Source organism: Dendrobates tinctorius, unplaced genomic scaffold (genome assembly GCF_039654945.1).
Source record: "Dendrobates tinctorius isolate UK_male_01 unplaced genomic scaffold, ASM3965494v1 ptg000138l, whole genome shotgun sequence".
In the NCBI taxonomy this organism is placed as follows: Eukaryota; Metazoa; Chordata; class Amphibia; order Anura; family Dendrobatidae; genus Dendrobates; species Dendrobates tinctorius.
Window position 1 is genome coordinate 21,627,991 of NW_027361806.1, and position 263,330 is coordinate 21,891,320.

Sequence of the window (263,330 nt, forward strand, 5' to 3'; positions counted from 1 at the left end):
TTTTTTTTCGGCTGGAGAGAGAATAATAGAGGGCGCTGAGCCTCATGGGTGCTCACTAACTTTCTTACGTTTATCCAAGATCCATTTTTAATCAAAAATTATATTTAAAAAATTAAAACATTATTTATAGGCTTACATCTTTGTTTTAAATAAACAATTTTTAATTTTATTTTATTAAATAATTTCTTTGCTATACATTGTGTATGTAAATTAGTGATTTGCTCATGACAATCATCATCACATAGAGAATTCAACCTGATACCTCAGAGTATATTGAAGACACATGGATAAATAAGAACCTATCGCAACCATAGAACACAACGTAAGCAAAAGCTCCAAAAAAATGCGACAAGAAAAAGGTCCAAATAATATGCAATAAAATATTAATTTATTAATGTCAATAGATTAATACAAAATACGACAGATGACAAGGAGGGGAAAAGGGGACAATGAATTGTGTCACATCCAAAACTGCATGGGTAAAACATAAAGGTGCTGGATGTGGAAGACCTAACTGGCTATGATACTAACAGAGACATAGTGATAAACATGGATCAACCATAACCTCAGAATGAACAAACAAAATCAATACAGGCACCCCCTGATGAAGGACTGAACCTCCGAAACGCGCGTCGGGGTGGTGCTTGGATACTGGCAGCCGCTGGCAGTCGCCCCTCAGGTATACTAGGTTCATTTTCATTCTCATTATGGCGCTCACTTTTGGCCACTTAGGATCTCGTTTATTACATGGAGTGAGTGACCTGTATTGATTTTGTTTGTTCATTCTGAGGTTATGGTTGATCCATATTTATCACTATGTCTCTATTAGTATCATAGCCAGTTAGGTCTTCCACATCCAGCACCTTTTTGTTTTACCCATGCAGTTTTGGATGTGACAAAATTCATTGTCCCCTTTTCCCTTCCTTGTCATCTGTCGTATTTTGTATTAATCTATTGATATTAATAAATTCATATTTTATTACATATTATTTGGACCTTTTTCTTGTCGCATTTTTTTTTTGGAGCTTTTGCTCCCGTTGTATTGTGTATGTAAAGCAGTATTCTAGAGGGGGTTTTTTTCCAACATAGTTCGGTGTAATAATGCAATTAGCAGATTTTCTCCAATTGAAAAATCCAAAAGTATACCCCAAAAAACGACTAAATGACAATTGTAAATGCCCACGTGGTCCTCTCTTTTTGGTACTTAACAATTACAAAGTTTGATGTAGTTTTTTTGGGGGGGGTAATTTGCAAATCTATAAACAGCATGCAAGGAGCAATGTGAACTCTTATAAGTGCATCTGTTTGGTGCTCAGAGTCCTGGAAGATTAATGTAATGCAAAAATAAATGTTCTCAACCCCTGCTCCGTATAGTCTGCATAATTCCATTCTGATTGAGTCAAACTTCAATTTCAGGCCACCCATGTTTGGAATGGAGCTCATTACGCAGAAAATTCCAGGTCTATACTGCAGTTTCCTTTCCCCAAGTGCTGAGTAGTACAGTAAATACATATAAGTGCACCGACAGATTCACAGGCAAACAGAGGAAAGTACAAAGGCAGCAAAGTCATCGGACTCGAAGATGGAGCTAGAGCGGACATCAAAGGTTCCAGTCTAGACAACACTTTCCTGTTCAAAAAAAAAAAAGAAAAAATTGCATGCAATCTCTTTGTATAGGCAATGCAGGGAGAAAAGCGGCCTGTCAAACCTCATTGACCGTTCGTTAGGATACAGGCTAATTTCTCCTGATAATGTCACCGGGGAGGAAATCCCATAGACTAAACCCATTATAGTCCCAAGGGAATTTTTATATATATTTTATATATCTTACAAGGAAGTCTAAAAGTAATTGAAAAAAAAAAAAAAGTTGCAGAAATTAGATAAAAATTAGTTTTTGTTAACAGCAATAATAGATGTGCGGAGTATAATATTAACGGTGATAATGGAGATGATTATTTTTAATAAGTTATGAATTGATATATAGAATGCAAAATCTGCAAGTATTTGTGGGGATTTCTAACGGGAAAAACCCTCAGGTAAAAGAAGGTATATGTTATTTGTTATCTCTTGTTTATGATTTTAGCAATAAAATTGGTTCAGAAGACTCTGATCTTCATAAGAGGAAAAAAAAATATGAAAGCAAAATTAAATAAAACAAAGATTTCAATTCAGTCTCATGTTAACAAAAATGGAGGATGAATGTGGTCGTTTTATTTTAATCCTTATTTTTTGGGGACCCTTTTTTTCAAAATTTTATTTTTTTTCTTAAACACATTTTGGCTTTCGGGTCACACTCTGCTGTATAAAATAATTCACTTTTGCACAAGGTACAGTCTGCCGTAGCGCAATAGCTTCACTATTGTATTATTTAGCATGCATCGGTTTACATAACATTATGCACTAAAATGTCAAACATTTGGTAGCATTCAACAATGAATAAATATGCCCCGTTGTCTTTCCTGTGGGTCACACATCCTTCTTCTCAAGCAGCTCGCTTAAAATAAGAAGCTAAAAATACAAAAAGACCAACATATCTAAAGCTCGAATATTCTCTCGTAGCGTGCCGATACCGGCACTTCTATCATTGGACTTAAAATCCATTTTAAAGCAATGTATTTGGCAATTTTTAGAAGAATTGACAGGTGTCTTATCTTGTGGCAATAGTAAAGAGCAGCTACAAAGAATATATCTTCATGGAGGATCACACTTAATAATGCATTACACATACATAATAATAATAAATTAAATAACTGTGTAATTCTTCATTTCTCCTGTGGGGGTGCTGCAAGGAAAATAAACACTTCCTGCTTGGTACCGTCACAGATTATAACCGATTGCTGGAAGTTACAGAAGTGTTAAGGTCCCGTTACATTTAGCGATGCACCAGTGATCCCGACAACGATACGACCCGGTCAGGATTGCTGGTGCATCGCTAAATGGTCGCTAGTGAGCTGCCAAACAGGCAGATCTCACCAGCGATGCAGCAGCGGTCGGTGGTCGTTACTTACCTGTCAGATGGCAGCTCTGGTGACGACTTCCTCCCGCGTCCATGGAGTCGCTCGTTGGCGCCAACAGGAAGACGACGACGAGAAATGGACCAGGCCGATCTCGCGCGATCAACGATATCTAGCAGGGAGCCTGGTCGGAGGTAAGTGTCACATGTAGCGAGATCGCTAGCGATATCGGTGCTGCGTCACAAAATCAGTGACGCTTTAGCAATATCGCTAGCGATCTTGCTATGTGTGAAGGGGGATTTATGCCAGGTTCTCAATTTATTTTTTACCAAGAAAAATTTTATTTAAGGCCAACCAAGACATTCTCATGTAGACACAATGTCTTCCTCCCACAGTCCAAAAACACATAATTGACATCACATAAAATTGATCCTACAGGATTGCATTTATATTGTGTGTTCCATTGGCAAAAGGAGGACCAGATAATCCATGTACTACGCTGTGGAATATGTTGGCGCTATAAGCAACTGAAAATAAATAAATTGAGCCGGCTGACATTACACTAAGCCATTTTAGTCTCCTCTCTTCCAATATGGTAAATCTAAGGTATTTAAAAAAAAAAAAAGAATGAGTCAGTGGAAAGAAAATATTTCTAAAGGGTGAAAAAAAAAAAACTCAACCCAAAGATGTCAAGTGATCTTAAAGTGCAAGCACGGAGCGTGGATGGAGATGTGGAAGAATTCGAGAGACAGACAACTTCAAGGAGACCAACTCCAGCCCTCCAGGTGTCCAAATCGTAGAGAGTCATGACTAAGACAAACAATTACACACTACACTACACACCCTGGAACGGCAGATAGAATTAGCATACCAGTTGATGCTGATCCAACTATAACACAAATCTATCAAACCAAGAAGCTCCGTGTTACACACAAGGACAAGTGACACACTCCAATGAATGGATCCATTGAAAGTAAAAACATTATAGTTCCTATACGAGGCTCCCAGGGACCTCAAACGTCAGCGCTCAGCCGGAGTATCATCACATAAGCAACAGAGCAAGTTCTAATCATTCCCTCGACACACGTAGAATCTTCCACTGGAGGGAATGTTAAATCATCGAAGAGCACATGGCAACTGGAAGAACCGTTAAGAAAACAGCAAAGAAAGTAAACCCTTACGACATGGATGCTTTCCCACCACAAACTATTAGCTTTTTCTTATATAAAAGGTTGCCTGAATTACCAGGTTCAGACTGAGGTTCTTTGGAATCACCAGAGGAAATTATCCTGAGGTCCATGACATATACTGATCATCAGTAAGGTGTCAGCTTGTGTGTCAATCATCCCGTAGGAAAAAGACCCAAGGAGCTCCAATGTCATCAACAAATTGGGTTGCCTTTTTCTTTAAGCCTTGTGTCTTGCTCCCGACCTAGGATTCCGGTCTTGGTTGTGTGGAAGACTTACATGCAAATGTCCAGACTGTCCAGAATTATGCATAAGCCACACATTTAATATAAGACTTACTTAGTTTTTTGGGTTTTTTAGTAGAGCAATCGATTGGATAAGCAATTACCAGTATTCTTGTCATGATCCAGGACGGGGTTTCGCTTTGGCCCGTCCTGGTCAGACAGGGGGTTAATTGTTTCTGCCTCTCTCTGGCAGAGGGTGGCTATTTAATGCTCACTGGACCTAGGTCCGGTGTCAGTTATACTCCTGCCCTCGGCTGAGTTAGTTGACCTCTTGTGTATGTGTGCCTTGTGCCTGATAACTTGTTGCTTGTTTGGTTTTGATCCGGTTCTGTCCCTGTTACGAGTTCTGCTTGTCCCTCTTGTACCGCACAGCCCTCTTGTGTATGACTCTCTGCTTGTGACTTGACTATTCTCTGCTCATCCCTTTTGTACTGCACCGCCCTCTCGTGTATGACCTCTGCTTGTCTGACCTGCGTTTTCCTCTCCTCTACTACAGTATTCCTGCAGTAGGTACATTACATCATCTGCAGTAGTAGGACGCCAAGCCCCGCCCCCTGCAGTCACATGATCGTAGGTCCTGGTACTCCTTACTATTTTCTGTGCCTCAGGTCCTGTCTGCTTAAACCTTCACTACCGTATTGGGCCCCGTGCTCTCCCGCAGTGTGGGTAAGTCACCCTGCTCAGCCATGGCAGTTGCCGACGCAGACAAGATCTTGACAATTCTCTTGTGATACAGTATCAACGGGCTTGAACTCAACCAGACAATGTATTTACGAAGGTTTCTTCAAGCTTCAACTGTGGTTTCCATTCACAGACCAAAAATATAGTTCTTGAGCCGTTGTACGAGCGTGCAAGTGGGTTAAAAGTAAAACTAGATGGTAAGGTCCACCGAGAACCAAGGCCAAATAAGCATAGTGAAATAGTAATATTACTAAGGTAAGTTGACTTTTAAGCCCAATTTTACAGATTACATATGGGGAAAAAAAAAATCTACAGAAAAAGTTGCGCAAATTTGAGAAAACATTGTATTAATCATTCACGGATTGTAACGATTTCCTGCCCAAAAGTGCGCCGATTGAAAAGTCTATTGGCATTTGTTTACAAGTCTTCGCAAGGAATAATGCAAATTGCATCGATAGTAGTTTGTCCCAATACAATCATCGGATTCTGATATCGTTTGCATATTGCCGATAGCACATCCCATGGTTAATAAGGGAGTTGTACTTTCGACAATCATGATTTTTGGGCTTGTGTAGAAAATTAGAAAAAATAAATTTTCATATTGACTTTATTCACATTCTGCTAAAAACAGAAGACAAGATTCTTGAATTAATATCTAATAGATATATAAGGTCACTTTGGACTGAGACTAGTTCATCTTGCCACAATTGAAGAGCCTTGTTGTGTCGATAGACTGAAGTCCCAGAAATGAGACCCCCCACTTATCAGACATTCATCTATTAATTGTTACAATTATTGCTCGTCAATAATACATTGTAATCAGGTTTGTTTTTACATTACAATTAAACCACAGCAGCAGATAACACAATTATTGTAAAAAGTAATTAAACCGATATAACCATGATTTGGTCTAATCTTTTTTTTCTATATGTGGTTTTCCTTTCCCCAAATATTCCTCAAGTTTTTAACTGGAACCACAAAATTGAAATATGGTTACACATTACTCCACCAGAAACCAGACACATGAAACGACTTCTGTGATCTCAGGCACTTGTAGACGTTTGGATGTTTGTTTTGAATGTTCCTTTTCTACACAGATTGTGTGGGATAAAAGCAAAACTTGCATCCGATTTTTATCCGTTCCATTGTCACACTTCCAAGTTTGTAGGGGAAATGTGTTAACCAAAAGCATCAAAAGCAAAAAGCTCCATAATAAGTGCCTCGGATCTGTGACGTTTTTGCCTTTGAACGTTTTCAAATGGCTGGAACCCCTTGTTTAGCTTTCACCAGTGTCTTATTGTTTGTGTATTTTTAATCTTTGAAGGACAATCTACAGAACCCCACAAGGAAGATATTAGTCAACACTTCTCCAAACTCAGATCCATTAAGCTTGCTAAGTACTTGCTACAATTCATCCTCTTTGATTGAAATCTCAAACTTAAATGGAAATTGGTGGCTGCAGATAACGTGCTTCTAGTAGACAGGACTCTTCGAGTCTTGCTCCGACTTCTACTTCCTACATCCTGGTTGATACTATCATTGCATTTTCATCACCCATGAGCGGCTCCCAGTCTTATTTCCTGGTGCTTCGTAGTAAGCTACAACTGGCTATTTGAAAGAACACAAACTTGAGAGAGAGCAAAAACTTCAAACAAACATTTCTACTTTTGAAATTAAAAATTTGGGAACTGACTCAAAAAGGAGAAAAGCTAGTTCTACTTCACCTCAGATTGGATGGGACTTGAGATTTATGAATACCCATCAACCCGTCTGGGGCTGCCCTGTAATAGAAGAAGAGAGTGGGCAGCCTCAGACTAGTGATTTTTAAAAATAAAACTCATCAGCAAAAGTGGCCAGAAGGGTCCTTAAAGCTCCCAAAAAGGACTCGACTTTCTAACAAAAGTTTGGATCAAACTTCCAGATTGTTGGATCCTTGACATGCAACCCTCCATGGTCTTCCTCGCTGTTAAAGAGCGAGATCTTGCACTTTGCACTAACCAGGCACTACTATCGATTATGCTTGCTCATATAGCGCCATTATATTCCAGAGTGCTTTACAGACATTATCTTCATTGTCCTCATTGGGGCTCACAATCTAAGTTCCCCATCTCTATGTCATTAGAGTGTGGGAGGAAACCAGAGAACCAGTAATAAACCCACACAAACACGGAGAACATACAAATTCCTTGCAGATATTGTCCTTGGTGGGATTTGAACCCAGCATTGCAAAGCAATAGTGCTAACCACTGAGCCACCGTGCTGGCCTACACTTCTACACACTTTACCAAGCGCTTAACAAATGATAACCGTTCTAATGATGTTCCCGTTCATTAAGCAGTTAGTAGAGAATCCAGAAGCACTGGGCTAATACAAAGAGCGAGATATCGCAATAACACATGAGATCTGACACATTCGCAGCAGGGAGGACAGCTATGTATTTCAGAATCCCACAATCCAGAAATTTGCACCCAACAAGGTCAGGTCGTTTAGGAGGTTATTATGAACCCTCTTGGCAACTTTTGCTGAAGAGTGTTATTTTGAAATATCACCAGTCTGCGACTGCCCTCTTGAATATAAAGGGAGACTCCAGACTGGTTGGAGTTGGAAAGGTTTTGTTACGGACATGTAATATGCAACTTGGGCATTCCTGAAGGAATTTGTTCCCAAGGGCCCGAGCTATTTGTCACGCAGCACCCATTGTCAAGACTAAACAAATTAGACGGAATCATCTTTTGACACATTTAAATCAAGACTCAAACTGCACCTATTGAGTTTGGGATTTGAGGAATCAGAAACAGAGAAACTTCCTTCCTATCCTGCTTTGTCCACTTTTGGCTTTTGCTCAAAAAAACCTTATGTATCACCAGATGAGGTGGATGCTTGAATCCCTCGGGTCTAGATGAACATCTGTTACGCAACACAGACAAGCGTCACAATTACAAAAATGGTAAATCCGAAGCTCTTGTGGCTAGGCAGCAACAGGGGAAGCAAAAATGGAACAACTAGAACCAATGAAGCAGAGTTGAAATTCAGAAGGAAGTAGGGTAGACTCAGCAATGTAGTTGACCTGAGATTTCAGCATAGTCAAAACTAAAGCAGTGTTGATTCAGCTGCAAAGCCAAGTTTGTCACAGAGTCCAGCCAAACCTAGCAGAGTGGTATAGTAGAGCAGAGTAAAGCGGAGTTTGTCACAGGGTCTGGGCAGAACGGGCACATTTGGACAATAGAGTCGAATTAGCAGTAGAGCCGTGCTTGACACGGTACCCATGAAAGAACTGAACATTGGAGCTGCAGAGTCTTAACAATTTAACAGAGCTGGGTTTGTTACAGGGTTCTTTTGGTGCAGAAAGGCATTCCAGGTGCTTAAATAGTGGACAAGTGACAGCAGAGTAAAGGAGTCGGCACACAGAGGTGTCAGGGATGAAGTGAACTGTAAATAGTGATGCCAAACTAACGTAGCAGAGCTGGAGCAGTGGAGTTATTCCAGTGGAGACCAATTAAGTAGAGCTGGACAACAGTACTGAAGTAGTGGAGACTTGGATGTAGCAGAGCTGAGCAGCGATACTGATGAAGCAGAGATGTGTAAGGGCAGGAAGGTGACCTGTGACCTAAGCCTTGTTAGATGACCCAGCCATATGATGTCAACTGAGCCTGCTGCACACATGGGATGGTCAGGAGAGAGGAGAGATGCAGTGTTCAGCCCAGGAACCAGCACATGTCAGAAGCATTTAGTAGGTGGAGTGCTGTTTCTTTATTTATGCTATTTAATAGATATTTCGAGCAATTTTTGCATTTTGCCCAACAAAGTGATGTGACTGAACAGAAGGGACATGGCATCTGAAAAAGAAAAAAAAAAACAAAAACAAAACAGTGGCTTTAATGTGCCAATTTGTCCCAAAATTTTGGTGCAAGAAATGGACAAATAGTCAGTAAAGAGGTGGTATAATATACAGTAGGCAAAAAGGGTCTAAGGGTACGTGCCCACGATCAGGGATCGCTGCGGTTTTGACGCTACTTATTTATGCAGCATCAAAACCACAGCGGCCAGATGTTACAGCATAGTGGAAGAGATTTCTAGAAATCCCATCTCCACTATGTCCGTGTTCATCTGTGCCTGCGTCTCACCCGCGGAGACTGACATGTGGCACGTCTTTCTTGTCAGCGTCTCCACAAGAGAAACGTCATCAATAGAATGTATTGAATGCGGGTGAATGCGGTAAATGCGGGTTTATCTGCGTTTAATAGATTGCAGCATGTAGGATGCAGCAAAAATACTCTGCCTACAAAGCCCCGCTAGTTCCGGATCGTGGGCACATACCCTAAGGTGTCTGCCTTTATGACATCTGCGTTTTCAGACTGTCAGATTTTTCACACTCTAAATATTGGACTGGATTAGTAAATCTTCCACGCTGTGCGCGGTACCACCCATCAGGGGATTTTACTTTTTTTTCTACTGCTATGTTTTCCGCAGTGTGAACGATGGTGCTAATTCCTGTGTAAACCAGGTAAAGGAACCATGATGTTGATCCAGTGCATCTCTAGACAAACAGACGAGGGACGCCAAGTTCAACATCGTTCAGGATGTGTATTCAGAGCAACCTATAAGGAGCACGATGGGGCACAACATATAGAGATGGTGTCGCCAGCAATGAGGGCACTGCACGGGGTCTGCATCCGGCAAGTCAAGATGAAATGACGAGTTCCCGGGGCATCTCACAACCCGAGGGACCGTCCTCCGAGGATACAGTCTGTAAATGACCTGCTACATCGTGGAAGATTGTGTGAATTATACTCATTGTAGTTTGTAAGCGCTGACGAGCAGGGTCGTTAATATTTTCACTTTAATTATAGTATTACCTTTGACTATGTTACGAATGACTGTTGCACATGAACCTCTGAATTGTGGCGCACTTCGGAATATGTTGGCGCTATATAAAAAATATTATTATTATTCAAGACCTTATGCAGGATTAGGCCCACATCAAAGAGGTCATTCCTTATCGGAGAGAGTGGACTGTATGCTGCTGGAGGCTAGATAGGCAGGACTATGACAGTAACAGCAGAGGAAATAGTGGACAGAATGGTTCTGTGCCGTGATTTAGGATCATTTCATGTGAAACTTTGGGATCTTCTTCCTTTGTCCATAATATGGATGATAAACTGCATCCTCCAGGGGCGGACATACCAGTGGTGCAGCCGCATTAGGGCACAAGAAGGAAGGTGGCCCACCCAGCTCCAAAGCAGGTGAAATTGTGCATTGTGATGAGCCATTGGACTGTAGAGGGTCCATACATTGTTCTTGCACAGGGCGGTCTCTTCAGGCCGTGTCCGTTCCAGGCGTCCGCCATTTGGCCATCTGAAGGTGACCCTTATTGGGTGCATTTCCCGATTGTCATATTACTGCACGGATGAATCTCAGTAGATAGTTCTCACATTTCAGGCTCAGGGTGGGAAACAGGTCCCTCCGGCAGCTGCTCTCCTGTGTGGTAAAGAGCAGACATCACCCAGCGCAGAGGGCTCCAGAAACAATGGGAGAAGCTGTCAAGGTAGCGTGGCAGTCTTAAAGGAATATGACAAAATGTTAGTGACCCTCAGATTGTTGTGTTTGGCCGGGACAGGCAAAGCAGTCAGAGTTAATGGAATGAGGAGAGCGTACAGTGTCTACGGCTGGTGGAGGGGATGAGGGGCCGCACAATGCAGACCTACAGCAGCCGATACCTACAGGGCGCAGGAGACTCAAGTGCCGGGACGGTTGTTGATTTTTAGGCATGAGGGTGTACTTTTCTTTGAGGCTTTCCATAGATCACCTTGATCTAGAACTTGTGGGGTGGATTTACTAAGAATAGGACTGAACTCGCGGGCAGGGTCCTCTCTCTCCTCCTGTTCCAGTTATGACTTGTATTGTTTAACATTATTGTACTTGTTTTTATTATGTATACCCCTCCTTACATGTAAAGCGCCATGGAATAAATGGCGCTATAACAATAAATAATAATAATAATAATAATTCTGTCAAAAATGGTTGAAATAAAAAAGTTTGCAATATTTATATGTTTTTAGTTTTTTTTAGTTTTTTTTTTAAATAGACATATGTTGAGTGCTTATTTTTCAGTTCAAAATATTGGTGTAAATGTGTCCAATAGAGATGAGCGAATCAATGCAATAGGAATACAATTTGCTATGAAATTCCCCAAAAATTAGATTTTTAACAACTCAGATTTTTTGTTTAGGGGGATTACAGCTGGCTAAAATGATCCTCAGAATCAAAACAGCTGCCGGACCACAGCCCAGCAAACCTTCCACCTGCCAACAGAAAGGTCTTTTTTTTTGTATTATTTGTTGGGACTCAAAAGAAAAATCTGAACTTTGTAAAAAAAAAAAAAAAAAAAAATATCAAAAATATTTTGCTTGTGTGTTTATTGACAGACTTATGTGATGGCTTGTTTTTTTTCTGAGCAAAGGTATAGTTATAGATACCACTTTGAGGTACATATGAAAGCTTATAGCCCGCTGTTTTGCAGTTTTTAAGTAGGTGTGGTGCCCCCCCCAAAAAAAAAAAAAAAAATTAAGAAAATTGGGCATTCTAACCTTATAGATTCAATAATTTTATATTTTGATAGATGAGACTTTTTCAGATGAAGTAATGGCAAATATGTTTTATTTCTACTCAATTTCTTTATTTTTGGATGGGAAAAGGGGGATGATTCCAACTTTTATATTGATAAAAACTTGATATTTTTCATTTTATTTTTTAGTCCCCCTAGGAGTCTAGTGACTGATTGCTTGTTCTATCTAGCGATTATTCTGTATTACAGGATATAGTAAAAATCACGGACTCCTACGAGGCCTTGCCCTTGGCTGGACTTCGCAGGAGTACCAAGATGGTGGTGATGGGGCCCTTCTGCAGGCCCATGGCAACCAAACGACACACTATAATGGAGTTGAAGAGCAATGAGGAGTGTTGATGCTTCATCACTCCATGACGGATATATACTTTTTTGAGCGTGTAGAGGTTAATATAACAATCATTTTTTGCTATGCCTGCTGTATTTTTTTAATAAAAAATAATAATAAAAAAAGGTATGTATTCAAACAATCATTTTGAGGTTAAATCAGGAATGAGGCCTTATTGCCACCATAGCAACCAATCAGATCTTAGCTTACAGTTTTCCAGGGCAGGTTATAAAATGAAAGCGAAGCTCTGATTGGTTGCTATGCTCAACAAGCAGTTTTCCAGTTTTGAAAAATGAGGCCTTTGTTTACCTGACGCTCCATCTTGTAACATGACGGCCTCAGTCACGTTGCCGGATTGCTGCCCTCTCCACAGGTCGCTGCACAGCGGCTGGACGGTCAGTGTATTGGCAGCTGTGACTCTCTCCTGTTTTCCTTTTTTTGTTCTCCATGATTGATGGCTCCTCTTCTTGTAATTACATATATCCATTACCAGGTGAAAGTCTCTTTAGAGAATTGAGGTTTCCTAAAAATTAAACTTGCCAGAATCCTCACTGGATCATCTGGAGACTTTTCTTCAGGCGTCATCTGGCCCTTGCATGCGGAGGCAGGTACATTACAAGCGCCTCGATCACGAGATCATGTGATCTGTTGGACGTCCGCCATGACACCTCGGTACTGAATATTGTACTGACCAACATGGGCAACACGTCCAAATCGTAGACATTTATTTACACGCTGCAGTTACAGATTTAAAGGGGTTTTCCCCACGAACAAAAAATCATTTTAATCAATAGATCTTGGAATAATAATTTTCACAATTGGATGTGTTTAAATAAAATGCACCTGTGCTGAGATAATCTTATAAAATGTCCTCTGCTGTGTACTGTGTAATGGCTATGTCTGACCGTGCAGAAACATGGACTGATCACACCACATCTCCTGGGCAGGGGAGGAGAAAAAAAAAAGTATACAGACTTTACAGCATGCTTTACAATGCAGTAGATAAGCCCCCGATGTAACCTGAAAGATATGAAAAACGAGTTATATTATACTCACCCAGGAGCAGTCCGGTCCGGGTCCGATGGGTGTCGCGGTCCAGGTCCGGCGCCTCCCATCTTCTAGCGATGATGTCCTCTTCTTGGCTTCCCATCGCGGCTCTGACGCAGGTGTACTGCTCTGCCTTGTTGAGGGCAGAGCAGATAACTGCAGTGTACAAGCGCAAGGAAAGGTCAGAGAGTTCCGGCGCCTGTCCACTGCAGTACTCTGCTTTGCCCTCAACAGGGTAGAGCAGTGCGCCTGCACCGGAGCCGCGATGGGAAGCCAAGAAGAGGACATCATCGCTAGGAGATGGAAGGCACCGGACCGGACCGCGACACCCATCGGACCCGGACCACCCCTGGGTGACTATAATATACGGCAACTTGTTTTTCTTCTCTTTCATGTTACATCGGGGGCTTATCTACAGCATTACAGAATGCTGTAGATAAGCCAGTGATGGCGGTGGCCGCATCTTATATGCGAAAAAATTGGTGACAGATTCCCTTTAAAAACAGGCTGTGATCCGATGCTGTGCTATTTGTATACTCCTTTGCTTCCTCCCCTGCCCAGGAGCTGTGGTATGATCAGACCATGTTCTGGTATGGTCAGACACGACCATTACACAGTACACAGCAGGGGCACATTTATAAGAATATCTCCCCAGCGGAACATTTTATTTTAACACATTCATTTGTGAAAAATATTATTCCAAGCTCTATAGATTAAAATTAACTTATTCTTGAAAAAAAAACCTTTAACTGCATTTCCAGAAAAATGCACTGCTACCGCAATGTGTAGAGTGCCACTGCCGCCTTTATACGCCCATGAATCTCAGTTGTAATCTGGGCTTCATAGGAAATTGTCATTTTTTCTCATTATTGCAGTATATAGATCAAGCGATTGAGTTTCCTATGGGGACTGGAAGGAAAAAAAAAAAAAAAAGGTAATTAATAAATACAGCTTCCCCTGCTTTCCTCATTCAAACATAGAGAAATAAATATTTTTTGCATCATTGCATCTGTAAAAGTCAGATCTATGAAAGTTTAAAGTTAATTAACCCATTTGGTAAACATCTTAAAAGAAAAAAAAAAAAAAGCAATCCGTGTGTCCCAAGATCGTACCAGTAAAACAAACTAAATGCAAAATGTACACAGCTCTATTGGTGGAAAAATAAAAAATTACAGGTCTTGGAAAGTGGTAAAAAACTCCCCCCCCCCCCCCCCAAGTTAATTTTTTTCAGTACATTATAAGGTCAAATTAATTACCAAAACAGAAAAACCCACTTTTAAAAATTGGCTGTGCTGCTGGAAAGAAGTCTTTTGCTGCGATATTCATTAGAAGGATCTTTATTGTCCACTACGTGGTTTTTTTTTAACTTTATAAACAGCATACAAATCTAGCGACTAAACACTCAGACAGGAATGGAGTTGTTGCACCAAACATATTCCAACACCCCCACTCAACAACTACATATCCTGTTAGTCCCATTGCGGTTCTGAAGTCCACAAACATGGCTCTTGATAATGGCTTTGTCATACCATCAGCTATCATCTTGTCAGACTCGCAATAAACAAACTCAAGTACACCACATTCCACTAAGTCACGTAAGTAGTGATGTTTTACATCATTGTGCTTAGTCCTTGCACTAATCTTCTCACTGCTCGCAAGTTTAATACATCCTTGGATGTCCACATAGATAACTGTTAGTTGAGGTGATGGTTTGCCAAAATCTTTCAAACAAATTACTTCTTGACTTGCATAAGCAGCAGACATATATTCTGCTTCTGTAGAAGATAATGCGACTGACACTTGTTTTCTGCCGGACCAAGAAATTGAATTTTCTCCTAACTTGAACAAGTAACCACTTGCTGATTTACGATCACTTGAATCTCCAGCCCAATCTGCATCCACATAACCTCTGAGAGTGAGATCTCCTGATGCAGATATCTTAAGATTTAGCCTTTGAGTTTCTTTAAGATATTGAAGATTTCTCTTAATTGCATTCCAGTCTCTTTGGCGTAGCTTGCTTACACGTCGGCAGAGAATTCCAACTGTGGCTGTGATATCCGGACGAGTTGTGGTTGCTATGTACAGAAGTGCCCCCACTGCTTGTCTGTAACTCTCATTGCTGGGTAGCAGACCTTCTCCTTCCAACTTTAAGTTGGACACATCCATTAGTGTTGACGCACCTTTGGCTTCTAACATTTCAAACTGGTTTAGCATTGTGGAAATTTTAGAACTGTGGTTGAGAAGAAAACTCCCATCTTCCTCTCTCTGTATTTGGATTCCCAAATAAGATGTCACATTTCCAAGGTCCTTAGTCTTAAAGTGATGGTTGAGAATTTGACCTAGCTTTGCAATTTATTTTTAATCTTGATGACACATGATTACATCGTCTACATATAGGAGAACATACATCCACTCCTTTGCTACATTTTTTGTATACAAACATGGATCAGCTTGAGATCTTTTAAATCCTTCTTCCATCAAAACTTTGTTCAATTTTCGAGTTCCAAGCTCTTGCCGACTACTTAAGTCCATAGAGAGATTTTTGCATTTTACAAACAAGGTACTCTTCACCCTTTTTAATATATTCCTCCGGTTGGTTCATGTACAACTCTTCTTTTATGTCACCATGTAGGAAGGCTGTGTTGATGTCAAAATGTCTGTGTTGGAATATGTTTGGTTCAACAACTTTATTCCTGTTTATGAGTGTTTAGTTGCTAGATCTATATGCTGTTTATAAAGTTAGAACAAAAAAAAACTCCCAGAGGCTCACACAGGAAGAGCATGTGACTGTATTTCCCGTTTTCCTATGTCTGTGTATGAGAGAAGCAGCCTGCTGTAGATGATGCACTGATAGAGACACACAAATGATTTATTCCTGATATTTTAAGCATATTGTTCCTGAATAAAGAAGCTCTGTTGTCACACGCTTGGAGAGTATCCTGAATAATCCACTGCCAATGGGTTATGGGCCCAGAGTGACACAGAACCCCAGAGTAACACAGCAACAGAAGCCCAAAGCAAAAGCAGCACAGAGCAACAGAGAAGATGTCCACTAGCAGCAATCCTGTCATGTTGTCAGTGCCAAGCCTCACTAACCAGAACTACCAGTCCTGGAAATTCAAGATGAAGATGCTGCTCTTAAGAGAAGGTACGTGGAAATATACTCAAGAGCAAGAATCTCAATCCCCAAACCCAAATGCCGAAAAGGAAAACACTGAAGCGTGGATAAGCTCTGAAGCCACCAATGAAGACACAGAAGAACCAAGTCAACCTCCATTCAGGAGATCATAAAGGCCAAACAAAGGTATCCCAGCAAGACGCCTTTCTTATATGGTCAGAACACTTCCTGAACCAGAGCCACAGTCATGACAAGATGATAGCTAATGGTTTGACAAAGCCATTATCAAGAGCCAAGTTTGTGGACTTCAGAACCGCAATGGGACTAACAGGATAAGTAGTTGTTGAGTGGGGGTGTTGGAATAGGTTTGGTGCTACAACTCCATTCCTGTCTGAGTGTTTAGTTGATAGATTTGTATGCTGTTTATAAAGTTAGAACCAAAAAAAAAAACCTCTCACAGGCTCACACAGGGAGAGCATGTGACTGTATTTCCCTTGTCTGTGTATGAGAGAAGCAGCCTGCTGTAGATGCTGCACAGATAGAGACACACAAATGATTTATTCCTGATCTATTAGGCTTATCAATCATATATTGCTCCTGTTTATTTCTGAATAAAGAAGCTCTGTGGTCACACGCTTGGAGAGGATCCTGAATAATCCTCTGCCAACACACTGTCATCTGTTGAACTGCAGCTACGGACATTAAAGTTCTGAATGTGGTTTACTTCGCAACTGGAGAAAATATAGCATCATAATCTTCACCATTCTTTTGCGAGTAATCTTGCCTTAAACTGGGGAACTTTACCTTCTGAGTTATATTTGTTTTTGAAAATATCTCTACTTGCTAGGAGTTTGAGCACTCATTGGACCACATACATCTGTATGTATCCGATCCAGAGGCTGTGCAGATCTAGTGGTACTTATTTCAGGAAAAGATTTTCTGGATATTTTCCCTTTAAGACAGCTAGTACACTTCCTCATTTGACTACACTGGTTGATTTCAATACCATTTACAAGTTGAGCTAGCTTCTTTACTGCTTCTGGGTCTCTGTGCCCAAGACGTCTGTGCCATACATGGATACAGTTCTTATGCAGATCTTGTCTAGCACTGTAAAACTCTTTCTTTGCATTTTAGCTGTTAAAATTAATCTTGGATTTTTCCTTCTGCAAGAGTGTGACCCTTCTTTGAGATGATGCAGCTGTTATCTTTAAAAGTAACTATATTTCCCTTTTACAAGAGGTTCTTTACTGACAGAAGATTGCTTTCAAGGCTGGGAACATAGAGAACATCCTTTACAGGGATCTTTCTGCTTTGTGCTGAGGAAACTGCACAGTGGAGGTTGCAGTCTCCTACTCCTTCTGAAGTTATATAGTGACCATTAGCTAAGATGACCTTTTCTGACTTGCTTTCATTAAGGTCAGTGAAGACATTGTTATTTGTCAGATGGCTGCTTGCACCAGAATCTATACACCGTATATGCTTTGCAGATGAGCCTGTACTGGCATTAATTGCAGCTTCAACACATGCAGAATCTTCCTTTACAGCTGTTTTAGTTTCAATAAGTTTTATTTGAAACATCATATGAAAACACAAAAACAATCACCATTCTCCCATGCAAGGGAGCATATATTATTATATTCATAATAACAAATTAGATATACAAGAAAAAGGACAAGACAGGGGTAGGGGAAGGATAGACAGCAGGAGTTCAGGCATATAATGCTTAATATTAATATGAAGAACCAATTTGAAATATCTGTCTCAATTAAACATCCAATGTTTGTTATGAGGTCTGGTAAGGCATTTTCTAGAAGTCATAAACAGTCAAGGAGAAAGCCGAAAGGCCAAGTCTAGTTGTGTATTTGAATGTAATTCTATCCAAGGATTCCAAACCTTGAGAAATAAGTTCCACGTATCAGATCTAGTGGATTCTATCCGCTCCTATAGCATGATGGTATTCATTCTTTTACCAAAGATATCAATAGTGAAGGAGTTTTCCATCTTGCGGCTATATGAATCTTTGTTATACACAAATAATTCACCAATTTATGAAAACTTTTTGAGAACCTCGGCGGTTTAGTACCCAATAAAAAGATATAGGGCTCCAAATCGATTTGTTCCCCGAACATTTGTTCTACCAGACATTTCACTTTCCTCCACAGCTGAGAGACCACTGTACAAGACCACCAGATGTGTTTCATGTCCCCCGATACCCCACACCCTCTGAAACAATCACCCGAGACACTAGGGAACATATGAATTCTCTCTGGTACATAGTAGGATCTATGTAGAACCTTCAAAGAAGTCTCTACCAGTGAAGTTTGATAACTACCTTTAGATAATGTCTCACTACTACGGTACCAGTCATCAATCGACATGACAAATCCTAAATCTTCCTCCCACTGTAACATATAATCAAATTTTCTTTCATCGTAAGGTGGACTAATAGTAGAGTAAATCAAAGAAATCATTCCTTTCCCCAATGGATCGTGTAAGCATTTGTTATCAAAACCCGTTTTCCGGAGAGGAGTTTTTCCTGGGAGAATTTGCTTAGCAAAATGAAATACCTGGCATCATTTCCTTTGCAGGAGGTGTGAATTTTTGAATAAATTCTTATCTGTCCCACAATACATTAAATGGAGAGCAGAGGTGCTTGAGTAGGTAAATCCCCTTAGTCAACCACCATGAAAAGAGTTGTGGTTCCAGCCCTGGTCAGAACATATGGTCCTTTACAGCTGTTTTAACCCTTCGATGACTGTTCTGCTTTTTAAGCTGACTCATTCTTGCTTTCCAAATTCAGCAGTCTGCTTTAAGGTGGCCAGGCTTTTTACAGACAAAACATTCATGAGTTTCTCTTAGATTAGATTGCTCTTATATTTAGGGAAATCCTGTGTCTTTAATGCTGATTGTGGTCTGGATTCATTACTGCTGCTTACATGCTGCGTTTTTCTCTTGAATTCATCCACAAGTTTGCCTTTAACATACTCTAATGTCAGCTCATCATCTGGCCATGCATCTAGTGCAGTCATGAGTGTGTCACAACTTTCTGGAAGACCACTTAATTGAAGTACAGCAACATGAAAATCTTTAATTTCTTCTCCAATACCCCTGAGACGCTCCACAATCTCTAGGGTATTTCTTATATAGTCCTGCATATTCTGTCCATCACTTAGCTTAGACTGATACAGCTTTCTCATGAGATAAAGCTTATTTCTGAGATTTGATCTTTCATGCACTTTCTGTATCTCATCCCACATCTCCTTTGCAGTTGCACACTTGCATATATGCACAATCTGATTATCATCTACACTGGGGGAGATCGTGCTTTGTGCTTTTTGATCCTTCTCTAGCCAATCATCTGGTAATGGATGAGGCACTTGTTTCTGAGTATATTTCTACATGCCTTCTCTTATGAGCAGCATCTTCACCTTGAATTTCCAAGACTGGTAGTTCTGGTTAGTGAGGCTTGGCACTGAGAACTTGACAGGATTGCTGCTAGTGGACATCTTCTCTGTTGCTCTGTGCTGCTTTTTCTCTGGGCTTCTGCTGCTGTGTTACTCTGGGGTTCTGTGTCATTCTGGGCCCATAACTTGTTGGCAGCAGATTATTCAGGATACTCTCCAAGCGAGTGACCACTGAGCTTTTTTATTCAGGAACAAACAGGAACAATTTATGATAAGCTTAATAGATCAGGAATAAATCATTTGTGTGTCTATATCTGTGCAGCATCTACAACAGGCTGCTTCTCTCATACACAGACACAGGAAAACAGGAAATACAGTCACATGGTCTCCCTTTGTGAGACTCTATAAAGTTTAAAGAAAAAAAAACTCCCAAACAGCATACAAATCTAGCAACTGAACACTCAGACAGGAATGGAGTTGTTGCACAAAACATATTCCAACAATAGTGGTTGTGTCTTCAAACAAGCACCCAAGGTGAGCAAACCTAATGTTTTTATTGTCTCCTATATTAGGGTTTTACCCTATTTTGCGCTTCTCCCTTCACAGTCACTGTTATTCAAGGAAAAAAACACCTTCACATAGTCGGGTCACTAGGAGACCTAAAAAAAAAAAAAAGAAAGAAAATACATTAAAAAAGGTTATGACTTGGAAAAAAAGGGAGGAAAAAAAAGATAGCAAAGCCGCAAAATAGGCAAGTGAAAACGGGGTTAAACGTAACTGTGTAGGATTTTGACAGCACCCATGAATGAGAAAGTGAAGAGTTACCGTAAATCTGGCGCTCTGCTTTCGCTAGTGTCCAGGAGGCGGTTCGTAATGCTGCAGTGTCCTCCGCACTCCACAATCCCTCCTTCTGCTCTTCAGTGACGGCTGTAGCGGCTTCGGTAGCATCCAACTTTCCAACATATTTTGTATTTCATATCCTTTCCTTGTTTAAAATCTGTTTACTGTGAATGGAAACATTATTTGGTCTTATTCACATGAGGCAGATCTATTCCATACATCTAAATTTTGTGTTTTCTTTCTGCAGTGAAGGACCGGTTTCAGCTACAAACAAGACAGAAGACCTGGGGTCCAGGTTAACAGGTCCGACTTTACTTTGGAATTCATTTACACATGGCTGCAGAGTACAGATTAAGACAAAGTCTCTTTTTAGTGATGTTGGTTTTGTGATCCATCAGTCCTGGTCCCCGACCTGTCCTGAGACCCACCACCTTCACCTCACTCTGCGACCCGGCTGACATCTTCCTCATGAGAGAGACAGAGGCATGCCTCTCTATACCTATTCCGGACCTTAGTTCCAAGACTGTCCCGGAGTCCAGATGTGACCGAAGTTGTGCCCTCATTCTTCTAGGAAACTTGTACTGACTGGATCTGACCTCATCTGCTGCATCTTATCTGCACTGGAACCTGCTAACTCTGCCATGTTTAGCCTTGCTCTCCACTCCACCCTAAACTTGACTGAGTCCTGGACTCTGACTAGACTGACTCTAAGGCTGGAGTCACACCAGCTTATGGCATCTGATGCGATATCCTAATGACCCTCAGCTACTGCTCTGCTGTGAGCGTGATCCGAGTGTCATGCTACTGTGCTCTGATCCTTGAGCACAGCTGCGGAGGAGGCGCAGAAATTTCTCCTTCTCCTCTGCTGCCGGCGTCGGATATATCGCACCGTACTCGGGTGATATCCAAGTGCTGTGTGTTGTCACTCGCACCCATAGACTTATATGGTGCAGCATGCTGCAATTGTTCTCGCATGCTGATTCGGCATGAGAAAATAATCGCAGATGGAAGTTGCCCCATAGAGTAGCACTTGTCCGAGTGCTATGCAATGTTTTATGGTAGCGTGACTCCAGCCTTACCCGGAAAAACATTTTCTATAAAACATCATCTAAGTCCTCCCAAACAGTGGGCTATTCCCAACACTATTAACTATTTAATCCCTAGTGTAGTGCAAACTGTATCCCTATAGGCCCCGTTACACGCATCAATGTCCCAGCGATCCGACGTGGATGGGATCACTGGGACATAGATAGCTGATCGCTGGTGAGCTGTCACATAGACAGACCCACCAGCGATCAGGATCAGCGAGCAAGCAGGTTTCCAATGTAAACAGCGGGTATCTAAGAGCCGCGCGGCTCTTAGATACCCGCTGTTTACATTGGAAACCAGCGTCGCTGATCGTTGCTCTCCTGCTGCCACACGCCGCGATGCGTGCTGGCCAGCGGGAGACCAACGATCAAAAAACGGCCCAGGACGGTCGAGCGTGATCAGCGATACCCGGCAGGGGGGCCGGTCGCTGATACATGTCACACACAGCGATGTCGCTGGCGAGATCGCTGTGGCGTCACAAAATCAGCAATCCCGCTGGCAATCTCGCTGTGTGTGATGGGGCCTTATCTCTGTGTGGTTCCCCTAGTGGATAGACTCCCGCATTCCCAGGGATGGCCTTAGGCAAAAGCTTTAGGAGAACCGAACACACAACACTGGCCATGGGGATAAACGAAAACATGACTTTTTATCCAACAAACAAACAACAAATACAATCGCAGCAGCACAAATAGGAATTTACCGCATGTGATCTGCTTATATTTACAACTAAAGTCCAGTAGTAGTAAGACCCATCAGCAGAAGTGAGCCTGCTTGTTGACAGTTTCCAGGTAGCTACAGATTTTTTTTTTCCAATACTGTCAGTAAAGTTATAAGTGCAATTTTGTTTTAGAAATAGATTTCCAGGCATGTCCAAGTCAAAGCTTTGCTTTCTGGGGTTTTTAGTTCTACATGATTACGTGCGGCAGCACGTGGGGCCCAGGTGTTTTCCGCTCAGTACCGTTCATGTAGTCTGGATATATTTTTAATTGCTTCCTATAATTGGAGCTTGCCCTTCTCGCTTCCTCTCCTTTACCCTGTCCACTCTTTGATGGGCTGCAGAGCGGTCTCGTCTGACCTGGCGAAGCGCACCGCAGGACGAACTCCTGTGATGTCTCATCGGACATCTGGTAAATGCAGATTCTCATTTTCAGTTTCCAGGGAAATAAGATAATATTTATTCTAAAAAAGAATGAGAAAAACCAAGACTTCATCTCTGCACATGCAGCTTCGTCACAATGGACGGCCGACCAGACAGACGGCTATTTAGGCAGAGACATGATGTGAAGCTTTTGGGCACAGTGCAAAATCTAGAAAAATGAAAAACTCTATGGATGTTATTAGGGGGAAACAGCAATAAATTGCGCACAGCTATCAATAGTTAGCGATTATTTGTTTTTTTCTCCCAACTTCCAAGTCTCCTTACCTTTTGGTTCTTTCATTAGTATGGCTGTACGAGGGTTTATTTTTGGCATGGGATGAGTTGCAATTTTGAATGGCACTAATAATGTTGCTATTAAATCTACTGGAAAATAAGGAAAAAAAAATCCAAATGTGGTGACATTGTGCAAAAAACAACAACTTATAATTCTACAATTGTTTTGTGCAAGACAGATAACACGTGGACAGCACCAATTTTCTGAAGAGACTCCCCATAGAACTCAATGGGTAACTCAAGGACCATACTAAGGACCAGGGGACACGTTACGGGTGGAAGAAAAGGCAATTCCGGCAGCTAAATAGGAAAGGGTTCTTTACAGTTAGATTTGTGTGTAATGACTCTATATAATATATAAGTTTCAATTTTTGTATTGAAGAACAGAAATAAATTAACTTTTTGATGATATTCTAATTTTGTGTACCATGATGGCAACCATTTTTTAAGTGTCCATTGCAGAGATTACGGTATATAGAAAACTATTAGGGTTGTTTTGTATTGCTTTTGTTTTCTTTTTACTATGGATATTAGGGAACGCTCACATTTTCGGACAGGCAATTTCTATGTTGCATTTTAGAAATAGGCGAATAGAATTAAATGTAAAAACGGGTCCATTACATAACGAATGCAAATGGAGCAGAAATGGTGTTGATTGATGCATCTTTACTTCTATTCTCACTCAGATGAGCCCCATAAGGGTACGTGCACACGCTGCGGAATCCGCTGCGGATTAATCCGCACGGATTTTGCAAAAACTGCAGATAATCCGCAGGTCCAAAGACCTGCGGATTATCTGCGGTTTTGCCTGCGGTTTGGTCCTGCGGATTCACTATCTCCACAATGGTGGAGATAGGAACCCGCAGCGGTTTCCGCAGAAAGAATTGACATGCAATTCTTTCTGCGGATTCAAAACCGCAGCAAATCCGCGCGGTTTTTTCCGCAGCGTCGGCACAGCGTTTTTTTTTTTCACATTCAAATGAATGGTACTGTACACCGCAGCTAAAACTGCTGCGTGTCCGCAGCGGCCAAAACCGCTGCGGAAACGCAGCGGAATCCGCAGCGTGTGCACACAGCCTAACAAATCAATAGGGCACTTCTGCTTTCAATTGCACCAATTTTGCAATGAATACATTCTTTACAATTACGGTATATTAATTCCAATTGTCTGTTCCTGAGAATAGAGCAGACAAACAAAAACTGAATAGAAATGTGAACATAGCCTAAAAGCCACAATAAATAAGAAAAAAAAATATATTAATTCAACAAGAAGCTACTAAGAGCGGATCTTGGCTTTTTGCGACAGCCCCATAGAATAAGAATGCTGGAAGCGGTGGTCGGCCATGTGCACTGCCATTGTATTTTAACAAGGATAGAAGTGGCCTGTTCTGCCGATCGGTGGAGAGTACAGGAGGTCAGACGGCCCCCCATCTATAAGTTATCTTAAGTTATCTTTTGGCAGAAATTTGTCTAGGTTTTTTGGCACTTGGGGAAAGAATTCAGTCTAGCACCCCGTCTTCCCCATGCGGTTTGAGTAGTCATGTGACTGCTCAGTCGTATGCGATTTTCTTACGTCACTTGCAGACAAGTCGCTCTAAATATTTCACTCAATGTTCAGTGAAAAATAGAGAAGCAAGAAGAAAAGCCCATTGTCCTGTGACCGTAAGTATGAAAAGCTCATATGAGGGAAGCAGCCATGTGAGGACTGCCGGAACCTGTAAGCAGAGCGGAGTCCTGACAGTGAGGATATTACACGCTGCTAGGACTGGCATGGTAAAGGGCTTCATTGTATAATTAAAGGACTTCTCCAGGTGTGAGATGAAACGGTGACTGCAGGCTCCTGAATTCTCGCAGAGCGTGTGTGTGTGTGGGGGGGGGTCTATATGTGGTGCTCTGCTTAGATATTCACCTGGGTGGGCCATTTATAAAGTTACATCCAAAATGGCTGCCATGGTCACCATCCATCTTGAAAAGTTTTCCCCCCTCCCATATACTAATGTGCCACAAACAGGAGGTTGATATCGCCAACCATTCCCATTTTATTTAAGTGTATCCATATAAATGGCCCACCCTATATATATATGTATTTTAAAAAAAATCACCTGCAGCAGGCACCAGTGGGAGCGCCTGAGCTGCAGCATGACCGCATCTATAACATGCATTAAATTATTTAATTTAGTGATATACATTTATTCTGAAAAAAAAAAATTGTCTCAAAATGGAGCCGGCAGCACCTGCGCAGTAGCATCTATCGGCGATGACACCAATTGCAGTGCCATTTTGAGACAATTTTTTTTTTACCCACTGTGCCCCCTAGTCCATAAGCCTGATCAGTGAGGGCCAAAGAAGTAGCCGAAGCCTCAGTAGCGCACGTGAGCAAAGGGAAGGCACACCCCAGAGTCCGGCAACTGACACACACTCCTCTGTATGACACTGCCTAACGCTTATCCGGGCGCACAGAGCTCTCCTTAGTCCCAGTCCCGCTATAATGTGCGGGTAAGTCTCGACACTGCCCAGCTTGTCACTGCTGCGCTGGGTGCGGAGCGCGCTGCTCATCCTGCTGCGCTCTCTCTGGCGGCCGGCAATTCACTGCTCCTTTGCGCGCTTTCTGCTCTGAGTTTCCTGTGTACGCGCCCACTCTCCCCAGGTCATGGGGGTTTGTCCAGTCCCCTCTCTCTTCCCCTGGGAAACATAGGACGCAGCCCCGACAGTCCTGGATCTGACTCAGCACAGGTACCCGCAGCCAGGTCTTCCTCCTTACATCTGCTCCCATCACCCCATACATCCTCCCCGCTTGTCATACGGTGTCTGCACCCATCCCCCTCGCTGCCCATTCTGTGTTTTCACTTTTACCACTTTTCTCCTCATTCTGAGTCTGCACTCATTCCCCCCACTCCTGATACAGTGTCTGCATCCTTCCCCCATACTTTCTCTGCACCCATTCCATCCTTGCTTCTAATACTGTCTCTGCACCCATTCCCCTCACTCCCAATAATGTGTCTGCAGCCATCCCCCCACTCCCAATATTGTGTCTGTGTAGGGGTGGTGGACAATGAGTCACGTTCCTACCCCTGAAGACACCAATTGCGTTGTGTTGTATTGTGTGAGCTGTATCGTGTAGTGCATCTTTTGTAAATACTGTGTATAATGTACAGTGTAAGACAGTGTAGAATAGATAGAATAGGGTAAGAGTTAGTGTTTGGGACTAGCCCATGGTAGAAGGAGGTAGTGTTAGGGAAAGAGACTGCTTCCTGTAAATAGATAGTGTTTGGAGAGGGAAGAGAGTAATGCTGTTGTTGGGGTGATCCACAAAAGGAAAGGAGACTTGAGGATAGGGTTCACAAGATCCTGAAGTAACCGAGTGGCCTTTCGAAAAGGAGACTGAATAGGATGCGGAGTAACGAGAAACCCTGAGCTTGCAAACGCAGAAGGTAACGGGCCTAAACAGGACTGAGTTTATGGGAATAATGGGAGTCCCGAGTCGTAGATGCAGGGTCCCAGTGGTGGAAGAAATAGGATGAGGAACCACTGAGTGAGTAGAGAGACTTGCTAATCAGGACTGTGGTACAGATGCTGGGCTGTGACAAAGTAGAGCAAAACAGTGTGCTTCACCAGCCCTGGAGTGAAGGATACTGCGTAGTGAAAATGCTTATTACTGCAAAGGAAACATCCATCAGATTTTGTACCCGCTATCCCTTGTACATAACCAAGTTACCATTCAGTAAAGTTTTTGAACTGAGTCTCCTTTATTGAACTGTGGAACCAACGCTTTTGGTCAGCCAACACCACTGGTGGCCTGCAGGGGCGCAAAGCCCTCACAACACGAATACAAACACCCAGCCAGGACCCATACTTTCATGTAGCACATTGGGGCATAAAAGACTAGTGCCTTGCCCATGGCTAGTGCCTTGTGTTGCACTACATCTGCTCCATCCCTCCTCCGTCGCTCCTCAATACTGTGTGTCTGCACCTATCCCCCCGCCCGTCGCTCCCCATACTGGGTCTGCAGACATTCCCCCCTTCTCACTCCCAATACTGGGTCTGCACCCATCCCTTCACTTGTTCCCCATACTTTGTCCTCAAATCCCTCCCCTCCAAATCACAATAAATCTTCAGTTTCTTCAGCTCCACTAGATCACTTGCTACCAACGTCGTATGCGCCTCTGCACCACCGGTGAGTGACATCAGCTGATCTGATCATGCTGTCAATGCCGCCCTACTCGGAAGTGCCGGTGGTCAGGACTTCAATTGTATTTGCATCTGAAAGATGTGAGTACAGTTCATTGCTGGGAGCCAGAGGTCTGCACCTTCTCTGAGCCGACAGTCAGACTGACAGCCAGCTCAGAACTGTCGACTGCCACTGTGCAGCCGCAGGGGGTACACCTCGGAAAGGCCGCATCAGGCGGCTCGACTTCGCCCTTCTGTTAGTTGCACCAAGGGCAAATGCCCTGCCTGCTCCCCCTTAGATGCGCCCTTGCTTTTGGCTAGGTGAGAAGTTATCTTCACTGGACCGCTCCTTTAATATATATTATTTGATTGCATAGAGATGTATGATAGACAGCCTTTCTTATAGAACACAGGGCACAGACCTTGGGGCTAGTTTTGTTGATAGATGATTTTTATAAATTTTTCTGCTCTTTTATTACAAAGCCAAGGGGGAAAAAAAAAAAAAAAAAATCACATCTTTTCCTGTATTTTGAGGTGTGGCTTGTAATTTGCTTGTTATCCATTCTCTCTTGCTGGTTTTTGGACAATATTCTAACTAACTGAGACCTACACTTAATTTTGCATATCATTTTGGTGGTGCACTCTTGCCCACAATGCTGTCATTGTCGTACACTGTGGATTTTTCACACGTAATTCCATATATCCCCAGACTGGGAAGGGGCTGTGCGGGCATATGGGAGCGATGCCATTGTACGGCTGGGTGCACAGGTCCCGTTCCAATTAAGGAGCCCTGCGCATGGTTCTAGTTGGGGGTCGAATTGCTACTTTGTTGTTATTTGTAATCGATATCCTCACTATACCGTTAAATCAGCCGTCATCCACTTCATGCCAAATGCCAATGCCAACATTCAAGGTCTAAAAGGCAATTACCACCCTTCAAACTGGAGGGGGAGGGGGATGGGGATCAGACCTTAACCCCCAAGGTCAGCCCACTTCCTACTAAACAGAAGGGAACTATTACCTAAGCAACTTGCAGAGTCCTGGGGTCTGGAGATTTCCTATGTCAGACAGACTTCTCCAGCACCTGAAGCAGCCACATAAATAAACAGTTCAGGCTGTGATGGGGGACATCCAGCGGAGCTGTCATTACACCTGTCAGGCTTAGAACACCAGCACAAGGCAGCAGCATCGGCAGGGAAATGTCCTAACAGAATATTTCAAATGTGGAGGGGTGCCTGGTCAGCTGAACTACAACATCCAGCAAGCCCTGCCATTCTGTGACTGTAAGGTTTTGTGCACATGGTGCGGATTTTGCTGCGGATCCGCAAGCAATGTACAGTACAGTGTTAGCCAATGGCTTTTAAAAAACGCAGTGCACATGCTGGCGATTTTTCCGCGCGTATTTGCTGCGGTTTTAAATCTGCAGCATGTCAGTTCTTTCTGTGGATTCCGCTGCGGTTTGACACCTGTTCCATTGTCCAGGTGTCAAAGCGCAGGGGGAATCCGCTGAAAAATCCGCAGGTCATTTTACCTGCAAATCTGCGCAGAAAAATCTGCAGCTGAATCCGCACTGCGTGCACTCACCAGAGGCGTATCTAGGCTTTCTGGCACCCGGGGCAAGAATTTGGTTCGGCGACCCCCCCCAAGTACATATGCGACTTGAACACTTAGCCATGTACCCACGAGCTGCTCTCCCTAATGCTCTCAATGTTCAGTAAAAAACTGAGAGAAGCAGGAAGAGAAGCTCGTTGTCAAGTATGAAAATCGCACATGAGTGAAGTGTCCATGTGATGACTACTGGAACCTGCAGCGCTGAATCCTGACATTGCAACTTCTGAATTCTCACAACGAATGCACTGCACACATTTAGGATTCTCCCTTGCCGATGTACAGTCATGTCAGCACAAGTATGTGATTTATATACTTCTGGCCACATTCTGACTAGACGTGCCCGGCCTCGCTCCGTTCACTTTCATTGAGTGAGGCCACACATGTCTAGTCAGCATGTGACCGCATGTATGTAAATTACCGGCACGAGAGAATCCTAACAGCGTTCAGTGAGCACTGTGAGAATTCAGAAGTCTGCAGTCACATAGAATGTCTGCAGACTCAGCACAAACCTGGACAACCCCTTTAATGTTCCTAACAAATAAAAACATGAGAATTAGTCAGTATCACAAATAATATTTACATCCAGGTACCTTATAGATGACGTCGTCTCTGCAGTCGGTCTCCTTTTCTTCTAGACCCCATGATGAGTTTTCTCATCCACAGCCGTCTCTGTAGACTTCCATCTTCTCCGGTCTTCTGCAGCAAATCTCCACACGACGCCCTTAAAGATAGAAGTGTTATTATAATGCCCCTAAATAAAAAATGTCTGCAATATACTGTCTCCTCACACTATTCCCCTCCCTCCTCATACTGTCTCCTCTAACATCCCACCTGTTCACCATACTGTCTCCTCATATATTTACCCCCTCACTCTCTATACTGTCTGCTCACACATACCCCTGACTCCCCATACTGTGTCCACTTACATTAACCCATTCGCTCCCCATACTGTCTGCACCAATCCCCCATACTGTTTCCTCATACATACTCTTTATTTTGTGTCCTCAAATCTCCCCACACATTAAATCCCCCCATCCCCAATCCCCCACATACATTAAGTACCCCCATCCCCATTCCAAATCCCCCCACACATTAACCCAATCCCCACTCATTAACCCCCATCAGCACTCCAAATACCCCCACACATTAACCCCAACCCCACTCATTAACGCCCCCATACATTAACCCCCATCCCCATTCATTAACCCCCACACACATTAACCCAATCCCCACTCATTAACCCCATCACCACTCCAAATCCCCCCACACATTAACCCCCATCCCCACTCATTAACGCCCCCACACATTAACCCCCATCCCCACTCATTAACGCCCCCACACATTAACCCCCATCCCCACTCATTAACGCCCCCACACATTAACCCCCATCCCCACTCATTAACGCCCCCACACATTAACCCCCATCCCCATTCATTAACCCCCGCACACATTAACCCAATCCCCACTCATTAACCCCCGCACACATTAACCCAATCCCCACTCATTAACCCCCGCACACATTAACCCAATCCCCACTCATTAACCCCCATCACATTAAATAACCCCCATCTTCACTCCAAATCCCCCCACTCATTAACCCCCATCCCCACTCCAAATCCCCCCACACATTAACCCCATGGCATCCCCACTCATTAACCCCCATCTCCACTCCAAATCCCCCCCACACATTAACCCCATGGCATCCCCACTCATTAACCCCCATCCCCACTCTAAATACCCCCACACATTAACCGCCATCCCCTCTACAAATCCCCCCCATCTCCACTCATTAACTCCCCCTCATCTCCCATCTTCGGTGGTTCTTCAGCTCCACAGTGGAGCACACTTACCACCAGCGTTTGCTTTTGGCGCCGGGGAGTAACGTCAGCAGCGTGATCACATGACCTGATCACGCTGCTGACGTCGCTCTGGCCCGGCGGTCAGAGCTTCAATTGTACAGGCGTCTGTATAGACGCCAGTACAATTGCTCCCTGGGAGCCGGCACGGCCTCCTTCTCTGCGCCGGCTGTCAGCTTGACAGCTGACACAGAGAACCGCCGACTCTCAGGCGGGGGGCGGCAGAACGCAGCCGCCAGGGAGGACACTGCGGACCGCAGCATTAGGCTGCCCGACTGCGCCCCCCTGCTGGCTGCGCCCGGGGCAACTGCCCCGGCTGCCCCCCCCCTAGATACGCCACTGGCACTCACCCTAATGATCCCAACACGTTATAATCTGTATTTAACATAAGAGCTGCAGTCACATTTATGCAGACTTCGGAGCTTAAATCTCCCAGCAATCACTGCTTGATAAAAGAGCAACTGTACTATCAAGTAAGTGTACTAGTTCTTGGCGTTATATGACATGTATTCTGCATTTTCACCTGTTTACACTCTGCAGGCGCGATCAATAATTTGGATTGACTGAGCTAGTGGGTACACATTAGATACTTTGAAGTCTGCAGATAAAAAATTGACATCTTTTCTAGTATATACAGTGGGGAAAAAAGTATTTAGTCGCCACCAATTGTGCAAGTTCTCCCACTTGAAAAGATGAGAGCGGCCTGTAATTGACATCATAGGTCGACCACAACTATGAGAGTCACAATGAGAAAACAAATCCAGAAAATCACCTTGTCTGATTTATTTTGCAAATTATGGTGGAAAATAAGTATTTGGTCATGAACAAAAGTTCATCTCAATATTTTGTGATATATCCTTTGCTGGCAATGACAGAGGTCAAACGTTTTCTGTAAGTCTTCACAAGGTTGGCACACACTGTTGGTGGTATGTTGGCCCATTCCTCCATGCAGATCTCCTCTAGAGCAGTGATGTTTTGGGCCTGTCACTGGGCAACACGGACTTTCAAATCCCTCCAAAGGTTTTCTATGGGGTTGAGATCTGGAGACTCGCTAGGCCACTCCAGGAACGTCATGTTTCTTACGAAGCCACTCCTTCGTTGCTATGGCGGTGTGCTTGGGATCATTTTCATGCTGAAAGACTCATCCACATTTCATCTTCAATGCACTTGCTGATGGAAGGAGGTTTGCACTCAAAATCTCATGATACATGGCCCCATTCATTCTTTCATGTAAACAGATCAGTCGTCCTGGTCCATTTGCAGAGAAACAGCCCCAAAGCATGATGATGTCACCCCCATGATTTACAGTGGGTATGGTGTTCTTTGGATGCAACTCAGCATTCTGTCTCCTCCAAACACGACGAGTTTTGTTTCTACCAAACAGTTCTACTTTGGTTTCATCAGACCATATGACATTCTCCCAATACTCTTCTGGATAATCCAAATGCTCTCTACTGTAGCAAATTTCAGACGGGCCAGATATGTACTGGCTTAATACAAACAAAAACCTCAGTTGCATTCTATATGCAGGGTAATACCACACAATGGTGGTCTGCCCGCAATAAAGATACACACCAACTCCAAGAAAGTGGAGAAACACAGGAGAATAAGGAGTACAGTTGTGGCCAAAAGTATTGACACCCCTGCAATTCTGTCAGATAATACTCAGTTTCATCCTGAAAATGATTGCAAACACAAATTCTTTGGTATTATTATCTTCATTTACTTTGTCTTAAATGAAAAAACACAAAAGAGAATGAAGCAAAAAGCAAAACATTGATCATTTCACACAAAACTCCAAAAATGGGCCAGACAAAAGTATTGGCACCCTCAGCCTAATACTTGGTTGCACAACCTTTAGCCAAAATAACTGCGACCAACCGCTTCCGGTAACCATCAATGAGTTTCTTACAATGCTCTGCTGGAATTTTAGACCATTCTTCTTTGGCAAACTGCTCCAGGTCCCTGATATTTGAAGGGCGCCTTCTCCAAACTGCCATTTTCAGATCTCTCCACAGGTGTTCTATGGGATTCAGGTCTGTACTCATTGCTGGCCACCTTAGAAGTCTCCAGTGCTTTCTCTCAAACCATTTTCTAGTGCTTTTTGAAGTGTGTTTTGGATCATTGTCCTGCTAGAAGACCCATGACCTCTGAGGGAGACCCAGCTTTCTCACACTGGGCCCTACATTATGCTGCAAAATTTGTTGGTAGTCTTCTGACTTCATAATGCCATGCACACGGTCAAGCAGTCCAGTTTCAGAGGCAGCAAAGCAACCCCAAAACATCAGGGAACCTCCGCCATGTTTGACTGTAGGGACCGTGTTCTTTTCTTTGAATGCCTCTTTTTTTCTCCTGTAAACTCTATGTTGATGCCTTTGCCCAAAAAGCTCTACTTTTGTCTCATCTGACACACATTTTAGGCTTTTTCAGGTAAGCTTTGGCAAACTCCAGCCTGGCTTTTTTAGGTCTCGGGGTAAAAAGTGGGGTCTTCCTGGGTCTCCTACCATACAGTCGCCGACGGATAGTATGGGTTGACACTGTTGTACCCTCGGACTGCAGGGCAGCTTGAACTTGTTTGGATGTCAGTCGAGGTTCTTTATCCAACATACGCACAATCTTGCGTTGAAATCTCTTGTCAATTTTTCTTTTCCATCCACATCTCGGGAGGTTAGCCACAGTGCCATGGGCTTTACACTTCTTGATGACACTGCGCACGGTAGACACAGGAACATTCAGGTCTTTGGAGATGGACTTGTAGCCTTGAGATTGCTCATGCTTGCTCACAATTTGGTTTCTCAAGTCCTCAGACAGTTCTTTGGACTTCTTTCTTTTCTCCATGCTTAATGTGGTACACACAAGGACACAGGACAGAGGTTGAGTCAACTTGAATCCGTGTCAACTGGCTGCAAGTGTGATTTAGTTATTGCCAACACCTGTTAGGTGCCACAGGTAAGTTACAGGTGCTGTTCATTACACAAATTAGAGAAGCATCACATGATTTTTCGAACAGTGCCAATACTTTTGTCCACCCTCTTTTTTATGTTTGGTGTGGAATTATATCCAATTTGGCTTTAAGACAATTCTTTTTGTGTTTTTTCATTTAAGACAAATTAAATGAAGATAATAATACCAAAGAATTTGTGTTTGCAATCATTTTCAGGAAGAAACTGAGTATTATCTGACAGAATTGCAGGGGTGTCAATACTTTTGGCCACAATTGTACACCGGTGAATAAAAAAAGATCTGAGTCCCTGTCAGTGTAGTGTGTTACTGATGGTAGCCTTTGTGACTGTGGTCCCAGCTCTCTGCAGTTCATTCACTAGGTCCCCGTGTGGTTCTGGGATTTTTGCTCACCGTTCTTGTGATCATTTTGACCCCACGGGGTGAGATCTTGCGTGGAGCCCCAGATCGAGGGAGATTATCAGTGGTCTTGTATGTCTTACATTTTCTTATTATTGCACCCACTGTTGATTTCATCGCATCAAGCTGGTTGCCTATTGCAGATTCAGTCTTCCCAGCCTGGTGCAGGGCTACAATTTTGTTTCTGGTGTCCTTTGACAGCTCTTTGGTCTTCACCATGGTGGAGTTTGTAGTGTGACTGTTTGAGGTTGTGGACGGGAGTCTTTTACACTGATAACAAGGTCAAACAGGTGTCATTCCTACAGGTAATGAGTGGAGGACAGAGGAGCCTCTTACAGAAGAAGTTACAGGTCTGTGAGAGCCAGAAATCTTGCATGTTTTTAGGTGACCAAATACTTCTTTTCTACAATAATTTGCTAAATAAATCTTCCCAAATCAGACAAGGTGATTTTCTGGATTTGTTTTCTCATTGTGACTCTCATAGTTGTGCTCGACCTATGATGTCAATTACAGGCCTCTCATCTTTATAAGTGAGAGAACTTGCACAATTGGTGGCGACTAAATACTTTTTTTCCCCACTGCAGAAGGTAAATCATGCATTTTTATCCATTGCCATTACATATCTGGCCGTGGGAGTGAAATCCAATGTAAAGGTCACTGAAGAAATAGCTCAACATGAAGCCGCAGTATTGTTCTCAATGTCAGGATAGAAAAGTAGCCATATAACATAATCCTGTAATGAATGACTTGTGATTTCTGTATTTATGCCTGATGTAGAAAAATCTAACTGTCCCCACTTAATAATTGGAGCTCAGCTAAGCTGAACCTCATCAGAGTGCAACTTACTGACTGTTTCCAATAACAACCAGCAGAAATGCAAATCTGGAGTATAATACAGGATGTAACTCACAAATGTAAAGTCTGTTCACAGTGACTGCACCAGCAGAATAGTGAGTGCAGCTCTGGGGTATAATACAGGATGTAACTCAGGATCAGTAATGTAATGTATGTACACAGTGACTGCACCAGCAGAATAGTGAGTGTAGCTCTGGAGTATAATACAAGATGTATCTCAGGATCAGTGATGTAATGTATGTACACAGTGACTGCACCAGCAGTATAGTGAGTGCACCTCTGGGGTATAATACAGGATGTAACTCAGGATCAGTAATGTAATATATGTACACAGTGACTGCACCAGCAGAATAGTGAGTGCAGCTCTGGGGTATAATACAGGATGTAACTCAAGATCAGTAATGTAATGTATGCACACAGTGACTGCACCAGCAGAATAGTGAGTGCACCTCTGGGGTATAATACAGGATGTAACTCAGGATCAGTAATGTAATATATGTACACAGTGACTGCACCAGCAGAATAGTGAGTGCACCTCTGGGGTATAATACAGGATGTAACTCAGGATCACTAATGTAATATATGTACACAGTGACTGCACCAGCAGAATAGTGAGTGCAGCTCTGGAGTATAATACAGGATGTAACTCAGGATCAGTAATGTAATGTATGTACACAGTGACTGCACCAGCAGAATAGTGAGTGCAGCTCTGGGGTATAATACAGGAGGTAACTCAGGATCAGTAATGTAATGTATGTACACAGTGACTGCACCAGCAGAATTTTGAGTATCCACAATATTACCTATGACTGCAGGTAAACAAGTTCTGCATTAGTTTTTATAGTTAACATAACATTGTGCATATTGATATCTACAAACTATATGTATAAATATACAAAGCAAAATACCGTACTCCGCATTTGTATACTGCATAAACCTACCTGTATTTTCAATGCATACACCTCTGGAACAAGTCAAGTTAGGGAATTGGATATATGTGTAAAGTCTGGTAACGGGAGACACTAAATAATTTATTATTAGAAATATTTATATTTGTTATTTTGATGTTACAATGCAATCATAATTAAAATATTCTATGTTTTTTAGCATTATTGTATTTCTACCCTTTTCTTTTCCTAGGAATAATATATTTCATAGGTTATTTTATCTATAGAAGATATAGCTCAGGATAACGGAACCCAATGATTTATTCAAGTTATTTCCCAATGAGCAGGAAAGATGTATATCTTTGTACAGTGTTAGCCAGTAGATAGAAAAATATTCAGAACTGAGAGTCCTCAGTGGTTGATACCTTTTAAGGGCCAACTAAAATGATGACCACGGACAAGATAAAGATCCCCAATTCACATCAGGACTACAAGATCCCGGGTACTTTCAGCTGCATCACATCTAATGTGGTGTACTTAGTTATTTGGACTAAATGTCTAACTGGGAGTCTGTATGTGGGGGAGACAGGACAAAAGCTTAGAACAAGGATGAATTCTCATCGTCACACAATAGGAGATAAAAGAATGGATCTACTGGTGGCAAAACATTTCTGTATCCCTGATCACAGCACCATGGACATGAAATTACTGGTATTGAAAGGTAACTTCAAATCTCAGAGAGACAGAAGGGTCTGGGAGTATAAGCTTATGACAACCTTTGACACACTCAATGCAGGAATGAATGTATTGCATGGATTTATGTGTTTTTACATCAATTAAGGAATTTGCTCTTCAGACCTTCTGGGGCATCACACAACACAGAACCAGACCCCAATCAGAGGACAATAAAATATTCACACTCCTCATCTACAAACTGTTCCAATATTTATGGACACAACTATTTATCACTCTCCCAATAATGACAGTTCTGTGCTGTATTGTGTATAAATATGTGACTTCAGATTTTGTATTAGTCTAGCCTGATGAAGAGACCTGAGTAGTCTCGAAAGCTGCAATGTGTTACCATCTTTTCAGTTAGCCATTAAAAGGTATCAACCACTGAGGACTCTCAATTCCAAATATTGTTCCCAATGAGCAGTGATAAATAAAAATAAATAATAATAATAAAAAACACACGTCATTGGGATATAACGCCCCTAGATTATTGGGATCTTGTATACTGAAATATAAGCTCTGTTGATATAAAAACCAATGAAATATATTTTTCCAAATATTATGCAGGAAATTTGTAACATCAGGATCCTGATATCCAAGAGAGCTTATGGTTAGTCAAAATGGGGTTCAGGTCAATGATGAATCTGAGCAACTAGTAAGAATCTCACCTTATATAAATGTGTTTTACCTGTATATAAAGTTCTTTATCCCTTTTTAATAGTTCTGTTATATTTATACACATATATAAATACTAGCTGAAGAGCCCGGCGCTGCCCGGGCATAGTAGCTAACTGTGGTTAGTTATAACAAATTATAATTATCCTCCATCTCATAGTCCCGTGCCCATATACCCATTATACATATCCTCCATCCCATAGTCGAGTGCCCATATACCCATCACACACCCTCCATCCCATAGTCCAATGCCCATATACGCATCATACATATTCTCCATCCCATAGTCGAGCGCCCATATACCCATCACACATCCTTCATCTCATAGTCCCATGCCCATATACCCATCATACATATCCTCCATCCCATAGTCCAGTGCCCATATAGCCATCACACATCCTTCATCCCATAGTCGAGTGCCCATATACCCATCATACATATCCACCATCCCATAGTCCAGGCCCATATAGCCATCACACATCCACCATCCCATAGTCCCGTGCCCATATACCCATCATACATATCCTCCATCCCATAGTCCAGTGCCCATATAGCCATCACACATCCTCCATCCCATAGTCCCGTGCCCATATAGCCATCACACATCCTCCATCCCATAGTCCCGTGCCCATATACCCATCATACATATCCGCCATCCCATAGTCCAGTGCCCATATACCCATCATACATATCCTCCATCCCATAGTCCCGTGCCCATATACCCATCACACATCCTCCATCCCATAGTCGAGTGCCCATATACCCATCACACATCCTCCATCCCATAGTCAACCATTATGACATCATAATGAGCGGCGGGGCTTGCAACCTATGATGACATCAGCGTCGCCATGGCAACCATTATGACATCATAATGAGGGGCGGGGCTTGATGCGCACACACTTTTTCCCCCCATTATGTAGATAGGGGCAAAATTGTTTGGTGAATTGGAACACGCGGGGTTAAAATTTCGCCTCACAACATAGCCTAGGACACTCTCGGGGTCCAGACGTGTGACTGTGCCAAATTTTGTGGCTGTAGCTGCGACTGTGCGTATGCCAATCCCGTACATACACACACATACATACATTGAGCTTTATATATTAGATTACATACATATACACACTCACATATAGTAGAGCTAAGCTGGTCATTTAACTCTTTGTGCACCACGATGACTGCCAATCCTGAATTACTTTATAATATTTTACATTCCTGCCAAGTTGAAACAGAACAAGATTAAAACAAGTGCAATGATGCTGAATAATTATTGTATTTATTGTTTAAACAAAAAAATTTTAAAATTACTATTTAAGAAAAAAAATATTGATGTATTTTAATATGAATTCCCTACATTGCCCCAGGTTGGCAGATTTGCTGCAGAGGTTGGAGCCACAGCCTCGGTGTGTAGGACACTTCACTACCTCTAATCCTCTGTGCCCTCCCAATCATTGCCTACACCCCAGACCCTTTCCTAATAACCTGTGTTTACTCTGTGTGCTATGCTTACACCGGCCCTAAATAATCTCCCAGAGTCATAATTTACTAATTCCCATTTCTTTCATTAAAACATCAAGATTCAGTGGGTGCAGATAGGGCAGAGCCTGGTGCCCAGGAGGTCAATGGGACCTGTCAATGGAGCCTGCGGAGTGCAAGGAAAGGCAAAGTATAGGGGTTGGTCATGTTTTGGGTGAACATTTGTCAAAGTGTTCCTTTCAGGTTATTAGCAGATCATATATATTACAGCCTAGTGAATGATCATTGAGTTAACTAATATCTCTAATCTATTACATTATATACACCAGCTAAACTAAAGAGGGCAGTGAACCAGGGTCAGGATGCCCTCCAAGCCCAGGGCATTATTTCCAGTATTATGATCAGTGCCATGCATTACACTCCTGATTATGGCTGCAGCATATATAGAAGGCACCTACTACTGTCTACCTGCTCAGGTCTCCTGCACAATTACAACCTTTTAATCTACATATGAACAATTGAAGACAAAGTGTCATCTGGTATGTATTGTTTGCTATTGCTGCAGTGCTAGAATGCTACATATAGATATTATCTACAAGTAACAATGTCATGAATGGGTTTACTAGAAGTCTTATGTAACCAAAAGAAGAGAAAAAAAGATTATACATAAAGCAAAGCACAAAAGGATTCTGTCCCTGATGGAGCACAACATAAAGTATTTTTTGCTTTAGATGTTTCTGAACAGTAGGAAAACCAGAAGCAACTCCTAGCTCAACCTAAAACGTTCCAGAAAACATGCACTGGTTCTTGCCATAACATTTTTGGATATATGCACAGGAGTCATGGATTGCTGAGGTGGGGTAAGGGGGATTACATGTCAAGTTGCACTAAATGTTGCACTTCAGCAGTCCATATTGTACCAGAAGTTCTACATGTTGGGTGTCTCGCTGCACAACACTCAGTCATACTTTTTGGTAGTTTATTCACTTACTGTTTTGTGCCTCTAAAAAAAAATAAATAACCATGTGAAATAGGGAGGTGAAGCCATGATTTGCACCAAATTTATTATGGACATGTGTCAGTTTTTGGGTTCAAGTTAATGGTCTATAGTTATGCAGCGAAGGCAGTATGGACAATATTTTTTCAGTTCAGATTTTGTTGCAGAAACTGTCCAACTCTAACTCGTGGTTTTTGGAGAGTTCCTTGATAAGAAAATCCATTAAAAATCCTAAGTTTGAAAACACCCTAAGGCTATGTTCGCACATTGCGTTTTTTGCTGCTTTTTTTATGCCATGTTTAAGCTGCATACAAATAGTAGGTTATGCTTAGTTTTTGCTGCATTTTTTCAGGGTACATTTATTTGTCTCTTGTGAATGCTGATAAAGTTTAGTGCATAAAGAAAAAATCTGGTTCAATGCCATCAGGTTTTGGCACCAATGACGCAGCACCAAAAACATAATACCTTTATTTTTTGCCCTACCTATTGCTTTCAATGGGTGCAAAATCCAAGTTCTTATGACAAAACAGTCAGGGGGAAAAAAGAAAAAAAAAAAAAAAAAAGTGTGTGCATGAGGTTTCTGAAATCTCATAGACTTTGCTGGCACTGTGAAACGCAGATGAAAATTTGCATAAAGAAAGTTGCAGAAAAAAACAGCTGCAAAAACGCAATATCTGCACATAGCCTTAGGGTATATGCATATGGAATTTTATGAGGTGTTAAAAAAAAAATATAAGTTTCAGGAAATGTTCCTTTTTGTTAGTTTGACTATTCCATAGGGTATGTGCACTCAAAAGTCTTTTTTGCAGAGTTTTCAGAGTAGAAACGCAAAGTTTTTAAGGAGTTTTGCAGGATGGAGGTTTTCCGCATCTGAAACCTAAAAGTCTGCACATAGCCCAAAGTGATTTTTTTTTCACGAAGCACTTTTTGCAGACTTCTAACTGGACCAAATGCCTTGTTTGGTTGCATCTCTTCCAAAGAGGTAACATTCACTTTATTTTTTCCACCGGACATTTTTCAAAACCTTCTCATGAAAATAATAATAATAATAATAATAATACTAAAAAAAAAAAGTTAAAAAAAAACCCTCCTCCTAGGGTATGTGCACATGACATCTTTTGGCTGCTGGCGTGCCTGCATCATCTTTGAAACAGAAAATGCTTTTGGAAAACGCTGGTGATGTGGACCAGTCACTTCCTATTGCTGTGTGTTCTGTTCATTCTTTGAGCTTTGTTTTGTTTATTTGTTTGTTTAGCACTTTTTTTTTTTTTTTTTCAGGCAGGTCCCAGACAGTATCCACCTAAAAATGACATTGAATGTACACACGCTTACAGAGAAGTAGATTTCCTATAGAAAATGAATTGGAAGAGTTTTTAAAGAGGATTTTGGAGAAGAAAAAAAAAAAAAATCTCAAAATCTTTGGTGCACATACTCAAAAGTAAGAAAAAGTGTTTAACTTGTAGCCAGGTGTGCCAATCCTATCACACAGCTTGCACCATTATAATACATTTATTACTAGTTTCATGCTGTCTAATTAAACAATATTAGGAAATCCACTGGTCTAGAATTATACCTAAATACACCTAGTCACTCAGACATAGCAGAGCCACGTTACTTTTTGTGATTTTGTGCAGTGTTGGGATGCGTTCACACACAGCGGTATTTGGAAAAATGTCACTGCCGGATTTTATCTCTACAGGTGGCTTTGTGCTGCATTATTGTTTAACACCTGATAGTAAAACTGCAGTTTCCTGATGAGGAAATAAACCTCAATTCTTACAATGTAACCAAAATATTGCAATAGGAAAAAAAAAGTCACATTGCATTCTCTGTTTGCAAATGACTGCGAGTTCCTAGCATGAAGGTTTCTATAACCTGCTATTTATCCTGTGTTTAGTTCCTCATCTAGTATTGTTGGTGACTTATTTATTTTGTACATGCATATTTATTTTTTTTTTGCGATTATGTAGAAAAGTCTATGGGGCAAAATGGAGGAAAAAATTTTTTTACCAAGGGATGCTGTATTGTAGAGAAAAACAAGTTATTGATAATGTCTAATAAAAAATGCAAAGTAACAAAATTAATAAGCTGTGTTTATAATATTTTAATTATAGATTGCTGGCCACAACATACATAAATACATAATAATAATGATAATAAAGCTGCTAAAGAGGATCCAGCCTATTTGATCATGCAAAGAATCTATATATTAATTTTTATATTATTTTTCCCCATTTTGAATTCTTTTGGAAAGGTTTACAGAAAAATATTTTACCTACTTGCAAAAGTGCATAAGAATAGCCTAAATCCAGTCTGATCCGTTTTATAATCTAGTGGGCTCTGGACCATGAATTAAATGGAGAATGTGAGCATCTTTTGCAACAGAGATCATTTGGCCAGTAACTAATGCAAACTGCCCAAACATTACAACCCCCAAGAGTTCAATGACAAACCCAGCTCTGCTACATCTATTAACACACAATCTATTTATTATCCAAATTCCAAACCTCATGTCCTTACCTGGAGCTGAGCTCCTGCTGCAAAATCTATGAAAAATAACAAAGTTATCAGAAGCAATGATCAGCTACAAGTGAAGAAGGTGATGATGATGATGATGATGGTGGTGGTGATGGTGCTGTCTCCTGAGCCTCTGCTGCTCTCCCTCCAGCTCCTGCTCTGCAGCTCAGTGATTTGGGCTTTGCCCTGTCTCAGGCTGGAGCTGGATGTTAATTAGCACCACACTGTTTGGGGTAGGCTTGATTTTTGCTAGTTCCTCACATATGATTTGGGGTCACTCACATGTTGTGTTTTATCCTAATGAGAAAGCTTTCATTATAGGGTTTTGGAGAAGAGACAGAGGGATAGGATGGCAGAGAGCGGCTCCTACTACTGGGGGGGCGCCGCTTGATCACAAGTACAGTATAGATGGAGCAGGAGGACTACTGCCCTCAGCAGGATACAGTCCAGGACCACTGCCCTCAGCAGGATACAGTCCAGGACCACTGCCCTCAGCAGGATACAGTCCAGGACCACTGCCCTCAGCAGGTTACAGTCCAGGACCACTGCCCTCAGCAGGTTACAGTCCAGGACCACTGCCCTCAGCAGGTTACAGTCCAGGACCACTGCCCTCAGCAGGTTACAGTCCAGGACCACTGCCCTCAGGAGGTTACAGTCCAGGACCACTGCCCTCAGGAGGTTACAGTCCAGGACCACTGCCCTCAGGAGGTTACAGTCCAGGACCACTGCCCTCAGCAGGTTACAGTCCAGGACCACTGCCCTCAGCAGGTTACAGTCCAGGACCACTGCCCTCAGCAGGTTACAGTCCAGGACCACTGCCCTCAGCAGGTTACAGTCCAGGACTACTGCCCTCAGCAGGTTACATTCCAGCACGGCAGTCCTTGTATGAGACTGATAGGTGGACTAAAGGTTGCAGCAAATCTTGCTAGGAAATCCAGGGATTTTTAGATCCCCAAGTGGCTGATGGCATGCTGCGACTTGTAGTTCCCAATCCCTTCATTGCTCTTTGGTACTCTTGATGATGGGGAACTACAAGTCGCAGCTGCCTGAGATCTGTAGATGTGGGTCGTTGACCTCCAGGTTTTGCTGAAGACTTGGTTTCTGGGTGTCTGGAGGTCGCAGCTCACTGACCTGCTGGATGCTCTACTAGTCCTGGACCGGGTGTTGGTGAGGAACTACAATGGAAAACTGAGGTTCCAGCCCCCAAAATATTCACCTTGTAAACTGGTGATGGAGACCTCTCCCCCAGACTGAGTGGAGGAACTACAAGTCCCAGCAGATTTGTTTGGCTGGATATGGTTGCAGACGCAGTTCTTGGATTGTGGGGAACTACAAGTCCCAGCATGCAGTAAATGCATTGGTGGCTTAAGACAAATGCTTTGTTCACATTCCCTTCATTGTTTGTAATTGCCATTTTATTTTTCAGCTCTGGTGACATCGGTCCTGTCCTGGTGAAGACCCCCAGCAGGAGGAGGGGGCTGGTGTGTGGAGGTGCGGCCATGCAGCTGGCGAAGCCTCGTGTTGTGCTCCCTGGTACCACCCACTCGCAAACAAAAACTTTTCTTCTGGGAGGGCAGAGGCAGTGGAGTGAGGTGCTGGGGGGCGAGTGCGGGCCCCTGGATCCAACTCTGGAGCTGCGGACCTTGTGGAGTTGGGATGTGAGAGCCTGGCAGTGCCATGTATTGGAAGAGCGAGCAGATGTTCCTGTGTAAACTGGAGGACCGGGATCTCCCTGCGGTGCCAGCTGACAAGGTGAGGGCAGTGCCAGCCAGGGGGTCCTGCGTGGGCTCCTGGGCACCACCAACACTGCAGGGTGCCATCAGCCGGAATATATACAGTGCAGTGTGCTGGAATCCACAGATACAGTGCAGGGTGCCATCAGCCGGAAGATGTCGCTCAAAGGGTTTGATGGAGCAGGATGTTAAAAAGTCATTTTCCAGTTTAGCCATGAAGAGGTTAGCGTACTGGGGTGCCATTTTACTTCCCATAGCGGTGCCGGTGCGTTGTAGGTATATCTCCTCATCGAAAGAGAAAAAGTTGTGTGTGAGGAATGAATCCACAGATACAGTGTAGTGTGCCATCAGCCAGAATCCATAGATGCATATCCACTAGATTACAGAAACCCGAATTTGTGCCGATTCCTGTATGTCCAGATCTACAATGTGCAGTCACTATAAATGCAGAATCTCGCTCTGTGTAGTATGTGATGGTGATGCCTGTAAGTGCAGAGAAAACCCGATCTATAGTCCTGATTGACTGTGTGCAGATTCCTTGTTCAGTCATTCCCCATCTGCAGAGGGGTTTCTGGCTTTAATATTTAGGAATATTCAGCTGTGTACATGGGGAACAATGGATGTCATCTACCATATGTGATAGGTATAGTAGCGCCAAGATTTTTTTGGGGATTAGAAAATATTTCCCCATTTTCCATCCATTTCTCAGGTCAGTTTATCACTTCACATTGTGTATAGAACATATTGCGTGTATATAATATTTATACAGACACAATAAATATATATTCTACACTCATGGAAACACAATGTGAAGCAGACATAAAGCGATAACCTGACCTGAGAAATGGATGGAAAATAGGGAAATATATACTAATGCAAACTAATATATAGAAAATATATATATATATTCTCTTTCCCTCTATCTCAATTAATGACAACTATACGTTTATTTCTATCACTCCTCCAAACCTTCACTAATGCTTTATATTATAATACCTTCCCTTGAAATGTGTCCCAAAGAAACCCCGGTACAGAAAAAAAAAATTCTATATATTTTATATAATGTGTGTATTTCTCTATCCATGTTTGATTTGTTAATGGATTTAATTCTAAAGTAATTTCCCATAAATATCGGCTGCAGATCACATATCAAAAGGGGCACAAAGTCCTAAACCCCCCAATATGTGGCGAATATCTGCAGTGCGGTCACTTGTAGCTTTGGCTATTTAATATCCGATCTTTCTTTCTTTCTTTCTTTCTTTCTTTCTTTCTTTCTTTCTTTCTTTTTCCTGCAGCAGAGATTTATGGGGATCTATATTATACACCCGCGGATCGGTCGGGTGTCTCTTAGTCTCTCACACCCTTTAATGACTGGATAAACTGCACAATAATTCTACAGAACCGCCTGTGTGTGAATATATGCCAGCCTGCTTGTGTGCGGATAGTGCAGTGTTGTGTGCGGATGTAGCAGAGCAGAACTTGTTCGGTTGCGCTGAGCTGATATTTTACGGTTTCGTTTACATTGGTAATCCGCGCGTTGCGTTTTGTTCCTTATTCTGCATTAATGGGTAAATCCAGTTTTGTCAGTAATGATTCCGCCTTGTACCCGGTAATGTGACTGTAGCTGTGCGGTACCGCTGATGGCGTCTCATTGGCCTCATTCACACCCCAGCGTTTGTGTCCTGCGGCTTTCTCTGGCTGCTCCTCTCCCGGCTTTGGCCCAGAAGCTCCGGTGCAGAATACCAGCGTGTGAATGAGGCCTCGGGTGTCATTGTCGTTGGTCGCTATTTTTGCGCCCCTGCTAATTACCCCTCACCCCATAGTGACCGGGCGCTGCCCAGGTGCAGGGCGCGGCGCAATCAGCGGCAGGTGGACCGGTGCGCGCTGCCGCCGGGGGAGGGAGGCTGGGATTCGGGTTAATCTGCGGCATTTTCATTCAAATCTCCCCCCGGAGACTCCGCGACCATTATTGTCACCTCTTCTGGGGTCTCCCCATAGCGGCGGCGGAGGTAGGGGCGCGGCGCGCAGGGGGTTAAAAGGCGCAAACAGCCGCGCGCGGAGCGCAGGACACGCACGTGCGGGAGGGACGGAGGGCGGCGGCGGGTGAGGGGATGCGGCCCGGAATCTCACCCTCTTCTTGCTGTTTCCTCACAGTTCACCTCCCTCATGTCCGAGGAGTGCGGGGGAGCAGCGCTGAGCATGGGCCGGAGCCGCGAGGGCAGCCTGGTGAGTGCGACAGGGGGCGACACCGGGACTGTGGGGTGTATACTACAGGGGGCGACACCGGGACTGTGGGGTGTATACTACAGGGGGCGACACCGGGACTGTGGGGTGTATACTACAGGGGGCGACACCGGGACTGTGGGGTGTATACTACAGGGGGCGACACCGGGACTGTGGGGTGTATATACTACAGGGGGCGACACCGGGACTGTGGGGTGTATATACTACAGGGGGCGACACCGGGACTGTGGGGTGTATATACTACAGGGGGCGACACGGGGACTGTGGGGTGTATATACTACAGGGGGCGACACGGGGACTGTGGGGTGTATATACTACAGGGGGGCCACACGGGGACTGTGGGGTGTATATACTACAGGGGGCGACACTGGGACTGTGGGGTGTATATACTACAGGGGGCGACACTGGGACTGTGGGGTGTATACTACAGGGGGGCGACACCGGGACTGTGGGGTGTATATACTACAGGGGGGCGACACCGGGACTGTGGGGTGTATATACTACAGGGGGGCGACACGGGGACTGTGGGGTGTATATACTACAGGGGGCCACACCGGGACTGTGGGGTGTATATACTACAGGGGGGTGACACGGGGACTGTGGGGTGTATATACTACAGGGGGCGACACGGGGACTGTGGGGTGTATATACTACAGGGGGCCACACCGGGACTGTGGGGTGTATATACTATAGGGGGCGTCACGGGGACTGTGGGGTGTATATACTACAGGGGGGCGACACGGGGACTGTGGGGTGTATATACTACAGGGGGCGACACGGGGACTGTGGGGTGTATATACTACAGGGGGCGACACGGGGACTGTGGGGTGTATATACTACAGGGGGCCACACCGGGACTGTGGGGTGTATATACTATAGGGGGCGTCACGGGGACTGTGGGGTGTATATACTACAGGGGGGCGACACCGGGACTGTGGGGTGTATATACTACAGGGGGGCGACACGGGGACTGTGGGGTGTATATACTACAGGGGGCCACACCGGGACTGTGGGGTGTATATACTATAGGGGGCGTCACGGGGACTGTGGGGTGTATATACTACAGGGGGGCGACACGGGGACTGTGGGGTGTATATACTACAGGGGGGCGACACGGGGACTGTGGGGTGTATATACTACAGGGGGCCACACCGGGACTGTGGGGTGTATATACTATAGGGGGCGTCACGGGGACTGTGGGGTGTATATACTACAGGGGGGCGACACGGGGACTGTGGGGTGTATATACTACAGGGGGGCGACACGGGGACTGTGGGGTGTATATACTACAGGGGGGCGACACGGGGACTGTGGGGTGTATATACTACAGGGGGGCGACACGGGGATTGTGGGGTGTATATACTACAGGGGGGCGACACGGGGACTGTGGGGTGTATATACTACAGGGGGGCGACACGGGGACTGTGGGGTGTATATACTACAGGGGGGCGACACGGGGACTGTGGGGTGTATATACTACAGGGGGGCGACACGGGGACTGTGGGGTGTATATACTACAGGGGGGCGACACGGGGACTGTGGGGTGTATATACTACAGGGGGGCGACACGGGGACTGTGGGGTGTATATACTACAGGGGGGCGACACGGGGACTGTGGGGTGTATATACTACAGGGGGGCGACACGGGGACTGTGGGGTGTATATACTACAGGGGGGCGACACGGGGACTGTGGGGTGTATATACTACAGGGGGGCGACACGGGGACTGTGGGGTGTATATACTACAGGGGGGCGACACGGGGACTGTGGGGTGTATATACTACAGGGGGGCGACACGGGGACTGTGGGGTGTATATACTACAGGGGGGCGACACGGGGACTGTGGGGTGTATATACTACAGGGGGGCGACACGGGGACTGTGGGGTGTATATACTACAGGGGGGCGACACGGGGACTGTGGGGTGTATATACTACAGGGGGGCGACACCTGGACACGGGGTCTGTGGCAGACTCAGACTGGCCCATGGGGGGACAGGGGTATCCCCCGGTGGGCCCCAGTGCATATCTCGGCCCTCAACCCCTCTATATGGTCAGTACTTGGTATAATTCACTTGATTCACTCTGTACAGAATAAAAGCAGCATCTCATTAACCAAACTGCACAAGTTTAATAATAATAAATTTTATTTCTATAGCGCCGACATATTCTGCAGCACTTGACATTTCAGAGGGGATTTGTACAGACAATAGACATTACAGCATAACAATAATCACATAGATCATAACAAATACCAAGAGGAGTGAGGGCCCTGCTCACAAGCTTTCAGTCTGTGGAAAGAGGGAGACACGAAAGGTGGGTGGTAACAGTTGCCCTGATTGTATGGACCAGCCATAGTGTTAAGTGTGTATCAGTACAGACACAGAGGGCTAATGGATGCATAAAGCATGTGGGAACATGATGCGGGGAACCTGGTTATGGTAAAACTTTTGGCTGTGCCACCCAGGGATAGATTAGGTTAATGTGATGAGGCGGTAGGCCAGTCTGAATAAATGCGTTTTCAGTACACGCTTAAAATTGTGGGGATTGGGGACTAATCGTATTGACCTGGGAAGTGCATTCCAAAGAATTGGTGCAGCACGTGTATAGTCTTGGAGACGGGAGTGGGAGGTGCTGATTAATTATTGAGGATGCTAACCTCAGGTCAGTTTATTATATAGAGATATTGGTGAATAAGGGTCATGTAATATTTGTATGCAGGTGAAAAGTGGGCCCCCAAAGTCACTGTTACTGGTGGGCCCTTGGCTCCCCAGTCCGACACTGGACTGCAGGGAATACCTGCGTATTTACTACAGGGGGCGACACCTGGATACAGTGTGGGGTATACCTGCATATATACTACAGGGGGCGACACCTGGACACAGGGTATATACTACAGGGGGCGACAAATGGATACAGTGTGGGGTATATGTGTGATATTCGGACAGTGGGGTATATGTGCGTATAAGCTTTATACACTACAGGGGGCGACACCTGCATATGTGTGACATGGTGACAGTGGGAGGTGTACGAGCATGTAAACGATATATACACCACAGGGGAGATATCTGGAGGCATGGTGGTCTGTGAGATACGGGCCTCATATACAATACCGTACAGCTGTGATGTTGTATATACAGTGACTTGTTCAGGTGACTATAGCTCTATACGGGCTTGTCTTATCTATTGTGAATGACAGGAACAGATTATATTCATCACCATTGGTATAATGTGTGTATAATTATGTATGTAGATCAGCTGTAAATCCTAATATTGTATAGGCCGTATATACACAGTAATGTGTATGTGGTGTGTTTAGATGTGTTCATGTGTAAACTATAGATTTATGATGGGAACATTGTATTTATTATGAATAGTTATAGTGTGTGATAAATGCTGCTGGAAAATGATCCAGAGTAATAAAAACTAAGATGACCATGTAGCTAAAAAAAACAAACAAAAATAAAAACATCTTCCATACAAATTTTTTTATTTTTTTTATTTTTTTTTTTTTATTGTACAGCTGTACACACATTCTCATCTGTCTCCATTGGGGCTCCCAGTATGTGGCCCCTTGTGCCTGTGACGGCGGCTCCGTGCGGTTTTGGATGTAGTAGTGACCCCTGTTGCACCATTGATTTGTGCGCCTTGAGTTGGATCCTAGGCTGTGCTGTTGGTAAAGACCATATGAAGTCTAGTGACCAGCTATGTATGTGCGGATGGAAGTACAGTAGTTGTAGATGTAGTGACGCTTCTTAAATCATTACTCAAAATTGTATTAGAAAGTTGTGTTCTGGAAGGGGGGAGGAGGGGTGTAATGTACGATGGAATCCGGTCTGGATGATGAGATCCCAGAGGTTTCACAGTTTATATTTAGTGGTGTGACTGTTCTGGGGCTTATGCTGATTGCTACTTGTGTCTAAGGTGGAAACTGACCTTAATTTTTAGTTTTAATAACTTAAAACTGGTGGTTCCTAATTTTGAAGAAAAATATATCTGCATCTATCTCTTTACCGGCTGCAGTTAATACTGTACATCATAGTAGTATCGCTGCCTTTACAAGTCTTGGCAAGTGATCTGATGAATGTATCTTGCAATAAGTTGGGCCTGTAAGTAATGCAGATTCATAAAATAGCCGGCGTGCAAAGCAATGGAGCGAAGCTACAGTATTGTATGGCTTCCAATGTAGTGAAAAGACTGGAAATCTGTTTATAGCCAGAGGATATTCTCTCCCACTGATCCTGGTGTTTAGCCGCTAGTAAAGGGCCTTGTACAAGGGGTAACGGTCGCTCCTTAGATTACGGGTAATGATTGTCCGCACATGTCCTCATATAAACCACAACAATCCATCACTTCTGATGGAGACTAAAGTAGAGGGGCAAAAAAAATTGCATGGAAAGTCATATTTGGGGGGGCTCTCAATTTGGGGTAATACAAGTAAACTAGTATTGGATGCACGCCTCTTATCTGCAAGTATTCGTCCACCTGTTAGGCCAAGTCCCAGCAATGATTGTTTTCTGCATTTTTGATGCCATCTATTACGTTCACAAATGTGGATGGGATTTATTGAGATCTTGTGTCCACTTTGCTTTATTTTTTTATTTTTTTTTTTGTACTGTTGCGTTAAGTGACAAGCAAATGTGTGTTTTTTTTTTTTTGTTTTTTTTTTTATTCCATTGCAAGTCCATTTCCCTTGCAGTAAGCATGGGTTTTATTTATGGATTTTCTCCATAAACTTGCATGAAAGTGGTAGCATCCATAGATAAAGTGAATGCTTCCACAGCCTAAATGCAATCAAATGTGTGTCCTGCACATGACTGTATCAATAGTTCTAATCAAAGGAACAGGAAGTATCCAAAAAGTTTTATTTAACTCAAACCAAAGGCAGGCAAGAATCTCAGCAAAAATATAAAAAAAAAAAATGCTTAGAAAAATGTATTGTAAAAAATGCAAGTAATCTAATTTAGTGAAGGCTCTGTTCACACGCATCATTTTTGCAGCTTTTTTTATGCTAATAAAAAGCAGTGTTTTATAGTCTCAGAAAAACCTGAGGTTTAAGAAATCTTATGCACATGGTTATTTTATTTATTTTTTGCGCCTTACTAACCTTGAGAACTTTAGGCTATGTGCACACGCTGCGGTTTTTGCCGCGGTTCCGCTGTGATTTTGGCCGCAGCAGTTCAGCAGACAGCGTACAGTAGCATGTTATCCTATGAGATTTACATTCTGCTGTGCACATGCAGCGGATTTTTAACTGCGGAAAAGCTGCGGTTTTGAATCCGCAGAAAGAATTGACATGTCAATTCTTTTCTGCGGATTCTGCTGCGGTTTACCATCTCCATTGTAGAGGTGATAAACCGCAGGTAAAACCGCAGGTGACCTTACCTGCGGTTCCGCAGATAAAAAATCAACAGACCAATCCGCAGCGTGTGCACTTAGCTTTAGTGTTTTTGAACTCTGCAGTATGTTAATTCTCAGCATTTTTGCTGCACTTTTTAACCATAAAAAGGAATGTATAAAATAAAATCAGCAAATAGGTTTTGCTTTGATTTTGCAGTGTTTTATGGTGAAACGTTACTTTTATTAAATGTGTAGTGAGACAATTCACAAGTCCTGTGCAACTAAACAAAAATGCAGCAAAACCTGAGTTGTGAACACATTTTTACTGCCAAGAGAAGTTTTGACTACACACAAAAAACCCCACTTAAACGCAGTGTGTGAGCATGCTGTAAAAACTGTGCAGCACCAAATGTTCATCGTGGGAACGTGACTTTAGGCCGGTTTCACGTCTGTTTCCGGTACGTGTGGTGACGGGTTTCTCACGTACCAGAGACACTGACACACGTAGACTCCTTCAAATGAATGGATCTACACAGATGTCAGCGTGTTTTCATGGACCGTGTGTCCGTGTGTAAAACACGCTGACATGTCTGTTTTTGAGCGACAGCACCGATCACATGGAACCATACAAGTCAATGGGTCCGTGTAAACACGTACCGCACACGGATGGCGTCCGTGTGCCATCCGTGTGCGTTTTAAGTCATAGGATTAACATTGAAACAAATTGTTTCATGACACGGACAGCACACGGATCACACATGGATGGTGCACATGAATGTGACAAATTGACACACGGGCACGGATATCTCCGGTACTGGAAATATCAGGACGTGTGATCCAGGCCTGTAAATCGCTGTACAATCTTTCCCCAAATATTCCTACATGTCCTCATACCCTACCCCCTGAGGATTGTTCACATAAAAGGCTGCTGTAGTCTTTCTGTATAATGTATGCTTGTGTGTGCCGCACTCTAGAATGACAGAATGCGTCTTTAGTCCTTTTAATGGCTGACTTCTCCCTCTCGTCTCCTCTCAGCTGCAGGGAAGCCCCGGAGTGGCGCTGGACGAGGACTCTTGCTCATCGGCTCCTCTGTCTCCGGTGTCTTCGTCGTCTCCTCATTCCATGCCTTCTTCAGGTCTCACTCAAGGGAAAAGTCTCTGTAGCAGCTGCGGGATGGAAATTGTCGATAAATACCTGCTCAAGGTAAGAACCCAGACAGGAGATATCAGCAGAGATGATGTGTGGCACAAAAACTGCAGCTCTCCTGTCATTGCTAAACCTTTCTGATGAAGGGTCCTCTGTGCTCCCAAAGCTCACAGGCAGGCTCGGACTGGCCTAGAGGGGAATCCCCCGGTGGGCCCCTGTGCAGATCTGGGCCCCAGCCCCACTGTATGGGTAGTACTTGGCATAATTCACTCTGTACAGGGAAAAAAAAGCAGCATCTCGTCATTCATTAACCAAACTAGACAGTTTATTATATAGATATGGGTAAATTTGTGAACAAGGGTAGTGTAATGTGTATGGAGGCTAAAAGTGGGGGGGCCCCCCCAAAGTCAAGGTTACTGTTGGGCCCTTGGCACCCCAGTCTGACATTCTGGAAGGTATCATTTTTGGGTTGGCTTATTTTGTAGTTTTCTACAATACTCTTGTTTCATTAAAGCCACTTAAAGTCTGATTTTCTAGTTAATATGTGAAATACTGTATATATTTTCCCCACCAAGAAATGTTCCACAATTTGTGACGCTCAGTCTGTTGCAGCTCCATGCAGCGTGCACGGCGTTAACTTCGAGTTCTGATTGCTCGTTAATGGTGGTGGGAATAGTTTCTTCTTACGTTGCGGATATTATCTTGTTGTGTTCATCGGTGACACTGGCACGGCTGGCATCCCCTGGGTGCAGGCTGCAGACTTAGTAAAAATTCTACCATGTTTCAGATGTAAACAGGCCCGAAACTAGTAGTGCGAGCAGTGATCGGTACGTGTTTCTGGAGCTTAATGGGATCGAAGATGAGATACATATTGATTCTGAGGTGATGGGAAAACTCCATAATCATTAAAGGGGTCTCCAGCTCCATCTCTAACTTTACAAGCTCCTCCAGTGTGGTTAAAAATTTAAATAATTGGCATATACTTTCTGACCTCCCGCCAGTCTCTCAAATCCTCTTCCTCTCCTCTATTCTGGTTGGCGTTTGACCGCTGCAGCCAGTCAGTGGCTGCAATGATTGGCTGCAGCTGTGAAGCATTGACCTCACCGAAAGAAGAGAATGACAGAACGGATGAGCTGTGGGAGATCAGTAGATTTTTATTGCTACACTGAGTTGTGGAAAACCCCTTTAATCCTTGTTATAGATCTTGGGTATTGGCAACTGCTGAGGCTCCGGATCCGCTTGTTGGGTTTTACTTCGGTAAATTCAGCAGAACGTTGGTTGTCTTCTGTGCAGCCTGAAAGGGCTGCCCCATAGATATCGCACAGTATTGTATTCGGGAATGATGCAGCCCTCCTATAATGATGAGCTCGATAATTGGGGGGGGGGGGTCCACGCAGCCAGAATTCAACAGAGGACAAGGAAGCACAGTTGTGATTGTTAGTGATAACATTTATTACAAGTTTTTAAAAACAATTCCAAAATATGACTCTCTATTGGCACAATGTAAATCCCCCCCCCCCCCCATTTACAACCTAGAGGTTGAATCTCTGAATCTCCAGTATTAAAGGGTCGTATGACACGTCCCCCCAAATGTCATTATCACCCAGTCACCGGCTACTTTATGGCTGAGTAATTTGCTATTATTTTATCGCACTGATTCGTGAAGTTACAATATTCCCACAACCGAATGAAAGCTGCAGGTTACCTGTTTCACACTTCCGTTTTTGTGTCCGCCAAACGGATCCGTTTCCGTTTTTTTGACGGAAACTGATGCAAACGGATCCGTTTTTAAAAACCGGATCCGTTTTTTTGACGGATCCGCGGTAACCACTAATGGAAGTCTATGGGACAAAAAAACAGATCCTGCAAAAAAATGGCGGATCCGTTTTTTTACGGAAACCAACGGATTTTGACGGATTTGAAAAAACGGAAGTGTGAAACAGGCCTAAGAGGATACTGAGCAGATCGTACCCCGTACCGTGAATTTGTGCACAGAACTGACTCTGATCCAAGCAAAGTAGATGTGGTTTCACAACAAATACCCACCGTGCGTTTAGACGCTGCGATAACGTGCACCATGGGGGGGTGGGGGTTCGATTTTATTTCTCTTACAGTAGCAGCAGTAGGAATGATATTTGTAAATCTATCTTAACATGTTTAGTGTTACACTGCATTTATTGATGTGGTGTATTTTTTTTTTTTTTTTTTTCTCTTTACTGCTTCCTCTTTCCTGATCAGAGGCCAAGTAGCAAAAAAGCATCAATAAAGCACGGGGAAAAAAAAACTAAATGTGCGCATTAGTGCAAAACTGCTGCTGCCTTTTTCTGACACTTTCCCAGAAAATATGCTGTGTACATAAACTAACATGCATTTTATTAAGTTCAAATTTGCAGCAATTCTGAGGTTAAAAAAAACCTTTATTCAATACTTATATTAAGCTGCAGCAAATCTGCATTAAAAATGCATAAAAAAAATTAGCAATGAGGAGAGCCGGGTGGCTGCATATTTTTAGTGCAGACACATGCAGTGCTCGTGCTGCGACATTAGTGTCGTGGTGCAGCTCCCGCCGTGTAATGCCACTGTCTGCATTCAGCAGGTGCACGGTCAACTGTACAGTGCGATTTGTGACTCTTCTATTACTTTCATACTCATTCCCATGTTAGGATATTTTGTCTTGTTTTTAGTGTGTGGAATGCAAATCTCTCAGGTATCCAGGACATGGTTTGCAGGAGGAAAGATTTTTGAATGCAGTTGAGCTGCATGTAACACTATTTGGGGGATTCTGGTTAAAGGGGGCGGCTCACTTGAAACCTCAATCAACATTTATAGAGGCTTCCATTCTGGGGGATCGGCCATGACCCATTCACTAAATATACAGTTCTGACTTCAAAGGGACCTGTGTAATACCCAATTTCCCCTGCGGGGGTGCTGCAGATAAAGGCAACCCTTGCTGTCAGGTTTCTCCACCAATCACAGCTTTTTTTTTTTTTTTTTTTTTGGTGTGCCTTGTAGAACTTTTTTGGAATTTAAAAAAAAAAAAAAAAAAAATTGCTCAAGTGAACAGCCCCTCTAAGGACTTGGCCCCGGTTTATGTGCACCGTCATCAAATCCAGCGATAATTAAATTGAACATAATTCCAAATCTGTTCCTTCTGGCATCTAAACAGCGGCATACATTCCAGAATGTATAAATAAACACGGCCTGTCCAGGGGGCGCCATGGGGGGCTGCACCGTACAACATACATTCTGTGGGCATACTGGGGGGGGGGGGGGGGGGGGAAGGGGACCATTCATATACTCTTGGTATGCAGATGCAGCAGAACTGGATTTATCACTTTGCACTGGTCGTCTTTTTTTTTTTTTTTTTTTTGATCCTTCCAAGAACACCATAAACGCACAAATTTGGGCATAGTGCTGTGCAAGATTACCAGTTGGCACAGCTCGTGATGATGCTAATTCATCTCTGCCACGTGTTGATCTGTGAGCAGCTGGTTAGTTCTGCAGATTGACCCTGTGCAGTACAGTACTCGGGTCAGCAGAGGTGTTGGGTGACTATAAATTTTCCAAAATGTGATGTAAATTTGGATGTGCAAAAGAGAATGTGGCAATGTATTACAAAATTGTCCCATCAGCATGCGATGCTCGTCTGGGGTTAGAGTTCTCAGTATTTCTGTAGATTATTCTTCTAGGTTTGCAGAGTAATATATTGTTATACTGTAGACTCATATTCTTGAATTTAACTTTTGTGGCGTTTATTCTCCTTCCTAATCCCTTTTTGCGGTTTATTGGATTATCTGTGATATGATCTGTTATTAGAATGATTATTAGTGATGACGAGCAGCCGTACTCGGGTAACGTGTTATGGTCGGGTGTTATCTGAGTATTTTGGCTTGCTCCTATATGTTCAAGTCTCCGCGGCAGCATGATTCGCAGCTGTTAGACAATCCCCACTCGTGTGGCGGCTATCTAACAGCCACGAAACATGCAGCCGCAGGGACCCGAACATAATATCCGAGCACGGCCAAGATACTCGGGTAACGCCCGAGCAGAACACGTTACCCGAGCACGTTCGCTCATCACTATTCTAATTGCATGGTTACTGATGGGTTTTCTAAGACATGAGAAGCCGATGTATAGAGATCTGGCCCCTAATTATCATTTCCTGCAATTACTCATTTTGGTGGCAGTAAGTTAACTCTTAGAATCCTAGCCAGAATAAGGCCAGTAGCGCCACACATCAGCTGAGGTCACATTGTGACATTGTATCTAATGACTTCCTATGGTGTCACATTGTGACCTGCGACCCGGCATCGACTGCAGCGGCTTTGCACATCAACAAATGTGCTTTCTGCTCCAAGCCGCACACAGCTCTGTTCTCATAGCCCTCAAGGCAAGCTGCGTGCTGGAGACTCGGTTATGATTTGGTTCAGTTCATGTTTTGTGTTTTTTGTTTGTTTTTTTTTGTATTGCAGCTAATTATAGTTGTAGACAGGTTACACAAATGTTTTTTTTGGTCATGAGACTTGTTGGGAGTTGCGATCATGTGACCTGTCTCAATGGAGGGCTGTCCATAAATTAAGGTTTCATTAGATGCTGGAATTGTTGTTTTGGCTTATAAGAATGTGTGAAGGTAGAATAATAAAATCTGGGGCATCTCGGTGCAGGTATTACACCTCAGACATCAATGGGTGTTACCATGCCCAATATTGATGGATGGTTGCTTTCTATGTGCCCCCATGTGTACTGTCATACAGTGCAAAAATAACATGTACCTATATGGTGCACATTTACCCACACATACCCATATGGTGCACGTTTGCCTAGACTTAACCACATGGGGCACATTCTGGACAAATTGGTTCCATGCCAACGTCTAATTAACAAACCATGGCGCCAGAATAACCTACATCTGTGCCACTATAATGTAAATGCTGCCATACCGTGCTCGAATAGTAACAGTGACCACATAATATCTAGGTACATAAAAACGAATGGCCAAACACCTAACTGAAGCAATGTTGTTGCCGGCTCCACCTTCCACATTCCGATGTTCTGTTTTCCGTTGCACGTCGCTCACTATAAGGTGCAGGCTGTCTGATGTCCGATCACAAAGACTTTCTGAAGTCCTGGATAACGAAGGACCCTTTTCTTCCTGCAGGTAAACGATCTGTGCTGGCACGTCCGCTGTCTGTCCTGTAGCGTGTGCCGGACGTCCCTGGGGAGGCACACCAGCTGCTACATCAAAGATAAAGACATATTCTGCAAGCTTGATTATTTTAGGTACTATTCATGTATGTATTCATCACGCCCGTGTGTCTGTCTGTTTCTCCATATTTGCTCACTGTATTAATCTCTTTTCTGTAATCCCTGCATGTTCACACTGATGCCACACTGGAGATTTTTCAAAACTGGTGAAAAGGAAAAGTAGTCGCTTGCCCCATTGCTTGTGGGTAACGTCCCTACTTTTCCTATGAACCGGTTTTGTCTGCGGTTTGCATGATTTTGCACATTGTATCACATCTGGTTTCCTATTTTGCACTTGTAAAATTCTTTTCTAGTTTTCCAGCTTTTCTTATGTTTATACCATATTGTTGCAAATAAGTGATGTAGTGGAGTTAATGCAACACTAGAAATGTCGCAGCTGATGATGGGATCTGGGGGCCAATTTTGTGTTCGAAGTACCCAATCAAGTTGTGTGGCTTGCAGGATATTCCTGTACTTTGTAGCTAGTGTTCACTTCTCTGCAGCACCTCCGCAGGTGAAGGGATGCATTCCACAATGTTTGGTCCTCCTGAGTCATTGCTGCACGTTCTTGCCATTTTCTGTTCTAGCTAATAACATGTAAGCAAAAAGGCTCACAGGGGCCTGCCACAGCAGCTGGACGGGAGCCCCCGCACACCTCCTTCGATCTGCCAGCATCTCAGACTCCTCTTCTTATTAGTAGGCACAATATCCATATGAGTTTGTACTGGTCATATTAATCAGAAGGGATTCTAGACGGGCAGGTAGGAACACATGTGCAAGCTTTCTGGTCGGACAGCCATGGGCCACCAATGTGTGCAAGCTTTCTGGTCGGACAGCCATGGGCCACCAATGTGTGCAAGCTTTCTGGTCGGACAGCCATGGGCCACCAATGTGTGCAAGCTTTCTGGTTGGACAGCCATGGGCCACCAATGTGTGCAAGCTTTCTGGTTGGACAGCCATGGGCCACCAGTGTGTGCAAGCTTTCTGGTTGGACAGCCATGGGCCACCAGTGTGTGCAAGCTTTCTGGTTGGACAGCCATGGGCCACCAGTGTGTGCAAGCTTTCTGGTTGGACAGCCATGGGCCACCAGTGTGTGCAAGCTTTCTGGTTGGACAGCCATGGGCCACCAATGTGGCCACAAGATGACGGTTACGGGAATGTTTTTTGCACCATTTGGCCCTTGAAGGCTGCCCCTCACCTCTTCTCTATCCTCACCATGCTCTAATAGGATGTTTAAAGATGATTTAGGGGAGATAAAGTGGTACCAAATACTGATGGCTATAATGCATGTTTTTTGCACCATGTTTTGCTCCTCCTGTGACTGGTTAATGACCCATTTTCCATTGTCTTGCGATCCAGGCGATATGGAACGCGGTGTTCACGTTGTGGCAGACACATCCACTCCACAGACTGGGTGAGGCGAGCAAAGGGCAATGTCTACCACCTGGCGTGCTTTGCCTGCTACTCCTGCAAGAGACAGCTTTCCACGGGGGAAGAGTTTGCCCTGGTGGAGGAGAAGGTTCTGTGCCGCGTGCATTACGACTGTATGCTGGACAACCTAAAGAAAGCGGTGGAAAACGGTGCGTGCCTCCATCACTCCGAGCTGCAGGACTGGGAGCTGATGTAATGCAACAAAAATGTAAATTCAATATTTTTTTTTTTCCTTTTTTCAGGGAATCGGGTTAGTGTGGAAGGGGCTTTGTTGACAGAGCAGGATATTAATCAACCGAAACCAGCTAAGAGGGCTCGGACCAGTTTCACTGCAGACCAGCTCCAAGTAAGTGTCTTTTGGGGCTCCGTGTGCAGCTAACCGCAGGGAAAGAGTTAATGTTGTAATTGAAATGCAGGAAAAGCATGAAGGCCCATGAAGGGTTGTCAGAGTAAGGAATACATGTGTAATGTTAGGATTCTATAATATATATGTATAGGTGGGCACCAGTATTTAAATGGGATCACCTAAATGCATATCCTTAAACATCATAAAGCAAGAGACGAGAGAACGGTATGCATACAAAAGGATCACCAGATGTAATTTGTTAGCTCTTAAAATTAAAATTTATTTTAAAAACACTTAAACATACAGAAAAATGGAATGTCTAATTAATCAAAAAAATCCACCTATTAATATACTCCTAACAGCCAGATGATATTTGTATACAATGATATAATAATCAAAATTCACGTACAAATCGATATTCCATACATAGTCCCAGTAATCAGATCCAGGTCTCCTTTTCAGCCGGCTCCATACATATGGGTTTGAGTCTCCTTTTCTATGTAGCTCACTTCCCATTATTCCCAGGTTGCTCCATGATGTTTTGATTTTTTGTATTTATTTTTTTTTAACTTTTTGCATTTTTAAGTTTTTTTTATTTTTATATTCTATTTCTCATTGTGCTGACAGCATGCATTTAGGGTTGCCTTATAAATCAGGGTATTTTGGGTGGCAATTGTACTATGATGGTTTAGAAGCTTATCTAATTACTGGGACTATGTATGGAATGTTGATTTGTACATGAATTTTGATTATTATATCATTGTATACAAATATCATCTGGCTGTTAGGAGTAAATTATTAATAGGTGGATATTTTCTTGGATCAATTAGACATTCCATTTTTCTGGATGTTTAAGTGTTTTTAAAATTTCTGTTAGCTTTTCAAATAAAACTTATTTTATATCTGGTGCTCCCTTTTGTATGCATATAGTTCTTCACTTGCTTTTTTGTAATGTTAGAATTCGTAACACAAATACAACCGTATAGCTCAATATTTATTTATTTATTTAAGGTTATGCAAGCACAATTTGCTCAAGACAACAACCCTGACGCACAAACGCTACAGAAGTTGTCAGAAAGGACAGGTCTTAGCAGGCGTGTAATACAGGTAATGAGCACTTGTTCTAAATGGTTAAAGTTAAGTGCTTTTTTTTATTTTTTTATTTTGTGCTTCTGTTTAGTGCAGAGTCTAAGGGCCCGTCACACAGTGAGATCGCTGGAGAGATCTCGCTGTGTGTGACATCCATCAGCGACCGCCCCCCCCCCCCCCGGCCGGGTATCGCTGATCGTACAGGATCGTCCTGGGCCATTTTTTTGATCGTTGGTCTCCCGCCGGCCAGCACGCATCGCAAAGCGTGGCAGCGAGTGACCAACGATCAGCGATGCTGCATCCTGGTATCTAGGGTAAACAGCGGGTAACTAAGAGCCGTGCGGCTCTTGGATACCCAGTGTTTACCTTAGATACCAGCTTGCTTGCTGGTCCTGATCGCTGGTGAGTTTCTGTGACAGGTCACCAGCGATCAGCCTAACTATGTCCCAGTGATCCCATCCATGTCGATCGTTGGTGGGATCGCTGGGACATCGTTGTGTGTAGCGGGGCATTAACACTCCAGAGCTGCACTCACTATTCTGCTGGTGCAGTCACTGTGTAGATACATTACTGATCCTGAGTTACATCCTGTATTATACCCCAGAGCTGCACTCACTATTCTGCTGGTGCAGTCACTGTGTACATACATTACATTACTAATCCTGAGTTACATCCTGTATTATACCCCAGAGCTGCACTCGCTATTCTGCTGGTGCATTCACAGTGTACATACATTACATTACTAATCCTGAGTTACATCCTGTATTATACCCCAGAGCTGCACTCGCTATTCTGCTGGTGCAGTCACTATGTACATACGTTACATTACTGATCCTGAGTTACATCCTGTATTATACTCCAGAGCTGCACTCACTATTCTGCTGGTGCAGTCAGTGTACATTACTTATCCGTTCCTCGGTGCTTTCCTATTGAGTTTTACATAGTAACAGAGTTATTAAGGTTGAAGGGAGACTTTAAGTCCATCTAGTTCAACCCATATCCTATCCTAACCTGCCTTAACATGTTGATCCAGAGGAAGGCAAAAAAAAACCCATGTGGCAAACAGTAATCTTCACATTGGGGGGAAAAAAAATTCCTTCCCGACTCCACATACGGCAATCAGACTAGCTCCCTGGATCAACACCATATTAAGGACACTAGTGTATATACCCTGTAATATTATACTTTTAAAGAAAGGCATCCAGTCCCTTCTTAAATTTTAGTAGGGAATCACTCATTACAACATCATATGGCAGAGAGTTCCATAGTCTCACTGCTCTTACAGTAAAGAATCCACATCTGTGAGTATGCTTAAACCTTCTTTCCTCCAGACGTAGAGGATGCCCCCTTGTCCCCCTTTTGATCTTGTATTTCTCAGAATTGTGATTTGGTCACACACAGCTCAGGATCAGTACCATGTATCAGTACACACTATACACCACCTTCCCAGCAGACTTGTATTCAGTCAGAATGTTACTAATGTCAGAATGTTGTAAAATCAGCAGCAGAAATGTGGAATGAGCTAGAAGTTAATGCAAGGCATCCTGCTGGTTTCTGTGGTGCTCCAGTAATGTCTCCTCCATACTTGTGCATTCAGCGCTGTTATACTCCGATGCTCCATCTCACAGGTCTGGTTCCAGAATTGTAGAGCTCGGCACAAGAAGCACGTAAGTCCGACCCATTCCTCCACTGCACCAGTTACAGCCATTCAGTCCTCAAGGCTTTCTCCACCGATGATGGATGAAATGACCTACTCCGCCTACGTACCTCAAGATGGGCCCATGCTGACCGCCCTGCACAGTTACATGGACGGTGAGTTGATGTCGGAGCATGTAACCTGCCGACTGCTCCCTAGATGTAGAAATGCATGACGGTGTGACATTAGCTCAGAATTTCCAGTTGCAGGATGTGATTAGTTCTGAATCTTCTGGATACAGGATTTGCAATTTCTAGGGGTAAATGAAGAAAATACAAACTTTAGATTCCATCTGGATCTACGTACGATGTAGCAGGAACCTGCCGGAGAAGGCGGCGTACAGCACTCCTCTATATCCAGGGCCCCATGTTCGTCATGGCTGGGGTTCTCTGTAATCAGACCCCCAGCTATTGGCAGAGTTTTCCCCTATGAGAAGTGATGATGATGCCCCTTTCCCAATCTCGCTATAATGACTTTGTTCTGGAAATCTGTGGTCGTCCGGGATCCCAGTCATGGACCCAAATAAGTCCGATTTCTTGGAATCCTCTTATCCATGACTTCTTGGATGCTGTTGAGTGGATCTGATTCTAGATTCCTCGGTGATTGGATTGGTTCTAGGTCTGATGTATAACTCCAATCTTCTCTCCACAGCTCACTCTCCAACTCCGATTGGTCTCCAGTCGCTCCTGCCTCACTCCATGGCACAGCTACCTATAAGTCACGCATAAACTTTCACTTCCGTTTCTTTGTAAATGTTTGGGTAAATTCCAGATCATTTATTGTGTATAAAATAGATCATTTAGTTATTTTTATAACTTGTTTCTATGCTGAAGTTTACCAGCAGTGCAGCCGGTGTCCCGGAGAACTGGAGCCGCCACCACAAATGCACGCCAGAGCCATGCCCGTGTCGCTGCCCCCCCCCACAGTCCTTATGAGTATTATTGCGCCACTCCGTTCTCACCTCGCGCATCTTGGGTTTTTTTTTGTACTGTCTGGAATTAGTCCAAACTTTGTTGTTTGTTTATTTATTTGTCATCGAGAGAGCACTTTGCCAAAAAGGAAAAAAAAAGACTGACAAGGGTGCAAAAAATGTTTACAATTTTTTTTGTGAAATTGTATTTTTCATTAGTATGTATCTGTAAATTATTACTAAAGTACATATGTATGTTTTGCTTTAAAGGTTCTAAAGAACTTTTTTTTTTTTTTTCAGTCTGTGAACTGACAATTCAGTTAAACTGTTTTTTTGTTTTTTTTTTTATTTTCAAGCAAACAGAATAAAGCTTTGATTACATCTCGGTTTATACAGATTGGAGTGAAACGAAATGGATAACATTTTATTTAGGGAAAGAATGAATTTCCTTCAGCCATAGTGAGCTGATGCGTCTGCAGTCTTCACCAAGGGGAGGCGCTGCTCAGGGATTTGGACAAATGTTATTTAACACTATTACAGCAGCGAGCTCCTAGGTGCACATGGGTCCTTTCAATAGCCGCAAATACGGTACATCTGCAGACTTTTATATGAAAAGGATTTACTGCAGGTTACACTTTTTTTTTTTATTTTATTTTTTTTTTAAGGTTCTTTCTCGTGCTGCAGATTTAGGTGCGTAAATGCTTGCAACTGAAAATCTGTTCCAATCATCTGGAAGGGATGCTAGCCTAAAATTCTGCAGCAAATAGGCAAAATGTGAAAATATTCTTAGGGGGATGTTCCCGTGAAATTCACTGAGATCTGAGAATAAATTGACATCCAGCAGCTCTCGAATCTGCAGCTCTTGGCAATTTACAAGAATACTGTTATGTGGAAAATCAACCCTGTACATGAAAATGTTAGGCTACAGTGGATATAAAAAGTCTACACCCCCTTATAAAATACCAGGTTTTGACATGTACAAAAATTCCTGTTTAAAAAGAATCTGTTAAGAACTTTTTTTTTTTTTTTTTTGTCATCCATAATTTGTACAAATCCATTGAAAAGCAAACTAAAATCTTTTTGGGTGTGAAGGGGAAAAAAACAAACGGTTGCGTAAGTATGAATTGCCTTAACGTATTAGATTAATGGGAATCTGTGATCAGGATTGTGCTCAGTAAAGCCCCCTTCACACATAGCGAGATCGCTAGCAATATCGCTAAAGCGTCACCGATTTTGTGACGCAACAGCGATATCTGTAGCGATCTCGCTACGTGTGACACTTGCCTCCCACCCGGCTCCCCGCTGGATATCGCTGATCGCGTGGTAACGGGATGGTCCATTTCTCGTCGTCGGCTTCCTGCTTCCGCGGGCGGAAGACGTCACACGCAGTGAGGGTAACAGGTAAGTATCGACCGCCGACTGCTGCTGATTTGCTAGTCAGATCTGCCTGTTTGGCAGCTCACTAGCGACCATTTAGCAATGCACCAGCGATCCTGACCGGGTCGTATCGTTGTCGTGATCGCTGGTGCATCGCTAAATGTAACGGGACCTTAACTACAGACATTGTCAGGTTGGGGCTGTTATATTGATTACAATGATACCTGGCAATGAAATCTGTCTTGTGGTTCTTGTTTAATCTTTATTTGTAGTTTTCAGTTAATGATATGCCCCTGCTCTGGGGCGGCCTGTGGGGGTCTTCATGTGGTGCTCTGATTAGGTATTCACCACTATGACTTCTGACACTTTATTTCACATTCACCTTTGGCAGGTGCCTGCTGACAGCATGATCGCATGTATAATGTACATTTAATTATTTAATTTGCTTGTATAAATGTAAAAAAAAACTGTCAATGGCTCCTGCTGCGCAGTAACAGCCATCAGCGATCTGATAGCTGTTACTGTGCAGCGACCAGCGGCACCATCTTGGAGGAGGCAATTTTTTTTCTCGCTATCAAGATAGCGCCGCCTGCGCAGTAGCATCTATTGGATCCCGGATATATGCAGGCGGCACTTTAGCAAGATGGTGCCACCGGCAACTGCACAGTAACATCGAGTGGATGGCTGCTACTGCGCAGCGGGTGCCATTTTGAGGCAGGGCTTTTTGCTTTCATTTATACAAGCGAATTAAATGGATATTATAGATGTGATCACACTGCAGTGCCAGCGCCTGCCTGCAGAAGGTGATTGTTTTTCACCATATATACTGTAATCATTTTGTAAAATAAGGGGGTAGGTCACTGAGAAATAAATGAAGGGATCAGTGACCTGTCAGAGGCCATACTGGTGAATACCTAATCAGAGCATGACATGAAGACCCCCACAGGCCGCTCTGTGGCACGGGCATATCATTAAGTCAAAACTGAAAATAAAGATGAAAATCTGTCTTGTGGTCGTTTAATCACCAGGTATCATTGGCATCAGTATAACTGTACCAACCTGACACTCTAGGTAAATGAGCACAATCCTGCTGACGGGTTCCCTTTAAATGCTGTTATAAAGTCAGTGTGCTTCAAATATTTTTGGGTTGGAGTCAATCAGTGTGGCGCATCTGGAACTGGTGACTTTTTTTTTTCCCCCCTCTTTCATTGCAGTAGCTCTGTGTCTGTCCAATTGTGGGCTATCGCCTGTTTACAGCCCTCTTTAGGTCAACAGGTTTTCCACTGGACTCGGGTCTGATCTCAGCCAGAACTTGCATCATCTTCTGGTGAAGCCATTATTTTGGAGGTTGCGTATAAGGCTATGTGCTCACACTGCGGATTGGTCTGCGGATTCTTAGCTGCGGAACCGCAGGTAAAATGACCTGCGGTTTGCCACCTGGACAATGGAATAGGTGGCAAACCGCAGCAGAATCCGCAGAAAGAATTGACATGTCAATTCTTTCTGCGGATTCAAAACCGCAGCTTTTCCGCAGTTAAAAATCCGCAGCATGTGCACAGCAGAATGTAAATCACAGACTTACATTGTACTGTACACTGTCTGCAGAACTGCTGCGGCCAAAACCGCAGTGTGTGCACATAGCCTAATTGTTGGTCTGTAAACGGCTTACAATACAAGGCTCTGGTTGTAAAATGTAACTAAAGAAATGTCAGGCAAATCTTCCCAGAGCTGTGAAACGTTGAGGTAAGATTCACTGTAAATGATGGTGCGCGTGCACTGGCCGCCTCTGCACCAGCTGTGTCCTCCTTATACACTGGTGCCCAAAATTGTACAGTTGTCAGTGTGGCCGCACTTGTATAGAGAAAATCTATCTTCTTGCCATGATTTTATTTGCTGTGGCAGCAGCTTCCTGGCACTGGTCACTAAAGTTATATTTGCTGCCCACATCCTCTGTCATCTTCTATAGAAACTGTAGAATTCTTGCTCAAAAAAGAACTCATAGAAAATATTTCAACGCAAATGTTTTTATTAAACAAGTACAGTAGCAGCAAAAACTCACAATGCATATGTCAAAGATGTACAGAACTTTCAGTGTTTTTTTTTTTTCTTTTCCAATTCAAAATTTTTCTAAAAAAAAAAATTCTGCACAGCAAATGCGTGCACAATATGAAAGTATCGGCAATAAGTTTTTTTTTTTTTTTTGTTTTTTTGTGGGAGTTTACATACATTGCCTATGTGACACTTTGTGACCTGGATCCTGGACCATCACTATCACAGCTCTTATTTTGATTAGCCAGCCTGGTGGGACATGCCACTTTGTTTCTACACTGTCCTGCCGAGTTGCTTAATCCAACAAGGAGTTGTGCAGTCAGGTGAGAGATGATTCTGACGCCTCCCATCCAGCCGCCACAAATTACCGATGTGGCTGCTGGACTGGATTCTGCAAATGGACTTGGACCATCTCTTGTAATGAATCACAGAAATAGAGGTCCTATGTATCTGGTTTGCATAAAGCGGAGCTTGTGCAGAGAAACAGACAGAAGAGTGCAGTAGTTTATTACCTTCCAGCCCATGGACCATGAATGAAGTGGCAAAGCAGGTGCATGACCACCCTAAGTAAATGGGACTCTTGATATAAGTATAGGTGGGAGTTCCGGCACTGTGACCCTCATGATCATACATTTATCCTTTGGTGTATGCAGGGCCAACTCTACATTCACTGATGGATGGGATGACAATGTTCTGAGATAGAGGCGACAACCTGTGTAAATAACGGAGCCAAATTTAAGATGGTGGACTAATGACACCCAACTAAGAGGTGGAGCGAGAAGCGCCTAATCTTTTCTTCCTACTGCGACATCTGGACCTGTCCTTACTCATATATCCCTATGGTTGGTGGTGGATTTGTAGCTCTAATACAGGGGTATTTTTGGCTCGTGCAGGACCACCCTTATACAATATTATAGAGACTCTGGCCCACAGTCATCAAAAATGTCTTGGTTTGCACGAAATCTTTAGTGAATTCACTCCGACTCCACAGCTCCATGTTTGATATCACACTTTATTGATAAATTTGGCACAAAACATTCCAGTGCGACTCTTTAAGCATGTTCGGTACACTTCCCAACATTAGAAAAGTGCAGGAGAACAGTGTGTCAAATGTCGCACATTAATGTGTAGAATTTGGGGAAAACAGAATTTTTATGCAGATTAAACATATTTCCTCCTCGATGGTTTTTAGGTTTGTTATAGCCTCTCTAATGGAATTTATGTAGAAATGCAGTGATAAATGTCATGCTTCACACAGAAAATCACCAATGCCCACTTTTCCTGTGTTATATGTAAGCTAGGTACTAAAAGTAGTATAAATGGTGTAAGGCCACGTTCAATATTTTACATCATGTGTAAGACAAAACCAGGAGCGGGTGATACAGAAGCTGTGACGAGTTCTATTCTACTTTCCCTCTGATTGTTCCTCTCCTGATTTTGGCTACAAATACTAATGTAAGATACTCACCGAATACTGAATCTGTGCAAACGCAATGGTAAATGTCCCCCACACGTCAGCATCAAAGGTGAATATTTGGAATTATCTGCTCATAAATTATGGATCAATGATTACTGAAGTTTTAGAAAAAAAGCTTATTTTATTTTTTTTTTCCCCCACGACATAGAATCACTTTTACCCATGCATTTGAAAGAGGCAAAACTGCAATACTAGGCACGGTCTGCAGATATGAGTGGCGCTGTTTTGTGTAACAAAAAAGTAAAACGTACAATATAAATAACTTAAAAGGAATTTTGGTTAAAGTAAAAATAATAAAATAAAGACCTGTATACTTTTTATTCCATTTAAAATATAATTCTTTAAGAGTCAGAAGGCACTTGGATACATTAAAATACCACATGGAAGGTAAACCAATGCACCTACTTGACTCTTTTTAAGAAATAATCATTATGTACAAATATCTAAAGCATAACCCTGCAGGAACGGTGCTGTATGTACACTATTTATTTACATTGATCAAGGAAGAACAGGACATTTTCTTGGCCTCCATGATTAAACAGTATGTCTATGGTGGTGGTGACCTGACAGTATACTGAATCATAACTGGTCTTGTCCAATCACAGCGCAGCTTACAATTTTCCACAGCAATTTTAGACGTGAATGCAGAGCTGTAATTGGTTGCTATGGACAACAAGGCCTATTTCATGGTTGAGGCCTAGGCCATCAGTTTAGCCCTAGGCCATCAGTTTAGCCCTTGTGTACATGATGGCATTTAGTATTTTTCTGCCTTTTATGGTAACATTCACCTTTGGTATATACTTTCTGATTATGGACTGTGGCTGTCACTGCATTTTGGCCGGTACATTGTGTTTGTTCAAGATCTTCATCAAGGATTTATTCATGAAATAAGGCTTCTCTGCGGAGCCGTCGTGTCTCTCTAGATCTTCCACTAGGAGTAAAAAGTTAATACACAATAAGTGACCAAGTGTTACAAAAATGAGGCCTCAATTTTGTAAAATGTCCCTGTCCCCCTGGAGTGAATGTTTGTCCTAGAAAACCATTGTGTTTTGTGGCATCTGAATTCTATATATTTATTATGGTCGGTGCTCCAGTTTTCTCCCCCAGAGCTCCTAATCCGCTGTACAGTAGAAGACTAACAGGTATTCAGATCCTAGACATTTATAATGTAGGATAAATAAATATTAGTAAATGCCTAGGAACCACACAAATCTACAGATCATGGCCTCCTGACCTCCATCTTGAGGCCGCTGTGAAGGGAGAGATTACAGGGAAGTGATGCTCCCATAGAAGTGAATGGGAGGCCTCCAGGACTCTGAGTCACTGCTATGGGAGCACAGTGTGCTCCATTGTTTCCGTGCCCTTGGCCACCTCTCCCCTCACAATAACCTATAGCCGTCAGATCACAGGAACTCCTACTGGTTGCCAGAAAAAAGGGGCGATAATGTGCTGCCATCTCATTAAGAGGCTCCAGTGAAAGAAATAGCCAACTACATGCACAACTCATATGTCCCTAAGGTTGGTGGTGGAGTTGAGATTCGCAGCAATTATACAGGAGTTTATTGGCTCGTGTAGGACCGCCGCTATTCAATATTGTTGTAGAGACTGTGGCCTGCATTCATAAAAAAAAGGCTCAATTTGCACCAGATCTTCAGTGAAGGGTCCTTTACTGAGGGTCCTTTGTTTCCCTTGAGGATCATAGTGGTTCAACTCCTACCGATCTAGCAACTATCTCCTCTTCTGTGGCTGGATAGTATAAAATTATTGCTAAAACAAGAGCCAGACCTGAATGACAGTGGGGAAACGCATGTCAGAAGATGGCACTAGTGGAAGACCATGAGGTTCATGCCACCTGGCACTTCACCCTTTTTGTCTTTTAGAATGGGCAATTCCATAACTTAAAAGACATTCACTTGTTATTAACGCTCTTCACTAAGTTACTTGTTTACTTTGGGCAGTTAAGGACATTACCAGTTAGGGAAAGGGATTTTTTTTTAATGCTTTATAAAAATTAATTAGCTTTGTGAACTTTTAGAGCCAAACAGGTGCACCAATGTGGCACAGACCTTGGCCCAGTGTTAGAGCCCAGGGGCTACAGCAGCCTGTTAGCCCATGATTGTGTTACAAAAGGGGCTGATGGAATGACAGGGGTACCCTCAGTATGTCTAACCACTGAGCTGCTGTGGTGACTACAAGCAGCAGCATTTTAAGGGATCGAAGAGGACCTTTCGCCAAAATTTTCAAGCTGAACTGGACATATGATGTAATAGGTGCTGCAAAGCAGATATACATTTTTTTTTTTTTTTTTAAGGAATCTATTGAAACTTAGACTATTGCAGAGATATCAAAGTATTTGGCACCTAAACAGTTAATTCCAAGAGAGCTTTCACTGGGAGCGTGTACGTCTTCCTCGCTCTGATACTGATAATAGACGGCATCACAAAGAGGAAGAAGTACACGTCTCCAGTGAAATCTCTCTGGTCATACCCACTTAGCTTAAAAAAATATATTTTGATTGCTACTACCTACACAATAGAGAGGCAAAATAAAAAAAAAAAAGTTTTCTTCTGCTCTACAGCACCTATAACAGTGGCATGTAAAAGTTTGGGCACCCATGGTCAAAATTACTGTTATTGGGAACAGTTATACAAGTTGAAGATGAAATGATCTCTTTACAGGGCTAAAGTTATAAACAATTCCTATGTATTTTATGTAAAACAAACTGACATTTTTCACATTTTAACAATCACAAAAAGGAAAATGGGCCATTGCAAATGTTTGTGCACCCTTTGAGATTTGTGTGCTCAGACAACTTCGACCAAGGTTTCACAATTTAAGCAGCCTGTTTGGGTAATGGCTTCTTCACCATCATCGTTACGAAAGGCCAGGTGATGCAAATTTTCCAGCTTAATAAAAACCCAGCCTCCTCTAACCTTGTGCCAAAAATAGCAGCCATGGGTTCTTCTAAGCAGCTGCCTAGCACTCTGAAAATGGAGGAGGCCCACAAAGCAGGAGGCGGCTATAAAAAGACAGTAAAGCATTTTCAAGTTGCCCTTTCCTCAGTTTGAAATGTAATTAAGAAATGACAGTTACCAGGAACAGTGGAGGTCAAGATAAGTTCTGGAAGACCAAGCACAATTTCAGTGAGAGCTGCTCATAGGATTGATAGGCAAATCAGAACCCATGCTTCACTGCAAAAGATCTTCAGGAAGATTTAGAACTCTGACTACAATGATGAAAGGTATGTGTGGAGAAAAAAGGGCACTCAATATCAGGAAAAGAACATCTCGCCAACCATTAAACATGGGGTTGATCAATCATGCTTTGGGGTTGTGTTGCAGCGAATGGCACGGGGAACATTTCACAGGTAGAGGGAAGAACAAATTCAATGAAATTTCAACAAATTCTTGATTCAAACATAACACCATCTATAAAAAAAAAAAAAAAATAAAAGCTGAAGGTGAAAATCAGAAGAGGATGGCTTCTGTACATGGATAATGATCATAAACACACGGCAAAATCCACAATAGATGACCTCAAAAGGCGCAAGATAAAGGTTTTACAATAGCCCTCACAGTTCCCTGATCTGAAAATCATTGAAAATCTGTGGCTAGACCTCAAAATAGCAAAAGATGTAAGACGCCCCAGGAATCTCACAGAACGGGAGGAATTCTCCAAGGAAGAATGGAGGAAAATCCCTCAAACAAGAGTTGAAAGACTCTTGTCTGGCTACAAAAAGTGCTTACAAGCTGATACTTGCAAAAGGGGGCGCTACTAGGTACTAACCATCCAGAGTGCCTAAAATTTTGCATTGGTCCGTTTTTCTTTTTGTAATTTTTAAAAGGGAGAAAAAATTAGTTAAAAAAAAGAATCTACAAAGGTTATGTGTCATCTTTCATTTTAGGCCTTTTAGAGATCATTCCATCTTCAACTTGCTGAACTGATCACAATAACAATTTTGACGAGGGGTGCCCAAACTTTTACATGTCACTGTACATAGTGTGTCCAGTTCACAATGAAAAATTTGATGAAAGGTTCTCTGTATACAGCCATAATGTACAACTGACACCTGTTGTCAATGGTGCAGGCTCCGTGTCATGCATGTGTGGCACATACTTCCCAACATTGCTGTACATAGATGACGGATGTTGGAAAAGGGCCTAAGAGAAAAGAGTTTGCACCAAATGGTCATTCACTTAAATGGATGTGCAGCAGAGGAAAGCTGGAGTAGTAGAATGATTATGGTATAATTGAAGCTTCTGCAGCTATAGCCTTCTATAGAAAAGTCTCTATGTTTTTACAGACTATTTTCTCAAAACTTAAAAAAAGATTGATCCGAGCTCTAACTTCTAAAAACTCTGCTGAGCAATACGATTTATTATACATAAAGACATACAATAAGTAGACAGATATAGCAAGACATACAGGGCTATAAAAATGATTGATTTTATTCTAATTTTACTGTATAAAACCTCTTTTTTCAAAGTGCCAAGAAATTTAAACTACGGTAATTCTATTTTTTTTATAAATTTCAATCCAACTTTCCACCAAATTACACAGCATTTTCCAAAACGGAATGTTTGCCTTAAATATAGATTACAAATAAATTCTCAACATTCATAGATTTCTATTCTAAACATATTTCGTACAATGAAACCCTATTTCATAAAATTTGAAACAATAAATCCATCCAATATTTTATTCAATAAAAGTAATGTCCTAATTATTTACACTGTAAAGTACAAATTTTTCAAATCATTTAATTTTTTTATTTCTTTTACATTTTTTCTAACCACAGGTTATAAAAATGTCACCATTATTATGAAAATGTCAGATCTGAAGCTTGCATAAAAATTGTTTGGCAGAACTGCGTTCCTACAAATCGCTTATATTTTTCCATAGAGCTTTGCATTTGTGTCACTTGAAACGTCATACAATTTCCTAAGTGCACTTATCATGTCAGAATAAAGTTAAGAGAACCATGTTGGGATACACTGAATAGTCAGGCTTACTTGGAAAGAAAAAAAACATTGCTCCTTAAGATTTGGATGATACATAGGTAAGTATTGAAATGAACTATAACTAAATCCTAAAATAATTCTTTTTTTTTTGCTACAAAATGTATTGCAAACTAGAAAATAAATAATTGGTAATACCAGGTTTTCTAGTAAGGATAGAAAGGGGGAAAAATGGTTATTCCTATTTCTATAAAAAAAAAGTCCCTTAGAGTATCACTCCAGCATAGGCTATTAAATAATAATGTATTGACTTAAAGGACACAGTGTATTCTTTGTAATGCAACTTTAGCCTGTCTCCTCTGCCTCCCACTTGTAAAAGGTTTCTCCCCATCAGCTCTTATAAGCAGGAGGCAGAGGAGAGGAGTGTAAAATTGCATCAGTTGGACACACTGAAGAATCAGCACACAGGAATTATCAGTGAAATAGACTGGCTGCATGGGTTAGCAGAGTTTACTAACTCTGTAGCTAAACAATTATAGAAAGCCACCAATTATGTCTCCATTTCCTTTAAAAAAAATTAGGAAATTATCCTTTCATTTGCATATGAAGACATACAGAGGAATAAGGATGGCTGAGCTAAAGGGAAGAAGAAGAGACTGAGAGCTGCCAGGAGAGATCTAATAGGTGATGACTTAATCCTGTAGTTCACAGGAAGTCACAGACTGGTTTCCTGTTTACCCATTAGGCCATGTACTGGATGGGTTATCTGTAGTGATGAGCGAACGTGCTTGGATAAGGCGTTATCCACATGCTCGTGTGCTAACAGATTGTCTTCGGCGTGTTCGACAGCCACATCACATGCAGAGATTGCCTAACAAACAGACAATCCATGAATGTGTTGTGGTTGTTGAACAGTTGTGAGACATGCAGCCGTGGGGACTCAAACATATTTTTCAAGCATGCCAAAAACACTTGGTTAGCACACGAGCATGCTCGCTCATCACTGGTTAGCACACGAGCATGCTCGCTCATCACTGGTTAGCACACGAGCATGCTCGCTCATCACTGGTTAGCACACGAGCATGCTCGCTCATCACTGGTTAGCACACGAGCATGCTCGCTCATCACTGGTTAGCACACGAGCATGCTCGCTCATCACTGGTTAGCACACGAGCATGGTCGCTCATCACTGGTTAGCACACGAGCATGGTCGCTCATCACTGGTTAGCACACGAGCATGCTCGCTCATCACTGGTTAGCACACGAGCATGCTCGCTCATCACTGGTTAGCACACGAGCATGCTCGCTCATCACTGGTTAGCACACGAGCATGCTCGCTCATCACTGGTTAGCACACGAGCATGGTCGCTCATCACTGGTTAGCACACGAGCATGGTCGCTCATCACTGGTTAGGACACGAGCATGCTCGCTCATCACTGGTTAGCACACGAGCATGCTCGCTCATCACTGGTTAGCACACGAGCATGCTCGCTCATCACTAGTTATCAGATGACAGAACTGCCTAAAATGAAAGCGGGAAAATGCAGGGAAGCAACTGAGCTGGGATGAAACAAACTATGCAACTAGGATGTTGCTTGTGACTTAGCATTAAATGTCTACAAAAAATTTGCCAGTGTGCTCCTTTAAATTGACTTATTTTTTTTAATCTTTTAAAGGGCTGGTAATATCTCATAACCAAGTATTAAGCCTACAGGGAGCTCATGTAAAGTGATGTAAACAGCCTCACAAAAATGGCATACATCATGCTTCTGAATACAAAAATGTAGAAAAAAAAAAAGCCTTAGAGACTGCGAGAAGAAAAATTTCCATCTCACCAAGAATACAAGTCATTGCATCATAGACAAAGGTTTGTGAGCCCCATGAGCCAAAGCAGGTGATCAATAAAGTAGAATTAATATAATCAACAAAATGCGCTATAAAAAATATAAAGTTATGAAAGTTCTTCACCAAAATGTTTCCGTGCAGCGATCTCGTGTATGAATGTTATGAGTAGTCTTCATTACAAACAACCACATGCAGGACTTTCCGGAATAAAATAATTAATACCGTATGTAGCCTGTATTAAAAGTGAGCTCCACTAATAATTCAAGTGGAGTGCACAACAATGCCTGGAGACAAGCCATCCGAGCACACCAAAGATAAAGCACAAGTGTAAGAAGCAGCACAGCCACTCATACAGAGTGCCCGATTTTAGTAAAAACTAGACACATCAGGAGGTCGAAAAAAAAGTCAAAAATATCTAAAAATGCACAAAATATACATAAACTATGAAACTTTAGGTCAAGTTCGGAAACCCCACATGGAAACATGAATGCAGGTATTAATAAAGCAATCGATACATGCAACGTAATAATAAATACCAAATTAATAACATGTGGAAAAAAGTGAGAAATGCAAAAATAAAATGCAAAAATAAATAAGTTGCAAATGAAAACACATGAGAAACATAAAGCAGAAAAGCCAAAGGCAGATATGTGTCCTAAATAGCAGGTGGCGGTCACCAGAAGGAAAGCTCATTCCTGGTCCCCTGTGATGAAGGAATCCCACCGGCATTAATGTTCATGGCTAGACTTCTCTTTTTAGTTTGTATCTTACCATTTCCATTTATTATCTTGCATTTTTTTTACACAAACTGATTACTTCTTTCTTACCTCTTTTACACTTCCACGTGGGGGGGGTCTTAACCTGAACATAAGTTTGCGCCATGCTTTAGGCCTCTTTCACACATCAGTTTTTCGCCGTCAGGCGCGATCCGGCTTTTTTTTGTAAAACCGAATCCGGCGAAATGCAATGCCGTATCCAGTTTTTCCCCATTGACTTGCATTAGCGCCGGATGGCATTGCGTTTCATCCGTTTTTTTGCCGGATCCGGCTACTTGTCTCATTCCGGCATCTGGAAAAAACGGCTACTGTAACGTTTTTTGTCTCCGGCGAAAAAGCCGGAAGCGCCGGATCCGACGCTTCCGGCTTTTTGCCACAATGAAAGTCTATGGCCGCGGAATGCGCCGAATCCAGAAAAAGACGGATCCAGCCACCGGATCCATTTTTTTTTAAGTCTGCGCATGCTCAGATCCAATTGGCCAGCCCCCAGGAAACAGATATAACCTGCTAGACGGATCCGGCAGAAAAACGGATCTGTTTCTACAGTTCTCCAAAATTTATGCCGGATCCGTTTTTTCTAAAAATAGCCGGATCCTGCCTGACGGCAAAAAACTGATGTGTGAAAGTAGCCTTACTCATTCTTTTGTACATTTTTACCTTCTTTTTTTTGTTGCCTGTTGATGTGTCTACTTTTTCAATATTACAAAGTATCTTTATTACACACGTGTGCTGTATTCATGGCGTACTAAAATATTTATTACGAAGCCTAAAGTGAAATATATTTGGGCCATTAAAAAATATCTAAACCTGTAAATGTCTAAGTAACACGGCTGTGATAGAGGTGGGTTCTTCCCGTCCGTACTAGCCTTTGCAGAGAGTCACTAATATACAGTGGTACTCCCTTTTCTTCTGTGGACTTTGTCAATATACTGCACAGTTACCCATTTATTTGAGTGGCTGGCATGTAATACTACACTTGCCCTGCAGGGGTCGCGTTACAGACTACTGTAGACTGCTGTAATCTGCAGCCTGTACTCTGCACGGTAAATTTGAAAAAACATTTTTTTCTATAACTTGCCCAATTCATGTAGATTTTTTTTTCCTTGTAATTATGGCAAAATGTCATAGACATCACAGTAGTTTATGGCCTAACTGAAGAAAAACCCCCAAACAATCTGACTGCACCTTTTGGATTTGTACCTGTTGCTCACGTACGGTTGCGGCAGTCAGTTTTAGAGTCGGTCTATTATGCCCTAGTCTATCAATTAACAAGAAATGACCCATATAACAGATCTTTGTCACTGGTGGTTTACGTACAGTGATTTATAATCACTCTGTCATTACTTTCAGCCCTCCATGGCCCAACACTGTCAACTTATGGTGGGCTCATGCTCAAACACAGAAGCCGATATGCAAAATCAGAGCTGCAGTATAAAGCATGGGCAAGTGCTTACTTGACAGGTGCTTGTTTTCCTACAATAGGAGGTAGTACTTATTAATAACCAAGTTCAGGGTTGGTAACATTGCCGTTTATTGACCTAAATCCAGTGTAATATGGCAAGGAGCCCGATAAGAGTGGAAATACAAGTATCGCAACAGTTTGTATGACTCGCAACATACAAACTTGATAACTTGTCACTAAGGGTTCTCTTACTCAAGGGGTTAAGATAACATTATACAATATCAAGTCAGGTGAGAAATGACATTTCTTTTGTGCGGTGGTATATCCCAGTGCTTTGTGATTTGAGGCGAGGTAACCTTTGCTTGTGAAGGTTCCCTTGATCAGCGATGATCGGTGGAAAAACTTGGCAGTAAGTGTCCAATTTTCCTGCAGCGCCATCACAGGAGACATGAAGCATTACACTGTACTCGCTCATATTATTGGGTGCAGGACAGGACGGGTCCGCCAGAGAGACGCTCATTATAACCGCTTTCCCCTCTGGCCACGAGATGAGGATCCTGAGGACCCTCTCTCTAATAACTAACTGGGTGTATAGAAACGGGTTTTTCTAGCTTGGTCAAAGCGAGAAACGTCGTCGATCTGTGATGGACGATGATCGATGACCAACTTCCTAGTGCAGTAATAGGCTGCCATCGAGCATACAAAACGGCTGCCCCAACCGCCCGGACACAACATGGACGCTTCAGAGAAGCCCTCAGATCATGTAGCCCACGCCATACCGTGCCCCCGACTGCCTGTACCCAACCGGAGAACGTGAAATCACAGTTAAGTGGTTGTACTGTGAAGTGCAAATATTACGTAGCACCAAATGTTCGGAGAGAAAGTCAAGTTTGTGTAGCCGAATGTTCATTCGATAAAAAGCAAGAAATTCAAGCAACGACAAAAATAGGAAAGAAAAGCAGATATGGCTAATTCTATCCATGTACCGTAATATCAAGTATTGTTATCTCCCTCTATGAAAAGTGAAAGGTTATATTTATAAAAACTGCCGGCTCTTCGCACAGACGCCGGCTCTAGAAAAATAGTAAAACCCTAAAAGCAATTTTAGGAAAAAGCTATAATATTGACATTTTTTTTTCCTGTTCATAGGCACTAAAATGTAATACTGTTTCTCATGATTTGCATCAAGGACTCTCTTAGTAGGTCTCAGTTGGTGGAGATGGACTTCCTCCACCAGGAGGGTCATTCGTACTCTTGGGTAGTCCAGACCTTCTACACCGGTAGGTCTCTAAATCGAGGACTACAATGCCAGATGCACTTCCCATAGTGTTCCTCATCCAAGGTCACCCTTGATAGAAGGTCCTTCCTCAATCAATCTCCCAAGACCAGATTCCAGCTACTCTGCCTCAACAGAAGATCCTCGCTCAATGAATCTCCCTCACAAGTTGCGGCAAAACTTGAAAACTTTGCCGCCAGATGGGTGTTCCTCGCTTCCCTCACACTAGTAGTTCTCATCTCTTTTCCCCCCAAGCAACCCGTCACCTCCTAAGATTCTCACAGACATCTCTGGACCTCACATGGAAAAGTATCTTCTCTCCTCCACGAGGTACCTCTTCAATGCTTAGTTATTGGGTTAGAAGGAGCGTTAGTTTAGAGAAAGCAAGTGCAAGAAATTAACGCTTTGCCTTCTTAGAGACAAGTTCCTTCTTTCTTAGGATCCTATGGAGTTCCGGGGACATGTAGTAAGGTTTGGATGCGGATCCATTATTTCTCTCGAGATCTTCACCTGGAGGTAAAAGTTGCAGTAGCAAAGTGAAAGGACAAAAAAGGGGGAGAAGAAGGAAGAAAATGAGTAGCAGATTTCCAGAAGATCAGCAGACAGAAGCTCATTGTAACAGAAGATTGGGCGATTTCTTGGCCTTTGGATCCAAGGACTTGAACAGTCGGCCGTGAAATGTTTCAGTTTCTATGACAATTGATTTCTGGGGGCTCATTTACTGACAATGGAACCCAAAGCAGAACTTTTAAAGATTTTTTTTTGCTGGCACTGTACAGGTCAGCATAAAGGTTGTGTTAGTAAATCAGCCCCAGGGTCTGCAGAGTAATAGCATCAAATGAGAAAGAGCCTCAAGGAAGCAAATCATTGCATGCGGCAACAAGCAAAGAGAGCAACAAGGCAGCGGAGAATGAGCGCAACGTGACGGCTCGGCTGTCGTCCACTGGACCTGAAGATGATTTTCCTTCCAATCTTATACAATAAAGTTTATTGCTGAGAAATTAAGTTTGGTAACTTTCTAATCCATTTTTCGCTTCTTTTAGAAGATCTCTGCTTGCTTCAGTAAAATGGACCATTCACTGATTACATTCACAAGCTGAATACTCGGCCTAAGGCCGGGATCACACAGCGAGATACGGCCGAGTCTCGCAGGTTAAAACCAAGCTCTGGCACCGGCACTCCGGAGCGGAGCGTGCAGCCGCACAGCAATACATGGAGCTGCACGCTCCACTCCGGAGTGCCGGCGCCTAGAGCTTGGTTTTAACCTGCGAGACTCGGCCGTATCTCGCTGTGTGTGATCCCGGCCTAACTCTGAGCGGCACGGCTTGTTACCGGAAAAGCTCTGATAGACGACATCAGAAAAGATCCTGCAAAAGCAGCACGCAAGAGGACAGGGTTCAGCCTCCGAGTGTTTTCAATCACTGGAAGCAAGCAGAGATCTTGTAAGAAAAGTATTTAAGAGAGTTATTCTCACGGGGTAATGGCAGCATAATTTGTATGCCACAACACCCCATAGAAACAGTGGACATCACTTATGTCAATGGAGGCTTTCAGCTCTGGAGGGGTCCGATCAATGGACAACCCATCAGGAGAGGGGCTGAAATCCTGTTGATTTTTCTCCTCCTGACAGGCGACTAAGGCCACGTTCACACAGTCAGTATTTTACATCAGTATTTGTAGCCAAAACCAGGAGGGAGATAAATACAGAAGTGGTGGCGAGTTTCTAGCTTATTTTACCTCTGATTATCGGTCTCCTGGTTTTGCCTTACAAATACTGGTGTAAAATACTGACCGTGTGAACGTGGCCTTAAAGGTAACCTGTCACCAAGATTTACCCCTTTAAAGCCAACATCACCACTTAGTCGGAACTGAAAATATCTTTCCAAAGTTTATAGAGATTAGTGAAGGGCAGCGCCGATTAACCCTTTACATACTAAAGCTTGAAAATCTCCCGCGCTGATTGCAAATAACCTCTTAAGTGTCTGCTGGGCGAGTCCGAGAGAAGGACGAGTGCTGCTGAATATTCACTCATCTTTGGCATCACCCACGGGCCTCCACAATCTCAGACTTGTGCAGTAGTTCCGGTCTGTGTGCAGAGTAATAGCCAACCACTTACATGGGACTTTGGGACTGGCGCATGCGGAGGACAGAGACCTCTCACTTGCACGGTAGAGACATAAAATGGAGCATTCGCAGTGTGTTTGCTTTTCTGTGGGCAGAGTAATCATAAAGAATGAATGGGAAAATCAACGACCTGCCAGTGACCAGGATCGGGGCATGCACAATGTTTTCACTTGTGTGGGCAGAGTAATAATTTTTTTTGGAGTGTTTCCCCCTTGAAAGTGAGTTTGAGTTCGGTACTGGCGCATGCGCAGGTCTAAGAGCTCACACTTGCAGAGCAAACACCCAAAAAACATTTACTGATTAGTGATGAGCATACGTGCTGGGATAAGGTGTTAATGGAGCATGCTCGGGTGCTATCCGAGTGAATTCAGTGTGCTCTAATAATATGTCCGAGTCCCCGCGGCTGCATGTCTCGCGGCTGTTCGACAGCCACAATACATGCAGGGATTGCCTAACAAACAGGGAATCCCTGCCTATGTTATGTCTGTTAGACAGAAGCGAGACATGCAGCCGTGGGGACTCGGACATATTATTAGCGCACGCCGCATACATTCTTTTAGCACATGAGCATGCTGAGATAACACCTTACTGAGCACGCTCGCTCATCACTATTAATGAGCAGTATGTTTGCCCTTCTGTGGGCAGAACAATCCTTGTCCTGTGCATTCGCAGTGTGTTTGATCTTCTGTGGGCACAGCGATAATATATTTTATTCTTCGTATGCACAGTACCTTCACATTTTTTTAGTATCTGCAGATCAAAAAAAGTTACGGTCGCGGTTGGACTGGCTCTCCAGAGACCCGGAGAATCCCCCGGTAGGCCCTGGCTACTCCTTCAGGGGCATCCATAGTGGCAGACTTCGCAGCCGCTATGGAGACCCTGAGCCATGGAGAATATAGCGCCACCATCTGGAGTGATAACTAATTGGATCAGCAAGCAGAGCTGAATCCTAACATTGTGTATCTTATGGTTATACCGTGACATACAGCGCCTGATGAAAATTAGCCCTGGTCCATAAAACTAACTAAGAACACTCAGCTTATCCAGACCCACGCAGCGGACACTCGAGTGGTCATTTACAGCGCAGGAGCTTATTCACACAAGGTTTGCGGCGCTGTATTGACTGAGCTCTATAATAAAGTGGAGGCAGTGGTTAATGGAGATAAATTCTGACGGCAGGTTCTTCTGAGGCCGGTCGTTAGCTGTGGACCATACGTGGGGTATATGGGCTGTGATGTCTGCAGCCAATGCTAACAGTTTGGCACTGAGGAGCATTGGGAAGCACCACTGGGAATTTTAACAGTATTTCTGCACCCTTCTTGGATAACCCCTTAAAAAAAAAGCCACAAAACCATTAAGAGGCAATACTTACAGAAACACAGGAAAAGTGTATCGACACACATTGCGTAGACACTGAAAAATCCATGTGCAACGAGATAAGATCCGATGATCACCGTCTGTGGGAAACAAGAGGAAAACTAAGAAACTGATCGTTCTAAAACAATTTGCCAAAAGAGAAAAAAGTAAGAGGGTTTTTTAAATAAAAATTGTGCCCTGAATTCTTACACAAAGCTCCATGCAAAGAAGAGAAAATTGTAGCTTCCTGAGTCCACCACTAGTGGGAGCTCCCTGCATACTGCCTTATCATTGAGTTCTGTGTATGCAGTAAGCTCCTGAGCTCCCCCTAGTGGCAGCTGCAGGAAGCTAGAATTGGATCATTTACCTTTATATCTATGCTGGGGATTTGTGGTTTTGTATTAGAAAAGTAACTTCTGGTTGAGTTCTCAAATAAAGAAATGATATATTTCATTATAATATTCCAGAAAACAAATGTAAATTTACCAGGAGCGGCACCCAGTAGTAATTCAGTGCAGGAGCTTCATCGGTAATGACTGGTATTTTCCTTGTGAAGAAGAAGAACGCCAGGACACCTGGGCATAAAATATACAAGACCAGGTGAGGTTGAGCTCATATGTTGAGTGTAGGAACGAGGTACGAATGTATGAATCACTTACCTACAGAACCCGCAACAAGAATCTTCCCAAGGAAGAGCAAGAAGTCGGTTACTTTGTCCAGAACAGCGACCCTGGGGGCAGAAGAGATGAAAGTGAAGGGTCAGGACTGTCAGACACTGGTCTGTAGACTGATTATCAGCTCCAGATTCTCCACGAGTGGGTGCAGACTGGACTATGAAGACCTCCCTTGGTGGCTTTGCGCAGGATTACCTGCCCTATAATGAGCAGCGGTGCAGTACTGCACCTGAGCCACCAGCATGAACGACGCATGGTGGGTGCGGGCCCAGTCACACAACCCAGCTCTAGAAGTCGTCTTCTTCCCTTAAAAAAAACCTTTTCCTTTATAATATCTGATCCTATCCATGCTAATTCAGAACTAAAACTGGATTATTAAAGGGGAAACTGTCCCTGGGCCTCCACCTTTTAATACCCACCATCCGGGGCGGACATACCATTAGTGCAACCTGTGCCGCCACATAGTGGCCCAGGGTGCAAGGAGGCCAACTACCACCTCAACAGCAGGAAGCAGCTTCTGTCACAGACACATGAAGAGCGCCATTATCATTAGATAGAGGAGAGCAAAGGACCCATATACTGTTCTTGATCAGGGGGCCCATTTGTCTCTGTCGGCCCCTGCCCACCATGTAATCACGAAGAATCAATTATAGGGTTTTGAGCCATGACTACACATTTCCTGAAGGATCAAGTGATACATTAGAATTCTGTTCTATTATATAACTTTTTGTTTAGCTGCTGTACGGTTATTTTAGTTAGGCACCATGTGGCGGCATTATTTAGGTATAGAGAAAAGCGAACCCGATCTGTAACGTCTGGGGTTCATACGGACACCTAATGTCCGGTTCTGAACTCCGAACACGGACTTCTCCTGGAAGTCTGCTTTACAGTTCAGAAGAACCCGAACTTCCACGGATCCGCTCATCCCTATTTAGGTACACAGTATTTAGATACTGTAGGGTGGTATTATTTTGACACTGTATGATGCTATTATTTAGGTATTTTACGGCCGCATTATGTGCAGACTATATGGTAGTATTATTTAGACTTTGTATGGCGGTATTATTTAGGCACGGTATGATGGTAATTCTTAGGCTCTGCATGGTGGTGTTATTTAGGGAATGTATAGTGACATTTTTTATACATTTATATTGGTATTATTTGGCAACTCAATGGAACTATTATCGAGGCGCTATATTTAGGCGGTGTATTACGTTATTACTTAGATTCTGTATGTGGTATTATTTAGGAACTGTATGGTGGTGTCATTGAGGGAATGTAGTGATATTATTTATACAAAGTATGCAGGCATTATTTGGGACTATATGACATTGTGTCTCTTCTGTATGGCGGTATTATGTAGGAGCTCTATGGAAGTAATATTTAGGCAGTGTATTGTGTTATTACTTAGGTTCTGTATATTGGTATTACTTCAACATAGTATGCGGTGTTATTTACTCACTATATAGTAGAATTATTTGGATGCTGTATGGAGGGATAATTTACACTGGATTCCCATGATTGTAACTGAGTTGGAGGTCAATTACATGGAAATCTGAAATTTTTTCAGAGGCGTTATCATCCAAAGACAATAATTAGGCTCAAAATGGAAACTGTCGACGTACCGCACAACATTCCGCATTAATAGAAAGAACGCATCCTTAGCTGAAGTACAGAAGTTTTTTCCATAGATGGCAATCTGAAATAGAAAGTGATAATTGGTCCTGTGTAATCAGGTCTGTATAACACAGGAGATGCACATCACTAATAAATAATAGCATTTTATTTTATCTTAATAAGCACAAATGTCAGAGCTGGATAATCAAAAAGAAAAACAAAAAACCTCCTGACCACCACTAGAGGGAGCTACGTTTATACAGCGATCTGAATGATTACCAGTATACACTGGACCTCTGAGCTCCCTCTAGTGGCGACTGCAACAGCCAGAATGTTACTATTCATTTACAGGACATGCAAAAGATTTGGCACTCAAGCTTTGGACTCAATGCTTATGAGGGCATTAGTGGCTCCATGGCCCCCTAATGCATTAACTTCATACCCCCAGTATAATATGCTACAATGTCAAAAGAATGCAGAGAAACAAAGCTACACCTTGACATATCCTAAAATGAATGACATACAACACACTATCCGTATATACTATCACGCTATGTCTGAAAACAATATTGAGATTTTAAAGCGGAGGCTCCCAGTGGTGCAGTCTGAGGCTCACTGTTAGTGTTTCTGCCTCTCATACTGCCAGTTCTCATTTTTAGACTTCTATTGTTGTCTGTAAAAAAAAAAAAAAAAAAAGAGTAATTCCACCTGTAGAACTAAGCAATGGCAGGACAGATAAATGACTGTGACTGTATACACTTGTATATATCCTCACCATGATATACGCATTCCTATTTATAAACTTTATGAACTTTTCCAGGCACCAAAAGCAGCATTTTAGGCAGCACAATAGGAATTTAGCACAGGAATTCTGGGATGCTGCAAGTAAAAAGATAATAATAAAAATCAATAAAACATAAGACAGTTTAGTATCTATACATTGTGCCCCCCACCATACGTTTAACTACCTCGGACCACCAGGGAAATTACCACTAACACTTCACCACCATGAACCAAGGCATCAGATTTGGGCTTCAGTTCCCATTGCCCACACTTTTCCGTGACAAAATGCAGCTGGGTTCATAGGAGGATTCAAAGGAGGCCGTGACATGTCCTATATACACAGCAATACTGGAGCATTGCGGTATAGGGAACAAGCAAGTTCCCTAAGGGGACTGAAAAATAGAATGTATAATAAATATATATATTCTAATAATATATATTAAAATAAGAAAAAAAATGTAATCACCCCCCATTCTCTTCTCTTCAGTAAATAAAAGAGAAATATAAGCTTATAGGAAACTGCTGCATCCATAAAGGTTTGATAACAAAAGATAAAATGATTTTAACCCATATGGCAAACACCACAAAGAAAAAAAAATGGAAGATTGCTATTTTTTGTAATCACCGCTTCTCCCGATAGAACTTTTTTTTTTTAAATAAAAAGCTAAAATAAATATAGCCACTAAAAAAAAGAAAAAAAAAAAAAAAAACACAATACAAGCTTAATGTCTCTGTAATAAAATTGACCTGGAGAATCGCGTTACCCCATAATGAGCGTTATAAAAGTAGAATTTCTGTTTTTCAGTTTATTGAATGGTAAAATGAATTGTACAATCCAAAACTGCAACTTGTCACACAAAAAAAAAAAAAAAAAACCCTTAAGAAGAAGGGGAAAAAAGGAAACCGCCAAAAACGGAAGGGGAAGGGGTTAATGCCCCATGTATAACATACAGAACATTAATGTACGCCGCGGCCTCGCAGGAGTCTCAGAAACTTTACCTTTAAGTTTATGGTCTAAATATTCTAATATGATCCGTATAAACTGTACGAGGGCCAGGATGAGGGAGCCGAAGGCCAGCGATCCCGTGTGATATCTGCAGAGGAGGAGACGTCAGCGGTACATCTAATGCTGAATCCCGGCAGCTGGAGGACAGGCCGCTGCTTCAGGTCACTGATGTTGCTGTACTTTACCTTATTGCTCGTCCGAAGGATGAAAAGAGGGGACAAGTAGGGATGTCGGCAGGTTTCTTAAAAGCCCAGTAATAGGAGGCGAATGCCCCGGCCAGAGTGCACTGCCCCAGAGCGATGGAGAAATTCACCAACCACAGGAACACAAAGACGTTACACAGCTGAAAGATCAGGATGTACTGATAGTAGAAGCTTTCACCCCCGTACAGGGCGAATGTGCACTGCGCCCCCGGACACAGGCGGGTCACATTGCTCGTGTTGAATGTCTAGAAGATGATAAAGACAGAGAGGGATCAATGATGAGAAGGGCAGAAAGTTCTGCAGTGAGCGCCACGAGAGGGGCACGTATGCCTGCATGGGAGAAACCGTGCCACGATTACAGACATTAGCTGCACCCCACTGATACCCAGGACACGGAGACCCTGAAATCATGACTTCTGCTTATACACTGGCAGCAGCTAAATGTATGCAACATAACTGAGATATCAGCGGACACTTCACCTGCGCCGAAAGCCAAGCACCCAGATCTCAGCACCAAAACTAATGCACCCGGAACACTGCACTAAAACCACTGCACCCAGACCTTAACACAAAAACTAAGGCACCCTCTCCTCAGCACTAAGACCACTGCATCAGGACCACTGCACCAAAACCAATGCAACCTCTCCTCAGCACCAAGACCACTGCACCAAAACCACTGCACCCGGACCTCAGCACCAAAACCACTGCATCCGGACCTCAGCACCAAAACCACTGCACCTGAACCTCAGCACCAAAACGATTGCACTCGGAACTCAGCACCAAAACCATTGCACCCTCTCCTCAGCACCAAGACCACTGCACCAAAACCAATGCACCCTCTCCTCAGCACCAAGACCACTGCAGCAAAACCACTGCACCCGGACCTCAGCACCAAAACCACTGCACCTGAACCTCAGCACCAAAACGATTGCACTCGGAACTCAGCACCAAAACCATTGCACCCTCTCCTCAGCACCAAAACCATTGCACCCTCTCCTCAGCACCAAGACCACTGCACCAAAACCAATGCACCCTCTCCTCAGCACCAAAACCATTGCACCCTCTCCTCAGCACCAAAACCATTGCACCCTCTCCTCAGCACCAAGACCACTGCACCAAAACCAATGCACCCTCTCCTCAGCACCAAGACCACTGCACCAAAACCACTGCACCCAGATCTCAGCACCAAAACTAATGCACCCGGGCCACTGCACTAAAACCACTGCACCCAGACCTTAACACAAAAACTAAGGCACCCTCTCCTCAGCACTAAGACCACTGCACCAGGACCACTGCACCAAAACCAATGCAACCTCTCCTCAGCACCAAGACCACTGCACCAAAACCACTGCACCCGGACCTCAGCACCAAAACCACTGCACCCGGACCTCAGCACCAAAACCACTGCACCCGGACCTCAGCACCAAAACCACTGCACCTGAACCTCAGCACCAAAACGATTGCACTCGGAACTTAGCACCAAAACCATTGCACCCTCTCCTCAGCACCAAGACCACTGCACCAAAACCAATGCAACCTCTCCTTAGCACCAAGACCACTGCACCAAAACCACTGCACCCAGACCTCAGCACCAAAACCAATGCACTCGGGCCACTGCACCCGGACCTCAGCACCAAAACCACTGCACCCGGACCTCAGCACCAAAACCACTGCACCCGGACCTCAGCACCAAAACCACTGCACCTGAACCTCAGCACCAAAACGATTGCACTCGGAACTCAGCACCAAGACCACTGCACCAAAACCAATGCACCCTCTCCTCAGCACCAAGACCACTGCACCAAAACCAATGCACCAAAACCACTGCAACTGGACCTCAGCACCAAAACCAATGCAACCTCTCCTCAGCACCAAGACCACTGCACCAAAACCAATGCACCCTCCCCTCAGCACCAAGACCACTGCACCAAAACCACTGCACCCTCTCCTCAGCACTCAGATCTCAGCGCCAAGACCACTGTCCCTGGACCTCAGCAGTAGGATCACTTACCTCGGGGGCACAGACCATTCCCGCATACTGGCATTGGGTCTTATTGGCCATCACTTTATATACAGCCTCTCCGGATGTGGCCAGGAATCTTGGACTTGGAGTTAAGGATAAACATTTCCTCCTTCTCTGTGGTCATTCTCATATTTAACCCTCGCAGCTGCGCCCTGATCCGGGCTCCATAATGAAAGCTCCAGAATATTGAGGTGAAAGAAAGGATACACGGCAGTGACGGCCCAGTACGAGATACAGATGGCGATGAGGATGAAAGTGATGATTGGATAAAACAGGGTGGACATGATGTATCCAATAGCCCTGAGGAAGAAAGCGAAACATTGTTACATTATCTACTGACATAATATCTATCTACTGTGCATCTGTCTTATATACGTCTCTATTAACTATCCATATACGATACACGTTATTGATCCCGAGGCACATTCTAGTATCTTTATCTTTCTACCCATCTCTCCCTAGATCCATTTATCCTGTATCTATCTATATGTCTCTACAGTAAGTACACGGCGCCCTCATCTGGTGACAGTCGGTATACGCCTGTAGAGGACAGGAGATACTTTTGGGACTATGCATATTAGTGTGGTACATCGCCCACTAGTGGCTTCTCACAGTACTGTTTCCCACACCTTGTGTTCAGACTACGGCATCTATACAGTCTATAGCCCTGTACACACCGCACCTCTGTGATCTTCCAGTAAATTTTAACCCCTTAACAATCTTAGCGTTTTGGCCCTAAATGACAATGGTGGTCTCGCAGCGGATGGGCGGCTGTGATGACAATCTGTTCTGGGAGCTGGTTCTTTCCTTGGATTTCATTTAATAATATTTGTATAATTTGTACACAACGTCCTGTTTCTCTGCAACTTTTATATTTTGACGTTTTCTACTGGAACTGGGTCATTGATAAGAGCCACCAGGATAAAACCAGCGGTGGGGCGGATCCGCTGCCGATAATGCAGCGCTCATTGCAGAAGTGAAGACAGAAAAGGATAAGACTTAATCTCAGGGAAGATTTCAGGAGCTATAAACCCACACTATATGTCACAACGAGCACATATGGAATGCATGACCCTACGCCAAGGTAATGCTTCTAGGCAGAAGTACGGAAGATCACCCAGGCACCATATGGCGATACAAATTAAACTTTCACACGTCCTAATGTTTCCGGTACTGGAAAAAAAACAATACCGGGTTCTGACTGTGTCCGTGTGTTACATACATGTGGCATACGTGTGCCGCATCAGTCTGACACGTGCTGGCACATGGCAAAATTGGTACAGTTGTCGCTGTTCCCAGGATCCGGGTGCTGAAGGCAGCTCTCATCATTGTCGCTTGGTCTCCCTGCGATGAGCGTAATCAGGAGTCAATGATGGGAGTTGTATTCCGCATCCGCTGTGTATATGATGAATAAATAAATAAAAAATGGCGTGGGCTCCTGCATAATTGTCATAACCAGCAGAGGGAAAGGTGACCAATTGGGGCTGATGTTAATAATCTGGGAAAAGGGCCAATATCTCAAAAGGTTCAAGCAGTAACATCATGAAGTTTACCGCAGTTCATCGGCTGGCTCACACTGAACTGACCGTGTGAATACAGCTGCTGTGACCTGCGGTAACCTCAATGAGGTCACCGCTCGTCACTGAAGCTGCTTCCCAAGCTCCTGGATTCATGGCTGACTGGTTACATGAGGCCACTGCTCAGCCATGTAATCCAGAGGAAGCAGAGTTGGGCTCTTCGTGGGACAAATAGATTGTCGTCGTAAAGGTGAGGAATTTGGTGTTGTATTATTTTTAATTTAACAGTAATAAATGGGAAAAAGAAGGCGGGGAGCGTTTATTTGAAATAAAGGAGACTGTGTCTTTATTTCAATTAAACAACTTTTTCATGTGGTCTGTGTCTTTTTAACATTTGATTATGTGGTTAGAAATGGAGGTGTCTTTGCTGGTTAAAAATGATAGGGGGACCCTATGTTGTTTTTTTCCTGGGGTCCCCCATAAACTAATCGGTGAAGGCTATGCAAGCAGCTGAGAACTGTTATTAATAGCCTGGGAACATTTTGGGATATTGGCCCCTTTCCCAGATTATTAACATCAGCCCCCAGCAGTCGGCTTTCCCTCAGCTGGTTATGAACATTACATGGGAGCCCATGCCATTTCTTTTAAATTAATATTTATTTATTTAACACACGATGTACACAGTGGGTGCTGAATACAGCTCCTATCATCGTCTCCTGGTCGCCTGATAGCAGGGAGACCAGGCGACAATGATTAGGGCTGCCTTCAGCAGCCGACTCTTGGGAACAGCGAACTGTACCGGTTTTTCCAGGCGCCGGTACGTGCCACACTGATGACACACGGATGTCATCAATGTGTATGTGTGTGGGTCATTTTGCGGCCCATGCTGCTGTTAAACAGACATGCCATGCCAGAGTGTTTTTCCCACGGACACACGATCCGTGGAAACACACCGACATGTGCACACCACCACATGTACTGGAGATACTGACGTGTGAAGGAGGCCTAAAACATACAAATCTTGCATGCAATTGTGCACTCCATCCATGATACAATGGGCAACATGGAGCCATAGTGCACAATTTACTGCTTCCTGCAAACATCCATGTGGGACGCTGCATCACAAACTGATTTTTCATAATTTTTAGCAAATGATTTTTATTATGTGCACCACCCCTGGAAAAAAAAATACACTGTACACAGCCGTAATTTTTGTATACAGCGGATCAGGTATGCATTAGTACTGTCATGTGGATCCTGAATGCTTTCACATGCATGATGCCTCATGTGTTGTGTGCAGTCCAGGGTTAGTTACCTGCTCCCCTCCTGTAGCAGCGCGATGGCGATTCTGATGCGGTTTCTTAAAAAGATCAACATAAGGATGATGATAACTTCAACAATGCAGAGAATGATCACTGGGAAGAAGAACAGAGACGTATGAGAAGACTGCAGACAGGATCCTTGCCCCATTGGCTCAAAGGACAGCTGGTGGTACACACAGCACGACGTATGCTACATACAGAGCGGCGTATGCTCTACACAAAGCGGCGTATGCTTTACACAGTGCAGCATATGTTCTAAACAGCACGACGAATGCTACATACACAGCGGCGTATGCTCTACACAGGGCGGTGTATACTTTACACTGCGAGACATATACGCTACACAGGGCGGCATATCCTCTACACAGCATGGCGCATACTCTATGTATAAGGCCGGGGTCACATTGCGCTTAGCAGTCCGTTAACGCTGCCATTGACCCCCATTATGTGGCGCATCGCGACGCATGCCGTAAAGCGGCACGCGTTCGCGATGTGCCATCATTCACTGATGGAGCCTCGGACGCGAACTGCAGCAACTGAGGCTCCGTCACCGCTAGCGCTGATGATCGCATTATGTTATACCGTTAACGCAGCCCGTCAACGCTATGCGTTGAACGGGCTGCATTAACACAATCTAAACCATGCCTTATATGCAATATTAGCCCGGTGATATTAGATGTGAAGCTTCATCATTGTGTAATAAAAAAATTCTGCAACTTTCCAATACACTTGGGCCGGATTCATCATCAATTGCGCCAGTTGTTTTGGAATGAATATCTCTCAATTAGTCACTCTTTGATTTGCAAAAAATTCATCAAACGATTTGCGCCTTTTTTGCTTTCATAGTTACCTTTTGTGGTAAGGGCTATCGTAGGTTATTATTGTATAGAGTTTGTTAATTGTGTTATTGCACTAGAGGGGTGTTTTTTACCTCAATTTATTACAGTTTCATATTTTTAAAAGTATTATATGATTGCACTTCCAATATCACTTTTCCAAAAGTTTTCGACAGATTCTGCAGTCGCATATTACATTACTGATCCTGAGTTACCTCCTGTATTATATTCCAGAGCTGCACTCACTATTCTGCTGGTGCAGTCACTGTGTACATACATTACATTACTGATCCTGAGTTACATCCTGTATTATACTCCAGAGCTGCACTCACTATTCTGCTGGTGCAGTCACTGTGTACATACATTACATTACTGATCCTGAGTTACATCCTGTATTATACCCCAGAGCTGCACTCACTATTCTGCTGGTGCAGTCACTGTGTACATACATTACATTACTGATCCTGAGTTACATCCTGTATTATACCCCAGAGCTGCACTCACTTTTCTGCTGGTGCAGTCACTGTGTACATACATTACATTACTGATCCTGACCTACATCCTGTATTATACTCCAGAGCAGCACTCACTATTCTGCTGGTGCAGTCACTGTGTACATACATTACATTACTGATCCTGAGTTACCTCCTGTATTATATTCCAGAGCTACGCTCACTATTCTGCTGGTGCAGTCACTGTGTACATACATTACTGATCCTGAGTTACATCCTGTATTATACTCCAGAGCTGCACTCACTATTCTTCTGGTGCAGTCGCTGTGTACATACATTACTGATCCTGAGTTACCTCCTGTATTATACCCCAGAGCTGCACTCACTATTCTGCTGGTGCAGTCACTGTGTACATACATTACATTACTGATCCTGAGTTACATCCTGTATTATACCCCAGAGCTGCACTCACTATTCTGCTGGTGCAGTCACTGTGTACATACATTACATTACTGATCCTGAGTTACATCCTGTATTATACCCCAGAGCTGCACTCACTTTTCTGCTGGTGCAGTCACTGTGTACATACATTACATTACTGATCCTGACCTACATCCTGTATTATACTCCAGAGCAGCACTCACTATTCTGCTGGTGCAGTCACTGTGTACATACATTACATTACTGATCCTGAGTTACCTCCTGTATTATATTCCAGAGCTACGCTCACTATTCTGCTGGTGCAGTCACTGTGTACATACATTACTGATCCTGAGTTACATCCTGTATTATACTCCAGAGCTGCACTCACTATTCTTCTGGTGCAGTCGCTGTGTACATACATTACTGATCCTGAGTTACCTCCTGTATTATACCCCAGAGCTGCACTCACTATTCTGCTGGTGCAGTCACTGTGTACATACATTACATTACTGATCCTGAGTTACATCCTGTATTATACCCCAGAGCTGCACTCACTATTCTGCTGGTGCAGTCACTGTATACATACATTACTGATCCTGAGTTACATCCTGTATTATACCCCAGAGCTGCACTCACTATTTAAGCAATGGCACTTACCGTATATGTTTAAGTCTAGCATAATGAATGCAGCTCTGTAGTATAATGCAGTCAGGGACATGTCAGGATTTGTGTTCCAGATCTCACCTCATGTACAATATTCGGTTTTACGTTAATACTCACTAAACGCCAACCACGTGTCCCTCAGCTGTAAATAGACCCTGAAGTCCGTCTGCAGCCCGATGTCATAGATGGTTAGGTCGGATCCCGGGACCCCTTTCAAGTTGTTATATTCCCAAAAGCAATGCCATATGCCTAAAGAAAAAGAGAGGCACAAAGTGATCACTTTACAGACCCTCCGCAGTCCACTCATGGGGGGTAATAATACGGCAGAGCCCACCAGGGTGGGGGGGACCAGACAGTGCGTCTACAGCAGAAAGAGCGGGAGTCACCTGTCAATCAGGGGCCCCACTAGCACCGTAAAGGAAGTTTCTATAAATGACATGAGACTTACCGTACCCCACAACTCCAATGACACCGAATATAAAAATCCAGAAAAATACCCCGGCGGTGAATCTCAGCAGTATGAGGAAGAGGAGGCTGACGACCATAGCAATAAAGAGCGCTCTATAAGGAAAGCAGAGGAAGAAAGGTTTTGGTTTTGTTTTTTTTTTGCTTTGCAAATTGGGAAAATTGCATGTTTGTTTAGAATTAGGACCCTGGGACGGAGCGAGCGCCCGGCACCTAAGAGATTTCTTATCACTCGCGGCAAATTAGATTATTCGCTCTTTGCTAACCTGACATAATAAAAGCTGCAGATACGAGATCAAAAAAGCATCTGAAGAAACGCTCCCGAGCTGGAACTAATTAAGATGGGAGCTTTTAACTAGTTAGGGTCTCGCTCACAGCGCAGCGGCCGCTCTTACAGGGGATTTTCATATTGATAATCTCGGATAGGGCATCGGTACGATAGCGTTAGGGGTCAGACAACGTGCAGCCGCACCGATCAGAGGAGTGAAAGGGTCGGGGCTCTTCTGTAGAGCTTGGGACCCCACTGAACTGATATGGGTCCGCTATCCTAAGGATTCACCATTAATACTAAAGCCCCTTTAAATAGGACCGATCACGTGCCATAAATACGTCATTATTTGTACCCGGTGTAAACGCCGCTGTTCTCCTGAATCCGGAGATGTTTTTCCTTTTTTCCTGCTCCTCTCCGTTCCTGAGATATCGCCTCATCTTCTCTGAATATAACGCTAGACTTGTTAGCCAAGTGGGTGTGGAATTGTCCATTTAGAGGAGTTGTGGACCACGCCCATTTGACCAAAATTGTCTAGATTTATATACATTGAAGCAAAGGCCATATCTCCGGAACGGAGAGGAGCCGGAACAAAAGAAAACCATCGTCGGACTCAGGAGAACAGCGGCATTAACACCAGGCACAAAAGTGACAAATTATTGGTAAATAACAAGTCCTCTATAAAGAGGAATTCCAGTCAAAATTTCAGATACATAGTAAATTTTTTGACCTTTTTCCGCCATTGATAGTCGCATACTAAAGCCGCGGTAAGATAGGTGTCAGCACAACACTCGATTGGACTCAAAGGGATATTCCAGTTTCATTATATTTCTATCTTATTTAAAATAACATTTTTACATTTAATTTCTACATCAGTTTCCAAAGTTTTTAAAATCTCTGCTTGTTGTTCTTTATTGTTTACTCACTGGGGAAAAAAGTGGCTAAAATCTGAAAACCCCTTTAAAGGCACAGTGTGAGATTTGCAGGAATGGAAATCTTTGAATAGTACTAAAGGGGCGAGATCTCTGTAGGGTCCTCAGTGGTGGTCCGAGACTCCACTAATGGGATATCGATCAGGAGATCATTCAGGGGCCCAGTTGCGGATTTTGCATGCGGCCCCGGAGCCTCAGATTCAGCAGATATCACGTCGTCTCTTACATTAGGATCCAGTACCAGGAACTTGCATAGTCCTCGAAGATCTTCATCCCGATGGATCTGGCATCAAGGACGGCGTTTATCCCACTGGTGAGAAAAAGGAAATAAAGAATGTATCAGAAAGAAGAGAAATTCTGTGCACGGACGGTTATACGGGAGATTAGTGCAGCCTACATCAGCCATGTTACATCTACGTAATAAATGTTATATGGAAGAAGATCCAACAGTTATCAGAGGTGAAGGTTAGAAATATGAAAAAAATAAGGATGACGGGGCCGTAATCAATCCAGAGCGCTACAGTAAACCAGCTGTGGGGTGCTGGGGGTTGTGCCACTGTAAGGCAAATCTCTGTGTGTAGCACCAAGGCGCAGGCTTTACTTCCAACGATATGTTTTATCCTGGATCAGCCATTTCTATCGAGCCTCCGACCGATGCACCTGAATGCTCGGTTACTACAGGCGTGTCATTATGCTCTACGGTGAGAGAGGAGTACGCCGCTACCTAACACCTCTGTACACTCACACTCATCTACCTGCAAAATACTCCATATGCTCCAGACCACCCCGTCCTCCTACATACCCCCCTCATCCCTCCAAACTCAACTGTCCTTGTCCTCCAGACTCCGCTGCATTCCTCACACCGGACTCCTCTGTCCTCCTCCCTCCACACTCCTCCTTCCAGACTCTGCTATATTCCTCCCTCCAGACTCCTCTGTCCTCCTCCCTCTGCACTCCTCCTCCCTCTGCACTCCTCTGTCCTCCTCCGTCCTTCTCCCTCCGCACTCCCCTGTAACACTCACACCAGACTCCTCTGTCCTCCTCCCTCTGCACTCCTGTCCTCCTCCCTCCACACTCCTCCTTCCAGACTCCGCTGCATTCGTCCCTCTGTCCTCCTCCCTCCACATTCCTCTGTCCTCCTCCCTCCACACTCCGCTGTATTACTCCCTCCAGACTCCTCTGTCCTCCTCCCTCCATACTCCTCTGTATCACTCACACCAGACTCCTCTGTCCTCCTCCCTCCATACTCCTCTGTGTCACTCACACCAGACTCCTCTGTCCTCCTCCCTCCATACTCCTCTGTATCACTCACACCAGACTCCTCTGTCCTCCTCCCTCCATACTCCTCTGTATCACTCACACCAGACTCCTCTGTCCTCCTCCCTCCATACTCCTCTGTATCACTCACACCAGACTCCTCTGTCCTCCTCCCTCCATACTCCTCTATTACTCACACCAGACTCCTCTGTCCTCCTCCCTCCTCTGTCCTCCTCCCTCTGCACTCCTCTGTCCTCCTCCCTCTGCACTCCTCTGCACTCCTCCCTCTGCACTCCTCTGCACTCCTCCCTCTGCACTCCTCCCTCCGCACTCCTCTGTCCTCCTCCCTCCGCACTCCTCTGTCCTCCTCCCTCTGCACTCCTCTGTCCTCCTCCTCCAGACACTTCTGTCCTTTATCTATCTTGTCCCCAGACAACTCTTTCGCTTTGCCTTGGGGCCTATTAACTTCATACTTCAGCTCCAGTCTATATTATATGCTATTAGGGTGAGCAGATCATTGAAAAGTCCATCATTGATTAGGGCCCCTCATATAGCTGGTACCGGTCACACACTTGGGTAGTATACATTTTATAGATTGAGGCAGTATACAGCCTATAAAATGTCTCCCCAATGTGTGAAAAACCCCAAATTCCAACATGCCCAATGCTATAAAAAATAACTTGGAAAAAAGTCTCTTCTTATGTCATGCGTAAAAGCAGCCGAGGCGTTACCCCCTGCAGCATTAGATGTGTCTCCTCGGGGGGGACAACACATCATGGCGATTATTAATGGGTTAAATCAGATGGCATGTCATCGACACGTGTTCAGTGCTGGCTTCCATGCATCATCTATGTATTCAGCCTTAGAACAGAGCAATATCTGCCCGAGGCCGGGATTACAAAGAGACACTTCTGGCCTGGGCCTAAGTGGCAAAGCCTGAGAGGCGGCTTATTTTTCCTATATTAGGTTATGTGCACACGCTGCGGATTCCACTGCGGTTTTTTCCGCGCGGAAACGCAGGTAAAACTGCAGGTAAAGTGACCTGCGGTTTTGCTGCGTTTTGGCCTGCGGTTTTCCCCTGCGGTTTCACACCTCTACTATGTTAAAGGTGTGAAACCGCAGCAGAATCCGCAGAAACAATTGACATGCTGCGGGAAAAAAACCGCCGCAAAACCGCGCGGAAAAAACCGCAGCGTGAGCACTGCGGTTTTGAAAACCCATAGGCTAACATGGTAAAGTACCATGTCTGCGGAACTGCTGCGGTTCCGCAGGGCCAAAACCACAGCGGAACCGCAGCAAAAACCGCAGCATGTGCACATAGCCTAATATACAGTATCTGCCACTATGAAGTTATAACAGAAATCATCAACAAGGTCTGCAGTGTTGTAATCCTATAGTCTGCATCCGATAATCCAAAAGAGTCATCTGACATAATATTATGGGAAATTTAGAGAACCCAAAAAGAGATCAAATTTCTGGATAACAATTGACATCGGGCTAATGGCTGCATCCAATGAGAGAAATACTTGATAATCCAATGATTCCGAAGTAAAGGAACTTTACTGTATAATAAGGCTACAAAAAGGTGTGATCACCAGATGAGGCGGGAGTGTGGCGAAACGCACCCTGGGTGTGGTGGGAGGTTTGGTATGTGCACTAGGTGCTTGATGTACTTTGGTTACATTGTTATGTGACTTGGTGGGAATGTCCTGGGCACAGATACAGATGAAGTTGGGACATACTCCCACCTCTCAGGCCAGTGGACGACTCCCTAAATTCTGGACTGTCCCACTGGACCCAGGACGGCTGGGAGGTATGGCGTTTCATCTCCTTTGGGCTTGTGCACTTCTTTTTTACTCCTTTTTATTGCGTGTGAACAATTAATAACTAAGGAATCATTTGCAGGTCTACATTGGTCCTCGGGGCCGAGTTTTGATATTTCGGCTCGGCTCATCCGGCCAGCTCATCTAATTGACGCATGAATCTTCCGCGTCAGTATTGCTTTGTTCTCGCTGAACACGTTCGAGACAAACACAAGACGTTAGAGAATGTGATTTTTAACCTTGTAGTTCCATGTTGAATGGTAGTTACATGGCTATAAAACAAAATGAAAGCGGTTATGAGGATGAAATAAACTGGAATTAGACGTCTGACAGATCCTGCAATTCCACAACACCGAGGATGGAAATCTACGGTCTCATTAACACAGTGCATAAGATTAGGGCCCATAATTAGGAAAACCCCCTATGCAGGGGCCGACACAGCCAAAAATGGGCCCCTGAGTAAAAACAGTATATGGGCCCTCTGCAGTCCAATAGTGTGTCTATGACATAAGCCATATCCTGCTTAAGGGTGGTAAGAGGCCCCCAATGGTATGTCCGTCCCTGAAGGGCCACAAGTACAATGTCTGGACTCCTAAACTGTGTGGAGATCAATTCTGGAGAATGGCATAAAGTGCACCAGACTCCATGAGGGAGATAAACCCTGAACTGCTCCATCTCTCCATTGATGAGATCCATCACTTGAACTTTTTTACGGGTTCAGTTGTGAACAGCAGTGTACATTGTGCAGAGTGCCAGTCCTTCTACTAAAGCAGTACTTCTATTCTGGAGACTCGTATAGTGTGTGCTGGACAATCAGGAGGCTGCAATCTGTGTGGAACCACCCGCCAAACTGTGCAGAGCCTCAGTCAAACTGCGCAGAGCCTCAGTCAAACTGTGCAGAGCCTCAGTCAAACTGCGCAGAGTCTCAGCAAAACTGCACAAAGTCTCAGTCAAACTGCGCAAAGTCTCAGTCAAACTGCGCAGAGTCTCAGCAAAACTGTGCAGTGCCCTGTTCTAGAGGTTGCTGTTCTAAGACTCAACTGATCATGTCTCCTTGCTCTAGAAACCCAAATATCATTTTTTTCCCCAAGAGTCACGTTCCACAGCAGAAAACACCCAAATCCTTACTTAGCCGCTTCTCTCAGGTCAGTTACGTTCCTCACGTCGCCACTTCCATCTTTAAACAGTGTCTTGTTAGCAACAGTCAGGACACCGTTCCTGGTGGAGAAGTCGGGGAAACATCTCTGCAGGACTGAGGACAACAAAACATACATCTGTATCCTTGAATCTAGAAGATTTATCTATAGCAGCGCAAAGCACTGCAATACTGAAATGCCAAGAGGATAGATACATAATAGATAGAGAATAGATAATAAATAGATAGATAATAGAATATATAGATGATAGATAGATAATAAGAACTTACATGGCCTGCTTGGAATGATCATAGCTGGACAGTCTTCATCCCGTAGAACTTCTGTAATAGACTGAGATAATCACAGATCAGGTAAAACATCTTCATGAGTGGAACTTACAAATGGCCGGAAACGTCTCTCGGATGTAAGCTCTTGTGAATGTGTAATCCGCATACAACACCTTCACTAAAACTAAGGGGACGATCAGTTTCTGCTCCAAAATCTCCTTGAAAAGCTGTGTGTGCACATGGGCACAGGTTGTTCACGCTGCTTTTCTGGTCAGGAGGTTTTAGAATAGAAAGGCTCTGCGCTCACTGACTTTTTCATGGAGATTTTGGAGCACAAGTTGAGCAGAAACTCCTCAAATCTCAAAACTCCTCAAAGAACTTTGAATTTCTACTCAATTTCTGTACTGAAAACGTAGCAAAAAGACTGTGTGCAGATAACATTTTTATTACAAACTCCTCAAAAAAAAGTAGTATAAATAGCCTCAGGATATGTGCACAAGGATTTATTTTAGGAGTTTTTAAATCGAAAACTAGGGAAATTATCTAAATCCTTCTCAAAAAGTAAAAACATGTGGAGGTTCTGGTCAGTTTCTGCTCCAAACACTCTGTAAAAAGACTCCATGTGCACATAGCCCAATACCTAACATTCTAGTACTTTCACCCCAGTGGGCAGAGCTTGTTTCAGGGTGGATCGGAGCAGAGTTTTCGGCAGGGTACAGGTCACACCCTACGGATCACTGTCCTAACGCTGATGTTCGCCAAACATCACTAATACTCACTCACCTTTTGGGGATTGTTAAACCCCGGTTTGCAGAACTGTCTGTAATACTCCCAGTAGCTGCTGTTGTGCCTGTTGGCCTTCATATCCAGGTACGTGGCAAATCTATCCGGGCATTTGGAAACACAAAGCTGAAAATAAAAGGCGGGAATCAGCATAAGAGCATGATAACCACAAGGCAAATGATCAATTAACTTGTACGTTTCCAGGAGGAATAAAAGAGGAACAGTACACTGTGTTGCCTGACAGTCATTGTCATGCTGTAGGCGACAGAGCTCACCTGGGTCGTGGGGCACTGCAGGTTTATAAGCACCACCGGACTTGCACATTTTAGGATATTAAAATACATTAAGACGGTTTTGTTCCTAGAACAGATAAAAACGACGAGTTAAAGGGCCAGTAACCACCGGCGTTCACATTCATGGACTCTAAACCCCTTATTGTCACCCACCTGCATAAATATTACATATTTTTCCATTTGACCCCTCTTACAAGTATGAGGTAGGTATACCAAGGCCGCCACGCAGGGTGCAGACTATGTATGATGCAGCTCTTTCTCTCCCTCTCCCAGCAGCACAGTCACAGCATGATTTCTAGGTATCAACCCGCAAGTGAAATGACATCTGATTCATTAACTAAGAGGTCTCCCATGATAAGGGTACAGCCAGAAGATGCAGCCGTGAGACATCACTGCTGCAGTCCATCGTCGGCAGAGGCAGCGCTGGAGCAGCGAGTGGGGAGAGTTTAGCGACATACGGACAACTGTAACCTCCCTGAGTTCATAGAATGAAAATGTACGGTAATCACAAAATTCCCCTTCATGTAAAGATGACCATAGACAACGATCTAATAGGATTCGATGTTCAGCAGAAATTCATTTAGACAATGTTACAAAAAAGAAGGAACAAGATGGATCTTCTCCAGGGAGATATGCCGCCTCTAGCGCGAGCATGGGAAGTCAGGAGGGACAGCTGACAGCTACTGAATACGGGTAGCCATCTTTGTCTTTATTACATCTGTTACTGTAGACTCTCCTTCAGTGCTGGGAGTTGCGGTAAACCGTCACTCACTCATTGGCGGTCCCCTTCTGTCCACAGAACTGCCCGTAACTGTCAGTCGCATACACAATCTTCCTGGGGTCCCCATGAATCCAGGCTAAGAAGCGAAACAAAAGAAACATCAGTCAGTCACAAGAAGTGCGCCCATACATACAGTCATGGTCGAAAGTATTGGCACCCATGAAATTGTTCCAGAAAGAGTAGTATTTTTCCTAGAAAATTATTACAATTACACTTGTTTTGCTATACACATGTTTATTTACTTTGTGTGTATTGGAACAACACAGAAACAGAGAAAAATGTCAAATTGGACAATTTCACACAAAACCGCCAAACCGAGCAACACAAAATTGTTGTACCCTTCCAAAATTGAGAGTAAACAACTTTGTTTCAAACGTGTGAAGCTCTTTCAGACTCACCTGTGGCAAGTAACAGGTGTGGGCAATAAAAAAAAAAAAAAAAAAAAAATCACACCTCAAGCCAAATTAAAGGAGAGAAGATGACTCAATCTTTCAATTGTGTGTCTGTGTGTGCCACACTAAGCATGGTGTGAGGTAGCGCTGTTATTCAAGGTTGGGGGACACTCGCTTGGCAGCCACACAATCAGATGCAGCTCGGGTTTTCATAAGCCATAACAGTCCATGAGGTTTATTTGCCATCATAAACCACAGCAGCAATATACAACAGCGCAGCTTCCATTATATAGCTTCACATGACAGCATAGCGTCCATTATACAGGCTATTTAGCCCCAGGGTTATCTCACCCACGTCAGGGTTCCCATATGGCTGTTTCTCCAGGCTGCAGACATCCACTCACTCCTCAGGGACTCTCAGACACTGGCCGCCATTACCCACACAGCCGCTCCACAGGCTGTTAGTGAGGAGATCCTTCTCCTCACGGGACCTTTCAAACTGGACCAATCAGGTCCCAGCATTCACTCTTGTGACCTACCCTGGCTACGTTATATGGTCCGTAGCCACGCCCCCTGGGTCACATGACTATGACCTCATCACAGGTCCTTCACCTACTCACACAGCCTTTTACTATAGGTGTTATCAGACACACCCCTGGGTGGGTTTGTGGGCAGCTAGAACCCACCCATCTCTCCAGCTGCCTGAAGGCTTCTCCCTAACACATAGGCACGACAGATCAGCTGTGATGATCAGCACATAACCAAGCCTTCATCTCAAAGCCACCCACTTTGAGACACACCACGGCCACTCCGTATTCTGCCACTCATCCTCTCTCTTGGGACATCCACACAGCGCCCCCTAGTGGACACAGTGGTCATTACACCACATACCCCGCCCCTCTGTTCAAACTTGTGGGGTTGAACACACAATCTTACACCAGGATCTCGAGACCGGGCACACATTACACCTTGCCCCATAGGTCGAGAGAACCGTCTCCATCTGTCATATGGCCTCATCTCTGCATTAGGCCTCCCCCGCCCCAAGCGGTCAGAATATCGGTCATTGTCTTTGACCCTCCATTTGCAGTCTGTCTGCATCATCAGACACTGTTTAGTCACCACCCTCCTAGAATGCGCTTCGTCACCTGACCATTCTCCCGCTGACCGGCTCTCCCGGTTGGTACGGTCACCAGTCATAATTGGCCCTACTGTCTGGCCTGAGTCTGACTCATTCAGCATCTCACAGGAACTACGGTCTCTCACCGTCATCCTGCCAGTCGAACTACCACTTGCTGACATTCTTCGGCCATCTGCCTTGTCACTTCTTGGCGGAACTCTTCGGGTCCTTACATCTTGTTGAGTTGCAGGCGGCTGCCACCTGGTATTCCGTACTTCTTTATTAATTCGCCGGCGGTCCTGCCTCAACTGCTCAATCTCTTGCAGGTACCTCACTCGATACTCTACGAGCATCCGAAAGTCTCTCAGGCTCTCCATGGAGCCAACCACCATGATGGGAATCCTACCCACTTCACTGGATATCTGGTCTTCATCATCATGAGGGATCCTCACTCTCACCACTCCGGAGATATTCACAAGGTCTTGCATTACCTTCCCGGATCTTCCAATGATTCTCCCAATCAGAGCTTTGGGTACCGGAACCACATCTTTCCGCAAACCGCTCCGATCCATAGCCTCCCTGGCTAACTCCAGGCGTCGAGCAGCTTTCACATAACTCTGCCTGACCAACTGTGTGATGTGGAGACACTGCAAATGCATCTCTTTCAGGACAGATACCCGGTTTGCTGTATCTTCTCTGGTGGATATTATCACTAACTGCTGAGTCTCAGGTTCCCAGTGCACCTCACACGCCTTGACCGCCTCTTTGAAAGCCTCATGTACTCCTTCCTCCGCACAGGCATCTTGCATGTCTTCTGGAACGTCAATCACAGTCTTGAAGGACGTGGTCTTGCTCTCTTCCAGGCCAGGAGGCTCTGGCCTTACCACGGACACTTCCCTCACTACAGTTGACCCGACCGGGTGACTGTCTTCTTCAGTTCTTAACTCATCAACTTCACATGATTGGATCACTTCATGACCCTTGGCGACTATGTCCACTGGCAGTTCTGTCTTATTATCACTCACGCTCACCCGCGGTAAGTCTTCGTCCAATTTCTCCCGCAGAAGACTTTTTACTACTCCTCTGAGTTCCTCCATCTCTTCCTTGAGGTTCTTGTTCACACTTTGCCAGGTGGACAGGTGACCTCTGAGCTCCAAGATCTCTTCCTTGAGCTCCTCGACCCTGTGCTCGGCCGTTTGTCTCAGGATTCTTTCTCGCTTACCATGTTCATCCACCTCTTCTCTGAGGGCCTTATTCAGTCCTTGCCACGTTATCATGTGACCTTTGAGCTCAGAGACTTCTTTCTCTAGCTCCTCTAGTCTGTGCTCCCTGTCTCTCTCAGAGCCACAGTCACCCCCAGAGTCTGAGTCATCCCTCCAGTTACTCACTAACCGTGTGACTACTTCAGCCGTCTTATCCACCAGGTCAGCGACAGTTTTGTCACGAGATGTCTGGTCCGTCCGTTGGGCTGACATACCCCTTTTCCCGGTCACTTCCACCTCTGACCTTTCCACGTCAGGAGCCGTCACCGTCTTCGTATTGGTTAGCCCAACAGTAGGAACGTCTCCACCCTCCTGGCATATATCATCAAACCTGACAAAGTCCCGGCCCCACTCCAAGGCATACACTAAGTCTGATGGTATACTGCCCCCTTGGCACTCACTGCCTTCGAGACCCTCAAACATTATTCTGTCTACCGCATAGTTCACTGTGACCCCATGTGCACAGCGAACCTGGACCATTTTCTCGGTCAGACAGAAAGTGAGAGGAGTTCCTACCAGCGTCACCTGACTCTTTGAGTCCAACTGTCCCGAGATCCCTTCCCGGTGTAGCATCACGGAACACACTTGCGGCCAGTCATCACTCGGAAAGAATATCCCACATTCTGGAAATGACATACATGAACACTGCAGTTTCCCAGACATACCCACTGAGCCAACCAGTGCTGCCATTTCATCAAACTCGGCCCCTTTCTGGACCACCACCCCAATTTGGGTTACCGCCTCCCTCTGAGACTCCACCCCTTTTTGGGTTACCACCCCAATTTGGGACTCAACCCCCTTTTGGGACTCCACTTCTTTTTTGGTTACCACCCCAATTTGGGACTCCACCCCCTTTTGGGCTACCACCCCGATTTGGGTCACCGTCCCCTTTTGGGACTCCACCCCCTTTCGGGATCTCCCCATGTCTGTTGTACCGGTCTTCTCAGACCACAGTTCACACCACACAGTTTATGTCTCTTACGATACCACACAAGTCTTTGTTGGCACCACCACAGCTCCTGCTGTCACCGATCACCGTCACCACCGGCTACTGTTCACACACACAGCGGCTGGAGTCACTGCAGCTCCTGCTGCGCCGTCTTCGTGGACCCGCCGATCCACCGGAAGCCGCTTGTCACCTTCGTGGCCCCACTGAGCCACATCAGGCTGAATCGAGAAAAAAGAAAAAACACACCACAAAAAACTCAAAACTCACATGTCCTGACTGTGTGCTATTCAGGACGCTCCTGTCTCCACCTGAGACCGTCCAACACACAGGGCGCACCGGGTGCGATTCAGGGAGCGACCCTCCTCCCAGGGTCTCCCCACACACCGGCCTCACCAGGTCCAGGGGCTCGGCGGGTGCTCTTCAGGACATCTGTCTCCGCCTGAGACTGCCCAACACTCGCGCCTCACCAGGTCCAAGGTCACACCACGTGCTCCTGGGATCCGACTCTGCTCCCAGGGCTGACCCTCCAGGACCTTTCCTCACTGAACCCTCCAGGTACACTGTCTTCCTCACTGACCCAGGTCAGTACCACACGAACACCAGTCCGATACCTGTGTCGGCCACACGTGTCACCGATTTACTCATGGACCCAGGTCAGTACCGCACGAACACCAGTCCGTTTCTCCTATGTTGCCTACACAGGTCCTCGGGTACCTCTTCTCCGCAGAGGCACACTAGCAATTACCAGTTTCTTTCTCCTAGGGAAGCGGCCGCACTGAGCTCACCGATTCGGACAGTGCCTTACTCACTAGGCCGCCCCACGGTTTCCAAAACCACAGACGGATAGTGGCCAGTCAGCAGCACATCACACGGCATCCAGAACCGTCAGCCCTCCTGGCTCAGCGTTGCTCTTTGCCACCGAATTTTGCAGTCCTTATCCGTTGCTCCCAGCAACAAGGCTACACTATTGCCCATAGCTTTCTCCACCATATTGTGAGGTAGCGCTGTTATTCAAGGTTGGGGGACACTCGCTTGGCAGCCACACAATCAGATGCAGCTCGGGTTTTCATAAGCCATAACAGTCCATGAGGTTTATTTGCCATCATAAACCACAGCAGCAATATACAACAGCGCAGCTTCCATTATATAGCTTCACATGACAGCATAGCGTCCATTATACAGGCTATTTAGCCCCAGGGTTATCTCACCCACGTCAGGGTTCCCATATGGCTGTTTCTCCAGGCTGCAGACATCCACTCACTCCTCAGGGACTCTCAGACACTGGCCGCCATTACCCACACAGCCGCTCCACAGGCTGTTAGTGAGGAGATCCTTCTCCTCACGGGACCTTTCAAACTGGACCAATCAGGTCCCAGCATTCACTCTTGTGACCTACCCTGGCTACGTTATATGGTCCGTAGCCACGCCCCCTGGGTCACATGACTATGACCTCATCACAGGTCCTTCACCTACTCACACAGCCTTTTACTATAGGTGTTATCAGACACACCCCTGGGTGGGTTTGTGGGCAGCTAGAACCCACCCATCTCTCCAGCTGCCTGAAGGCTTCTCCCTAACACATAGGCACGACAGATCAGCTGTGATGATCAGCACATAACCAAGCCTTCATCTCAAAGCCACCCACTTTGAGACACACCACGGCCACTCCGTATTCTGCCACTCATCCTCTCTCTTGGGACATCCACACAGCGCCCCCTAGTGGACACAGTGGTCATTACACCACAATGGAGAACAGTAAGAGGAGAAGAGAACTGTCTGAGGACTCAAGAACTAAAACTGTTATACAATACCAACAACCTCAAGGTTACAAGTCCATCTTCAGAGGTCTTGATGTTTCGTTGTCCACAGTGAACAACATAATCAAAAAGTTTACAACCCATGGCACTGTAGCTAATCTTCCTGGAGATGGACGGCAGAGAAAAATTGATGAAAGGTTGTAACGCAGAATAGTCTGGATGGTGGATAAGCAGCCCCAATTAAGTTCCAAAGAAATTCAAGCTGTGCTGCAGGCTCAGGGTGCATCAGTGCCAGCGAGGAACTACCCATCCACATGTGAATGAAATAAAACACTATGGCAGGAGACCCAGGAGGACCCAACTGCTGACACAGACACACAAAAAAGATAGACTGCAGTTTGCCAAAATGTACGTGAGTAAGCCAAGACAGAGCTTTTCAGTAAAACATATTTTGTTCACTGAAAATAGAATGAGGCCTACAGAGAAAAGAACACAGTGCTTACAGTCAAATATGGTGGAGGTTCAAAGATGTTTTGGGGTTGTTTTGCTGCCTCTGGCACTGGGTGACTTAACTGAAGATTACCAAAGGATTTTGGGTGGCAATATAGTGCCCAGTGTCAGAAAGCTGGGTTTGCTTCTTAGGTCATTGATCTTCCAGCAGGACTATGATCCCAAACATACTTCTAGAAGCCTCCAGAAAAGGATGGAAACAAAGCACTGGAGAGATCTGAGGGTTCAGCAATGAGTTCGGATCTAAATCCCATTATTCACCCGTGGAGAGATCTTAAAATTGCTGTTGGGAGAAGACGTCTTCACATATGAGAGACCGGGATCAGCTTGCAAAAGAAGAGTCGTCCAAAATTCCAGCTGAGAGGTGTAAGAAGCTTGTAGATGGTTGTAGGAATCGACTGATTGCAGTTATTTATTCCAAAGGGTGCAACCAAATATTAAGCTGAGGGTGACAGCAATTTTATCCCCCTGCCCATTTTTGGGGTTTTGTACAAAATTATGTCCAATTTGTCTTTATCTCTCTTTTTTATGTTGTTCCAATACACAGAAAGGAAATAAACCCATGTACAACAAAACATGTAATAACAGTAATTTCCAGAATAAATACTTTATTTTCTTTAACAATTTCAAGGGTGCCAACAGTTTTGGCCATGACTGTATATATTAAGGAAGTGCAGCCATATTTATAAGTCACAGGAAGTGCGGCCATATTTATAAGTCACAGGAAGTGCGGCCATATTTATAAGTCACAGGAAGTGCGGCCATATTTATAAGTCACAGGAAGTGCGGCCATATTTATAAGTCACAGGAAGTGCGGCCATATTTATAAATCACAGGAAGTGCGGCCATATTTATAAATCACAGGAAGTGCGGCCATATTTATAAGTCACAGGAAGTGCGGCCATATTTATAAGTCACAGGAAGTGCGGCCATATTTATAAGTCACAGGAAGTGCGGCCATATTTATAAGTCACAGGAAGTGCGGCCATATTTATAAGTCACAGGAAGTGCGGCCATATTTATAAGTCACAGGAAGTGCGGCCATATTTATAAGTCACAGGAAGTGCGGCCATATTTATAAGTCACAGGAAGTGCGGCCATATTTATAAGTCACGGGAAGTGCGGCCATATTTATAAGTCACGGGAAGTGCGGCCAAATTTATAAGTCACAGGAAGTGCGGCCATATTTATAAATCACAGGAAGTGCAGCCATATTTATAAGTCACAGGAAGTGCGGCCATATTTATAAGTCACGGGAAGTGCGGCCATATTTATAAGTCACAGGAAGTGCGGCCATATTTATAAGTCACAGGAAGTGCGGCCATATTTATAAATCACAGGAAGTGCGGCCATATTTATAAGTCACAGGAAGTGCGGCCATATTTATAAATCACAGGAAGTGCGGCCATATTTATAAGTCACAGGAAGTGCGGCCATATTTATAAGTCACAGGAAGTGCGGCCATATTTATAAATCACAGGAAGTGCGGCCATATTTATAAGTCACAGGAAGTGCGGCCATATTTATAAGTCACAGGAAGTGCGGCCATATTTATAAGTCACAGGAAGTGCGGCCATATTTATAAGTCACAGGAAGTGCGGCCATATTTATAAGTCACAGGAAGTGCGGCCATATTTATAAATCACAGGAAGTGCAGCCATATTTATAAGTCACAGGAAGTGCGGCCATATTTATAAGTCACGGGAAGTGCGGCCATATTTATAAGTCACAGGAAGTGCGGCCATATTTATAAGTCACAGGAAGTGCGGCCATATTTATAAATCACAGGAAGTGCGGCCATATTTATAAGTCACAGGAAGTGCGGCCATATTTATAAATCACAGGAAGTGCGGCCATATTTATAAGTCACAGGAAGTGCGGCCATATTTATAAGTCACAGGAAGTGCGGCCATATTTATAAATCACAGGAAGTGCGGCCATATTTATAAGTCACAGGAAGTGCGGCCATATTTATAAGTCACAGGAAGTGCGGCCATATTTATAAGTCACAGGAAGTGCGGCCATATTGGTTGTCATTTTTACAACAGATTATCTATTGTTAAAGATTCAAAGAAAACAGGCAATATGGCTGTACTTTCTGTTTCCAATTTCAGAAAAATGTCTGCGACAACAAAACAGAAATATATCGATATCTCTTGGAGGGAATAAAACATAACCGGGCCTCATTGATCAAAGCTCTCAAAATGAAAAACAGTCTTTGTTGCCCATAACAACCAATCAGAGCTCAGCTTTTATTTTTTAAACTGCTCTAGGAAGATGAAAGCTGCGCTGTGTTTGGTTGCTATGGGCAACAAAAAAAGTAGTTTATCCTACAAACATCTTAATTTATTTAAAACCAATAAAATAAAAAAAAGCTTTTCTTTACTGTTTTATTTTCTAGTAAAGAGAACAATGTGGATCAAAATTACAATTCGTCCCACAAAAAAACCCCAAAAACAAACTTATATGGCTAAGAGGACGGAAAATAAAGAAAAAATATGGCTCTTGGAATAGGAGGAAAAAATGAAAAAGCAAAAATAAAAAATGGCCACAGAAGGAAGGGGTAATAAAGGAGTTGTGACTTTTTAAACAAAGGGGTTGTCCAGGCATCTAATACTGATGACCTATCCTCATCAATAATAGATCAGCGGGGTCCGATCCTTGGCACCCCTGTGGATTGGCTTTAGATCCCAGGTCTCAGGTCCCAGGCCTCAGGTCCCAGGCCTCAGATCCCAGGCCTCAGATCCCAGGCCTCAGGTCCCAGGCCCCAGGTCCCAGGCCCCAGGTCCCAGGCCTCAGGTCCCAGGCCTCAGATCCCAGGCCTCAGATCCCAGGCCTCAGATCCCTGGCCTCTGGTTCCAGGCCTCTGGTTCCAGGCCTCTGGTTCCAGGCCTCAGGCCCCAGGCCTCAGGTCCCAGGCCTCAGGTCCCAGGCCTCAGGCCTCAGGTTCCAGGCCTCAGGCCTCAGGTCCCAGGCCTCAGGTTCCAGGCCTCAGGTCCCAGGCCTCAGATCCCAGGCCTCAGATCCCAGGCCTCAGATCCCAGGCCTCAGTTCCCAGGCCTCAGATCCCAGGCCTCTGGTTCCAGGCCTCAGATCCCTGGCCTCTGGTTCCAGGCCTCTGGTTCCAGGCTTCAGGTCCCAGGCCTCAGGCCTCAGGTCCCAGGCCTCAGGCCTCAGGTCCCAGGCCTCAGATCCCAGGCCTCAGATCCCAGGCCTCAGATCCCAGGCCTCAGGTCCCAGGCCTCAGGTCCCAGGTCAGCCTCCCAGCACTCGACCCTCATAGTATAGTGAGGGGCTACAGAGATTGCTTGTAGCTGCGGGGGTTAAGCTCGATGGCTGCTTGGAGTAACTACAGAGGCTCATAATCATTATCTTTCTTATCCTAACAGGGGGAACCTTGGACGTGTGTCCAGACTGCAGACTTATCGCTGCCAAATAACAGCCCGTCTGCAAATTAATAAAGCATATAACGGAGAACACAGCCGATGGCGACCGGCCGGATAATGACCAGTCCGGGAAACACCACCTGCTCCATAAGAGATTATTGGCCATTACATAGGACTGCAATATTCTATAATGAGCCGCTTATGGCAAAGCAGCAAGGACACTGCAGCTACGTGTCTGGACATGGTCCAACTGCAGGGGGCGCCGGTGCAGGCAGGACAGTGTAATCAGTACAGTGTATAGCGGAATATATCTATGCTCATCACTTACCAACAATGCCCAGCGCAATGTAGCCCAGAATGACCACCACGAAAATAATGCAGCAAAGGACGTCCGTGCAGCGCCTAAGAAAGGACACAAACAATACTAGCATTATAGTGGTGCATTTATCAGAAACAGTACTGGTTACCTTGTGTAATTCCTTCACATGAGATTTCTCTTTGCAGACGTTCCTTCTCACCAATTTCTATAGACTTCAGTGGGTTTAAATGAGATTTCTTAAAACTAATACTGCTACTGCATTCAAGTCTATAGGAGACTAAAATGGTAAAAATGTTACTGCAAGTCAAAGACGTTTAATCTGCAGAGAACTAGGAGGCTCGTCATCATGTCAGGCCGAAGTGCATGATGGTGGTAATTAATTAAAATCAATAAAAAATCATCACGCCATGCGGCACGCGATCACTTGACAAATCCGCCAGAAAAACTGCACAAAAATCCTCCTGATTTGCTGCTGCAGATTTCACCACGGCCTTCTGTAAATTTGCTGCAGAAATTTACTGCAACAAATCCGATACATGTGAACAGGCATCAACCTGATGAGTGGATGGAATTAGAATAGTGCGCGCTCTGCAGCTGAAAACAACGGGCAGAATTGACATAGATTTGATGGAGTAAACTGTGGGAGTCAGAGACCCCGCTTTTTTATATGTCGCCCACATCCTTATAGGGCAAGTCACTTCCTTACTGGGTCCCTGCTTCCGCACAGTGCCACCCGCTTCCTTACAGGGCATTCTTCCTTACAGGCCCCCTGCTTTCTGCCAGGGTCACAGTTTTCTTTCAGGGCCCCCACTTCCTTATAGGGTCCCCACTTTCGTACAGGACCCCTTGCTTCCTTACAGAGAACCATACTTCTTTACAGGTCCCCCTACTTCCTTACATGACCCCCTGCTTCCTTCCTTACAGGATACCCCACTTCCTTACAGGGCCTCAATTTCCTTGCAGGACCCTAATTTCCTTACAGGCCCTCCCCCCACTTCCTTACAGGACCCCCCACTTCCTTACAGGGCTCTCCGTTTCCTTACAGAACCCTGATGTCTTTACAAGGTCTCCTGTTTCTTTACAGGACCACCCACTTCCTTACAGGGCCCTCCATTTCCTTACAGAACCCCTATTTCCTTACAAGGTCCCCCGCTTCCTTACATGGCCCTCTGTTTCCTCCCAGGACCCCCTGTTTCTTTACAGGACCCCCACTTCCTTACAAGGTCCCCTGCTTCTTTACAGCACCCCTCGCTTCCTTACAGGGTACTCCATTTCCTTACAAGGTCCCCCGTTTCCTTACAGGGCCCTGGTTTCCTTACAGGACCCCCCGTTTCCTTACAAGGACCTACCTGGTCTCCTTACAGGGTCCGCCGCTTCCTTACAGGGCCCCCAGCTTCTTTAGAGAAGTTCCCGCTTACACAAACAGTATGGCCTGCATTGCATCAGCTTGACATAAACCCGTGACTGACCGCCGAAGCGATGGCTGCCATAAAATGAAAATGTCCACATTGTAAGGTGAAACGCGCTGGATGTGAGAAGTAACGAGACGCCGGACATTTCTGCCTCCTGATAGTCGGAGCTTTACCAGAGTGGAGGCTTTAATAAGACGTCCGTCTCCCTCGCCTTATTCAGCTCGCTCTCTGACAACTCGTCTCCGTGCACTTAATTCCGAGCTTCCCCTTAATTACCCTCAGGCTCTAAATTCAGAGTTGCGGGAAACGTAGCGCGGCTGCAGAACGGACTATTGAGATGGCGCTCAGCAGCCGCGGTGTGAGACGCGAGACTGACAGGCAGAGATCTGACTGCGTCTAGAACCTGCCGGAACATGGAGAGAGGTGATTAGATGTTATCACCAGGTGAAGGCGCAGCGCCGCTCCTAAATTATTCCTGACATTTCACTTCCCCTTGAAACGCCTTTGCCAGATAAGCAGATCTAAGTCAACACCGCCGGTACGAGATGCAGTCACCGCTTTATGGACTTAAAGTGAACCCGGTCCCAAAATATTCTTATTATACTTAATCAAAATTCCTTTAATCTGGCATCTGATAACTCGGAAAGTCTAATAATTCTGCATTTTATCTGAGGGATTATCTAACGCAGGTGCATGGTGCAAATGGACACTGCAATGGTAAGACGTAAATGGCGGCTGCGTCAAGGCGAGTCCGAAAATCCACAAAATGTGATGATGCCGGATTAAAGGAATGTTCCTGATAAAATAGATGTAATCCCTAGTGCTGGAACGTTTCCTTAAGTGAATGTTGTAGTCCTTTACTAACAGGGTTTTCCCATCTTATAAAGTGATAGAAGACAAGAAACGGGGGCACCTCCGAACAATTAAAAGGGATCCAACCCAGACCTATAATACTACATGTAATTATCAAAGAAGAGAGAAGGAATAGGCCACAAACAGGGGATCACTCTAGGTAGGAAGGAGCATATACAATACTCATTTTATTGAACACAGAAAACTGACACTGAAAATGTAAAAGCATTAAAAATGGTCACACATGTGACACATACAAAAATTGCACTATGCTCATAATAGAGCAACCCACCTGCTAACACAAACAACCCCACCGGGAATAATGTCTGTAACCCTAGGTCCATGTAAACATGATAACAACAATAGAAAGGTATGTAAGCCCACACATGGGAGTGATAAACCATACTTAAATCAAAGAAATAAACAATACAGAATCAAAATAGAAAATGAATTTCTAACCCAAAAATGGGGGTAAAAGCTGATAACATGAGGCACAATACAGAAAATAGCATATCTTGATCCAACTGGGGTACATAGGAAACAGGGTAATGCAGTCTAAATAGACTTCCTATAAGGCTATCACAGCCGAAAGGTAGGCATATGAAAAATAAAATGGACAAAATCATCCAAACCATTAGGGGCTAGAGGCGGTTAAATGAACAGAAAAATTCTTGAGACCACCCTCAATAGTTAGCACACATGAACATCAGCAAAATACAAAACCCATGTGGAGTGGAGCAGGCAGAAAGAAGGACCCGACGCGTGTCGCCACTCTAGGTGGCTTCGTCAGGGGTTGTTATCATGTTTACATGGACCTGGGGTTACAGACATTATTCCCGGTGGGGTTGTTTGTGTCAGCAGGTGGGTTGCTCTATTATGAGCATAGTGCAATTTTTGTATGTGTCACATGTGTGACCATTTTTAATGCTTTTACATTTTCAGTGTCTGTTTTCTGTGTTCAATAAAATGAGTATTGCATATGCTACTTCCTACCTAGGGTGATCCCCTGTTTGTGGCTTATCTTATAAAGTGATGGAATATCGCTAGGACATGGTGGTGTTTTATGGCGAGTGAGGGTCCGACCTCTGCAACCCCCCTTCATCCTGAGAACAATGCTGACTCACCTACGTCCTTTCTTAGTTGTTTTTCTTTTATATTTTGTTTTTTTAGAGACTTTTTACCCTTTCCTTTTTGAAATTCTTTGCAGAATTTTTTTAAAGCATTTTTTCGTTCCTACAAGTGTCTTACAGACTTTTGACTTGTCTTGGAGTGAATCTACCTCCAAGAAGTCTCCGCTTTTTTTTTTTTACTGTTGCGAGTTTTTTTAAAATCTAGTTGCTAAAAAATTTGTCATATAAACAGCAAAGTGGATTTTCCATTGAATTGAACAGTAAGGTTTTTTTTACAAACGTTTCTTGAAAAGTTTTTTGAGAAAATTTTCAAGCGGATCCAATCCCAAAAATGTCTCAGAACAGATTGGGAACACAGCCTTCGATTACTTAAAGACCAGGATGACATCTTCTCATCTGTGTAGAGAACGGATAGGATGGAAACATCATCAGAAACTGTAACATTTAGGAGAATTTGGGGGAAAAAAATCATCGTTAGGGTATGTTCACACTGGGCTTTTTGCTGCTTTTTTTATGCTAATTTTCAGCTGCTTTTTACAGTCCCAGCAAAGTCTATGAGATTTCAGAAATCTCATGCACACACTGTTTTTTTTGTCATCAGGATTTTGTGCTTTGCTGTGTTTTTTGGACATGTCACTTCTTTCAGCGTTTTTGCAGCGTTTTCACCCATTGAAATGAGTGTTGAAAAAATGCTGCAAAAACGCAGGTATCATTAATTGCAGCTTTTCTTCAGCAGAAAAGTCATGGACATTTAGCATGGACAAAGAGACACAAGTTAGCCCAGAAAAAACACCAAAAACCGCACCAAAACCACAACAAAAAATGCACCTAAACCGGAGTTTTTGCCGATTTCTTTCCTGCCAAGAAATCAGGTTTTGCTGCAGAAAAAAAAGCAGAAAAAAAGCAGAAAAAATGCCCAGTGTGAACATACCCTTATTCTATGGCAATTCTGCACAAACTTCCAGTATTTTCCGCACATTACAAACGCCGGTTTTGCTGAGGATTTGCAGCAAATTCCACAGGTGGATTTGGGGTGAATTTTTGCAACCCCCATAGACATCGGAGCATTGGAGCACTGAGTTGGCCGGGGCTGTAAAGCCAGAAGATGAGGCCGCTCTGTATTCATGAGATTCTGGAGAATGACACGGAAGCGACACATTCACCGCGCTCCCAGGAGAGGAGTGGAGGCGGCTGTCAGGCTGCGCAGAATGTGAGGGCATCTATGGTAATGTGCACACAGATACATTTCTGGAATTCTTCCGGATCTTTCTCAATGGCGGCATCTGTCATCTTCGCACAATCCTACCACGCTGGCACAGAAAACGAGTCAGACAGCTTGATGGCTGTTTATGAAGAACGCGCGGGGCACCGAGAGTGGTCAGATGGGGACGCGTTAGTCACAAAAGCTGCATCCGCTGCCAAAAAAGAGCCCTTTTCTCTGCCCCGAATAAAGCGATGGAAAGTGCTTCTCTCTTAATTAGCTTCATTTTAATATTCTATAGAAGTAGAAAGACCAAATGCCCAGGCTTGGAGTGACAGCACGACGCGCGTCGGGTCTCCGAGCTGACACTGGCACCGACACTGCTGTCTCCACCGAGACAATTACATTCATGAGATAAAGACGTCCTCACTAACGTTCCCAGAAGGTGCAGTATGCCCCCCTCACCTCTGAACTCATCTAGGGGGTCGGCATTTATTTATCATGTTCGTTTTGAGATCTTAATTTATTTTGGGGGTCTACTCTAGGGGTCTGCATTACTTTACGGGGTCTGTTTTTTTGGTTAGGGGGCTTGCCATGGGGTCTGAATATGTTTAGGGAGGTTGTTCTCAGGCCTGTATTCAATTATGGGCTTTGATTTTGGGTCTTATCAGGTGTTTCTATTATTCTAGGGGGTCTGGTCTGGGATTTGCATTTAATTAGGGGCTTGGTCTGGGGTCTGTATATATTTAGGAGACTCATCTGGGGTCCGTATCAGGTTATATGGTCTCAGTTCATTGTTTGAGGGACTAATATCTGTCTCCTGGGTCTATATAAGTTTTGGGGGTCTGGTCTAAGGTCTATATATATTGAGGGTCTTGCGTCAGTAGTCTGTATTTGTTGTGGGGGCCTGGTATGGGTTCTGTACACATTTAGAGGGTCTTTCCTGGGGTCTGTATATATTGAGGGGCTTGGGTCAGTAGTCTGTATTTGTTTTGGGGGCCTGGTGTGGGTTCTGTATAAGTTTTGGGGGTCTGTATATATTGAGGGGCTTTGAGGTGTAGTCTGTATTAAATGTATACATTTAGAGGGTCTGCTATGGGGTCTGTATTTATTAAATGTAATAAGCTTGTCAGATGCTGAATGTAAAGCTATGGTGTTTGGTTTATGGGGATGAAGTATGGTGTATGGGGACGCACTTACCTGTTTCCAATGGGTCCCTTAAACTTTGGATCAAACTTCCTCGGCTCACCTGCAACACAGAACAGAAAAACAGTGACATAAAATCCGTGCAATATTCACAGTTCTAGGAAATACGGTACTTCTATGACCCATAACATAACAGTTCTTGAACATGCTGTATTTTCAGCATTGCACCATTAAAAATGAAACTATTATTATCTCTCCAAATAATGCCGCCATACACTGTCTATATTACAGAACTGCAATTCCACTATCATATATTACCCACATAACACTGCTATACATACTTCTCACATAATATTGCCACTCAATGTCCCAATAACACTGCCTAAATATTTTCTACATACTGTACCACAATAATACTAAAATATCTTACCCACAAAATCCTGCAATTGTGTGTAGAAATAATACTGACATACACAGTCTAAATAGCCCCTTTATATACTATTCAAATATCACTACCATATATTGCCCACATTACACTGCTACATACTTTCCACATAATACTACCATTCAGTGGCTAAATAATACTGAATAATACTGCCATACACTGCCTGACTCACCCCTACATATGGCATCAAAATAATACCTCCATATACTAACCACATAATAATACCATATGTATTCCACACAAAGCTGTCATTCAAAAAATAAATTAAACTATCGTTCTATGTCCAAATAATACCGCCAAACACTCTCTCAGTGATGGCAAACCTATGGCACGCAGAGCCCTCTCTGCTGGCACGCGGCCTCGCCTCACTGCTCCAGAGCTGCAGCTTCCTTCCTCTTACTTATCGAGCGGGGCCGCCGCCGAGGAGCTGAATGATGATGTCATCCAGCTGCGGCCGTGCCTCTTAATGCGCGCGGAGAGGTCAGAGGTGAGTGTGGCCGCTGGTGTGTGTGTGCGATGGGGAGAGGGCCAATGATGGGAGTGATGGGGAATCATGGGAGTGATGGGGAGAGGGGAATGATGGGAGTGATGGGGAATGATGGGAGTGATGGGGAGAGGGGAGTGATGGGGAGAGGGGAGTGATGGATGTGATGGGGAGAGGGGAGTGACAGGGGTGATGGAGAGAGGGGATCGATGTGGCTGATGGAGAAAGCAATGATGGGAGTGATGGGGAGAGGGCCAATGATGGGAGTGATGGTGAGAAGGCAATGATGGGAGTGACGGTGAGAGGGCTAATGATGGAAGTGATGGAGAGTGGGCCAGTGATGGGGAGAAGGCAATGATGGAGGTGGTGGAATGGACAATTTCTACACGAAGGGGATCATGATGGGGCATATTTCTGCACGAAGGGGATCATGATGGGGCATATTTCTACACGAAGGGGATCATGATGGGGCATATTTCTACATGAAGGGGATCATGATGGGGCATGTTTCTACACGAAGGGGATCATGATGGTGCATTTGGCACGTGTTGGCACTTTGTCATAAATAATTGGGTTATAGGTTGCAGTTTGGGCACTCGGTCTCAGAAAGGTTCACTATCACTCTTATCCATACAGTATCTAATTAATACTACCATATATTACCCAGATAACACTGCCATAAAATTTTAACACAACACTGCCATTCTGTTTCTAAATAATACTGCCATACAACCTAAATAATAAAATAGTATATCATAACGTTGCTGGGGGTCTAGGCGTTGATGGGGTTAATGATAAAGTCTCTGTGGTCCAGGGCATTGAAAGTTCAAGTATTCTATTCTCAGGTTGCTCCTGGGAGTACAGTCCTTGGGGTCCACATAAAAAATGGATCCTAAGGCAAAAGTCACTCTCTCCAACACGCCCTGAACAGAGATCATATCATTCTGTGTGGGGGACTCGGGTGTGATGCCCGTCATTGTTATAGTTATCACATCTCATGTTTGCACCGCAGGCCGCAGCCGACGATAGGAATCCAGCAATGAAGATGTTACACAAGGTGTTGGAAAGACTCAGTGCCATTCTATAACTATATTATAGGTCACACCGCATGGTCCCAGCTAAGAACATTTACCTGGATGCATGAGAGAAAAAGGTACTGCTTGTAAAGGGTTAAACAAGGGGGTGCTAACAGAACCCAATATACAATCCCAAGAAGCAGGGATTAGGGTGCTGGATACCATGCCTGGCATAGAGCTGAAGAGGACATGTTGGAGGAGGAGCATTGTAAGATAGACCCGCCCCTCACCTGCTGAAAACACACCCAAAGATGCTGATTGGATGAGAGTAGATGACTACACCACAGTCCTTTTCAGAGGAATGCCAGCCCTGGATGGTGACACTGTCAGTCTGTCATAATGTATGGGATTAAATATCTAACCTATTAACTACCGGACTTTGCCCCCATTGTTGTATTAGTGATCCCTTATCAGTCCCTACAGTGTGACAACAAATCCCATGTGGGTGCGGAGTATGGCAGGAGCATGAGACATTTACGTATCGGGATTAACTCATTCTTGCAGAAAGGGACTTTGCTTTATTCGGCTTTGTCCAGTACATAGGAAATAAATGGTGTGACGGTCGAGCACGTGCATCCGCGTCACTCTAGCAGGGATAAAAGTGCCCCAATCTTGGCAAGTGGGGTCCTAGCAGTCAGAACCGCACCGATCTAACAGTTATCACCTGATTTGTTCCAAATAGACATCCCGTGTAAAACAGTTGTTCTCATTGGAAAACCTCCCGTTGTTAAAAGATTTCCCCAATTTTCCGCTGACCACAAGGTTTCCTGCTGCTGAAATCCCAGGCGATCAGCTGTGATCGGTGTAGGAGCCTGGCAATAAGTGTTCAATGTCGCTGCAGCGCCACCACTGGAGTAAGGAAGTATTACAATACTCAATGTAATGTGGGACAGAGCAAGTCCTCCAGAGGCGCTCTCTCTACTGAGGTCTCGAGTAAGAGACCATCCCGGTTATATGGTAATAAGACAAACTATCCCTATTGACTACCCCATACATCTGCATCCTCTGCTTCTCCAGAAGCCATCTCTCCCAACCCTTCATTCAATGCGGAGAGCGGAGTGAGTATTTTTTTAATTACGTTTTTGATGTATTTTTGCAGTGCTCCTTCGGAATACTTCTTTTTAAAACAAGTATTTTCTCTCCAGCGCTTTTTTTTATTTTGCCATTTTCCCATACAGAAAAATAAGAGAAGTGCCGGAACGGAATAATGTCAACTACACATAAAACTTCATCAAGATGTTTCGCATGTGATGTGCGGATGTCGCCTTCTCTCAGACAGTTTCATTCATGTCTCACCGCTTTCCATTGAGGTCAATGGCTGCAAACTGCCACAAAAACCTCCCGCACTGCGCCCATGAGGAATCGCAAAGAAAATACTCCCGACGGCAAAAAACTCCCAAACTGAGACACTTTTGGGAGAATTTACTGAGACTTACATTAAGTATTGATCTTATATAGATGCGTCTGGTGAAAGAGAAGATGAATTCATGAAGAGGCGCACAGTCCTTAATAATTGTGCTGCCTGTGACTGATTCTGCACCAGCAAATTAAAGCGTACATTTCAACAGAAATTTACCCCAATTTCTGTTGGGCGGTAGCTGACCCTGCCCCAGCATGGGCCCCTGAGCCTGCCCCAACCCTACCTTTCCCCTGACCCTACCCTACCCATACTCCAGCCCCTGCCATACCCCAGCCCCTGTCCTACCCCTACTCCAGCCACTACTCTATCCCAGCCCTACCCCTTGACCAGCCCCTGCCCTACCCCAGCCCCTACTTTATCCCAGCCCTACCCCTACCCCAGCCTCTACTCTATCCCAGCCCTACCCCTACTCCAGCCCCTGCCCTACCCCAGCCCCTACTCTATCCCAGCCCTACCCCTACTCCAGCCCCTGCCCTACCTCAGCCCCTACTCTATCCCAGCCCTACCCCTACTCCAGCCCCTGCCCTACCCCTACTCCAGCCCCTGTACTACCCCTACCCCTACTCTATCCCAGCCCTACCCCAGCCACTGTCCTACCCCACCCCAGTCCCTGTCCTACCCCAGCCCCTGTACTACCCCTACCCCAGCCCTGCCCCTGTCCTACCCCTGACCCTGTCTCTACCCATACTCCAGCCCCTGCCCTACCCCTACTCTATCCCAGCCCTACCCCAGCCACTGTCCTACTCCAGCCCCTGTACTACCCCTACCCCACCCCAGCCACTGTCCTACACCAGCCCCTGCCCTACCCCTACTCTATCCCAGCCCTACCCCAGGCACTGTCCTACTCCAGCCCCTGTACTACCCCTACCTCACCCCAGCCACTGTCCTACACCAGCCCCTGCCCTACCCCAGCCCCACCCCAGTCCCTGTCCTACCCCAGCCCCTGTACTACCCCTGACCCTACCCATACTCCAGCCCCTGCCCTACCCAACCCCTACCCCAGCCCCTGTACTACCCATACTCCAGCCCCTGCCCTACCCGTCTGTTCACTACAAAAAAAAAGTATTGTGACCAATTATAAAATAAAAGGCACAAAAATCTGTGCAAAACAGAACTAATAGAACAAAACTTTTCGACTTTTTATCTAATATTGGCACAAATAACTTCATAAAAGGACATTTTATCATTTTTGATGGCATTTTTTCCATAAAATAACAGCAGTAAAACACTGTGTGAATCCAACCCTATCTCTGCCCCCGTCTGTTTGGGTGGTATGGTTACTTTGCGCCCTGTCGCCGAATGTCGCCTGTGTCGCTCATTTCCTGGAGTTGCGCTCACGTACAGGATATTTACATGATGAACTTTACACCGTGACTTGACAGGTATTAAAGGGCCTCATTTACCGTGTTTCCCGTAGTAGTTCTCCTCGCCGCTGTCACTGGCCATGTCTCTGCAGCGTCTTCTCTCCTCTGGGATATTTTTAGTGAAGGTAATAAGCTGCGATCCGAGCACATGAGACGGCGAACAAAACACTCTTTAACTAGGTTAAAAATAAACCTGTTCAGAGGCTTCGTCTGCTGGAGGAAGAGTCAGCGAGTGTGGGAGCCAGCGGCCCGGCCCACACTGGGAAATCACACCTTCCACTCATGTCCTCCTACTGAGCAACACACTGTCCACATATCAGATGCCCCTAAAGAGCGCAGCTCCGGAGTATAATACAGGAGGTAACTCAGGATCAGTAATGTAATGTATGTACACAGTGACTACACCAGCAGAATAGTGAGAGCAGCTCTGGAGTATAATACAGGATGTAACTCAGGATCAGTAATGTAATGTATGTACACAGTGACTGCACCAGCAGAATAGTGAGTGCAGCTCTGGGGAATAATACAGGATGTAACTCAGGATCAGTAATGTAATGTATGTACACAGTGACTGCACCAGCAGAATAGTGAGTGCAGCTCTGGAGTATAATACAGGATGTAACTCAGGATCAGTAATGTAATGTATGTACACAGTGACTGCACCAGCACAATAGTGAGTGCAGCTCTGGGGTATAATACAGGATGTAACTCAGGATCAGTAATGTAATGTATGTACACAGTGACTGCACCAGCAGAATAGTGAGTGCAGCTCTGGAGTATAATATAGGATGTAACTCAGGATCAGTAATGTATGTACACAGTGACTGCACCAGCAGAATAGTGAGTGCAGCTCTGGGGAATAATACAGGATGTAACTCAGGATCAGTAATGTAATGAATGTACACAGTGACTGCACCAGCAGAATAGTGAGTGCAGCTCTGGGGTATAATACAGGATGTAACTCAGGATCAGTAATGTAATGAATGTACACAGTGACTGCACCAGCAGAATAGTGAGTGCAGCTCTGGGGTATAATACAGGATGTAACTCAGGATCAGTAATGTAATGTATGTACACAGCAACTGCACCAGCAGAATAGTGAGTGCAGCTCTGGAGTATAATACAGGATGTAACTCAGGATCAGTAATGTAATGTATGTACACAGTGACTACACCAGCAGAATAGTGAGTGCAGCTCTGGGGTATAATACAGGATGTAACTCAGGATCAGTAATGTAATGTATGTACACAGTGACTGCACCAGCAGAATAGTGAGTGCAGCTCTGGAGTATAATACAGGAGGTAACTCAGGATCAGTAATGTAATGTATGTACACAGTGACTCCACCAGCAGAATAGTGAGTGCAGCTCTGGGGTATAAGGGTATGTGCACACACTGCGGATTCTGCTGCGGATCCGCAGCGGATTTGGCCCTGCAGATCTGCAGCAGTTCCGCAGTGTACAGTACAATGTTAGGGTGTGTGCACACGCTGTAATACAGGATGTAACTCAGGATCAGTAATGTAATGTATGTACACAGTGATTGCGCCAGCAGAATAGTGAGTGCAGCTCTGGAATGGGCAGAATTTAGGTACATTTGGTACAACGTGGATACTTTTGGACTAATTTCACCATGGTTTAAATCCAGCTAACAAGAATACGTCTTGAAGTTTATTGTGTGATATCAGCTCATCACAATGAAATCTTATAGCATGAGAACCACTAAAAGTAATAAAATATCATACTGAATCCAATAAATCAGGTGGATGCTCGGCCTGCGCTCACTCACAGACCTGCCGGCAGCATTATCCCTGATGTTCTGCCTTCTTCCACGTCTGACGCTGTGTGGATTCCAGCATACGGCTAAACCCTTCATCCACTCCCAGTAACAAGACTGTATGGGTGCTTAAGTCTATGTTTATTGGGATGATATGGACAACAATCGGAGATGATAACAAATGGTATAGTAGATGAGATTGGTGAACACAGTAGTAGATGAAATCAGAGATTGTTGTACAAAGTTGTGGATGATTTCAGGTAAAAACTTTAAGGGAACAGACAATGCAGCATGTCAGTACTGGTAGACAATATCACAGCAATACAGGGTACTATCAAAACAGTAACAATGATACAGAGTGCTGTTATATCGGTAGCATGCATTATACAGAGGCTAAGCAATACAACATACACAGCAATAAAAGAGAAAGAGATATCTAAACAACTTATGGCTGCCAGCCTTACATTCACTGAACAGAGGATGCATATAACTAACATGCAGTGTAATAGCATTACAGGAACTGAACATGCATTGCAAATATCATGAGGCATGCACTATGGCCAGCTGACACAGATGCATAACATACGTTACATAACTGCATTAAAACCTTACCGGAATCCGCTTGATGTAAGCAGTAATTTTGCAGGGAGCTGAGCACATGTGAGCTCCTCAGAGATCTGGCAGAAATGGTTACATGTTGTTGACCAGGGAAGGATGAAGGAGTTCTGAACAGAATAACCATTAAAGGAACAGGATTCTAAATCCAAGAACAGGGGAAACTATGACATCTAATGGCCATAGCTGGAACAGCACTTAAGAAATGTCTTGCGGCACAGAATGGGCAGAACACCTGTGGTAACACAAGACACACTGCCCTATATCCTGCACTGCGGTAATAAGTCTATATGAGCAGGTAGGAGCCAGTATCTGCTGATCCACTGATCCCGAGCGCTCCGCACTCGTATCTCGATGACTGCACGGGACATGTTATTGTCAGAAAATCCACAATCCACAGACTCTTCATAAAACATTGCAGCCTATATTGTGCGGGCAAATTCCAATAATCCAGCAGCGATGTCTTCAACCAACTAAACCAGATCCGGATTACAAAGGAATAGCAGGTTAACCCCTCAGCTCCCAGGACCATGACATGATGTTTTGGGGTTGCTTTGCTGCCTCTGGCACTGGACTGCTTGACCGTGTGCATGGCATTATGAAGTCTGAAGACTACCAACAAATTTTGCAGCATAATGTAGGGCCCAGTGTGAGAAAGCTGGGTCTCCCTCAGAGGTCATGGGTCTTCCAGCAGGACAATGACCCAAAACACACTTCAAAAAGCACTAGAAAATGGATTGAGAGAAAGCACTGGAGACTTCTAAGGTGGCCAGCAATGAGTCCAGACCTGAATCCCATAGAACACCTGTGGAGAGATCTAAAAATGGCAGTTTGGAGAAGGCACCCTTCAAATATCAGGGACCTGGAGCAGTTTGCCCAAGAAGAATGGTCTAAAATTCCAGCAGAGCATTGTAAGAAACTCATTGATGGTTACCGGAAGCGGTTGGTCGCAGTTATTTTGGCTAAAGGTTGTGCAACCAAGTATTAGGCTGAGGGCGCCAATACTTTTGTCTGGCCTATTTTTGGAGTTTTGTGTGAAATGATCAATGTTTTGCTTTTTGCTTCATTCTCTTTTGTGTTTTTTCATTTAAGACAAATTAAATGAAGATAATAATACCAAAGAATTTGTGTTTGCAATCATTTTCAGGAAGAAACTGAGTATTAGCTGACAGAATTGCAGGGGTGTCAATACTTTTGGCCACAACTGTAGATGAGTGATGGGGAAAATGAAATCAGATTTACCTCAACCTCAGATCTGAAATCATTACTTAATTTTCTTTTTTTTAAAAAAAGTGTACAATTATTCAAATGTATGAAAATATATGACTGATCTCTCCCAGAAGACCTGATCTGCAAAACGTATGACTGATAAAGTAATAGAGAGCCGAGTCTGTGCGACATGATCAGAAGATTAATATGAACCCACAGCACAACACTGCTATTATGATTTCACCTCTATGTGGTCATACATACACTATTATAATACTGCTCCCTATGTACAAGAATATAACTACTATAATACTGCCTCCTATGTGCAAGACTATAACTACTATAATACTGCCTCCTATGTGCAAGAATATAACTACTATAATACTGCCCCTATGTAGAAGAATATAACTACTATAATACTGCTCCCTATGTACAAGAATATACTATAATACTGCCCCTATGTACAAGAATATAACTACTATAATACTGCCCCTATGTACAAGAATATAACTACTATAATACTGCCCCTATGTACAAGAATATAACTACTATAATACTGCTCCCTATGTACAAGAATATAACTACTATAATACTGCCCCTATATACAAGAATATAACTACTATAATACTGCCCCTATGTACAAGAATATAACTACTATAATACTGCTCCCTATGTACAAGAATATAACTAATATAATACTGCTCCCTATGTACAAGAATATAACTACTATAATACTGCCCCTATGTACAAGAATATAACTACTATAATACTGCCCCTATGTACAAGAATATAACTACTATAAGACTGCCCCTATGTACAAGAATATAACTACTATAATACTGCCCCTATATACATGAATATAACTACTATAACACTGCCCCTATGTACAAGAATATAGCTACTATAATACTGCTCCCTATGTACAAGAATATAACTACTATAATACTGCTCCCTATGTACAAGAATATAACTACTATAATACTGCCCCAATATACAAGAATATAACTACTATAATACTGCTCCTATGTACAAGAATAAACTACTATAATACTGCCCCTATGTACAAGAATATAACTACTATAATACTGCCACTGTGTACAAGAATATAACTACTATAATACTGCCCCAATGTACAAGAATATAACTACTATAATACTGCTCCTATGTACAAGAATAAACTACTATAATACTGCTCCTATGTACAAGAATATAACTACTATCATACTGCTCCTATGTACAAGAATATAACTACTATTATACTGCTCCTATGTACAAGAATATAACTACTATCGTACTGCTCCTATGTACAAGAATATAACTACTATAATACTGCCCGTATGTACAAGAATATAACTACCATAATACTGCCTCTATATACAAGAATATAACTACTATAATACTGCCCCTATGTACAAGAATATAAGTACTATAATACTGCCCCTATATACAAGAATATAACTACTATAATACGGTTCCTATGTACAAGAATATAACTACTATAATACTGCCTCTATGTACAAGAATATAACTACTATAATACTGACCCCTATGTACAAGAATATAAGTACTATAATACTGCCTCTATGTACAAGAATATAAATACTATAATACTGCCCCTATGTACAAGAATATAAGTACTATAACACTGCCCCCTATGTACAAGAATATAACTACTATAATACTGCCCCAATGTACAAGAATATAACTACTATAATACTGCCTCCTATGTGCAAGAATATAACTACTATAATACTGCCCCAATGTACAAGAATATAACTACTATAATACTGCCTCTATATACAAGAATATAACTACTATAATACTGCCCCCTATGTACAAGAATATAACTACTATAATACTGCTCCTATGTACAAGAATATAACTACTATAATACTGCTCCTATGTACAAGAATATAACTACTATAATACTGCTCCTATGTACAAGAATATAACTACTATAATACTGCCCCCTATGTACAAGAATATAACTACTATAATACTGCCCCCTATGTACAAGAATATAACTACTATAATACTGCTCCTATGTACAAGAATATAACTACTATAATACGGCTCCTATGTACAAGAATATAACAACTATAATACTGCCCCCTATGTACAAGAATATAACTACTATAATACTGCCCCTATGTACAAGAATATAACTACTATAATACTGCTCCTATGTACAAGAATATAACTACTATAATACTGCTCCTATGTACAAGAATATAACTACTATAATACTGAAGATATACAAAAAAGTTTAGTGTCTGCTCACCTCCTCCTGGAGCGCACGGATCCTGTTGTGTGGCAAGTTTTCAGAACTTAGAAAAAATAAGTACATAAAATCCATTTTTCTTTTTTTCCATCACTTCCAGTAGAAAAGCAATTACGTCATAGTCCAAAATATTAAAATCAAACGCGTTTCAACGCAAAACCGTGCGTCTTAATCATTGACAGAGATCTAATGGCAGACTGAACATTTTAGACTAGTTCACAGTTCAATCCCACCCACCAGATCCAACTACCTGATAGGGACAGCTGTGTAGAGAAACCTGATAGACGATTAACCCCTTACAGGCTGGGATCATATATGACATCAGATAGGTATTTTTTTTTATTCATAGTGATAAATCAAATCCTGTCTAATATTGATGCCATGCGGGACCCTGGTGTTTAGCTGATAAATCCACCATGCTTCCTGGCTTATCAGTTTTCTTTTAATATCGCCACCTCTGGCTGGAATTTGAACCCTTTCTATACCTGACAACTCAAAAGCGGACGCGTCCCCTCCATGACTACTAATAAAATGTTTTGAAATTGCTGAGCTTTTATTAATGGTTTTGCTGGTGGCATCTGAGAGGTGACGTCTTCTCCTGATCTTCAGTGGTCCTCCTGTGCAGCCGCCATACTGGAGGTCACACACAGCGCAGCGCACAGAGGACACCACATTACTGGGGCTGCAGTTTATATATGAATTGATCGTATACTCTTTTTTATTTGCACAAGAGACAAAAGTTTTAGTATTTTTCATATACTTGCAGCAGGTGCAGGCACTGTGGCCGCACTTGTCTGACCCTCTGGTGCTGAGCCAATTGTCCTTTTTACCATAGCTCCCAAGTGTCCCGGATTTGGCAGGAGAGTCCCGTTTTTGATTGCATGTCCCGCTGTCCCGGGCGGTAGCGCGTGTACGAGGTGTACAGAGCGGAGCCCTGTGTACGAGGTGTACAGAGCGGAGCCCTGTGTACGAGGTGTACGGAGCGGAGCCGTGTGTACGAGGTGTACGGAGCAGAGCCGCACATGTACGAGGTGTACGGAGAGGAGCCGCGTGTGTACAAGGTGTACGGAGCAGAGTCGCACGTATACGAGGTGTACAGAGCGCAGCCGTGTGTACGAGGTGTACGGAGCGGAGCCGTGTGTGTACGAGGTGTACGTAGCGGAGCCGTGTGTACGAGGTGTACGGAGCGGAGCCGTGTGTACGAGGTATGCGGAGCAGAGTCGCACGTGTACGAGATGTACGGAGCAAAGCCACGTGTGTACATGGTGTACGGAGCAGAGTCGCATGTGTACGAGGTGTACAGAGCGGAGCCGCGTGTGTACGAGGTGTACGGAGCAGAGTCGCACGTGTACGAGGTGTACAGAGCGGAGCCGCGTGTGTACGAGGTGTACGGAGCAGAGTCGCACGTATACGAGGTGTACAGAGCGGAGCCGTGTGTACGAGGTGTACGTAGCGGAGCCGTGTGTACGAGGTGTACGTAGCGGAGCCGTGTGTACGAGGTGTACGTAGCGGAGCCGTGTGTACGAGGTGTACGGAGCGGAGCCGTGTGTGTACGAGGTATGCGGAGCAGAGTCGCACGTGTACGAGATGTACGGAGCAAAGCCGCGTGTGTACAAGGTGTACGGAGCAGAGTCGCACGTGTACGAGGTGTACGAAGCAGAGTCGCACGTGTACGAGGTGTATGGAGCAGAGTCGCACGTGTACAAGGTGTGCGGAGCCGTGTGTACGAGGTGTACGGAGCAAAGCCACGTGTGTACAAGGTGTACGGAGCGGAGCCGCACATGTACGAGGTGTGCGGAGCAGAGCCGCAAGTGTACGAGGTGTGCGGAGCAGAGCCGCAAGTGTACGAGGTGTGCGGCGCAGAGCCGCAAGTGTATGAGGTGTGCGGAGCAGAGCCGCAAGTGTACGAGGTGTGCGGAGCAAAGCCGCAAGTGTACGAGGTGTGCGGAGCAGAGCCACACGTGTACGAGGTGTACGGAGCAGAGTCGCACGTGTACAAGGTGTACGGAGCAGAGTCGCACGTGTACAAGGTGTACGGAGCAGAGCCGCGTGTGTACAAGGTGTACGGAGCGGAGCCGCACATGTACGAGGTGTGCGGAGCAGAGCCGCAAGTGTACGAGGTGTGCGGAGCAGAGCCGCAAGTGTACGAGGTGTGCGGAGCAGAGCCGCAAGTGTACGAGGTGTGCGGAGCAGAGCCGCAAGTGTACGAGGTGTGCGGAGCAGAGCCGCAAGTGTACGAGGTGTGCGGAGCAGAGCCACACGTGTACGAGGTGTACGGAGCAGAGTCGCACATGTACAAGGTGTACGGAGCAGAGCCGCGTGTGTAGAGTCGCACGTGTAAGAGGTGTACGGAGCGGAGCCGTGTGTACGAGGTGTACGTAGCGGAGCCATGTGTACGAGGTGTAAGCAGCAGAGCCACGTGTGTACGAGGTGTACGAAGCAGAGTCGCACGTGTACGAGGTGTACGGAGCAGAGTCGCACGTGTACGAGGTGTACGGAGCAGAGTCGCACATGTACGAGGTGTACAGAGCGGAGCCATGTGTATGAGGTGGACGGAGCAGAGCCACATGTGTACAAGGTGTACGGAGCGGAGCCACACGTGTATGATATAGAAGGTTTGCACATGTACGAGGTGTGCGGAGCAGAGCCGCACGTGTACGAGGTGTGCGGAGCAGAGCCGCACGTGTACGAGGTGTACGGAGCAGAGCCACATGTGTATGGGGTGAACGGAGCAGAGTCGCACGAGTACGAGGTGTATGGAGCAGAGCCACGTCTGTACGAGGTGTACGGAGCAGAGCCGCGTGTGTACGAAGTGTACGGAGCAGAGTCGCATATGTACGAGGTGTACGGAGCGGAGCCATGTGTGTACGAGGTCTATGGAGCAGAGCCGCACGTGTACGAGGTGTACGGAGCAGAGCCGCAAATGTACGAGGTGTGTGAAGTGGAGCCATATGTGCAAGGAGTGGAACCGCATGTATTCGAGGTGTACGGAGGGGAGCCGCGTGTGTAGGAGGTGTATGGAGAGGAGCCGTGTTTGTACTAGGTGTACAGAACGGAGCCATGTGTGTACAAAGGGTACAGAGCTGAGCCGTGTGTTTATGGAGCAGAGCCACGTGTGTACGTGGTGTATGGAGCAGAACCGCGTGTGTACGAAGTGTATGGAGCAAAGCCGCATGTGTACAAGGTTTACGGAGTGAAGCCATGTGTGTACAAGGTTTACAGAGCGTGGCCGCGTGTGTACAAGGTGTACGGAGCAGAGCCGCATGTGTACGAGGTTTACCGAGTGGAGTCGTGTGTGTGCGAAGTGTATGCAGCGGAACCGTGTGTGTACGAGTTGTCCCGGATCCAACGGGACAGTCCTGATTTTGATAGTCTGCCCCGGCCGGGAGCTTACTTTTCCCGCGGACACAGGAGTACACGGCGGAGCCCCAAAGAGAACTTTAAAATTCACACGTGACATTCCACTGGAAGCGATGTGCTAGAAGCTGACCGGAAATTAGGTAATTTTGGGAGGAGATTGTGACGGAACCATGGAGGCACTTCAGGGAATGCTTCAGATCCATCACCATGTCCTCCTCCGATAGCATGGACAGCAGGATCACCTTGGACTCGGGGATGCCAGCCATGTGAGTGGATCATGATATGTCCTCCACTGGGAGGCATTACAATGGAAGCCGGGCTGCTATAGTATCTTTATAGAATCTTTTTCTCGCTCTGTTTCTTTCTTTCTCTCTGTTCTTTCTTTCCCCTCTTCCTTTCTCTCTTTCCCCTTTCTTTTTCTCTCTAATCTTTTTCTCTGTTCTTTCTTTCTTTCCTCTCTCTCTTTCTTTCCACTCTTCCTTTATCTCTCTATCTGTTCTTTCTTTTGCTATGTTCTTTCTTTCCCCTCTTTCTTTCTCTCTCTAATCTTTCTTTCACTCTCTGTTCTTCCTTTCTCTCTCTGTTCTTTCTTTCTCTCTGTTCATTCTCTCTGTTCTCTTTCTTTCTCTCTCTCTCTGTTCTTTCTGTACCATCTTTATTTCCCATCTCTCTCTCTGTTCTTTCTTTCATTCCCCTCTTTCTTTCTCTCTGTTCTTTATTTCTTTCCTCTCTCTCTCCGTTTTCTTTTTTCTCTCTCTGTTCTTTCTTTTCCTCAGTACCAGTCAGTGTGCCCACAGTACCAGCCACTGTGCCCTCAGTACCAGTCAGTGTGATCAGCAGTGCTAAATGGATGCATTTTGGGCATGGACATGGGTGTGGTTAGTTGTGAAATGGGTGTGGTTGGGGCGTGGCCTAAATTTTGCCGCGGCGCGCCGCAGCCTTTCTCCCTCTTTCCCTTTTTCAAAAGTTGGGAGGTATGCTTTTATTATTATCGCTGAGATAGAGGCTGGGGGACAGAATATCTCCCAGAGTGGAAGCTTTTTTGGCAATAAATTTCACAGGATTTTCTCCAATTTTTTGTCCTGATATAATATAGGTAATCGTTTTTTAATGATGTTAGGGATATTTTTGAAGTCAGCTCCATTAATGTTCTTGATGTGACGTTCAGTTTGGATTCCACAAATAAAATCCTAGTGTCCCCCTACCGTAAAAGTACAGCCAGAAACTCCACCCTATTGGCACAGTCCTGTCACCAAAAGAATGTCATTAAGAACGTGCCCCTTGGAGAGCTGTATAGGTTCAAAAGGAATTCATCTTTACATGAAACTTTTGAAAAAGTAAAAGATGAGACACGTGTCAGACTGACAGGAAGGGGTTACTCTAAGTGGATGCTAGATAGGGCTGAGGACATAATCAGTAACAAGGACAGAGCAGAGATGCTGAAAGAAACAGGAGACAGGAAAAAATGTCACAAATATAGATCTAATCATGCAGGTAATAAAAATGATGGAGTGGTTTTTACAACTATGTACAGCCCATACTTCAAAAATATTACTATTGGCTCAGCACCAGAGGGTCAGACAAGTGCGGCCACAGTGTCTGCACCTGCTGCAAGTATATGAAAAATACTAAAACTTTTGTCTCTTGTGCAAACAAAAAAGAGTATACGATCAATTCATATATAAACTGCAGCCCCAGTAATGTGGTGTCCTCTGTGCGCTGCGCTGTGTGTGACCTCCAGTATGGCGGCTGCACAGGAGGACCACTGAAGATCAGGAGAAGACGTCACCTCTCAGATGCCACCAGCAAAACCATTAATAAAAGCTCAGCAATTTCAAAACATTTTATTAGTAGTCATGGAGGGGACGCGTCCGCTTTTGAGTTGTCAGGTATAGAAAGGGTTCAAATTCCAGCCAGAGGTGGCGATATTAAAAGAAAACTGATAAGCCAGGAAGCATGGTGGATTTATCAGCTAAACACCAGGGTCCCGCATGGCATCAATATTAGACAGGATCTGATTTATCACTATGAATAAAAAAAAAAAACCTATCTGATGTCATATATGATCCCAGCCTGTAAGGGGTTAATCGTCTATCAGGTTTCTCTACACAGCTGTCCCTATCAGGTAGTTGGATCTGGTGGGTGGGATTGAACTGTGAACTAGTCTAAAATGTTCAGTCTGCCATTAGATCTCTGTCAATGATTAAGGGTACTGTCAGGCTGTGTGCACACGCTGCGGATTAGGTGCGGATTCATCCGCGCGGATTTTGTAAAATCCGCAGGTGAAACCGCAGGTCAAAAGACCTGCGGTTTTACCTGCGGATTGCTCTGCAGTTTTGCCCTGCGGTTTTTCATCTCCTCAATGGAGGAGATAGCAAACCGCAGGAGAATCCGCAGAAAGAATTGACATGTCAATTCTTTCTGCGGATTGAAAACCGCAGATAATCCGCGCGGAAAATTCCGCACCGTCTGCACTGCGGTTTTTGATTCCCATAGGGAATCATGATACTGTACACCGCAGCAAAAACCGCTGCGGAGCCGCAGCAAAATCCGCAGCGTGTGCACAGCCTCACACTTAGCGATGTACCAGCAATCCCGAACAGTGATATGACGCGGTCAGGATCGCTGGTACATCGCTAAGTGGTCACTAGTGAGCTGCCACACAGACAGATCTCACCAGAGACATCGCTGGGGACGGGGGTCGCTACTTACCTGTCACACTAGGCGATCCTGCGTCCTCCCGCCCGGCTCCACGCTCGTCACTCGTCTCTCCACAGGAAACGCCGCAGGAAGCTGATGACGAGAAACGGTCCAGGACGTTCTCGCGCGATCAGCAATAACCAGCGGGTTGTAGGTAAGTATCACACACAGCGATATCGCTAGCAATATCGCTATAACGTCACTAGTTATAGCGATATTTCTAGCGATATAGCTTAGTGTGACATGCCCTTAAGACGCACAGTTTTACGTTGAAACGCGTTTGATTTTAATGTTTTGGACTATGACGTAATTGCTTTTATACTACTGGAAGTAATGGAATAAAAGAAAAATGGATTTTATAGACTTACAGCGCTGGACTTATTTTTTCTAAATACTATAATACTGCCCCTATGAACAAGAATATAACTACTATAATACTGCTCCTATGTACAAGAATATAACTACTATAATACTGCTCCTATGTACAAGAATATAACTACTATAATACTGCGCCTATGTACAAGAATATAACTACTATAATACTGGCCCTATGTACAAGAATATAACTACTATAATACTGCCCCTATGTACAAGAATATAACTACTATAATACTGCCCCTATGTACAAGAATATAACTACTATAATACTGCTCCTATGTACAAGAATATAACTACTATAATACTGCCCCTATGTACAAGAATATAACTACTATAATACTGCTCCTATGTACAAGAATATAACTATAATACTGCTCCTATGTACAAGAATATAACTACTGTAATACTGCCCCTATGTACAAGAATATAACTACTATAATACTGGCCCTATGTACAAGAATATAACTACTATAATAATGCCCCTATGTACAAGAATATAACTACTATAATACTGCTCCTTATGTACAAGAATATAACTACTGTAATACTGCCCCAATGTACAAGAATATAACTACTATAATACTGCTCCCTATGTAGAAGAATATAACTACTATAATACTGCTTCTATGTACAAGAATATAACTACTATAATACTGCCCCTATGTACAAGAATATAACTACTATAATACTGCCCCTATGTACAAGAATATAACTACTATAATACTGCCTCTATGTACAAGAATATAACTACTGTAATACTGCCCCCTATGTACAAGAATATAACTACTATAATACTGCCCCAATGTACAAGAATATAACTACTATAATACTGCTCCCTATGTAGAAGAATATAACTACTATAATACTGCCCCTATGTACAAGAATATAACTACTATAATACTGCCCCTATGTACAAGAATATAACTACTATAATACTGCTCCTATGTACAAGAATATAACTACTATAATACTGCCCCTATATACAAGAATATAACTACTATAATACTGCCCCTATGTACAAGAATATAACTACTATAATACTGCCCCTATGTACAAGAATATAACTACTATAATACTGCCCCTATGTACAAGAATATAACTACTATAATACTGCTCCTATGTACAAGAATATAACTACTATAACACTGCTCCTATGTACAAGAATATAACTACTATATTACTGACCCCTATGTACAAGAGTATAACTACTATAATACTGCCCCTATGTACAAGAATATAACTACTATAATACTGCCCCTATGTACAAGAATTTAACTACTATAATACTGCTCCCTCTGTACAAGAATATAACTACTATAATACTGCTCCTATGTAGAAGAATATAACTACTATAATACTGCTCCTATGTAGAAGAATATAACTACTATAATACTGCACCCGATGTACAAGAATATAACTACTATAATACTGCTCCTATATACAAGAATATAACTACTATAATACTGCCCCTATGTACAAGAATATAATCACTATATTACTGCTCCTATGTACAAGAATATAACTACTATAATACTGCTTCTATGTACAAGAATATAACTACTATAATACTGCTCCTATGTAGAAGAATATAACTACTATAATACTGCTCCTATGTAGAAGAATATAACTACTATAATACTGCACCCGATGTACAATAATATAACTACTATAATACTGCTCCTATATACAAGAATATAACTACTATAATACTGCCCCTATGTACAAGAATATAATCACTATATTACTGCTCCTATGTACAAGAATATAACTACTATAATACTGCTCCTATGTAGAAGAATATAACTACTATAATACTGCTTCTATGTACAAGAATATAACTACTATAATACTGCTCCTATGTAGAAGAATATAACTACTATAATACTGCTCCTATGTAGAAGAATATAACTACTATAATACTGCACCCGATGTACAAGAATATAACTACTATAATACTGCTCCTATATACAAGAATATAACTACTATAATACTGCCCCTATGTACAAGAATATAATCACTATATTACTGCTCCTATGTACAAGAATATAACTACTATAATACTGCTCCTATGTAGAAGAATATAACTACTATAATACTGCACCCGATGTACAAGAATATAACTACTATAATACTGCTCCTATATACAAGAATATAACTACTATAATACTGCCCCTATGTACAAGAATATAATCACTATATTACTGCTCCTATGTACATCATTTTCGCTTTGGTTATCAATGTTACTGTGACTACTCAGTGCTTCAGAAATTAACATCAAGGAAAGCTGAGGATACAAATAATCCCATTTTGTGAGTGAGAATATCTGCTGAGCCGATCACGATTTTCAGGATAAGGTATCATCTGATAGCGCATACAGCCAACAACTCCAGGGGCTTCTCTGGCCTCCCACCCTACATCCATATCTGCAGATATAACGGCTCCGCTTTTCTGGGAAGGATTTCTACAAGATTTTGGAGGCATCTTTAGGAATTTTTGCCCTTTCATCCAGAAGAGGATTTGTGAGGTCAGACCCTGATGTTGGGGGAGGCCGGGCTCACAATCTCCATTATAGGATGGAGCTGAGGTCCAGGACTTCCCCCCTGTATGTCTTTATGGCTTTCATGCACTGGGCACAGTCATGGGGGACTCATAAGGATCTTCCCCAATCTGTTTCCACAAAGCTGAAGCTACAATTGTCCACAATGACTTGTGCTGAAGATGAAGATTTCCCATCACTGGAGCTGAGGGCCCAATGCCGACCCCCGATAACATCCCATAGCATTATCCTCCTCCACCATCTGTACAGGGGGCACAATGCAGTCAGGGGGTAACGTTCTTCTGGAATCACCAAACCCAGATTCCTCCATCAGATGCAGATAGAGAAGTGCACAGAACACGTCTCCTCCAGAGTCCAGTGGTGGCGGCTTTACACCACTCCATCCGACACTCGGCATTGTGCTTGGTGATGTATGGCTGCATACAGCTGCTCGGCCATGAAGCTTCCAGCGGGGGTGCAGTATTTGCTAGAGAGCGTCTGGAGCCTGCAGCTATGCGGTCAGCAGAGCGGTGGTGACGTTTCTGTCTTCTGCTCCTCAGCACTCAGCCCCCCGGCTCTGTAACATAACGGGGTCTTCACTTCGTGGCTGAGTTGCTGCGGTTCCTTCCACTTCTCAATAATATCACTCACAGGTGATGGGGGAAGATTCAGGAGGAAGAAATGTCATGGACAGATGTGTTACAACGGTGGCTCCTGATCTGTCACATGGTAGTAAAGGCAGACGGTACAACGAGGGTCAGACAAGGGGTGAAAGGTTACACACCAGAGGTTATGGGGCTGGAGAACATACACCGGCACACAATATGTCAGTAATTCAGACATACAGCCCATTACTGTTCTCCATATAGAGTGTATAGTAATAATTCAGCCATAGCAGCTGATTGCACCGCATACGATACTTTCACATTTGTTCTGCAGCCTCGGTGTCCATCACTGTTCAGTCTTTTCATTCCATGGCCCCGAGCCAAATGGGACCATAAATCTGCAAGTGCAGCTAAACTGCTGCCTTCTGGGACATCTGCACCTACCGGTCATATTGTATGACGTCGCCGGGAGCAGCCGAATCAGCGGCATTATGTCACTAATGTAATTAGTCGGTCCAGGCAAAGAGTCTGTCCTGTGTCTTACAGGTATGCCGTCACCACTGTCCATCTATAGAGACTGGCACCCAGGGCCGATGTCAGCACCCGGGCAGTGGTCGGGGAAGCCCACTCGCCATTGGGGACACCGGCACACTATGGGGGCCCGTTGTCAGCGCCTGCAAGTGGGCCCCCCTGTTTACTCAGGACCTTGGTACATGCAATACTTACCTGTTCCCGTTCCTCCTCTCCTGTCTTCCACGTTTCCCGACTCTGACGTTTCAGGTCAGAGCGCCGTCACTAATGTGCGCACTCTGTGCTCTGAACAGTCACAGTGCAGAGAGCAATATATGGGGCTCATTATACTGTATGGAGCAATATATGGGGCTCATTATACTGTATGGAGCAATATATGGGGCTCATTATACTGTATTGGGCAATATATGGGGCTCATTATACTGTATGGAGCAATATATGGGGCTCATTATACTGTATGGAGCAATATATGGGGCTCATTATACTGTATGGAGCAATATATGGGGCTCATTATACTGTATTGGGCAATATATGGGGCTCATTATACTGTATGGAGCAATATATGGGGCTCATTATACTGTATGAAGCAATATATGGGGCTCATTATTCTGTATGAAGCAATATATGGGGCTCATATTAGTGTATGGCGCACTTTGTATGTCCCATAATACTGTATGGAGCGCTATGTGGGGCCCATAATACTGTATGGAGCACTATGCAGTGCCCATAATACTGTATAGAGGACGAAGCCACACGGGTTGTGGCGATACGCGTGGGGTATGGTCCTGGGTCAGCACCCGCTTCTTATATTTCTTATTGCAGCCTCCTTTTTTCCCTTAGCGGTTCTGAGACTGTCTGATGGGGCATAACTGAGTATTGGTTTGTTATTTGGGCCACCTTGTTTTGTGGCCGCTTGTGGCACACATGTATTATCAGGTAGTATGCAGGGCTTGTTGCATTGATTGATTTCATGTGATTACTGTGCAACATTTGGGCCTCTGGTCTCTATGAGCCTAGCTATAGGGTGGTGGTTGTGGTTATTATAGTAGGGTTGAATTGCATATGGATTGTATATGGGTTATTATACCAGGTCTGATATGTTGTATATGCCATATTTGACTTTATATACATTGTGGGATGCTCACTATGTTTTATTATGTTTCTAATGATTAACCTTTTTGCATCAATAAAATTAATTTCTATTTGGTTTAGTGTGCGCTTGTTGCAGTGGTGTCTTTCTCCTTCCTTTTCTTGTTGATTGTCTATCCCACTGTTGCGGCACCTATACCTACAATTATATACTGGTCTATTTACACAGTTGGTGCTTATTTTTTCTATTAGTACATTATTCTGTATGGAGCAACATATGGAGTTCATTATGCATGGAGCAATATATGTGGCACATTATTCTGTATGAAGCAAATTATGGGGCTCATTATTCTATATGTAGCAATATATGGGGCTCATATTAGTGTATGGCGCACTTTGTATGTCCCATAATACTGTATGGAGCGCTATGTGGGTCCCATAATACTGTATGGAGCACTATGCAGTGCCCATAATACTGTATAGAGGACTATTTGGTGCCCATAGTACTGTATGGAGGACTATGAGGTGCCCATAATACTGTATGGAGGACTATGTGGTGCCCATAATACTGTATGGAGGACTATGTGGCGCTCATAATACTGTATGGCCAAAAGTTTTGAGAATGACACAAATATTAATTTTTACAAAGTCTACTGCTTCATTTTTTCTAATGGCAATTTGCATATACTCCAGAATGTTATAAAGAGTGATCAGCTTAACAGCAATTACTTGCAAAGTCAATATTTGCCTAGAAAATGAACTTTATCCCCCAAAACACATTTCAACATCATTGCAGCCATGCCTTAAAAGGACCAGCTAACATCGTTTCAGTGATTGCTCCATTAACACAGGTGTGGGTGTTGATGAGGACAGGGCTGGAGATCAATCTGTCATGATTAAGTAAGAATGACACCACTGGACACTTTAAAAGGAGGCTGGTGCTTGGCATCATTGTTTCTCTTCTGTTAACCATGGTTATCTCTAAAGAAACACGTGCAGTCATCATTGCACTGCACAAAAATGGCCTAACAGGGAAGAGTATCGCAGCTAGAAAGATTGCACCTCAGTCAACAATCTATCGCATCATCAAGAACTTCAAGGAGAGAGGTTCCCTTGTTGCCAAAAACGCTCCAGGGCGCCCAAGAAAGACCAGCAAGCGCCAGGACCGCCTCTTAAAAGTGTTTCAGCTGCGGGATCGGGCTACCAGCAGTGCAGAGCTTGCTCAGGAATGGCAGCAGGCAGGTGTGAGTGCATCTGCACGCACTGTGAGGCGGAGACTCTTGGAGCAAGGCCTGGTCTCAAGGAGGGCAGCAAAGAAGCCACTTCTCTCCAGGAAAAACATCATGGACAGACTGATATTCTGCAAGAGGTACAGGGAGTGGACTGCTGAGGACTGGGGTAAAGTCATTTTCTCTGATGAATCCCCTTTTCGATTGTTTGGGACATCTGGAAAACGGCTTATTCGGAGAAGACCAGGTGAGCGCTACCATCAGTCTTGTCTCATGCCAACTGTCAAGCATCCTGAAACCATTCATGTGTGTGGTTGCTTCTCAGCCAAGGGAATGGGCTCTCTCTCAGTCTTGCCTAAAAACACAGCCATGAATAAAGAATGGTACCAGAATGTCCTCCAAGACCAACTTCTCCCAACCGTCCAAGAGCAGTTTGGCGATCAACAATGCCTTTTTCAACATGATGGAGCACCTTGCCATAAAGCAAAGGTGATAACTAAATGGCTCAGGGAACAAAACATAGAGATTTTGGGAGCATGGCCTGGAAACTCCCCAGATCTTAATCCCATTGAGAACTTGTGGTCAATCATCAAGAGACGGGTGGACAAACAAAAACCTTCAAATTCAGACAAAATAAAAAGCATTGATTTTGCAAGAATGGACTGCTATCAGTCAGGATTTGATCCAGAAGTTGATTGAGAGCATGCCAGGGAGAATTGCTGAGGTCCTGAAGAAGAAGGGTCAACACTGCAAATATTGACTTGCTGCATTAACTCATTCTAACTGTCAATATAACCTTTTGTTACTCATAATATGATTGCAATTATATTTCTGTATGTGATAAAAACATCTGACAAACGCACATAAAAACCAGAGGCCAGCAGATCATGTGAAAATATAATATTTGTGTCATTCTCAAAACTTTTGGCCATGACTGTATGTGGTGCCCATAATTCTGTATGGAGGACTATGTGGTGCCCATAATACTGTATGGAGGGCTATGTGGTACCCATAATACTGTATGGAGGACTATGTGGTGCACATAATTCTGTATGGAGGACTATGTGGTGCCCATAATTCTGTATGGAGGACTATGTGGTGCCCATAATACTGTATGGAAGTCTATGTGGTGCCCATAATTCTGTATGGAGGACTATGTGGTGCCCATAATACTCTATGGAGGACTATACTGTCTGGTGTCTGAGCTATTGTAGAATTTACAATAGCTATCACTCGTGATGTAAAATTTTTGTGTTTGTATTCCTATATTTCTCTGCTGTATCTGTGCATGATGATTCGTGGTATGTGTTAAAGGGGCTCGCTGAGACTCTTTTGACCAGATCCCATGAAAACCTGAAGCCGGTCCTGCCTGCACCCATCACAAGTGTCACCATTACCCTACAGGGGGCGGTCAATAAAGCCTAAGCAATCTCTGCCGAGCTCGGTACCACGGTATCACAGAGAGCAGCAAGAAAACGGGTCCATATAGCAGCCACATATTTATCACCAGAAAAGTGGTGGCGCCTTCCACAAAGGGTGGGTTCCTAGAGGCTTCTCCTGCTTTATCCGGTTGGGATCGGATCTGATTCATGGCAGTAAATAAGAATTGCTCCCACACAGGTGTGTAATATGGACGTATGAATCAGGAATGGATGGGTTATTCCTAAAATTAAAAAGTTATAACTTTTCCAAAACTCAAGAGTAGGGGTTGAAATGCTCAGCTGGAATGGAGAAGTGTCCGCGCAGGTGCACAACCTCTCCTGCTCATTCTTGATGTAATTGCTGGGAACGGCCGTCATCAGAGGCCGTCCTCAGGATTGGTGATGATCCCAGAAATCAGTCCCCCACCAATCCGGAGAGCAGGGGTCTGAAATGCCCCATTGGGACAGGACCGCGGGTGCACAAGCGCAACATCACCGCATCCATTCTCTATGGGACGCTGGAAAATCCGAGCACAATCCTGAGCCTGTTCCCTGTCGGAACTTCCACCGATCAGAAAGTTATCATCGATTCTACGGATCCCTTTGTGTTGGGAATAACCATTCAAGAGGCCTGAATAGTAATGGCCTAGTGTTAGAATAGGATCAATGACCCAAAAGTGGAGGTCAGACCCCCTGGACCCCACTAATCATCAGTACGAAGGGAGGACCACAGTCCATTCTTTGTTTTCCAAGGCTCAGTGACACATATGGGCAAGGTGATGTACCTGATCATCGCCGCCATGCACCAGATATAAGGGCAGGCCTGGAGGTTAGGTGGGTCACCCGGCTCCAGAATCCAGCCCCCTGCTCCCACCCTGGGTGTTACCGGTAGTTTTGCGTTTCAGTGCATTTTCTGAAATAACTGGAGCAGATGAAGATCGTGCTGTAAAGACATTTTCCACTTTCCAGGATTTGAGAAATATCTATGAAATATTCATATCCATGCCGATCTCTATATAGAGTTGCTAAAATAAACCAGAGCCGCCAATGAGAAGGAGCCGGGGAAGAAGTTATAGGATGCGCTCACCGACCGCCACCGTCATATATCACCCACTGATACAAAGTGTCAGAACCTGGAAGTTCTCTACTATTCATCTGTCGTGATAGGATACGTGAGACTGAATATAAATATATACACAGTGCTCAGCATAAGTGAGTACACCCCCTCTGAAAACTAAGATTTTAATCAATATCTCACTGAACACAAGAACAATTGCTAACATTTTGACAATTTTGCACCTCATAGAACATTTTTTAATCCCTGACAGGACAGTAAGGGTAATAATATAACTCTCATTACAAAATCTTCAGTTTTACTCAAATTAGTTGATGCAAAAATGAGTACACCCCACATCAAAAACTACTACATCTAGTATTTTGCATGACCTCCATGATTTGTATGGACGGCACTGAGTCTTCTAGGACTGGAATGAACAATTTGGCGACATATTCCAACATCAATCTTTTTCCATTCTTCAGAAAGAGCTCTTCTAGGCCCTGGAGGCTGGATGGAGAGTGATGACAACTTGTCTCCAGATCTCCACATAGGTGTCCAGTTGTCAGATCAGTAGATCTTGGTCACTGAGTCACTGTCACTCTGTTCTCCTTCAGAAATGCCTCGGATGTGAGTTTTGGATCAAAGTCATGTTGAAAAACTGTTCGTCTACCGAGTGTTGGAGTGATGGGGACATCTTCTCAGTCACTATAGAGCAGTATATCTGTGATTTCATGATACCATCAATGACATATAGACCCCCGACACCGGCAGCTCATGTGCCCCCCGACACAGGCAATTCATGTGCCCCCCGACACCGGCAGCCCATGAGGCCCCAACACCGGCAGCCCATGTGCCCTCCTACATCAGCAGCTCATGTGCCTCCTGACACCAGCAGCTCAGGGACCCCCACCACCAGCAGCTCATGTGCCTCTCGACACCAGCGGCTCAGGGACCACCAACACCAGCAGCTCATGAACCCACTGACACCAGCAAATCATGTGACCCGGACACCAGGAGATAACCTCCATGGTCTCCTGGATGTCTCCGTGAGACATTACAGTTCCATTTTATATCACTTTTCCCCCACTATCTGACTAATAAGTAGAAATTTGCTGATCTTGTAGCCTTCACCTTTATGTTTAACATTTATTTTCACTTTCTCACGTCTAGTGACATTTCTCTTCCATGTGGTGCTATAGCTGACACCATGAAAAGGAAAGGTTTTCTTTGTTACGTTACGTCCTGTAATAACCGCCCCTCTGCTGGACACCGGTGTAATGAAAAATTAGACTTATTGGTGATTGAATTCCTGTACATTAGAATTTTGTAATCTAAACTTTAGATTTGCTCGTAAAACAGGGGTGTATACATTTTTGCAACATGGTTTTGATTGAATTTGTTAGGAAAATTACTTTTTAGATGTTCAAAATAACAAATCTTGTTTGCAATCAATGGCCGACATTTCTGGAAGTATATTGTACTGTGGTATCTCATAGAAAAATGTTTATTCTGAAAGGAACTAAAGAGTCTCTGACAAATCTGTTAGCGTGTATGCATTTATGCTGCCTGAGCACTATATATATGTGTGTGAAAAATATTGGAGCTATAATGTCATACCAATCATTTGTATCCTATTTGGCCTGGGATTATAAAAACCCCTTTCCTTTGCCCAGCAAGGTCTCCGCAGAAAGTCCAATATTCTCAAAGCCTCAAGGAGAGAACTGGCACCTAGCTCAGGGAGGGTGTCAAGCCTCAAAAGTCTGTGAGAGAGACAGATCTCACACCTTGAGCCAGCAAGCCCAGAGCAGGACAAAGGCTTGCTTGCAATACAGAGTCATACTGAAGCTGCCAAAGAACATTCTAGAAATCTAATTCCATAAGGAGTTATGGAGATACTATATGTCTTAGCTTTACATCGGGTACATTTTTTAGATCTCTGAAATGGACCGAATGCCTCCCAGGGATTTGATCTGTGCTAACACCCCAGGGAGAGGAGATACATAGATTGGCTAATAGGAACCAGATGGCAAAGACGTGTTTAGGCTCAACACGTAGCAGGAGCCCTGCCGGATCCGATGGTGCCAACATCACCTCCCTAGGACCGCCCATTAAAGAGTTTTGACTCATCTTAGGTTTTGGAGTTTTTAGCTGCTAGAGGCAAGGGGAGGGGATTTAGATTCAGCTGAGGGCAGAAGGAAAGTGACCCAAAGGGGATAAAGGCTAATGTAAGGCCATGTGGTCTCTCTCTCTGTTATGCATACGTTCCACTTTGAAAGAGGGGTCATGTTGATAAACATGCTGTGAAGGACCTAGGAGCAAGCAGGCACCCCATGACCCCTGCTGTCCAGCGCACACATGGTCAAACATCATCCCAGTAATTGATAAGATCCATCTGCTTTTATCTTTTTTCCTACTACTATTGATTTTCCATATATGACCATTGTATATGTATAACCATCGTGTATATAGTGTATTGTCTAGTGTGCTCTTAAGGCGATTAAGTGGCTAAATATATAATTTAACCTTGGGCTGCTCTTTTATCTTGATCCACGAATCCACACGTCGATTTCTCGGTTTAACTTTCCATGCTACCGGGGCTGGTTTCTAGCCTGATATAATCCTGATAACGGACTGGGCTTATATCTAATGAGGAACTGGTGACAGTCCTACTGGGCTGGCAGAACGAGTGTTGTGCCACGTCAGTGGCTGTGAAGGCCACATCCTCTCACTCCCTGGGATCATGCTGACAGGGGGAGTCTGTGTAAAACTGTATGAAGCCGACTTTACGTGTCTTCAAGGGGTGTAGAACGTCAAGTTGGTGAAAGTTATCAGTCTGACCTAATAGTGAAGTCAGATGGGGTGGCGAGGTGCAGGTTCATCACAATATATATTGGTATATATACATATTTAGTAGTAGGGGGACTTCAGCTTTCACCATCATCTTATCATAGGTACTCTGAGATCACGTCTATTAGGGTGTATGGATGTCATCGGAGGGCCTCCACTTCAAACATCCCTCTGATATCTAGGTGGGTTACAATGCTCCAATGGATCAGATTTGTCCGTGTATCTCATCGTTGGCTACTTATTTGAATAGGCTCAGTGTAATACTGCCCTTCATCAGTAGTGGCCGCTGTAGGAGAAGTGCCTGGTTAGTGTTTGCTTACCCTGACAATCGCTCCTGATCGTGCTTCTGAAGCGAGATCTACTGCAATCACCAACCAGTAAAGTTAGGGTACCGTTACACTTAGCGATGCACCAGCGATCCCAACAACGATATGGATCGCTGGTGCATCGTTAAATGGTTGCTAGTGAGCTGCCAAACAGGCAGATCTCAGCAGCGATCGTTACTTACCTGTCAGACGCGGCGATGATGACGTCCTCCGCTCGCGTCCACGCGTTGCTCGTCGGCGCCAGCAGGAAGCCGCCGACGAGAAACAGCCCAGGACGTTCTTGCGCGATCAGCGATAGCCAGCGGGGGAGCCGGTCGGAGGAAAGGGCCCCGTCACACATAGCGACGGACGCAACAGCGATCCCGACAACGGTATTACCTTGTCAGGATCGCTGGTGAGCTGCCAAACAGGCTGCTTCACCAGCGAACAGCGACATGTGGGTAACCAGCGACGCACGTCGCTTAGTTACCCACTGTGTACCTTAGTTACCAGCGCGCTGGTGCAGGGAGCTGGTAACCAAAGTACACATCGGGTATCTAAGCGGCGCGAGGCACTAAGAAACCCGATGTTTACCTTAGTTACCAGCGGCAGCGTCGCTGATCTCCCGCCTGTCACACGCAGCGATGCGCGCTGGCCAGCGGGAGACCAGCGATCAAAAAAAAAAATGTCCAGGCCATTCCATGACGATCAGCGATACCCGACAGGGGGGCCGGTCGCTGGTCAGTGTCACACACTGTGATCTCGCTGGTGAGATTGCTGTGTGTGACGGGGGATTAAGTATCACATGTAGCGATATCGCTATGTGTAAAGCCCCCTTCACTTATCTTTATGAGACAACCCATTCAAAACGGTTATCTGCCCTTGCAGTGGAAAGCGGCCTGTTGGGACTGACTAAATGTTAAAGTGAATATCCAGAAATTAAAAAAAAAAAAAAAAAAAAACCCGTGGCTGCTTGCTTCCAAGAACAGCGCCCCACTTGTCCATAGGTTGAGTGTGGTGCTGCATCTCAGCCCCGTTCACCAGAGCTGAGCCTCTTCTGATTAGTAGGCCTCCATGACGTCATGATTGCACCACAAAGTGCGTCGCTCCGTGATGTCATGACGTTGCAGGGCGCACAGATCAGAAGTGGCCCTTAGGACACCGCAGGTAGTAGGAAGTTCTCAGCGCTCTGATTACACTGCCATGGAGTACCATGGAATTAGTCAACACTACCGGCCATGACACATAGATAGGTCTGATGCCTTTTTGTATACAACCCCCTAAAGGACCTCAGGACCACTTAAAGGAATCATACAGCAAGCCTGCTTTCTTGTAGAAACAGCGCCACCCTTGAACACGGTTCATGTCTGGTATTACACCTCTGGTATTGCAACTGGCTTTGCCCCATTGAAGTGAATGGAGCTGCAATACCACACACAACACACTGTCAGAGGTGGCGCTATTTCTGCAATAAAGCAGTCACTGTCCTGAACAACCCCTTTAAGAGAATAACTCATCTCTGACCATAGAGCTCTGTAGACCGGGATTTATCTATTTTATCTAAATGGGGCTCAATCCTCAGCTTTCTTTCGTGTTGTTCTTTTCTACCACTGATCCGCCATTCTTACGATCTCCGCTCGTGGTCAGTGAAAAGGAATATTCTCATTTACACCCAGAGGAGGACGGGTCTGATACTTCTCACAAATAATAGATTGCCACAATGTATCCAGTGCGATGAATCCAGATAAATGCCAAGTGTCCTCCCCCTAAGAGCAAGAAGTTCAGCAGAAGCGTCTCCGCAAAGGTGGCGGTGATTCACGCTACGTGTGACAAGAGCGTCTCGGAATCCAGTGCAAACAATGAGACTTTAGCTCAGGAGGCCTCCATCAGATCCAGGCGAGTGACCAGTAAGATGAAGCTGCTGATCGCGGCTTTATTTCTGCCCAGAGTTACATTCCGCTATTTATGGACTGTGACAAATGAGCGTTTTGTGAAACAGAGAAGAAAACAATCCTTTTTATTTCCAAACTGTAATCACTTGCAGCAGAAATTCTCATCCACCGCAGCGACAAAGCGGAGCGAAGGCGATGCAATGACGAGAAACCGGTACAAGAGCAAATTCCTACTGACAGAAGACTTATCACAGGGCTCGTCTGTAAGGGCATGTTCACACAGAGTTATTTTAGGAGGTTTCATGCTCCAAATTCTCCTAAAAATGCCTAAAAAAATTAGACTTTCCACTCCAAAAACATCTGCGAAATTCCTCAAGCTTAAAATAAGAAAAGTAGAGGAAGCATCAGAATTATTATATTGTCTGTTCTTATAGCTGAGGAAGGACCACTGATCACATTATCACACGACTACAGGTTTCACAATGTGGGAAAAATACGAGAAAAAGAGAAGATGAATACGACAAACGAGTGACACAACATACAGCGCCCACCAAGGATTAGGAGAAGAAGCAGAGATGAAGTTGGAACACGGCACAATATGCGATCTGCAACGTGTGATTGCACAAACTCCTACAGCGATGAGAAATCACAAAGTAAAAGACTGTGGGGTAAAAAATAAGTGAACACATATTTAAGGGAAATCATCTGAACCATTACTTAAGGAGTTCACAGAGAACAAGAACCGACTACAACTACTATAATACTGCCCCCTATGTACAAGAATATAACTACTATAATACTGCTCCTATGTACAAGAATATAACTACTATAATACTGCTCCTATGTACAAGAATATAACTACTATAATACTGCCCCCTATGTACAAGAATATAACTACTATAATACTGCCCCTATGTACAAGAATATAACTACTATAATACTGCTCCTATGTACAAGAATATAACTACTATAATACTGCTCCTATGTACAAGAATATAACTACTATAATACTGCCCCTATGTACAAGAATATAACTACTATAATACTGCCCCCTATGTACAAGAATATAACTACTATAATACTACCCCTATGTACAAGAATATAACTACTATAATACTGCCCCCTATGTACAAGAATATAACTACTATAATACTGCTCCTATGTACAAGAATATAACTACTATAATACTGCCCCCTATGTACAAGAATATAACTACTATAATACTGCCCCCTAAGTACAAGAATATAACTACTATAATACTGCCCCCTATGTACAAGAATATAACTACTATAATACTGCTCCTATGTACAAGAATATAACTACTATAATACTGCCCCCTATGTACAAGAATATAACTACTATAATACTGCCCCTATGTACAAGAATATAACTACTATAATACTGCTCCTATGTACAAGAATATAACTACTATAATACTGCCCCCTATGTACAAGAATATAACTACTATAATACTGCCCCTATGTACAAGAATATAACTACTATAATACTGCTCCTATGTACAAGAATATAACTACTATAATACTGCCCCCTATGTACAAGAATATAACTACTATAATACTGCTCCTATGTACAAGAATATAACTACTATAATACTGCCCCCTATGTACAAGAATATAACTACTATAATACTGCCCCTATGTACAAGAATATAACTACTATAATACTGCTCCTATGTACAAGAATATAACTACTATAATACTGCTCCTATGTACAAGAATATAACTACTATAATACTGCCCCTATGTACAAGAATATAACTACTATAATACTGCCCCCTATGTACAAGAATATAACTACTATAATACTACCCCTATGTACAAGAATATAACTACTATAATACTGCCCCCTATGTACAAGAATATAACTACTATAATACTGCCCCTATGTACAAGAATATAACTACTATAATACTGCCCCTATGTACAAGAATATAACTACTATAATACTGCTCCTATGTACAAGAATATAACTACTATAATACTGCCCCCTAAGTACAAGAATATAACTACTATAATACTGCTCCTATATACAAGAATATAACTACTATAATACTGCTACTATGTACAAGAATATAACTACTATAATACTGCCCCTATGTACAAGAATATAACTACTATAATACTGCCCCTATGTACAAGAATATAACTACTATAATACTGCCCCTATGTACAAGAATATAACTACTATAATACTGCTCCTATATACAAGAATATAACTACTATAATACTGCTACTATGTACAAGAATATAACTACTATAATACTGCTACTATGTACAAGAATATAACTACTATAATACTGCTCCTATGTACAAGAATATAACTACTATAATACTGCCCCTATGTACAAGAATATAACTACTATAATACTACTCCTATGTACAAGAATATAACTACTATAATACTGTCCCCTATGTACAGAATATAACTACTATTATACTGCCCCTATGTACAAGAATATAACTACTATAATACTGCCCCCTATGTACAAGAATATAACTACTATAATACTGCCCCTATGTACAAGAATATAACTACTATAATACTGCCCCTATGTACAAGAATATAACTACTATAATACTGCTCCTATGTACAAGAATATAACTACTATAATACTGCCCCCTAAGTACAAGAATATAACTACTATAATACTGCTCCTATATACAAGAATATAACTACTATAATACTGCTACTATGTACAAGAATATAACTACTATAATACTGCTCCTATGTACAAGAATATAACTACTATAATACTGCCCCTATGTACAAGAATATAACTACTATAATACTGCCCCTATGTACAAGAATATAACTACTATAATACTGCCCCTATGTACAAGAATATAACTACTATAATACTGCTCCTATATACAAGAATATAACTACTATAATACTGCTACTATGTACAAGAATATAACTACTATAATACTGCTACTATGTACAAGAATATAACTACTATAATACTGCTCCTATGTACAAGAATATAACTACTATAATACTGCCCCTATGTACAAGAATATAACTACTATAATACTGCTCCTATGTACAAGAATATAACTACTATAATACTGTCCCCTATGTACAGAATATAACTACTATAATACTGCCCCTATGTACAAGAATATAACTACTATAATACTGTCCCTATGTACAAGAATATAACTACTATAATACTGCCCCTATGTACAATGTGAATAGAAAATTCAATGTTCCTCAGCCCCGCAGTCCGGCAACGAACATTCTTCCAGTTTCCTCACAATGTTGTAGATCTGTGTTTTGTGACTTTTATTCAACATTATTGTGTATATTTTAAATGACTTTGGTGATGTGTGTTTTCCTGGTGGAGCGCGGCCTTGTCTGATTGAAAGAGCAGTGATATGATCAGCGCAGACAAGCGTTGCTGTAAATTGCGGTGAGAGCTGCACTGAATACCAAGTATGACATCTTCCCATCAGCCCTGCTCTCCCTCTCCAGGGATTATACCTGTACAGTACCTTCACTTTCTTTATAGGAGTCACTGGAAAGAGTCTATAGATTTTCAAAGAAAAATATTAAATATTTGAGAGTTTTCAGTGATTGATACCTTTTAATGGCTAATTGAAAAGAACTGAAAATTACAAGCTTTCCAGACTACTAAAGGTCTCTTCATCAGGCACAAATTCTTATATATAGGGCAATTTTATATTAGTTACATTCGTGTACATAGGGACAGTATTATAGTAGTTATATTCTTGTACATAGGGAGCAGTATTATAGTAGTTATATTCTTGTACATAGGGGGCAGTATTATAGTAGTTATATTCTTGTATATAGGAGCAGTATTATAGTAGTTATATTCTTGTACATAGGGAGCATTATTATAGTAGTTATATTCTTGTACATAGGGGGAAGTATTATAGTAGTTATATTCTTGTACATAGGGGCAGTATTATAGTAGTTATATTCTTGTATATAGGAGCAGTATTATAGTAGTTATATTCTTGTACATAGGGAGCAGTATTATAGTAGTTATATTCTTGTATATAGGAGCAGTATTATAGTAGTTATATTCTTGTACATAGGGAGCATTATTATAGTAGTTATATTCTTGTATATAGGAGCAGTATTATAGTAGTTATATTCTTGTACATAGGGGCAGTATTATAGTAGTTATATTCTTGTATATAGGAGCAGTATTATAGTAGTTATATTCTTGTACATAGGGGCAGTATTATAGTAGTTATATTCTTGCATATAGGAGCAGTATTATAGTAGTTATATTCTTGTACATAGGGAGCATTATTATAGTAGTTATATTCTTGTACATAGGGGGCAGTATTATAGTAGTTATATTCTTGTACATAGGGGCAGTATTATAGTAGTTATATTCTTGTACATAGGAGCAGTATTATAGTAGTTATATTCTTGTACATAGGGAGCAGTATTATAGTAGTTATATTCTTGTACATAGGGGGCAGTATTATAGTAGTTATATTCTTGTATATAGGAGCAGTATTATAGTAGTTATATTCTTGTACATAGGGAGCATTATTATAGTAGTTATATTCTTGTACATAGGGGGCAGTATTATAGTAGTTATATTCTTGTACATAGGAGCAGTATTATAGTAGTTATATTCTTGTACATAGGGGCAGTATTATAGTAGTTATATTCTTGTACATGGGGGCAGTATTATAGTAGTTATATTCTTGTACATAGGAGCAGTATTATAGTAGTTATATTCTTGTCCATAGTAACCTGTATTAGTTATATTCTTGTACATAGGGAGCAGTATTATAGTAGTTATATTCTTGTACATAGGGAGCAGTATTATAGTAGTTATATTCTTGTACATAGGAGCAGTATTATAGTAGTTATATTCTTGTCCATAGCAACCTGTATTATAGTAGTTATATTCTTGTACATAGGGAGCAGTATTATAGTAGTTATATTCTTGTACATAGGGGCAGTATTATAGCAGTTATATTCTTGTACATAGGAGCAGTATTATAGTAGTTATATTCTTGTCCATAGTAACCTGTATTATAGTAGTTATATTCTTGTACATAGGGAGCAGTATTATAGTAGTTATATTCTTGTACATAGGGGGCAGTATTATAGTAGTTATATTCTTGTACATAGGGGGCAGTATTATAGTAGTTATATTCTTGTACATAGGGAGCAGTATTATAGTAGTTATATTCTTGAACATAGGGAGCAGTATTATAGTAGTTATATTCTTGAACATAGGGAGCAGTATTATAGTAGTTATATTCTTGTACATAGGGAGCAGTATTATAGTAGTTATATTCTTGTACATAGGGGGCAGTATTATAGTAGTTATATTCTTGTACATAGGGGCAGTATTATAGCGGTTATATTCTTGTACATAGGGGCAGTATTATAGTAGTCATATTCTTGTAGATAGGGGCAGTATTATAGTAGTTATATTCTTGTACATAGGGGCAGTATTATAGTAGTTATATTCTTGTACATAGGGGCCGTATTATAGTAGTTATATTCTTGTACATAGGGGCAGTATTATAGTAGTTATATTCTTGTACATAGGGGGCAGTATTATAGTAGTTATATTCTTGTACATAGGGGCAGTATTATAGCAGTTATATTCTTGTACATAGGGGCAGTATTATAGTAGTTATATTCTTGTAGATAGGGGCAGTATTATAGTAGTTATATTCTTGTAGATAGGGGCAGTATTATAGTAGTTATATTCTTGTACATAGGGGCAGTATTATAGTAGTTATATTCTTGTACATAGGGGCAGTATTATAGTAGTTATATTCTTGTACATAGGGGCCGTATTATAGTAGTTATATTCTTGTACATAGGGGCAGTATTATAGTAGTTATATTCTTGTACATAGGGAGCAGTATTATAGTAGTTATATTCTTGTACATAGGGAGCAGTATTATAGTAGTTATATTCTTGTACATAGGGGCAGTATTATAGTAGTTATATTCTAGGGTCACATTCAATGTCCCACTATGAACTGCGCCAATCACATGCAATAATTTCCTCATGAACAGGTAATAATAAAACCCTGTATGATATAAAGAATATGACCACACTTCCATGTCAACCTATTTTTTAGATCTTGATTTATTCAACATTTTTTAAATCACTTAAACCATTGAATCGTATGAAAGTTTCTCCTCAAAGCGAGTAAAAGAAATCTGTCCAGGAATCTCTTCTCTAAAGGCTTTTATCGCAAATCAATATCATCTCGGAGATCAGGTCGCTCATTTCTTTGCACAATACATCTCATTTTACAACAATCACTCAATTCTTCAAGGGAAAAAGCCCAATAAAAATCCCATCCACGATGATCACAGGATCAGACTATTTAACAAGAAGCAGCAGAAAGCTCTCAGATAAACAGTTTATGGGCCGATAGATCAGGGAAATTTCATGAGAATTCTGGAGTAAAACCGCCTGAAATGTTGCAGACATTTAACCCCCTGTTGCCTGGCCAGCGTTTAGAAATGTCTTGTTTCTCAGGACACAGATGACATCACCATTCTGTGCAGGATATTTTAAGTGAGTGACATCACTTTGCTGAGGTCTGTGGGTCCATTGTACCAGACCCCATCAGTTCTTCAAGTCACAGTGTAGAACCATTGATACATTGGTCATATGTGCAGCAGAAGACACCAGACAGACGCGTGTCGTCCCGCCGTCCGTCCATGAGCTGAGGACTGCGGGAATCGCTGCAGACAGTAACCGTCGCTGATGCCTCAGGAACATGTAGCAAGTCGAACATTAAACATTCATAAAAGGTCAGAACGCAAATATTTATACACGTAAATAGCAGTAAAGTCTCCATGTTTACACATCTACGACGCTTCCATGTAATTTATGTTCTCAGCCTTTGAGAGCCGTAATCATTTATGTTTTCATCAACTTATCCCAAAACAGCAAGATGTTCACTTCTGGGCGTCCTCTGTAGTATGCGGCTACTTTATGGGGAATGCTTAAGTCTGAGTATTATAACATTTAGACTTTAGGTCCAAAATCCTGGGCTATTTATTTTCACTATTACCTCCCTGAGCAGAACAGCGCAATACTATAAAAAAAAATGTATCTACTGTAACCATCACTAGAAGATCACTACACGTGGTGTACAGAGATACAATCTACACATTCAGGGTGCTCCCCCTAGTGGTGACTGCAGACTGGATCTTATCATGTATCTCTGTATACAGGGAGCTCCCCCTAGTGGTGGCTGCAGACAGGATCTTATCATGTATCTCTGTATACAGGGAGCTCCCCCTAGTGGTGGCTGTAGACAGGATCTTATCATGTATCTATATACAGGGAGCTCCCCCTAGTGGTGGCTGCAGACAGGATCTTATCCTGTATCTCTGTATACAGGGAGCGCCCCCTAGTGGTGGCTGTAATCAGACAGGATCTTATCTCATTATACAGGGAGCTCCCCCTAGTGGTGGCTGCAGACAGGATCTTATCATATATCTCAGTATACAGGGAGCTCCCCCTATTGGTGGCTGCAGACAGGATCTTATCATGTATCTCTCTATACAGTGAGCTCCCCCTAGTGGTGACTGCAGACAGGATCTTATCCTGTATCTCTGTATACAGTGAGCTCCCCCTAGTGGTGGCTGTAATCAGACAGAATGTTACGGCTTCGTGAATAGAGGGGATTTGTAGCTCTGTAATACAAAGATTTAATAATTTACTTGAATTTAAACAATAAATCCTGCGGTGAGATGATTTTCTGTGCAGACCTTCTCAAAAGTAAAACGGCTCGATGTGGTAAGGAGACTGGCGCCTGGTTAGAAAACAACTGGTGCACTCATGCATCTCATGTATATACTCAGTTGCAGATTTGGAGGAATCTGCAGAACATTTTAACCCCTCGGTGATGACAATCCAAACACTGGACATTCGCCATGTCTATTAGCATTTGTATGATATCATTCTTCTCCATCCAGCGCCAGATTCGCAGCACAAGAAATCCCACCCAGACAAAGACGAGAAAAAGGTTTCCGAGCGCTGAATTTGCTCGTCATGTTGAAATTGGTAATTATGCCACATAATTGAGCTATTGTGACTCCGCATGGGTTCAGATTGTTAAACTGAGCTCCATTGTGTCTCCACACACAGCTGCAGTGTCCCCGATACAAATGTCACCGCGTTCCGTCATCTCACATCTACGGACATGTTTGTGGATAAACAAGACGACACATAGGGTAGTAAGGAGATTCGGATGAACCGGCCGCGGTAATCCAGCGCTTCTCACGCGTCTACCAGGCCCGATTCCTGCAGTACCGCATATAGGAGCGGACATATCATCGGTCAACATGTGCAGTCACAAAGGGGGCCAAGACCTTCTTCCTTCTAAGCAGGTGGAATTCTGCATTATCATTTATTAGGAGCTGTTGGACATCAAAGGGCCCATATCTCATATCTTGTCTTCGCACAGGGGCCTCGTCTCTCCGTGTCCGCCCCGTCTATACCCCAATCCGTGGATTCCAATACTCGTCCCCCTAAGGGTCAGACCATATCTGGTCTCAAAGACCATGCAAAACCTGGGAACTTTTCATCTTGCAATTCTGAAATTTTTTAATATTTTTGTTATATTGAATGAATGCAGTTAAAGCGTCATCTTTTACTTTCTTTTTGCAGGACTCAATCACAATGGTCTTTCCCATAAATCCCTTTGATGTCCGCTTCTCTTTGCCTTTGGAGGCATTTTCTTACTTAACTGCATGTATTTGGGACAATAAATTCACAATAAATCCCAAATGCAACATTTATTTTTAGCCCGGAATTAGTGCAAGAAAAAATAAAGCTCCTAAAAGGTGGACAACATGTCATACCGATAATAGTCAGCAGGTGTCAGTGTTTGCATAGGCCAAGAACAGCGACCTCTACTGGCAAAAGACTGTACTACACAGTTATTTATCTAACACCGCCTCCTGCACCGATAACATCGCTCGTGTGACCTCATCAGAATCGAGGATCCTCACAAATCTAGAACACAAGACGATGCCATACTGTATTCAGTGACCAAATAAGCAGGACATCGCACAGAACTGAATAGGAGAGTGTTATCACTGCACCTGACATTTTTTTTCTATGGAATTTTCCACTGTGTTCTAATGCAATGACACAAAGTTGCAGTGTCTTTATTACTGATTTATTCTGTATCAAATTCAAGGGATTCATCCAGCCACTAGTAAAGCGATTGTGCCTGTGATACAGAGCGGAGCGGCACCGCGATGTTTGACTGCAGCACAGGCGATTCCCATGCATCACATTCTGTGCAGAAATCAGCTCGCTGCCTCAGACGAGCAGAAACGATCATCGGTCAAAGTCACTTCTGCAACAAATCTGCCGCATGTGAATCCACACTTAAAAAGCAAATCGGACACCGACAACCGGAACTAGAAAACACATTCACTCATCTCATCCATCAGCCTCTACATTGTGCCCACTCCTGAATTCTGCCCCATATACCGCGTGGGAGACAGACATAATGACTGGATTCACTGATGTGAAAGTGTTCCACTAAGGAGAAAACTATTCCCTACCAAACAAATGGCCGAACACAGAACTGGTACGATTCACGGGAAACAGAGCAACTATCCAAGTATAGGACTCACCGTGCACATTACTGATCCTGTACTGATCCAGAGTTACATCCTGTATTATACTCCAGAGCTGCACTCACTATTCTGCTGGTGCAGTCACTGTGTACATACATTACTGATCCTGAGTTACCTCCTGTATTATACCCCAGAGCTGCACTCACTATTCTGCTGGTGCAGTCACTGTGTACATACATTACATTACTGATCCTGAGTTACATCCTGTATTATACTCCAAAGCTGCACTCACTATTCTGCTGGTGCAGTCGCTGTGTACATACATTACTGATCCTGAGTTACATCCTGTATTATACTCCAGAGCTGCACTCACTATTCTGCTGGTGCAGTCACTGTGTACATACATTACTGATCCTGAGTTACATCCTGTATTATACTCCAAAGCTGCACTCACTATTCTGCTGGCGCAGTCACTGTGTGCATACATTACATTACTGATCCAGAGTTACATCCTGTATTATATCCCAGAGCTGCACTCACTATTCTGCTGGTGCAGTCACTGTGTACATACATTACTGATCCTGAGTTATCTCCTGTATTATACCCCAGAGCTGCACTCACTATTCTGCTGGTGCAGTCACTGTGTGCATACATTACATTACTGATCCTGAGTTACCTCCTGTATTATACCCCAGAGCTGCACTCACTATTCTGCTGGTGCAGTCACTGTGTACATACATTACATTACTGATCCTGAGTTACCTCCTGTATTATACTCCAGAGCTGCACTCACTATTCTGCTGGTGTAGTCACTGTGTACATACATTACTGATCCTGAGTTACATCCTGTATTATACCCCAGAGCTGCACTCACAATTCTGCTGGTGCAGTCACTGTGTACATACATTTTTTATATGTACAGTCACAAAATAAAAAAGACATTTACATAAAATTGTAAAATAATACCTTTACTAAAACCTTGAATAAAATAACATCATTTTCTGATGATATAAGCCCTACAGGAGAGATCTATTTGGCTGGTGAAGTCATTGCTTGCAACAGCATTGATGTTGGCCAATATTTATGCAATGATTTCAGCATACAGTGACTTGCAAAAGTATTCACCCCCACCCACTTTGGCATTTGTAGTGTTTTGCTACCTTACAACCTGGAATTTCACTTACTTTTTTTAGGGTTTGTGTCAGTTCTAGTGATGAGCGAGTATACTCGTTGCTCGGGTTTTCCCGAGCATGCTCAGGTGATCGTCGAGTATTTGAAGTGCTCGGAGATTTAGTTTCTGTCGCCGCAGCTGCATGATTTGCGGCGGTTAGACAGCCTGAGTACATGTGGGAATTCATTAACAAACACATGTATTCAGGCTGTCAAACAGACGCAAACCATGCAGCTGCGGCGACAGAAACTAAATGTCTGAGAACTTCCAAATCCTCGGAGACCACCCGAGCGTGCTCTGGGAAACCCGAGTAACGAGTATACTCACTCATCACTAGTCAGTTCATGTAAGGAACATGCCGACAACTGTGAACATTTGTTTTTCTTTTTATTGTGAAGCAAGCAACAAATAGGAGAAAATAATGGAAAACTTCAGTGTGCATAACTATTCACCCCCCCTAAAGTCATTACTTTGTAGAGCCTCCTTCTGTGGAAATTACAGCTACAAGTTACTTTGGATAAATCACTCTGAGCTTTTTACATTTTGCCACTGGGAGTTTTGCCCATTCCGCAAGGCAAAACTGTTCCAGCTCCTTCACGTTTGTTTTTCACCAAAGAAAACATCTGTCTTCAAGTCTGACCACAGATTCTCCATTGGATCAAGGTCTGGACTGTGACTCCACCACTCCAGTATATTTACACTTATCTCCTTACACCCCTCGAGTGTTGCTTTAGCTGTATGCTTTGGGTCATTGTCTTGTTGGAAGGTGAACCTCCGTCCCAGTCTCAAATCACTGACAGAATGAAACAGGTTTTAGTCAAGAATATCCCGGTATTTAACAACATCCATCTTCCCCTCGACTCGGACCATTTTCCCTGTCCCAGCTGCCGAAAAACTCACAGCATGATCCTGCCACCATGTTTCACTGTGGGGATGGTGTCCTTGGGGTGATGAGCTGTGTTGGTTGGCGCCATAGCGTTTACCTTGGTGGCCACAAAGTTCAATTTTTATCTCTTCTGACCACAGCATCCTCTTCCATGCATTCGGACATTTGGGGAGTCTCCCACATGTCTTTTGGCAAACTGAAAAGGAGCCTTACAATTTGTGTAAGTAAAGGCTTTTTTCTGCCCACTCTTCCATAAAGGCCACCTCTATGGAGTGTATGGCTCATTGTGGTCGCATGGACAGATACTCCAGTCTCTGCTTGGGAACTCTGCAGCTCCTTCAGGGTCACCTCTGGTCTCTGTGCGGCCTCTCTGATTAATGCCCTCCTTGCCCGGGCTGAGAGGTTTGGTGGGCGCCCTCTCTTGGCAGGTTTGTTGTGGCACCATGTTCTTTCCGTTTGATGATAATGGATTTGATGGAGCTCCGGGGGATCACCAGAGATTGGGAGATTTGTTATAACCCAACCCTGACTTATTCTTCTCAACAACTTTGTCCCTGATTGTTGGAGATCTCCTTGGCCTTCATGGTGTTTGGTAAGTGGTGCCTCTTGTTAATGGTGCTGCAGCCTCTGAGGCCTTCAGACATGTGACACTTAGATTGAAAGGAATTGCTTGCACCAGAAAATTTTAGGGCTTGAATACAAATGCACATGACAATTTTTAGTTATTTGATCCCGTAATTTTAATTATGCTTATATTTTTCTCACTTCAATGACATTCAGATTAGGGGACTGTGAGGGCCATTGCAAAACCTTCAGCTTGGGCCTTTTGAGATAGTCTATTGTGGATTGTGACGTGTGATTAGGAACATTATCCATGTGTAGCAGCCATCCTCATCCTCCTCCTCTTTTCACCTTCAGCTATTTTACAGATGGTGTTATGTTTGCCTCAAGAATTTGTTGAAATTTCATTGAATCTATTCTTCCCTCTACATGTGAAATGTTCCCTGTGCCATTCACTGCAACACAACCTCAAAGCACGATTGTTCGATCCACTCACACACTTAATGGTTGAGATGTTCTTTTCCTTAAATTCTGTGCTCTTTTTCTTCCACCTTTGATTATTGTCGCCAAAGAATTCTATTTTATGATCGTGATCGGTCCACAAGACTTATTTCCAAAATGTATCAGGCTTGTTTAGATGTTGATTTGCATACTTCTGATAATTTTTAAGGTGAGGACGCAGGAGAGACTTTCTTCTGATGACTCTTCCATGAAGGCCATATTTGTGCAGGTGTCTCTGACCAGTAGAACAATGTATGACAACTCCAGAGTCTGCTTAATCTTTCTGAAGGTCTTTTGCAGTGAAGCGGGGATTCTGCTTTGCCTTTGTAGCAATCCTACAAGCAGCTCACACTGAAATTTTGCTTGGTCTTCCAGACTTTATTTTAACGTCCATTGTTTCTGGTAACTACCTTTTCTTAATCACATTTCGAACTGAGGAAAGAACAACTTGAAAACGCTTTGCTATCTTCTTATAACCTCCTCCTGCTTTGTGGGCCTTCACCATTTTCATTTTCTGAGTGCTAGGCAGCTGCTTAGAAGAACTCATGACTGCTGATTTTGGGTGGAGGCTGGGTTTCTATAAAGCTGAGATATTTGTATCACCAGGACTTTCCTAACGATGACAGTGAACAAGTTATAACCCTAACAGGCTAATTAAGGTCTGAAACCTTGGTCAAATTTACCTAAGCACACAAATCTCCAAGGGTGCCCAAACTTTTGCATTGGCCTATTTTCCTTTTTGTATTTTTTAAAATAAAAGAATGACTTTATATATTGTGGTAGAGCGTCTCATTCGGCTGCACATAAAGGTAGACACAGGTGCACTGCGGCTTTAAGAACTGCCAATGGTTTGTTATAGGCAGCATAAATCAAGAGGTAGTGGAGAAAATACAGCCCTCTGGGCAAAACAGGAAAACAAGACAAAATGGGGGCAGAACAAACAGTCCTTCTGTGAGTGGGCTCCCTCCTGCTCACGGAACACGCACGCTCCAGGCTCTCTAGTCCATGCAGCACTCTCCTGCAGTGCTCCTTCTCCAGGCCATACACTGAACACAGAGAACTTTCCTTCAGCCATTTAAGCCCAGACCATGTGACTCGTCAACCACGTGACTGATCACATGACTGTGACCTCACCCAGGTCCTGTCAACACACAGTGGTCCTGTCTCTGTAGGGGAAGGTATGGGGGGGGGACAAACTCCCACCCGCTCTATGAATGTCCCCCTAAAAACCAGCCCATGACATTACTTAACCCTGTAACTTTAGACCTTTTAAAGATCATTTCATCTTTTACTTGCTTAACTGTCCACAATGACAGTAATTTTGTCTAATTTTGAATCCAGACATGCCCAAACTTTTACATGTCACTGTAAACACAGGTTGTAATGTAGCAAAATAGGTAAAAGCAAAGGGGGTGAAAACCTTTGCAAACCAATGTATGTCCAGGTCAGAGTAAATTACTACATGACTAGACTGGTTGTCAGGTTACTATCTATTGAACAGGCAATAACTGACTGGGGTCAGGCCGATCCCCAATAGAATACTGCGGCAGTGCGCGTGCGTGACCGCCACCCCATTCATTCTCTATGGGGCTGCTGAGCGCTGCGCTTGACATTTCCCAGCAGCCCCATAGCGCGGCGGGTATGCACGGCTCCATTCTATATAATAAACATGCTCCATTGGGGAGAAAAATTCCATGTTCTGTTGATCAGTGCCGGTGTCAGCGGTCGGACCTCCACCGAGTGATCAGTGGTCTTCTAGATTTAGGTGATAACTTGTTTTCACCGGACAACCAAGGATTAACCAATGTCGGCGCCGTATTCATATCCTCTTTATCCGTAAGCCGGAATTTACACTTCCCTGGATGAGACAATCACTAGAATGTGCCGCTCTTAGTTTGGGGGACTCAACGCCATCCGGTATTACATGGACAACCGCTCACTTTATCGGGCGCTATCTAATTCTAGATTTACCCTGCAGTGATATCAGCCGTGATCTAAAAGCTGCTTGTTCATTGGAGACCTGAAAGTGTATAATGTATCTCTACACAGTGCAGGAGAAGCAGTCACGTCCTGGAAACCATCACCAAGTAGGTTAGGTGGTAATGAAAGATTGATACATTTTATACAGTAAGCAAATATCATGAATATTGAACTGTTGGAATGTTCAGACTTGATTTGAATAAGATTAATGTATAAACAATAATTACAATCAAAATAAATAAAGATAAAGCTGCGGGTAGCATACTCACTGACTGTTTCCAGTATTTCACTTTTATTTTTTTTTTACCGCTATTACATTCTGTAAGCAGAATTGTGAGCTTTGTATGGGAGCATTATTTTTGTGGCAGCATTATGTGAGCGTTATATGGGAGCATTATTTCTGTATTATGTGAGCGTTGTATGGGAGCATTTTTTTTGTGGCAGTATTATGTGAGCATTGTATGGGAGCATTATTTTTGTGGCAGTATTATGTGAGCGTTGTACGTGAGCATTATTTCTGTATTATGTGAGCGTTGTATGGGAGCATTATTTTTGTGGCAGTATTATGTGAGCATTGTATGGAAGCATTATTTTTGTGGCAGTATTATGTGAGCGTTGTACGGGAGCATTATTTCTGTATTATGTGAGCGTTGTATGGGAGCATTATTTTTGTGGCAGTATTATGTGAGCATTGTATGGAAGCATTATTTTTGTGGCAGCATTATGTGAGCGTTGTATGGAAGCATTATTTTTGTGGCAGCATTATGTGATCTTTGTGTGGAAGCATTATTTTTGTGGCAGTATTATGTGAGCATTGTATGGAAGCATTATTTTTGTGGCAGTATTATGTGAGCGTTGTATGGAAGCATTATTTTTGTGGCATTATGTGAGCATTGTATGGAAGCATTATTTTTGTGGCAGTATTATGTGAGCATTGTATGGAAGCATTATTTTTGTGGCAGCATTATGTGAGCGTTGTATGGAAGCATTATTTTTGTGGCAGCATTATGTGATCTTTGTGTGGAAGCATTATTTTTGTGGCAGTATTATGGGAGCGCTGTATGGGAGCATTATTTTTGTGGCAGTATTATGTGAGCGTTGTATGGGAGCATTATTTTTGTGGCAGTATTATGTGAGCGTTGTATGGGAGCATTATTTTTGTGGCAGCATTATGTGAGCATTGTATGGAAGCATTATTTTTGTGGCAGCATTATGTTAGTGTTGTATGGGGCATTATTTTTGTGGCAGTATTATGTGAGCAGTGTATGGGAGCATTATTTTTGTGGCAGTATTATGTGAGCATTGTATGGGAGCATTATTTTTGTGGCAGTATTATGTGAGCGTTGTATGGGAGCATTATTTCTTTATTATGTGAGCGTTGTATGGGGCATTATTTTTGTGGCAGTATTATGTGAGCAGTGTATGGGAGCATTATTTTTGTGGCAGTATTATGTGAGCGTTGTATGGAAGCATTATTTTTGTGGCAGTATTATGTGAGTGTTGTACGGGAGCATTATTTATGTATTATGTGAGCGTTGTATGGGAGTATTATTTTTGTGGCAGTATTATGTGAGCATTGTATGGAAGCATTTTTTTTTGTGGCAGCATTATGTGAGCGTTGTATGGAAGCAGTGTTTTTGTGGCAGTATTATGTGAGCGTTGTACGGGAGCATTATTTCTGTATTATGTGAGCGTTGTATGGGAGCATTATTTTTGTGGCAGCATTATGTGAGCGTTGTATGGAAGCATTATTTTTGTGGCAGCATTATGTGATCTTTGTGTGGAAGCATTATTTTTGTGGCAGCATTATGTTAGTGTTGTATGGGGCATTATTTTTGTGGCAGTATTATGTGAGCAGTGTATGGGAGCATTATTTTTGTGGCAGTATTATGTGAGCGTTGTATGGGAGCATTATTTTTGTGGCAGTATTATGTGAGCGTTGTATGGGAGCATTATTTTTGTGGCAATATTATGTGAGCATTGTATGGAAGCATTATTTTTGTGGCAGTATTATGTGAGCGTTGTATGGAAGCATTATTTTTGTGGCAGTATTATGTGAGCATTGTATGGAAGCATTATTTTTGTGGCAGTATTATGTGAGCGTTGTATGGAAGCATTATTTTTGTGGCATTATGTGAGCATTGTATGGAAGCATTATTTTTGTGGCAGTATTATGTGAGCATTGTATGGAAGCATTATTTTTGTGGCAGTATTATGTGAGCGTTGTACGGGAGCATTATTTCTGTATTATGTGAGCGTTGTATGGGAGCATTATTTTTGTGGCAGTATTATGTGAGCATTGTATGGAAGCATTATTTTTGTGGCAGCATTATGTGAGCGTTGTATGGAAGCATTATTTTTGTGGCAGCATTATGTGATCTTTGTGTGGAAGCATTATTTTTGTGGCAGTATTATGGGAGCGCTGTATGGGAGCATTATTTTTGTGGCAGCATTATGTGAGCATTGTATGGAAGCATTATTTTTGTGGCAGTATTATGTGAGCGTTGTATGGGAGCATTATTTTTGTGGCAGCATTATGTGAGCATTGTATGGAAGCATTATTTTTGTGGCAGCATTATGTTAGTGTTGTATGGGGCATTATTTTTGTGGCAGTATTATGTGAGCGTTGTATGGGAGCATTATTTTTGTGGCAGCATTATGTTAGTGTTGTATGGGGCATTATTTTTGTGGCAGTATTATGTGAGCATTGTATGGAAGCATTATTTTTGTGGCAGCATTATGTGAGCGTTGTATGGAAGCAGTGTTTTTGTGGCAGTATTATGTGAGCGTTGTACGGGAGCATTATTTCTGTATTATGTGAGCGTTGTATGGGAGCATTTTTTTTTGTGGCAGTATTATTAGAGCGTTGTACGGGAGCATTATTTTTGTGGCAGTATTATGTGAGCATTGTATGGAAGCATTATTTTTGTGGCAGCATTATGTGAGCGTTGTATGGAAGCATTATTTTTGTGGCAGCATTATGTGATCTTTGTGTGGAAGCATTATTTTTGTGGCAGCATTATGTGAGCATTGTATGGAAGCATTATTTTTGTGGCAGCATTATGTTAGTGTTGTATGGGGCATTATTTTTGTGGCAGTATTATGTGAGCAGTGTATGGGAGCATTATTTTTGTGGCAGTATTATGTGAGCGTTGTATGGGAGCATTAGTTTTGTGGCAGTATTATGTGAGCGTTGTATGGGAGCATTATTTTTGTGGCAATATTATGTGAGCATTGTATGGAAGCATTATTTTTGTGGCAGTATTATGTGAGCGTTGTATGGAAGCATTATTTTTGTGGCATTATGTGAGCGTTGTATGGAAGCATTATTTTTGTGGCAGTATTATGTGAGCGTTGTATGGGAGCATTATTTTTGTGGCAGCATTATGTGAGCGTTGTATGGGAGCATTATTTTTGTGGCAGCATTATGTGAGCATTGTATGGAAGCATTATTTTTGTGGCAGCATTATGTTAGTGTTGTATGGGGCATTATTTTTGTGGCAGTATTATGTGAGCAGTGTATGGGAGCATTATTTTTGTGGCAGTATTATGTGAGCGTTGTATGGGAGCATTATTTTTGCGGCAGTATTATGAGAGCGTTGTATGGGAGCATTATTTCTTTATTATGTGATCGTTGTACGGGAGCATTATTTTTGTGGCAGTGTTATGTGAGCGTTGTATGGGAGCATTAATTTTGTGGCAGTATTATGTGAGCGTTGTATGGAAGCATTATTTTTGTGGCAGTATTATGTGAGTGTTGTACAGGAGCATTATTTATGTATTATGTGAGCGTTGTATGGGAGTATTATGTTTGTGGCAGTATTATGTGAGCATTGTATGGAAGCATTATTTTTGTGGCAGCATTATGTGAGCGTTGTATGGAAGCAGTATTTTTGTGGCAGTATTACGTGAGAGTTGTACTGGAGCATTATTTCTGTTTTATGTGAGCGTTGTATGGGAGCATTTTTTTGTGGCAGTATTATTAGAGCGTTGTACGGGAGCATTATTTCTGTATTATGTGAGCGTTGTATGGGAGCATTATTTTTGTGGCAGTATTATGTGAGCATTGTATGGAAGCATTATTTTTGTGGCAGCATTATGTGATCTTTGTATGGAAGCATTATTTTTGTGGCAGTATTATGTGAGCGCTGTATGGGAGCATTATTTTTGTGGCAGCATTATGTGAGCATTGTATGGGAGCATTATTTTTGTGGCAGCATTATGTGAGCATTGTATGGAAGCATTATTTTTGTGGCAGCATTATGTGATCTTTGTATGGAAGCATTATTTTTGTGGCAGTATTATGTGAGCGCTGTATGGGAGCATTATTTTTGTGGCAGCATTATGTGAGCATTGTATGGAAGCAGTATTTTTGTGGCAGTATTATGTGAGCGTTGTACGGGAGCATTATTTCTGTATTATGTGAGCGTTGTATGGGAGCATTTTTTTTGTGGCAGCATTATGTGATCTTTGTGTGGAAGCATTATTTTTGTGGCAGTATTATGTGAGCGCTGTATGGGAGCATTATTTTTGTGGCAGCCTTATGTGAGCATTGTATGGAAGCATTATTTTTGTGGCAGCATTATGTGAGCGTTGTATGGGTGCATTATTTTTGTGGCAGCATTATGTGAGCATTGTATGGAAGCATTATTTTTGTGGCAGTATTATGTGAGCGTTGTATGGGAGCATTATTTTTGTGGCAGCATTATGTGAGCGTTGTATGGGAGCATTATTTTTGTGGCAGTATTTTGTGAGTGTTGTACGGGAGCATTATTTATGTATTATGTGAGCGTTGTATGGGAGTATTATTTTTGTGGCAGTATTATGTGAGCATTGTATGGAAGCATTATTTTTGTGGCAGCATTATGTAAGCGTTGTATGGAAGCAGTATTTTTGTGGCAGTATTATGTGAGCGTTGTACGTGAGCATTATTTCTGTATTATGTGAGCGTTGTATGGAAGCATTATTTTTGTGTCAGTATTATGTGAGCGTTGTATGGAACCATTATTTTTGTGGCAGTATTATTAGAGCATTGTACGGGAGCATTATTTCTGTGTTATGTGAACGTTGTATGGGAGCATTATTTTTGTGGCAGTATTATGTGAGCATTGTATGGAAGCATTATTTTTGTGGCAGCATTATGTGAGCGTTGTATGGAAGCATTATTTTTGTGGCAGCATTATGTGATCTTTGTGTGGAAGCATTATTTTTGTGGCAGTATTATGTGAGCGCTGTATGGGAGCATTATTTTTGTGGCAGCATTATGTGAGCATTGTATGGAAGCATTATTTTTGTGGCAGCATTATGTGAGCATTGTATGGAAGCATTATTTTTGTGGCAGTATTATGTGAGCGTTGTATGGGAGCATTATTTTTGTGGCAGTATTATGTGAGCGTTGTATGGGAGCATTATTTTTGTGGCAGCATTATGTGAGCGCTGTATGGGAGCATTATTTTTGTGGCAGCATTATGTGAGCATTGTATGGGAGCATTATTTTTGTGGCAGCATTATGTGAGCATTGTGTGGAAGCATTATTTTTGTGGCAGTATTATGTGAGCGCTGTATGGGAGCATTATTTTTGTGGCAGCATTATGTGAGCATTGTATGGGAGCATTATTTTTGTGGCAGCATTATGTGAGCATTGTATGGAAGCATTATTTTTGTGGCAGTATTATGTGAGCGTTGTATGGGAGCATTATTTTTGTGGCAGTATTATGTGAGCGTTGTATGGGAGCATTATTTCTTTATTATGTGAGCGTTGTATGGGAGCATTATTTTGTGTGGCAGTATTATGTGAGCGTTGTATGGGAGCATTATTTCTTTATTATGTGATCGATGTATGGAAGCATTATTTTTGTGGCAGTATTATGTGAGCGTTGTATGGGAGCATTACTTTTGTGGCAGTATTATGTGAGCATTATATGGAAGCATTATTTTGTGTGGCAGTGTTATGTGAGCGTTGTATGGGAGCAGTATTTTGTGTGGCAGTATTATGTGAGCATTATATGGGAGCATTATTTTTGTGCCAGTATTATGTGAGCGTTGTATGGGAGCATTATTTTTGTGCCAGTATTATGTGAGCGTTGTATGGGAGCATTATTTTTGTGGCAGTATTATGTGAGTGTTGTATGGGAACATTACTTTTGTGGCAGTATTATGTGAGCAATATATGGAAGCATTATTTTGTGTGGCGGTGTAATATGAGCGTTGTATGGGAGCATTATTTTGTGTGGCAGTGTTATGTCAGTGTTGTATGGGAGCATTATTTTGTGTGGCAGTGTTATGTGAGCGTTGTATGGGAGCATTATTTTTGTGGCAGTGTTATGTGAGCGTTGTATGGGAGCATTATTTTGTGTGGCGGTATTATGTGAGCTTTGTATGGAAGCATTATTTTGTGTGGCGGTATTATGTGAGTGTTGCATGGGAGCATTATTTTGTATGGCGGTGTTATGTGAGCATTGTATGGGAGCATTATTTTTGTGGTGGTATTGTTTGAGTTTTGTATGGAAGCATTATTTTGTTTTGCAGTATTCAGACAAAAATCTGCACTTTTCTCGATGCTCAGCGCTTATTTTCTATAAGTCGGCTGATTCTTGACCACTAAACCACGCTCTGTTATTTTTTTGGTTTCTTATGACGTATTTCAAAATAGGTTTTCTACCCCAGATCCAGGGCGGACATTTCATTAGTGCAATGTGTGCAGCCGCACAGGGGCCCAAGAGGTAAAGAGCCCCACTTTCACCTTCGAAACAAGCAGGTCCTGTTACAGACACGGAGGGGCCCATAAACTGTTCTTACACAGGGGTCCTTTTCCATAGGTATCCGCCACTGCCCAAATCATCCCAAAGGTGCCTCTACCTATGAGGCTCAATCAGGGCCATACAGAATGATCACTGGGAGTCTGGTCCTTCTACTGCATCCTTAATATTAGACACAATGAATGACACCCCCGGAATACACCATACAACGTATCTGGACCGTGCTCCTATCTGCACCTTTCCTCTTTTTTTTCCTCGCTCCTATCTGCACGACCCCAATACTTTTCCACACGTCTACAGCTCTTCATGCGAGTGCTAGCTCTTGCGTCCAGTATGGCAGTGGATACATATCTGAAATACTCTGTGCCCAGTGATAATCCTATAAGCCCCACACGTGACCTCAGATCGCCCCGCTGCACCTGACAATGGGATCCTTCTTGGAATAATAGTATCCTTCATGGAATGCTATGAAGCAGGCAGGCCGGTGCCAGGTCCTGCGAGCGGCTGCAGCTCGGTGGCAGCAGACAGGCTCTTTGTTGTGGTGCTGGGAACTTTCACATCTCAGTCTGGCGCTGGCATCACAATGTATTGTCCTCATCAATGAGCGATGCACCGACAGCAATGGGGGAACCCAGCAAGTGGGGCGCCCAGGAGAGTTCTGCTCCAGGGCTGGCATTGGCAGAGCAGATGTGGGCATAGGCCCAGCTATAGTGCCGAACCCCCCACCCCCATCCAATCTATGCACTGGATGCAAAGAACACCCCCCATCAGGACCCCCTAAGCCAAGCAGCACAATGCACCAGAGGCAAAGAATAGCAGCAGCTTCCTCACTGCAGATACAATGTATGAAAGGACAGACCCCAGAGCCAGGCTGAGCCCACCCAGGACTTACCAAATGGAGAGGTGTGGGCGCCCCCCCTCCTGCCCATCGTCCCCAGGCTGGAGATGGTCTCCGGCAGAGTCAGGGGTCTCCTCTGCTCTCACACATGTGAGGGTCTCTGCCTGACACCAACAGTCTATGAGCAGCAAGAAAGGAGCTGATGGGGCTGGAAATGGGAGGGATGAGAAGGATGGAGGGGAGGAGAGACTGCACAGAGGACAGCAGTGTGTGCAGCCTGGGGTGTGTGCAGAGGACAGCAGTGTGTGCAGCCTGGGGTGTGTGCAGAGGACAGCAGTGTGTGCAGCCTGGAGTGTGTGCAGAGAACAGCAGAGTGTGCAGCCTGGGGTGTGTGCGGAGGACAGCAGAGTGTGCAGCCTGGGGTGTGTGCGGAGGACAGCAGTGTGTGCAGCCTGGGGTGTGTGCAGAGGACAGCAGTGTGTGCAGCCTGGGGTGTGTGCAGAGGACAGCAGAGTGTGCAGCCTGGGGTGTGTGCGGAGGACAGCAGTGTGTGCAGCCTGGGGTGTGTGCAGAGGACAGCAGTGTGTGCAGCCTGGAGTGTGTGCAGAGAACAGCAGAGTGTGCAGCCTGGGGTGTGTGCAGAGGACAGCAGCGTGTGCAGCCTGGGGTGTGTGCAGAGGACAGCAGAGGGTGCAGCCTGGGGTGTGTGCAGAGGACAGCAGTGTGTTCAGCCTGGGGTGTGTGCAGAGGACAGCAGTGTGTGCAGCCTGGAGTGTGTGCAGAGAACAGCAGAGTGTGCAGCCTGGGGTGTGTGCGGAGGACAGCAGAGTGTGCAGCCTGGGGTGTGTGCGGAGGACAGCAGTGTGTGCAGCCTGGGGTGTGTGCAGAGGACAGCAGTGTGTGCAGCCTGGGGTGTGTGCAGAGGACAGCAGAGTGTGCAGCCTGGGGTGTGTGCGGAGGACAGCAGTGTGTGCAGCCTGGGGTGTGTGCAGAGGACAGCAGTGTGTGCAGCCTGGAGTGTGTGCAGAGAACAGCAGAGTGTGCAGCCTGGGGTGTGTGCAGAGGACAGCAGCGTGTGCAGCCTGGGGTGTGTGCAGAGGACAGCAGAGGGTGCAGCCTGGGGTGTGTGCGGAGGACAGCAGAGTGTGCAGCCTGGGGTGTGTGCAGAGGACAGCAGTGTGTGCAGCCTGGGGTGTGTGCAGAGGACAGCAGTTTGTGCAGCCTGGAGTGTGTGCAGAGAACAGCAGAGTGTGCAGCCTGGGGTGTGTGCAGAGGACAGCAGTGTGTGCAGCCTGGGGTGTGTGCAGAGGACAGCAGTGTGTGCAGCCTGGGGTGTGTGCAGAGGACAGCAGTGTGTGCAGCCTGGAGTGTGTGCAGAAAACAGCAGAGTGTGCAGCCTGGGGTGTGTGCAGAGGACAGCAGTGTGTGCAGCCTGGGGTGTGTGCAGAGGACAGCAGTGTGTGCAGCCTGGGGTGTGTGCAGAGAACAGCAGTGTGTGCAGCCTGGGGTGTGTGCAGAGAACAGCAGTGTGTGCAGCCTGGGGTGTGTGCGGAGGACAGCAGAGTGTGCAGCCTGGGGTGTGTGCGGAGGACAGCAGAGTGTGCAGCCTGGGGTGTGTGCAGAGGACAGCAGTGTGTGCAGCCTGGGGTGTGTGCAGAGGACAGCAGAGTGTGCAGCCTGGGGTGTGTGCGGAGGACAGCAGTGTGTGCAGCCTGGGGTGTGTGCAGAGGACAGCAGTGTGTGCAGCCTGGAGTGTGTGCAGAGAACAGCAGAGTGTGCAGCCTGGGGTGTGTGCAGAGGACAGCAGCGTGTGCAGCCTGGGGTGTGTGCAGAGGACAGCAGTGTGTGCAGCCTGGAGTGTGTGCAGAGAACAGCAGAGTGTGCAGCCTGGGGTGTGTGCAGAGGACAGCAGTGTGTGCAGCCTGGGGTGTGTGCAGAGGACAGCAGTGTGTGCAGCCTGGGGTGTGTGCAGAGAACAGCAGTGTGTGCAGCCTGGGGTGTGTGCAGAGAACAGCAGTGTGTGCAGCCTGGGGTGTGTGCGGAGGACAGCAGAGTGTGCAGCCTGGGGTGTGTGCGGAGGACAGCAGAGTGTGCAGCCTGGGGTGTGTGCAGAGGACAGCAGTGTGTGCAGCCTGGGGTGTGTGCAGAGGACAGCAGAGTGTGCAGCCTGGGGTGTGTGCGGAGGACAGCAGTGTGTGCAGCCTGGGGTGTGTGCAGAGGACAGCAGTGTGTGCAGCCTGGAGTGTGTGCAGAGAACAGCAGAGTGTGCAGCCTGGGGTGTGTGCAGAGGACAGCAGCGTGTGCAGCCTGGGGTGTGTGCAGAGGACAGCAGAAGGTGCAGCCTGGGGTGTGTGCGGAGGACAGCAGAGTGTGCAGCCTGGGGTGTGTGCGAAGGACAGCAGAGTGTGCAGCCTGGGGTGTGTGCAGAGAACAGCAGTGTGTGCAGCCTGGGGTGTGTGCAGAGAACAGCAGAGTGTGCAGCCTGGGGTGTGTGCAGAGAACAGCAGAGTGTGCAGCCTGGGGTGTGTGCAGAGAACAGCAGTGAGTGCAGCCTGGGGTGTGCACGGAGGACAGCAGTGTGGGCAGCCTGGGGTGTGAATGGAGGACAGCAGTGTGGGCAGCCTGGGGTGTGTGCGAAGGACAGCAGAGTGTGCAGCCTGGGGTGTGTGCAGAGAACAGCAGTGTGTGCAGCCTGGGGTGTGTGCAGAGAACAGAGTGTGCAGCCTGGGGTGTGTGCAGGGAACAGCAGTGAGTGCAGCCTGGGGTGTGCACGGAGGACAGCAGTGTGGGCAGCCTGGGGTGTGAATGGAGGACAGCAGAGTGTGCAGCCTGGGGTGTGTGCGAAGGACAGCAGAGTGTGCAGCCTGGGGTGTGTGCAGAGAACAGCAGTGTGTGCAGCCTGGGGTGTGTGCAGAGAACAGAGTGTGCAGCCTGGGGTGTGTGCAGGGAACAGCAGTGAGTGCAGCCTGGGGTGTGCACGGAGGACAGCAGTGTGGGCAGCCTGGGGTGTGAATGGAGGACAGCAGAGTGTGCAGCCTGGGGTGTGTGCGAAGGACAGCAGAGTGTGCAGCCTGGGGTGTGTGCAGAGAACAGCAGTGTGTGCAGCCTGGGGTGTGTGCAGAGAACAGAGTGTGCAGCCTGGGGTGTGTGCAGAGAACAGCAGTGAGTGCAGCCTGGGGTGTGCACGGAGGACAGCAGTGTGGGCAGCCTGGGGTGTGAATGGAGGACAGCAGTGTGGGCAGCCTGGGGTGTGTATGGAGGACAGCAGTGTGGGCAGCCTGGGGTGTGTATGGAGGACAGCAGTGTGGGCAGCCTGGGGTGTGTATGGAGGACAGCAGTGTGGGCAGCCTGGGGTGTGTATGGAGGACAGCAGTGTGGGCAGAATGGTTTGTGCACTTTTAAAATGAAATATTCTCTTCTGATGCTTCTAATGGGGCATTCTCTGACACTGGTTATAGTTATTCTTTGTACTGGGGTATTTTCTGTCTTGCAGTGATAATAGTTGTAATAGTGATTATTTGATACTAGTGATGGGTATTCTCTTTAAGTAACTGATAAAGGGGTATTTTCTGTTAGTAGGGATACCCTCTGACACACTGGAGCGGTTTCACTGGTAATGTGGTATTCTGGCTGGCAATGAGGCTTATTCTGGGGCATACCTGCTGGCTGCAGGGTTTCGCCTCCTCTCTCCCATGGGGCCTGGTGTATGGCCATATTACCTGGATGGGATTACTGGCTTCTTGCTACAAGATCACAGATATGTACATAACTTGCCCAACGTTTAGGAAGTTTACATCATCTCCTCTGGGGACACATCTTACAACAGACTGTGTCTTCCATTGAAATAGTCACATTGCTTACTTAAAGGGGAAGTGAAATGTAATTCTTCTCCCCATCAGATCAGCGTGAGATGGTAAAGAGGTCACAGTGGTGTATAATAGACGCACCGTCTGTAGTTATTGTGGATATTTCTAAAGCTCCTGTTACGAGTTGTCCTCCATGGGATAAGTGATTTGTGCCCGATTGCTAGGACCAGCAGCGATCAGGGGATTAGGGGTCCTATGCCCTGCACCCTGTATGTCCACTGTGAAGGACCCTTTTCTTGTGATTGGTAAGCTCCCAGTAGTGGTCCCAGGGATCACACACTTCTCTGGCCTTGTGTTAGCTGATACATTTCCATTTCACTTTACTAGTACAAAGATATATGTATTGGATTTCCACTAACAAAAATCTGTCTGATGTACCAAACGGACTTTCACTGATCCCAAAATTAGAGGGTCCAACGCCCCCGTGTCAACAGAGCGGCAGTATGTGCGACCACCTCTGCATTCAGAACGTATGGGAGTAGTGGTCGCTCGTTATTGCTCCATTTACACTAGGGACTTTAGGACCCTCATGTCTTGGGTCGGTGGAGGTCTCAGCACCCAGACCCCCAGCAGTTATTCATTTATCACATATACTATGATATGACCCATTTACAATGTTTCTTGAGGCTACAGAAAACAAACAGAAGACTCCGCTTGATTTTAATCTTTGGGCAATTAATGAGGCCAAGTACTCAGACCCCCAGTCACCCCCCACCCAGATCAGCCATATATCCAAATGTCGGATCTTCCCTTTTTGTGAAGCATAGCTGTTGCCAGGCCTCGGGTGTGCACCCAGGGTGAAGAGTCCGCTCTGATGAAATACGTCCTGTCTGCAATCTAAAGGCCGACATATTTCTATTACCATTTTGGAAGCAGAGGATCTGGAGCGATCTATCAGAAATATAGAACCTGACCCCTAAAAAGATATTTTATGTTAAAAACATATGAGCATGCACAAAAGTGAACAAGTCGGTTGGACAGTGATCACACCACCCAAAGACATGAAACACAGAAAAAACAGTATAACAAACGCGCAAAAATACTCTATTGTAAAAATTATATATAACAGTAAACAGCAAGTGCTAGTAAAAAGATGATAACATAGTAAAAAGATGATAACAAAAACAGGGTATTTAGTTGATATGTATTTTTGCAAAAAATGTATACTAAGCCGCTCCACCAACACCAAGGTATACCCATCTTAGAGCAGTCCTATCTAATGTATTTAAAACCTGATCATACGAACAGTACCTGTATGAGCAGGGTTCAGAAAGGCCCATCTAGAAAGTAAAATAAAATTATATGTAAACTTTAGCCCTTTACTTTCTTAGACCCGAAGCAGAATCTCTCCATCAATATAGACCTAGAGCAGAGAATCTCTCCAGCACTACAGACCTAGAGCAGAGTTTCTCCAGCACTATAGACCTAGAGCAGTAAATCTCTCCAGCACTACAGACCTAGAGCAATAAATCTCTCCAGCACTACTGACCTAGAGCAGAGAATCTCTACAGCACTACAGACCTAGAGCAGAGTCTCTCCAGCACTACAGACCTAGAGCAGAGTTTCTCCAGCACTATAGACCTAGAGCAGTAAATCTCTCCAGCACTACAGACCTAGAGCAGCAAATCTCTCCAGCACTACAGACCTAGAGCAGAGAATCTCTCCAGCGCTACAGACCTAGAGCAGAGAATCTCTCCAGCACTACAGACCTAGAGCAGAGAATCTCTCCAGCACTACAGACCTAGAGCAGAGAATCTCTCCAGCACTACAGACCGAGAGCAGAGAATCTCTCCAGCACTACAGACCTAGAGCAGAGAATCTCTCCAGCACTACAGGCCTAGAGCAGAGAATCTCTCCAGCACTACAGACCTAGAGCAGAGAATCTCTCCAGCACTACAGACCTAGAGCAGAGAATCTCTCCAGCACTACAGACCGAGAGCAGAGAATCTCTCCAGCACTACAGACCTAGAGCAGAGAATCTCTCCAGCACTACAGACCTAGAGCAGAGAATCTCTCCAGCACTACAGACCTAGAGCAGAGAATCTCTCCAGCACTACAGACCGAGAGCAGAGAATCTCTCCAGCACTACAGACCTAGAGCAGAGAATCTCTCCAGCGCTACAGACCTAGAGCAGAGAATCTCTCCAGCGCTACAGACCTAGAGCAGAGAATCTCTCCAGCGCTACAGACCTAGAGCAGAGAATCTCTCCAGCACTACAGACCGAGAGCGGAGAAACTCTCCAGCACTACAGACCTAGAGCGGAGAATCTCTCCAGCACTACAGACCGAGAGCAGAGAATCTCTCCAGCACTACAGACCGAGAGAAGAGAATCTCTCCAGCACTACAGACCTAGAGCAGAGAATCTCTCCAGCACTACAGACCTAGAGCAGAGAGTCTCTCCAGCACTACAGACCGAGAGCAGAGAATCTCTCGAGCACTACAGACCGAGAGCAGAGAATCTCTCCAGCACTACAGACATAGAGCAGAGAATCTCTCCAGCCAGGCATCTCGGCGGACGCAAAAAAATTGACGGATCCGCAAAAAAAAGGATCCAACGGATGGCCATCCGTCAAGATCCGCCGGTAATGCAAGTCAATGGGGAAAAAAACGGATCCGTTTTTTTGCAAAAATGGCGGATTTTGACTGATGGTCAAAAACAGAAGTGTGAAACAGGCCTAACTCAGACACGGACTTGGTAATTGAGCCCAGATATTATAGGGGAAAGGAGTGGCTAACCGAGCACAGCTGAATGCAGGATTTTCCAACATGGCTGATTAACCCCTGTTCTGCTGAAAGAAATAAACATTTAATACACTGGAGAAGTGCAGCTTTTCAGCGGCGGAGTAGGAGCCACCAGGTACTGCGGTCTTCTGGCTCTGCTCCGTTGCGGTAACCCCGTGACAAAATCATCTTTTTTCAACATCAAATGAGTGCCACGTTATTCATCTCTCCAGCACTATAGACCTAGACAGGGACGGTTTTAGGCAAATTGGGGCCCTACGCAAAGTTTAAAATGGGGCCCCAAATGCTAACATATTGCACATCAAACAGAAGCATTTCGGTTGTATTTACATGCGCTGAGGCTACTTTCACACTTGCGCTTTTTTGCGCTGCGCACCGTGCATCATGCGTTTTTGTGCATTTTTTTGCGGTTTTGCCAGTTTTTTTAAAGACTCTAATGGGTGGTTGAGTGAAAAAAACGTTTTTGGGACAAGTCGGACGCACAAAAAATGCAACAGAGTGCATTTTGTGCACCCGAGCGCACACTACAAAAAAATGCATGCGCATACAAACGCATGTGTATGCGCACCCATGTAAAGAATAGGAAAAAAAACGCATGCGGTTTTTTTGCGCAAAAAAAAAACAGCACAAAAAATGCAAGTGTGAAACCAGCCTGAGTTCAGGTCGCTAAATGAGTGTGATCAACAATATTGAAATCGTTCAACACTTGTTTCCCGGCCTCGATCCACCATCTGAGGAAGAATGATGGGGACAGAACGATCACTAATGGATCACCATACAGTATTATGCTATCAGCAGCACATCTACAGTTTAAACCCAATAGTCCTCCATATAATATAATCTGCCCCATAGTGCTCCATATAGTATAATGCACCGCCAGTCATCCATGTAGTACAATTCACTTCTCATAGTATAATGCACCCCTTAGTTTTTCATATAATGTATTCCCCATAGTCCTCGATACAGTATAATGCAGCCCACATATAGTATAATGCAGCCACCCCACAGAGTATAATGCAGCCACTCCACAGAGTATATATAATGTAACCCCCCATAGACTATAATGCAGCCCCCCTCTTATAGTATAATGCAGGCACTCCACAGAGTATAATGTAACCCCCATAGACTATAATGCAGCCCCCCTCATAGTATAATGCAGCCATCCCACAGAGTATAATGCAGCCACTCCACAGAATATAATGTAACCCCCCATAGACTATAATGCAGCCCCCCTTATATAGTATAATGTAGCCCCTACATAGAATACAATGTAGCCCTCCTCATATAGTAAAATGCAGCCCCCATAGAATATAATGTAGCCCCCTCAAAGTATAATGAAGCCCCCATACAATATAATGCAGCCCCACATAGAATACAATGTAGCCTCCTCATATAGTATAATGTAGCCTCTACATAGAGTATGATGCAATCACCCCCCATAGACGATACTAAATATAATACAGCCCCCCCAGAGAATATAATGTAGCCCCAAATAGAATATAATACAGCCCACCCCCCATAGAATATAATGTATCCCCCCATATTATATAACACAGCCTCCCCCATAAAATATAATGCAAAATTAACCCCCCATGGTATATAGCAGCATAGCCCACCATGGTATATAGCAACACAGCCCACCATGGTATATAGCAACACAGCCCACCATGGTATATAGCAACACAGCCCACCATGGTATATAGCAGCACAGCCCACCATGGAATATAGCAGCACAGCCCAACATGGTATATAGCAACACAGCCCACCATGGTATATAGCAGCATAGCCCACCATGGTATATAGCAGCGCAGCCCACCATGGTATATAGCAACACAGCCCACCATGGTATATAGCAGCACAGCCCACCATGGTATATAGCAGCGCAACCCACCCTGGTATATAGCAGTGCAGCCCACCATGGTATATAGCAACACAGCCCACCATGGTATATAGCAGCACAGCCCACCATGGTATATAGCAACACAGCCCACCATGGTATATAGCAGCACAGCCCACCATGGTATATAGCAGCACAGCCCACCATGGTATATAGCAGCACAGCCCACCATGGTATATAGCAACACAGCCCACCATGGTATATAGCAGCACAGCCCACCATGGTATATAGCAGCGCAACCCACCCTGGTATATAGCAGCGCAGCCCACTATGGTATATAGCAGCGCAGCCAACCATGGTATATAGCAGCGCAGCCAACCATGGTACAGTATATAGCAGCGCAGCCCACCATGGTATATAGCAGCGCAGCCCACAATGGTATATAGCAGCATAGCCCACCATGGTACAGTATATAGCAGCACAGCCCACCATGGTATATAGCAACACAGCCCACAATGGTATATAGCAGTGCAGCCCACCATGGTATATAGCAGCGCAGCCCACTATGGTATATAGCAGCGCAGCCAACCATGGTATATAGCAGCGCAGCCAACCATGGTACAGTATATAGCAGCGCAGCCCACCATGGTATATAGCAGCGCAGCCCACCATGGTATATAGCAGCATAGCCCACCATGGTACAGTATATAGCAGCACAGCCCACCATGGTATATAGCAACACAGCGCACCATGGTATATAGCAGCGTAGCCCACCATGGTATATAGCAGCGCAGCCCACCATGGTACAGTATATAGCAGCGCAGCCCACCATGGTATATAGCAGCGCAGCCCACAATGGTATATAGCAGCATAGCCCACCATGGTACAGTATATAGCAGCACAGCCCACCATGGTATATAGCAACACAGCGCACCATGGTATATAGCAGTGCAGCCCACCATGGTATATAGCAGCGCAGCCCACTATGGTATATAGCAGTGCAGCCCACTATGGTATATAGCAGCGCAGCCAACCATGGTATATAGCAGCGCAGCCAACCATGGTATATAGCAGTGCAGCCCACTATGGTATATAGCAGCGCAGCCAACCATGGTATATAGCAGCGCAGCCAACCATGGTACAGTATATAGCAGCGCAGCCCACCATGGTATATAGCAGCACAGCCCACCATGGTATATAGCAGCGCAGCCCACCATGGTATATAGCAGCATAGCCCACCATGGTACAGTATATAGCAGCACAGCCCACCATGGTATATAGCAACACAGCGCACCATGGTATATAGCAGCGTAGCCCACCATGGTATATAGCAGCATAGCCCACCATGGTACAGTATATAGCAGCACAGCCCACCATGGTATATAGCAGCATAGCCCACCATGGTATACAGCAGCACAGCTCACCATGGTATATAGCAGCACAGCCCACCATGGTATATAGCAGCACTGCCCACCATGGTATATAGCAACACAGCCCACCATGGTATATAGCAGCACAGCCCACCATGGTATATAGCAGCATAGCCCACCATGGTATATAGCAGCACAGGCCACCATGGTATATAGCAACACAGGCCACCATGGTATATAGCAGCATAGCCCACCATGGTATATAGCAACACAGCCCACCATGGTATATAGCAGCACAGCCCACCATGGTATATAGCAGCATAGCCCACCATGGTATATAGCAGCATAGCCCACCATGGTATATAGCAGCACAGGCCACCATGGTATATAGCAGCATAGCCCACCATGGTATATAGCAACACAGGCCACCATGGTATATAGCAGCACAGCCCACCATGGTATATAGCAGCATAGCCCACCATGGTATATAGCAGCACAGGCCACCATGGTATATAGCAACACAGGCCACCATGGTATATAGCAGCACTGCCCACCATGGTATATAGCAACACAGCCCACCATGGTATATAGCAGCACAGCCCACCATGGTATATAGCAGCATAGCCCACCATGGTATATAGCAACACAGGCCACCATGGTATATAGCAACACAGGCCAACATGGTATATAGCAGCATAGCCCACCATGGTATATAGCAACACAGGCCACCATGGTATATAGCAGTGCAGCCCAACATGGTATATAGCAGCATAGCCCACCATGGTATATAGCAACACAGCCCACCATGGTATATAGCAGCGCAGCCCAACATGGTATATAGCAGCACAGCCCACCATGGTATATAGCAACACAGCCCACCATGGTATATAGCAGCGCAGCCCAACATGGTATATAGCAGCATAGCCCACCATGGTATATAGCAACACAGGCCACCATGGTATATAGCAACACAGGCCACCATGGTATATAGCAGCATAGCCCACCATGGTATATAGCAACACAGGCCACCATGGTATATAGCAGTGCAGCCCAACATGGTATATAGCAGCATAGCCCACCATGGTATATAGCAACACAGGCCACCATGGTATATAGCAGTGCAGCCCAACATGGTATATAGCAGCATAGCCCACCATGGTATATAGCAACACAGCCCACCATGGTATATAGCAGCGCAGCCCAACATGGTATATAGCAGCATAGCCCACAATGGAATATAGCAGCATAGCCCACCATGGTATATAGCAGCGCAGCCCAACATGGTATATAGCAACACAGCCCACCATAGTATATAGCAGCGCAGCCCACCATGGTATATAGCAAAGCAGCCCACCATGGTATATAGCAGCGCAGCCCACCATGGTACAGTATATAGCAGCACAGCCCATCATGGTATATAGCAACACAGCCCACCATGGTATATAGCAGCGCAGCCCACCATGGTACAGTATATAGCAGCGCAGCCCACCATGGTATATAGCAACACAGCCCACCATGGTATAAAGCAGCATAGCCAGCCATGGTAGATAGCGCCTCTCCCCGGAAAATGGCCCCACAGTCCAGTACTCACACACTGATATATTTAAAAAAAAACAAAAAAAAAACTCCTCACCTTCTCCTCATGCCCGCGCTGCTCGCTGCTCCTGGCTTCTGTCTCCTGCTCTGCCTGGCACACAGTGACAGCGCGATGATGTCATCGCGCACCCGCTGTGTCAGAGGCAGAGAGGGAAATAATGGGAGAGGGGGCGTCAGCTCTCTCCTCCATCATTGCGGCGGCGGGGGGAGTCGGCGCTGGGACCAGGCGGGCCCCCCTGCCTCACAGGGGCCCCATAGCGGCGGCGTGATGTGCCGCTAACTGGGGGCCCCTGGGGGAGTGGGGGCCCTAGGCAGCTGCCTGGTGTGCCTGCCCCTAACGCTGGCCCTGGACCAAGAGCAGACAGTCTCTCCAGCACTACAGACCTAGAGCAGAAATTCTCTCCAGCACTATAGACCTGGAGCAGAGAATCTCTCCGGCTCTATATGTGCCTTCTCCATGGACCAACTCACGACTATGAACAAGGACTGGAAGAGCCAAAACATTCACATCCGTTTTAGAAAACACCTTCTTGGTACACATTGCTTCTTTAAAAATACATGTGAAATTATATTGTGGAACAGGTAGTAAAGTTTGGCATCAGGTTTGGTTTGTCTATCCCATTCAAAATTGGGAAAATATATTGTTAGCAAGCAGTGGGCGCAGAACCAAGAGAGCTGATAGCATGCCATGAATGCTCCATAAGCTCCAAAGTGCCCCTTAATGGTGATGATCTACAGGAGAAACTTAGAGTTGAAATGGTTGCTGTCATTTCAGATGACTATAAGCAACATTGCAATTATATATTGTGGTAGTTCAACTCACTCGGCGGTACACGGAGGTAGAAAACAGGAACACTGTCTCTTTAAATCTTTGGTTAGTTTATTATATGGCAGTATAAACCAACAAGAAGGGGACAGTACACACAGCCCTTCAGGCAAAAACAGGAAAACCACAAAGAAAGTAAAATGCTGTAACACAGTTCATATAATTGCGGGTAGCAGCCCGCTCTGGAGCAACACAGGTTCAGGCTTTCCCCCTCAGGACACAAACCACTGGAGGTCCTCCCTCCAGTCCTGCTGAACAAAGGCTGCCTCTGGAGCCCAGCTATTTAAGCCCCAGAGCACAACCTGGAGTGGAGATGAGGTGGACATCCTCCCACCCGCTCTATGGATGATCACATAAAAGCCAGCACATTATGAAAATTAGCTTAACCCCTGACGGCACTTATGATTATTATTTATTTATTTATATAGCGCCATTAATTCCATGGTGCTGTACCTGAGAAGGGGTTACATACAAAGTGTGCTGTAGGAAAATATCCTGGTTTCGCATCACTGACGCCATTAAGCGACGTGACACATAGCTCCCCTTCAGTACTTTACCAGTGACTTGGTCATGATATATATTTAAATTTTTGCTATCTGTTCTTTTTGCGCGGCCAGACGACGGAACCATTCTGCACCAAAATTATCACATAAGTAAATCAGGTGCTTCAGAAGGTTTTAGATCAGGTTTCAACTGTATAGAACGCACCGTTCCCTACATATTTACAAGTTCACATCAGGTAAGTTGTAGCTTTGATGCAGGTCACCACAACCAATTTTATTGGCTCTGTATATACATCAGGAAAAGAAAAACAAAAATCATGCAAAATAAAATCCTTGGCGGCTGCTAACCGTACATGAAGATCCTGATCGCCAGTCTAAGTAGGATTATTATTGTCGTGCGATAGTCTTATCATTGAATATTGGTGTTGTCAATAATAATATTTCTTGATGTTATTGTTGTTCAGTATCCTTATCATTCCATACTGATATTGTTTGTGGTAATGGCATTTCTTACAGCTGTACTATTCAGTACTTAAGTTTAATGCAGCTATGCTGCAACTGCTTTCTAGAAAGTGTTGACCTCATCCCAGAGATTGATTCACAGCTACTTTGCTCAGTAGTGTGATATAATGTCCTCTATGCTGCCGCTTTGTAGTAAGTGTCTTATCTTACCAATGCGCTGGACCCACAGCGACACTGCTCAGCATTGCTGCACAATTTCATAAGTACTGCTGCTTCATAGTAAGTGTTTTCTCTCATCTCTGTGCTGAATTCACAGCTATACTACTCGTTAGTGCTGTATAATGTCCTCCATGCTCCTGCTTTTTAGAAGGTGTTTTCATCACCCGTGTGCTGAATTCAGAGCTACACTGCTCAGAATTGTTGCATAATGTCCTTGTGCTGCTGCGGTCTAGAAAGTTTTCACCTTATTACTTAGCTTGCTTCACATCTACACTGGTCAGTACTGTTGTATATTGTCCTCCCGGTGCTGCTGCTTTCTAGATAGTTTTTACTTCAATGCATAGCTAGATTCACATGTACACTGTGCAGTACTGGGCCCCCCATGCTGCTTTTGCTTTATAGAAAGTTTTTACTTCACTACATGGCTAGATTCACATCTGTACTGCTCAGTACTGCTTAATAATGTCCTCCCTGCTGCTGTTGGCGTTGCGGATCGCACTGAGTATAAAATATAGGTAAGTGCGATCGCGACCCGGGGTCCACTGTGCAGAGATGGTATACTGCTGCTATACAACAACGGACAGCATGTAGCAAGATGCTCGCTGGACACCGGCAGGTAACCCCTGACCCGGTGTGATATGAAGCGGGCTCTGTTACTGCACAGAGTCCGTAGAACCGATGCCGGAGCCTGTTAAACCTCACAGGCTATGGCTAGAGGAGCGCTAGTGTGTGGTCACAGGACACTGCTGCCGAGACACGAGAACAGTGCCCCTCTAGACCCGCTAGCGTCCGGAACTGCTACTGCGGAGCCAGGAAAAGTTCCCCCTGGAACGCTGTGCCCTGTTAACCTTCACAGGGTGCAGCAAACATTAATTTACCGCTCTGAGCATGCACTGTGTCTGCGCTTGCCATCGCCACTAACCAGCCTGAGCTTACTGCTGGAAAGCACACAATATGTGCACGGCGCCGTACAGACGGATGCTGCGACACATGCGTTAGTGATGCCTGTGCTGACTGGCGCCTACTGGCGCTAACGGATAAGAGAGCTGACTGCACTGCGGCGCTAAGCAGTGCCAGTACTGAGTGCTGACTCTAACTCTGTGACCCTAACTCATACACAACCGAGGGACGGGAGTCATAAGGAGTCATTCACCTGTCTCATACATCCAGGGGGTGTGTAACTAGAACTGATTGGGCCCCATAGCAAACATTTAAATGGGGCCCCCTCAAAGACACACACCCCTTCAAGACACACACCCCTTCAAGACACACACCCCTTCAAGACACACACCCCTTCAAGACACACACCCCTTCAAGACACACACCCCTTCAAGACACACACCCCTTCAAGACACACACCCCTTAAAGACACACACCCCTTCAAGACACACACCCCTTAAAGACACACACCCCTTCAAGACACACACCCCTTCAAGACGCACCCTCTTACCAATAATGCATACTAGAGTCACATTAAGTAACAGAATTAGAATTCTGACGGCGAGGCAAGAAATCATCAGGCTGGCTGAGTGGCTGGCATTAACTAAGCTGAGACAGTGAGGGCTGCCTGCCTTCCTCCGCGCAAACCGACCTCCAGGAACTACATTTCCCAGAGGTCCATGCTGCAGGCAGCTCTGCAGAGAGCTAACAGACGAGGGCTCAGGGAAGGGGCGGGACTGAACTAGTCTGAAGCAATACACTGGCTGCAGGCAGGGGGGCGGGCACAATATGTGCTTCGCTCCGCCCAGCAGGCACAGAAATGCAGCGTAGGCTGCGACATCATAGTGTACATTTTTTTCAGCCGGGGCCCCGGATCCCCTACACTACACGCACCGGGCCGGCGGGCCCCCAAGACAGCGTTGGCCACCCACAGCACCCGCCGGAGTGCCGCAGTAATGTACTTCATTGCACTACCGGGCAGGGCTGCCACTAGGAATTTCAGGGCCCCATACTGGCAAAATTTTCGGGGCCCCCTTTAGACTCCGCCCAGGCTCCACCCCAGCCCCGCCTCCACTCCTCAAACTGTCCACAGTCCCACCACTCTCTTGGAAAAACTCCACTTCTCACCAATCACACATTAACAGCTCCAATCACCGGATCACAAATATAGCCAGCAGCTCTTGTTTTGGTCAAAAGATTTTTTAAGCCGCCATCACAACATTGTAGACTCTTTTGGCCGAGCCCTACTCTACTGTAACCTATTAAATATTTGTTAAAATATGCAATACAATTTAGGTACAGTATATTTTTATTTATTTTTCAATTTTTAAAATGACCAATAATATCACTTACAAGGGACAAATACCATCGCACCATGAGCAGACCACATATTACCACCACATAGTGACCTATAATACCACATACCAGGAACAAATACCGCCACACCATGACCAGACCACATATTACTACCATAGTGACCGAATAATATCACATACAAGGAACAAATACCACCGCACCATGACCAGACCACATATTACCACCACAAAGTGACCAAATAATAGCACATACAAGGGACAAATACCACAACACCATGTCCAGAACACATATTAAGACCACGTAGTGACTGAATACTACAATGCTGATCAGTAATAAAAAAACACAATACCATCACCATAAGTGCCATTATACACAGGAGATCTGTACTTAGTATGCAGTGTCAGTGTACAGGTAATACAGTGATCAATGACATTATACACAGGAGCTCTGTATATAATGTACAGGTAATACAGTGATCACTGGTGACATTATACACAGGACCTCTGTATATAGTATACAGTATATAGTGTCAGTGTATAGGTAACACACTAACTCACCAGTATCTAGGTGAAGTCCTTCATCTTTGCTTTTCATCTTTCATCCAGCACAGACCGCCATCACGTCTTCCAGTTAGGACTCGTCTCTGCAGGAAATAACATAGTTATCTAGAGCTCCGCTTGCAGAACACATTACTTATTTTTTTCCCAACTTCTACATTACATCACATGAAGAAAAAAAAGGCGACATAGTGTCACTCTACACAGTAACAGGACCATCCCCCCATTTAAAACAGTACACTCAAAAAATAAAATAAAGACATCACTGCAGTAATAATTTTCCTTAATTAGCCCCTATGGTAATATTCCCCATCCTGGCTCCCATGTGTCTCATTCCTGGCTTCAGCCATATGTTCCTCCCATCCCGCCCTCATGAGTATCCATTGTGCCCCATATGATCTTCCCATCTGTCTCCATCGTATCCATCCTGCCCCATGATTCTGCACCCTTTCTGTGTCTTACTGCCACATTCTGCCCCTCCTGTGTCTTACTGCCACATTCTGCCCCAGTGCCTCACATTCTGCCACCTCCTGTGTCTCACTGTCACAGTCTGCCCCCATCATGTCCAGCAATCTGCCCCCATCATGTCCAGCAATCTGCCCCCATCATGTCCAGCAATCTGCCCCCATCATGTCCAGCATTCTGCCCCCGTCATGTCCAGCATTCTGCCCTCGTCATGTCCAGCATTCTGCCCTCGTCATGTCCAGCATTCTGCCCTCATCATGTCCAGCAATCTGCCCCCATCATGTCTGCAATCTGCCCCCATCATGTCCAGCAATCTGCCCCATCGTGTCCAGCAATCTGTATCCAGCATTCTGCCCCATCGTGTCCAGCATTCTGTCCCATCGTGTCCAGCATTCTGCCCCATCGTGTCCAGCATTCTGCCCCCGGGCCCCCCGGGTCATCGCTGTCAAAAAAAAACAAAAACAAAAAAAAACAATTTCTAATAATTACCTGGCCGCGGTCCAGCGGCGAAGCTCCGGGCGGCCCTCCACGCTGCAGCGCGCTCTGCTGTGATGAGTCACCGAAGGAGGAAAAACAAAATACTATCTAAGTCCAGAAAAACCAGAGAGGTTGGCAGCTATCGGATTGCAGACCCTTGAACCTATCCACAACAGCTAGCAGTAGTCGTGGGGGGTTCTACGGTGCCCTAGACCCCTCGATCACAGCCGGAGAACTACATAGCCTAAAGACAGAAAGGGGAAAAACTAAACTGCCCCAGAGCAGACCCCAAAGCAATAGGCAGCCCCCAACATATAATGACGGTGAAGCAAGATGAAAACACTAACACAGATAGAAAGATAGGTTGAGCAAATGATGGGGCCCAAGCTAACTAAATAGGACAGGATAGGAAAGCCGCTGTCTACCATCCGCAAAAACCCTATCCAAAATGTGCCAACCGACTGATAGGAAAAACAGGCCCTGAAGTCGCTATGCTTCAAAAGACTATCAGCACTCAGGTACAGTGGGGAAAAAAAGTATTTAGTCAGTCAGCAATAGTGCAAGTTCCACCACTTAAAAAGATGAGAGGCGTCTGTAATTTACATCATAGGTAGACCTCAACTATGGGAGACAAACTGAGAAAAAAAAATCCAGAAAATCACATTGTCTGTTTTTTTTTTCATTTTATTTGCATATTATGGTGGAAAATAAGTATTTGGTCAGAAACAAAATTTCACCTCAATACTTTGTGATATATCCTTTGTTGGCAATGACAGAGGTCAAATGTTTTCTGTAAGTCTTCACAAGGTTGCCACACACTGTTGTTGGTATGTTGGCCCATTCCTCCATGCAGATCTCCTCTAGAGCAGTGATGTTTTTGGCTTTTCGCTTGGCAACACGAACTTTCAACTCCCTCCAAAGGTTTTCTATAGGGTTGAGATCTGGAGACTGGCTAGGCCACTCCAGGACCTTGAAATGCTTCTTACGAAGCCACTCCTTCGTTGCCCTGGCGGTGTGCTTTGGATCATTGTCATGTTGAAAGACCCAGCCACGTTTCATCTTCAGTGCCCTTGCTGATGGAAGGAGGTTTGCACTCAAAATCTCACGATACATGGCCCCATTCATTCTTTCATGTACCCGGATCAGTCGTCCTGGCCCCTTTGCAGAGAAACAGCCCCAAAGCATGATGTTTCCACCACCATGCTTTACAGTAGGTATGGTGTTTGATGGATGCAACTCAGTATTCTTTTTCCTCCAAACACGACAAGTTGTGTTTCTACCAAACAGTTCCAGTTTGGTTTCATCAGACCATAGGACATTTTCCCAAAACTCCTCTGGATCATCCAAATGCTCTTTAGCAAACTTCAGACGGGCCCGGACATGTACAGGCTTAAGCAGTGGGACACGTCTGGCACTGCAGGATCTGAGTCCATGGTGGCGTAGTGTGTTACTTATGGTAGGCCTTGTTACATTGGTCCCAGCTCTCTGCAGTTCATTCACTAGGTCCCCCTGCGTGGTTCTGGGATTTTTGCTCACCGTTCTTGTGATCATTCTGACCCCACGGGGTGGGATTTTGCGTGGAGCACCAGATCGTTGGAGATTATCAGTGGTCTTGTATGTCTTCCATTTTCTAATTATTGCTCCCACAGTTGATTTCTTCACTCCAAGCTGGTTGGCTATTGCAGATTCAGTCTTCCCAGCCTGGTGCAGGGCTACAATTTTGTTTCTGGTGTCCTTTGACAGCTCTTTAGTCTTCACCATAGTGGAGTTTGGAGTCAGACTGTTTGAGGGTGTGCACAGGTGTCTTTTTATACTGATAACAAGTTTAAACAGGTGCCATTACTACAGGTAATGAGTGGAGGAAAGAGGAGACTCTGAAAGAAGAAGTTACAGGTCTGTGAGAGCCAGAAATCTTGATTGCTTGTTACTGACCAAATACTTATTTTCCACCATAATATGCAAATAAAATGAAAAAAAAAACAGACAATGTGATTTTCTGGATTTTTTTTTCTCAGTTTGTCTCCCATAGTTGAGGTCTACCTATGATGTAAATTACAGATGCCTCTCATCTTTTTAAGTGGTGGAACTTGCACTATTGCTGACTGACTAAATACTTTTTTTCCCCACTGTATATTCTGAAGACAGAGCAAAAGATCAACAGATCAGAGACAAAAATGGAATTCAGCTCACCCCCGGCCGGGGATGGCAGAACTCCCAAAAAACAAGGCAAAACAAAAACAAAACTGAAGTGTACAAAGCAGAGCAGAAAAACTTAGCTTTGAGACGCAGGAATCAGACTGGTCTCCAAGAATCCAGCAGGCTCACCAGCAAGGCAGAATGGCGTCGGCTGCCTTATATCCAGTCCTCAATTCCAGCCACCCAGTCATCATCTAGCTGCCCAGGTGTTTGGTAATCAGCCTCACTACCTTCCTTCACCAGAGGAGGGAGTTTATCAGACCTCAACGGTGAAGGGAAAAATGAACTCACAACAGTACCTCCCCCTTGAGGAGGGGTCACTGAACCCTCATCCATGCCACCAGGGCGATCCGGGTGAGCCCGATGAAAGGCACGCACCAATCTTTCGGCATGAATATCAGAGGCAGAGACCCAGGAATTATCCTCCTGACCATAACCATTCCACTTAACCAAATACTGGAGTCTCCGTCTAGCCAGACGGGAATCCAGTATCTTCTCTACCTCATATTCCATGTTACCTTCAACCAATACAGGGTCAGGAGGTGCCACCACAGGAACTACTGGTTCAACAAACCTCTTCAACAGGGACTTATGATACACATTATGAATTTTAAATGTGACAGGAAGAGCCAACCGAAAAGAGACTGGATTAATAATCTCCAAAATCTTGTAAGGTCCAATAAATCTAGGCTTAAACTTAGGAGAAGCCATCTTCATAGCGATATTTTTTGATGACAACCAAACCATATCACCCACCTTAAATTGGGGACCAACGGTCCTACGCCGGATGGAAAACTGCTGGGCCTTTTCCTGGGAGAGAGACAACTTATCCACTACTTGGTCCCAGATCTGGTGCATTCTCTCCACCACAGTGTCAACACCTGGGCAGGCAGAAGGCTCCACCTGCCCTGAAGAAAATCGAGGGTGAAACCCAAAGTTACAGAAAAAAGGTGACATCAAAGTGGCAGAACTAGCTCTATTATTTAAAGCAAATTCGGCCAAGGGCAAAAATGAAACCCAATCATCCTGATCGGCAGAAATAAAACATCTCAAATACGACTCCAAAGTCTGGTTTGTTCTCTCCGTCTGCCCATTGGTCTGAGGGTGAAACGCAGAGGAGAAGGACAACTGAATTCCCAGCTTGGAACAGAAAGTCCTCCAAAATCTAGACACAAACTGAACTCCTCTGTCAGATACAATGTTCTCAGGAATCCCGTGCAAGCGAACCACCTGTTGCAAAAACAAGGGCACCAACTCAGAGGAAGATGGCAACTTAGGGAGTGGTACAAGATGGACCATCTTAGAGAATCTATCACAAATCACCCAAATAACAGTCATTCTCTGAGAGACAGGCATATCAGAGATAAAATCCATTGAAATATGGGTCCATGGCCTCCTGGGCACCGGCAAAGGCATCAACAAGCCACTAGAGCGAGAACAAGTTTAGACAGGGAGCAAGTCCCACAGGACTGCACAAAATTCCTGACATCATGAGACAAGGCGGGCCACCAAAAAGACCGACTCACCAGATCTCTAGTACCAAAAATACCTGGATGACCAGCCAATGCAGAGCAATGAACTTCAGACATCACTCTCTTCCTCCACTGGTCATGAACATACAGCTTTCCACTGGGACAACGCTCAGGTTTGTCCTCCTGAAACTCTTCCAGAGCACGTCTCACATCGGGCGAGATGGCAGAAAGAACTACCCCCTCGCCTAAGATGGTAGCAGGCTTAGTCACAACAGGAGAATCAGCAAGGAAACTCCTAGAGAGGGCGTCTGCCTTGACATTCTTAGTGCCCGGAAGAAAAGAGACCACAAAATCAAAACGTGTGAAAAACAAGGCCCACCTAGCCTGTCTAGGATTCAAGCGCTTGGCCGACTCCAGGTAAATCAAATTCTTGTGGTCAGTAAGGACCACGACTTGGTGTTTGGCTCCCTCCAACCAATGTCTCCACTCCTCAAATGCCCATTTCATGGCCAACAGTTCCCGATTCCCCACATCAGTTATGTTCGGATGGGGAGAACTTTCGGGAAAAGAAAGCACAAGGATTCATTTTAGATGTCACAGGATCTTTTTGGGACAACACCGCTCCTGCACCAATCTCAGAAGCGTCCACCTCCACCTGAAACGGGAGTGAGACATCAGGTTGCCACAAAACCGGAGCAGAAGTGAATCTTCGCTTCAGCTCCTGAAAGGAAGAAACAGCCTCCGGAGACCAATTCAGCACATCAGCACCCTTCCTAGTCAAATCAGTCAATGGCTTGGCAATACCAGAAAAATTAGCTATAAATTTCCGATAAAAATTAGCAAAACCCAAAAACTTCTGGAGGGCCTTCAAAGAGGTGGGCTGAACCCAATCATAAATGGCCTGTACCTTGGCCGGGTCCATTTCAATAGTTGACGGAGACAAAATAAATCACAAAAATGAAATCCTCTGTACCCCAAAAAGGCATTTCGATCCCTTGACATACAGGGAATTCTCCCTCAAAATCCGGAACACAGTCCGAACATGTTCCACATGAGAGTACCAATTCTTGGAGAAGATCAAAATATCATCCAGATAGATAATCAAAAATTTATCCACAAAGTCTCGGAATATATCGTTCATGAAGCACTGGAAGACAGAAGGGGCATTAGTGAGCCCAAAAGGCATCACCAGGTACTCAAAATGTCCCTCCGGAGTATTAAACGCCGTCTTCCATTCATCCCCATGCTTAATGCGAATAAGATTATACGCCCCCCTGAGGTCAAGCTTGGTAAACCAGCAAGCACCTTTAACTCTGGAGAATAGATCAGAAATCAGGGGTAACGGATACTGATATTTAACAGTAATTTTGTTGAGGGCACGATAGTCAATACAAGGCCTTAATGAACCATCCTTTTTAGCCACCAAAAAAAAACCCAGCACCTAAGGGTGAAGAGGATGGTCTAATATGATCCTTCTCCAACGACTCCTTAATATAGGATCGCATAGCCTCGTGCTCGGGTACAGATAAATTGAAAAGCCGACCCTTGGGGAATTTACACCCCGGGTTCAGCTCAATTGCACAGTCATAACTCCTATGAGGAGGCAAAGACACAGACTCATTCTCACTAAATACATCATAAAAGTCAGCCAAATAGTCAGGAACATCATGCGACTGGGGAGAGGTGGAGAAAACAGGAGCATCACTAAGGGCACACCGACAACCCCAACTCACCACAGACAAAGATTTCCAATCCAGAACTGGATTATGGATTTGCAACCAGGGAAACCCCAGAACAATGGTATCATGCAAATTAGACATCAACAAACTGGAGCAAGTTCAGAAAAGAGCGACCAGAATGGTGACCGGTCTGCAAACCCTGTCTTATGAGGAAAGGTTGCAGGATTTGGGAATGTTTAGTTTGCAAAAGAGAAGACTGAGAGGAGACTTAATAGCTGTCTACAAATATCTAAAGGGCTGTCACATTGTAGAAGGATCAACTTTATTCTCATTTGCACAAGGAAAGACTAGAAGCAATGGGATGAAACTGAATGGGAGGAGACACAGATTAGATATTAGAAAAAACTTTTTGACAGTTAGAGTGATCAATGAGTGGAACAGGCTGCCACGAGAAGTGGTGAGTTCTCCTTCAATGGAAGTCTTCAAACAGAGGCTGGACAGACATCTGACTGGGATGATTTAGCGAATCCTGCTTTGAGCAGGGGGTTGGACCAGATGGCCCAGGAGGTCCCTTCCAACTCTACGATTCTATGATTCTATGATTCTATGATTCTATGCAACACCAAAAATCTGCAATTTTCTTGATGGTCTGGGGCGACCCGCATTACCACCTGGGTCCAAAACTGAGGTTTATTCTTTGCCAAAGGAGTAACATCAATACCCCTCAAAGGGATAGGCGTCCGCAGAGGTGTCATAGGAAATCCACAACGTTTAGCAAAATCCAAGTCCATCAGGTTCAGTGCTGCTCCTGAATCCACAAAAGCCTTGGCGGAAAATTTGGACAGGGAGCAGATCAGAGTAATTGCCAGAAGAAACTTAGGTTGAACACCACCCACAGAAAACGTGTGAGCACAACGTTTCTCTCGTTTAGGGCAGACAGAAATAATATGCGAGGCATCTCCACAAAAAAAACACAGCTTATTACGCCTTCTGAACTCCTGACGTTGCGCCCTAGACAAAACTCTATCACATTGCATAGGTTCAGACATTTGTTCAACAGGTGGCACAATCATTCCAGGACCGCCCACTTTTGTAATTTTTGACAGTACAACTCTGCCGAATCCCGACCATGGCTTAATGCCAACGGGGTCTTCTCAGCCTGATCAATAGGATTAGGTTCATCATACAACAACCCCAAGGCTTGAAAAAATGCGTTCACATTATTCAGAATAGGATCATCAGGTTTCAAAGAAAACGCCCAATCCAGGGGATCGCCGTGCAGCAAAGAGATGACAATTTTAACCTGCTGCGCGGAGTTCCCCGACGAGTTAGGCTTCAAGGCAAAAAATAATTTACAATTATTCTTGAAATTCAAGAATATAGACCGATCCCCAAAAAACACATCAGGAGTATGAATCTTTGGTTCAGCAGCATGTGAATGAGCAAGATAGGCGGAAATTCCCCGCACTTCAGCAGCGAGCTGCTCCACACGATCAGACAACTGCTTCATCTCCATTGAGAGAAAAATTCCCCCTACGGCCTCAGAGATATAGAGGAAAAAATATGCACAAAAAAAAAAAATTCTGACACTTTTTTTTTTTCTTACAATTCTCTCCTGCTATTGAGTACACTAGGATCTGCGGTGTGGCTGGTGATTCTGTTATGATGAGTCACCGAAGGAGGAAAAAACAAAATACTAGCTAAGTCCAGAAAAACCAGAGAGGTTGGCAGCTATCGGATTGCAGACCCCTGAACCTATCCACAACAGCTAGCAGTAGCCGTGGGGTGGTTCCTACGGTGCCCTAGACCCCTCGATCACAGTCAGAGAACTACATAGCCTAAAGACAGAAAGGGGAAAACTAAACTGCCCCAGAGCAGACCCCAAAGTAATAGGCAGCCCCCAACATATAATGACGGTGAAGCAAGATGAAAACACTAACACAGATAGAAAGATAGGTTGAGCAAATGATGGGGCCCAAGCTAACTAAATAGGACAGGATAGGAAAGCCGCTATCTGCCATCCGCAAAAACTCTATCCAAAATGTGCCAACCGACTGATAGGAAAAACAGGCCCTGAAGTCGCTAGGCTTCAAAAGACTATATCAGCACTCAGGTATATTCTGAAGACAGAGCAAAAGATCAACAGATCAGAGACAAAAATGGAATTCAGCTCACTCCCGGCTGGGGATGGCAGAACTCCCAAAAAACAAGGCAAAACAAAAACAAAACTGAAGTGTACAAAGCAGAGCAGAAAAACTTAGCTTTGAGATGCAGGAATCAGACTGGTCTCCAAGAATCCAACAGGCTCACCAGCAAGGCAGAAGGGTGTCGGCTGCCTTATATCCAGTCCTCAATTCCAGCCACCCAGTCATCATCTAGCTGCCCAGGTGTTTGGTAATTAGCCTCACTACCTTCCTTCACCAGAGGAGGGAGTTCATCAGACCTCAATAGTGAAGGGAAAAATGAACTCACAACAGCGCTCTAGCCGGCAACTGACACTGACGTCAGACGCCGGCGAGGTGCGCACTGCGGCTGACGTCAGCTGCCAGCCTCCGATTAGCTGGCGGCTGCCGTGGCTGTTAACTATTGACATGCGGGCCACCGGGCCCGCATGTCAATAGCGTTTAACTGCCGCAGCGCCAAGGGCCCGGTTTAGCTGCCGGTACCGAGTAGCGCCGATCGGAGCAGGGGCCCCGGGCCCCTATATGGGCCGGGCCCCAAAGCATCGGCTTCGGCTGCTACCCCGGTAGTTACGCCAGTGCATACATCCATCATCACACACACCACTATAACCATGAGAATTAATCTCTATCATAGCGCATGGCGGGGTGGCCATGCAAGGCTTTTATAGCCACGACCTTCCAGGACCTTTTTGATGGTCCAGTCAGAGTAGTAGCAGGACCTGAGCATGTGACCTCCGATCTCCAATGAGAGATCGTCCCACGGGCATGCTCAGTGGACCGAAAGGAGGACTTCGTCCCTGGAGTAGCTCGCTGCTGACCAGCATGCGTTGCTATAGCTGGACCAGAGGTGGCAGCAGCAACCAAACCCACAGTGCTAGTCTGAGCAGAGCACCGGGATCGACGAGTCCGCTGAGCGGCCTCCTCTGCTGCCGGAGAGGAATGGGAGACCGCCGAAGGCAAGGCTCGGGAATCCTGCTGTGCAGCGACAGGAACCCGACGCCTAACAGCTTCTTCTTTCTAGAAAGTGTTTACCTCACTGTGTAGCTGGTTACATCTACACTCGTACTAGAGGAGAGCAGGACAGGAATCACTCCTGTCTGTGTGTGTTTTGGATGGAGGACACCATAGCACTTAGTCTCCACCCAGTAGCTCAGAGACAACTAAAAATTAGAGATAAAGATTGTAGAGAGGTGAACTGTTGAAAAATGCAGAATAAGAGTTATATAATGGCCACAGACCATGTTATCTCTCCTTGCACACAGCTTATTCTGATCAGACACCTGAAATGACAGGTCTGAGGATACCATGTAGCTGGTGCATTGTAGTTTTTCCTTTCCTTTTCCATCAGTTATAACAGGAGTGTGCAGCTGCTCATAAGAGTATCCAGACTAATTATTTTGCAAGGAACGCATTCACATAAACGCCTATATTTTGGCAGGTGCGGCACTGGAGGAAAGCGCCATCAGTCAGTCGGCGCAGCACCTTACAGTCCCACGGAGTGCGCGAATATTGCGGAGTCTGTGCGCGCTGCATCGCTCATCGACATTACACGCTCCAGTCTGGTGGAGATTTAGCTAGGGGGAGCAGTTAGTCTCACGCTCCTTTATCTGACGTGAAATATGATTTCAATTAAAATGTACAAAATTACCATCTGTTTGCCGTGTATCAGTCTCTTGTCTCCAGGTCCGGGGACATTATGTCTCGGCTTCTACTGCGAATACTGTGATATCTACGGGACCTGAAATCTACGGCATGATCTACGCTGGAAACATTTAGTCATCATCACGGTGAAATGGAAACAATTACACAGAGGCACATTACCTCCGAATCATTATGATCCTGGCGGCCATGGTAGCGCTGCGTTTCGTGCACGGAGACACTTAGCAAGAAATCACTGAGTTTTAAAACCTGCAACGATGATTACGAGAAATTAACGCGTAGACATCCATAATGTTGAGACGAGACTATGGCCCCTCTGGATAGGACAATTTCCGGACGATTAAAATTGCCTCTAAGAACAAGACATGAAGGGAATTTTGCAAATCTAACTGCTGCAAGAACGTGTGAGAAAAAAATCATGAAACGCGTTAGAAGCTTTCCCGAGTTGGGGGCGATAGTTATAGAAGTCGTCTGGATTAGACAACCTGGAATTATAAGTACAAAAAAAAAAAAAAAGGATCCATATCCAGAACGCCGGAGCTGGCGATTGCAGAGGTGATGCTGGACGGCGAGCAGATAAAAAAATATGTCCAGCTCGGGCAGCCAGTACACCAGAGGAGAGCATAGACATGAAGCTGGAGGGTTTGGGGGTCGGGTATATGTCAAACTGAGAAATCAAGAAACGCATTAAAAAGAGCACCATTCCCTCTGGAGGTGATAGGTTATCCTCTTTACGTTCCATTATATACAGTTAGGTCCATATATATTTGGACAGAGACAACATTTTTCTAATTTTGGTTCTAGACATTACCACAATGAATTTTAAACAAAACAATTCAGATGCAGTTGAAGTTCAGACTTTCAGCTTTCATTTGAGGGTATCCATATTAAAATTGGATGAAGGGTTTAGGAGTTTCAGCTCCTTAACATGTGCCACCCTGTTTTTAAAGGGACCAAAAGTATTTGGACAGATTAAATAGTTGTAAATAAAATGTTCATTTCTAGTACTTGTTTGAAAACCCTTTGTTGGCAATGACTGCCTGAGGTCTTGACCTCATGGACATCGCCAGACGCTGTGTTTCCTCCTTTTTGATGCTCTGCCAGGCCTTCACTGCGGTGATTTTCAGTTGCTGTTTGTTTGTGGGCCTTTCTGTCTGAAGTTTAGTCTTTAACAAGTGAAATGCATGCTCAATTGGGTTGAGATCAGGAGACTGACTTGGCCATTCAAGAATATTCCACTTCTCTGCTTTAATAAACTCCTGGGTTGCTTTGGCTTTATGTTTTGGGTCATTGTCCATCTGTAGTATGAAACGACGACCCATCAGTTTGGCTGCATTTGGCTGATCTGAGCACACAGTATGGCTCTGAAGACCTCAGAATTCATTCGGCTGCTTCTGTCCTGTGTCACATCCTCAATAAACACTAGTGACCCAGTGCCACTGGCAGCCATGCATGCCCAAGCCATCACACTGCCTCCGCCGTGTTTTACAGATGATGTGGTATGCTTTGGATCATGAGCTGTACCACGCCTTCACCATACTTTTCTCTTTCCATCGTTCTGGTAGAAGTTGATCTTGGTTTCATCTGTCCAAAGAATGTTCTTCCAGAACTGTGCTGGCTTTTTTAGATGTTTTTTAGCAAAGTCCAGTCTCGCCTTTTGATTCTTGATGCTTATGAGTGGCTTGCACCGTGCAGTGAACCCTCTGTATTTATTTTCAAGCAGTCTTCTCTTTATGGTTGATTTGGATATTGATACGCCTACCTCCTGGAGAGTGTTGGTCACTTGGTTGGCTGTTGTGATGGGGTTTCTCTTCACCATGGATTCTGCGATCATCCACCACTGTTGTCTTCCGTGGGCACTCAGGTCTTTTTGCATTGATGAGTTCACCAGTGCTTTCTTTCTTTCTCAGGATGTACCAAACTGTAGATTTTGCCACTCCTAATGTTGTAGCAATTTCTCGGATGGGTTTTTTCTGTTTTTGCAGCTTAAGGATGGCTTGTTTCACCTGCATGGAGAGCTCCTTTTGTGGTAAAGGCAGGTAAGCGGGATGCAGTGACGAGACACGAGACGGATTGAACTTTAGGTAATAACTTTTATAGATTAATACCGGTAGGTCTATGCTAAGCAAACAAATAACAGGAATTGTCCCCGCAGGGACTCGATACAAGCCAACACTGGTTTAGGTGAACACGACTACTCCGGCAAAGGCCGGTCACTATAGGGCCGCGGTATGGCCGACTACGGGTCCTTAGTTATATAGTGTCACTTATCCGTCCTGACGTCCCTCGGCGTTCTGGACGATGTTGATTCGGCGTAGCAGCCGCTGGGCCCAGCTGCTGAGGATCTGGCATAGTCTTCGGGCGTTCCTACGCTCAGGTGAAGCAGGGGCACAACAGGCCTAGAAGAGTTCTTTGGCGGAGGGTCCCCCAGCAGCGCCAATGGGACACCGCCTGGGAGTGGGAGAGTCGAGGCCGCAGTCCCCGGACAGGGGCGAGCAGCGGCGGTGCTGGGTGGCGGTTGGTAGGCCACCGACGCAGCAAACGGCTGCACTAGGGGGTTCGAGGCAGGCGACGGCCCGTCTCTTGCCACGGACTGGAGCGGGGCAGTGGCGGCCGTAGGCGGCTACGAACAAGCCGCAGCCGCGGTCGGGAGCGGGGCGGCTGCGGGCAGGCCGCAGCCGCGGGCTGGATTGAGGCGGCAACGGCTGCGGGCAGTCCGCAGCCGTGGGCTGGAGTGAGGCGGCAGCGGCCATGGATGGCTGCGTGCAGGCCGCAGCCGCAGGCCAGAGTGGGGCGGCAACGGCCGCAGCCGCGATCTGGAGTGAGGCGGCAACGGCCGCGGGCTGGAGCGGAGCAGAGGTTCTCTGACGGTCGGCTCGGCATCGTCTCCCTGCAGTCTTCCGTGAGTCTCCCTCCTGCCTCTTTCCTCCTCTCTGGCTTCTGTTAGTCGTTCTGGCTCCCAGGTGCTCCCACGGTCTCCTGCTCCTGTCTCCCGTTCTGCTGACTCACTGTGACTAGCGTTCTCCGCCCCTTTTATATCGGCTCCTCCCCAACCCACCTGTCAGTCTCAGCGGTCCATCCCTTAACTCTGCTCCCCGGAAACAGTCTCCTCCGGAACCTGGATGACTGTTCATTTGGTTCCGGCCCGGACACTCGGTGGGGGTCCTTCTTCCCACACTTTGACCGCATGTTTCCTTCACAGCAAAACCTTCCAAATGCAAGCACAACACCTCAAATCAACTCCAGGCCTTTTATCTGCTTAATTGAGAATGACATAACGAAGAGATTGCCCACACCTGTCCATGAAATAGCCTTGGAGTCAATTGTCCAATTACTTTTGGTCCCTTTAAAAACAGGGTGGCACATGTTAAGGAGCTGAAACTCCTAAACCCTTCATCCAATTTGAATGTGGACACCCTCAAATAAAAGCTGAAAGTCTGAACTTCAACTGCATCTGAATTGTTTTGTTTAAAATTCATTGTGGTAATGTCTAGAACCAAAATTAGAAAAATGTTGTCTCTGTCCACATATATATGGACCTAACTGTATATACACGCCATGGTGTGGGTTGGAGTGTGTGGAGCAGGAGCAGGAGATGAGCCCGCTCTGTAAACATGTCAAGTGACAGCTGTGTTATACAGCCAGCAAGTGCTGCTCTCAGCAGTGATCAGAGATACGGCTGATCACCACTGATTAACCACTTAAGTAACTCAATCAATGACTGACAGTACTATTTAAGGTGCAACCATGGGATTTTTGGGCTACATGATGGCGGCGTGAGGATGGGTTACAGTGGTAACAGTCATGAGACTCATAGGAAAAATAATTTACAATATATAGCAACACTGCAGTATTGTAACAGAACTAGTGATCACACGACTGAAGGATTAAGTCCCCTGACAGGAAGAAAAAAAAATATTGTGATATGAAAATAGAGTGATTAATAAAAAATTATCATTTTTTTTTAAATCCTTTATATTCTACCAAATTGATTAAAAGAAATTTTGAAAAAATAAATGTATCCTATTTGGTACCGTGACATCTGTAAACGTCCGATCTATGAAAATATAAATTATTTAATCTGTACGGTAAACACTGTAAAGATAAAAAGTTAAACTTCAGAATTGCCTATTTCGAGCGCCGAAATCTTCCCAAAAAAAATGCAGAGAAAAAATTAAAAACTTTGCATATACAACAAAATGACACCACGAAAAGCTACAGCTCGTCATGAAAATACAAAGCACTCAAGAGGCTCCATGAATGGAAAAATAAAAACCGTACAGGTCTCGGAAAATGGAGACACAAACCCCAATATTTTTCTTACAGAGTTTCTCTTTTTTAAAGTGCCCAAAAAACAAAACGGGAATTGAGTTTTTATTCATCATTTCACCACTCTTGGAATCTCTTATTCCATTTTTTCAAAACACTATATAATAAAATGAATAACGTTATTCGGATCTACTACTCAACTTGCAAAAAAACAAAACCCCGTAGGCGCAGGGAAAATAAAAAATTATGAAATCCTATTGCAAAAACAATCTTTAGGCAAAAATACATTCATTTAAGAAGTAAAATGGCGCCTGAGGGTGTCCACATCCTTTATATTTAGGTTCTGTCCCCTAAATATTAACCCTTCCATGCACGTTCCTCTCTGACTCCTCCACACTGTTCCTTTGCTAACATTCGGATTCCCTGCTCTCAGCTTGTTATTTCCTTTTTTTCTGGAAGCATTTTTTTTTCCTTATTAACGTGCGGAAGTTCGACCTCCATATCTGTGACCTCAGGAACATTTCTACAAATAAACAACACATTCATCAGCGTCACCGGTGAGTTCTTCTAAGGGAATTCTGTTATTGAAGGTCGATAAATAATACCTCTTATTGTGCGGCAGGGACTGCGGAGCGGACACGGACGGTCACCTTGACATCTCAAAAATCTCCTATCATTGACTAGATGTCAAGAGACATTGATCACATTATCTCTGTGAGTTGGGACCAAGAGTGATTTTTCGACAGGTCTCCAAAAAGTTGAGCTAAATTTTATATGAATTTGAAGAACAATGAGATTATTATCGAAGATGAAGACGTGATAAACTTCATAATAAAGCTTCTTAGCCATGTAATAAGTGGCAAGACGACACCATCTACAGTAATAGGGAAAGATGTGGGACCAGGGCCGGCTCCAGGTTTTTATGTGCCCCGGGTGAAAGAGACTCAGTGGCCCCTTTAACAAATAGAACGATTCATGATGCACAAATACGGCAGAAAAATATAGTATAATGCCAAAGATTTCACTTCTTACAATACATGAGTGATATGTATTGTAAATTCTACAACAGGTGAGAAATCGGACAGTATAGTCCACCATACAGAATGAGCCCCATGTAATGCTCCATACAGAATAATGTGCCCCATATAATGCTCCATACAGTATAATGAGCCCCATATATTGCTCCATACAGAATAATGACCCCCATATATTGCTCCATACAGACTAATGAGCCCAATATATTGCTCCATACAGAATAATGATCCCCTCTATAATGCTCCAAACAGAATAATGAGCCCCATGTAATGCTCCATACAGAATAATGAGCTTCATATATTGCTCCCTACAGAATAATGAGCCTCATATTGCTCCATATGTCCTGGGCCTGTCCTGGGCCCTGTATTGTTCAACATCTTTATCAACGATTTAGATGAAGGAATTGAGGGTAAACTGATTAAATTTGCTGATGACACAAAGCTAGGAGGGATAGCTAATACTAGAGAAGAGAGAGAGAGGATTCAAAAAGATTTAAATAAACTGGAGAAGTGGGCAGCAACTAACAGAATGGTTTTTAACAGGGAGAAATGCAAAGTACTACATCTGGGCAATAAAAATGAAAAAAGCATATATAGAATGGGAGGAATAGGGCTAAGTGACAGCACATGTGAAAAAGACTTGGGTATACTAATAGATCACAGACTGAATATGAGTCAACAGTGTGATGCAGCAGCAAAAAAGGCAAATGCAATTCTTGGATGTATTAACAGAAGCATACAGTCTAGATCACGTGAAGTCATTATTTCCCTCTACTCCTCTTTGGTCAGACCTCATCTGGAATATTGTGTCCAGTTTTGGGCACCACATTTTAAAAAAGACATCAACAAACTGGAGCAAGTTCAGAAAAGAGCGACCAGAATGGTGACCGGTCTGCAAACCCTGTCTTATGAGGAAAGGTTGCAGGATTTGGGAATGTTTAGTTTGCAAAAGAGAAGACTGAGAGGAGACTTAATAGCTGTCTACAAATATCTAAAGGGCTGTCACATTGTAGAAGGATCAACTTTATTCTCATTTGCACAAGGAAAGACTAGAAGCAATGGGATGAAACTGAATGGGAAGAGACACAGATTAGATATTAGAAAAAACTTTTTGACAGTTAGAGTGATCAATGAGTGGAACAGGCTGCCACGAGAAGTGGTGAGTTCTCCTTCAATGGAAGTCTTCAAACAGAGGCTGGACAGACATCTGACTGGGATGATTTAGCGAATCCTGCTTTGAGCAGGGGGTTGGACCAGATGGCCCAGGAGGTCCCTTCCAACTCTACGATTCTATGATTCCATACAAAATAATGAGCCCCATATATTGCGCCATACAGAATGAACACTATATATTGCTCCATATAGATTAATGAGCCCCATATATTGCTCCACACAGAATGAGCACCATATATTGCTCCACACAGAATAATGAGCCTCATACTGTATATTGCTCCACACAGAATAATGAGCCCCATATAATGCTCCATACAGAATAATGAGCCCCATATAATGCTCCATACAGAATAATGAGCTTCATATATTGCTCCATACAGAATAATGAGCCCCATATAATGCTCCATACAGAATAATGAGCACCATATATTGCTCCCTACAGAATAATGAGCCTCATATTGCTCCATACAAAATAATGAGCCCCATATATTGCTCCATACAGAATAATGAGCACCATATATTGCTCCATACAGATTAATGAGCCCCATATATTGCTCCACACAGAATCAGCACCATATATTGCTCCACACAGAATAATGAGCCTCATACTGTATACTGCTCCACACAGAATAATGAGCCCCATATAATGCTCCATACAGAATAATGAGCCCCATATAATGCTCCATACAGAATAATGAGCCTCATATATTGCTCCATACAGAATAATGAGCCCCATATAATGCTCCATACAGAATAATGAGCAGCATATATTGCTCCACACAGAATAATGAGCCTCATATATTGCTCCATACAGAATAATGAGCCTCATATATTGCTCCACACAGAATGTTGAGCCCCATATAATGCTCCACACAGAATAATGAGCCCATAATTTGCTCCATACAGAATGAGCCTCATATATTTCTCCACACAGAATAATGAGCTCCATATATTGCTCCACACAGAATAATGAGCCCCATATAATTCTCCATACAGAATAATGAGCCTCCATATATTGCTCCATACAGAATGAGCCCCATATATTGCTCCATACATAATAATGAGCCCCATATATTGCTCCATACAGTATAATGAGCTCCATATTTTGCGCCACACAGAATAATGAGCCCCATATAATGCTCCAAACAGAATAATGAGCCTCCATATATTGCTCCATACAGAATGAGCCCCATATATTGCTCCATACATAATGAGCCCCATATAATGCTCCATACAGAATAATGTGCCCTATATATTGCTCCATACAGAATAATGAGCTTCATATATTGCTCCATACAGAATAATGAGCCCCATATATTGCTCCATACAGAATAATGAGCTTCATATATTGCTCCACACAGAATAATGAGCCCCTTATAATGGGCCCCATATAATGGGCCCCATATAGTGCTCAATTCAGTATAATGAGGCCAATATAGTGCTCCATACATTAAAAATAAACAATAACTCACCTCTCCCCATTCCCCTGCTGCTCCAGTCTCTGCAGTCACTGGTCTACTGACCCTCTCCACTGATCAGCACAGAGGGCACTCTGTAGTTATGTCGTCGCGCCCTCTGTGCTGAGAAATCACAGGGCTCAGACGCATAGGGGGGAATGATGGGAGAGGAAGAGTCAGCGGATGGTTTCCTCTCCCATCATTGTTTTTAACTGTATTGGCATCCAGGATGCGGGGAGAGCACTGGCAATGGGCACCCCTGATTTATGGGCCACATAGTGGCCGCGTGGTTTGCTGCCATTGGCAGTATGCCACTGAGTGGGCCCCCCGTTTGTCCAGGGTGCCAGCACTTGTCCGGGTGCGCTGGGTGGTGATGCAGGCCCTGTGTAGGAAACCTGCATCTTGGAGTAACAGAGGCCACCATGTGTAGTCTTAGCGTTACTGTTCTGCCCAACAGTTTATATCCTGTTATTATACCTTTATTATTAACACTTGCCACAGCAGTCTCCTAGAACCTCCCCTAGAATAGTGAGTGCAGCTCTGGAGTATAATACAGGATGTAACTCAGGATCAGTAATGTAATGTATGTACACAGTGACTGCACCAGCAGAATAGTGAGAGCAGCTCTGGAGTATAATACAGGATGTAACTCAGGATCAGTAATGTAACGTATTTACACAGTGACTGCACCAGCAGAATAGTGAGCGCAGCTCTGGAGTATAATACAGGATGTAACCCAGGATCAGTAATGTAACGTATTTACACAGTGACTGCACCAGCAGAATAGTGAGAGCAGCTCTGGAGTATAATACAGGATGTAACTCAGGATCAGTAATGTAATGTATGTACACAGTGACTGCACCAGCAGAATAGTGAGAGCAGCTCTGGAGTATAATACAGGATGTAACTCAGGATCAGTAATGTAACGTATTTACACAGTGACTGCACCAGCATAATAGTGAGAGCAGCTCTGGAGTATAATACAGGATGTAACTCAGGATCAGTAATGTAATGTATGTACACAGTGACTGCGCCAGCAGAATAGTGAGTGCAACTCTGGAGTATAATACAGGAGGTAACTCAGGATCAGTAATGTAATGTATGTACACAGTGACTGCACCAGCAGAATAGTGAGTGCAGCTCTGGGGTATAATACAGGCTATAACTCAGGATCAGTAATGTATTGTATGTACACAGTGACTGCACCAGCAGAATAGTGAGTGCAGCTCTGGGGTATAATACAGGATATAACTCAGGATCAGTAATGTAACGTATATACACAGTGACTGCACCAGCAGAATAGTTAGTTCAGCTCTGGAGCATAATACAGGATGTAACTCAGGATCAGTAATGTAATGTATGTACATAGTGACTGCACCAGCAGAATAGTGAGTGCAACTCTGGGGTATAATACAGGATATAACTTAGGATCAGTAATGTAACGTATGTACACAGTAACTGCACCAGCAGAATAGTGAGTGCAGCTCTGGAGTATAATACAGGATGTAACTCAGGATCAGTAATGTAATGTATGTACATAGTGACTGCACCAGCAGAATAGTGAGTGCAGCTCTGGGGTATAATACAGGATATATATAACTCAGGATCAGTAATGTAATGTATGTACACAGTGACTGCACCAGCAGAATAGTGAGTGCAGCTCTGGGGTATAATACAGGATGTAACTCAGGATCAGTAATGTAATGTATGTACACAGTGACTGCACCAGCAGAATAGTGAGAGCAGCTCTGGAGTATAATACAGGATGTAACTCAGGATCAGTAATGTAACGTATTTACACAGTGACTGCACCAGCAGAATAGTGAGCGCAGCTCTGGAGTATAATACAGGATGTAACCCAGGATCAGTAATGTAACGTATTTACACAGTGACTGCACCAGCAGAATAGTGAGAGCAGCTCTGGAGTAAAATACAGGATGTAACTCAGGATCAGTAATGTAATGTATGTACACAGTGACTGCACCAGCAGAATAGTGAGAGCAGCTCTGGAGTATAATACAGGATGTAACTCAGGATCAGTAATGTAACGTATTTACACAGTGACTGCACCAGCAGAATAGTGAGAGCAGCTCTGGAGTATAATACAGGATGTAACTCAGGATCAGTAATGTAATGTATGTACACAGTGACTGCGCCAGCAGAATAGTGAGTGCAGCTCTGGGGTATAATACAGGCTATAACTCAGGATCAGTAATGTATTGTATGTACACAGTGACTGCACCAGCAGAATAGTGAGTGCAGCTCTGGGGTATAATACAGGATATAACTCAGGATCAGTAATGTAACGTATGTACACAGTGACTGCACCAGCAGAATAGTTAGTTCAGCTCTGGAGCATAATACAGGATGTAACTCAGGATCAGTAATGTAATGTATGTACATAGTGACTGCACCAGCAGAATAGTGAGTGCAACTCTGGGGTATAATACAGGATATAACTTAGGATCAGTAATGTAACATATGTACACAGTAACTGCACCAGCAGAATAGTGAGTGCAGCTCTGGAGTATAATACAGGATGTAACTCAGGATCAGTAATGTAATGTATGTACACAGTGACTGCACCAGCAGAATAGTGAGTGCAGCTCTGGGGTATAATACAGGATATATATAACTCAGGATCAGTAATGTAATGTATGTACACAGTGACTGCACCAGCAGAATAGTGAGTGCAGCTCTGGGGTATAATACAGGCTATAACTCAGGATCAGTAATGTATTGTATGTACACAGTGACTGCACCAGCAGAATAGTGAGTGCAGCTCTGGGGTATAATACAGGATATAACTCAGGATCAGTAATGTAACGTATGTACACAGTGACTGCACCAGCAGAATAGTTAGTTCAGCTCTGGAGCATAATACAGGATGTAACTCAGGATCAGTAATGTAATGTATGTACATAGTGACTGCACCAGCAGAATAGTGAGTGCAACTCTGGGGTATAATACAGGATATAACTTAGGATCAGTAATGTAACATATGTACACAGTAACTGCACCAGCAGAATAGTGAGTGCAGCTCTGGAGTATAATACAGGATGTAACTCAGGATCAGTAATGTAATGTATGTACACAGTGACTGCACCAGCAGAATAGTGAGTGCAGCTCTGGGGTATAATACAGGATATATATAACTCAGGATCAGTAATGTAATGTATGTACACAGTGACTGCACCAGCAGAATAGTGAGTGCAGCTCTGGGGTATAATACAGGCTATAACTCAGGATCAGTAATGTATTGTATGTACACAGTGACTGCACCAGCAGAATAGTGAGTGCAGCTCTGGGGTATAATACAGGATATAACTCAGGATCAGTAATGTAACGTATGTACACAGTGACTGCACCAGCAGAATAGTTAGTTCAGCTCTGGAGCATAATACAGGATGTAACTCAGGATCAGTAATGTAATGTATGTACATAGTGACTGCACCAGCAGAATAGTGAGTGCAACTCTGGGGTATAATACAGGATATAACTTAGGATCAGTAATGTAACATATGTACACAGTAACTGCACCAGCAGAATAGTGAGTGCAGCTCTGGAGTATAATACAGGATGTAACTCAGGATCAGTAATGTAATGTATGTACACAGTGACTGCACCAGCAGAATAGTGAGTGCAGCTCTGGGGTATAATACAGCATATATATAACTCAGGATCAGTAATGTAATGTATGTACACAGTGACTGCACCAGCAGAATAGTGAGTGCAGCTCTGGGGTATAATACAGGATGTAACTCAGGATCAGTAATGTAATGTATGTACACAGTGACTGCACTAGCAGAATAGTGAGTGCAGCTCTGGGGTATAATACAGGATTTAACTCAGGATCAGTAATGTAATGTATGTGCACAGTGACTGCACCAGCAGAATAGTGAGCGCAGCTCTGAGGTATAATACATTATAAGTAATGTATTGTCATACTGCACATCTCATCACATGAAGTCCAGCTGTTTTAGCTAGATGTTTCCAGATCCTATTTTTCTTCTCTGCATGGTGCTTGTTCATATTGAGTCTCCCTAGCGTGATCATTGCAAAAGCAGTAAAGTTTACACAGGGCTATAACATCCAGCCGTAAAATATTCCACTGAAATTATATACTAAATTCAACAGAATTGCCTCAATCATAGCAGAAATAAAAATTGTGTCCGGGTCTCAGCTATAAGATATTACATCAATGCGTTTTATAGTCTCTGATTCATTTTATGCAGCGTTCACAGGAAAAACAGCGAATATTCTGTATTCAGATCAGACTCCCGAAATCCTGAAAATTGCAAAAAAGACGATACCTTTTAGCGTTCAAAGGGTTTTCTGGTTTCGTACTTTTATGGTCCATAGGCCAGCAGAGGAATAACGTAAACCGAGCTGTCAGTCAAGTTCCCCGAGTCTAGCACTGCCTCTCCTGTGCTTGGTTACAGGCTGCAGGTGATAACACAGCTACACTGCACATCAACCGCTGCAGCCAATCACTGGGTTCAGTGTCTCTGTCAAATCAAATGAAAAATCCAACATTACTTCCAGGACGACCTTTTTCATGTTGCAGGTTTGCAATTTATAAGGCAGCAAATCTGTTTAATAACTAATGAGTCCCATATACCAGCTACACACGGGGGACCTTAAAGTAGTTTTATAGCATGCATCAGGATAAACCGTGACCATGAGAATTACAAGTTTACATTTTATAACTTGGGGCCTATTTTTTGTAAAAAAATCAGAAATCTGCAAAACCTGAAATAATGCCTTATAAGAAAATTCCGCAGATTTTTTTTCTATGGAAGTCAACACTTTACAACACATAGTGAAAACCGAAAATAATCTCAGGTCAAGAAGGGTACAGGAAAGGTATTGTGCCACAAATTAATCTGTTAATCATAAAACAAAAACAGGAAAAACATAGGATAAGGTGCTTCATTCAAAGAAGACATGCAGCAACAGAGGACATGTAAATAGGCAATAATAATAAAAAAGGGAACACAAATACCACATAGATATCACTGGATGAAATATTCCAGTTGCAAATCTTTATTCATAACACAGCGGGATGCGTTGAGAACAATATAACATAAACATGATCAATGTAAATCACAATTAATATCCCATGGAGGTCTGAATTTGGAATGATACTCAAAATCAAAGTGGAAAATCAAATTGCAGGCTGATCCAACTTCAGTGGAAATGCTTCAAGACAAGGAAATGATGCTCAGCAGTGTGTGTCACCTCCACATGCCTGTATGACCTCCCTACAATGACTGGGCATGCTTCTGATTAGGAGGCAGATGGTCTCCTGAGGGATCTCCTCCCAGACACAGATTAAAGAATCAGACAACTCCTGGACAGTCTTTGGTGCAACTTGGTGTTGGTGAATGGAATGAGACATGATGTCCCAGATGTGCTCGATTGGATTCAGGTCTGGGGAACGGGCAGTCCAGCCCATAGCATTAATGCCTTCAACATGCAGGATCTGCTGGCACACTTCAGCCACATGAGGCCTAGCATTGTCATGCATCAGAAGGAATCCGGTCTGAGGATCTCATCAGGGTACCTAATGTCAGTTAGGATACCTCTGGTGAGCACATGGAGGGCTGTGCGGCAATCCAAAGAAATGCCATCCCACACCATTACTGACCCACTGCCAAACCGGTCATGCTGGAGAATGTTGCAGGCAGCAGATCGCTCTCCACGGCATCTCCACACTCTATATCGTCTGTTACATGTGCTCAGTGTGAACCTGCGCTCATCCATGAAGAGCACAAGGCCCCAATGTCAAATCTGCCAATGTTGGGGGTCTCGAAGTAGCGACAAGCTTAGGAAGAGAACAGTCCATTGAGGTACAAGGCCAGGTGACCAGAGAGTCATAACCTGGCTTCTCCGAAGATTTTCATGAGCCAGGTCCCATTCCTGGCTTTCACAAACTTATCCATGGGGCTCAGTTGACCGGGAGGTCCAAATCATGACCATCCCAAACGTATCCATGGTTCAGTGATGGTCAATGGAGCAGATCTGTATTATTTCAGCTGGGGCCGTGGTCTCCTAAGCTGGCATCGTGCAGAATGTCAAATCTGTGTCCCTCATGATAGAGCCATGATGTATTAACTACTGTCTTGTAAAGAGTCTATGGTTCTTTGGATTTATCTGCTGTCTGGATGTCTTTGGAGACATCTCTGTTACAGAGGAGCATATCTCCTCTTTTAATAGTTAACAACTGTCCTTCAAGCCAGCAACCAGCGGTCAAGAGTAAGATGTGAAGAGGTTGTATCGCATTGTTAATTAATTTTTTAATTAATTTGCATAGTTTTTACTCCTCTGATTTGCAAGTCAACAAGTTAGCTGGCCTAGACAATGAGTAATCACCATATCAGCCAACATCATTGTTCAATTGCCCTTCATTTCTGTCATCCAGGATAACACCACAATATGTTACAATGGACGTCAACGTAATAGTCAATATTCCAGACATATACGAACAAAAGTGTGTATTTTCTTGACCAAAGAAAGAAACACAAATTCAAAAGTCAACAAATACATAACAGTCTATTTTTCCTGGTTTGCTGAAAATAGACATTATGTCTACAAAGTTACTTCTGTTTTCATCACTGCTATGTCAGGTCATGGGCTAATCCTTGTTCTCATTAGACTAGGCACCCCCCCTTAGTAAGAAAACTCTATGGGAACTACAGCCCCCATACGAGAAAGATATTGTCAATTTTATACGCATGCTACAAAACGAGGTGATACGAGAAAGCCAGAGCCTCTGGGCTACGCCCATCATATTGGTCCAGAAGGATGGGACTCTGAGGTTCTGTATGGGCAATCGGCCATTGAAGGTCTGCACAGTCTGAGATTCATACTCTTTGCCAAGGATAGTAGAATACCTGTGGGTACAAGGAAAAGCTAGATACTTTTCTTCTCGCGATTTGGCCAGTGGCTACTTGCAAGACCTCATGTCTGAATGAATTTCATCCTCTCTATGGGACAAACCAAGAGGAGCCTCGCTGAACTAAGCGTGCCAACGCTGGTGTGACACCCACAAGATACACGGAGGATGACCTCATTTGGCAGTAAATAGGAGACACAAGGATGTGCTTGGATGCTAGAAATACTGGGATCACCCCTGAGGAGCATCTAGAGATAAAGTGGTCTTTCTTGCCCAAGGGCTGGCGTGTTTCAAAAGAGGAGGAATGTAAGAAGATAGACAAGTGAGAAGTGTTATGAATGGGTCACCGAGGAGGATGGCCAGAACAGGATAAGCCACCAGGAAACCAGAGACGTTGGTAACTGAGCGGATTTGTATAGAAGTCCAGCTCACCCACGTCTGCCCTCACCACACCTCAGACTCGGATCCGGCCCTGCCCTGGCCGCACAACAATAATGAAAGAAGAAGCGATCCAGCTGAGTGCTCTGGTGATTTATTGAATGCTGTTCAGACAACAGAACGTTGTTTACGCGTTTCTGGCTAGACGCCCTTAATCGCTGCTGATGGGCAACACGGTGGCTCAGTGATTAGCGCTGCAGCCTTGCAGCGCTGGGGTCCTGGGTTCGAATCCCACCAAGGACAACATCTGCAAGGAGTTTGTATGTTCTCCCCATGTTTGCGTGGGTTTCCTCCGGGTACTCCGGTTTCCTCCCACATTCCAAAGACATACTGTTAGGGAATTTAGATTGTGAGCCCCATCGGGGACAGTGATGATAATGTGTGCAAACTGTAAAGCGCTGGGGAATATGTTAGCGCTATATAAAAATAAAGATTATTATTATTATTATTATTATTATTATTATTATTATAATACACAAAAAACCTGAGGCTGCACGACCTCACCCCTACTATATCAGCACTCTGGTGTAAACTGGGAGTAAAGTAAAGAGATACCAATATAACAGGGGACTGAACAAACAGACACAAGCTGCAACATATGGAGTGGGGCCCAGCGCTGCCCCCAGCAGGGAGTACACTGAACCCTAGCAGCAAAGCAGAAAGCAAACAAAAGTACAACCAAACTAGATGCAAAGGATTATCAAAAGAATCATTTAACAGAACATGCAGATGCGGCAGGAGACAGAGGAACCACCAAGGACCGTCTGCTCAATTATATGCTCCCAGGCAGAAATCCCAGGTTCCCAATTATCATCGTCAGGTGGGGAACTTCCATCAATCTGGCCAGCTACACAACTCCCAGTAACCACCAGAGGGAGCAGAGGAAGCGCTGGCTCAGAAGTCCGAGCCAGGGAATTCACAACAGAGAAGGCGCTCATAGATAATGTATGTACAAGAGAAAACTGGCATCTGCTAGTCAAAAACTATAAAGATAGTGAAAGCAGGAAGAATTGAATTAGTAGGAACTCAAGAGTGAAGTGTATGTTTCCTCCAGGAAGAGATTGGAGGAGACACCAGGTCAGATGACATCTGTGGCACAGTTAGCAAATATAAAATGTCTAGGAGGGTAGTGAAGGGGAGGAGTTGGCTCCCGAACTTGTGGCAGTACAGACGTGTGTTACAGTAAGCTAGCTTATAGTCGCCATTGCGAGAGAGCAGATCTAAGTAGATGAGTCAAAAGACTAGAAGTGAGTAAAAGAGTTGAGGAGACAAGATCCGAGTAAAGGACCTAAGATAGGCCAGAATCAAGAGAGCCGAGCCGTGTGAGCAGAACCAGGGCAGAGAGAGACGACTAGGACACAGCAGAGGGGCGTTTATGTGAGATGTTGTTTCCAATGTAGTCGTATGGTACAAAGTGGGGCCCGGGGCCATGGTTCAGGGAATGAAGGCGGACAGTGAGACGAGTGTACCTAGTAACTCACCAACCTGGGACTTATTGCCTGGTGGGTAGCGTCGTCGACCCCTATGATGTTTTTGTGTTGCCTCGAGAGTGATGGGCCCAGTAGTGCCAGTGACGCCCTTTAGGTTGGGGTATTAGGGCTGTGACATCACTTACGATAACAGTTATTTAATGGTAATAATAGAAGGATACTGTGTAAATAGCATTGTGTCACTGTCCTGCTCATCTGAATTACTGTATCCTCCTTGTAACAAAGCTTGTTCAATTTTCACCATTTGCGTTATTTCCTAATATTGTGCCGTAGGCCCCCCCCTGTAATTGTGTCAATCGAATAAATAGCTGTTTGATAGGTAACAGTGTCTCCTCATCGTGTACCATCTGCACAATTCCCACGTACGAACACTTCTATAATGTATGGGTAGCCTGGTAGAACATGACCAATTCTGACAGGGACCGGGTAAAGAGCTCATATACACGCAGACGATTTTTACTGAATTGCCAGTCCCCATCTTCTATTGACGTTGCAGGTCTTGCTGATGCTGCACGTGTCGCAGCAATGATTTTCTCCAGGAGTTTCTGTTCCGCTGCTTTTAGGTCCTCTGCATTAAGATCAGTGAGGCCAGATTGGATACAGAGTAGTCTGAATATCACCCTGGGTCTGATCACAGGATGCTGCTCTGTGCATCATCCGCCATGCTTTACATTGCAGGTAACTGATGACTATAATTTCATAGCGAAAATTTCTGCAATATGACTTTGCCTTTGTTTCTGTGCCCGGTCTTCGGAGATGGATCTACGTGATCTGATCCAAAGCCAGAAAACAAGTGGCTGCTATTGAAAGTAATAAGAGGTTTGTTGTAGCAAAACAGCAGCGAGTGTCAGCGGAGCCTGTTCTCAGCGCAACGCCGCCGATTCCCGTAAGACTGATGGACGCCGTGGTCTTCAAGCCAAATGAGAATTTCTTGCATGAGCGGCTGCCACCTTTCACTGTTGATGGAACAAACAGCCAATTTAGGAAAACATTTTTCTTATTTTTTTTTACCTTGACGATTACGGCTATGTCACCGGCGGAATTTTTTCATACAGGCCGGCTGGGAACATCCACGCCGTAGAAGACCAAGTGAGGTGTGAAAAACCATAGGTGCAGCTATTATACTGCGCCGGAGCGACCAGTAAGTGAAAATGTCTAGATAAAGGTCAATGCAAGGACGCCATGCTCATCAATGAGGACTGAAAGGGAAAGAATCAGTGACATCATCATGCAGGTGTGATGACATCACATAAAGGGCACCTGTCAGAAACCGAGCTTCTGGGCCAAGGAAATGGTATGGAACAGAACATAAACAGATTTTTCATAAAATCCGCAGCGGATGAAATCTTTCAGAATTTTTCTGCTTTAATATCGACAGGTGCAAATTTGAAAATCCGTGGAATGACAATGACAATTTCTGTTGTGGATTTTCTCCATAGATTGCACCCGTCAGTGTAAACTTTGCAAAGAAATAACTGTGGATTATTACAGATGGATGTAGCCTGGGAATTTCATTTACCGTAGATTGGGGCTACAAAGTGACATGTCACACAATGACAATGGTCAGTCATGGATACATAGGGCCACCACTAGGGGGAGCAAACTGCATATGGATTTATACAGTTTGTATTGAATTCCATGAGAGTTTTATAATTCTGTATGTGGAGAGCTCCCACAAGTGGTGGCTGCAGACAGAATATTATCATGTATCTCTGTATACAGGGAGCTCCCCCTAGTGGTGGCTGCAGACAGAATATTATCATGTATCTCTGTATACAGGGAGCTCCCACAAGTGGTGGCTGCAGACAGAATATTATCATGTATCTCTGTACACAGGGAGCTCCCCCTAGTGGTGGCTGCAGACAGAATCTTATCATGTATCTCTGTATACAGGGAGCTCCCCCTAGTGGTGGCTGCATACAGCATCTTATGTGTCTCTGTATATAGGGAGCTCCTCCTAGTGGTGGCTGCAGACAGGATCTCATCATGTATCTCTGTATACACGGAGCTCTCCCTAGTGGTGACTGCAGACAGAATATTATCATGTATCTCTGTATACATGGAGCTCCCCCTAGTGGTGGCTGCAGACAGAATCTCATCATGTATCTCTGTATACACGGAGCTCTCCCTAGTGGTGGCTGCAGACAGGATCTCATCATGTATCTCTGTATACAGGGAGCTCCCCCTAGTGGTGGCCGCAGACAGGATCTCATCATGTATCTCTGTATACAGGGAGCTCCCCCTAGTGGTGGCTGCAGACAGGATCTTATCATGTATCTCTGTATACATGGAGCTGCCCTAGTGGTGGCTGCCTACAGGATCTTATCATGTATCTCTGTATACAGGGAGCTCCCCCTAGTGGTGGCTGCAGACAGGAGCTTATCATGTATCGCTGTATACAGGGAGCTCCCCCTAGTGGTGGCTGCAGACAGAATCTTATCAAGTATTTCTTTATACAGGGAGCTCCCCCTAGTGGTGGCTGCAGACAGGCTCTCATCATGTATCTCTGTATACAGGGAGCTCCCCCTAGTGATGACTGCAGACAGGATGTTATCATGTATCTGTATACAGGGAGCTCCCCCTAGTGGTGGCTGCCTACAGGATCTTATCATGTATCTCTGTATACAAGGAACTCCCCTTAGTGGTGACTGCAGACAGGATCTCATCATGTATCTCTGCATACGGGGAGCTCCCCCTAGTGGTGGCTGCAGACAGGATCTTATAATGTATCTCTGTATACAGGGAGCTCCCCCTAGTGGTGGCTGCATACAGCATCTTATGTGTCTCTGTATACAGGGAGCTCCCCCTAGTGGTGGCTGCAGACAGAATCTCATCATGTATCTCTGTATATAGGGAGCTCCCCCTAGTGGTGGCTGCAGACAGGATCGTATCATGTATCTCTGTATACACGGAGCTCTCCCTAGTGGTGGCTGCAGACAGGATCTCATCATGTATCTCTGTATACAGGGAGCTCCCCCTAGTGGTGGCCGCAGACAGGATCTCATCATGTATCTCTGTATACAGGGAGCTCCCCCTAGTGGTGGCTGCAGACAGGATCTTATCATGTATCTCTGTATACATGGAGCTCCCCTAGTGGTGGCTGCCTACAGGATCTTATCATGTATCTCTGTATACAGGGAGCTCCCCCTAGTGGTGGCTGCAGACAGGAGCTTATCATGTATCGCTGTATACAGGGAGCTCCCCCTAGTGGTGGCTGCAGACAGAATCTTATCAAGTATTTCTTTATACAGGGAGCTCCCCCTAGTGGTGGCTGCAGACAGGCTCTCATCATGTATCTCTGTATACAGGGAGCTCCCCCTAGTGATGACTGCAGACAGGATGTTATCATGTATCTCTGTATACAGGGAGCTCCCCCTAGAGGTGGCTGCCTACAGGATCTTATCATGTATCTCTGCATACAGAGAGCTCCCCCTAGTGGTGACTGCAGACAGGATCTCATCATGTATCTCTACATACAGGGAGCTCCCCCTAGTGGTGGCTGCAGACAGGATCTTATCATGTATCTCTGTATACAGGGAGCTCCCACTAATGGTGGCTGCAGACAGGATCTTATCATGTATCTCTGTATACAGGGAGCTCCCCCTAGTGGTGACTGCAGACAGGATCGTATCTCTGTATACAGGGAGCTCCCCTAGTGGTGACTGCAGACAGGATCTTATCATGTATCTCTGTATACAGGAGCTCCCCCTAGTGGTAGCTGCAGATAGTAACTAGATGCCTTTTCATCACTGGCGCCATATCAGTTGAATAGCAGTAGCTACACCATGACTATCTGTTTGGAGGCCACATAATCAGCATGGAGTCTCCTGAACAGGCCATGAATCTGTTAAAAAAAAAAGCTCAGTAAATGAAAGGAGCACCATATTTTGTTGTTACAATTGGTGAGGGTCACAACGACAGTCCTCCAATCCCTCAGATTATTATTATTATTATTATTATTATTTATTGTTATAGCGCCATTTATTCCATGGCGCTTTACATGTGAGGGGGGTATACATAAAAACAAGTACAATAATCTTAAACAATACAAGTCATAACTGGTACAGGAGGAGAGAGGACCCTGCCCGCGAGGGCTCACAATCTTCAAGGGATGGGTGATAATACAGTAGGCGAGGGAAGAGCTGGTCGTGCAGCGGTTTGGTCGATCGGTGGTTACTGCAGGTTATAGGCTTGTCGGAAGAGGTGGGTCTTCAGGCTCTTTTTGAAGGTTTCGATGGTAGGTGAGAGTCTGATATGTTGTGGTAGAGAGTTCCAGAGTAGGGGTGATGCGCGAGAGAAATCTTGTATGCGATTGTGGGAAGAGGAGATAAGAGGGGAGTAGAGAAGGAGATCTTGTGAGGATCGGAGGTTGCGTGCAGGAAAGTACCGGGAGACGAGGTCACAGATGTATGGAGGAGACAAGTTGTGGATGGCTTTGTATGTCATGGTTAGGGTTTTGTAATGGAGTCTCTGGGCAATTGGGAGCCAGTGAAGGGATTGACAGAGGGGAGAAGCTGGGGAATAGCGGGGGGACAGGTGGATTAGTCGGGCAGCAGAGTTTAGAATAGATTGGAGGGGTGCGAGAGTGTTTGAGGGGAGGCCGCAGAGCATGAGGTTGCAGTAGTCAAGGCGAGAGATGATGAGGGCATGGACTAGGGTTTTTGCAGATTCTTGGGTGAGGAATGAACGGATGCGTGAAATATTTTTGAGTTGAAGTCGGCAGGAAGTGGAAAGGGTTTGGATATGTGGTTTGAAGGAGAGATCAGCATCAAGGATTACTCCGAGGCAGCGAGCTTGTGGGACTGGGGAGAGTGGGCAGTCATTTACTGTAATTGATAGGTTCGTAGGGGGGGTCACGTGAGATGGGGGAAAGATGATGAATTCTGTTTTGTCCATGTTGAGTTTCAGATATCTAGTGGAGAAGAAGGATGAAATAGTGGACAGACATTGAGGGATTCTGGTTAGTAGGGAGGTGATATCTGGTCCAGAGATGTAGATCTGTGTGTCATCAGCATAAAGATGATACTGAAAGCCATGAGATTCTATGAGCTGTCCCAGGCCAAAGGTGTAAATAGAGAACAGCAGGGGCCCTAGGACTGAACCTTGTGGGACTCCGACAGATAGGGGGCGAGGTGAGGAGGTGGTGTGTGAGTGGGAGACGCTGAATGTCCGGTCTGTTAGGTATGATGAGATCCAGGAGAGGGCCAAGTCTGTGATGCTGAGGGATGAGAGGGTCTGTAATAATAGGGAATGGTCCACTGTGTCAAAGGCAGCCGACAGGTCCAGGAGGAGGAGGACAGAGTAGTGTCGCTTGCTCTTGGCAGTTAAGAGGTCATTGGTGACCTTAGTAAGGGCAGTTTCAGTGGAGTGGTGTGACCGGAAGCCAGATTGTAAGCGGTCGAAGAGGGAGCAAGAAGAGAGATGGGAGGACAGTTCAAGGTAGACGTGTTGTTCCAGTAGCTTGGAGGCGTATGGGAGAAGTGATATAGGGCGATAGCTAGATACAGAGGATGGGTCAAGAGAGGGCTTTTTGAGGATAGGTGTGATGGAGGCATGTTTAAAGCTTGAGGGGAAAACACCAGTTGTTAGTGATAGGTTGAAGAGATGGGTTAGGGTTGGGATGAAGACTGTGGTGAGGTTTGGGATGAAGTGGGATGGGATCGGGTCGAGTGCACAGGTGGTGAGATGTGATCTTGAGAGTAGAGTGGAGAGTCGATCTTCTGTCATGGTGGAGAAGTTGGTTTTGAAGGTGGAGGGCTGGGAAGTCGGGAGGAAGGGCTCTGGGGGTTGTTGACCAAAACTGTCCCTGATGTTATCAATTTTCTGCTTGAAAAATGAGGCAAAGTCTTCAGCTGAGATGAGTGGGGAGGGAGGAGGTGCTGGGGGGCGGAGGAGAGAATTGAAGGTGTTGAATAACTGTTTAGGGTTGTGAGACAGGGAGGATATGAGAGATGAGAAGTAGGTTTGTTTAGCTGTGGCGAGTGTGGTCTTGAAAGTAGTGAGGGACTGTTTGAATGCGATGAAATGCTCGTTGGAGTGGGATCTTTTCCATCTGCGCTCAGCAGCCCTGGAAGCTCGCCTCAGCTCTTTGGTCAGGCTGGTGTGCCAGGGCTGTCTGTTGATTTTGCGAGTTTTGGTATGTGTAAGTGGGGCAGCGGATTCCAAAGCTACAGCTATTGTGGTGTTATATAGAGCGGCAGCGTCATCCGCATTGTGTAAGGAACTTATATCTGTAAGAGGGAGGAGGGATTCGGAGAATGAGTGTAGGTCAAGGTGTTTAAGATTCCTGCGAGGGTGTGAAAGTTTGTGGGGTGGGGATTGTAGACATGGAGTGAAGAGGGAAGAGAATGTGAGCAGGTTGTGGTCAGAGAGAGGAAGAGGTGAGTTAGAGAGGTTAGATAGGGAGCAGAGGCGGGTGAAGATGAGGTCCAGTGTGTGGCCATCTTTGTGGGTGGCTGTAGAAGACCATTGAGTGAGGCCGAAGGAGGAAGTGAGAGATAGAAGTTTAGTGGCAGCTGAGAGGGAAGTGTCAATGGGGATGTTGAAGTCGCCCATGATGATAGTAGGGATGTCCGCGGAAAGGAAATGAAGTAACCAGGTGGTGAAGTGGTCAAAGAAGGTGGTGGCTGGCCCTGGGGGGCGGTAGATGACAGCCAGTTGGAGGTTGGAGGGGGAGTAGATGCGCACAGAGTGCACCTCAAAGGAAGGGAGGGTAACAGAGGGTGGCAGTGGGATTGGGGTGAAGGAGCAGGTATCTGACAGGAGAAAACCAACTCCTCCACCAAGTTTGCTGCTGGGGCGGGGGGTGTGAGAAAGGTGGAAGCCGCCATACGAAAGTGCAGCAGGAGAGGCTGTGTCAGAAGGGGTGAGCCAGGTTTCGGTGATGGCGAGGAAGGAGAGTTTGGTAGTAACAAAAAGATCATAGATGTAGGAAAGCTTGTTGCAGACAGAGCGAGCGTTCCACAGAGCTCCTGTTAGTGGGACTGGGGAAGCGGGGGCTGGGTGAATGGGTATAAGGTTGGAGAGGTTACGGAAGGTTGTGATAGAGCGTGGATGGGAGGTAGAAATGACTGTGGGAATGTGGTGAGGAGGACCAGGATTTGGAGAGATATCACCAGCAGTGAGAAGGAGCAGAGAAAGTGTTAGCAGGTGGGAGCAGGAGAGGGCATGAGGGGGCTGTCTGTGTTTGGAGACAGAGGATTGTATGTTAAGGAACAGTTTTGAGGCGGAGGTGAGGTGGATGGGGAGGATTGAAGAAGAGATGAACAGTTCCTTACTAGGAGTAGGGATTAGGGGAATTAGCAGAAAGTGAAGGATTATTGGGGTGAAAGTGAAAACAAACAGAAACATTGTTTACAGTGACTGTGTCCAGTTACCTTCAGTTCCCTTCTGGTTCAATTCTGGTTTTAATTCTTAAATTAATCTTCACACTTCTAGCACACACTTATAGCAATCACAATGCAGACTGAAGTCTATGCAGACTTGTACTCTGCAATATATGTACAACTAAGTGCAGTCAGGTGTGAAGCAGAGAGGAGTGGTCTCTGCTCAGACATGGATTCCTTTTATTGTACCTGACTTTACTTTAGTCTTTGATAAGTCTTTCTTTTAGCTGATAAAGGATATTTCTGATGAATGTCTTATAAAAAAAACTGTTAAACTTTTGGACAGAATATTCTAGTTGCCGTAGCAACTACAAAATGATATAAACGTTCGGGAAAATGGACTTTCTCTGCTCAGATTTGACAGAAAATGGATTTTTTTCCTTGTTAATGTTAGAAAGGAGGGGCGGTAGCTTTGTAAATAAATGTGAATTTGGTTTGGAAGATTACTGAATATCCGAACTAAAATCACTTGGACCCTCACAGATCTGATACTGATGACATATCCTTGGAAAAGGTCATCAATAACAGTAAAGGAGCAAAATTAGGGCAGCACGGTGGCTCAGTGGTTAGTTAGTGGTTCGAATCCCACCAAGGACAACATCTGCAAGGAGTTTGTATGTTCTCCCCGTGTTTGCGTGGGTTTCCTCCGGGTACTCCGGTTTCCTCCCACATTCCAAAGACACACTGATAGGGAATGTAGATTGTGAGCCCCATCGGGGGGCAGTGATGAAAATGTGTGCAAACTGTAAAGCGCTGCGGAATATGTTAGCGCTATATAAAAAAAATAAAAATAAAGATTATTATTATCACTCATAGAAGCAGATATACATGAACTGTACGAGTGCAAGACAAGGAGCAAGTACACCCTGAGCCATGTACAGGGTCCGCCCCCCCCGAGCCACATACAGGGTCCGCCCCCCCCGAGCCACATACAGGGTCCGCCCCCCCCGAGCCACATACAGGGTCCACCCCCCCGAGCCACATACAGGGTCCACCCCCCCCGAGCCACATACAGGGTCCGCCCCCCCCGAGCCACATACAGGGTCCACCCCCCCCGAGCCACATACAGGGTCCACCCCCCCCCGAGCCGCATACAGGGTCCACCCCCCCCCCGAGCCACATACAGGGTCCGCTCCCCGAGCCACGTGCAGAAGTAACAGGACTAAGGAAGTTCCTGGACCCCATTCCAAATCAGGGCCCATAACCATAAGAACACATTTTTGCAGAAACTCTTGCAACTGTTTATCAGCTCCAAACAGCCAGTGTAGTTTTATAGAGAAGCAGATGGATTTCTGCACTTCCCATTCAGATAAATGGGACAGTGGTGGAATTTGTCTACAAATCTGCTGCATTGGGGTCCGTGTTTAGGCATGGCAGGGCCCCCTGGAAACTGGACCACTTTTGTTGGGAGTCTCCTGTGCAATAAGGAAGATGTGGTGAGTACGGGGGAAGTTGAGGCTGAAGTATCGGGCGGCGCTGTTAGGAAATATAGATGTTAAAGTCACATTCACACATCAGTTCTTCATGGAATGATTTTCCTCTGTGTTTGCTCCGGGTATCAACATCTTTTTTTTTGTATGAGAAAAAAAAAAAATCTGGTGCGAGTTTCCCAAGCTTCTGCCAGCATTAGCCTGAATTCAGATGTCGGAGTATGATGAGAACGGACCGCGATGCTCGGACCGGCCGCAGGGTCTCCAGACACAAGTGTGACAATGTCATAGCCAAGTGATAAGCTGTCAAGTTTGAGTCATTTTTTATGTGGACTTATTCACTTAAAGTTATCCCCCAGGCAGAGGACAGAGGGTAACTTGCCGATCCCATGATTGAGTCTCTGCAGCAGCGGATGTGCGCATGCTCGGCCTCTGCGTCATTCATTGTCTATGTAACTGCACCGCTCAGTTATTTCTGGCAATCCCACAGACAATGAATGAAGCAGAGGTCGTACACACGCACATCGGCTCCATTTAAGACTGGGTTCCCGGGTCCCGATCTTGGGATCGCTGGTGGTCCAAACACTCAATCCTATTCCTAGGAGATAACTTGATTTCTTTTTTTTTTTTAAATAGGTGGATTCGGTCTACAAATTGGACATGTCTCCTTCACTCCTCAAAAAGAAATCCAACATGTGAAAAAGCCGAATAATGTGTCACCGAGCTGTTCGTTAAAACAGTTAGCACATGTACTGTGTGAACGGGGCCTAACACGGGCAACAGTCTCCCCTCAGGACGAAAACGCAGAGGATTTTCTCTGTGGATTTTTACATGGGAGATCCACAGTGTGTGACAAGAGCAGCTTGTAATCTAGATAGTCACAAAGTATCACCGAGGCGCTGCAGCGATCGATGCTCAGCAGGACAGGCTATGCTGCGGGACTCATTGTGGATTTCATCATGTGAAGAGTGAAATGTGAAGCAAAGTCGCAGCTTGTGAGGACGGGACCCTCAGGGGTGTGCACACGTTGCAGATTCTGCTGCGGAAATTTTCATGCGAATTTGTCCAAATCCGCAGGTAAATCCGTAGGTCAAAAGATCTGCGGCTCAGCCTGCGGTTTCCCCCTGCGGTTTGACACCTGTACAATAGAGCAGGTATCAAACCGCTGCGGATTCCGCACAAAGAATTGACATGCTGCGGATTTAAAACCGCAAAACAGCAAATCCGCTTGGAGAAATCCGCAGCATGTGCACTGTGTTTTTCATTTTCCATTGAAAATAAAGGTACTGTACAACGCAGGAGAAACTGCTGGGGATCTGCAGGGCCAAATCCGCTGCGAACCGCAGCAGAATCCACAACGTGTGCACACACCCTTAAAATGTTCCTGTCACTAGTCATGAATATGTAATTATTTTTACCCGGTGTAAACGCCGCTGTTCTCCTGAATCGGGCGACGGTTTTCTTTTGTTCCCGCTCCTCTCCGTTCCCGAGACATTGACCGTTCCTACTTGTATATAAAGATAACCCTTTCAGCCAAGTGGGAACATAGCCTCAAACTTGCAGGAAAAACGCGACGTGTGAACAGAGCTGAACCATGACCTGGGGTTGGCATTTCATCAGACTTTATAGGGAACCTGACAGGCGATACAAGGTGCGAAAACCGCGCCTCATCCGCATTCTCCACTTTTGTGGCTATTTTTTGGTAGCATGATCTATGGCTGCTATGCCTTTTTTTAAATAGATAAATTACAATGTCTTTATAGAACTTGAAAAACAACATAAAAAAGGTTAATTAAAAAAAAACACCTCACCCTCCCCAGGTCCGGCGCTGACTTTCTGCTGCTGCCCCTGGTGTTTGTTATTGTCAGCAGCGCTGGCCTCAGGTTCACAGCACTGCAGACAATTACTGAGCTCAGCGATTGGCTACACAGCTATGGGACGTCAGCGCTGCAGACAATCACTGACATCGGAATCAGCGGCAGAGAGCAAACAAAACTATTTTATATCGGCCCCTCTCCCAGTGAAAAATAACAAGACGTACAATCTATAGACGTGTGTCATCTCTCTAGCTGAAAACATCCGATCAAACTATAAATTATTTAACCGCTACGATAAACTCATAAAGCAAAAAAAAAAAAATCAAAATTCCAGAAAAGTTTTTGTAGCAAAAAGTGATTGAACCTCTCATTTACCCTCCACCAAGGGGTGAAGCTGCTCTCTCCTCTCCGCAGACACTGAGTGCAGGAGCCTGAGCGCCGCGGACCCGCCCCGACTACAGCAGAAGACATACAGCTCGTTTCCTGCGCATGCGCATCGTAGCCCCTGCCCTCCTGACCTATCAGACGAGAGAGCAACTGAAAGCCACTCCCCTTCGTCCTGATTGGCGCAGAGTTGTCACGTGATACAAGATATCTTTCTGGATTTGGCCCCGGTTTGGCGACGTCATCAAACGACTTTCAGCGGTCGGTGGCGCTCGGAGGCTGCTGTCATGTCCGCTCTCAGGGTGACGAGGGTAAGCGGGGATCGGTGGTCTGTGTGACCCTCCGGGGTCTGTATGGCCTCAGTGTGGCGTGATTGGACATTGCGACCTCTCTTTACAAGCTTGTCGCGTAGGACTACAAATCCCATCATGCCTTGCGTCTGTCGTAGGTGCGCATGCGTCTTCATGGTGCCCTTCGCAGTGATCAGTTACACAGAGGCTATGATGTGGCACTACAAGTAGCAGCATGCATAGAAATAACACAGGGGCTGGGAGCTGTGCAGAAAGCTGCACATAGCACAGTGAGGAGTGTCTGCTGGTGTCTCCAGACCTCTGCTGTCAGGGAATGGGCTGATCCTGCACAGAGCGGAGCATTGGAGCTCAGGCCCAGATGGTCTGTAAGCGGCGATACTAAATGGTGATATTTATTTTTGTAAATTCTTTAGTTTTGGACGAGGAAAAGGCCGAGACGATGCAAACTTTTCTTTTTAATATTTATTAAAAATCTCTCCTGTCTGGGCCCCGTTGCAGCGCAGGAGCGCCCCGCACTGACCGCCTGCAGCGGTTCTGAGGTTTGCTGATGGTCGTACGGACCGCAGTGGATTCTGTACGTCGTCCTCTTGGGAGGTTTTCACACTTGATGGATTTTTCCTTTTAGTTTTATGAACCTCAGTCTGCTCTTGTGCTGGTGCAGGCGCCTCTGAAGGTCACAGGTGCGTGCAGGCCTAGGTGCAGTCCCTGTGACCCTCCGCCCCGTGCTCTGTGCACCTGTCATGCATCGCGCTTCTAGAGCAAAGGTTAAATATCACAGCAAAATCCTCTCCACTGCGGGCCCGGATTAGAGATCACGTTACCGCTGCGCACTTCACTACGACGTCGTAGCTTCAGTCTAAGTCCACGAGATGATCACACGCCTTCAGTCTGTTGTTTCTTACCTTTTAAAAAATCTAATTTCTCTGCTGGGGGTTATTGCCTTTTTCTTGCACATTTGTATCTTATACTTTTACATAAGTAAATATGCTCGTCCTTGAGGGCAGCGCCGGTGCCCTTCCTCCCCTCTCATTGCTGCACTTGCTCCCTTGCCTGCCCCTCATCCAGCGCTGCATCCCCCCTGCCCAGCACTTCATATGTGCTTTTGCACCCTTGCCCACCCCCCATCTGGCACTGCACCTTTAGCCCCTGTACGGCGCTGCACTTGACCACCCCTCCCGCTCCCCCTGTCACTCCAGTGGGCGTATCATCAATTGCTCCTGCACCAATATTTAGGCTTCTTTTACACTTGCCGTGTTTTTTGCGTGCCGCATTGCCGTAATTTTCACGATCTGCCACAAAAAAAATCTTCTCGGATTTCTGCAGGCCTTTTGAAGTGATAAACAGGAAGTACATGGGAGCGTCCTATATACACAACTCCCAATGGTGTAACTAGAGGTGCGACGAAAAAACTGCAAGTGAAATTAAGAAAAACCTCATTCTCTAGACATCGCTGACAGAATTATGAAGGTGATTCCTTTAAATCTCTCATGGCTCAAAAAATTATATATGAGAGAAAGAGTTAAAAAAAAAAAAAACGCAGCATGAAAGGTGTAACTATATTTAAATGTGGCACATGTGTTATACTCAAATAGTCCTGCCAAAAAACACGGGGTTCAAAGTCACAATGTGATCCTATAGACTTAAAGGGCTTCCGTGCACAACCACATACTGCAGGCAAAAGGAGAGAAAAAACAGCCAGGTATGATAGTAAAGTTATACCTTGTAGTCCTTTTGTGCTGAAAATTCCCAGTGAGTATTCACCAACCCCAACAGCGCCGTTTCGCAAAAAGTGCTTCTTCTATGGGGGTGTAAATAACATAGCTACGGGAGTGCTTTCTATACCGAGTCTTCGTGGTAATGTCATAGAATCGTAGAGTTGGAAGGGACCTCCTGGGCCATCTGGTCCAACCCCCTGCTCAAAGCAGGATTCGCTAAATCATCCCAGTCAGATGTCTGTCCAGCCTCTGTTTGAAGACTTCCATTGAAGGAGAACTCACCACTTCTCGTGGCAGCCTGTTCCACTCATTGATCACTCTGTCAAAAAGTTTTTTCTAATATCTAATCTGTGTCTCCTCCCATTCAGTTTCATCCCATTGCTTCTAGTCTTTCCTTGTGCAAATGAGAATAAAGTTGATCCTTCTACAATGTGACAGCCCTTTAGATATTTGTAGACAGCTATTAAGTCTCCTCTCAGTCTTCTCTTTTGCAAACTAAACATTCCCAAATCCTGCAACCTTTCCTCGTAAGACAGGGTTTGCAGACCGGTCACCATTCTGGTCGCTCTTTTCTGAACTTGCTCCAGTTTGTTGATGTGTTTTTTAAAATGTGGTGCCCAAAACTGGACACAATATTCCAGATGAGGTCTGACCAAAGAGGAGTAGAGGGAAATAATGACTTCACGTGATCTAGACTGTATGCTTCTGTTAATACATCCTAGAATTGCATTTGCCTTTTTTGCTGCTGCATCACACTGTTGACTCATATTCAGTCTGTGATCTATTAGTATACCCAAGTCTTATTCACATGTGCTGTTGCTTAGCCCTATTCCTCCCATTCTGTATATGCTTTTTTTCATTTTTATTGCCCAGATGTAGTACTTTGCATTTCTCCCTGTTAAAAACCATTCTGTTAGTTGCTGCCCACTGCTCCAGTTTATTTATATCTTTTTGAATCCTCTCTCTCTCTTCTCTAGTATTAGCTATCCCTCCTAGCTTTGTGTCATCAGCAAATTTAATCAGTTTACCCTCAATTCCTTCATCTAAATCGTTGATAAAGATGTTGAACAATACAGGGCCCAGGACAGAGCCCTGTGGTACCCCACTTGAGATCATTTGTCATCACCGGGACGCTTGTTGACGCTTCACCGCTACTCCGGTCTACCCAGATGTGAAAAGAGGAACTTCCCGTACCCGCGCTGGAACGCATGGGAACCTAGTGCGCAGGACCGGAAGTCAGGGTGACCTCAGTGCAGGGAAGCGTACCGCCCAGTGATGAAGTGTACCGGAGGACAAGAAAATATCGCCACTGTGCTAGTGTGAAAATCTAGTGACATGTTAAAGTGTGAAGTGAATATAAGTATGTATGAAAGTATATATAAATTTACAAATTAAGTGTAAATGAAGAATATATACATATTGTGCAAATAGTGGTGTATGAGAAGTATATATACTAGCTGAAGAGCCCGGCGCTGCCCGGGCACAGTAACCAACTGTGGTTAGTTATAACAAATTATAATTATCCTCCATCCCATAGTCCCGTGCCCATATACCCATCATACATGTCCACTGCCCATATACCCATTATGACATCATCATCACCATGGCAACCGTTATGACATAACCGTCACCATTACAGCCTATTAAGACATTAGCGTCGCCATGGCAACCATTATGACCTCATAATGAGGGGCGGGGCTTGATACACACACACACATACACACACACACACACACACACACACTTTTTCCCCATTATGTAGATAGGGGCAAAATTGTTTGGTGAATTGGAACGCGCGGGGTTAAAATTTTGCCTCACAACATAGCCTATGACGCTCTTGGGGTCCAGACGTGTGACTGTGCCAAATTTTGTGGCTGTAGCTGCAACGGTGCGGATGCCAATCCCGGACACACACACATACACTTGAGCTTTATATATTAGATATATATTAGTGTAAACTCTCCTCATGGAGTGAATGTGAGTATACATGATGAGCATATACAAAAATATACAAATATGTAAGCACACATGAAGGGGAGAACATAGTGGAAATGAAGGAGTATAATATAATTAATAAAAGATAATGAATAAAAAATTATAAATAGTGAAAATAAAAAAGGCATAATTAGATATATGTGCGACATGGATTAGCACAACCAATGATCAAATATAATAATATTAATAATCATATGATACAATAAATTTGTGTCATAATAAGTCCATATATATCTATATCTCAAGTGTTGAAAAAATTCTTCTTTGTTCTCCAAAGGGATGTGAAGCAGCAAAAAAGGCAAATGCAATTCTAGGATGTATTAACAGAAGCATACAGTCTAGATCACGTGAAGTAATTATTGCCCTCTACTCCTCTTTGGTCAGACCTCATCTGGAATATTGTGTCCAGTTTTGGGCACCACATTTTAAAAAAGACATCAACAAACTGGAGCAAGTTCAGAAAAGAGCGACCAGAATGGTGACCGGTCTGCAAACCCTGTCTTATGAGGAAAGGTTGCAGGATTTGGGAATGTTTAGTTTGCAAAAGAGAAGACTGAGAGGAGACTTAATAGCTGTCTACAAATATCTAAAGGGTGTCACATTGTAGAAGGATCAACTTTATTCTCATTTGCACAAGGAAAGACTAGAAGCAATGGGATGAAACTGAATGGGAGGAGACACAGATTAGATATTAGAAAAAACTTTTTGACAGAGTGATCAATGAGTGGAACAGGCTGCCACGAGAAGTGGTGAGTTCTCCTTCAATGGAAGTCTTCAAACAGAGGCTGGACAGACATCTGACTGGGATGATTTAGCGAATCCTGCTTTGAGCAGGGGGTTGGACCAGATGGCCCAGGAGGTCCCTTCCAACTCTACGATTCTATGAAATACGATCTTCATGGTGTACCGCAAAATCAACACACTGGGCAAACTTCCGTTGTTCCTGCGGCCCCATTGATTTCAATGGGGGGGCCGTGTCCGTAAGCCATGAAAAATATCGAGTAGGCTTGATACTTTTCACGGCTGTAAATACGGTCCTCACAACGTACTGCGCTCCGACAAATTCTTACGGTCCATTTTTGCTGCCCCATAGGATTCTATTGGGGCCACAAAAACACGGCAAGTGTAAAAGAAGCCTTACTGTGAAATGTTAGAGGTTTTTCCAACTGGCAAGTTTTATTTATTTATTTTACTCACTTAGGGTATGTGCACACGTTGCGGATTTGGCTGCGGATCCGCAGCAGTTTTCCATGCGGTGTACAGTACCATGTGAACCTATGGAAAACCAAATCCACTGTGCACATGCTGCGGAAAATTCCGTGCAGATTTGCTGCGGTTTATTTTCCGCAGCATGTCAATTCTTTGTGAAATCCGCAGTGTTTTTACACCCCTTCCATTATAGGAATCCGCAGGTGTAAAAACGCAGGCGAAATCCGCAGTAAATCTGCACTAAATCCGTAGGTAAAACGCAGGTCATTTTACTCTGCGGATTTAGCCAATCTGCGCGGAAAAATCTGCAATGTGTGCACATACCCTTATATAGCACTATTAACTGAATTGAAAATGAAAAAGGCATATACAGAATGGGAGGAATAGGGCTAAGCAACAGCACATGTGAAAAAGGCTGTCACGAGAGGTGGTGCGTTCTCCTTCAATGGAAGTCTTCAAACGGGCTGGACAGACATCTGTCTGGGATGATTTAGCGAATCCTGCTTTGAGTAGTGGGTTGGACCAGATGACCCAGGAGGTCCCTTCCAACTCTACGATTCTATGATAATTCCACAGCACTTTACAGACAAGATCCCTTAGAGTTATTTAAAGTGCACCTGCCACTTACATAAAGATGTTGTGGGCGAAATCCATATTCATGAGTCGGCATCCTGACAAGTCTTCAGATGAGCCCACACACCCGCCCTGGGATTTGCAGGTCACATCCGCACATTTCCCGGCTGCAAATTGCTGTAGATTCTTGTAAGATGTGATTAAGTTAATGTTATCTTGTAACAGATGAGTGAAGGATGCAGAATCCACGTCCTGAGACCCCGCTACATACCGGGGACGTCATCTGTCACCATATGTAATAACGACCTGCAAATCCCAGGACCCAGACACCTAGAATAATAATCCCAATAATCCGGCGTCTCTTAGGGTATGTGCGCATGTTCAGGATTTGACGCAGGTGAAATCTGCACTAAATCTGCTTCTGAGGTCACTGGCAGGTCACCTGCGGTTGTGTTTTTCCGCTTTCGTTTTTGATGTGTGTTTTTTTTTTTTTTGTTTTTTTTTTTTTTTTTGTCACTTGAAATAAAGTTAATTGAAATTTGACTTCTGGGAAGGAAAAAAAAGTGATTTCCTGTTTGCAGATCAGTAAACGCTGCAGGTTGGACGCTGTGTACTTCTGCAGTGTCTAACCCGCAGCGTCCAGCTGTCACAGCATATTGGATGGGATTTCAAGAAATCCCATGCCCACTGTGCGTGCACCAATGCCCACGGCTTCCCTGCGGAGACGGACTTGCTGCGCGTCTTTCCAGACTGCAACATGTCAATTTATGTAGTGGAGACGCTCCTTCTCCGCTGCGTAAATTACCCATAGACTTTCATTAGATGCGGTTAAACTTCATTATATTTCTAGTCACATGCCTACTAAGTGCGAGAAGCAGTTCACTACACTGTGTACTAATTTAAGTAATGGTGAATCTTGTGACACAGTCAGAAGTACATGACACAGGAAGAGGAGGAAAGCACAGAGAGGTCCCCTCCTTTTTTTAATAAATTAAAAAAATAGTGTGGGGTCCCCATATATTTGTTAGCCAGCCAGAGTAAAGCAGACAGCTGGGGATGGTAGCTCAGGCTGGTAAGGATCCAAAATCCATGAACCTTACCAGCCTGATAATACCAGGCCACAAGCAGTCTGCTTACCTTGGATCGTTAGCAAAAATAGTGAGATGCCTTCCAAAAAAAATAGCGTGGAGTCCCTATATTTTTGTTAGCCAGCCAAGGAAAAAGCAGACAGCTGCGGCCTGGTATTCTCAGGGTGGTGAGGCCCATGGATTTTGGCCCTCACCAGCCTAAAAATAGCAGCCCACAGCTGCCCCACAAGAGGCGTCTATAAGACACCTATCCATTACTAATCCTATAGTTACATGGTAAAAAACACACAGACACCCAGAATAAAGTATTTGAAATAATGACAGACTCCTTTAACAGATCTTAATTAAACCATATTTACGGCATTGCCTATTCCACCGTCGCCCATGTCTCCTAGAATAGAATTAAAATAAAAAAGCAACAATATCCTTGACCTGTCCGCCGAGAACATATACATACTGCATTATGCCACCATTCAAAAAAAAAAAGGGATTAAAAACACGTGACATGCACATATGAACAAGTCGCTAGGACTCTGTTCATACCACCCACTGACTCAAACACAAACAGAGAGCACAGAATGACAATTGTGCAGAAATATCCTGCAGTAAAACATATACCAGTAGTGAGCAAGTGCTGATAAAAAGATAGCAAATACAGGGTATTTAGTCGATACATTTTTTTTTTGCAAAAAAAGTTATACCAAGCTGCTCCACCGTGTCAATGTAACCCCTATTGAAGCAGTCCCTATCTAATGTATTTAAAACCTGAACATGTTAACAGTGTCTAAATGAACAGGATGAAGACAGGCGCTTCCTGGTATGGGCACGTGGTGTAAGCCAGCTCTTTATGTGCATGTCACACAAGAGAGGGGTGAGGTCTCTCAAATCATGCATAGGCACGGGAAAAACTGGATTAAAAACACATGTGACATGCACATATGAACAAGTCAAGTCGGTAGGACACTGTTCATACCACCCACTGACTCAAACACAAACAGAGAGCACAACAAGTGCCCATACCAGGAAGCGCCTGTCTTCATCCTGTTCATTTAGACACTGTTAACATGTTCAGGTTTTAAATACATGAGATAGGGACTGCTTCAATAGGGGTTACCTTGACGCGGTGGAGCAGCTTGGTATACATTTTTTTTTTGCAAAAAAAGTATCGACTAAATACCCTGTATGTGTTGTTATCTTTTTATCAGCACTTGCTGACTACTGGTATATGTTTTGCTGCAGGATATTTCTGCACAATTGTCATTCTGTGCTCTCTGTTTGTGATTTTGCAACCATTCAGCCTGACATGCAGAACACATCGGAGCTTGAAGCTGTTGACCGGAGATAACCCTGTCCCCGGCAGTTACGTGCACTGCAATTCTCATGATCAGCTGATCGCGAAAACTGCAGTGTACGTGTACTTCCGGCTAAAACAAGGTACACAATTATTTAAATTGGTACACATGCGTAGTGAGCTGCGTTCCTGCACTTAATACAAATGTGACTAGGAAGATAATGCAGTTTTATAGAATCTATCGAAAGTCTATGGGTAATTTACGCAGCGGAGTCGCTCTGGAAAGATGCACCGCATGCCTGTCTCCGCAGGTGAGCCGGAGGCGTCGGTGCACGCATAGTGGGCATGGGATTTCATGAAATCCCATCCACTAAGCTGTAACATCTGGCCGCTGCTGGTTGTGCACTGCGAATGCACACAGCGTCCAACCGGCAGCGTTTACTGACCGTGGGAACATACCCTTAAACAATCAGGGCTTTGACCCGTTGGGCACAGACGCGGCATCGGTGTACCAGTGAATTTGTGTAGTTTTTCGTTTTGCAGTGCACGGGATCGTTGATGTCTGTGGCACCCAATAGGACCCCTTTATCGAGCAGTTTTAAAGCTGCAGCCTCTACGTGTCTCAGCGTTCTAAAGCTAAATTCGCACCTTGCGTTATTGGTGTTTTTTTTTTTTTTTTTTTTTTTTTTTTGCAGCAAAATCCGCACTTGTCACTTTACATTGTAAATGGTGACATCTGCTCTGAATAAAACAGAGAATTGACGCTGCAGATTTTTAAGCTCCGACTGCAGGTCAATATCCGCAAGGATGTTTTCTTAGCCATGTGTAGATGAGATTTGTTGAATTTTTCCTTTAGTTATCTGCATGCAGATCCGAGGGAATCTAAAAGTAGAAACAAGTCCTTACTTTCAATTCCGTTAGTTCTAAAAAGTTTGAGGATCTGCAGCAAAATCTGCAATATTATATTAGTTGTGAGTGGTTTTGTCGCCGTGGGCAAATCCTTGCAAAATTGGCTACAAAGAAATGGTCCTTATGCAGATTTTAAGATCAAAACAAATTGCATGAAATTTTGCAGCATTTGGATGAGCTGTAAAAACTCGCCCAACTTGCCTTTAGGAGTACGAGCCAAATTTTCAGCTCCAAATCTGCATCAAATTTGAACACAGGGCCAGGATATAATCCATGTAGAAGTAAAAATGGAAGCTCCACATCCAGGGAAATCAAAGGGACAAATGCACCTACAGCAGAAAAGGTCCACGAAATATTCCCTGACCAGATATCCAGCATGGAGGCTGCGATGATCGTACTGCTCAGAAGACAATGACTACTCAGAAGAGTAGTGCTGAAGAGTAGTGCTGACGTATTGTATGCGTGCTGTGTCGGGCAGGCACCATATCCATCGGCCATCTCCGTTTCTCGCTTTCTCACGGGAAACAGACACATCCACCCAAAATAAAATATTGACGCTATAGCCTATAAATTAAAATACAGGCAGGTGCAAAACAGAAGCCTATGTAAAATATCATGTACATTACATGTAGATTTATAGAACCAGCAGAATCCTTCTTTTCATTTAGACCCTAAGGACCAAGTGGATTTCGTCCTGTCCATGGCGGTGGCTGTGACGGGACCAACTTTTTAATTTCTGACCAATGTCACTTTATGCGGTGACAACTCTGGAAGGCTTCAACGAATCCCAGTGATTTTGAGATTGCTTTTTTTTTTCGTGGCGCATTATAATTTATGATAATGGTAAATTTAGGTTGATATTTTTTATAAATAAACACAAAACAGATCAGAAACTTGACAAAAATGTAAAAAGAATTGCAATTTCCAAACATTGAATGATTACCCCTTTAATCCAGATAATCGTACCGCACAAAAACATTAATAAATAACATTTTCCACAGGTCTGCCTTACGTCAGCATCATTTTTAAAACACTAATTTTATTTTGTTAGCCTTTTAGGAGGTTTAAAAATGTAGAAGTAATTTTTCATTTTTTTTTCAAGGAAATTTACAAAATTTATTTTTTTTGAGGGACCTATCCAGGTTTGAAGTGACTTTGGGGGGTGCTGTATATTGGTAACCCCCCCCCCCCCTCCAAAAGTGATACCATTTCAAAAACGGCACCCCGTGACATATGAAAACTTCTGTCAGTTTATTAACCCTTCAGGTGATTTTCAGGAATTAATGCAAAGTGGTATAGCGGGAACGGAAAACTGTATTTTTACCACCTAACTGTCGCTAACTTCTGAACTGACCGCTATAGCCGGGAGATTCGGAGGCCGCTATTTCTCCATGAACTGCTATGGCAAACATCAGGACCACACAATCATGATCTCGGTGTGACAATTAGATTAAAGCGGAAGCCTCCCACAATCTATTAACCATTTATATGCTGTAGTCACTTGACAGCAGCAACTAAGGGGTTGAACAGATATGGACGGTGCCAGCACTGATCGTGGCTGATGCAGCAAGTTGTCAGCTATAGTGGACAGCCGACAGCTGCTGGATTGTCGCCTGTGTGGGGAGGATATTCTCTTATATCTCAGGTCAGTAAAAAGACGTCTTGGCGGTTATTAAGGGGTTAATCTCTGGTACACACTGTAGCGTCACCTGCTGCAGACTCGCAGCTCGGCTCGTTTTGCTCCGCAGATTGTTTTTCGGCAGTGTGTGGATGTGATGGTGTTTTCTGCTTTGCAGCTAATATAAAAGGCTGTAGATTTTCTACCTGCAATTCTGGCTAGAACCTCCGGGGTTTCTCCTCCCTGTGTGAACGTTACTGCGCATCACTGGGGAACAATGCTGTCTGTGTGATCGGTGCCCAATGCTGCCTGTGTGAACGGTGCCCAATGCTGCCTGTGTGAACGGTGCCCAATGCTGCCTGTGTGAACGGTGCCCAATGCTGCCTGTGTGAACGGTGCCCAATGCTGCCTGTGTGAACGGTGCCCAATGCTGGTGTTTTAGTCTAGATACAATTGTAGCAAAACGTCAGCTGACTCGAAGTTGTTTCTAGTCTCTGAGAGCAAAAGGAGATCTTGATTGTGACAAAACTTTAAAAGATAAAATGTGAGCGAAAGAAGCCGAACTTCTCACTCTTCCATTTCAGGTGCTGCAGCGCATGGCTCAGAGCGGCTGGAGGGCACAGTCCACGGCTCCTAAGGCGGCCACCACCGCGTCGTCATCCTCCCACCCGGGCTTCAGCTTTGGTATGTGTCAGAGGCCTCCTGTGTCACGACAAGTATTGGGTCAGACTTGGCTTGATAAGATGAGGATGCGCTTCATGTCATCGCTGCGGCACAGATTTTATCATTCTATGGCATTGATGGGGCAAGAGGTTGTGCCCCAAGGGGCAGTGGTGTAGCCCTGGAATATGCTCCGGGCCCATGACTTGGCTCCATATAGTGCACGGTCTGCGACGGTGCAGGGGACGCTTTAGCTTTTTCTTAATTGTACTTGTAGAGGTTCTGGACTCCTGGGTTCTTTATAGTTGGACTTTTTTCTGTGCATTCGATATTCTAAATCCTCTCTCTGTGACGTATAATGCGTGTCTACTACTGATGTGATGTAATGTGACCGTTCACCCCGTGTATGTCCTCTGTTTGTACAGAGCTCAGCGAGCAGCAGAGAGAGTTTCAGGCCACCGCTCGCAAATTTGCCAGAGAAGAGATCATTCCCGTAGCCAGCCATTATGACAAGACCGGGGAGGTGAGCGGAGCGGCGGCCATCGCCTTCTGAATGTGCAATGTAATGAAAGAGTTAATAACAAATCTCTTCTGCACTTCTTAGTATCCGGTTCCTATCATTAAGAGAGCCTGGGAGCTGGGGCTGATGAACGGGCACATCCCAGAAAGCTGCGGTAAGGTTACTCCTCTCGTCCTGGGTACCACAATGTAATGGGACAGAAGGAGGTAATTGGGGATGGGGCTGATCCCATGCCGCTCTGCCCTACTGAGCTGTTCATAGTGACTTGTGCATTTCTCATACAATTTATGGAGCAACTTTTCTTAGAACTGTGTTGTCGTTCCTCTGTTATTCCTCCTGGAAATCTCAATGGACATTTGGGTGACACTATTTTCTACCTCCACATTGTAACAGGAACTTATCAGCGCTGCTGGTACCAGGGGGAGCCCCGGGCATGTCCCCTGCTTAGTGTGTGATACCGTCAGGGTCCTCTGCGCTGCTGTTTACGTATCTGGCGGTACAATCACTGATTTGTCATCTACAGGAGGACTGAACCTCGGCATCTTTGACACGTGTCTGATAACGGAGGAGATCGCTTATGGCTGCACCGGTGTTCAGACCGTCATAGAGGCCAATTCACTGGGGGTGAGTATAGAGACGTATGGGACCTCCAGAGCAAAGGAGCCAAATGTCCTCACAGGAGAGAAGCATAGCCCCCCCCCCCTCATAGTATGTGGGGAATAGTGAGTGCAGCTCTGGGGTATAATACAGGATGTAACTCAGGATCAGTAATGTATGTACACAGTGACTGCACCAGCAGAATAGTGAGTGCAGCTCTGGAGGATAATACAGGATGTAACTCGGGATCAGTAATGTATGTACACAGTGACTGCACCAGCAGAATAGTGAGCGCAGCTCTGGAGTATAATACAGGATGTAACTCAGGATTGGTAATGTATTGTATGTACACAGTGACTGCACCAGCAGAATAGTGAGAGCAGCTCTGGAGTATAATACAGGATGTAACTCAGGATTGGTAATGTAATGTATGTACACAGTGACTGCACCAGCAGAATAGTGTGTGCAGCTCTGGAGTATAATACAGGATGTAACTCAGGATCAGTAATGTATGTACACAGTGACTGCACCAGCAGAATCGTGAGTGCAGCTCTGGAGTATAATACAGGATGTAACTCAGGATCAGTAATGTATGTACACACAATCAAGAGCTAAATTCCTTGCTGTTGCACCTTAATTTATTTTTGCTTTACAGCAAATGCCAGTGATCATTGCTGGGAATGAGGCCCAGCAGAAGAAGTACCTGGGAAGATTGACAGAGGAGCCACTCATGTGTGTAAGTGATGTCTTATATCTTGTGTATTGGTTCTGCTGAAAATGTCCGTGTGTGAGATTTTACAGTGTCGGTCACAAGGTTGGATCGTCTGTTCCTGTAATGGTTTCTTTGTTCTTACTGGAATGTGCACATTGTAGACTCAGACTGAAGGTATCAAAACCAAGAAGGAAGAAACATGTGTGGAGACAAGGCATAAAGAAGAAGCACATGTGAAAGGGACCAGAATATGTGTTACACCTCAGAATCTTCACAGGTCACCCCAACTACTGAGGACGGCTTTACACCCTCTTGGCATTCTGTCTGCCGCTTTATGAGGTCGTCATCGGGTCGCCTTGTCAAGAGGTCATTTGTGAAATCTCCGACCTTCAGAAGGTCTTCTCTTCTGACAGGGTTTTTTCAGAGGCAGAGTTGATGTACAGCTCCCTTGAATGCTGATCCTTGAATATGGCAAGAACCATTCAAGAAAAGAGAAACAGTCCATCATTACTGTAAGACATGAAGGTCATTCAAGTGAGAATATTGCTAGAACCTTGAAGGTATCTTCAAGTGCAGTCATGAAAAACATCAATCGCTATGTTAAAACTGTATCTCATGAGGAACACCACAGGGAAGGAAGTCCAAGAATGATGTCTGCTGAGGAGGATAAGTTCATCAGAGTTACCGACCTCAGAAACTGAATTTTGACCTTAGAGAATTGTCCTGATAAATGATATACAGACAAAAAGTAGCAGACACATCATCTATCCAGAGACTGCGAGCATTGGTCTTTTTGGTGGAACTGCTGCAAAGAAGCCGCTAATGAAGACTGCAGACAAGAAAAGGAGACTTGTATGGACCAGGCAACACAAGGGCCAGACTGTAAGCACTGAGGGGAGGCGTGATTATGGGGGGGCTCTGCTGCTCACACTGTTGATGACTTATTACTGATTCAAGGCACTCAGCATGGCGACCTCACGATTCTGCAGTGACTGCCTCTGGTCTGTGCTTGGTGGGATCATCATCTAAGGATTATTTGACCAATATAGAGAGAAATGGAGGCCTCTACAATCCCCGGCCTCTGTGTTGTGGAGATGTTTGGACATAGAGTGAAGGGATAACAGTCGACAGGAGCTCAGCACCTCCGGGAACTCCCCTAGGACTGCTGGAAGCCTGCAGGTAACTACATGATGAAGCTGCTGAGAGAATGACGAGGGGGTGTAAAGCTGCCATCAGAGTAAGAAGGTAGGCGTCTGAGGAATCGAAGGTGTAACACATTCTGTTTTGTGTCAGATGTGTTTCTTATGTTTTCCTTCTTGTGTGGTTTTGATGTCTTCAGTCATAATCCACAAAATGCAATATACTAAAGGAACAGAAAAGCGCAATAGGGTCTTATCTGAGTTGATATTAAAAGAAATTCACTCACCTATTTGTAGGAGAGATCAAGCACATAGGATTCGTGGTCAGCTACTGCACGTCCAAGGGTCAAATCGAGTGACCACTGATACATCAATTCTTATGGAAATAATTTATGGACTTCCATGTGCTGCTTGACAAAATACAGAATCCTACTTGCGGTGAAAGATTAACTTCTTCCTCAGGGGATGACAAACATGTTTGTCATCCCCTGAGGAAGAAGTTGTTACTTCGAAACGTGTTGGGAATAAATGGTTGATCTTTCACCGTAAGTGGGATTCTGTATTTTGTCAAGCAGCGCATGGAAGTCCATAAATTATTTCCATAAGAATTGATAATCCACAAAATGCACAATCCAAGAACAAGGAAAACCATTGCATGAATAAGGGTGTCCAAACTTTTGACCGCTGCTGTATTTGTACAGTGAAATTCCTTTAATCCAGTCCCAGATGTATTATAACTATATCTTATATGTTTTATGCCATGACCTCTAGGCGTACTGTGTAACTGAGCCCGGCGCCGGCTCTGATGTGGCCGGTCTGAAGACCCGAGCGGAGAAGAAGGGCAATGAGTACATCATTAATGGGCAGAAGATGTGGATCACTAATGGAGGCAAAGCTAACTGGTCAGAGGCGAGATTTCTCTGTATTGATTGTTGTTCTTCTCGGATGGGAACAGTTGCCACTTGGGAGCTGGAAAGCTAGATGTGTAAAGCAGCTAGTGGTGGATTTGATATCTTGGTACTGAATTCTTGTATGCAGAGTGCCGCAGTCAAGATGAGTTTGACACCTTTCTGCATAGACAGCAACCAACATGACAAAGCTCCATTATACTGAGTGTTCTGGAATCTGTTGCTGCCTATTCAGAGCACAGCAGCCAGTGACACTTCTCAGCTGCTGCACTTTGCATAGGCAGGAACTTACACTGCTCCCCGTCTTTCCTCTCACTTGTGGATCTGCTGGAGGAGCTTTACCAAAATTTAAAAAACAAAAATAACAAAAACATAATAGTTTCAACAGGTTTTACATACTTTTTCTAACTCTATTGCTGGTGATTGATTGATGGAGAGAGGTCTGGTGACAAGGATAGGGAGAAGGCTGGTGATATGCCTAGAGTTAGGTTTAGGCTAGGGCAGTAAAATGGTTACATAAAAAAAACTTTTTATTTTAACATTTTTCTTGGGGAACATAAAGCAGAACCTCTTGGCTTGAAGGTACAGGTCCGAATAGGTGGGAGGCACAGCCATTGAATGATGGGTGCTCGCGGCATGTGATTGGGGCCAATTTATATTTTTAGAAATAGGGGTTCTTTGGGATGTGGAGCCTCTGTGGTCCATAGGACAATACCTGTCCATGGAAGTGTCAGAGGGTCCACCTCTACTTCTCACTTTTGGTACCTAGTTGCCCATTTACATGGTGCCACCTTGTGCTCTATTTCCAGTGCAGTGTGACCTGATCACAAGGTTAGTTCTTGGTGCATCCTAATTATCAGATGTTTTTCTTGCCTATTTTATAGGTACTTTGTTTTGGCTCGCACTAATCCTGACCCCAAAGCTCCAACAGGAAAAGCTTTTACTGGGTTTATCGTAGAGGCAGATAGTCCTGGAGTACAAATTGGGAGAAAGGTGAGGACTCTGACAGGTTGCTGTGACTTTTCTCATCTCTGTATTTTCTTGTATCCTCAATGGGGGCAGGTAGTTGTTTGGTGCTTGTTTTTTCTCTCCTCGCCCCTTTGGGTCTGGGTGCTGCACCTCAGTGCATTGCAGCTGTAAAGTATGGAGGATTTATTGGTTCTCTCTGCTACATCTGTTTCCAGGAGCTGAATATGGGGCAGCGCTGCTCGGACACCAGGGGGATTGTATTTGAAGATGTCCGGGTTCCCGCTGAAAACGTCCTTATCGAGGAAGGAGCTGGTTTTAAAATTGCCATGGGGGCATTTGATAAGACCCGTCCACCGGTAAAATGCCCGTTCAGTATGGAGGATCTCCATCCTCTGTGTACCGTGCAGCTTGGATGAAATGTGCTTTGTTGCAGGTGGCAGCGGGTGCCGTCGGATTAGCACAGAGGGCGCTGGATGAAGCCACCAAGTACTCGCTGGAGAGGAAGACCTTTGGAAGAGTTCTTGCCGAGGTAAATGAAGGAGGCCTGATTCTAGCTTAGACACAGCAGAGATATAGATAAGGGGCTGGATTTTGCCATCCTTACATGCACCATCCTTTCCCGTTAATCCAGACCCCACTAGTGCATGTTGCATTTTTTTTTTTTTGTGATTTATTTCTTCTCCTGGTCCGGTTGGAAAATAGCCCATTTACACAAGCACAAAGGTTACTATTAGTCTGTGGCGTCTGAGCGAGCAGGAATGGATGAGATGCAGACGGCGGAGAGTTAGCTCCATACATCTCCACATATCCATTTTTATTCCTTTTTGTCCAGCATCAAGCAGTGTCCTTCTTACTAGCCGAGATGGCCATGAAAGTGGAGCTCGCCCGCATGGCGTATCAGAGGGCAGCTTGGGAGGTGGATTCGGGCAGGAGGAACACATACTACGCCTCCATTGCCAAGGCGTTTGCAGGAGACATCGCCAATCAGGTGGCTTCAGACGCAGTCCAGGTATTTGGAGGAAATGGATTTAATAGCGAATATCCTGTGGAAAAGCTGATGAGAGATGCCAAAATCTACCAGGTAAGAGGAATGGATCTGCACAGACGAATGATGTGAAATCTAACAATCTATGCAGTCTCTGATCTCTGCTGTAATCACTTTATTGCTGCTGTCCATTATCTCGACAATGGCATTTAAGTGGTGCAATCCAATTAGCCCGCCTGTTGTGGCACCCATCAACCCCTACCTGACATGATAACCCTGGGTTTGCCATGGTCCCCCTAACACCACCACTATCTTGATGCTCATGTGAAGATCTGCCTAAAAAATACACTAAAAATCGATCAATGTATTGCACTTATCCTAAAGTGGTTCCAATCGAAACTACAGCTAGTCGCAGACAAACGCAAACCCCAATACGGCTATGTCGTCGGAAATATTAAAAAAAAAAAAAAAAAGCTACGAACCCTCTGAGAAGAGGTGCAGAATAGCAAAAAAAGAAACTCGTCCTAGTAGTGGACAACCCCTTTTTAATATGCTTGGAGTGGGCTGCGGTAGTGCAGGGACGTATGAGGACACAAGGAAGCAGGTAACATCTCAGCCTGGTGGCTGCTGGAGGGCAGAACCGCTGGATGCATGCACAGCCGCATTGTGGGATGCCAATCCCAGGAGAGATGAATGGTGGGACCTGATGGCTGCTGCATTATGAGACTGATGTATGCAATTTGTACAAAATGCACCCGAGGAAATGTTCAAGAAGTTGTCCAGGGATGGAAAAACTTGACTGACTTTCCCCAGAACCAACTCCTCACCTGTCTACAGATTGTTTGGTTTTGCAACTTTGCTCCTTGCAGTGAATAGGGTCAATGTGTAATACCGCACACAACTTGTAGAGAGTTGTGGCGCTGTAAAAATCTAATCCTGAACAACCCCTTTACAAGGGTTGGAAGCACAGTAAGGGCATTTTTATGTTTCGTAGGTTGTATGGGAGCTGTATCACAGCCGTGTGCACACGTCCTGTAGTGGCACCAGACAGCATGGCGATTCTACCGTACCCCATATGGATGTGATATTTTGGCTCTTTGTATTCCAGATCTATGAAGGAACCGCCCAGATCCAGAGGCTCATCATCGCCCGGGAACATTTTGGCAAATACAAGGAATAAACAATCTGCTCCCTCCACTCTGGACAGTTCTTCACCCCCGGCCTTAGTAATAATCTTGGTTTCTGCACACTGCAGGAGTTTCTATCACTTTGTACTTTCAGACTGGCTGCAGACCATTCTTGATTGTATCTGTAGGTTTTATAATGTTATGCACATTGAGAAGATGTAGCCTCTTAATGTCATAACATCAGAAATGCACATGAAAATGCAAATATTTATCCATGCAAAAATTGTAAAAATAAAAGTCTCTAAAAACTGATATTCAAGATTTTTTTTTTTTCATTTGGAGGAAAAAAGTTTAACCCCCCCCCTCCTTGTTCTATAGAAAAATACATGTGAACTTCTTGTAATAATGCAGATTACATTTGCCTGGACCAGCTGCTGGCAAAAGGTGTCCTGTAAAGAATCGAAGGCCTCAAATTATTTCATCCCCTGTATGTAAGAAATCTGTGAGCTGCGCCAAAGGGACTTTATCTCCATAGACCCCATTCATCGTGATGGTCGGAGATCGCTGACTCTACCAATGTGGCCTCATCGTTTGCGTCTTTAATGTATCACAGCTTATTTTGGTGAATTTCTCCTTTAAGCATTGTGTTCAGAGCAGTTAACAAATATAAGAAGTGTCATTACTTTATTCTGCAGTAAAGTACAACCCCCAGTGTCCTCTGCACCCTCATACCGGTAGTAAGCAGAGTGTAGTGATAATTATGTCTGCGGGTCTCCCCTGTAGTCACTACTGAAGACAGACATCACATAAGAGGGGACTCTGGGCTTCTCTTATGATAAGTGCATTTTTTAATAAAGAAGGAAATAAGAGCCAACGACAGACACATTTATAAAAGATAATCCCATCGTTAGAAGTAGGTGATAACACGCTGATCAGTGGGGTCTGACCACAGGGACACCTAAGAGTGTGTGCACAGGATCAATATTTGCTGCAGAAAATCTGTTGAAAATACTGGAAACATAGGTATAGGCTTTTTTGTGGGTTCCCTCCCATTCATTTGAATAGGTGAAAAACACTGTAAAAATGCAGAAAGAATTAACTTTATGCAGATATGAAAACTGCTTCAAATCTGCCAGCAAAACATAACCAATGTGTACAGGAGACTTCAGGAGTATCATTAACTTTGCTGGTACAGTAAAGTGCTGCATTATTATTATTATTATTATTATTTATTTATTTTTATTTTTTTTGCGGCAGGAACGCAACATGTGAACTTATCCTACCAGTCCACAAAATGAGGTTCTGAAGTGCCCTGTCTGAATGGAGTGGAGGTCAGACATGCCCACAACTGCTCCATTCATTCTCTATGGGGCTGCTAAAATACCACAAGTGCTGTACTCTGCCACCTCTTACCATCCCATAGAGAATGAGTGAATGAAGTGGTGAGCAAGTCCGGCCATGGCTCCATTTAGTCTGCTTACATGTGGATTTTTGTGGTCCTAGTTTGGACCCCCTCAAATCAGCAAATCGTCAGCTATGGATAGGTGATAACTTTTAGAGATAGGAAAAACTCTTCATTGAACCCTGATGTCCAAATGATTTAAAAAAAAAAAAAAAAGCATCAAATCTACTGCGGCCCCTGTAATTTCTGCTGTGAATTTTCAGTATGACACGTCCTGGATCAGCTCATGGATATAGCACCATCTAATGAAGTAAATCCATTCTGTGCAGCTACTCAGTACAGTTTCTGCAGCGAGAATGTCAGTGTCACGACTCTGTTGTTGGATGACCAGGGGCTAGTTCCCTGTCCCTAACCCTACGGGAACCCTAGCTCGCCCTGTTTCCCAGATTACTTCTGATGGTGAAGAGTCCAGGGCCACGTATCTTGCCTTAGCACCTGAATCCACCCTCAGTCTGTACTCTTCCCCCACCAGGGAAGAGCGAGGTAGTAGTGTACCCTAATACACCAACCAGACCAATTCGAACAGGGATATGGGAAAATGGCAATCATAAAAATATACACACCATAAACAATAGAGGTATGCATCAGGGAATGGAGGATGGGGTAATACCAAACTACAAGAAGACGGAATTATCACACACTCAAAACCAAGCAACAGTCACAGACAAATCCACCAAACGCCTTCTTCAATAACAACCAACAACCACCTCTAGCCAGGCAGCATAAGCTATTCTCTGATAATGAGTGCTAGCGAGGGCCCAGATTATAGAGGCGATGGAGTGGCTAACAGTGAACAGCTGAAAGCCTTAATGCAGGAAAGCCTCCAGAAGCTCTCAACTGAGACGATTAACCTCTGCACTGCTAAAAGAAACTTGCACCGTTTAATATAAAGGTTAAATGCTTCTAAACAGTGCAGGAGCGGTCTTCTCAGTCATGTGATAGTCAGATCTTTTCTTAAATTCCTGAATGTGGTTTCAAACACTTGCTAGTAGTAAATGGAGCCGGATCACTATAGCATGGATTCCTATTGACACAGATGGAAAGGCCAGCGAACTGACTGGAGAGACTCTAGATCCCTGACCACAACTATGAGACCTGTAGACACAGGCTACTGCTCTGGCACATTGCAAAGGACCAATAGGTCATGTTCACGGGCAACGAGAGGAAAAAATTGACCTCTCTTGGAGTCGGAGAGTGACAATGTGGGTGGAAAGTGATTATTGCACCATAAACCTACAGGAAAAAAAAGAGGACGGTGGCTGATTGCTGTTTGTTTTCTCATCCCGGCTGTCATTATGGAGGCTCGGTCACTGTGGCTGTCATTATGAAGGCTCAGTCACTGTGGGGAGCAACCTGGTCATTATGGAGCCTCAATCACTGAAAGAGGCACTCTGGCTGTCATTATGGAGGCTCGGGCACTGTGGGGGCACCCTGGCTGTCATTAATGAGGCTCAGTCACTGTGGGGGCTCCCTGGCTGTCATTAATGAGGCTCAGTCACTGTGGGGGCTCCCTGGCTGTCATTAATGAGGCTCGGTCACTGTGGGGGCTCCCTGGCTGTCATTAATGAGGCTCGGTCACTGTGGGGGCTCCCTGGCTGTCATTAATGAGGCGCGGTCACTGTGGGGGCTCCCTGGCTGTCATTAATGAGGCTCGGTCACTGTGGGGGCTCCCTGGCTGTCATTATGGAGGCTCGGTCACTGTGGGGGCAGCCCGGCTGTCATTATGGAGGCTCGGTCACTGTGGGGGCAGCCCGGCTGTCATTATGGAGGCTCGGTCACTGTGGGGGCACCGTGGCTGTCATTATGGAGGCTCTGTTACTGTGGGGGCACCCCGGCTGTCATTATGGAGGCTCAGTCACTGTTGGGGCACCGTGGCTATCATTATTGAGGCTCAGTCACTGTGGGGGCATCCCGGCTATCATTATGGAGGCTCAGTCACTGTAGGGGCACCGTGGCTATCATTATGGAGGCTCAGTCACTGTAGGGGCACCGTGGCTATCATTATTGAGGCTCAGTCACTGTGGGGGCATCCCGGCTGTGATTATTGAGGTTCAGTCACTGTGGGGGCACCTTGGCTATCATTGTGGAGGCTCAGTCACTGTGGGGGCACCCCGGCTGTCATTATGGAGGCTCGATCACTGTTGGGGCCAGCCCTGCTGTCATTATTGAGGCTCAGTCACTGTGGGGGCACCTCGGCTGTCATTATGGAGGCTCAGTCACTGTGGGGGCATCCCGGCTGTGATTATTGAGGTTCAGTCACTGTGGGGGCACCTTGGCTGTCATTGTAGAGGCTCAGTCACTGTGGGGGCACCCCGGCTGTCATTATGGAGGCTCGATCACTGTGGGGGCATCCCGGCTGTCATTAATGAGGCTCAGTCACTGTGGGGGCATCCCGGCTGTCATTATTGAGGCTCGGTCACTGTGGGGGCTCTCTGGCTGTAATTATTGAGGCTCGGTCACTGTGGGGGCTCCCTGGCTGTCATTAATGAGGCTCGGTCACTGTGGGGGCTCCCTGGCTGTCATTAATGAGGCTCGGTCACTGTGGGGGCTCCCTGGCTGTCATTAATGAGGCTCAGTCACTGTGGGGGCTCCCTGGCTGTCATTAATGAGGCTCAGTCACTGTGGGGGCTCCCTGGCTGTCATTAATGAGGCTCAGTCACTGTGGGGGCTCCCTGGCTGTCATTAATGAGGCTCAGTCACTGTGGGGGCTCCCTGGCTGTCATTAATGAGGCTCGGTCACTGTGGGGGCTCCCTGGCTGTCATTAATGAGGCTCGGTCACTGTGGGGGCTCCCTGGCTGTCATTAATGAGGCTCGGTCACTGTGGGGGCTCCCTGGCTGTCATTAATGAGGCTCGGTCACTGTGGGGGCTCCCTGGCTGTCATTAATGAGGCTCGGTCACTGTGGGGGCTCCCTGGCTGTCATTAATGAGGCTCGGTCACTGTGGGGGCTCCCTGGCTGTCATTAATGAGGCTCGGTCACTGTGGGGGCTCCCTGGCTGTCATTAATGAGGCTCGGTCACTGTGGGGGCTCCCTGGCTGTCATTAATGAGGCTCGGTCACTGTGGGGGCTCCCTGGCTGTCATTAATGAGGCTCGGTCACTGTGGGGGCTCCCTGGCTGTCATTATGGAGGCTCGGTCACTGTGGGGGCACCGTGGCTGTCATTATGGAGGCTCTGTTACTGTGGGGGCACCCCGGCTGTCATTATGGAGGCTCGGTCACTGTGGGGGCTCCCCGCCTGTCATTATGGAGGCTCGGTCACTGTGGGGGCACCTCGGCTGTCATTATGGAGGCTCTGTTACTGTGGGGGCACCCCGGCTGTCATTATGGAGGCTCGGTCACTGTGGGGGCACCCCGGCTGTCATTATGGAGGCTCGGTCACTGTGGGGGCTCCCCGCCTGTCATTATGGAGGCTCGGTCACTGTGGGGGCACCTCGGCTGTCATTATGGAGGCTCTGTTACTGTGGGGGCACCCCGGCTGTCATTATGGAGGCTCGGTCACTGTGGGGGCACCTCGCCTGTCATTATGGAGGCTCGGTCACTGTGGGGGCACCTCGCCTGTCATTATGGAGGCTCTGTTACTGTGGGGGCACCCCGGCTGTCATTATGGAGGCTCTGTTACTGTGGGGGCACCCCGGCTGTCATTATGGAGGCTCAGTCACTGTGGGGGCTCCCCGCCTGTCATTATGGAGGCTCAGACACGGTGGGGGCACCCCGGCTGTCATTATGGAGGCTCGGTCACTGTGGGGGCACCCCGGCTGTCATTATGGAGGCTCGGTCACTGTGGGGGCACCTCGCCTGTCATTATGGAGGCTCTGTTACTGTGGGGGCACCCCGGCTGTCATTATGGAGGCTCTGTTACTGTGGGGGAACCCCGGCTGTCATTATGGAGGCTCAGTCACTGTGGGGGCTCCCCGCCTGTCATTATGGAGGCTCAGACACGGTGGGGGCACCCCGGCTGTCATTATGGAGGCTCGGTCACTGTGGGGGCACCCCGGCTGTCATTATGGAGGCTCGGTCACTGTGGGGGCACCTCGCCTGTCATTATGGAGGCTCTGTTACTGTGGGGGCACCCCGGCTGTCATTATGGAGGCTCTGTTACTGTGGGGGAACCCCGGCTGTCATTATGGAGGCTCAGTCACTGTGGGGGCTCCCCGCCTGTCATTATGGAGGCTCAGACACGGTGGGGGCACCCCGGCTGTCATTATGGAGGCTCGGTCACTGTGGGGGCACCCCGTCTGTGATTATGGAGGCTCAGTCTCCCTGGTTGATCATGGGTGTGACCGGATCATCATTTTAGGGTCACTGAATTGAGGATAGCAGGTATTCTATGACACTTCTATTTATGTGGCAATCATTCATGATACAGCAGGACAGGCATCACACAAGACACCCCTAATAAGTCCCTGCTAGGACCGGGCAAGTGATGACAGACGGGGGCCTCTCTGAGGGGAGCTGTCCTCGCACTGCCGGCGCTGATCACGTGCGCCGCGGCCAGTATAGCTCCACAGTGTGCGCGGACAGGCAGCGGGCGGACGCCTATGTCACCTTCCTCCAATCCACGTGCAGCAGCGGGGTCCTGGCTAGCAGTGACTGAAAAGCTCCGCCCAGGCCGGAGATGGTGAGTGCTGTGGCGGCTCCTGGGTCAGTGATCTGCTGTGTACTGCACCTCCCAGCATGCTGGCACAGGGTGGGTGTGCTGGGAGTTGTAGTGCCTCGGGTTGCAAAGTCCTTGGTGTGGTCTATGCTCCCCTGCCCGGCTCACACCCCTTTGAACTATTTGGGGACTCCTCCGTACAGGACTTTTGGGGAGACCTATGCCCGTGTGCAGGCGGGTCCTCGGGTGACAGGCTGCAGGCCGCCCCTCTTTGTTCTCTGATTATCATCGTTTTCGGGTCCATGCAACGTTCTCATTTTCCATTTAATCTTTTGCAGTTCCCATAAATCAGCGATTCCGCCATGACCTTTTTTCTGCTTTAGTGTTCACCCTACGGGATAAACATTCGATTTTCTTAGTTCGGACCGCTACGCTCCTGGCGATACCAGGTGTTTGTTTTTGCATTTAATCTACCTACAGGAATGTGGGGGAGGAACATTTATAGAAGGAAACACCTTCACCCATCTCCAGCCTCTGCAACGTTGTTGTGACAATGGCATCTAAGAGACTGAAGAGGAGACAGAACCCTGCTCACTGATCTTGCGTCCAGCCCTGGGTCTCCGCCGCTGCACAAACTGAGCTTTACGCACTGATCTTGGGTCCAGCGGCAGACACTCAGCTCTGGACCCAGGTAGAGAAAGTAAAGCACAGATTGATCTGTGAGTTTTGTGTTTTTTTCGAACTGAGATTTCTGAAACAGAAAACCCCTTTAGGCTATGTACCCATGATGAGTGTTTGGTGAGTGTTTCCAACTGCATATGTAAAAAACAAAATGCAAGTAACTTATTTTACTTAATGAGTGGAGAAATGCTGCAGAAAATCTATACCGCCCAAAACTCATCATGGGAACATAGCCTTAAACTGCTGTGATGAGAGCTGGCTCCAAGCACTGTCGTTATCCCCGGGTGTCGGATGCACGATACCGCTCCATGTGTGTAGTGTGTGAACATTGCAAGTTGAAACAGTGAGCACAGATTCATCAGGCGCTGGTGCTGGCTCTGTATACAAAGCTATGCTCTGTGTGTAAAAATAATTCCCCCGACACCTCTCCTCCAAATCTCATGACTTTGTGCTCCCTCCATATTGCAATGTGTTACCAGCCTGTTACTCTGCAGTCTTTCCTCCAAGCTGGGGAAAAGAGGATCCTACTGCCCCCCCTATCACAGCGTCACAACACCGAGTGATTCCCTGTACCCTGTATTACCTACATGAAAAGTTTGGCTTCCCTCATGGATAATAACATGAGCTCCACCCACATGTGGTTCAGACTTTCCACTTACATGACCTAGAAACTCCCCAAATATTGTGTCCGTTTCTTTTTTTGCAGCCATTAGTTTAGGCCAGATAATGAAAAACATACATGTATCTGCCCTTCAGAAGCCAAAAGGAGACTCTTGTGTTTGGTCTTCAGGGTGCTATTCGCCTGTTTTGTACACTCCACAAGGTGATGCAACCTACATTTAGCTATTATAGAAGTCAACGTTAGCAAAATAACGTATTGGATGCATCCAACATAGTGACAGATGGGTGATTTGGATAAAAGTAACCACCTGTGCTAAAATCCAATCGTTTGTTTTTGTGTAAAATAATTAAAAGAAGTAGGACGTTGTCAGATCGAGTTGTTTTCCTGCAAAACGTGAATAATTTTAGCATCTGCAGTGATCTTTTCTATCCGCAGGATTGTATATATTGTCACGGTCAGGAGTAACCTGTGAATATACAGTCGTTTTCTTTCATTTCATTACAGGGGACCCCGCAGAAGGATGTTATTATTAAAGCTGATTCCCCCCATATCCTCCTGCTGGAGAAGCACTCTGACTATATTGCATCGTATGGAGCCAAGAAGGATGATTACGTGAGTAACAGATATGTATCTCTGGATCTGTGCAGTGTACATGTGCCAGACCGGGTGATATGTGACGGCTGTTTCTACAGGAATACTGTATGTCGGAGTACCTGCGGATGAGTGGTGTGTACTGGGGTCTGACCGTAATGGATCTGATGGGTGAACTTCAGCGTATGAACAAAGAGGAGATCCTGGCGTTTATCAAGGCCTGTCAGCACGAATGTGGCGGCTTCAGTGCCAGCATCGGACACGACCCCCATATTCTATACACGCTGAGCGCAGTGCAGGTAACGGCCAGTGATAACGTTGTGGCCACCATTCTCAGAACTGTTGTATTGGAGTAACTCATGCCTTATCGGCGTATGACTACTTATGTTTTTTCTTGCAGATTTTGACTCTTTTCGATAGCCTTTCTGAAGTCGACACAGAAAAAGTAGTGGAGTACGTGAAGTCTCTACAACAAGAAGACGGCTCCTTCTCCGGAGACAAGTGGGGTAATTCCTAAAGGCATCAGTCATCACTTCTGGGAATATTTGTGGCTTGTGCATATTTAATGTAGCCAGACTTGCATATATCAATGTCAGTGGCTGTATATGGATATATGGTGTGTGCACATACTGGGAGAAAATATGCTGCAAATTTTGCCACATATATTGTATAATGAAGCAAAATCTAAATGTTTTGCTGCAGATTTCACACTGTGCATTGCTGATACCTGCAGTAAGATTCATAGACTGAATTGTGATGAAATGGGTGTAAAATCTGCACTGTATCAGTTTGTACACTTGCTGTTGGTGCATTTTTTTCTCATTGTTTAAAAAAAAAAAAAAAATGCATTGCATTTTTAAGTGCAGAATCCCAGTGTTCCTGTACTAAAAAACGCATTAACCAGCGATCTGTCAAATCTGCACTAATAAATATGCATCCAAATACAAATCAATAAACACACAGTAAAAATTCAATAGTTAGAGCACACTGCTATTGTGGTTTTTTTCTGCAGATGCCTGTAGGACAAATACAGGGCTTTTGCACTTGGAAACTTTGGCCTTTTAAAAATAAATGAAAATTCCAAGTTAAATTATCCCCAAAAGTCACCAATGTCCGCAGTGAGGCATGGTGTATACAAAATAAAACAAACACTGACACAAACTACAGCCCATCACCAGGGGAAAGGGCTGCTGACTGGAGCTGTATATGGCTGACCTCTGTTCTTTATGTTCTTGCAGGGGAGATAGACACCCGGTTTTCCTTCTGTGCCGTTGCTACGCTTGCTCTTTTGGTAGGTGTGATGAACTATCAGTGTGAGAATGTTGCTTCTTTGGTCATTAGACATCAAGGAGACTGTCAGTATGGATGGAGGATGAATTTCGACACAGAAGTCGCTGCATGTTATAGGACTAGCGTTGTGGAGGAGAGTTTGCAAAATTAGTTCACTAATAGTGAACCCTCCCTGATGTACACACTTTTTTAACCCTCTCTTTATAAAGGCAACCAAAGAACAGGTCACAAAACACATCTATGTAAAAGAAAAATGCTGCTAAAAATGATGTCTATAGAAAGCCTAAATATTCCCTGCTGGGTGATACTTTGTATCATTAAAATATTTTAGAAACCTTTATTTGTGAGAGTAAGGCTATGTACCCACGTATGCAGAAAATTCCTGACTAAAAACCGGACTCCTTCCCAGGAAACGCGCGTTTTTATCCTGGTGTACTTACATTAGTTTAAAAAAAAATCTAAATCTATTCCAAAATGGATGTATAGCCCACATAGCCATCTTGATAGCTCCTCAGCTTCCCTTCTCCTTGCTGCTGCGAAGGATCTGTCCTTGTAGCCTGATGGACAGCTCTTCAGCGTCCCTCTACCTTACTGCTGCTTCTGAGATCTCACAATGCTTAGGACAAGTTGCCGCTGTCAGTCAAGCTCAGTGGGTAGAGACTGAATGCACCTGGACTCTCTCACTCTATGGTCGGACTCATACATTTCTTCTGACATGTAAGTGTACCAGCCTCATCAGGTTTAACAGATTTGTCAATGTGTATAGTCTGCATTGAGAAATCTGGTGACATCCCTTTTAAAGGGATTTTCCAGAACTAGGATGTTTAAGCAGTATTCTTAGGATATGTTATCAATGCCAAATTGGTGTGGATCTGGCAATCGCCACCTCCGCTGATCAGCTGTTACCATCTCTGGTGACCAGATGTAAACAGTGCACAGCTGTACAGCACCAAGAAGGCCACTACTCGGTGTACAGCTCTGCATTGTTCTGGCTCCTCACCCTCTTTACATCCTACACTGGTAACAGCTGAGCGCGTGGGATGCCAGGTGCCAAACACCTCCCCTCCGGTCTGACGTTCATGACCTTCCCTTAGGCTAGGTCACCAATATCCTTCTACTGGAAAGCCCCTTTACGTTACAAATCATCTGTAAAACTTTTCCAGAAGCATTCATCACAGTAAAAGGGGGGACTGTGAGGATATTGAGGTAGCACACATTCTGGTTTGTCACACGTGTTTCTATATGTGGTCATCTTTTTGTGATTTTGCTGTCTTTAGTCTGAATATACACAAGGAAAACCACTGCATGATTAGGGGTCTAAACTCATCACCAGCACTGTGTGTGTGTATATATATATATATATATATATATATATATATATATATATATATTATATATGTGTATGTTTATTTGCAACATAGTATTTTTTTTTAGAATTATTGTCATTTGAAAGGTGACTTTTTTCTTTTTGCTCGTTCAGGGGAAGCTCGATGCCGTTAATATAGAGAAGGCTGTAGAGTTTGTTTTATCGTGCATGAACTTTGACGGTGGTTTCGGCTGCAGGCCGGGCTCTGAGTCTCATGCCGGACAGGTGAGATACATTGATAGTACGGGGTCACCGATGCTTTCCTGGGATGTTCCTTAACCCCTTAACGACCACCGATATTCCTTTTAACGGCGGCAGTTAAGGGTACTTATGCCTAAGCACCGCTTTTTAACGGCGCTGAGAAATAAGTGTATAGCACCCCCCAGAGTCTAAGTTCTCCAGGGTCTCAGCTAGCTAGGGTCTCTGTGGTGATCGCACATCAGAGGAGAGAGAAAAGGGGTCGCCCAAATTCCCCCCCCCCCCGTTACCTCCGATGTCCATGGACCCTTCTGCATCCCCCGGTCCTGTACTTGTCCCCCGGCGTCTTGTTCCAGGAAGAAAATGGCGGGCACATGCGCAGTGCACCCGCCGAGATCTGCAGGCCAGCACCCGGCAACAATAGGACATTTTGTCCTATTGGTTCATTTTGATCACTGTGATAGACCCTATCACAGTGATCAAAATAAAAAAAATTGTAAATCAACCCCCCCTTTATCACCCCCTTAGTTAGGTAAAATAATAAAATAAAAAAATGCATTTATTTCCATTTTTCCATTAGGGTTATGGTTGGTCTAGGGTTTGGTTGGGGTTAGGGTTGTGGTTATGGTTAGAGTTGGGATTAGGGGTCTGTTGGGATTAGGGTTAGGAGTGTGTTGGGGTTAGGGTTGGAGTTAGAATTTGGGGGGGTTTCCACTGTTTAGGTACATCAGGTGGTCTCTCAACGCGACAAGGCTCCAACACTGATTCCAGCCTATTTTGCATTCAAAAAGTCAAACTGTGCTCCCTCACTTCTGAGCCTTGCCATGCGCCCAAACAGTGGGTTTCCCCCACATACGGGGGGGTATTGGCGTACTCGGGAGAAATTGAACAACAAATTTTGTGGTCCATTTTCTCCTCATACCCTTGTGAAAATAAAAAAAAAAATTGATTCCAAAATAAACTTTTTGTGAAAAAAGTAAAATGTTCATTTTTCCTTCCACATTGCTTTAGTTCTCGTGAAGCACCTGAAGGGTTAATAAACTTCTTGAATGTGGTTTTGCGCACCTTGAGGGGTTCAGTTTTTAGAATGGTGTCACTTTTGGGTATTTTCTGTTATATTGACCCCTCAAACTCACTCCAAATGTGTGGTGGTCCCTAAAAAAAATGGTTTGGTAAATTTTGTTGGAAAAATGAGAATTCGCTGGTCAACTTTTAACCCTTATAACTTCCTAACAAAAAAATTGTTTCCAAAATTGTGCTGATGTAAAGTTGACACGTGGGAAATGTTATTTATTAACTATTTTGTGTGACACCACTCTGATTTAAGGGTACAAAAATTAAAAGTTTGAAAATTGCACATTTTTCAAAATTTTTGCCAAATTTCCCTTTTTTTCATAAATAAACGCAAGTTATATTTAAGAAATTTTACCACTAGCATGAAGTACAATATGTCACGAAAAAACATTCTCAGAATGAGAGGGGATACGTTGAAGTGTTCCAGAGCTGTAACTTCATAAAGTGACAGTGGTCAGAATTGTAAAAAATTGGCTTGGTCGTTAAGTACCAAATTGGCTGGCTCTGTCACTAAGGGGTTAATGACTTTCCTTGTACTTTTCTTGCCTATGAATGTCCCATATGTCAGAAATTTACATTGAAACTTTGTGTTTGTAATTTTAGATCTATTGTTGCTCAGGATTTCTAGCTGTCACGAACCAACTGCACCAAATAAACGCTGATTTACTGGGCTGGTGGCTCTGTGAACGTCAGCTCCCGTCAGGAGGACTCAACGGACGCCCAGAAAAGGTGAAAAATGGCTCTGAGGAGACAATAGAATTATCTTTTACTATTGCATATTACTAGAAGGAGGAAAAGTGAAAAAGGCAGCATTACATGTGGCCACTGTTAACTTCAAATTTTGGTACAAATCATTTGTCTCCTATCCATAGTGTGGGGGATAAGATCCTGATCGCTGAGGATTCGACCACTGGGGACCACCAACAAAATCGAGATGAGTACTTTGGAGCCCCAGGAACAGCGTTCTGCACTCTACAGGTGCATGTGCTCAGCCTTTGCAACATTCATTGTCTATGGGACTACTGAGTGCAGAGCTCCGCTATTTCTGGGAGTCCCTTAGACGATGAGGGAAGTGGAATCCAAGCATGCGCACCTTCCCTCCATTCCTGAAGAGGATGCAGATCCCTGTTCCTGGGGCTCCAAATTCGTGATCTTAGGATTGCTGGTTGTCCTGGTGGTTAAAGATCAGTAAGCTATCCTCCTAGCCTATGGACACTGGACAACTTATTTTGGGAAGAACCCTTTAACATGAACCTTCTAGTTATACATTGATTTTATAAGCAGGGACTTGTCTTCCAGCTCCCAGACGTCTGCTATTCATGGTGGGTTTTGGCGTCTCTGAAAATAATTGGACGATTGCACTGGATAGACCGCGAGAAGCTGCGGCTGTTTATTCTGGCCTGCCAGGATGAAGAGACAGGGGGATTTGCAGACCGACCTGGTGATATGGTAAGTGACGCTGCTTAACCAGAGAGATGTCAGATTGCAGCTGTTTTTATACACTGTAGTAAATGGTCACCATTTTCAAGGTCCGCGCTTACTCAGGGACTCCAGCTTAGGCACATTGTACATCATGGTAATCTGAAATGTACATGCGTTTCAGGCTGCTGTTATGTCCTGCGCAAATACTTTACACTGCAGCTCTGCTTGTTAAAGCATGCCTGTTTCAGCTTCCTGAGATTGGAGAAGATGTTTTCCATATTACCAAGGTGCATATTTTTCTAGTATTTCCCCTTTTTTTTCTAGGTGGATCCATTTCACACCCTCTTTGGAATTGCCGGATTATCTCTCCTGGGAGAAGAAGGAATCAAGCCAGTAAACCCAGTGTTGTGTATGCCGGAGGAGGTCCTCCGCAGGGTCGGCGTGCAGCTGGAGTTACTGAGCTAGAACTTGCAGGAAGAGAAGCGCTGCCATGATCAGCTGCTATTGTTTCCTTGCTCTAGCACTATAGATAGAGCGAGGGGATGGGGTCGGGAACGTTGGTCTCTGCTCATTGCAAAGCCTTTAATTTATATGTATTTCTGACTGTTTTTTAAGAGCTGCCACAATGTTGAATTCAGTTGACTGAATGTTCTGTGTCTAAGCCTTTTACTTACTGTGTAGAGGCAGCGCAATAAAAGTGAACGTGCAGATGAACTGGAGACTGGAAACCGAGCCGCCATGCTTCCAAAGCTTCTGTAATCACGCTTTATTACGTAGAGACTTGCATTGAGGGAGTAAAGGTGCCGGTGTATGGAGCAGGGCTCAGCAGCTGTGTTATACAGCCAGCATCTGCCTCTAGCAGCAGAGATCAGAGCTAGCTCCCATCACTGCTGGTTAACAACTTAAATGCATTTAAGTGTTGCAATTTGTGAGGGGTACTGATGGTTCGCTATAGCCCCGTCACTGCCATTCTGGTACAAACAGTGGTGATTAAAGAGAACGTGCAATTATGGGGCAGCAATCAGTTACAATGGCAGCCGGGGGTCTGCTGAAGGCGCCGATGCCATCATCTTGGTCCTCCTGTTAAGCTTGGCCACTGGTTGGGCATTATGGAAGACTGTGATTTTCTATGTGTGCTACAATACTGTGATAGTACATTAGATAGTGTAAATGGACAAATGACCGTGAGTTAAAGGGAATCTGTCACCTTTTTTTGGACTTGAGTTGCCGGCACCGACATCAGGGGCTTATCTACAGCATTCCGTAATGCTGTAGATAAGCCCCCGATGTAACCTGAAAGATAAGAAAAAAAGAGTTAGATTATACTCACCCAGGGGCAGTCCGGTCCAGCGCCTCCCATCTTCATACGATGCTGTCCTCTTCTTCCCTTCCTGACGTGGCACAGGTGCTCTGCCCTGTTGAGGGCAGAGCAGAGTCCTGCAGTGTGCAGGCATCGGGAGAGGTCCAGCGCCTGCGCACTGCAGTATTCTGCTCTGCCCTCAACAGGGCAGAGGCCTGCGCCGGAGCCACGACAGGAAGGGAAGAAGAGGACGGCATCGTATGAAGATGGGAGGCGCCCGTCGGACGGCGACACCCATCGGACCGGACGCCGGGGTGAGTATAATCTAACTCTTTTCTTTCCTTTCAGGTCACATCGGGGGCTTATCTACAGCATTACAGAATGCTGTAGATAAGCCCCTGATGTCGGTGCCGGCAGCTCATTGTCCAAAAAAAGGGTGACAGATTCCCTTTAAAGTCTCCTAAAGAGAATTAAAAAATAAAGTAACAAATATATTTTTCATTTCAAATTATATTTTAATTATACTAATATTGAAATCACCCTCCTTTTACCATATTCAAAGTAAAAAAATAAACATGTGGTATCGCCACCTCTGTAAGAGTTCGGTCTATGAAAATATAAAAATAACCAGATCTGCAAACACTATAACGAGGACAAAGGATCAAAACTGCAGAATTGTGGGAGGATTTTTTTGGTCACTATTCATCCCCTTAAAAAATGCAGTAAAATTCTATCAAAATGTCACGTCTACCTTAATTTGGTATCAATAAAACCATCAGCTCTCCATGTAAAGAGTAGGCCCCCACCAGCTCGATCAGCAGAGAAATAAAAATGTTATAGGTATGGAAAAAGCGAGACGCAATGTTTTATTTTTTTACGTGGCGAAAAAAAGATTGGCATCGCCATAATGTTGCTGACCTGAAACATCATGATTGAGTGCTTGTTACTACAGAATAAATGTCGTAAAAATAAATATTGGAATTGTATTTTTCTTTTCACAATTTTTTCACACTTGTTATTTTTTGGCACATTTCAAAGTAATATGAATGGAGTTTGTCAAAAGTACAAGTCGTCCCGCAGAGAACAAGCCCTTGTACGCTCAAATGGCAATACCAATGGGGAAAAATATATATTTACGGTATAATATATATCTATATATATATATATATATATATATATATATCTATATATACACTCACTGGCCACTTTATTAGGTACACCATGCTAGTAAGGGGTTGGACCCCCTTTTGCCTTCAGAACTGCCTCAATTCTTCGTGGCAGAGATTCAACAAGGTGCTGGAAGCATTCCTTAGAGATTTTGGACCATATTGACATGATGGCATCACACAGTTGGCGCAGATTTGTCGGCTGCACATCCCTGATGCGAATCTCCCGTTCCACCACATCCCAAAGATGCTCTATTGGATTGAGATCTGGTGACTGAGGAGGCCATTTGAGTACAGTAAACTCATTGTCATGTTCAAGAAACCAATCTGAGATGATTCGAGCTTTATGACATGGCGCATTATCCTGCTGAAAGTAGCCATCAGATGTTGGGTACATTGTGGTCATAAAGGGATGGACATGGTCAGCAACAATACTCAGGTAGGCTGTGGCGTTGCAACGATGCTCAATTGGTACCAAGGGGCCCAAAGAGTGCGCAGAAAAAATTCCCCACACCATGACACCACCACCACCAGCCTGAACCGTTGATACAAGGCAGGATGGATCCATGCTTTCATGTTGTTTACGCCAAATTCTGACCCTACCATCCGAATGTCGCAGCAGAAATCGAGACTCATCAGACCAGGCAACGTTTTTCCAATCTTCTACTGTCCAATTTCGATGAGCTTGTGCAAATTGTAGCCTCAGTTTCCTGTTCTTAGCTGAGAGGAGTGGTACCCAGTGTGGTCTTCTGCTGCTGTAGCCCATCTGCCTCAAAGTTCGACGCACTGTGCGTTCAGAGATGCTCTTCTGCCTACCTTGGTTGTAACGGGTGGCAATTTGAGTCACTGTTGCCTTTCTATCAGCTCGAACCAGTCTGCCCATTCTCCTCTGACCTCTGGCATCAACATGGCATTTCCGGCCACAGAACTGCCGCTCACTGGATTTTTTTTCTTTTTCGGACCATTCTCTGTAAACCCTAGAGATGGTTGTGCGTGAAAATCCCAGTAGATCAGCAGTTTCTGAAATTCTCAGACCAGCCCTTCTGGCACCAACAATCATGCCACGTTCAAAGGCGCTCAAATCACCTTTCTTCCCCATACTGATGCTCGGTTTGAACTGCAGGAGATTGTCTTGACCATGTCTACATGCCTAAATGCACTGAGTTGCCGCCATGTGATTGGCTGATTAGAAATTAAGTCTTAACACACAGTTGGACAGGTGTACCTAATAAAGTGGCCTAATAAAGTATATATATATACACTCACTGGCCACTTTATTAGGTACACCTGTCCAACTGTGTGTTAAGACTTAATTTCTAATCAGCCAATCACATGGCGGCAACTCAGTGCATTTAGGCATGTAGACATGGTCAAGACAATCTCCTGCAGTTCAAACCGAGCATCAGTATGGGGAAGAAAGGTGATTTGAGTGCCTTTGAACGTGGCATGATTGTTGGTGCCAGAAGGGCTGGTCTGAGTATTTCAGAAACTGCTGATCTACTGGGATTTTCACGCACAACCATCTCTAGGGTTTACAGAGAATGGTCCGAAAAAGAAAAAAAATCCAGTGAGCGGCAGTTCTGTGGCCGGAAATGCCTTGTTGATGCCAGAGGTCAGAGGAGAATGGGCATACTGGTTCGAGCTGATAGAAAGGCAACAGTGACTCAAATTGCCACCCGTTACAACCAAGGTAGGCAGAAGAGCATCTCTGAACGCACAGTGCGTCGAACTTTGAGGCAGATGGGCTACAGCAGCAGAAGACCACACTGGGTACCACTCCTATCAGCTAAGAACAGGCATCTGATGGCTACTTTCAGCAGGATAATGCGCCATGTCATAAAGCTCGAATCATCTCAGATTGGTTTCTTGAACATGACAATGAGTTCACTGTACTCAAATGGCCTCCTCAGTCACCAGATCTCAATCCAATAGAGCATCTTTGGGATGTGGTGGAACGGGAGATTCGCATCAGGGATGTGCAGCCGACAAATCTGCGCCAACTGTGTGATGCCATCATGTCAATATGGTCCAAAATCTCTGAGGAATGCTTCCAGCACCTTGTTGAATCTCTGCCACGAAGAATTGAGGCAGTTCTGAAGGCAAAAGGGGGTCCAACCCGTTACTAGCATGGTGTACCTAATAAAGTGGCCAGTGAGTGTATGTATATATATATATATATATATATAAATTTTCTCTCAAGTCGCAAAAAGTTTTTATTTTCCTAATAATGGAAGTGTGGGCTTTGTATTTTTTCGTTCTGAGCTGCTTTTTTTTATTGATAACTAGATGGTTGCCCGATTCTAACGCATCGGGAATTCTAGAATATGGCCAGCGGGAGACCGACGTTCAAAAGATCTCACAGCGGGCGCCTGGTCACTGCTGCGTGTCACACTGAGGCGAAGTACCCACGTTGCAGAAATGCTGCGGAAATTTCCACAACTCCTGCCGCGGGAAAACGCATGCGAATTCGCACGTGTTTTCCCGCGGAAAACATGCGTTTTCCCGTGCAGAATTCAAGTGCATTCCAAGCGATTTGAAGAATCGCTTGGAATGTGATTGACAGGTTGGTCACACTTGTCAAGCATAGTGTTTGACAATTATGATCAACTTTTTACTATTGATGCTGCCTATGCATTTCCCGGCATCTTCCGGTCGTGGTAATGCTTAGCGTGAAGGACCGGAGATGACTTCACTCTCGCGAGAGCGTGACGTCATCAGCGGTCTTTCGCACAAAGCATTACTGGGACTGGAAGATGCCGGGCGCATGGTGAGAGGAGGAAAAGAGTCCGGGGGCCGTCGGAAGGTGAGTATATCACTATTTTTTATTTTAATTCTATATTTTACAGGTTTATGGTACCCAGAGCCAGGGGAGAGTCTCCTCTCCTCCAGACCCTGGGTATCATCCGCACATTGAGCGCTTCGCCGGTCATCTCCCAGCAGCGTCGCCGCTGACCTCCGTGCGGCAGGAGATGACCCGCGGCAACCGTCGGGAGATCAGCGGCTAATGCCGCAGATCTCCCGACGGTAGCGGTGGTGTGCGTCGTTCGAATGCCAGGCCAATTCGCGGGCGGACTGCACCTGTAGCTGATTGGTCGCGCCTGGCTGGCCGCGATCAATCAGTGACGCGGGATTTCCGTCACAGACAGACAGAATTAGACGATTATATAGTAGATGTTTTGGATACATACAATAATTTGAAATTTTGCAGTGAACGAAAATCAGCAATTCTAGCATTTCTTTTTTTATGTTCTTTACAGTATACAGTGAATGGCTTAAATAAAGTCTGATCTGTCAAAATCTAAAATTAACTGTTAAATGTGCTGTGGGAAAAGGGGACTTTGTAGATGTACCAAGATGGCAGTGACAGTGGCTTCAGAAGGCCCTAGAGGACGTGTGAACATGTACGTTTTGCAAAGAACTTAACGTGTACAATTTTGTATATATTCACAATCAGTTTGAAGACGTTCCTACCATAACGCCCCCCATACACTGTAGATGGCGGACAGCTGAACATTGGGTTGGCCAATTGTTCTGACGAGACAGCTTAAGCACATGCTTATTTCTCCAAGCATGAGACGAACAGCAAAATCGAACATTCTGGATCCTTTTCTCCCTTCGACAATCCTCTATTGGGGGGAGAGTCAAAGGGTCCGCATACATATCAGACCATTGCCCGAATCTGTCGATATTAGGGGGGGGGGGGACGAGGTATGGGGTCCGCATACACGTTAGACCGTCGCCTGAATCTGTAACAGGAGAGTCAAGGGGTCAGTTGCCTGAATCTGTCGATATTGGGGGTGGGGGGGATCAAGGGGTCCGTATACTCATGAGACCATGGCCCGAATCTGTTGGTAGCTGGGTAGATTCAAGGAGTTCACATATACATTTGACCATCGACTGAATATGCCAGTATCGGGGATGAGTCAAGGGGTCCACATACACATTAGACCGTCACCCGAGTCTGTTCCTATCGGTATAGAGTCAGGCGGTCCTTATACACATTAGATTGTTGCCTGAATCTGTCAGTATCGGGGTAGAGTCAAGGGGGCTGCATATACATTAGACCATCGCCTGAATCTGCCAGTATCGGGGATGAGGCAAGGGGTCTGCATACACATTAGACCGTCACCCGAGTCTGTTCCTATCGGTATAGAGTCAGGCGGTCCTTATACACATTAGATTGTTGCCTGAATCTGTCAGTATCGGGGTAGAGTCAAGGGGGCTGCATATACATTAGACCATCGCCTGAATCTGTCAGTATCGGGGATGAGGCAAGGGGTCTGCATACACATTAGACCGTCACCCGAGTCTGTTCCTATCGGTATAGAGTCAGGCGGTCCTTATACACATTAGATTGTTGCCTGAATCTGTCAGTATCGGGGTAGAGTCAAGGGGGCTGCATATACATTAGACCATCGCCTGAATCTGTCAGTATCGGGGATGAGGCAAGGGGTCTGCATACACATTAGACCGTCACCCGAGTCTGTTCCTATCGGTATAGAGTCAGGCGGTCCTTATACACATTAGATTGTTGCCTGAATCTGTCAGTATCGGGGTAGAGTCAAGGGGGCTGCATATACATTAGACCATCGCCTGAATCTGTCAGTATCGGGGATGAGGCAAGGGGTCTGCATACACATTAGACCGTCACCCGAGTCTGTTCCTATCGGTATAGAGTCAGGCGGTCCTTATACACATTAGACCATCGCCTGAATCTGTTGATATCGGTATAGAGTCAGGAGGTCCATATAAACATTAGACCGTCCCATGAATCTGTCAATATCGGGGTAGAAACAGGAAAAATGGACATAGCAATAGAGAAAAATCTGTCTCTAAATATCAACCATAAATGACATACTGTATATGTCCAAAAAGATGAATGGCAGACCATTCGGGATAAAGGAAACCGACAAAAACTAGCGGACATGGGTGATACAAGAGGAGTAAATCTCGGGACAACAGTATAGATGGTAAAAAAAAAAAAAGCCTTTATTAGACCTTGGATGGCAAAGTGGGCAAGGATGCCTGCACAGTAATGTGATAACATAAACACTAATAAAAGACGACACTAATATAAATATATTCAATATATAGAACACAAACAAGGGAGCACAGATTTTTTTTTGCAGCACTGAAGTATATGCAAATATAGATCCAAAAGACATTGTTCACCTAATAACAGATATATAAAAATAAATCCAATGTAATCATGATAATCCACAGCATACAGGTGAACACAGTGACTGGAGGATCAGTCGATGCCCTCAACCAATCAT

The 263,330-nt window shown here is 44.5% G+C and overlaps 4 protein-coding genes and 2 long non-coding RNA genes across 23 annotated transcripts; 3 read left to right on the plus strand and 3 right to left on the minus strand.

Annotated features, from left to right (window-relative positions):
* Positions 1 to 5,695: 5,695 nt before the first annotated feature.
* On the minus strand, positions 5,696 to 13,139 carry LOC141048799 (uncharacterized). The gene is made up of 2 exons (XR_012220153.1): positions 12,369 to 13,139; positions 5,696 to 6,714 (listed from the first exon to the last, which is right to left on the minus strand). It is a non-coding gene; the product is annotated as an uncharacterized lncRNA (long non-coding RNA).
* A 649-nt stretch (positions 13,140 to 13,788) lies between these two features.
* Positions 13,789 to 42,363, minus strand: LOC141048798 (uncharacterized). Its single transcript, XR_012220152.1, has 4 exons — positions 42,129 to 42,363; positions 20,454 to 20,632; positions 20,209 to 20,287; positions 13,789 to 14,015 (listed from the first exon to the last, which is right to left on the minus strand). It is a non-coding gene; the product is annotated as an uncharacterized lncRNA (long non-coding RNA).
* Positions 42,364 to 42,465: 102 nt separating this feature from the next.
* Positions 42,466 to 63,693, plus strand: LHX8 (LIM homeobox 8). 4 transcript variants are annotated; one of them, XM_073544798.1, is made up of 10 exons: positions 42,466 to 42,653; positions 43,552 to 43,877; positions 46,013 to 46,084; positions 52,476 to 52,643; positions 57,745 to 57,866; positions 59,190 to 59,410; positions 59,504 to 59,607; positions 60,619 to 60,714; positions 62,325 to 62,508; positions 63,044 to 63,693. In XM_073544798.1, exons 2-10 carry the CDS (start codon positions 43,803 to 43,805, stop codon positions 63,118 to 63,120), a joined length of 1,119 nt encoding a protein of 372 aa, XP_073400899.1. In that variant the 5' UTR covers positions 42,466 to 42,653; positions 43,552 to 43,802; the 3' UTR covers positions 63,121 to 63,693. The 4 variants fall into 4 exon arrangements, with proteins under 4 accessions (XP_073400899.1, XP_073400901.1, XP_073400900.1 ...); XM_073544799.1 differs by lacking the exon at positions 42,466 to 42,653 and adding an exon at positions 42,802 to 42,953; XM_073544800.1 differs by lacking the exon at positions 46,013 to 46,084.
* Positions 63,694 to 66,687: 2,994 nt separating this feature from the next.
* On the minus strand, positions 66,688 to 224,063 carry SLC44A5 (solute carrier family 44 member 5). Of its 9 annotated transcripts, XM_073544808.1 has the most exons (23): positions 223,953 to 224,063; positions 208,433 to 208,627; positions 116,975 to 117,023; positions 111,189 to 111,262; positions 101,479 to 101,563; positions 100,689 to 100,773; positions 100,414 to 100,539; positions 99,634 to 99,694; positions 99,336 to 99,459; positions 95,354 to 95,437; positions 93,911 to 94,023; positions 93,580 to 93,711; positions 91,082 to 91,181; positions 88,457 to 88,549; positions 88,238 to 88,325; positions 86,209 to 86,471; positions 86,017 to 86,111; positions 85,010 to 85,113; positions 84,243 to 84,316; positions 82,603 to 82,673; positions 82,430 to 82,518; positions 81,960 to 82,044; positions 68,307 to 78,973 (listed from the first exon to the last, which is right to left on the minus strand). In XM_073544808.1, exons 6-23 carry the CDS (start codon positions 100,755 to 100,757, stop codon positions 78,861 to 78,863), a joined length of 1,884 nt encoding a protein of 627 aa, XP_073400909.1. In that variant the 5' UTR covers positions 100,758 to 100,773; positions 101,479 to 101,563; positions 111,189 to 111,262; positions 116,975 to 117,023; positions 208,433 to 208,627; positions 223,953 to 224,063; the 3' UTR covers positions 68,307 to 78,860. The 9 variants fall into 9 exon arrangements, 7 of the variants coding, with proteins under 7 accessions (XP_073400904.1, XP_073400909.1, XP_073400906.1 ...); XM_073544803.1 differs by lacking the exons at positions 208,433 to 208,627; positions 223,953 to 224,063 and adding an exon at positions 124,097 to 124,309 and having other exon boundaries at positions 66,688 to 69,136; XM_073544805.1 differs by lacking the exons at positions 208,433 to 208,627; positions 223,953 to 224,063 and adding an exon at positions 169,876 to 170,045.
* A 152-nt stretch (positions 224,064 to 224,215) lies between these two features.
* On the plus strand, positions 224,216 to 242,599 carry ACADM (acyl-CoA dehydrogenase medium chain). 3 transcript variants are annotated; one of them, XM_073544812.1, is made up of 12 exons: positions 224,216 to 224,272; positions 235,255 to 235,354; positions 235,756 to 235,853; positions 235,935 to 236,004; positions 236,374 to 236,474; positions 237,103 to 237,183; positions 239,070 to 239,200; positions 240,091 to 240,199; positions 240,391 to 240,531; positions 240,609 to 240,704; positions 241,008 to 241,256; positions 242,269 to 242,599. In XM_073544812.1, the coding sequence occupies exons 1-12, from the start codon at positions 224,249 to 224,251 to the stop codon at positions 242,338 to 242,340; spliced, it is 1,272 nt and encodes a 423-aa protein (XP_073400913.1). In that variant the 5' UTR covers positions 224,216 to 224,248; the 3' UTR covers positions 242,341 to 242,599. The 3 variants fall into 3 exon arrangements, with proteins under 3 accessions (XP_073400913.1, XP_073400911.1, XP_073400912.1); XM_073544810.1 differs by lacking the exon at positions 224,216 to 224,272 and adding an exon at positions 224,401 to 224,637; XM_073544811.1 differs by lacking the exon at positions 224,216 to 224,272 and adding an exon at positions 224,549 to 224,657.
* A 5,619-nt stretch (positions 242,600 to 248,218) lies between these two features.
* Positions 248,219 to 257,861, plus strand: RABGGTB (Rab geranylgeranyltransferase subunit beta). Of its 5 annotated transcripts, none has more exons than XM_073544814.1 (9): positions 248,219 to 248,368; positions 250,152 to 250,259; positions 250,340 to 250,537; positions 250,639 to 250,744; positions 251,477 to 251,529; positions 253,009 to 253,119; positions 254,770 to 254,895; positions 255,466 to 255,615; positions 255,913 to 257,861. In XM_073544814.1, exons 1-9 carry the CDS (start codon positions 248,366 to 248,368, stop codon positions 256,051 to 256,053), a joined length of 996 nt encoding a protein of 331 aa, XP_073400915.1. In that variant the 5' UTR covers positions 248,219 to 248,365; the 3' UTR covers positions 256,054 to 257,861. The 5 variants fall into 5 exon arrangements, with proteins under 5 accessions (XP_073400915.1, XP_073400918.1, XP_073400916.1 ...); XM_073544817.1 differs by having other exon boundaries at positions 248,367 to 248,437; XM_073544815.1 differs by lacking the exon at positions 248,219 to 248,368 and adding an exon at positions 248,465 to 249,063.
* The last annotated feature ends 5,469 nt before the right edge of the window (positions 257,862 to 263,330 follow it).

Coding starts and splice junctions, on each gene's coding strand:
- LHX8 (XM_073544798.1), top strand. CDS start 43,803: ATGTATTGGAAGAGCGAGCAGATGTTCCTGTGTAAACTGGAGGACCGG. Junction 43,878..46,012: donor CTGCGGTGCCAGCTGACAAG/GTGAGGGCAGTG, acceptor GTTTCCTCACAG/TTCACCTCCCTCATGTCCGA. Junction 57,867..59,189: donor TGCAAGCTTGATTATTTTAG/GTACTATTCATG, acceptor CTTGCGATCCAG/GCGATATGGAACGCGGTGTT.
- SLC44A5 (XM_073544802.1), bottom strand. CDS start 124,226: ATGGTTATTCTGTTCAGAACTCCTTCATCCTTCCCTGGTCAACAACAT. Junction 111,263..116,974: donor AAGGGACCCATTGGAAACAG/GTAAGTGCGTCC, acceptor GTCCTTTCTTAG/GCGCTGCACGGACGTCCTTT. Junction 84,317..85,009: donor ATAGGAATGCGTATATCATG/GTGAGGATATAT, acceptor TTTCTATTTCAG/ATTGCCATCTATGGAAAAAA.
- ACADM (XM_073544810.1), top strand. CDS start 224,416: ATGCGTCTTCATGGTGCCCTTCGCAGTGATCAGTTACACAGAGGCTAT. Junction 236,005..236,373: donor GCACATCCCAGAAAGCTGCG/GTAAGGTTACTC, acceptor TGTCATCTACAG/GAGGACTGAACCTCGGCATC. Junction 240,532..240,608: donor TTGATAAGACCCGTCCACCG/GTAAAATGCCCG, acceptor GCTTTGTTGCAG/GTGGCAGCGGGTGCCGTCGG.
- RABGGTB (XM_073544813.1), top strand. CDS start 249,765: ATGTATCTGCCCTTCAGAAGCCAAAAGGAGACTCTTGTGTTTGGTCTT. Junction 250,538..250,638: donor ACACGCTGAGCGCAGTGCAG/GTAACGGCCAGT, acceptor TTTTTCTTGCAG/ATTTTGACTCTTTTCGATAG. Junction 254,896..255,465: donor TCAACGGACGCCCAGAAAAG/GTGAAAAATGGC, acceptor CTTGTCTTCCAG/CTCCCAGACGTCTGCTATTC.